General features: G+C 36.9%; 3 protein-coding genes across 6 annotated transcripts; 1 reads left to right on the forward strand and 2 right to left on the reverse strand.

Annotated features, from left to right (window-relative positions):
* Window positions 1–16,243: 16,243 nt before the first annotated feature.
* LOC139964225 (uncharacterized) lies at window positions 16,244–201,097 on the reverse strand. Of its 2 annotated transcripts, XM_071965668.1 has the most exons (63): window positions 200,528–201,097; window positions 157,475–157,651; window positions 156,726–156,930; window positions 143,817–143,988; window positions 139,572–139,679; window positions 136,704–136,850; window positions 127,700–127,750; window positions 126,356–126,394; window positions 121,026–121,088; window positions 120,298–120,372; window positions 111,452–111,550; window positions 110,986–111,042; window positions 110,066–110,173; window positions 106,559–106,612; window positions 105,996–106,049; window positions 99,687–99,740; window positions 97,245–97,343; window positions 93,834–93,932; window positions 91,609–91,707; window positions 90,818–90,862; window positions 90,172–90,270; window positions 89,922–89,975; window positions 89,462–89,515; window positions 88,844–88,897; window positions 86,317–86,370; window positions 85,877–85,930; window positions 80,485–80,628; window positions 79,958–80,011; window positions 78,120–78,173; window positions 76,656–76,709; window positions 76,010–76,117; window positions 75,517–75,606; window positions 73,940–73,993; window positions 72,958–73,011; window positions 72,513–72,566; window positions 72,150–72,203; window positions 69,984–70,091; window positions 64,892–64,945; window positions 64,411–64,464; window positions 63,337–63,390; window positions 62,803–62,856; window positions 61,890–61,943; window positions 61,029–61,082; window positions 60,357–60,410; window positions 57,964–58,071; window positions 53,180–53,233; window positions 49,260–49,313; window positions 47,079–47,132; window positions 44,987–45,094; window positions 41,884–41,937; window positions 41,431–41,484; window positions 36,931–36,984; window positions 35,127–35,234; window positions 33,554–33,607; window positions 30,018–30,089; window positions 26,703–26,720; window positions 24,439–24,459; window positions 23,518–23,926; window positions 22,772–22,884; window positions 20,482–20,502; window positions 18,677–18,745; window positions 18,101–18,319; window positions 16,244–17,615 (listed from the first exon to the last, which is right to left on the reverse strand). In XM_071965668.1, exons 1-63 carry the CDS (start codon window positions 200,646–200,648, stop codon window positions 17,472–17,474), a joined length of 5,289 nt encoding a protein of 1,762 aa, XP_071821769.1. In that variant the 5' UTR covers window positions 200,649–201,097; the 3' UTR covers window positions 16,244–17,471. The 2 variants fall into 2 exon arrangements, with proteins under 2 accessions (XP_071821769.1, XP_071821770.1); XM_071965669.1 differs by lacking the exon at window positions 20,482–20,502.
* LOC139964227 (uncharacterized) lies at window positions 150,023–172,304 on the forward strand. Of its 3 annotated transcripts, none has more exons than XM_071965672.1 (2): window positions 150,023–151,430; window positions 167,339–172,304. In XM_071965672.1, the coding sequence occupies exon 2, from the start codon at window positions 167,361–167,363 to the stop codon at window positions 168,024–168,026; it is 666 nt and encodes a 221-aa protein (XP_071821773.1). In that variant the 5' UTR covers window positions 150,023–151,430; window positions 167,339–167,360; the 3' UTR covers window positions 168,027–172,304. The 3 variants fall into 3 exon arrangements, with proteins under 3 accessions (XP_071821773.1, XP_071821772.1, XP_071821771.1); XM_071965671.1 differs by lacking the exon at window positions 150,023–151,430 and adding an exon at window positions 158,418–159,444 and having other exon boundaries at window positions 167,339–169,834; XM_071965670.1 differs by lacking the exon at window positions 150,023–151,430 and adding an exon at window positions 159,451–159,604.
* On the reverse strand, window positions 157,658–158,562 carry LOC139964228 (uncharacterized). The gene is made up of 2 exons (XM_071965673.1): window positions 158,465–158,562; window positions 157,658–158,392 (listed from the first exon to the last, which is right to left on the reverse strand). The coding sequence occupies exons 1-2, from the start codon at window positions 158,511–158,513 to the stop codon at window positions 157,800–157,802; spliced, it is 642 nt and encodes a 213-aa protein (XP_071821774.1). The 5' UTR covers window positions 158,514–158,562; the 3' UTR covers window positions 157,658–157,799.
* Window positions 201,098–210,373: the final 9,276 nt, after the last annotated feature.

Genomic DNA, 210,373 nt, shown 5'->3' on the forward strand with positions numbered 1-210,373 from the left:
AAGTCGGTAAAGGAATGACCCCAGGGCCTCAGATATAGGCCTATAGCAGGGGCGGGCAACCTTTTTGAATGAATGGGCCAGATTTTAGGAGTGAAAGATTGACAGGGCCGCACCTGACCAACGACCTGCTGTTGATATCAAACCGTTGCTTCCGAGGACGTTCAAGCAATAGGTGTGTGTACTTATCTGTATTCACACAAACATAATGTCAATATAGTCCAAATGATAATTAATGGTGATAATAGACCAACCTGACAGCATCATTAGTGCAGATAAATTCTAAGCAGCTAGTTCGTTTTTTGTGATGATGTAAAATAGATTGATTTTTTCTTTTTCTTGAGACATCTCACGGGCCACAAAAAATCACTCGCGGGCCGCATGTGGCCCGCGGGCCGTAGGTTGCCCACCCCTTCGCCTATATAGGAACGATGTCCCAAAATGTCCCCGGACATATAGGCGAAGGAAGCTATCAGCCGCGACTGTATGTGAGTTTCTCGACTTGCCGTCCTGGGAGTCATACCACAAAATTTTGCATTTCCTCATACGCCATTATTCATAATTTAAATAACTAACTAATTAGGCACAGCCCAGATCCGAGTTCGTATATTGAACTTAGCGCAAATTTGGCCAAAAGTCGTCATACGCCAGCATGTTAAACCACAAAGGACTTTTAATGCCGCCCGTGACGCACTTCCAATGGGACTGTGTCAGTTTAAATATTTTGCTAGGTCTACAAGAATACATTTCTATGAAACTTGAAACAAGACAAACCACTTTAAATATGTTTCAGGACCTCGCACATGCGCATGTATTGTCAGACTTAGAATAGGTCCCATGTGAGTGGTGGCTAAAGTGATGAAGGCATCAAAATAAATCAGTGGTTGTTCGTTGGAGTCCTCACGCAAGTTACCTCGGTTGCTAGGTGGATCTGTATCTGGTAATCGGGTGAATTCTGGTCGGAGCGTACTATGTAACCACCGTGTACCAAGGGACGTAGCTAAGGCCTGAAGATTGGGAGGGGGGGGGGGCGTGGTGTAGTGGCTGAAAATCCAACTAGATGGGTTTTGAAGCCAGAAAATTCCGAATACTGCTATGTTCCCCCAACCCCCCCCCCACACCCTCCCCACCCTCGCGCTACTCGTCAACGATACGGTCAGTGTCAGTCAGACACCCAATCTTTCGCGACTGCACTTTTGTTCTGAACTTTTTTTCGATACATTTGTACCTACTGGCACTCATTTCACAAACTTATTAGCCCCCCCCCCCCCCGAACCCAACCAAATATTTTTGTGAAAATTCGGGCTATATGCTGATAACTTTTCGGGCACCTACTGAAAGAAAGATTATTTGCAATGTGTTCTTCAGTGGTTAAACTTATATAAATATTACCATTAATATTGTAACGACTTCCCCAATAATTCTAACCAAATGGAAGGGTAGTAAGACGGAAACTTATTGTATGTTATTTGCATGCGATGTAAAAACCGATGCATGTCTATATAATATGCACATTGACATGTGGAACGTGCGCGTAGCGCGCGAAAAATTTGGGTTATATTTTTCGGGCAAGTCGTTACAACCCCCCCCCCCCCCCAAATCAAATTGGGATCCTACGCCTATGACGGTAGTTCTATTAGGCATTTTTTTTTGGAGTATTCAAAATCATACGAAGTTTTGTACGGTGGAGTATAAGAATCGCGAGATACAATTTCTCAAAGTGGCAAGGAAAACGTGGTAAATATGACAGATTAAAGGTCAATTTTGACCGAAATATAATTTTTAGGTCATGCACAATCACAGGAATAAATGAATAGGCCTAGATAAACTAGAGTGCGACAGTCGGAAATTCCGACTGTCGCACTCCAATTTTCCAACTATCGTCAGTTTTACCAAGTTTGGGGGTGAGACACCCCCACACCCCCTCTAGCGACTTCCCTGCGTGTACCCAGTGTTCTCACTGTGGAGCAGACTCCGGTATCACTCAAAAACAAGGTAAAATGGGATGCGCTGCCACGGAATATGCTCCCTATTTCATTTTCCCAATATTAGGGAACGGGCACCGTCTTTGAAACACCATCTACAACTAAACAACAACTATGTACAAGCTTTGGCTCTAGCCATGAAGTGCTATCTATTATGATATTGACGGAGCGCACTAGTTTTTTACTGGAATCGCCTGAAGATTCGGCGTCTATAATCCGAGGAACCAACGAACTTCTCTGCTAACTCCTCAGGCTTCAACTGGGCTAGACGTTCGCGGTGAATATGGCACACCATCACATGGTTCAGCCTCTGTTGAGTCATGGTGCTCCGTAGCCATGTCTTCAAACGCCTCAAAGCACTAAGAGATCTCTCGGCTTCCGTCAAACTGGCGGAGGAGACGAGGAGCAACCGCAAGAGAGCTTCGACTTCACCAAACATAGCCCGTACCGCTGGATTCATCGACTTGAATATTTCTCTATACCCTTCAACCGACGACGACTGGAACTGGCCTCGAAAGAAAGACAGACTAAGCTTAAGATTGTCGGAGAGCTCAGGGTACCAACTCACGAGATCTGGGTGGAATTCTCCATTCAGCAACATTGAGTGATATTCGATGATATGAATCCTGAGATGTGTAAGCCCTAACCAAATAGACACTACTCTTTTTCAAAATGTGTGGGGGACATTTGATATTGTATTCCCCCACCCATCGAAATGTGGGGGGACGTGTCCCCCCGTCCCCCCTGGATTGACGCCCATGGAGACAGGTGTTTCAGCTCTGTCGATCCCGAAGTCTGGAACAATTTGCCATCAAACATCCGTAGAACATCTGTTTTTGAACTGTCATTATACTTCTTAGCCTGCTTTATCTGTTCACTAATATATTTTATTGTACAGCGCTTCGAGATTTCTGGGAGGTGCTGTATAAGTATTACGTAATATTATTTTTATTATATTATGCGCTTCTAGCGCATGCAACTCAACATTCCATTTAACTGTGTTGTAATCACCATATCATAAAGAACGAGCACATTCGATTTGGTATTCTTAAATAATCTTACTTCGATTTGGTATTCTTAAATAATCTTACTTCGATTATGTAGGTATGAAGGGACGATGTTCATTATTTAAAACAGCCTTTAATCATGTAGCGTAAGAATCATTAGGTAATCCAGACGCTCAATGAGAGTAACGAATGTAAGTTGATATTTTACGCATGCAATTTATTCATTCAGTCGACATTCAGTTTCCACAATTGTTAAATAATAAATCATTATTGTATGAAGAGATTTCGTCTTACTATAGTAAGTATTCTACTATCAGTTATGTAAAGAGAACATGCAGCATTGAGGATTTCAAAAAACAACAGATAAACGTCGCTTTTCACCATGGAAAAGTATTGTCTCACTTAAACGGAGCATTACAGATATTCATGTTGTGCTAAGTGTACAAAAGACTATATTTCAAGGGATTTCGAAGATGAAGGTTCAAGCGACATTTTCTTATCTTATGCACGATGGCAAAACAAAGTTATTTCAATCTGAATACAAGGCCTCATTATATCAGACACTGATTTGTGCGGGTTATTAGTTACTGCATGACCGCAATATCAGCCTGATTATGCTGCAGAACAGTAGTTAAGCAGTAATTGAAGTAATGAAAACTGTGACATTAAAAGATGAGCACAGGTTCAATAAGTCATTACGATTCAAGAAAACATCTCCCATTAACCTACACCGTTCAGTATTAATAATAGCGCATAAGCCGAAGTGACGTCAACTATTCTGCAAACCATATTCCACATTCTTTAAGGGTTTTTCTTTTATTCTCCACACCGATACGCCAAGTGGCATGAACTATTACAGGTTTCGTTGGTCTTTCATACCACGGTGTGATCGACTTGAAATAGATCTCTCCACCGACGAACTCGTAAGCAGGTAATTTATTCACTTTCAAATTATTTGTAACTTTGATAGCCTCGTTGTACGTTTCCTGGTCCTGTAAATCTTCCCCTTCGTGCACGTGCTCTTTCCAATACGTCAGCATGCGAAGAGATGGAGCCGTCGCTCGTATGAAGAACATACCCGAACAGTAGGGAATATTTTCCTCCTGCTGCACGTATATGTCAAAACCGCCCGTTAGACGTGGGAAAGGATCTTGAAGCCAAACTGTATCGGCATCTAGATATAATGTATCGATTCCTGCTAGCGCGAGGTGATAAATATGCCAAATCCTCCTTTTAGCAAGATCTTTAAAGTTATCACATAACCATTCTTGTTCTTCGGTAATGTCCTTACCAAACTCTGTCAGTGCAACGGTCACTCCTGGACGCTTTTGAAAATACTTGTAGATGATTTCGTCTTCACACACGAGAACCACCGTCGGTTTCGTCCCTACTTGGTCGATGCTGTTCAAAAGGTTTTGAACTAGCTTGACGTAACCCATGTTCGCAGTCACCAAAACCACTGGTGACGTTAGATGTGGAATGATGTCGGAAAGAGAGTTCATAGTTTCTTCTGAATACACTGAACTGGAAAGAGGAAAGGGAATATGTTATAATACCTGATACCTGTCTCACTGTTTAAGAAACGTCCGACGTATCAGTTGGAATAGAAACTAACGTTCGACTACCAAACTCTCATGTAGGCAACAACAAAACAATACTATACCTAAATTGACGCAACATGACTAGTTCGTTAACTTTCATCCTAGTGAAATTCTCTGTTACCAAAAGCTTGTACAGCAACAATCTTGTGCAATCATAATTAATATATTGCTGTGTATCATTAATTAGAAGTTTAGAAGTAATAATTTCTTCACGATCGAAATGAGATACATTATCAATCCGGGCATTTGGAGTTCACGTGCTGAAGTTAAGTGCTTTAATTGTTTTATATTCTTGAATTTTTATTTATATATGTCTTTCTTTGATTCACCCTGATGATATACGAGGATGACTTCAGCCTTGTACAGGTTCCAGTTAATTCATCTTATTCATATCTTTAATGCTTTTGCCAGTAGTAATGGTAATGTAGATTTTGCTATACTACACAAATGTCAGGCCTTTACCAAAAAATTCTGATAAGGTTGTAAGTTTCATTAGTAATGTCAATATCAATTTTCTATTAGTATAATTACTGAAACATAAAAAAATATATATACTGCCCTATACAATATCGCAGAGCAAACGTTTGTGTGTAAAGTGTGATCAGATATATGTGGGAGGAGTATCTCTTTAGGTAAAGACTGGACCGGTATTTACTGTTATGAATAATTTATCAATTTCACATCACTTTCAATCATTACTTGTGCAAATCAATAGTGAAGGTCATAACAAACATTATAACTGGGAGTTATATACCGCACTCTAAGGGAAGACCGCACTCTAAGGGAAGACCGCACTCTAAGGGAAGACCGCACTCTAAGGGAAGACCGCACTCTAAGGGAAGACCGCACTCTAAGGGAAGACCGCACTCTAAGGGAAGACCGCACTCTAAGGGAAGATGTGGATGCATTTATTGATGATTTTTGTAAAATTTTTAATAAACTGAAATGTTGATCGCATTGTCAGTTTTTTATGGTGGAAATTTATTTTATGGACACAATAATGCGGACATATTCGAAGATACATGATCTGAATACTCATGTTATCACACAATTGATAAACCTACCAGAGTGACAGATCTATCTGCAACCCTTATCGATAAAATATTTACGAATATTAATCTTATAACTAAATCCACTATCATTTGAACTGATATATCTGGCCATTAACGTCATGCTTTTATGTGCCAATTAAACCATTCAGAAGAAATGTTAATAATGCTGATACATATAAGCGTAATACTAGTATATACAATAATATCAAATATTAAAATGGTTTCAAATTCCACTGACGGACATAATGGTTTGTGCGACAATAATGCGGAACTTGCTTTTAGTATATTTACTCATAAACTTTGTGATATTTTCCATAGACACTGGCCAAAGCGTCAAATTAAGTTTAAGAAAAAAATACAGAATCATCTTGAATTACCTCAGGTATATTAAAGTCGATTCGCAAGAAAAATGTATTGTATTGCGCGCATAAACGAAACCCCATATAATATACGTTACTGTATTATCGTAGTTTTAAGAACAGATTAACCACTGTAGTTCGAAATGCTAACACAAATGTTATTGAACCTTGATCCATGTTTCTCAATAATATGTGAGGTCAAATATCAAATACAGAATGATCAGTACAACTAATAAACCCATTAAAATAGCAATGGTTTGGGGTGTACAAAAAAACATTTTGGAATTCAATGAGTGATCACATCAAACTGATGTCATTGAATACAACAAGTATTCCAGGAAATCATGAAGCATATATATAGAAAACGAACGTAATTAAAAGATTAGCACTGTTAAAAAAGTGCGCACAATATGCACAACTTTGGTCACAATATCTGCAGCTACAATTATGGTATGCACAACGAAGTTGCGTTTCTTAAACGAGCTCGGCAAGGCGTAAAACAGTTGTAATGTACAGTTGTGCAAGTATGTGTAGATCATATCCTTATAACCATATCTAGCTGCAAAAGTGAACTCCAAGACTACTTTTTTTCGAAGATACACATTCTACATATTTACACAGTATGAGTTCAATAACAACTTCATAATCGTTAAGCAAATCAGGTATAATACGAAGTTGTTCCGCCACAATCCTGTACAATAAGTTTTCTTCGAATAGCCCACGTGTATCGTTTACAGCGTCACGGATGCCCTGTGTAAATGTAGTATTACGGATTTGTTGGGCACAACGGTTCACATGTGGTACGGAATGCCCAATGTATTAGATATAAAGGGAGATTAAGGGAGATTAGCAATACCAGTTACCAATACAGGGAGAAATGGTAACATTTTGACAGTGTACCTTTGACTCAATTCAGATGCACTGTCAAATAAAGCATATTAAACACAGTGCCAATTAGATGCTGTCATGGGAAGGTACAGGCGTTAAACTGGAACGTGTCAAGACCCGATAAGAAGCTATCAGTGTAGCTTACATACAATGTATTCCAATCTGCGTATCGGTGTATGTTGAACATAGTGCCAATTAGATGCTGTCATGGGAAACGTTGCGTGCAGGCGTTAAACTTGATCTTGTCAAGAACCGATAAGAAGCTATCAGTCAAGCTTACATACAATGTATTACAATCTGCGTATCGGTGTATGTTGAACACAGTGCCAATAAGATGCTGTCATGGGAACGTGGCGGGCGTTAAACTTGATCTTTTTAAGACCCGATGAGAAGCTAGCAGTGTAGCCTACATGCAATGATAGAGATACTCAACCATATTCATTTACGTAATTTACCATTTTTGTTTAAAGTTGGAAAAACATACATGGAGGAGTTTAAGAGTTAATAATATTACATTTTTGCAGATATACTGAAATGCATGGGACCAATTTAAAATGTGAGAGTATACTTTTTGTCTTCTTTGTAATAATTGTTTTAAATCCTGCAGATATTGTTGATCCTCTATTATGCAGTATCGTTCCATACCTCCTACATTCCTTTGGGTGTTTCAGTATATTTCAACTTAAGAAAAAGAGTTTAATTAAAAGATAATCGTAATTAAGGTAAAGTTTAATTTGAAGTTACACCAGTTTGTTTTTAAGGGGAACGCCGTTAATATAAGGGGCTTTGATTGTGTTAGACGGAGAATATATATTTAGTACTATATTCCTTTAATATCATTTGTTTCCATAGGAGTGAAATTAGAAGTAGACCCCGCGTTGCAGTACACATTAAAGGTTTCAGTCACTTTCATACACATGCTCGCGAGCAGAACATGGCTAATAGTAATCATTTCATACAAACTCTGTACAAGAATTGATTTCACTTTTCAATCTGTTGAATATATAGACGTACGTCAACTGCCCGCGAGAATCACGGAGAGATGACGCGGATAATATTTTGTGTACATGAACACATTTGTAGTGTAAAATGCATACAAGATATTCAATATTTAAACGATACAACTAATAGACATATGATTTCCAACAAGCAGAATACTACTTACAAGTAAGTATATGTATACTAGGCTATATAGCAGAATACAACGCAAACTGCTTTAGAGTATACAGTATATAATTCATGCTCACCTCGGTTATGTAAACGGTCTGGTTTCGAGAGCTTCTTGTAAGAGAGTGCTCTTCTGTATTCATCTGAGTAACATCTGACTATAACGCACCCAGCAAATTACCAGGGCGTTTTGCCGAAATTTAATATAAAATATTGTATAGGCTAATATAATATAATAGTGTACAATATTATACCAGTACATAGCGAGATACAGTAATACCTAGGTCTATATTTATAACTGACTGATTGGATGCCGCACCTCTTTTCATATGTATCATAAAATCATGCAGACTGAGAAAAATGAAAAACGAAAGAATCAACGAGCCGGTGAAAGTATAAATATAGCAATCACTGCAATGTCCAAACTAACCACTTCAGGCAGTTTCGATGGGTGACATATGACGTTTTTGAAGACAATTTATCAAAATATGACATCACCAGCTACTAGAATAACCATAAAATACTAGAATAAGCTACTAGAATAACTTTAAAATACTAGAATAAGCTACTAGAATAACTTCAAAATACTAGAATAAGCTACTAGAATAAGTTTAATACTAGAATAAGCTACTAAAATAAGTTTAATACTAGAATAAGCTACTAGAATAAGTTAAATACTAGAATAAGCTACTAGAATAAGTTTAATACTAGAATAAGCTACTAAAATAAGTTAAATACTAGAATAAGCTACTAGAATAAGTTTAATACTAGAATAAGCTACTAGAATAAGTTAAATACTAGAATAAGCTACTAGAATAAGTTTAATACCAGAACAAGCTACTAGAATAGATTTCAACGACGATGAAGTACATAATTTGCACTGAATAAGTCATTTATTCAATTACAATTAGAAGGCTTATGATGATGTATACTGGTTCTTCTCAAAGCAATATTCAACACACACACACACACAGTCCATATGATGGAATGAATAAAATGTACGTAAAACAAACTCTTGCAGTTTCATGCCCGCACTTTTCATGAACACCTTTTCCCCTCCCAGTCAACCAGTGTTTACATGGCATACATTACATTGATTGATGTACTTTCCATTTAAAGGAACACATTCGCGTATATATATATATATTCTTACCTTGCTACAAGTTTTCACATCTTAGTAGAAACCAATATATAAACCACCATAGAGAAATAAACCAGACAGCGAAACTGCAGTGTGGTTTCGATGATGCTACATGAATAATATTATATGAATGTGATACACTAGGCTGTTGGGTATAGCCAGCATGAACAACGTTACTTCAATCTAAGTAGTACAGCAAAGTGCTGGAGATATTACAAACAATATTCACATTGGCAGCTTACTGCCGAGATGGAGACTTTACTTGTATTCAGCATATACAAATTGATCTTTACCAAAGACACAAGCTTCTTCTACTCAATGTGGTACACCTACAAGCCGTACATTAACTGGTTGATAGTCATCTTGATCTTCCTGATATGTTGTTGTTGTATAAATATTGTAGGATATGAAAGTATCTTCAGCGTACTGTTGATAGTCATCTTGATCTTCCTGATATGTTGTTGTTTTAGAAATAAGGTAGGATATGACAGTATCTTCAGCGTAGTGTTGATAGTCATGTTGATCTTCCTGATATGTTCTTGTTGTCGAAATAATGTAGGATATGAAAGTATCTTCAGCGTAGTGTTGATAGTCATGTTGATCTTCCTGATATGTTGTTGTTGTCGAAATAAGGTAGGATATGACAGTATCTTCAGCGTAGTGTTGATAGTCATCTTGATCTTCCTGATATGTTGTTGTAGAAATAATGTAGGATATGACAGTATCTTCAGCGTACTGTTGATAGTCATCTTGATCTTCCTGATATGTTGTTGTTGTAGAAATAATGTAGGATATGAAAGTATCTTCAGCGTACTGTTGATAGTCACCTTGATCTTCCTGATATGTTGTTGTTGTACAAATAATGTAGGATATGAAAGTATCTTCAGCGTACTGTTGATAGTCATCTTGATCTTCCTGATATGTTGTTGTTGTAGAAATAATGTAGGATATGACAGTATCTTCAGCGTACTGTTGATAGTCATCTTGATCTTCCTGATATGTTGTTGTTGTATAAATATTGTAGGATACGGCACTATCTTCAGCGAACTGTTGATAGTCACCTTGATCTTCCTGATATGTTGTTGTTGTAGAAATATTGTAGGATATGACAGTATCTTCAGCGTACTGTTGATAGTCATCTTGATCTTCCTGATATGTTGTTGTTGTATAAATATTGTAGGATATGACAGTATCTTCAGCGTACTGTTGATAGTCACCTTGATCTTCCTGATATGTTGTTGTTGTAGAAATAATGTAGGATATGACAGTATCTTCAGCGTACTGTTGATAGTCACCTTGATCTTCCTGATATGTTGTTGTTGTAGAAATAATGTAGGATATGACAGTATCTTCAGCGTACTGTTGATAGTCATCTTGATCTTCCTGATATGTTGTTGTTGTATAAATATTGTAGGATACGGCACTATCTTCAGCGAACTGTTGATAGTCACCTTGATCTTCCTGATATGTTGTTGTTGTAGAAATAATGTAGGATATGACAGTATCTTCAGCGTACTGTTGATAGTCATCTTGATCTTCCTGATATGTTGTTGTTGTATAAATATTGTAGGATATGACAGTATCTTCAGCGTACTGTTGATAGTCATCTTGATCTTCCTGATATGTTGTTGTTGTACAAATAATGTAGGATATGACAGTATCTTCAGCGTACTGTTGATAGTCATCTTGATCTTCCTGATATGTTGTTGTTGTATAAATATTGTAGGATATGACAGTATCTTCAGCGTACTGTTGATAGTCACCTTGATCTTCCTGATATGTTGTTGTTGTATAAATAATGTAGGATATGACAGTATCTTCAGCGTACTGTTGATAGTCACCTTGATCTTCCTGATATGTTGTTGTTGTATAAATAATGTAGGATATGACAGTATCTTCAGCGTACTGTTGATAGTCATCTTGATCTTCCTGATATGTTGTTGTTGTATAAATATTGTAGGATACGGCACTATCTTCAGCGAACTGTTGATAGTCACCTTGATCTTCCTGATATGTTGTTGTTGTAGAAATAATGTAGGATATGACAGTATCTTCAGCGTACTGTTGATAGTCATCTTGATCTTCCTGATATGTTGTTGTTGTATAAATATTGTAGGATACGGCACTATCTTCAGCGAACTGTTGATAGTCATCTTGATCTTCCTGATATGTTGTTGTTGTTCAAATAATGTAGGATATGACAGTATCTTCAGCGAACTGTTGATAGTCATGTTGATCTTCCTGATATGTTGTTGTTGTATAAATATTGTAGGATAGGACCGTATCTTCAGCGTACTGTTGATAGTCATCTTGATCTTCCTGATATGTTGTTGTTTATAAATAATGTAGGATATGACAGTATCTTCAGCGTACTGTTGATAGTCATCTTGATCTTCCTGATATGTTGTTGTTGTAGAAATAATGTAGGATATGACAGTATCTTCAGCGTAGTGTTGATAGTCATCTTGATCTTCCTGATATGTTGTTGTTGTAGAAATAATGTAGGATATGACAGTATCTTCAGCGTACTGCTGATAGTCATCTTGATCTTCCTGATATGTTGTTGTTGTAGAAATAATGTAGGATATGACAGTATCTTCAGCGTACTGTTGATAGTCATCTTGATCTTCCTGATATGTTGTTGTTGTACAAATAATGTAGGATATGAAAGTATCTTCAGCGTACTGTTGATAGTCATCTTGATCTTCCTGATATGTTGTTGTTGTATAAATATTGTAGGATATGACAGTATCTTCAGCGTACTGTTGATAGTCACCTTGATCTTCCTGATATGTTGTTGTTGTAGAAATAATGTAGGATATGACAGTATCTTCAGCGTACTGTTGATAGTCACCTTGATCTTCCTGATATGTTGTTGTTGTAGAAATAATGTAGGATATGACAGTATCTTCAGCGTACTGTTGATAGTCATCTTGATCTTCCTGATATGTTGTTGTTGTATAAATATTGTAGGATACGGCACTATCTTCAGCGAACTGTTGATAGTCACCTTGATCTTCCTGATATGTTGTTGTTGTAGAAATAATGTAGGATATGACAGTATCTTCAGCGTACTGTTGATAGTCATCTTGATCTTCCTGATATGTTGTTGTTGTATAAATATTGTAGGATATGACAGTATCTTCAGCGTAGTGTTGATAGTCATCTTGATCTTCCTGATATGTTGTTGTTGTATAAATATTGTAGGATACGGCACTATCTTCAGCGAACTGTTGATAGTCACCTTGATCTTCCTGATATGTTGTTGTTGTTCAAATAATGTAGGATATGACAGTATCTTCAGCGAACTGTTGATAGTCATCTTGATCTTCCTGATATGTTGTTGTTGTATAAATATTGTAGGATATGACAGTATCTTCAGCGTAGTGTTGATAGTCATCTTGATCTTCCTGATATGTTGTTGGTGTAGAAATAATGTAGGATATGACAGTATCTTCAGCGTACTGTTGGTAGTCATCTTGATCTTCCTGATATGTTGTTGTTGTAGAAATAATGTAGGATATGACAGTATCTTCAGCGTACTGTTGATAGTCATCTTGATCTTCCTGATATGTTGTTGTTGTATAAATATTGTAGGATATGACAGTATCTTCAGCGAACTGTTGATAGTCATGTTGATCTTCCTGATATGTTGTTGTTGTAGAAATAATGTAGGATATGACAGTATCTTCAGCGTACTGTTGATAGTCATCTTGATCTTCCTGATATGTTGTTGTTGTAGAAATAATGTAGGATATGACAGTATCTTCAGCGTACTGTTGATAGTCATCTTGATCTTCCTGATATGTTGTTGTTGCACCCCTTCCTTCAAATATTTGAGATAATGCTATATGTCGTCCGTTCTATTTTAGATGCGGTGTGCTTAGTACCGGTAACTGTTTCCATACAAACATGTCATCTGTACAGACTGTAAATGATTCTTTACGGGTATTACTCCCAACGAGATTAAGGATTTTCTTATAAAACCTTGATGACAATCTAGGCATTCAAAACAACTGGAATAATAGATAAAAATATATGAATAAATTATACTTTTTGGTTAAGAAAGTTACCAAGCAAGTACCCAATGAACCCGTTCTATTCGAGATTTTAATCGCCCATGGTGAAAAATTTACAAGCTTACCTGGAAATATTATGGTTCCACCGGTAACAGGATCTAGTTTGTGAGTTACTAGTAATAGGCTATTTCATAAGGGTTTTTATATCCTCTAATCAGCAGTTGTGCATAGGCTCCCTCGCTTCTAGGTAGGCTTTAGTCCACCGCCCTGCATGCTAATTGTCAGATATGAATAAATAACTCGATCAGACGCTACCGGAAATCCCGTCAATTAACACTAATATAATTTATTTATTTATTAGTTAAATTACTATGGTTCAGTATTGAATTATTTATACCACTAGCCACTACCACTAGCCGTCAAATTTAGCAAATAGTAATTGAATGTTGCCTCCTTTAATATACTAGATGTTCTAACTAGAACATCAGTGGAAGAGTTAACTGGAATTATGAAAAGTATGCAAATCAAAACTTCACAACTTCACCCTCTTCCACGATCCCTTTTAGCAAGTTGTATCCCAGTTCTTCTGCCTTACTATGTCAAACTGTTCAATTTTGCTTTGGACAGTGTGTCTTTTCCTGATTGCTATAAAATGCCAATTGTTAAACCTTCATTAAAGAAATATGGTCTGAATTTAAATGTATTAAAAAAATATCGCCGCATTTCAAACCTTAGTTTTGACTCCAAGCTCTTTGAGAAAATTGTAGCTTATAGAATTCACGACCATCTAGTGTGTACTGATATTTACCCTTCAAACCAATCAGCCTATAGTAAATTCCATAGCGTTTAAACCGAGCTGCTATCAATTTCAGATAGTATACTCATGGCCCTCGATAAAGGCCAATCTGTTTTAATGCTGTCACTTGATTTAAGTGATGGGGCCTTTGATATATCATCATGGGGTTCTGGCGTCTACACTTCGCCGTTGCTTTGGCATCAGTGGTAGTGCCCAGAAGCTGATTCAATCTTTATTCAGAGACCGCAATTTCAAGGTTTGCATTGACTCGGATTTTTCAGTTGTTTATGATTTAAGATGTGGGGTTCCACAAGGCAGTGTTCTGGGCCCTCTACTATACTTTATACACAATTTTTGGTACATAGCCGTTTGGGCTCTTCGTAGCGTAAAACTAGTGTTATGCCCGTTAATAATTTTGTATTATTACACCGTCAATAGTTCAGTGTCCTTCCCCTCTTAGACTAAAAACAGGTCTGCGTATCGGGTCGCTCGTTCACTCTCAGTCCGGCCGCTGTGCGACATTTCTTTCATCCTGTACTTGTGAAAGGGTATCTAAGGTCAGATTCTGTATTTTTCTTCTATACTTTTTCAGCAGTTGTCTAAATAATAGCTTCAAGTTGCTTATACGTTTGTCGCAAGTTGTACACAGCTGAATCTAGTTTCTAAATCAAAATCAAAAATCTAGTTTCTGTATGACGACACTGAATTATACGCATTCGAGTATCTCTTTTTAGGCTACAGCTTTTTATCCTGGCTAATTAATATTTCTTTTACCTCACAAATACAAGTGAGGAATAAATGAAGAGAGGTTGCGTGTTTCGTTGTCTCACTTATGGTCAGCTGGTTGTCTATAGCGGCGCATATTCGACGCATATAGGGCAGCCCAGTAATAGGAATAAAGTCGATATGAAACATACAGCATGAGGACATGGTCAAACAGTCAACGGTAACAGTCCAAGTAAAAGCTAAAGCTGAGGCAGCTCGAGCCGAGTTATCTTTAGCACGCAGAGAAACCGATTTGATGAAGGGGGAAACTGCAGACTGAGAAAGCCGCCGCAGCAGCATCGGCAGAGGTCTACGTGGAATCGGAAGAAGCAGTTAACGGTATATTAGATGCTGACGTCACTCTAACAGAAAATAGTTCATTAGAAGGGCAGGTAATGAACGCACAGCTTCGACAGATCAGACCAGCTACCTGCTAAGAAACTGGTTTACTGAGGTTTGACGATAACCCAGAACGTTATAGAGCGTCGACTGGGATGCACCTCTTAGTATGTACGAAGGACAGTGGAAAGACTTGATGGAAGCCCTACAACAGTTAATTGTACCAACGTGCTACACCAGTTTCACTCTCATCGACCCCATGAAAGGAACTATATGTATCTTCTCAGATGCTTCAGAGAAGCTATTGGGGATATGGCTTACTTGAACGATATCGACAGCGAAGGCAGCTCACACATCGGTTTGGTAATCACAAATCCAAGCTAGCACCACGACCTGCCCACACTATTCCTCGACGTATAGAACTTTTTTGCGGCAGTTTTGGCCACATACATGTTCGAGCTCATTATCGAAGAAATCGGGGTGAAGTTTGATTCTGTGAAATTCTTCACCGACAGTAGGGTTGTACTTGGCTGTATCAACAATGATACTAGTATAGTTGATTTTTTTTGTGTATGTCGCTTGAACTAGTCTCCATTAAGATATCTGTTTTATATCCTGTGTTTACCACTTAAGTCGGCAAATACATGAAGAAAGCCGGTTATTTCCCTGAAGACTACCACTAGTCATATAACACACTATTGCCAGAAGACAATCGTCTTATAATAAATAAGACGTTTACGCATTTCTCGGAAGAATTATGCCTAATACTTCCACTTCCAGTCATTTTGCTTACATTGTCCCATCTTCTCATAAGAAGCATTGTCCATAATTCGTACGACACATTGTACGGTCTCATTTCGGAGCAATTCGATTAACCTGAAAAAGTCATTTCCATTGTTTGTTTGGCTTTCCACTCCATTAAAGAGGGCGCAGTGTTATGTTCTGTGTGTTGCACTATACAGATCTCATTTATCGGTTTTGAGTTGTTAATACAGAGGCACCGAACATAATATGTATGTGTTTATAGCTTCTTAATTCCATTCAGAACACCAAGTGGCTCTAATAAATCAATTCATAATATATATTACTTATAACACAAAATGATAAGAGAAAAGAAAAGAAAGACATTTTAGGGGGCAATCTGGGGCTGGCTTTATTTCGTCTCTCACATATATGTCAATGAGCCCTAGACAGTTAAATAATATAAACCATTTAAATCAATCATACATGATATGAATCCAAGCAGCATCTTTCAAATTTCAAAATGTGTGATGAAAGGGGGAAAAGTGATAACCGATGTACATAAACACATACTCTTCTTCACATTTCCTTCTTACAAAGTCTCAAGGATTCATCCTTTTTTTATGGTTAATATTTCAAACTTCCCTTTTGAGGAATTCATTTACTTTTTCTCTTCTTTTGTGAACAAAACATGTTACTGTCAATGAAGTATGTGTCTTAAAAACACTTTTTCTCATTTTCTTTGCTTGTAACTGATGCAGGTCTAACAATCTTAGTCCTGAAAATGATTGCTGGGAATTTTTCATCATTTCCAATTTTTTCTTTGTAAAATGAAAACAAAAAATACTTGAGCTACTACATATTTTGCAGAATGTGTATAAAAATAACTGTAATGATAATGTATTCTTTTGGAAGACTGTTTGCAGCATATGAAAGTGGAAAGAGTTATGGATTTCCAAACACTTAGTGACAATATTCAGAGGTATATAGAGCTATTACCTTTGCTAGTCTAGGCATGCATTTTCTACCAATATTGAATGTCTATTTAACAAAACAAATACAAAGATTTAAAGAGAAAAAAAATCGGCCCTACATATAAAGCATTAACAAAACTTTCTATGAAAAAGAGGAAAATTTAAAAGTAACCATTAAACTTTCAGAGTAAAAATGGATCAGTTTGCATCCCTGGGAATGATTAGTTCCAAAACATCTTGTTCTCTTTACAATAAGGCACACTGGAATATTAAAAAGCACACAGTAGGAAAAATTAAAAAACTAAGAAATATTAGGCAAGTTAATGTTGACATGTTTATTCACCTAATAGGAAGATGAAAACAAAAGTATGGCAATTTGTTTTAGAGGTTTTTACACACCAACAGTAAACAGTCCAAGTTTTAGTCAAATGAACACACACACAGAAAAAAAAACACAATAAAAAACAATAATAATAAGAATAAAAAAAAACAGAAACATTGAAAATACACCAGAAGAGTTATCTCTCATCTCCGAAATAGTTAAATACCAACTAATCAAGAATATTTATTTGTTTCCATTTACATTTTACATAAAATATGAGGAACAATACTACTTCACATTTTGCAATTAAGCCACAGACTACAAGAAGCAAACAGGGCCTGCTTGGAAACCAAACTTCTGTTTCTTTTCAACAAAGTCAAACGGAGCAAAATCTTTGATTGGCAGCTGGTTCCTCTTGCTGGTTTCAATTTCAAAGACTGTCTCACCCTCTGCTGGTCTTGACTGTTCATAGTGAAACGAAAACAAAAAGAAGAAAAATGAAGCAAAGACCATTGTGTGTGCATTATTTCTTAAAGAACGATTTTCTTGGTTCCTCTCCACAAAATTTGATACTTCTATTTCTATGGTATCAAGCCATTCACACCTGTCAGCCAATTCCCCATGCTATCATGTAATTAAGGGAAACACAAAGGGTTTTCCAAGAAGCAGGACAAAACAACAGTTGATTTTTAGCATCACTAAACATTAAACATGTTATATATGGAACACAGAAGAAATTACCAAACGGCAACATTTGCAAGGAGATTGTGTATGTTCATTGAGACTGCATGCACATTCCAATTGTGTATGTCCATTGCAATTGCATATGTATTGCGATTGTGAATGATAACTGATATACACACATAAACTTGAATAATGAACAAACATGTGTAAGCAGTTTGGTAATCTCTTTACAAATGGTGTTCCATAGTTTAATAACAACTTACCTGACACTCATCCTTGATAATTCTGGGTTCATAGTCAGTGCCATAAGCAAGTTCGTCACCATTGCTGCCTAAGAATATGATGGCATTGTCATAGTTGTCATTGTCTTCATCATACCATGCCACACCTTTCGAGCACATGTATGTAAAATTCTGGGTGGCCTGATCGCTCAACAAACGCAGGAATGACAGTTGAACGGGACCAATATCGTTGAAAGTAGTCTGCAGAGAGATGCAGAAGGGAACTCAAATCAGAAAAGCAACTGAACTGCACACTAATATTAGACTTTATAATAACTCTGTCTGAATCATGAATCATCTACTATCCACTATCCTGGTTGGTGTGTAAACTATATACAACTATAAATGTATTTCTTCTTGAATTTTTTACTAATTTACACCTTGTTTCATGTTGGGATTTTAAACACAGGATCAATCAAATCTACAGCCAATTGTATTATATCATAACTTAGTGAACCTATACACAATAGTGCTTTCACAATGGCAAATGTCAACATAGGACTATTGAGAGTGGAACATGGTGGGGATGAGGCAGAAAGGGAAGGGGGAATTGTTTACCTTTGAGCCTTTAGTGAAAGTGCTGTAGTATTCTCCTGGTGTCTCCTTCTTGTGTGCCTTTTGTTCAAACTGTAAAATAGAGTAAACAATTAACTATGCAAAAATGACAGTTTAAATAAATCTCATCAAGTATTTGAGTTAGTACTGAGGTACTAAAAGTATTTAATTTCTGTCCTTCTGTTTGCCAACATCAACCCTAATCTACCCACCCCACAACTCCATATTGGTATAAGCTAAACAGCTGTTTGAACAATAAGCCTTGAATACAGCTACCCTTAAATATTTCTGTTGCTTAAACGGTTCCTGCTAGCAGATGTGTTGTGCTCTTTCACTTCATTTATTAAATCTTTCTGAAGACAGTAAAACCAGAATACGGGCTATTAATTATATTGAGGCATTCCATTGATATTACTACTGGTACAAGCTATGTTTTTTTTTTTATATTCCTTCATCGTTAACCTTGATCAGTCAAGATGATATATGAAAGAATAGATGGAAAACGAATGGAAATACGAATGGTTAGAGTTTCATAGATGATTGGAGGGGTTAGAATTCAATGAGAGAGTGGTTGACAATGATTTCACAATGAAACATGTGCAACACTGGTATATCCCTGTGCTAAACCATGATTTTGAGAACTGCAAGAATAAACATAAAATGAACAAATATTATGAGGACTACTCAACTTTTAAGAATTAAACATTTCCGTACCATTGATGTTAAATCATTTGAAAATCACATTTGTAATATTTTTGACAATACAAACATTGATGATGAGTTTTAAAGCTAATACTAAGATTTGAAAATGAGATCATTAAATGGTGCAAGTGAGGAAGAGAAGAAAACACTAGAGGTTATGTAGAGTGGTATCTCTCAGCCTGATATCTGCAATGTACAATGTTGGGGGGGGGGGGCAAAAACACACTTTAGTGATGACATATTTGAAGGTCACCACTATTGTCCCCTCCACCCTCCACAAATATCCGAGAAAATCGAACAAAGGTCAGCAATGCTAAAGATTAATGTCACCAGATCATTTAACTCACTGAGATGTTTAATTGTTTAAACTGGATGGTGGGAATTCCAAGGAAAATAGGTCTACCAGATTAAGACATTTGAAGAAATGACCATTAAGACTTAGTTGTGATGCATATTGCCTGCGACACAACCTTAACTTCACATTTTATGCTAACTTCTGAGGGGAGGTATGGGGTGGGGGATGAGGAGAAAACTACTCAAACATTACACAAGATGGTCTTAAAAGCATCCTTAACGAGAATTAAAACAATTGATCAAAATGGAAATTGATTTTGCTTTTTATAATTTAAATTTTTCTTTCCTTATTTCTGCAGAATGAACTTGAAGGGCATCTTGCAAAGACTAACAGAATTTGGACAAAGAAATTTGCATTGACTATCAAGGCAAAATTTATATAATGCAAACATAACAAGTCGATTATTTGTATCACTTGCATACATTTCCAATATCATATGATATCAAACTTTCCTTGTCACATTTAAAGTAAAAGTTGTGGAAAGCATCATTGAACTCCAAGAATTCATTGACAGAGTTTTGCTAGACAAGTTGTTTAAGAACCTGCTCCTCTCCCTACATCTACTAACATGTGAACTTTTTAATATGCTCAGTATTTTATCACACAGCAAATAAGTAGGGCTACAAATTTAATGATACTATATAAATATGTAGATCCATGGCACCCAACTGAGAGACTCCACATAAAAGACTTAAATCATATGAAAAATGGGGTTAAGAAATAAGGAACAAACAAAAAGTTGTTTGTATACCAAATCATCGTCCAGTGGTAGCTATAAGTGGGAGAAACAAATGCACAGAAAGAAAAATGGAAGAATTCTGTATATGAAAATAGAAATTTATTCACTTCTGGTTCCAATAACAATTGGTTAATGGAATAAATACTGGTCAAGAAATAGTCAAGCGTCATTCAGTTCAAATGTAATGATAAGGAGTTCAAGACTCTACTCTTTGTAACCATGTCAAGTAACCATAATTATTGTACTAACCAAAGCAACCAGATTAAGTGGCATGTACTGTACATGTTAACATCATTCCTGTGTGTACTGATATGAGGTTCAAGAACCTTACCTGTGTAACCATGTCAAGTAACCATAATTATTGTACTAACCAAAGCAACCAGATTAAGTGGCATGTACTGTACATGTTAACATCATTCCTGTGTGTACTGATATGAGGTTCAAGAACCTTACCTGTGTAACCATGTCAAGTAACCATAATTATTGTACTAACCAAAGCAACCAGATTAAGTGGCATGTACTGTACATGTTAACATCATTCCTGTGTGTACTAATATGAAATTCAAGAACCTAACCTGTGTAACCATGTCAAGTAACCATAATTATTGTCCTTACCAAAGTAACCAGATTAAGTGGCATCATTCCTGTGTGTACTAATATGAAATTCAAGAACCTAACCTGTGTAACCATGTCAAGTAACCATAATTATTGTCCTTACCAAAGTAACCAGATTAAGTGGCATCATTCCTGTGTGTACTGATATGAAAATCAAGACCCTAACCTGTGTAACCATGTCAAGTAACCATAATTATTGTACTAACCAAAGTAACCAGATTAAGTGACATGTACTGTACATGTTAACATCATTCCTGTGTGTACTGATATGAAATTGAAGAACCTAACCTGTGTAACCATGTCAAGTAACCATAATTATTGTACTAACCAAAGCAACCAGATTAAGTGGCATGTACTGTACATGTTTACATCATTCCTGTGTGTACTGATATGAAATTGAAGAACCTAACCTGTGTAACCATGTCAAGTAACCATAATTATTGTACTAACCAAAGCAACCGGTTTAAGTGGCATGTACTGTACATGTTAACATCATTCCTGTGTGTACTGATATGAAATTCAAGAACCTTACCTGTGTAACAATGTCAAGTAGCCATAATTATTGTACTCACCAAAGCAACCAGATTAAGTGACATGTACTGTACATGTTAACATCATTCCTGTGTGTACTGATATAAAATTGAAGAACCTTACCTTCGAACCATGTCAAGTAACCATAATTATTGTACTAACCAAAGCAACCAGATTAAGTGGCATGTACTGTACATGTTAACATCATTCCTGTGTGTACTGATTTGAGGTTCAAGAACCTTACCTGTGTAGCCATGTCAAGTAACCATAATTACTTAATTTAGTGGGATGTACTCTAAACAATAATATCACTCATTAGTTTATACCTAGAAGTGACCCTTTTAGAGATGACCTTTTAAAACTAATTAGTAGACTTCTTAGGGAGCCTAAGTAGAAAGAAGGCCTAACTCTCAGCAAAACAACATAACTACCAAAAATGTAGTTTAAATGAATGCAGCCATAACCACATGGTTAATTTTAGTCCTTCATTCCAGAGAATAACCTGAAACAAATTTTGCATAGAGTTTGCTGAACAGGGCCCAGAATATTATGTTGGATCAAATATCTTCAACTACTTTAAGCTTACGGAAACTTCCTTATTGCTCAAATTTATAAGTCCATTTCCATAAAAATGCAGTTTACCAGCTTCTCAACTTCCTATTGAAAATGTGAAGTTCAAACATCATATAGATTAAAAACACTTTCTGATCTATTTTCTTACATGCAATATGAAGGTGAATTAACAACTTACCTGGGTGACAACATTTTCACCATCAAAGGTAACAATTAATTGTGATATTATTTTACATCCATCAAACCCATGGGAACATTCCAAGACTGTTTCTTAGTTCCATCAACTCCAATCTTACTTTGAGTGATACTAATATGAAGATAATTGCCATGTTTCATACTTGTTTAAATGTTTCCAAAGCAATACACAAAACACCATCCAGCCCTTGCTACGTTCTCAAGTTTGGAGGTAGATTAAGCACACAAAACCATAACCTTAACAAATGTTTTGGGCTGTATGAGAGGTCAGCTTTCTTACTGGACTTTACAACTGTATACTGGCAAAGACTGATTCAGTTCTTGCTTTGAAGTAGAACATTTCTTAACAAATGACACTATTAATTTGTTCTTGTTTAGTTTTATTTACCTCTGCAGTGCCTTCATCTGGATATATACAGGTCTGGCCACCAGCTGTAAAGTTACAGAATGCTCTGAAAGCATCAGCTGGGCAGCCTTCATTAGGATCAACCCAGTAGAAACCTTGAAAGAAACATAATAATCAGTATGTCTTCATGGTATAGCTAAAAGAAATGTTATTTTCTTAAAATGAAGATGAATTGGAAAGGGGATTTCTTGTATGTGTAAACCTTGCAACATGGAAAATTAAACCAGAAATCTAGCAATGATTCCTCGCCTCATTTTGAATGAGGACATTCACCAGTAACACTACAAACATGAATGTATGTGATTTCATGCAATCAACAAGGTTTTTGCACTACTGCGAACATTTACAGTCTAAGCTGAACTTATAGTTTTGAGATTTTGACCTCTACTGACCTTAAATGAGCAAATTGGTGGATCCACATGCAAACTGAAGTTCATTGAAGGTTCACATCTGGAATTATTGTACTTAAAAAGGTTTTCAGACTTTCCTCACATGACCTTTGAACTTCACAGAATAAGTTAGTCTTCTTGAACTTAAAAAGGTGAATACACATGCAAGATATTCTGATATTCCCTACAATGTTCACATGCAAATTCAGTTGCACATTATACTAGCAGTAGTAGTTTTCTTTGGAAATATTATGATGGGCAGAGGGAGAGGGGCAGAGAGAGAGGGGCAGTGGGAGAGGGGCAGGGGGAGAGGGGCAGAGGCTTGTACCATGGACATACCATCTGCAAGGTCTGGATGGCACATCTGGAGATCACGACATGTCCTGGCTGGATTCTCTGGATCTCCACCAAATGGTGTCTTAAATCTTTCAAAATCTACTTTAAGATCTTCCATTTGGCCAAAGAGCTCCTCCAGCATTTCGGTGTACTCATCTGGTACGGCATCCATGATGAATTCATCAGGGGTACCAAATGGAATCTCATTAGCAGCCTGCCTCCGCCTCCTACCACCATTGAATAAAGAGCTCTGACTTGACGATGAGCTGGATGAGCCGGATTCAACTACTGGGTCATCTGGGTTGTCAGTGTTGTCCCCGCGACTGCGTGAACCAGTCTCTGGTGCTGTGATATCGGGGAAGAGGTCAGGTCGGATCTGGATCACTCCACTACTGATCAAGGACTGCATTTGCTATTAAGTCAAGAAAAACATGAAACACTTTAGGCTCTTCAAATAGCTCCATCTGAATAAACAATGACAGCTTGTTACATAGGCTTTAAACTGATATATTGCTTACTTCATTCAGAAATATTCTACAGTACCTGTGGATTATTATTTAATTCAAATATATTTCTCACATGTACACAAACACACACACACCAATAAAAGTACTTGATTCAATGACATCTAGTGATCATAACCTTCCATCTCAAAAAGCTATCAATCAACTAAACCACAATGCAATTTGTCTTAGTGCTGGTACATTTCTAATTCACAACTGTTAAGTTTTTCTACTCAGCAAGGCTACCTGAGCACCTATGAGTCTTCCTTCCAACTGATGGTTATCAATTGGTATTTCATTCTATTGTGTCCATACTTCTAGAACCAGGCACATTAAACAACGTTTTTGACATCATTAACTTTTATTTCTTCAGATTTTGCAACTTTCAAACGAATTACTTAATTTAATCTGGAAGTCTTACCTCTACAGAAACTGGAGGGCCCTGTTTTATGGAGAAACAAAGAGGCAAAATAAAATTTAAAAAATTAAATTAAAATAGTAACTATAACCACTATAGTACTGTACGTCTGATAGTTCATCATTTCAATACCTCAATCACAGCAGAGGAGGAACAACAACAACAACTAAAAACACAATAATATTAAGAATTGATAAACTTAAATCATTCAAAGTAATAATTATAAATAACTAGACTAGTACATCAGCTATGACCATGTAGCTCAGTGGTCTCATGTGTCTTCTACCATCTACCATGATTTAAACACCATCCTTCACTGTGGTAAACTTTGTATTATATAATAATATGAAACATATTTGACTTTATTCTGTAGGCTATAATATATTAAGAATTGATAAACTTAAATCATTCAAAGTCATAATTATAAATAACTAGACTAGTACATCAGCTATGACCATGTAGCTCAGTGGTCTCATGTGTCTTCTACCATCTACCATGATTCAAACACCATCCTTCACTGTGGTAATTAACTTTGTATTACATAATAATATGAAACATATTTGACTTTATTCTGTAAGCTACTTAAAGTCCCATATAGCTACCATGGACATTTTCCCATATTTTAATGCTATACTTATTATCAGGCATACATAATTGGTAGCTTTATCCAACTATTCAGGGACATTAACCAATTCCTCTTCAACAAGATTTTGCAAGATCTCAGGTTTACTCCAAAACAATTTCCAAATTTATAACTAATGCATCTGGAGTCATGTCAAGTTTGCAAATTTATTGTGTTGAATTACTCAAGTTGTGTCTCATGGTATATAATAAAATATCAAAGTATTTTCAAATAGGTTTATTGTGCGTGAAGGATGCTGAAGTAAGTTCATGAATCTATATCTACAGTCACAATGTTCATAGCATAATAATTGTGCAATTTCAAGTATCAGGAAAGTTTTCATTGTGAGTGAAATTTCATGTGAAATTATTAAGTTGCTTGTACCTCAAAAATGAAAGCAGCTATTGACTTTTGCTGTTGTTACGGAAACCATTGCCCCCGATAAATACCTCAAGATATCAAACTTCATTGGCTTGATTTATGAGTAATGTACTCGTAAACACACATATGCCATTACACAATGTTTACATAGTTGTTTATAAAGTTCTTTTTTTTTCATTAACTGAAAGTGACGTGGCTCTACTTTTGACTTTCGAAGAATTCTTGGTAACTTGATGAGAATCTATTAAATTCGCATGTAAGTGCAATGCAAATTGTTGACACATGTACGAATTCAACGCTTTTTGTACAACTAGAAAGTTACTACGAAGTTCCTTGACCATACACCCATATTATTGGACGAAGATCTGGGTAGATGATGTACACTTGTAGCTTAAAGCATTAACCTACTGGTATATTAGGTATACCAAGAACTGAGGAAGTGCAACTTATCTGTGGATGTGTTTAGCACATACAATGGCAAATACTAACGGTAGAGCTTGCATGTGTGCATTTTTGCTTTTCAGCTATGTAAGACATTTCATTGGGTGTCGTAGGCCTACCAAGAAAGGCAACAGAAAAACAAATTTTTGGCTATGGTAGACTATACTTTCAACTTTGCACACAATAGAGGGTTCACTTAATTTATTCATTATTTTCTAAGACTATGTTTCCATTATAAACAATTATATTGGTATTGGTATTTGTGTATACAGTTAATGTGTACTAAGACACTCAAACTTTAGTAAGCTCTTGCATCTTGAATGGGGTCTGTTTGTACTTGCAGACAATGCACAGGTGCTAATAAGCAAGGCTTCCTGATAAACGTCTTGGAAGCTCTCGCGAATGTACAGTTCCTCTATTTTTACCACAAGATTCTAACATGGATTAATTTTGTTTGCAAGATCTATAAAATAAGTTTGCTATTGCCCCTAACTGATTCAGGATTAACTTAAGAAAAGTAGGAGAGAATAACCAGCAGAAAATCACTGGGATCTTAGACTCCTTTGTTTTGGAGTTATCACCAATCACTAAATTATAGGCTAAAAAAATAGTTTTTTTTAAATATTTTTTGCAAACCATCTCTTCACCACAGCTTATTGTACAATAATGGCGAAAAGAAACCCCAACAACTTTAAACAGTATCAACATGGCTGTGACATCAAATGTTCCTTTTTGTTCATATATCAAATGTAGTAATACAAAGAGACAGATGTACATATCAAAAATAGGCATGAAAGATAACAGGTGAGAAAAGTTTTCTTACCTGTGGACCTGGAGGTCCCTGTTAAGAAAAAAAGAAAAATTTAATATGCTTGATTGGAATAAGCTACCATTCAAAATACAGATAAACACAACATTGCCTTCTGTCAAACTGTGTATCTTTCAGTATCCTGACATGTAAATATATATATTTACATATATATGTATATAAATTCAAACCCGGGCTTCCCGCTTTATATGCCGACACCATAACCACTAGGCTATGGATGCTGATTGTACGTCCAGAGCTTCGAAACCGGTATGGAAGGTCGTAATTCCACTGTAGGTGTTTGTCACCTTTATCGAACAATACTAGTTCTGTTTTGGTGACATATTTTGCTCTAGAGATCAAACATGATGCTAACCAACTCAAAATCATTTGTAATATACATAGATATATATATATATTTACTAATAATATATATATATATATATATATATATATATATATATATATATATATATAAATATATATATAGGAATAACGGAAAAACTGTTAAACAACTATGCTGCATTTAGAGAAAGGCTGGATCTCGAGTGAGATACAATAATTAAATTAGGTAAATGTTTTTGTTTCTGCAGAGCTTTCGAGCAAAACTAGCTCTTCTCCAGTGCATGATCACCGCAAGTGACAAGGAGTAGCAGGAATTGAAACTATTTAATAGAGAAGATTATCGGCATGGTTGTAAAGTCAAAGCGACTTACTGATTTCTGCTGAATTGAGCAGAAGTTTTAGAAATTCTGATCATTTTAAGCCGCGTCGGATTATTTTAATCCGATTCCGTTGTAACTGCAAAGGAATTGTTTTGGTCTATCTGGGACGGCAAATTGTTTCTGATGTTTAAACCGAATGGTGCCGTGGTCTTTAGGTTTAGTTCCCAGAAATTTTCTTTTCCTTTCCTAGATTTATCTGTCCAAGAATCGTTCTGGTCAATGGCAATAACACGCAAATTCTCAATTGAATGATTTTGGAGATTGAAGTGATTTGCAACAGGTTGGTTGATCTTTTTTGTTTTGATCGCCGATCTATGTGGTGTCATTCTCATTCTAAGAGTGTTTTTTGACTCTCCAACATATTGTAAGTTACAAATATTGCAGTAGATGAGGTAAATGACATTTTTGGATAGGCAGTTAATTTTGTGCCGAATTTGGAACGTGCGTTTGGATTGGTTGCTCTGAAAGGCCCCAGTCGAATCGACAAGTAAGCATGTTTTGCAATTTTGTGTACAGGGCGATGATCCTGTAGTTTCTGTTTTGCTTTCCCCTAATGGGGTGTCATCCCGAAAGGATGCCCGAACTAAAATATCCCGTAGGTTGCTGGGTCTTTTAAATGCAATGACAGGTAGTTCTGAGAAAATTGATTTCAGGCGTTCGGTGCCTTGAAGTAGGTGAAAATTCTTCTGAATGATATTAGCCAGTGGTGGGAGACCAGGGTGGAATTCAGTAACCAATGGTACCCTTTTGGAACTGGTTTGACGAGTTTTGTACGTCAATGTTTCGGTACGGGGTTTGCATTTAGCCTTTTTGATGGCATTTCCAATAGTACCCCGAAAATACTGTCTGTTTAGGAGGTGTTGTGACAGTTCTTTAGTGCAGGAATCAAAATCGACTTCAGAGGAGCAAATGCGTCGAATGCTCAACGCTTGACTGTACGGAATATTTCTTGTACAGTGATGTGGATGGCAACTGCTTGGTAAGAGGTAGTTGTGCTTGTTCGTGGGTTTATTGAACAAGTCTGTTTTGAGTGAACCATTTTGTAGGGTCACAGTGGTGTCCAGGAAATGAACGCCATGTCCAGAAAAATCAGCAGTAAATTTGATAGTGTGATGAAACAAGTTTATGTCATCAATGAAGAGTTTTAGATTTGCTTCGCCATGGGTCCATATCATGAAGATATCGTCAATGAAACGTAACCACGTGTGTGGTTTCAATTTTTGTCGAGATAGGAATTATTTCTTGACGTTTCCCATAAAGATGTTGGCAAAAGACGGTGCCATTTTGGTACCCATTTCTGTGCCATGAATTGGAGGTAGTGTTTGTTGCCAAATACCAGATTATTGCTGGTCAAGATTAGTTTCATCAATTTGGCCAATTCTTTCTTCGTGGGGGTTTGCCACGTTTCGGTTTGAATGCTTTTGTGCAGGCCGAAATGCCCTCTTCGTTAGGGATATATAAATATATATATATATATATATATATATATATATATATATATATATATATATATATATATATATATATATATATATATATATATATATAAATATATATATATATATATATATATATATATATATATATATATATATAAATATATATATATATATATATATATATATATATATATATATTTATTTATATTTATATATATATATATATATATATATATATATATATATATATATATCTGTTGTCTGATGATCGCTCAACGCGTGAAACTCTAGTAGTTGTGGAACACTAGTAGTTGTAACTCAGAGTTTCACGCGTTGAGCGATCATCAGACAACAGATATATATATATATATATATATATATATATATATATATATATAAATATAAATATATATATATATATATATATATATATATATATATATATATATATATATATATATATATATATATATATATATATATATATATATAAATATATATATATATATATATATATATATATATATATATATATATATAAATATATATATATATATATATATATATATATATATATATATTTATTTATATTTATATATATATATATATATATATATATATATATATATATATATCTGTTGTCTGATGATCGCTCAACGCGTGAAACTCTGAGTTACAACTACTAGTGTTCCACTAGTCTCAACTAGTCTCAACATACATTTCGCTCTGTCCACCGGACATAGAGCACTCTGCGCTAAGATAGACGCCAATCAACCAACTTTATATATATATATATATATATATATATATATATATATATATATATATATATATATTTATTTATATTTATATATATATATATATGGGACTTAGAAACATTTGAAAAATACTTGTTGCTATGCATCCTATCCACTTGCTTCCACCTGCCCTTGCCCCTCCCCACATACACTCACAATAAAACACAGGTATACTATGTACTTCATCTACCTATAAGAAAACATAGTGACTGTTAAACTACCCAAAGACATTTGAGTCAATGGGCAGTCTTTCTAATGGTTATTGTTTGACTGACTCTAAAGTAATTCTAAACATCTGAAGCATCAGATAGGTGTGACTTGCTTTATGTGTGTAGAAACCACTTGACATGGGTAAAAGTTCAAACTTACCGTAGTACCTGGCTCCCCTGGAGGACCCTGATCTCCTTGGTCTCCCTTTGATCCGCGATATCCTTGCTCACCCTACAAAAGAAAATGTTGTTTTGTCTTTATAAACATGGATGATTGAGACAGTTCTTTAAAGGTTAAATTAACTGCCTCTGGGCCCATCTACTTTCCTCTCCCACGTATTAGGTTATGCGGGAGCATCCCAAAATAGAAAGTTGCTATGTCATGCCTGGAAGTGTTCACAGAGTCTCCTTAACCCTTGGATGCAATGAACATGTGGGCACTGGTCTCAGCTGCCAATTGGATCATCTAGCAATAGGCAAAGGTGAAGTACGCAGCTAAGGTAAGTTAATGTAACACAATGAGAGAGTTGAAATAAACACAAATCTGGGATACAGATTGCTGAAACTATCTGATTTCATTCCATAATTCTACTCCACTCATTTATACAAAAGTCATTTGAGACACAAGTGCAATGTTCTATCCACTCTACATAAAAATATCTCATACACTTTAAAAAAGCAATTAGCTTAAAACCTCAGCCCTACCACAGTGTATATATGCAAAGTGAGCAAGACTAGGAGTTTCTGCTACCAAGGTATGGGAAATCTGGAATAAGAGTAGGCCTACTGTACATGCTCGTTTTGAAACATGTATTAAGGCACTCATTCAAGATGTTAGACATCTGCTGTGATATGATTACAACAAGGTAACACAATGTCCTCTGGGCACATGGACAACAATACCAGCCAATAGGTGCTGAGGGCAAGCAGGTAATTGCCTTAAAAGAAACTAATGTGCTTTGTGCACATGGACAACAATACCGGCCAATAGGTGCTGAGGGCAAGCAGGTAATTGCCTTAAAGAAACTAATGTGCTCTGTGCACATGGACAACAATACCGGCCAATAGGTGCTGAGGGCAAGCAGGTAATTGCCTTAAAAGAAACTAATGTGCTTTGTGCACATGGACAACACTACGGGCCAATAGGTGCTGAGGGCAAGCAGGTAATTGCCTTAAAAGAAACTAATGTGCTCTGTGCACATGGACAACAATACCGGCCAATAGGTGCTGAGGGCAAGCAGGTAATTGCCTGAATAGAAACTAATGTGCTTTGTGCACATGGACAACACTACGGGCCAATAGGTGCTGAGGGCAAGCCGGTAATTGCCTTAAAAGAAACTAATGTGCTCTGTGCACATGGACAACAATACCCGCCAATAGGTGCTGAGGGCAAGCAGGTAATTGCCTGAATAGAAACTAATGTGCTTTGTGCACATGGACAACACTACGGGCCAATAGGTGCTGAGGGCAAGCAGGTAATTGCCTTAAAAGAAACTAATGTGCTCTGTGCACATGGACAACAATACCGGCCAATAGGTGCTGAGGGCAAGCAGGTAATTGCCTTAAAGAAACTAATGTGCTCTGTGCACATGGACAACACTACCGGCCAATAGGTGCTGAGGGCAAGCAGGTAATTGCCTGAATAGAAACTAATGTGCTCTGTGCACATGGACAACAATACCGGCCAATAGGTGCTGAGGGCAAGCAGGTAATTGCCTTAAAAGAAACTAATGTGCTCTGTGCACATGGACAACAATACCGGCCAATAGGTGCTGAGGGCAAGCAGGTAATTGCCTTAAAAGAAACTAATGTGCTCTGTGCACATGGACAACACTACCGGCCAATAGGTGCTGAGGGCAAGCAGGTAATTGCCTTAAAAGAAACTAATGTGCTTTGTGCACATGGACAACACTACCGGCCAATAGGTGCTGAGGGCAAGCAGGTAATTGCCTTAAAAGAAACTAATGTGCTCTGTGCACATGGACAACACTACCGGCCAATAGGTGCAGAGGGTAAGCAGGTAATTGCCTTAAAAGAAACTAATGTGCTTTGTGCACATGGACAACACTACCGGCCAATAGGTGCCGAGGGCAAGCAGGTAATTGCCTGAATAGAAACTAATGTGCTTTGTGCACATGGACAACACTACCGGCCAATAGGTGCCGAGGGCAAGCAGGTAATTGCCTGAATAGAAACTAATGTGCTTTGTGCACATGGACAACACTACGGGCCAATAGGTGCTGAGGGCAAGCAGGTAATTGCCTTAAAGAAACTAATGTGCTTTGTGCACATGGACAACACTACGGGCCAATAGGTGCTGAGGGCAAGCAGGTAATTGCCTTAAAGAAACTAATGTGCTTTGTGCACATGGACAACAATACCGGCCAATAGGTGCGGAGGGCAAGCAGGTAATTGCCTTAAAAGAAACTAATGTGCTTTGTGCACATGGACAACACTACCGGCCAATAGGTGCCGAGGGCAAGCAGGTAATTGCCTGAATAGAAACTAATGTGCTCTGTGCACATGGACAACACTACGGGCCAATAGGTGCTGAGGGCAAGCAGGTAATTGCCTTAAAGAAACTAATGTGCTTTGTGCACATGGACAACACTACGGGCCAATAGGTGCTGAGGGCAAGCAGGTAATTGCCTTAAAGAAACTAATGTGCTTTGTGCACATGGACAACAATACCGGCCAATAGGTGCTGAGGGCAAGCAGGTAATTACCTTAAAGAAACTAATGTGCTTTGTGCACATGGACAACACTACCGGCCAATAGGTGCTGAGGGCAAGCAGGTAATTGCCTGAATAGAAACTAATGTGCTTTGTGCACATGGACAACACTACCGGCCAATAGGTGCTGAGGGCAAGCAGATAATTGCCTGAATAGAAACTAATGTGCTTTGTGCACATGGACAACACTACCGGCCAAAAGGTGCTGAGGGCAAGCAGGTAATTGCCTTAAAAGAAACTAATGTGCTCTGTGCACATTGACAACAATACCGGCCAATAGGTGCTGAGGGCAAGCAGATAATTGCCTGAATAGAAACTAATGTGCTTTGTGCACATGGACAACACTACCGGCCAATAGGTGCTGAGGGCAAGCAGGTAATTGCCTTAAAAGAAACTAATGTGCTCTGTGCACATTGACAACAATACCGGCCAATAGGTGCTGAGGGCAAGCAGGTAATTGCCTTAAAGAAACTAATGTGCTCTGTGCACATGGACAACACTACCGGCCAATAGGTGCTGAGGGCAAGCAGGTAATTGCCTTAAAAGAAACTAATGTGCTTTGTGCACATGGACAACACTACGGGCCAATAGGTGCTGAGGGCAAGCAGGTAATTGCCTTAAAAGAAACTAATGTGCTCTGTGCACATTGACAACAATACCGACCAATAGGTGCTGAGGGCAAGCAGGTAATTGCCTTAAAGAAACTAATGTGCTCTGTGCACATGGACAACACTACCGGCCAATAGGTGCTGAGGGCAAGCAGGTAATTGCCTAAATAGAAACTAATGTGCTCTGTGCACATGGACAACACTACCGGCCAATAGGTGCTGAGGGCAAGCAGGTAATTGCCTTAAAAGAAACTAATGTGCTCTGTGCACATGGACAACACTATCGGGTAGTTGTTCTGGTAACATCTTCAAGAACATTTTAATTTTCATTACAAAGTAAACACAAATGTACTCACCTGGGGTCCAGATGGACCCTGTTGTCCTGCTGGGCCAGATGGACCATCAGATCCCTAGAAAGGCAAAGATGGCCTGATGTTAAGAAATGTCACAGTAGCAAAACCCCATCATAACTGATATCCCTGAATGAAAGGAATATCACTGTACCAACATCCCGCCATAACTGTTGTCCCTGAATGAAAGGAATATCACTGTACCAACACCCCATCTCAACTGATGTCCCTGAATGAAGGAATATCACTGTACCAACACCCCGCCATAACTGATGTCCCTGAATGAAAGGAATATCACTGTACCAACACCCCATCTCAACTGATGTCCCTGCATGAAAGGAATATCACTGTACCAACACCCCATCACAACTGATGTCCCTGAATGAAAGGAATATCACTGTACCAACACCCCGCCATAACTGATGTCCCTGAATGAAAGGAATATCACTGTACCAACACCCCATCTCAACTGATGTCCCTGAATGAAAGGAATATCACTGTACCAACACCCCATCATAACTGATGTCCCTGCATGAAAGGAATATCACTGTACCAACACCCCATCATAACTGATGTCCCTGAATGAAAGAAATATCACTGTACCAACACCCCATCATAACTGATATCCCTGAATGAAAGGAATATCACTGTACCAACACCCCATCATAACTGATGTCCCTGAATGAAAGGAATATCACTGTACCAACACCCCATCATAACTGATGTCCCTGAATGAAAGGAATATCACTGTACCAACACCCCATCATAACTGATGTCCCTGAATGAAAGGAATATCACTGTACCAACACCCCATCACAACTGATGTCCCTGAATGAAAGGAATATCACTGTACCAACACCGCATCATAACTGATGTCCCTGAATGAAAGGAATATCACTGTTCCAACACCCCATCATAACTGATGTCCCTGAATGAAAGGAATATCACTGTACCAACACCCCATCACAACTGATGTCCCTGAATGAAAGGAATATCACTGTACCAACACCCCATCATAACTGATGTCCCTGAATGAAAGGAATATCACTGTACCAACATCCCATCATAACTGATGTCCCTGAATGAAAGGAATATCACTGTACCAACACCCCATCATAACTGATGTCCCTGAATGAAAGGAATATCACTGTACCAACACCCCTTCACAACTGATGTCCCTGAATGAAAGGAATATCACTGTACCAACACCGCATCATAACTGATGTCCCTGAATGAAAGGAATATCACTGTTCCAACACCCCATCATAACTGATGTCCCTGAATGAAAGGAATATCACTGTACCAACACCCCATCACAACTGATGTCCCTGATTGAAAGGAATATCACTGTACCAACACCGCATCATAACTGATGTCCCTGAATGAAAGGAATATCACTGTTCCAACACCCCATCATAACTGATGTCCCTGAATGAAAGGAATATCACTGTACCCAGACCCCATCATAACTGATGTCCCTGCATGAAAGAAAATAGTATTATCAGAAGCATTGCACCCCTAAGACTTCACCCCATCCCCACAAGCCTTAAACTATTAAAGTACTTTTGGTCTTCTATACCTGATCTCCTTTAGGTCCTCTTGGGCCTGGTTCCCCTGGGTTACCTTTGTCTCCCTTCTCTCCAGGTAACCCACCATCACCAGTCAAACCGAGATGTCCAATATCACCCTAAATTAAATGAAAAAGAAAAAGAAATTACACAGACATCCAGGAAAAGAGTCGAATGTTAAGATATGGTTAAAACAATATTTTGTTTTTCCTAACAATTTCTCATCAGACTTTATTCAGACCCCATATCTTCAGTCCATGATGACAAAATGGTACAGAAGAATCAAACTGATTTTCTCATAGATATATCGAGTCAAGATGGCTATTCCATGGAAAGCTACTGAAATCTAGGAACATCTGGAGCAACTATTCCTCCCGAATCTTGAATGAAAGATCAGCAAATGAAATGAAATGAAAACCTGCAAACAATAAAATAGTAAGATAATATAGACTGATATCTGATAAAGTCTGATATCTGATGTAGTCTAATATAGTTTGATATCTGATATATTCTAATATAGTCTGATATAGTCTAATATAGTATGACATAGTCTATAGTCTAATATAGTCTGATATCTGATATAGTCCAATATAGTCTGATATCTGATATAGTCTGATACAGTCTGATATCTGATATAGTCTAATATAGTCTGATATCTGATATTCTAATATAGTCTGATATAGTCTAATATAGTCTGATATCTGATATAGACTAATATAGTCTGATATCTGATATAGACCAATATAGTCTGATATCTGATATATTCTAATATAGTCTGATATCTGATATAGCCTAATATAGTCTAATATAGTCTGATATCTGATATAGTCTAATATAGTCTGATATCTGCTATAGTCTGCTATAGTCTAATATAGTCTGATATAGTATGATATCTAATATAGTCTAAAATAGTCTAATATAGTCTGATATAGTCTAAAATAGTCTGATATAGTCTAATATATTCTAATATCTGATATAGCCTTATATAGTCTGATATCTGATATAGTCTAATATAGTCTGATAGTGTCTAATATAGTCTGATATAGTCTAATATAGTCTGATATCTGATATAGTCTAATATAGTCTGATATAGTCTGATATAGTCTAATATAGTCTGATATAGTCTAATATAGTCTGATATAGTCTTATATAGTCTAATATAATCTGATATAGTCTGATTTAGTCTAATATAGTCTGATATCTGATATAGTCTAATATAGTCTGATATAGTCTGATATAGTCTAATATAGTCTGATATAGTCTAATATAGTCTGATATAGTCTAATATAGTCTGATATAGTCTAATATAGTCTGATATAGTCTAATATAGTCTGATATAGTCTTATATAGTCTTATATAGTCTAATATAGTCTGATATAGTCTAATATAGTCTGATATAATCTAATATAGTCTGATATAATCTAATATAGTCTGATATAGTCTAATATAGTCTGATATAGTCTAATATAGTCTGATATAATCTAATATAGTCTGATATAATCTAATATAGTCTGATATAGTCTAATATAGTCTGATATAGTCTAATATAGTCTGATATAGTCTAATATAGTCTGATATCTGATATAGTCTGATATAGTCAAATATTGTCTGATATCTGATATAGTCTAATATAGTCTGATATAGTCTAATATAGTCTGATATCTGATTTAGTCTGATATAGTCTAATGTAGTCTGATATCTGATATAGTCTGATATAGTCTAATATTGTCTGATATCTGATATAGTCTAATATAGTCTGATATAGTCTGATATCTGATTTAGTCTGATATAGTCTAATATTGTCTGATATCATACCTTAATACCCTGTGGGCCGGGGTCTCCTTTGTTGCCAGTAATGCCAGGTTGTCCCTTTCAACAAAAACAAAATTAAGTTATTTTAAATGTACTGTAGTCTTTACAGATTTATAATCAACACAAATTTCATATTCAAAAACAGGAATGCAAAGTAATTACTGTGATTAACTGCAAATCTACCAACTATCAAATTTATTCATGTTTTACTGTAGGTGCTTACAAGGTTTTCGAACTATGACTAACCCAAACCTCACCTTACCAGTAATCCCCATTGATCAAGAAGTAACTACATACAAAGTATGAACTTCAACAAGGATTGCTATTTGTAGGGTGCGTCGGTTTAAGTAAAAACAGATACCGATATGCCCGCTGACGAATACCTGGTATAACCAGGTATACCAGAATTTTTTGCGGAACCGCGAAATCCAGCATGACTGTACTATCAAACACAAGCATGAACCGTATGGACACTGAGACAAGCCTACAAATATATGTGCAGTTTTATGACCACGACTTTCCCATCTATGTTTTTTCTTTTGCAGCAACTTACTTAAAGGTTTGATTAAAAAGAAAATAAAGAACGAAAAATCAGTGTTGTTTACGTGTCTTTCATTACAAAGCAAGCATACAGTTCAGTACACTTCACTGCCAGGCCCAGTTCAACCACAAACAGTACAGTAGCATATAATCCATATGGGAATTACCCGGTTAGTATTTGGATAGTAATGCAGAGAATCAGTTTAATATCAGGTATGAACATACGTAATGCACAGAATTGGTATAATACCAGGTATGAATATACGTAATGCACAGAATTGGTATAATAACAGGTATGAACATACGTAATGCGCAGAATTGGTTTAATAACAGGTATGAACATACGTAATGCGCAGAATTGGTTTAATAACAGGTATGAACATACGTAATGCACAGAATTGGTATAATACCAGGTATGTAATGCACAGAATTGGTATAATAACAGGTATGAATATACGTAATGCACAGAATTGGTATAATAACAGGTATGAACATACGTAATGCACAGAATTGGTATAATAACAGGTATGAACATACCTAATGCGCAGAATTGGTTTAATATCAGGTATGAACATACCTAATGCGCAGAATTGGTTTAATATCAGGTATGAACATACGTAATGCACAGAATTGGTATAATAACAGGTATGAACATACGTAATGCACAGAATTGGTATAATAACAGGTATGAACATACGTAATGCACAGAATTGGTATAATAACAGGTATGAACATACCTAATGCGCAGAATTGGTATAATACCAGGTATGAACATACGTAATGCGCAGAATTGGTATAATAACAGGTATGAACATACGTAATGCGCAGAATTGGTATAATAACAGGTATGAACATACGTAATGCACAGAATTGGTATAATAACAGGTATGAAGATACGTAATACGCAGAATCGGTAAAATGACAGGTATGAATATACAGGCGCGTATCCAGGGGGGGCATTGGGGGCGCGCCCCCCGGGTAAGAAAAAGAGGAGAGAAAAAAAAGAGAAGAGAAAAGGAAAAAAGAGGGGAAAAAAAGAGGAGGAGAGGAAAGAAGGGAAAAGAAAAAGAAGAAAGAGAGAAAAAGGAGAAAAGGAGGGAGTAAAAGAAAAACGCCAAGACACCGGGAAGAGAAAGAGGAACAGTGACATCATTACAGCGCTGATCCCTATTATATACACAGGGTAGCCAGTGACGGATCAAGGATTTCGGAAGGGGCGTGTGCCTCACCCTACCCCTTACACCGACAACTCCATTTTGACGTTTCCATTTTTTCCTCTCTCACTCATGATCTATATATATATACTATATATGGTCTACCATAACGCGTGTGTGTGTATATACGCCTTAAACAATTGTAGAATTGTGCTATGAAACCAACTGTGGCTGGTCCCGAACTCGACCGTGTCGTCCGGGAACATGACGCATTTCGGGAAGGGGGCGACAGCCCCCCCCCTTCAGCATATTTTTTTTTATGATATTGCTAGTGCTCAGATGTAACTTACAAGGCCTGGGAAGTGTCATTTCCAGCGATCTGGGAGGCATTTTCGGCCACAATTTGCTTGTACGCTTCGCACCAACAAATGGTCCTGGGTAGTGCCATTTCCAGCGATCTGGGAGGGATTTTCGGCCAAACTTTTCTTGTACGCTTCGCGCCAACTTATGGTGGCGCAACGCTTAGAAACTTTGCCTACAGGCATCGCCTCTCCCTTGGCAAATTCCTCGCTACGCGCCTGTTCGAATTTGTAAGGCAAACAGCAGATATCACATCATATCAGTGAGCATGAAAATGGCGTTCCAGGATGAACAGCCTCAAAACTGTCCGACTTGCCCGAAAAAATTAACCAAAAATTTTTCGCGCGCTCCGTGCGCGTTCAACATGTTAATGTCAATATCATATAAGCAAGCATCGGCTATTAGGCCTACATCGCATGCAATTGTATACTGTACGGTCCGTCAAAGTTGCGCAGTATACCGCGGGATGCTAATGTAAACAACCACATTCTAACACCCAAACCCGCTGACCCGCGCAAGCTTCCGAAAAACCCACATTGTAATTGACAAGTATACATAAAAAAAAATTGCATTAAATTTTGACTTAGCAACCATCATTTCTTTAGCATTTAGCATAATAGAGTATAAAACCTCCTTTACAGCATCATTTGAACCACAAATTAGCCTATATTTCTTTTCATTGGAGCGAGCAGCGAACATTTTCATGTCACGGGAAAGAATGAATTATCACCTACTATTCAATTTATTGATGTTACACACAAAAAAATGCATATTTCTCAGAAAATTTCGGGTGACAAAAGCCTTTCTAAGTGCCACCATTTTACATGTAGGCATCACCAGGATTCCAAAAAAAATCAAAATGGGAGGGCAACACCCCCTCCCCTTACACCCCTCCCCCAGGACGGCGATTCGTGGCATGAACCAGCATTTGCCTTCTCAGGAGTTGGGAGCTATGCAATTTTGACCGGTCTGCTAGGGGTTGATGGAGGTTTTTCTATATTGGTTGTCCATAGATGAAATTTTGTGCGACATTATGGGTATGTTTTGAAGTGAGTTTATTCACGAGAATGTGATTTTCAAATTCTGAACAAATAATGGGCTTAAAACCTTTAAAAGTGGGGCTGACGGATATTGTGGGCCGCGACGTAGAATCACCTACAAAAGCAATGATCCACAGGTCATGCGATGAGGTCGAACATGATTTGTGACTGGTGACAATCTTCAAAAAGGTTATGGATGAAAAAAAAAACTATTGGGAAATACTTGGTTCTCAGGCAAAAAGTGTACATCTGGTTGGTCATTTTCAAGGCCGAGAAGTACCATTTCCGGTGATCTGGGTGGTATCAAAACCAGAAATTTTCTTGTACGCTGCGCGTCAACCAATGGTGGCGCTCCGCTTAGATAGTAATTCGCGCCCCCCGGGTTAGAAAATCCTGGATACGCCCCTGATATATACATAATGAAGGAGTTTTTAGTTGTTATCTTTTCAGTTGATTTCTTTACATCAATCTAGTAACATTCTATAGTTATGATAAAGAAGTTACGATGCTGTTCAGTTTGATTGGCCTAAGCTTACACTTTCTAATTGAGCTGGAATGGAGTTAAATAGGTAACGAATAACGAATAAGGATGTTTAACTTCAAGTTTGTAACATTTCTATTTGTTCATAAACGGAATAGTACTGAAAATAAGTAAAAAATAATGTTGAAATGTAAGAAATATATGTAATTAAAATTTATACTTTGGTAAAGATTGAAGACGGATGGTTTGTCTGAGATACTTTTTGAGATGGATATTTTGAGTAACTACTCTTAGCCCATTTCAAGCCATTAACAGGTTACATACAGGTCGAGGTGGTTAGGCATTTTGCTTAGCACAGTGCTTACTTGGTAGGATGTCATATTTTCGTATTTTGGAAATTTGTAAAAACTCTATTTTTTCCTTTCTGCAAAACCCCAGAGGTGATTTGGTACATACAATATGATACATAAAATCCTTTTTTTACATTAAGTTCATTGAAAGAAAAAGAAGCAGATGAAAATTACAACAATATTTGTTTCTATCACATACTTAATTGCCGACTTGGTATAAACGGGATATTTTCTCTTTATCAAATAATCGGAATCGGCCCGATTATGAAAAAAATAATCGGTATTTTTCTGTTTTAGAATAATCAATTGTACACTACTAAGAAGCACACCAATATTAATTGTGCTGCTAAATAATTTTCATATACTTTCACTGCTGCAGCTACTAAAGTTACCATGTTTGATCCCTGGAGCTAACCTTCTGGGAGCATTATATTAGATGGAACAAGCAGCTGTTAAAAGTTTGGTTTTTATTTGGAGAGGTAAAAACAAAAAGTTGCATCTTAAATCAGCCATAGAAATATATCTATTCTAAACAAAGAAACTGAGAGGTCCAATAAAATCAAGGAGGTTATACTTACAGCAGCACCTGCCAGGCCAGGTTCACCAGGAGGACCTTGTTCCCCAGGTTCACCCTGTACAAAAGAGAAATTACCAAAGAAACAATATTCAAAATGAAAGAAACACATAAATGGACTTACTGGGATTAAATGTTATTTACATTTTCTACTGTATATATATACTGTATTCTACTGTGTGTGTATATATATATATATATATATATATATATATATATATATATATATATATATATATATATATATATATATATATATACGTATATTTATGGTGAAAATCTCTACTATGATCTTATAGGACATTTCGCTGAAAGAAGAAATCTTCTTTCAGTGATTTACTGTATCTTGTTTCTCTATTATATGCCTCAGGACAGCATTAAAACACCTACCAAAAGTCTTCACAACTGAATACAGAAAACAAAGCAAGTAATAATAACTCAATAAAATAAAACTAACCTCAATACCAGGAAGTCCTAAAGATCCCCTTGGTCCGTTTTGTCCAGGGGGGCCCTTAAACATAGGAAAAAATAAAGAAATATATAATAATAAACTAGAACAAATTCAAGAAAACTTCAAAATGATCCCTGATTCAAAAAGGTTATCAACATTTGCAAGAAATAACTCTTGTAACAAATTTAGCTTACAGAGTGAATTTCAGATAATAGGGAAGGGTCAAACTGGACACCTGATATAATTGTGGAGTGAAAACATCAGAGTAGTAAATATAGGAACAATATAACACATTAACTTAAAACAAAATTAGGCTAATATAAATATTATACATAACAGTTCGAAGACACTCCAAGTCTGTGTTTTTTTTTTTATTAAGAATGGAATTCATGTCACCATTATAGCTGAAGCTAATTAATTGAAAAGGGAACTTGATACTGTAAACAATCATTATTTGGTGTTTCACTGGACAAGTGGTGTTTACTTCTTCTTTCTATAACAAACTACAATGATTCTTCCTTACGTTCTTGAAGGTTAAACCCAGGTCCATGCTCTGAGGATTATATGAAAAACTGTACCATTCTAACCTGTGCTGATATCATTACAGTACATCTAGAACTTCATGTGTTTTAAAGGTATCCAATATTGCCTGTATATGTTGCCAGTTTGAGAATTCAGTAACTGTTTAATGAGACATTCTCCTGTATTTATAACCATTAGCTGCTCTCAATGTACATTAGAAAACAAGTTCAGGGTTGTACTTGTATTAAAGCACACTCCAACTGCATCATCAACTAATATCAGTGTTGATCACATTCTCCAACTTGGTAGAAATGTTTTGAAGGAAGTTTGTTGTAAGAAACAGAAAATGTCGGATTTATTTCGTCCAATATGTTGCTACTGATGCCATTTAGACTAATAGATAGACCTTTTCTGATGAAATCTTTCCGATATTGCAGGGAATATGGCGTAATTTGTGTTTAGATGGCAAGATAACCATTAATCAAAACATGTCATTATGGACTCTCTTTCCTAATACATAGTCATGTTCTACCGTGATTGACACTTTGTCTACGCAGAAGTTGTTCTGATAGAATTGAACAAAACAAACTCCCAATTGCAAATGCGAATATTGCAGTAGTACTCGTACTATCTGTACGCAATACCTCAAACGAACAGCTGATATCACAAGGGTATTAAACAAGAGAAACATAATTTCAGTCTCCAAAGGAAGTTTACACCCTAACATCAACCTTAAGTACTGATTATTGCAGCACTTTTTGTTGATCAAATCACAGCGCAAAGTTATGTGAACAAACTAGTAAACATAGGCCTGTTCTGTGTTTGGTAGTTAGGCCAGTTGTTGTAGTATCACTGGCACTGCAACTACTATTATTAGCCTATGGGCAATAAATAAGTCTACTATGATGACCATTACCAAACGTTATGGTCGTGAAATTAACATTCTTTCTTCCAATATTTCCAAAGGATAGTGATGTAGGTTACTTGAGATAGTCCACAGAATGGTAACTATGTTAATTGGTTCCTCGAGCAGTTTTCCTTGTTATCAGGGGTTACATCAATATGACAAAAGGTGTGACGAGTGTGTTGTAAAAGCATATCGCTAATATGGCCCTACTGTGCTAGATGTACGACGTATAATGTCATGGCCTACGTGTGCTGGTTGTAAACTGTAAGTAATGGACCATCGAACTCCATACATGCCACACTGAAGGAGCGTATCGCTATGACCCTATACTGTTCTAAGTATACGACGTATAATGTCATGGCCTATATGTGTTGGTTGTAAACTGTAAGTACTGGACCATGAAACCCCATACATGCCACACAGAAGGAGCGTATCGCTAATATGACCCTACTGTTCTAAAGGTATGACGTATAATGTCATGGCCTATATGTGTTGGTTGTAAACTGTAAGTACTGGACCATGAAACCCCATACATGCCACACCGAAGGAGCGTATCGCTAATATGACCCTACTGTTCTAAAGGTATGACGTATAATGTCATGGCCTATGTGTGCTGGTTGTAAACTGTAAGTACTGGACCATGGAACCCCGTACATGCCACACAGAAGGAGCGTATCGCTAATATGACCCTACTGTTCTAAAGGTATGACGTATAATGTCATGGCCTTTGTGTGCTGGTTGTAAACTGTAAGTACTGGACCATGGAACCCCGTACATGCCACACCGAAGGAGCGTATCGCTAATATGACCCTACTGTTCTAAAGGTATGACGTATAATGTCATGGCCTATGTGTGCTGGTTGTAAACTGTAAGTACTGGACCATGGAACCCCATACATGCCACACCGAAGGAGCGTATCTAAATACTAGATAGATACTACAATGAATACAACAGAACTAATTCAAATATAAACTGTTTTTTCCTGCAGATTTAAGAAACTTCTGGTGAACATTGCTTCTGCTGAGGCAGTTTTTAATTGGAAATATTTGCATGATACATTGTTATAGCTGATTTGGAGTGATAATATACAGAAAGTAAAGTAAAATGAATACCTCCACTACTTATCCTCCTTTAAAAAAGTATAATAGAATTAGGATTGGGGCTTGAGGTTAACAGTTATTTCTAAACAAGGCTGGTATGTAAATTGATTGTCACACCCGTTCCTGCTCCTAATATGTAAAAGTATATCTCAACATCTGACCTTCTTCTCAAGTACCAAGGGAAGTGATGGGACCCAGTCATCATGACTGCAGTGCAGCTGTGTTGAATCAAGTTGATTCCAATCAATTGAAAACAGAACCAAACCTGATTTCCCAATTCCATCATCATAGCAGTGGTGCCACAGCAAATGACTCATTTTAAAACCATTGAAAGAATAGAACCAAACTACAATTCCCAATTTGTAAACTAGATCAATGGAAGACTCTTCTCAACAACACTGTACAGCAGTAATTGTGAAATGGGTCAGAAAATCTGCTTGCTAATGTGGTGTTTGCACCGGGTACCCAGCCGGTGTTAAGCAGACTTTCTTAAAGCTACACCAAATATTCACCCTTAGGAGATGCAAAACAATATTTGCACCATGAACTGTCCATGAGCACTCAATGTCCTTTAACTTACTGGATCACCGGGGGCACCAGGATCACCACGTGGTCCAGTCTGGCCTGGGTCACCTGTGTCACCTTTGGGACCCTCTGGTCCTGGTGGGCCATCTCTTCCTGGTTGACCCTGACAAGAAACAATGAACATGAAAGGTAAAAGGTACCACGAATGCTTCAATGCAATAAGAAATGCATATTATTGAAACTAAGTGAGGGATATTACAATGCCCAGCAATGAGTCAGTAACTCCATTTATTTTGGCTATAAAGGTCATTTTGTTATAACAATTGATGAATCCATCCAGTGGAAGGTATGATAGTATAAAATGTTTCACCATATAAACCATGGGTAAATCCATCTAGTGGGAGGTGGTGGTATGCTTCACTATACTTAGCCATTAACAAATCCACCTAATGGGAGGTGGTGGTATGCTTAACCATACTTAACCAATAACAAACCCATCTAGTGGGAGGTGGTGGGTGGTATGTTTCACCATATTTAGCCGTTAACAAATCCACCTACTGGGGGTTGGGGGTATGCTTCACCATACTTAGACATTAACAAATCCATCTAGTAAGAGGTGGTGGTATGTTTCACCATACTTAGCCATTAAACATCCCACCTAGTGGGAGGTGGTGGTATGCTCCACCACACTTATCCATTAACAAATCCATCTAGTGGGAAGTGGTGGTATGCTTCACCAAACTTAGCCATTAACAAATCTATTTAGTGGGAGGTGGTGGTATGCTTAAACATACTTAGCCATTAACAAATCCATCTAGTGGGAGGTGGTGATATGTTTCACCAGTCTTAGCCATTAACAAATCCATCGAGTAAGAGGTGGTGGTATGCTTCACCAAACTTAGCCATTAACAAATCTTTCTAGTGGGAGTTCATCTAGTGGGAGATGGTGGTATTCTTCACCATACTTAGCTATTAACAAATACATCTAGTGGGAGGGTGTTGTATGCTTCACTATACTTAGCTATTAACAAATCCATCTAGTGGGAGGTGGTGGGTGGTATGCTTCACCATACTTAGCCATTAACAAATCCATCTAGTGGGAGGTGGTGGTATCCTTCACCATACTTAGCCATTAACAAATCCATCTAGTGGGAGGTGTTAGTATGCTTCACTATACTTAGCTATTAACAAATCCATCTAGTGGGAGGTGGTGGGTGGTATGCTTCACCATATTTAGCCATTAACAAATCCATCTAGTGGGAGGTGGTGGTATGCTTCACCATATTTAGCCATTAACAAATCCATCTAGTGGGAGGTGGTGGGTGGTATGCTTCACCATATTTAGCCATTAACAAATCCATCTAGTGGGAGGTGGTGGGTGGTATGCTTCACCATATTTAGCCATTAACAAATCCATCTAGTGGGAGGTGGTGGGTGGTATGCTTCACCATATTTAGCCATTAACAAATCCATCTAGTGGGAGGTGGTGGGTGGTATGCTTCACCATATTTAGCCATTAACAAATCCATCTAGTGGGAGGTGGTGGGTGGTATGCTTCACCATATTTAGCCATTAACAAATCCATCTAGTGGGAGGTGGTGGGTGGTATGCTTCACCATATTTAGCCATTAACAAATCCATCTAGTGGGAGGTGGTGGTATGCTTCACCATATTTAGCCATTAACAAATCCATCTAGTGGGAGGTGGTGGGTGGTATGCTTCACCATATTTAGCAATTAACAAATCCATCTAGTGGGAGGTGGTGGTATGCTTCACCATATTTAGCCATTAACAAATCCATCTAGTGGGAGGTGGTGGGTGGTATGCTTCACCATATTTAGCAATTAACAAATCCATCTAGTGGGAGGTGGTCGGTGGTATGCTTCACCATATTTAGCCATTAACAAATCCATCTAGTGGGAGGTGGTGGTATGCTTCACCATATTTAGCCATTAACAAATCCATCTAGTGGGAGGTGGTGGGTGGTATGCTTCACCATATTTAGCCATTAACAAATCCATCTAGTGGGAGGTGGTGGTATGCTTCACCATATTTAGCAATTAACAAATCCATCTAGTGGGAGGTGGTGGTATGCTTCACCATATTTAGCCATTAGGGTGAATGTTAATTTCTACTACTCCATTTACCGGTGATCCTCTAGAGCCCGGTCTGCCATTGTCTCCTGGGGGTCCTTGCATACCCTGATGAAAGATAATGTGGGGAAAAAAGGTAAAATATCATTAACACATTCATGTAAAAAGGATTAACAAATCTAGCAGACTATAATTTTGATACAGTGTTAATAAAAATTATTTCCAAGTCTAGTGGCTGTTTTGTAGGTCAATATTAAATGCCCCGTTTCCTGTATTGATAACTCTGCAATGTGTCCATTTAGCTTTCAATCAAGAAGAATTTGTTGCTTGTGACTGGGGCATCATAAATGTGTTTGGCCACACATGGCCATGGTCCCAGTGGGATAGCTCTTAATCTTTTTAAACCAAAAATTGGGTAAAACATTTTTCATTACAACTTGTCTGTAAACTTTGTTTTCCTTTCCAGTGGCCCACAAATTTCCTTATCTCCACTTCTATTGGGTAATGCTTTTATTTCTTTGCCTCCAAATGGCCAAAACTGTTTGTGTCCTCTACAAGTAACTACAGTTCCGCCCACATTAAATCGGCCGCCAGCATTAACAATATCAAACATAACAGATACATTCACGGTAATACCATGATGTCAACCTGAGTGCGCAAGATTCGTGACTCTTATTAGGCTCTGGTTTATTATTATTCGCGCTTTTTCGGTAGGTCGTAATAACAAAAATTCTTGTATCAGGGACTTCCTACTGTGCGAGAACATAATTTGTTTTCCTTGGGATAAGTTGTACCCGAAATAGACCCCAACAGTTGCTTGCCAAAAATCTTGTAGCAATGGCTTAAATTATCACGGATCCATACAAAAGGTTTCTAAGATCAGGGTTCGCATTAGCCACGGGATTGCGCGATTACCGCAATTTGATTTGTAAATTTGATATAAAAAGTTAACATGCTGTAAATTTTCTTGTCAGTCTTTAATACCTTCTACAAAAGAATTGTGAGAATTTGTTTCAATATTTATGCTTGAATCACGAACGTATACAGAAGCTACAGTATAATTATGAGAGCACAGCACATGCTATGCAGAGCTTGCAAAAGACACATGCACTTGACATACTATACTTACTTACTGCCCATTATGCCTCCTGGCACATAGGGCAGCAACAAAAGTCTTCGACATACTATGTTTGGCTAAAATCCCCACAAATCTTTGACTACATGGTAGCCTAACACCACAATAAGTCAACATGGAAATCTAGCCTAACCATCTGTTTATTCTTGGAAATTGTGTTGCAGTTAGCTTGCCCTAAAATAATCACCGAATTCATTCATTATTGCTGCTATATCTTCTAACATGGTAGCCTAACACCACACTAAGTCAACGGGAAAATCTAGCCTAACCTTATTCTCTGAAATTGTGTTACAGTTAGATGTCATTAAAATTGTTAACCGAATACTTTCGTCATTGCTGATACCTTCGACCTAACAACACACTAAGTCAATGGGGAAATCTTGCCTAACCATCGATTTGCAACAAAAAAATCACACTGCGTAGCCTTGTTTACAACTGTCAATTAGCTGGATATCGGCAGTTGTTTGGAAGGTATGTACTATGTCTAGAAGAGGGAATGTATTATTTTACGTACACAGTTGATGTGGCGATGGATTGAAGGTTTTAACTTCAATTACTTTTCACCATAATAGTATTTTCGTTTTCGGTGGTGAGGGACTTTAGACACACACGAAAATACATGACTAAACCTAAACCGTATACGAGGTTCCCTTTTATAAATTGATTACAAAATCTGAAACACCCTTAGCAAACAGTGACTGTTTCAAAGGATTCTAATGATGTCGGAGGGAGATGAAAGGTTAGGGTTACACAATTTACGAAGAGATATGTTTGGGTAACGTTAAAGTTTGTATTCAAGATTGCCATTTACTTAAGAAGCCTTAAAATCCCGATGAAAGGATGGATCATTTTGCGAATAGTGTGCCAGTGAAATGCTATGCTCACCATCATTATCTTACAAACACGTTGCGACGGCCGATATTACGTTAGGTATTTCAATAGGTGTAATGGAAATGATATTACGATGGAATCTTCATATTTTGTCATGATAGACTATGCGACCGCCAATTTAATATGGGCGGTACTGTATTAGTAATGTTGACATCAGAGAAATAAACGGAGTTAGCCATTATTTGAAATATTTTGTGACTATCTTTTACCTGTGGGCCTGGGTCTCCATCAGATCCATCAATACCTGGTTCACCAACTGGTCCCTAAAACAAGATAAAATATGTTCACTATCAAATTGCTACCACTTAAGCTGTGCGTCCGAATGGAGTCACCTTACAGCTGTGTGTAAGCACATATATTTACGCCATCACATTGGCAAATGTATTATAACATTTTATATCCTGTAAATGGGCACCAAGATCATTCAGTGCATACAATGGTTTTTTCCCTACAATTACTAAACCAACTCGTGTCACCAGTAACTCATCAACATTAATTGATAACAGTATTACAAATGATGATACTGTACTTACAACAGGTATACTTGTAACTGATATAACTCATCACTTTCCCATATTTCTTAAAGTAACGGGAACAACAAACAGATCAGACAACCCTATGTACAGTATATCCCTAATTATAGCAATAATAACATAAGAACTTATATTTCAGAGATTAAAGGTAAAACATGGGACCAGGTTTTGAATAAAACTGATGCTAATACTGCATATAATGCATTCTATGACTGTTTAATCTAACTTATAATAATTGTTTCCGATTCATTACATCAGTAAAATGAAAAGGCTTAAGAAGAGACATCTTTTTGATCACAAATGGTATCTTAACACCCATTACAAGAAAGGACCTCCTTTTTAAACGCTAGAAAACTACAAATAGTAACAATATATCGCAACAAACTAAATCAACTCATTAGATTATCTAAAAGGTTATATTTTAATTATGAATTCAATGAAAACAGAAACAATGTAAATAACACTTGGAAAACAATTAACAGTATTCTTCATAAAAACCGTAAGCAATCGTCATATCCTGCTACTTTTGAAGGAGATAATGTAGAGACTAGCAATGAGGATACAATTGCTAACAATTTGGATAATTACTTTGTAAATGCAGGTCCTACACTTGCCAGAAAATTGAAAAACAATTGCAAGGCAGAACAGTTTATTCACAGTAAAGATTCGAAAAGTCATTCTATATTTATTTATCCATTAACTGAAGAAGAAATTATAAAATAGTCAATTCAAGTCTAAAACCCAAAAAAGTAGCAGGTTATGATAACTTTAAACCTGATATTGTTAGGCAAGTTATGCCTTTTATTGTTGAACCTCTGACGTACATATGTCATATTTCATTCAATAGTGGCATATTTCCAGAAAATCTGAAGATTGCCCAAGTTATACCAATATTTAAGAAGGGAGACACTAGTGGCTATGATAATTACCGCCTTTTATCTTTACTATCATGTTTTTCTAAAATTATTGAACGCCTTATGTTTAATAGTAATTATAGCTTTCTTAGCAAATACGATATTTTGTGTAAAGAACAGTATGGTTTTATCCCTGACCATTCAACTGAACTTGCTTTGGCAAATTGACAAATTGTATACTGAAATTGACCATAATAAAACATGTATTGGCGTCTTCCTTGATCTTTCAAAAGCTTTTGACAATATCGACCACAACATTTTATTGAACAAATTGTCCTTCTATGGTAACTATGCTTAACTGGCTAGACAGCTATCTTTCTAATAGATATCAATATACCTCATATAAGAACTCAAAATATGAACTTGCTAAAATCACTTGTGGGGTACCACAAGTATCTATTTGGGCCCCTTAATATTCATTATATATATATATGTCAATGACATTTGCCAAGTCTCTAAAATCGCTAATATTACATTATTTGCTGACGATACTAATATATTCTTCCATTCTGATAATCTAGACACACTACAAAGTACTGTTTCTAATGAATTCAGTAAATTCTATGATTGGTTCACTGCTAATAAACTATCTATTAACTTTGAGAAAACTAATTATGTTGCTTTCAACACTGATAGAAAATTTCATTGGGACAAAGACATAATAATGAGCGGTAAAATCATTAATCATGTAACTACTACAAATTTTTTAGGTGTTGATATTGACTATACTTTATCATGGCGCAACCACATATCATTGATCTGTAACAAAGTTGCAAGAAATATTGGAATACTCTCGAAATTGAAGCATTTCTTACCACATAATATACTCAGAATGCTTTTATCAAACTCTGATCTTACCACACTTAACATAATGTACAATTATTTGGTCTGGGACTTACAATGTGAATCTTGATCACCTTAGCAGACTCCAAAATGGAGCTATTCGTCACATTACCCAGGAACACACTAGTCAGCTATTCAACAAACTAAACTAAACTCGATGATATCTTCAAAATGAAGCTTGCGGCTTTTGCTTACAAAATCATGGAATGGGTTACTGCAGGAAACTTTCCACAGTTTTATTAATAGTAACAAAACTTGTTATCACTATCAAACAAGACATACTTATAATGCACACCTTATTTTTTACTGTACCACTATAGGAAGCTATAGCTTTCGTAACCGTATAATTAAAACATGGAATTCCCTTTCAGATAATATTAAGACCAAAAAGTTAGTTGAGTTTATTTAAGAAGTATTTAAGAAAATACATCATCACAACATACTAATATGGTCTTTATGCTATATTTATATATATTAAGTAATTACATGTATAGCTAAATTCTATATGAACTAGGACAATGTTATCCTGTCTAGTTATTACTCCTTAAAGTATCTGAATAATTCTGCTCATTCAACTTGTATTATATTTTTCTTCTTTAAGGCCCTGTCACATCTTACCAGATTGCAATAACGGAGAGGGAACGAAGACAAAAAATGGCACTCCGTTGATGTACGTTAGTATCCGTTTAGTCTGCGGTTCTCCTCCGTCAGTCTACGTTACTAATCCGTTAAGCTTCCGTTTTATCAGTTTCTCAAGCGTTTTGTTTGTTCTGTATGCGTTTGGCATACTGTATTTCTCCGTTCGTCTCTGGTTATTGCTATTGCTCACCAGATCATTAACGGACAAAGAACGGATGAAACGTAGAAGTACAGTATATTCGTCGGACACTAACGTAGAAATAACGGAAGTGTAAAGGAATAGAACTGACAATGAACAGATAGGTAACGGACGTTACACGGGAGAAACGGAAGAACTCAGGCCAGAAAAAGTATAACAGACGGACATAGAACGGAGATGCAGCGTACTTCCACCTTGTCCACTCCAAGCCTCCTACGCCTCATTCTGCTCCTATAACCTCTACCGTCAACACCTACATCATGGATCCTTCAGAAAGATTCAAGCTTCAGACCACAGTGTCAGTTTTACAAGCACAGATGATTATCATTGAAGCCAGCATCAAGAACTATGAAAAAGTCAAGAAGAGAAGGAAGAGACGTGCTCGGCGTAAATGCTTGTCTAGGGCCTGGCTAGGTCCACAGAGAAGACGGCAGTTTAGTCTTTATGACCAACTAATGCAGGAGCTGTGCATGGAAGACCGAAAATCTTTCATCAACTTCATGAGGATGCCCCCTGATTTTGAGGCACTCTGGAGGCCCAGGTTTTAGACCGTTTCTTCTCCGTTGCTAGTCCGGTATGTCCGTTACTTTTCCGGTACTCCTACGTTGTTCTTTATCCGTTAATTGTCCGTTGTAATTTCGTTACTATTTGTTGGTGTTCATTAGTTTGTTCGTTGTTCTTCCGTTGTTCATCTGCTGTCCGTCCCTTGTACGTTTGTAATCCGTTTTCACCGTTGAACTTATGGTACGTTGCAACCCCCAGATGCATGCGCGACAACTTTTGCCAACGGAAATAACCGGATGACTGTTTTTCGCTTGTAATCTTGTCCGTTCGTGCAATCCAATGAGATGTGACAGGGCCTTTACAGGGAGTCCTCTACTCTGTTAAGCAAAATCAGGCTTTATAGAAGACTTTAAAGAAAAAAAAAAAATAAATAAACAAACAAACAAAGGTTACAGCATTTATACCCTGCATACTTTAATGAACATAAATATACTCACTGGTTGGCCCTGTGGTCCAGGGTTACCAGGATCTCCTGGGAAACCTGTGTTACCCTGGTTAGATAAAAAAAAAAGAGAAAAAGAAAGGCAGATATAAGGACAAATTCAGTAGAGATACTCAAGGGAGTGTAGGGATTGAATAAGACAGCATTGGTTATTCATTCTATGAGCAACGAAGTTTACTACTTGGGAATTAGAAACTAACAAATTCAGTAGAGATACTCAAGGGAGTGTAGGGATTGAATAAGACAGCATTGGTTATTCATTCTATGAGCAACGAAGTATACTACTTGGGAATAAGAAACTAACAAATTCAGTATAGATACACAAGGCAGTGTAGGGATTGAATAAGACAGCATTGGTTATTCATTCTATGAGCAACGAAGTATACTACTTGGGAATAAGAAACTAACAAATTCAGTATAGATACACAAGGCAGTGTAGGGATTGAATAAGACAGCATTGGTTATTCATTCTATGAGCAATGAAGTATAATACTTGGGAATAAGAAACTAACAAATTCAGCAGAGATACTCAAGGGAGTGTAGGGATTGAATAAGATAGCATCAGAGTTTTCAATGAGCAATATAATACTTGGGAATAGAACTAGGATTATAACAGGAAAAGAAACAGTGAAACCAGCATGAGGAAGGACAGAGAATTAAGGTTATCACCACTAAGTGGAACAGAGGAGATGTTGTTAATCATGGTGGACAATAAGAGTCTACCTGTGCAGCTCCAAGGAGCATTACATATCAGCAAACCAGATTCTTAACCTAGATCATATCAGCTTGTCTCTCAACAGTTTCCTGCTCAGATCCAAATATCAGACTGCCTTACCTTCATATAATGTAACATTTCATTTGCTCTTTCTACCATAAAACATTTGACCCTCAATCACTCAAACAAAAGATTTAATTTGACTTAAATTATGTGATGGAACAAAAAAAACCTCTGTGGATAGGCAAAAATATGCTTCTGAAGCATAGCAGAAGCAGAGGGTTAACTTCACCTTTATTATAACATAAAGTTGAGAGGCAATGTGAAGCAATTCCTAGCTCCCACAAATGTCTTTTGAACAGACTGTGGTTTTGCAACATACCTTGTACTGTTTTGCCAATCTTAGTATAAGTTGGTACACAGGTAAATATTTTATTGAATACTACCATCAATTGGTCAACTCCGTGATCAGACAACCTGTCCTTGCTTTTTTCAATGTGCAGCATTTGTACTACTGGGACTCATTCACACACAACAAGAAGTTGTTGGTATTTGCTGTTTACTTTTTTTTTTGCTAATCACAAGAATTGCTTTGAATCTACATTGCCTATATTTATACAACTACATAATAGGTAAGCTTCTAAGGGTAATTTGTGTCAGAAAGTCAATCAACCAGGGCACAATATAAGGTCTGCCATATGACTCAAAATTACATCAGGATATTTTTTAAACTTATTTTTGACTCATAATTAAGCTGTTGTTATACCCAAAACAAGCTCATAGAAACAATTGCACCACAGTGATTAATGATTGTTGATGTAAGGCTTCCCTAATGTCTTACTAAACTTGCAAGGTACTTAGAGGTCATAGCAACTCCTGGCTCTCACTATGTCTTACTATACTTACGAGGTACTTAGAGGACATAGCAACTCCTGGCTCTCACTATGTCTTACTATACTTACAAGGTACTAAGAGGACATAGCAACTCCTGGCTCTCACTATGTCTTACTATACTTACAAGGTACTTAGAGGACATAGCAACTCCTGGCTCTCACTATGTCTTACTATACTTACAAGGTACTTAGAGGAAGTTACAACTCCTGGCTCTCACTATATGTCTTACTATACTTACAAGGTACTTAGAGGAAGTTACAACTCCTGGCTCTCACTATGTCTTACTATACTTACAAGGTACTTAGAGGAAGTTACAACTCCTGGCTCTCACTATATGTCTTACTCTACTTACGAGGTACTTAGAGGACATAGCAAATCCTGGCTTTCACTATGTCTTACTATACTTACAAGGTACTTACAGGAATTAACAACTCCTGGCTCTAACTATATGTCTTACTATACTTACAAGGTACTTAGAGGACATAGCAACTCCTGGCTCTCACTATGTCTTACCATACTTGCAAGGTACTTACAGGAATTAACAACTCCTGGCTATCACTATGTCTTACTATGCTTGCAAGGTACTTAGAGGACATAGCAACTCCTGGCTCTCACTATGTCTAACTACAGTATGCTTGCAAGTTACTTAGAGGACATAGCAAATCCTGGCTCTCACTATGTCTTACTATACTTACAAGGTACTTAGAGGACCTAGCAACTGCTGGCTCTCACTATATGTCTTACTATACTTACAAGGTACTTATTGGACATAGCAACTCCTGGCTCTCACTATGTCTTACTATACTTACAAGGTACTTAGAGGACATAGCAACTCCTGGCTCTCACTATGTCTTAATATACTTACAAGGTACTTAGAGGAAGTTACAACTCCTGGCTCTCACTATGTCTTACTACACTTGCAAGGTACTTACAGGAATTAACAACTCCTGGCTCTCACTATGTCTAACTATGCTTGCAAGGTACTTAGAGGACATAGCAACTCCTGGCTCTCACTATGTCTTACTATACTTACAAGGTACTGAGAGGAAGTTACAACTCCTGGCTCTCACTATATGTCTTACTATACTTACAAGGTACTGAGAGGACATAGCAAATCCTGGCTCTCACTATGTCTTACTATACTTACAAGGTACTGAGAGGAAGTTACAACTCCTGGCTCTCACTTTGTCTCACTATACTTACAAGGTACTGAGAGGACATAGCAAGTCCTGGCTCTCACTATATGTCTTACTATACTTACAAGGTACTTAGAGGACATAGCAACTCCTGGCTCTCACTATGTCTTACTATACTTACAAGGTACTTAGAGGAAGTTACAACTCCTGGCTCTCACTATGTCTTACTATACTTACAAGGTACTTAGAGGACATAGCAACTCCTGGCTCTCACTATGTCTTACTATACTTGCAAGGTACTTACAGGAATTAACAACTCCTGGCTCTCACTATGTCTTACTATACTTACAAGGTACTGAGAGGAAGTTACAACTCCTGGCTCTCACTATGTCTAACTATGCTTGCAAGGTACTTAGAGGACATAGCAACTCCTGGCTCTCACTATGTCTTACTACACTTGCAAGGTACTTACAGGAATTAACAACTCCTGGCTCTCACTATGTCTTACTATGCTTGCAAGGTACTTAGAGGACATAGCAACTCCTGGCTCTCACTATGTCTAACTACAGTATGCTTGCAAGGTACTGAGAGAACATAGCAAATCCTGGCTTTCACTATGTCTTACTATACTTACAAGGTACTTAGAGGACATAGCAACTCCTGGCTCTCACTATATGTCTTACTATACTTACAAGGTACTTAGAGGACATAGCAACTCCTGGCTCTCACTATGTCTTACTATACGTACAAGGTACTTAGAGGAAGTTACAACTTCTGGCTCTCACTATGTCTTACTATACTTACAAGGTACTTACAGGAATTAACAACTCCTGGCTCTCAGTATGTCTTACTACACTTGCAAGGTACTTACAGGAATTAACAACACCTGGCTCTCACTATGTCTAACTATGCTTGCAAGGTACTTAGAGGACATAGCAACTCCTGGCTCTCACTACGTCTAACTACAGTATGCTTACAAGGTACTTCGAGGACATAGCAACTCCTGGCTTTCACTATGTCTTACTATACTTACAAGGTACTTAGAGGACATAGCAACTCCTAGCTCTCACTATATGTCTTACTATACTTACAAGGTACTTAGAGGACATAGCAACTCCTGGATCTCACTATGTCTTACTATACTTACAAGGTACTTAGAGGAAGTTACAACTCCTGGCTCTGACTATGTCTTACTATACTTACAAGGTAATTAGAGGACATAGCAACTCCTGGCTCTCACTATGTCTTACTATACTTACAAGGTACTTAGAGGAAGTTACAACTCCTGGCTCTCACTATGTCTTACTACACTTGCAAGGTACTTACAGGAATTAACAACTCCTGGCTCTCACTATGTCAAACTATGCTTGCAAGGTACTTCGAGGACATAGCAACTCCTGGCTCTCACTATATGTCTTACTATACTTACAAGGTACTGAGAGGAAGTTACAACTCTGGCTCTCACTATGTCTTACTATACTTACAGGTACTTACAGGAATTAACAACTCCTGGCTCTCACTATGTCTTACTATACTTACAAGGTACATAGAGGACATTGCAATTCCTGGCTCTCACTATGTCTTACTATACTTACAGGTACTTACAGGAATTAACAACTCCTGGCTCTCACTATGTCTTACTATACTTACAAGGTACTGAGAGGAAGTTACAACTCCTGGCACTTACTATGACTAATTACTACACTTACAAGGTACTTACAGGAATTAACAACTCCTGGCTCTCACTATGTCTTACTATACTTACAGGTACTTACAGGAATTAACAACTCCTGGCTCTCACTATGTCTTACTATACTTACAAGGTACTGAGAGGAAGTTACAACTCCTGGCACTTACTATGACTAATTACTACACTTACAAGGTACTTACAGGAATTAACAACTCCTGGCTCTCACTATGTCTTATTATGCTTGCATGTTCTGTTATTTCCAAATGTTTTTTCACTACAGCTCAAAATCATCAGATTAAGTGATACCTATCTACCATGCAAAGTAAGAACATAAAGTGGATTACCACTGGTCCTTTGGGTCCCTCGGGTCCTTCAATACCTCGTTCACCCTGTGGTCCTGGAAGTCCTGGGCTACCAGGCTCACCCTTGGACCCCTGGTTTCCTTGATCACCCTGAAATAAGCAAATAAAAAAAAATTCATAAGTATAAATACATTCAATTCAATGTGCACTTCAACGAAACATCACTTAATTGTTAAATGAGTTGGAAATTTGTAACGCATGAACAGTATTATTCTGAATGGAATGTATTACCAGGAAGCAAGCCAAAGGCTCAACTATAATTTGTTGCAATACTGTTTGTGAGCTGCACCTTGGCAGTAGTTGTGTTGACCTGTGTTGAACTCAAGTAACCATTGACCTTCCAGCAAATGCAATGAGTATATTGAACTTAATAAGGTGGAGCTACATTAAAGACGCGAAGTTCATGTAACACTTACATTTAGAGTAATTGTGTTTATAAGGCTTCAGACTTTGAAATCTGTTGATTTGAAATGACCTATGACCTACTTATGAAGCAAAAGTCTTCTTGTACCCATTAAGGGGATCTGCATACAGCATGGGATGATAATTCAATCTTCACTTTTGCAGTTATTGCATTTACAAAGTTTCATACTTGATTGCTTCTGACCTCCACAATGTGAACAAAGTTTCTTGTACAGTATGTATAAATATGGCTCTACTTACAAAGTAATAAGTTTATGCAGACATTGCTTTTGGAGAATTTGTGTTGGCAAGCTTTCCAGACTTTGACTGCTGTTGACCTTAAATGACCTTTGCCCTCCATAAAAAAACACAAGGATTCTTGTTCACTGTTGATGTTTCCTTTTTCCGTTTCCCTTGTATTTGTCTTTTGTTCCTAGGGGACCTAACATAAGCTAGTTATAGCTTCTTTGGATTCCCCTCAACCCTTTTCATTTACATTCATCATTTCTTTAGGTTTGAGCAGCTTAAAGGTACAATTTGTCTCACATTTTTTTATTACTATTCATACTTAGTATGTTAAGCGATGATGGTTGAAATAAAGCTTTTCAAACAAACAAACAAAATACTCACTTTGATGGATACCAAGCATGCAGCTTGAGTATTGGATTTATTGTGTTCACACCATTTTTACCAATTTTGACCGTTAATGACCTTAGATGACCTTTGACTTCTACATAACATGACAGATTGTGTTTACTCACTAAAGTGCATTCATTTAACTACATAGTATGAAGATCATTGTACCTGTAATTTTGGAATTATGTTTCAAAGTTTCCTACTTTGACCGATGTGGACCTCAAATTACCTTTTGACCTTCATAGAAAATAGTTATACTTTGACATCTGTTGAAATAAAATGACCTTTGATCTCCAAGAAAGCAATAGGGTACTTTTAATTACTAAGGTAGAGCTGGCATACCAAGTATGAAGTTCATCCAACTCAGCTATTGAAGTTAGCATGATTTTCATAGCCTCACTTAGGCTGACTATTTGACATCCACCAAGTTCAATGTGTTTCTTAATCTCATCAAGGGAGATCTAAATACCAAATATAATTTTCTACCATGCTGTTCTTTTTGAGTTATTGTGTTCACAATGTACTCAGACTTTGACTTCTTCTGACCTCAAATGACCTTCCATTCCCACCAAATTCTTTGCCGTTCTTGAAATCAAACAATTTGCATACATAACAAATATGAAGGTCAACCAAGATGTCGTACTTGAATGATGGTGTTATGATTCAACCCTTTCAATTCTGGAAGGTCCATTGTAAGGATCAGATGATCCTACCTTTCAAGTCAGAAATATTGATGATAAGGATGGGATGATCCCAACCTTTCAATTCAGGAAGATCCATGAAAAGGATTAGATGATCCCTACCTTTCATTCAAAGGTTGATTGTAGAGATCAAATGATCCTACCTTTCAATCAGAAGGTTCATTGTTAGGATTAGATAATCCCTACCTTTCATTCAAAGGTTGATTGTAACTATCAGATGATCCTACCTTTCAATCAGAAGGTTCATTGTTAGGATTAAATAATCTCTACCTTTCATTCAAAGGTTGATTGTAACTATCAGATGATCCAATCTTTCAATCAGACGGTTCATTGTCAGGATTGAATGATCCTTACCTTTCAATTCAGGAAGGTTCATTGTGAGGATTGAATGAATTCTATAGTATTTTATGAATGGAATTACTAAAATCACACTTAAATCACGAAAGCTAATGAGTACTGTACAAAGCAAGCATTTCAGTATTTTTCATTCAGGCTACCCTTAACATTGCCATCAATGTGTAACAGATAAAACTTGACACTTAAACTGTTACTGGCAGTGCTTACTTGGATCTTTCTCAAAATGAAAATTGTTTTTCAGTATGAAAGGTAAAACAAAAATTGGTGTCACCATCTTACCTGATCACCCTTTGGACCAATGCGGCCTGGGGTTCCCATGTCTCCACGTTCACCCTAAAATTGTATACAGATATAAAGATATACAAATTTAATAATTGTCAACTTTATTAGTATAATAATGGAAGTGATTGGAACTCCTTTCTGAGCTTGGATATCATATCTCAGAGCAGTTGAATTCCTCTCACTATTTGTAATTGCTATGCACATCAAACTAAAGAATTGAGTGACTTTAGCCTTGCTTTAGTAGTCTTCACTCAGTTTCAACGTATTCAAACAGTGTAGTACTTTGATTTCATCATATGTCCCCAAATATATGAAAGCTGACATCAGTTTTAATTGGTTTTGTTTAGAAATAGTCTCCCTATTTCCACAAACTCTTTATACTTTGTACAAATTTTGAGCATACACCATATGACAAGCACCTCCATGCACTTTCATAGTCTATGTTGCAAATCATTTTTAAAGCTATATATGCTACATCAGCTATGCTCCTTACATAAGTTTTCATGTTTCAAAAACTATATCCTAACATCTGAATATATGAAATATGACTCAACATTTGTTACATATATAGATGAATCAAGCTTACTTTAGATACAACTATCAGTTTCATGTCCAATGCTGCATGATGAATTGAAATAAGGTGCAAAAGCAAATGAATTTCATATATACCTTTTGTCCTAGAGGTCCAACATCACCACGGGCACCTGGTAGACCTTGTGGTCCCTACGATCAAATAAATATAGAAACTAGTACGGGCAACTACTCTCAAAACACACTCAGTAAAGGATAAAGTTCATATTTACTTGTCTAATTGTTGTAGAACTATTGTTATACAAGTTATAGAACTATTGTAATTCAATTTTAATTTAACATGTTTTTTCCCTATTTTGTGGGAGGGAGGTAAGGTGAAAGAGTTCTAGTTGGGAATTTATATGACCCAAAACTTTGTATTAAGTATGTAACTATATGCAATTTCAATTAGGTCTTAGATTGATTGTAAAGATTGCATGATCCCAACCTTGAGTTAATTAGTGTTAATTATAGGAAGCAATGATCCCAACCTAAAGATACAGGGTAGAAAGATGACAGAAAGGTTTGAAACCAAAATAAGGAAGGTAAACAACCTGCTAGGAAGAGCACTCAATTTGTTTTCAATTACGATGAATGTGTGTTATAAATAAACATACCAATAGAAATGTATTGCATAGTGAAGTCAACAAGACACAATTGTTAAGACTTGTAGGCTGCCAATCTGCATGCCAAAGATTACAAGAATCAGTTTTGAATTATATATATGTTTTGCAATGTTTAATCTCACTTCTATCATATAGCAATTGTAAGCCTTGTTAAATTGTTAAATACCTGCCATAAATGACTCTGTAAATTCCAAAAGAAGAAACTTTTGTACTGTTTTACAGGTTACAGAAGCTTTAAGAGCAATGTCCAATGAATGATGTTATAGTAACAACAGGAACTGAGTACAGGGAAAGATAGAAAATGTGAAATCTACAAAATTTTATGACAACATACCTCACTACCCTGAACACCTTGTTCACCTGGTCGTCCAACAGGTCCAGGGCTCCCCTACACATGGGAGCAAAATAATTAAATATGTTTTACCATAATTTCATTGATAATGTGTTTCCACAATAAGAACTTTGTTTGGAGATGAATTCCTATTAACGGAAACTTACTTAAAGAGAACAAAATCTGTCTTTCTGTAGTCAAAGGTTGCTACAAATATTTATAATCGTGTCATATTGGGAACTTTAATCCTGGACTATAAAAGAAACAAATATATACTGTAACTTAATAAACATGGAAGATAAAGACAATACTTTTCAGTGATGATCACAAAGCTGACAATTTCAAAGAAAGGAAGAATAATTCTGATTTGTTATATAAACTTCCAATAATTACTAGTTCTGATACCTCCGGTAATAATCAACTGCCAATTGTTATATAAACTTCCAATAATTACTAATTCTGATACCTCAGGTAATAATCAACTGCCAATTGTTATATAAACTTCCAATAATTACTAATTCTGATACCTCAGGTAATAATCAACTGCCAATTGTTATATAAACTTCCAATCATTACTAGTTCTGATACCTCCGGTAATAATCAACTGCCTTTCAAATGAACACAGTACAAGTTATGTACTCCCTCATCTAGTAACAACTTATGACAGTTTGTCAATTTCTAGCTATGAGAATTTCTTCAAGTGTAAGTTTATTTTGTCTTTCTTGTAACTGTCACCATGATATTCTTTTAAAAGTACTCAAAGAAAAAGTCTTATAAAACATATGTCAATATTACTGACTTATTATTCACATAACAGAAATTAAGATTTGCAAATAACTTTGCATGATCCAAATTTGCTAAGTTATGGTAGGTAACCAAAGGAGAGTATCCTAAAAGATAACTGAAGTTCACGTACCACTTGTCCTGGGTCTCCGGGTTCCCCAACTGAACCTGATGGTCCTGGAAGACCCTTTAGAAAAAAAATAATTACAAATAACTATGAGGTCACTTTGAACTGATTTCAAGTATTATATCTTTGATAACAAGCAAATATCAAAATTGAAACAAGCTAAATACATAAATATTGATATAACAACATATTTACTTGTCCCATGTAAACTCTTATCAGAGTAAAAGCCATAGAGCATTTTTCATGTCACAATTTTGGACCAGTCTCAAACTTTACTTTGTCATGCATTATCAAGGGAATTCAAAATATTAACTGATTCCACACAATCTAATGGTACCACAGCATTATTTGGATTTGTCTCATGTGATCATTTATAGGTATTAAGACCTCCCCCTGCATGTCCACCTTCCAAAGAATGATACACACAAGAAATATGAGACTTAAACAAAATAATTGGACACATTAAGTTGTGCTCTTCTATAATTCTGGTTCTGCTGAACCAGTCTTTATTGCTTCTTGTACATAAATGTATTGACTTGCCTGAATACCAGGAGCCCCTGCTGGTCCAGTCTGACCAATTGGTCCCTCATCTCCCTATATTGCAGGAAAATATTTTATCAAGAATTATATCAAAGATGGATGATAAAGATATGATATGTAAGCAACAAAAGGCATATAATGACTGAGAGCTTTTATATCACACATGAAGAATAAAGACAGTAATGGAAAATATTAATTCAAATGTTTCATATTATAATTGCTACCAAAACATCATTTGATAGAATGATAGAAAGGACAGTGGAGAATGAAAATGGGTTTCTTTTTTTCCCCCTAAAACATACTTAAGAAACAGAAATATTATATACACACTTAATACACATATATGCCGGACAACTCAAACTGAAAGCTTTTAACTTCACCATGTATTAAATATTCATTAGTCAATGCTGCATCTCATTAACAATATTTATCCACTTCTTTATGTTTATAGAAGCAGGTGAGCTTCATTTATGACATTTATGACATACCGATCCTACATAGATGATCAAACAATAAAAAGATTGAAAATATTATCAACAGAATTCTTATCTGGCAAATGCAAAGGATTTTAAATTACTAACCTTAGCACCTTCTGACTCCCAACAATGGAACTCACTAGGGACCACATCCCACCAGCATGTAACAAACTTTAACACTTCTTGGACCCTGGAAACTGGACCTCTCTAGGGATCACATGCAACCTGCCTGTAACTAACCTTAGCACCTCTGATACCCCAAAAATTGGACACAGTAATCTATAACTTACCTTAGCACCTCTTATACCCCAACAATGGACCCAACTAGGGACCACATGCATCCCCCTAAAACTAAGCTGTAACTAACCTTAGCACCTCTTATACCCCAACAATGGACCCAACTAGGGACCACATGCATCCCTCTAAAACTAAGCTGTAACTAACCTTAGCACCTCTTATACCCCAACAATGGACCCAACTAGGGACCACATGCAACCCCCTAAAACTAAGCTGTAACTAACCTTAGCACCTCTTATACCCCAACAATGGACCCAACTAGGGACCACATGCAACCCCCTAAAACTAAGCTGTAACTAACCTTAGCACCTCTTGGACCAGCTGCACCAGGCAAACCTGGATCACCATCCACACCCTGCACAATGAAAGGAAAAGTTGATATATTTCTTAACATAACAGATTAGTTGCTTCATTCCTAGACAAAATCAGCAAAATATTAACTGCAACAAAATGTGTTCTAGAAAGATAAATGAAAAAACAAAATTGTTAAAGATTTTGTTTACACCTGTCATAAACCTAAAGTCATCATTAAAATTAATCTCACATATGAATGTTGTACCTTTGACCATGACTAATTTTCTTCTGTTTTGTTAGGTTTGGTTGGAATTTTATCCAATTGAACTGCTGATGTAGTCTGATGTTTTTCAAAATTATGACCAGCTATCAAAAAATGATGAACTTTTCAGTGCATTTATAGTTCAGAAAAGAACTTAAGTCACACTTGTAAATTGATTTATTTTAACAAAGCAACTTTTGAGAAGATGAAAATTGTCTCAACTTACTGGAGGTCCAAGATCTCCAGTTGGGCCACGTTCACCATTTGGACCTTGTGGACCCTGAGAAGTAAAGCAACAACAAAAAATACAAATAATGCAAACGTTATAAAACATTCAACTATACTATTCTTTTTACTTTCCTTTGAGAATCCTGACAGATAATATTAGAAAACAAAAATCGTTAATGCCATTGACAAGAAAACTAAGTACATGAAAGCAACATATGAATGGGAATGAAACATTTTCAAGGAGTTGAGTTTTCTCTTTGAAATTCAAATCCAATAGCAATGTAATTTGTTTAACTTGACTAGTTACAGGTAAGTTCTTCAAAAAACAAAAGTAAAATGTGGAAATTCGCATGTAACTAATACTAAAGTGAAGAAAGTGTACAAATGTTGAGATCTATACAAATTATTTTAACTTCAGTTGATGCAAACAAATCTAGGTCATACTCTTAATATGATCAATGGTAGTTGTGTTTAGAGTATTTTTGTTTAATACTATATATTATAGTTATCTTTAGTTATATGTTGTACTACTATACAATAAAGCTCAGTTATCATCAGTAACATGTTGTACTACTATACAATAAAGCTCAGTTATCATCAGTAATATGTTGTATTACTATACAATAAAGCTCATTTATCATCATTAATAAGGTCAACTGCTATACAATAAAGCTCAGTTAAACTCAGTAACATGTTGTACTACTATACAATAAAGCTCAGTTATCATCAGTAATATGATGTACTACTATACAAGCTCAGTTATCATCAGTAACATGTTGTACTACTATACAAGCTCAGTTATCATCCGTAACATGTTGTACTACTATACAATAAAGCTCAGTTATCATCAGTAATATGTTGTACTACTATACAATAAAGCTCAGTTATCATCAGTAACATGTTGTACTACTATACAAGCTCAGTTATCATCAGTAATATGTTGTACTACTACACAATAAAGCTCAGTTATCATCAGTAATATGTTGTACTACTATACAAGCTCAGTTATCATCAGTAACATGTTGTACTACTATACAATAAAGCTCAGTTATCATCAGTAATATGTTGTACTATTATACAATAAAGCTCAGTTATCATCAGTAACATACAGTTGTACTACTATACAAGCTCAGTTATCATCCGTAACATGTTGTACTACTATACAATAAAGCTCAGTTATCATCAGTAATATGTTGTATTACTATACAATAAAGCTCAGTTATCATCAGTAACATGTTGTACTACTATACAAGCTCAGTTATCATCAGTAACATGTTGTACTACTATACAAGCTCAGTTATCATCAGTAATATGTTGTACTACTATACAATAAAGCTCAGTTATCATCAGTAACATGTTGTACTACTATACAAGCTCAGTTATCATCAGTAATATGTTGTATTACTATACAATAAAGCTCAGTTATCATCAGTAATATGTTGTACTACTATACAATAAAGCTCAGTTATCATCAGTAATACATTTTACTACTATACAATAAAACTCAGTTATAATCAGTAATATTTTGTATTACTATACAATAAAGCTCATTCATCATCAGTAATATGTTGTACTACTATACAATAAAGCTCAGTTATCATCAGTAATATGTTGTACTACTATACAATAAAGCTCAGTTATCATCAGTAATACATTTTACTACTATACAATATAGCTCAGTTATCATCAGTAATATTTTGTATTACTATACAATAAAGCTCAGTTATAATCAGTAATATTTTGTATTACTATACAACAAAGCTCATTCATCATCAGTAATATGTTGCAGCTGACTTTTGCAGATTACCACTGATCATGAGTCACTCACATTTGATGATTTGTCTGTGTACTAGATGTATGTGTGTATTAGATGTATGTGTGTACTAGATGTATGTGTTTACCAGAAGCATGTTTGTACCAGATGTATGTGCTTACCAGATGTATGTGTGTATTAGATGCATGTGTGTACTAGATGTATGTGTTTACCAGATGCATGTTTGTACCAGATGTATGTGCTTACCAGATGTATGTGTGTATTAGATGCATGTGTGTACTAGATGTATGTGTTTACCAGATGCATGTTTGTACCAGATGTATGTGCTTACCAGATGTATGTGTGTATTAGATGCATGTGTGTACTAGATGTATGTGTTTACCAGATGCATGTTTGTACCAGATGTATGTGCTTACCAGATGTATGTGTGTATTAGATGCATGTGTGTACTAGATGTATGTGTGTACTAGATGTATGTGTTACCACATGCATGTGTTTACTAGATGCATGTGTGTAATATATGTATGTGTATACTAGATGTATGTGTGTACTAAATGCATGTGTATACTAGATTTATGTGTATACTAGATGCATGTGTGTACTAAATGCATGTGTATACTAGATATATGTGTATACTAGATGCATGTGTGTACTAGATGCATGTGTGCACTAGATGCATGTGTGTACTAGATGCATGTGTGTACTAGATGTATGTGTGTATTAGATGCATGTTTGTACTAGATGTATATGTATACTAGATGTATGTGTGTACTAGATGTATGTGTGTACTAGATGCATGTGTGTACTAGATGTATGTGTGTACTAGATGCATGTGTGTACTTGATGTATATGTATACTAGATGTGTGTACTAGATGTATGTGTTTACCAGATGTATGTGTGTACATGATGCATGTGTGTACTAGATGCATGTGTGTACTCGATATATGTGTGTGTACTAGATGTATGTGTGTACTAGATGTATGTGTGTACTAGATGCATGTGTATACTAGATTTATGTGTGTATTAGATGCATGTGTGTACTAGATGTATATGTATACTAGATGTATGTGTGTACTAGATGTATGTGTGTACTAGATGCATGTGTGTACTAGATGTATGTGTGTACTAGATGCATGTGTGTACTTGATGTATATGTATACTAGATGTGTGTACTAGATGTATGTGTTTACCAGATGTATGTGTGTACATGATGCATGTGTGTACTAGATGCATGTGTGTACTAGATATATGTGTGTGTACTAGATGTATGTGTGTACTAGATGTATGTGTGTACTAGATGCATGTGTATACTAGATTTATGTGTATATTAGATTCATGTGTGTACTAAATGCATGTGTATACTAGATATATGTGTATACTACATGCATGTGTGTACCAGATGCATGTGTGGACTAGATGTATGTACTCTTTAGAGTTGTGCCGATATCGCAAATATCGGTTTGACCGACATCTGATATTCCAATACCAATATCAGCCCAATACGATACGGATACTGATATTTTTAATCAGCGAGAATGGAGGTCAAATCACACTTAAGTTAGGCAAAAAGTATCAAAATTACAATCGGCTATCGTAAGTTAATATTGTTTGCACTATTCACAAACAGTGACCACTTGTATAACTCAACAATCGCGAATCCTGTGAGCAAATTAGTAAAAAAAAAAAAAATGTGGGTATTCCATAACACTAACGTTAGTCATAACCTCTTTTTAGGAGAACGATCATATTTCCCACCAAGTTGATATGCATAAAACTATGTGCTAGCATGTTTTTCTTGTTGAAAAACACAAGCCTTTCCTTCCTGTTATTTGTGTTCAACACTTGTATTGGGCTGCAAGTCTTATTCAACTGTCATCAAATGGAGCCACAAACTTTTTAGCAAAAATGTTAAAGACGACAATTAAACTGATTTCATGTTGAAAAGACATAATTTTCTTCAAGTTATTAGTTTCTGTGAAAAATAAAATCCTACCATAAGCCTGCTGTACTAACAACTAAAGCCTAGCCAAAATTAGCAAGTGGTTCATTTCGTAAAGCAACCGGCCTCAAATTGTCATACCCAAACTTGATTCTCAACATACAATCTTTTCATCAGTCAAGGATGTTTAACAAACTTCATACATGATACTCTTTGCAGCTTATAAAAATGAAACACAATTTTTGGAATGATTCAGTAGGGGATTGCCATGTGTTATAACTTATTCTCAACAGATCCGCAGAAGCGCTGTGCAAGTTAGTGTGAAAGGCTACTACTGTAGTTATATACATAGTTTTATGAACTGTGCTTTAATTACTCTTACATTGTGTTTGACCGCAGTGCATTGTTGGTGCATTGTTGGTCTGAATATTGCCATGTTTACAAGTTTTGATTGTGCCAAAAGTTTCTTGGCTTCTTTCCGAGAATATTTGCAAGGGCAAACAGGTGTCAGCTTTAATTATGTTGTATTTATTTGTATCATACAGTGGCCAGGCACGTGAAATTTACTTTAATGTGTGACAAAGACTGTTATGTATGTAATGTTAAGTGCCCTGACTGGTGAGATCTTAATCGTTAATTTTCAAAACTTGCGTCTTGTTTCTTGGACCAGCTGATTGGCATATTGACCACTGGCTATTAATTGAAATTGAAACTGAGGCTACAGAAATGTTGTCTTAGAACAAATTACACCAATATTGAAATATCGGCCAATACTGATATTGCAAAACGATTATCGGCACAGCACTAGTCCGCTTGTCAGCAACTTCCATCCAATATCTTAAAAGGAGAACTAGTTCCAAAGATTTTTAGATTTTGCTCTGCTTTGACTAACTTGATGGTGTCATATTATACAAATGAGCTACCAGTATCCCATTTAGACATCCTTTAACACTTGATAGTAGAAAAGTATCTGAAGCCTATTCTACAGAAGACTTTCGGATACGTAATCTCCCTCCTAAATATATCTTTGACCTATCATTGACCAATGCTAGAAGAGATTGCAAACCTCTCTAATAACCTTACACTTCTTTGTGATGCATATAAACCAAGAAGGTGAAGATAATCAGGTTATTACCAAGGGAACAAACGGAAAGTCAGAGAGCCATTGCTACGGTACTTACTGCAGCTGACAAACAGAAAAAGTCCACGGTTGTTTAACATTTTACTTATTTGAAACAAACCTGGACCAGTAAAACTACATGTACAGTACTGGAAATAAACTTTGGTCTCGAGCAACATCAATAATTCTATAAAAACACTGCGTAATAGAACAGTTACAAAACATTATAGAATATGAAATTGTTCATGAATGTTACCTCAAGTCCTCGTTCACCCTTTGATCCCTTCAAGCCCATGGGGCCACGTTCACCCTTGTCACCATCGAGACCTGGATTACCAGATGCACCGCCAGGACCAGGTGGACCCTGAAATTTACAACAAGAACTTCTCAACTCACTGTCACAAACAGAGACTAATGCTTGAACAAAGAAACAGATTTAATGGACAATTAATATTTACTAGTTGCATAATATACAATACCTCCCTTTTAAAATTTGTTTTGCAGTTTTTTAGAATGAAATAAATGCATATTACTGTCAACATCTAAACAAATTCCATTATTAATCAACAACAATAGAAACAACTACATGCTTGACTCATGAAGGTAATTGTCAATTGAACTTTCTTAAACCAAAACTACTATAGCATACACACTATTTGCAAACTTCATATGATCAATTTACATCAAAATGTTTGATACTGGAACAAACATTTGATGTATTGATAGTGTTTGATGCCACTCAATCTGTCAAATAAGTTTGGTTGGTATTTCAAAATTTCAGAATACAATCAGTAAAATGTTCTTTTACAAGCACTACAGGTTTTCTGAATTGTTCTAAAATCAGACTGCTAAGTAGTAATATGAAACTGAAATCATTACTTAATATTTAATGTTAAGTGTTTTGTGTTGATATGAAAGTAGTCACCTCATGTAATAACAATCTTTTCAAATGTTGCCCTTAACATCCCATGCAAGGTTCATTAGAATATACTAGGAAATCAGTCAACTCTGCCTTCATAAGGCCATGGTCAATGTACATAATATTATTATGTATAAGCAACGGAATTGGGAACTCTGATAACAAAAGGTGATTGATGAAACATTGTTAGCTGAATTAAGAATATTTAGCAATGCTGAGATGTTAGAAAATTGAACTAAAAAGCTTCACACATTGTTTCTTTGCCACAATCAATAACTAAAGCTGGCCAACACCAATGTTCCAGTGACAGTATCTGAGGATACCAGTTTTCCAGTGACAATATCTGAGGATACCAGTTTTCCAGTGACAGTATCTGAGGATACCAGTTTTCCAGTGACAGTATCTGAAGATACCAGTTTTCCAGTGACAGTATCTGAGGATACCAGTTTTCCAGTGACAGTATCTGAGGATTCCAATGTTCCATTGACAGTACCTGAGGATACCAGTGTTCCAATGACAGTATCTGAGGATACCAGTTTTCCAATGACAGTATCTGAGGATACCAGTTTTCCAGCGACAGTATCTGAGGATACTAATGTTCCAGTGACAGTATCTGAAGATACCAATGTTCCAGTGACAGTATCTGAAGATACCTATGTTCCAATGACAGTATCTGAGGATACCAGTTTTCCAGTGACAGTATCTGAGGATACCAGTTTTCCAGTGACAGTATCTGAGGATACCAATGGTCCAGTGAAAGTATCTGAGGACACCAATGTTCCAATGACAGTATCTGAGGATACCAGTTTTCCAGTGACAGATCTGAGGATACCAGTTTTCCAGTGAAAGTATCTGAGGATACCAATGTTCCAGTGACAGTATCTGAGGATACCAGTTTTCCAGTGACAGTATCTGAAGATACCAGTTTTCCAGTGACAGTATCTGAGGATACCAGTTTTCCAGTGACAGTATCTGAGGATACCAGTTTTCCAGTGAAAGTATCTGACGACACCAATGTTCCAATGACAGTATCTGAAGATACCAGTCTTCCAGTGACAGTATCTGAAGATACCAATGTTCCAATAACAGTATCTGAGGATACCAGTTTTCCAGTGACAGTATCTGAGGATACCAATGTTCCAATCACACCAATTCCTGCTACCAATGTTCCATCTCTGCATTTGCTGTTATTATTATTCCAATCATAATACATGGCTCATGGATAATCCAATTTCTATAACGATAACATATTATCTTTGCCATTGAAGAAAGAAAGAGGATTAGGAATATTCCATTCAATTTGCCACTGAAAACAATTGTAAACAAATGCTAGTGGAGGTGATCATTTAGGTTTCTGTCAGTAGGTAAAACTGCTTTATGTTGATTTGATGACCACATATTCCTGTCAGACAACCTCAAAGGAAATACAAGGTCTAAGCTACCCTCAAGATCAGTCCAATCTTTAACAGTTTACCAATTACTAAGATAATTTTGCAAACTTACTCTGGGTCCATCACGACCTTCTGGCCCAGGTGGGCCAACTGGTCCTTCATCACCCTGTAAGAAAAGCAAAGTGAGAGTTGAGAAAATAATTGCTTGAAAAGGGTTACAATTGATATGTTATAGCACACAACTAGCATCCAAGCTAAAGATACTATTTACTTATGAAGCAAAGAAGTTTAAGCGTTTCAATGGGACAGTTCAATTCCAATAGAACTTCCCTTTACAGTATAAATGCACCACTAACATTACAAACATGTTACTTGTAGATACTTCAACACTGCCCCCCCCCCTTTCATTCGCCCTCTATAGGACAATAGTATACTATTATTTTAGGAAGATTACATAGACAACAGAGATACTTACCGGCAGACCCAAGTCTCCTTGTGGACCCTGTGGACCCTGCAAGCCTGGTGGACCCTAAAACAAAACAAAAACAAACTGTAAAAGATTGCAAAGCTTTTCTGTGATCTATCCTATCAAGAGCCAGTTTAAATTCTAGGAAAAATTAACTTTTTGGAGTTTACACTTCTCTAAAGGTATATCACAATAATGAAAATATATTATCTTATTTCCCAAACATTTACAGGTTTCCTAATGGCTCATGGTCCCAGGGCCATAAGCCCTTCTGAAATCATGATTTAAATCAATTGATAACTTTCAAATAATAAAGCCATGTTTAAAGTAAAGGACAGACAGCAACCAAAAAAAACTTTCTGAAAAGGTCATTTGCATTTGAAGGGGACATGTTTGTTTAACAATGACTTTTCTAGTCTAGTAAAAACAAGAAAAATTTACCAAATATACTTACGACTGCACCAGGACTGCCTGCTTCTCCAGCCAATCCTCTGGGACCTGGTGGACCCTAAAAGAGAATGAAATGGTTTAGTCACTGAGAAACTAGGGACATGGGACCATGTTAAAGATCATACTACCCTGGGAACTACATTATACAAAACGTTCCTCAGGACCATGTTTACAAATCATACCAACATATACACTGTATGATACAAAATATGCCTTTAATACATGAGACTATGTTAAAGATCATACCACCCTGGGGACTACATTATACAAAACATTCCATTGATACTCAGGACCATGTTTACAAACCATACCAACATACACTATGTCATACAAAATATGCCTCCAATACATGGGACCATGTTAAAGATCATACCACCCAAGGAACTACATTATACAAAACATTCCATTGATACTCAGGACCATGTTTACAAATCATACCAACATACACTATGTCATACAAAATATGCCTCCAATACATGGGACCATGTTAAAGATCATACCACCCTAGGGACTACATTATACAAAACATTCCATTGATACTCAGGACCATGTTTACAAATCATACCAACATAGACAATATGATACAAAATATGCCTTCAATACATGGGACCATGTTAAAGAAATTATATAGTTACTATATGGTATGAAAAATACCTTATACCATCAATTCTCCGGAAAGTGTTGAAAATATGTATTAACCTAGTTGAAAGAGTTGCAATTGTGACGAAGCGTTCCCTTTGGAAGTTGTGATTTGCAGTCCCAGCTTCTGATATGTTTTATCAGCTTTGATATAAAGCGGATGAAATGTAATCCAATAAGGCATTTCTTCTGTCAATCTTGTTGATCTGTCATTAGCTCTTCATCATTGAGACTCATGTTATTAATCTATCAACAATCACTGTTTAGTGACAGAAGGATAGGTATTAAACACAAGTGACTATTTCAAGACCATGAGTATTTAGTCAACCCAAAGGAAATTAACTTACAGATACACCTGTTTGTCCTTGTGGGCCATCCTCTCCCTTGTCACCATCATCACCCTGGAAACAAAAAAGAGAACATAACAATATCTGGTCCTTGTTTTCATTCACCACTGATGTTTTCTATTCAATTCATTCCTACAGAGCCGGATCATTTCAGCAAAGCAAAGCAAGTCATCTCAAATGGGCTTGCCTTTTCTGGGTTATTTTCAAAGGTAAGATGATAGCACTTAGTATTAATGATTTTCCCTGTCAAGGAATATCATCATGAAAAATATAATCATAATAAGAACATGTCACAAGTATTCACAAGAAAAGCTGGATAACAAATTATGACTAAACTAACATAACCAGGAATATCATCAGTCAACTATTTAATGACAAATAACTAGAGGGATGCAACCAAGACAGTCAATTAATGACAAATAACTAGAGGGATGCAACCAAGACAGTCAATTAATGACAAATAACTAGAGGGATGCAACCAAGACAGTCAATCAATGACAAATAACTAGAGGGATGCAACCATGACAGTCAATCAATGACAAATAACTAGAGGGATGCAACCATGACAGTGAATTAATGACAAATAACTAGAGGGATGCAACCATGACAGTGAATTAATGACAAATAACTAGAGGGATGCAACCATGACAGTGAATTAATGACAAATAACTAGAGGGATGCAACCAAGACAGTCAATTAATGACAAATAACTAGAGGGATGCAACCAAGACAGTCAATTAATGACAAATAACTAGAGGGATGCAACCAAGACAGTCAATTAATGACAAATAACTAGAGGGATGCAACCAAGACAGTCAATTAATGACAAATAACTAGAGGGATGCAACCATGACAGTCAATTAATGACAAATAACTAGAGGGATGCAACCATGACAGTCAATTAATGACAAATAACTAGAGGGATGCAACCAAGACAGTCAATTAATGACAAATAACTAGAGGGATGCAACCATGACAGTCAAGTAATGACAATACTTTACAGGGATGCAACCATGACAGTCTCAGATGGTTATCATATTTTCCTGTTACAACTTGTAATGACAAATGCAGCCATCTCCACCCAACTAGTTTCTTTGCTATTACTTGTGTTAAGAACTGTGTATATACATCACTGTTTCAGAATTTCTACTCTGTGGTTTCCATCACTTGCATGAATAACTGCAAGAGTGTTAGCTCAGTGGTAAACGCCGGTGCCTTTCATTCATAAGGTCCCGACTTCGAGTCACTCTAAGATTAATGTATGTCGTCCAGTTACAGAGTTGTTGACAATTGACAATTCATAATCATGGACGTTAAAATATGAATATAAGAGACTGACTTCGGACAGCTTCGGCTTTGATAAGCCATGATGGCTTCTTCGCGAGTTCCTGCTTGCAGGAGGATCTAAAATACATACATACATACACCCATACATACACGCAAACACACATACATACATAACTGCAAGCGCCACAACCTAGATCAATGCTCACTGCCTCTTTTAATCATGAAGGTGTAAAGCCAGCTTTAACACAAAGGTAACCTCTTTAATACCCAAGACATAAGTGATCACTTACCTGAGGTCCAGGTAATCCCCTTGTTCCCTGAAATCCACGAAGGCCTTCAGGACCAGGTGCACCAGGCATACCAGCAATACCTGGTGGTCCCTAAAAAGTAGAAGTCAAAATGTATGAAAAACTGCATACTTCAATCAATTAAACCTTCAAGTAAGATTATTAATTAACCATAACTTAATACAATACATTACTAAGTCTAATAACACAGATAATTGGTATCTGCTGCTTAAACATGGCTTGGGTACCACATCATTATTACAACTTGGCAAGGTGGTACATTTTCTTGAAGCTTTTTTTTTTATTTAGCACAAGTTACTTGTAATATCAAACTATGGCATGGAAGTCAGAAGTTTTCAGAAAATAGTGTCCATCTTAAACTTCAATCTATCTTAATTAGGTTAACATTAATATGATAAAGAATAAGATCATGTTACCATGTATTTATGTCAGCTTATCAAGCTGGCAAAATAGCTCAAACCAAGAGCGTACTCACTGTTGATCCCATTTCTCCATCACTACCTGGTGTTCCTGGGTTACCTTGTTGGCCAGGGGCACCTGGGAACCCTCTATCTCCTTGAGGTCCAACTTCACCACGAGAACCCTAAAAGTATCACAAAGACGGATGACATACAGAATGGAAGCAAAACAAAGCAAACCAGGAGAGAAAAGAGAAATCAGTATGCTAATTGCAAACACTTCAACATTGTCAGAAAACATTGTCCAAGTTACTTCTTTAGTAAATGAAACTTGTAAATATGCATAACACACAACCACTTGTTGGTCACATGGTTATTTTAGCCAATTACTAGCCAGACTTGCTGACCACCCCTTCAGGGAAGTGTTGATTCATCAAGTCATCTCCCAACACAACTAATAACTAAGTATGATCACATGTCAATCACATATCAATCTCAACTTATTCACATGGGACTCATATTTAATAAGTATTATGCAGGTTACTGTACAATAAATTTGTCATGTCAATCCTTAAAATTCAAACCAAAATTGAAACAAAAAAGAATTTCTTAAAATTTTACGGACTGATATTTTAAATTTGTCCAAAGCTAGACCAATCCACTAATAAAGAAGATATGTTCAAATTATAAGAAAATATAAATTTATTCATTGCATGATTTTACCGGTGGTCCGATAACGCCTGCAACACCTTGTGGGCCTGGAGATCCATCAGCACCCTGGAAGCAAGAAAAACTAATTTATTTTGTAGCCCTTAAAGGCAATCAGTCATGGCCTGCAGCCTGTGTCATACTTCATTTATCATTCTGGGATCCCTAACTTACACCTCATGGCATCATTTCAAGATCAGCACCTTTAGCAGAGTTCTGTAGACCACTACAACTTTTGAAAAGAACTATTCTGAAGATTAATTTTTGCATTTTGCTTGTGACAATTAAATCAAAAACTTCTGAGCATATCAAAACTTGACCAAAATTATACAAAACTGTGAATTGAATTATATATCGAGCTTTCCAATTATATTGAATGTTGCTAAAATAATGCTTTTAATATGTATGAGCAGAACTCTTTCCAGCTGATAATAAAGGGGCATTAAGAAAACAAAACACAAGCAACAAGAAGAGATACAGCTATCATATCATTGCAAAATTATCAGCTTAACATGATCTCCTCTTCTGCATTTAATAAAATTATCAGCTTAACATGAACTCCTCTTCTGCATTTAATAAAATTATCAGCTTAACATGAACTCCTCTTCTGCATTTAATAAAATTATCAGCTTAACATGAACTCCTCTTCTGCATTTAATAAAATTATCAGCTTAACATGAACTCCTCTTCTGCATTTAATAAAATTATCAGCTTAACATGAACTCCTCTTCTGCATTTTATAAAATTATCAGCTTAACATGAACTCCTCTTCTGCATTTAAATAAACCTTCTCATTTAATAGGATATTCCGGTGGCTGAAGTTGATTGCTTAGACAAATTGCTGAAAATTTTCAGAAGCTGTTAGTAAAACCACATCCTCATAGCATTTTGTAAAGTGAAGATATAATTTTTTTGTTTTTTTTTTGGTTATTGCAAAAGCACCTGTCAACAGAAGAATGAACGTCTTCAGGGCAATCAACTGAAAATGCCTTTCTTTTTCTTTATAATTTGTTAATCTTTTATCTACAGAGGAAAAGTATATTTCTACAAAAGGATACATTTTGAGGAAATTTCAAGAACATAGAAATTTGCTATCGACGCAAACATTCAAAATGTATCAGGGTTCAAAGATAAATCAACAATAAGATATTAATAGCCTTTTAGTATGCTATTGAAGAGCATTTGCCCAGATGTCATCACAGAACCCCTACTGTGAACCGATCGAGTTCCTGAAGTATTTGAAGTTTTGCCACAAGAGGTTGCATTCAATCAACCATACCTCAAGTTAGGGGTTATATTCAACTCTAGTGTGGAATATTTTCTCTTCAATATACATTTCACATTGTTTGCCACCAGAAAATTCTTTTAAATCATTTTTAAACAGCAAAGACTTGGCTATTTTATTATTGCCTTTCACAATAACTAAGTTTCTATCAGATCATATAAAACCGTTTGTAATGCTAAGAATGGTGTACTTACAGGTTCACCACGAGGTCCTGGGAAGCCTGGGAGTCCATCAGATCCTGGAATACCCTACAAACATATTCAGAGTTAGCAAGAAATTCTTCGAATTATCAACAAAATACAGAGCAACAAATACTATATATCCAATAGCTAGGAACAATTTAGTGGTCACATTTTTGTAGCATATTTTCAGTTTGTGACATCATGTTTTTCATAAAATATAATGGTTCATTGTATAAACACTGCTATACATTATCGCATTTGCTTTGCAATTTGCTTGCCTTTGAATAACAGGTAGCTGTGCAAATTTATCAATTGCAAAATTAGGAATCAAAAGTTAAGCAATGTTGAAAGGTAATAAGCAGCACACATTTATACAGGTAATATAAGTATCAAAGTCAATAAGGAAAGCCTCACATCAACACTTCTGACTTTTTCTATGCGATCATTGCTACCGTCTGTAATGTGTGTAGAACCAGCTGGATAATGAGCCACACTAGAGCACACACACATCTGAGTATCCTTGAGTCTCTACACAGATAAATTTAACACTTGAACTACTTAGCACTCATCCAATTATACCACAACTCAGAGCTTGCATAGTTCCATTTTTCACCATGCTATTGTACAATAATGCTGTGTTGAAAGCTACACAAACTGTATGTATTGCAAATGCAATCTGCAATCTGTGATGCTTCCGAGTTTTTTAACATAACTTGACCACAGTAGCCTCCAGATACCAGTTTTGCAAAATCCTAAATGTGTAATCAATCTTACTTTTATTAACTTCCCCTTCAGAACTAGCTTCCAACTATTTCCCTGTTACAAGCCATTAATAACATGCGGCAATATTAGTACACTTTAAATGGCCCCATACAGCTGTTCTTATTTTAGGTAACTATTGTCTTTTGTTATCTGGTCCAGATGTGTCTCCAATATATGTCTCTTTTTCATATATTAGAAACATAACTTACTGTGTTCGACAGATTTGGCAACAATATTTACTTGTTAATTAGCCACCTAGAATTTCATGTAACCATAGACCACCCTTGCAACAAACAAAATATTCCAGATTGAGCAAATATTATTTACAAGCATTTGCTTATGATGTTATGAGATTTTGGAACTCATATTGTTTTGTTTGTCAAACTTTTCTAAATTAGAAAAGTTTATGGTATCATGAAATACAAACAGAAGATAGAAAAAGGGTTACTTTGTGCAGAAAACGATGTGTTGACCTATTACAAGTGAAGTCGGGAATGTTTAGATGAATTGTTGGTCATGACATGGGCCCACAGATAGATCTTGAAGCAGGTTTTCTATTGGCAGTCAATGTACCTTCACACTTGCTTTCGTCACACTTAACCGCAACGCTCTGCTGGATCAATTGTTTCCAAACAATAACAACAAGTCCTTTCAGCTTTAGACTTGGCTAATTAACATTGGGACAGTTCTGGAGCATGTGATTCAAATCTGAAGCTTATGCATGATGCACACTGGCCACTTGTGTTAATCAGCCACGTGGAAATGAGTGAGAAGTGTTGATGTGAGACTTCACTTAGCCATGTACATGAGTAATGTGTGATATACACATATCTGCATGATTCATTCCCAGTGTCTTTGTAACAAACAGCATGGTCCCACAAATAAATATGATAAGGAAGATAAGGCTTAGGTGCTTTCACAGGCACTCTTGTATGTCTGTCTACAAACTGCACTCAAGAGCCTAACACCGGCAGCTTAGTCATAAAACATGTCTGTCTTATCTTTGACTCCTCTCAGATTTTGCCCCAAGCTGCTTGCTAAGCAACCTGCTTTATCAACCTTTATGCAAAATAGTTAAGTGTACTCACATTAGGTCCTTTAGCTCCAGGGTAACCACGTGGGCCTTGTGGGCCTTGAATACCCTAAAATTGAAACAGACCATATTAAGATGTCAAATCAGTGACAATTAATCTCAATTATGACTATAATTTCCTTGGTTAAAGCTAGTAACTGCAGATGTTGCAATCTGTTTTCTCATGAATTACTAATTCCAATATGCAAACCTTTAGCAATACCAATGATTGAGTATCTCTGCTAAAGTACAAATTGGTTAATGGGGGGGGGGGGGGTATTGTAAAGCAAATCACTGTACCATTTCAAAATGCTGTTCTTCTTATTATTTTTACATTTAATGTGCAGTTTCATGGTATTGTCATAACATATAAACAAAATGTTGTCTTCTCTCCATTATTAATATGAACTTTCATAGTACTCCAATTAAATGTAACCACAATGCTGTCTTCCCTTCATGCACTCTCAGTTATGAATACCCACAATTTTAAACATTAAAGGAGATTGTTGTAAACACAAAGGAAACAAGGTGTCAGACACATACGTTATCTCCTGGAGCTCCTGGGGTTCCTGCAACTCCTGCTTCACCAGGTAGGCCTGGTTGACCAGTTGGACCTGAAATACCACGTTCACCTGGCAAACCAATTGGCCCTGGTTCACCCATTGGACCAGAGTCCCCAATAATACCCTGGAGGGATGGAATAAAACTTAAGGTTAGCTTCAAGAGTATAATACTATGGAAGATTATGTACATTGCTGTTCATAAACCTTGACCAACTAACATTCCTTCCACTTGTCATCTGTCCATCAACATATTGACAGGCGGAGGAATGGGAAGGAGTCATGCAGTTTACTCAGAGTATTTAACACAGTTAATCTTCCAATGATGTTACGTAACCTTCAGATTTTCAGTCTATTTAAACTACATTAATTAAACATCAATAAAAGATGAATTATGCAAATATTTTACTACATTCTTAGGGTTGAGCATGGCAGTATATAGCTCATAGCTATAGGCATACTAGGCTGTAATATACCTACAGTAGATCCCTTGCTTACCATCCTTAAACTACATTCTATGGGAGGTGTATGACAGGATATGTATGTATGTATATGTGATCTTCCCGCAAGCAGGAACTCGCGAAAGAAGCCATGAAGGCTTATAGACTCGCAAGCTGACCGAAGCCAATCTCTCGGCACACATCCATTTAACGTCCATGTCGGGAAGTTGTTATTGAACAACACCCTTGCCAGACGACACACCTTGCTGTCGGCGGGGAATCGAACCGGGGATCTCATGACTGGGAGACGCCGGCGTTAACCACTAGGCTATACACTCCGCCTATGAATCATGAGGAAAGCATACTACTCTGTAATATACCTACAGTAGATTCCTTGCTTATCATCCTTTAACTACATTCTATGGGAGGTGTATGACAGGATATGAATCATGAGGAAAGCATACTACTCTGTAATATACCTACAGAAGATTCCTTGCTTACCATCCTTTAACTACATTCTATGGGAGGTGTATGACAGGATATGAATCATGAGGAAAGCATACTACTCTGTAATATACCTACAGTAGATCCCTTGCTTACCATCCTTTAACTACACTCTGAGGGAGGTGTAAGACAGGATATGAATCATGAGGAAAGCATACTACTCTGTAATATACCTACAGTAGATTCCTTGCTTACCATCCTTTAACTACATTCTATGGGAGGTGTATGACAGGATATGAATCATGAGGAAAGCATACTAATCTGTAATATACCTACAGAAGATTCCTTGCTTACCATCCTTTAACTACATTCTATGGGAGGTGTATGACAGGATATGAATCATGAGGAAAGCATACTACTCTGTAATATACCTACAGTAGATTCCTTGCTTACCATCCTTAAACTACATTCTATGGGAGGTGTAAGACAGGATATGAATCATGAGGAAAGCATACTACTCTGTAATATACCTACAGAAGATTCCTTGCATACCATCCTTAAACTACATTCTATGGGAGGTGTATGACAGGATATGAATCATGAGGAAAGCATACTAATCTGTAATATACCTACAGTAGATTCCTTGCTTACCATCCTTTAACTACATTCTATGGGACGTGTATGACAGGATATGAATCATGAGGAAAGCATACTAATCTGTAATATACCTACAGTAGATTCCTTGCTTACCATCCTTTAACTACATTCTATGGGAGGTGTAAGACAGGATATGAATCATGAGGAAAGCATACTACTCTGTAATATACCTACAGTAGATCCCTTGCATACCATCCTTAAACTACATTCTATGGGAGGTGTATGACAGGATATGAATCATGAGGAAAGCATACTACTCTGTAATATACCTACAGAAGATTCCTTGCTTACCATCCTTTAACTACATTCTATGGGATGTGTAAGACAGGATATGAATCATGAGGAAAGCATACTACTCTGTAATATACCTACAGAAGATTCCTTGCATACCATCTTTAAACTACATTCTATGGGAGGTGTATGACAGGATATGAATCATGAGGAAAGCATACTACTCTGTAATATACCTACAGAAGATTCCTTGCTTACCATCCTTAAGCTACATGCTATGGGAGGTGTAAAACAGGATATGAATCATGAGGGAGGCATACTACTCTGTAATATACCTACAGTAGATCCCTTGCATACCATCCTTAAGCTACACTCTGAGGGAGGTGTATGACAGGATATGAATCATGAGAAAAGCATACTACTCTGTAATATACCTACAGAAGATTCCTTGCTTACCATCCTTTAACTACATTCTATGGGAGGTGTATGACAGGATATGAATCATGAGGAAAGCATACTACTCTGTAATATACCTACAGTAGATCCCTTGCTTACCATCCTTTAACTACACTCTGAGGGAGGTGTAAGACAGGATATGAATCATGAGGAAAGCATACTACTCTGTAATATACCTACAGTAGATTCCTTGCTTACCATCCTTTAACTACATTCTATGGGAGGTGTATGACAGGATATGAATCATGAGGAAAGCATACTAATCTGTAATATACCTACAGAAGATTCCTTGCTTACCATCCTTTAACTACATTCTATGGGAGGTGTATGACAGGATATGAATCATGAGGAAAGCATACTACTCTGTAATATACCTACAGTAGATTCCTTGCTTACCATCCTTAAACTACATTCTATGGGAGGTGTAAGACAGGATATGAATCATGAGGAAAGCATACTACTCTGTAATATACCTACAGAAGATTCCTTGCATACCATCCTTAAACTACATTCTATGGGAGGTGTATGACAGGATATGAATCATGAGGAAAGCATACTAATCTGTAATATACCTACAGTAGATTCCTTGCTTACCATCCTTTAACTACATTCTATGGGACGTGTATGACAGGATATGAATCATGAGGAAAGCATACTAATCTGTAATATACCTACAGTAGATTCCTTGCTTACCATCCTTTAACTACATTCTATGGGAGGTGTAAGACAGGATATGAATCATGAGGAAAGCATACTACTCTGTAATATACCTACAGTAGATCCCTTGCATACCATCCTTAAACTACATTCTATGGGAGGTGTATGACAGGATATGAATCATGAGGAAAGCATACTACTCTGTAATATACCTACAGAAGATTCCTTGCTTACCATCCTTTAACTACATTCTATGGGATGTGTAAGACAGGATATGAATCATGAGGAAAGCATACTACTCTGTAATATACCTACAGAAGATTCCTTGCATACCATCTTTAAACTACATTCTATGGGAGGTGTATGACAGGATATGAATCATGAGGAAAGCATACTACTCTGTAATATACCTACAGAAGATTCCTTGCTTACCATCCTTAAGCTACATGCTATGGGAGGTGTAAAACAGGATATGAATCATGAGGGAGGCATACTACTCTGTAATATACCTACAGTAGATCCCTTGCATACCATCCTTAAGCTACACTCTGAGGGAGGTGTATGACAGGATATGAATCATGAGAAAAGCATACTAGGTTGTAACATACCTACAGTAGATCCCTTGCTTACCATCCTTTAACTACATTCTATGGGAGGTGTATGACAGGATATGATTCATGAGGAAAGCATACTACTCTGTAATATACCTACAGAAGATTCCTTGCTTACCATCCTTTAACTACATTCTATGGGAGGTGTATGACAGGACATGAATCATGAGGAAAGCATACTACTCTGTAATATACCTACAGTAGATTCCTTGCTTACCATCCTTTAACTACATTCTATGGGAGGTGTATGACAGGATATGATTCATGAGGAAAGCATACTACTCTGTAATATACCTACAGTACATCCCTTGCTTACCATCCTTTAACTACATTCTATGGGAGGTGTAAGACAGGATATGAATCATGAGGAAAGCATACTACTCTGTAATATACCTACAGTAGATCCCTTGCTTACCATCCTTTAACTACATTCTATGGGAGGTGTATGACAGGATATGAATCATGAGGAAAGCATACTACTCTGTAATATACCTACAGAAGATTCCTTGCTTACCATCCTTTAACTACATTCTATGGGAGGTGTATGACAGGATATGAATCATGAGGGAGGCATACTACTCTGTAATATACCTACAGTAGATTCCTTGCTTACCATCCTTAAACTACATTCTATGGGAGGTGTAAGACAGGATATGAATCATGAGGAAAGCATACTACTCTGTAATATACCTACAGAAGATTCCTTGCTTACCATCCTTTAACTACATTCTATGGGAGGTGTATGACAGGATATGAATCATGAGGGAGGCATACTACTCTGTAATATACCTACAGTAGATTCCTTGCTTACCATCCTTAAACTACATTCTATGGGAGGTGTAAGACAGGATATGAATCATGAGGAAAGCATACTACTCTGTAATATACCTACAGTAGATCCCTTGCTTACCATCCTTAAACTACATTCTATGGGAGGTGTATGACAGGATATGAATCATGAGGGAGGCATACTACTCTGTAATATACCTACAGTAGATCCCTTGCTTACCATCCTTAAACTACATTCTATGGGAGGTGTATGACAGGATATGAATCATGAGGGAGGCATACTACTCTGTAATATACCTACAGTAGATTCCTTGCTTACCATCCTTAAACTACATTCTATGGGAGGTGTATGACAGGATATGAATCATGAGGAAAGCATACTACTCTGTAATATACCTACAGAAGATTCCTTGCTTACCATCCTTAAACTACATTCTATGGGAGGTGTATGACAGGATATGAATCATGAGGAAAGCATACTACTCTGTAATATACCTACAGAAGATTCCTTGCTTACCATCCTTTAACTACATTCTATGGGAGGTGTATGACAGGATATGAATCATGAGGGAGGCATACTACTCTGTAATATACCTACAGAAGATTCCTTGCTTGCCATCCTTTAACTACATTCTATGGGAGGTGAATGACAGGATATGAATCATGAGGAACGCATACTACTCTGTAATATACCTACAGTAGATTCCTTGCTTACCATCCTTAAACTACATTCTATGGGAGGTGTATGACAGGATATGAATCATGAGGGAGGCATACTACTCTGTAATATACCTACAGTAGATTCCTTGCTTACCATCCTTTAACTACATTCTATGGGATGTGTAAGACAGGATATGAATCATGAGGGAGGCATACTAATCTGTAATATACCTACAGAAGATTCCTTGCTTACCATCTTTTAACTACATTCTATGGGAGGTGTATGACAGGATATGAATCATGAGGAAAGCATACTACTCTGTAATATACCTATAGAAGATTCCTTGCTTGCCATCCTTAAACTACACTCTGAGGGAGGTGTATGACAGGATAGGATGGGAATGCATATATGACTTCAAAATATACTCACTCGAGATCCCTTGCTTCCCATCCTTCCACGTCGCCCGATTCTACCAGTTTCTCCCTGGAAGTGGTTAAGAAATATTCTGTTAGTGTTCTGTGGTAACAATATTCTGAATGACGTAATATAAAAGTGTTTTCAAGAAGCTTGTATGTTGTTAGTATTGACAATCACTATGATTTGCTATAAAGCCATAGAAGTGTCTGGTTTAGAAACATATATGACCTCTTCACAACAAAATCTAAGAAGGGTATCTCAAAACAAGAATCAGCCATTTGTTTTTGTGGGGTATTCCAAACAATCAGAACAGGAGATGTTATACCTACATTAGTGACAATTTCATAAGGTCTATATGTCAATGATATTAGAAAACCGTTTCTCTTCATACTGAGATCAACACAGAAAATTTGTGAACTCAAAGACGAATGCAATTAAATTTTTCATCTAACCTTCTCACCGGAACGTCCAGGGTATCCAGGCAAACCAGTTGATCCCCGATGTCCCTGAATGAGAAATGAATAGTGTATTTTGGTATTATAATTCTTGGCATGGTTGTACATTCCTTAGCAAGGCACTTTTGCCCGATTATGCATGTAGAGTATTCGCTTTGCAATAAAATATATACGTGGTGACCGTTATTCAACATTGGTTCACAGATATCCATTACAAATTGATTGGTCACTCCAATATACCCACATTGAACAGTGCCAGCGTATACTGACCAATTATGTGCATAACCAGTTGCGGCATCTGCAAGTAACCACGCCTACATTCCCTATTCGTAGGGTTTTTGGGGGTTGTAGGTCATGAAGCCAATTCTTCCTTTGAAGGTGATAATAGACCCATGAACTGACAATTCCCTGCATGGATAAATACGAACTAGTGTATCTGCTAAAAACCAGAACATTTTATACCTGTTTGGTTCCTCAGCAGCAGGTGCATCTACACTATCAGCAAAATGCAAGAAATTGCAGAATGTTCCAAACTCTGTCTAAGTTTCATTTACCTTTCTGAATGTAACTAGTTAGTGGTCCAATATTGGCCATATTGACCTCTTTTAGTACGCCCGGCCATAGCCATCAGGAATGGTACGGTCAGTCCATATCCTAGCACCAGATGCCATGGCAATGCATCTATTCCAAATGATGTACTGTTTATAGTAGCGATTAGTTTCAAGTACAATGGTATCCAGTATAATATGTGTACCTGTCGCAACTTCTCTTGCCATATATTCCAACTCGCACACTTCGTTCGTCCAACAAACTGTACTTAACTGTTCCTAAACCATGCTTGAAGACCTATGGTTACAGAAGCTTCAAATACTCTGGCTCTTATCTCTGGAACAATTTACCAGATCACATTCGAACATGCTCTAAACTTTCTACATTCAAAAGTCTACTTAAGACCCATCTTTTCACTTGTTCTTTTGTAAATTAATCTGCTTTCTTTGTAAAGCGCCTTGAGCAGTGACTACTGATTTGGCGCTATATCAGTCTCATTTATTATTACTATTATTATAATATCAGTGTAGAATGATATGACAATATCATATGGTGAAAGTCAATGTTATGTTTGAGAGGACCTGTTACTGTATCTGTTTTAGCAACAGACTATCATACGCAGTATTTCTCCACTATTTTGGTCTCCACCACCCTAATCATGCCCTGCAAGCCCCATGTCAGCACTTAATTGTGCTAACAGTACATTATCATTGTGATCAATAAGTTGTTCAGGTTCGTTATCACTATCGTTATCTTTCAAGTCTGTATCACTAGAAAAATCACTCAATTCGTCCTGAAATTTTCAACTGCAAAATCTCCCAAATTTCCTGTGGAACTGTCGTCTTGGTCAGGATTGGCCATTTTCTACCACAGTCATCAAATTTCATTCCAAAATTATGCCGAAATTTCCAATATATACTCCTGATAACAATTGTGCTTTTTCAACAGATTAAAGTGTTGTGGTTATCATAAGGACCTGTTTCTCAGAGTTTCTGAGGTATATGTACACAGGCAAGCAATCCATCAGGCGAGTGGGGCTACAATTGTTGCCGCTCACGTGAACAGGTAAGTGCGTGGCTGGTGACATATGCCACCGATAGCATGATAAGGGTTAAACATCACAAAAGCAATTCAAATGAGAGATATATACTGCTATATGGTATCATCTGATCTTATCCATATAGGAGTAACAGCTAGGCATTAGAGTAGCTCAAAACTACACCAAATTTTCTCTCTTTGCCAGATTTTCTGATATCTCTCAGCATAGATATTCTGTAGATAGTTTACAGGTATACTATTCTGTAAGTAGTTTTTATGTATTCTGTAAATAGTCTACAGGTTTTATGCTATTTTGAAAGTAGTTAATATGTATTCTATATGTAGTCTACAGGTATAAACTATTCTGTAAGTAGTTTATATGTATTCTGTAGATAGTCTAAAGATATTCTGTAGAGAGTCTATATATTCTGTAGATATATAATATCTATAGACTATTATGAAGAGAGTCTATAAATATTCTGTAGATACAGACTAACTTTTTACTCTTCTGTAGATAGTCTAGAGATATATTGTTGATACAGAAGAGCATAAATTCTGTAGAAAGTCTATAGCTATTCTGTAGAGTCCATAGATATTCGGGGGACACAGAACATCTATATTCTATTCTCTAGATAGTCTATAGATATTCTGTAGAGTCCATAGATATTCGGTGGACACAGAACATCTATATTCTATTCTCTAGATAGTCTATAGATATTCTGTAGAGTCCATAGATATTCGGTGGACACAGAACATCTATATTCTATTCTCTAGATAGTCCATAGATATTCTGTAGATACATAATATCTATAGACTATTATGAAGAGAGTCTATAGATATTGTGTAAACACAGTTACATATACAATTTGTTTTAGGTTTATAAGGAGAAATGCTCAATGTTTATGAACACATTCAATGACATTTTGACAATTCTTACCTTTTCACCTGGTGGTCCCATGGATCCAGGGTCACCTACCATACCGATCTCACCCTAAACATAAGCACACAAAGGGTATTAAAACATTAGGGTAATGATTGTTCTTGAATCAATACATAAATAAATGAAAACAGTCTACTACTGATCCTGACAATAGATAGAATGACAAAAAAATGGCAACTTTGTTTGCAAATGCATTGATATCTACTTATACAACAGACATTCAAATTCAACAAACCTAAATCTGTATGACCAGCTTCTCAAGTTCTATTTCTGTAACCATTTCTTACTCAACAGTCTACAATCTACTTAACCATCCCCCCACCCAACCCCACCTCACCCACACTTCTCCCTAGAAAAGACATCAGTGACCATCTGCATAAACATGAACTCCTGGACATAATGTAATAAGTACTGCATAGAAAATATTGTCAATTTCCTGACCAAAATAAATACCTCTGGATCTAAATGATTAGTTAATCATTGATGAATATCAAGATAAAGAACTGTAAAGAGGAATTCCTCAAACACAATGAATCCAGTTCACTCATGCCAATCACTCATGCAATATTAATATGTGTCTTAAGAATCACACCATCTTGTGCATTAAATCTTTACCTTTGGTCCTTGAGAGCCTTCGTTGCCACGGGGACCAGGGGCACCAACTGCACCCTAACATGAACAAACAATACCATTGTGATTGGAGTATAATATTTTAAAATAATTATTAAAAATTGACTGAAACAAGATGAAAATGAATGAACCAATTAACAATGGAAGAATAAACACAGTTAATCAAGGGATTACAGATTTATAGCAGCAATGACACAAACAAGTTTGTCTCAGCTAACTAATAGCTCAAATCTTTTATGCAAGTTTGTTACTGCAATCACTGACAAGGATCATACAAAGTATATGCACATCATATGTGATATCTTTTCATCACCTGTCCATAAATAGACTGCTCCCATTGAGAAGATATGTTATAAATACCCCTTTAACTTGACATCTTCCCCACCACTACCACCACTACCACCACCTGATCCACACCCATCATTGTCACAGTTAAGATGATTACCTGAACACCTTTAGGTCCAATATCTCCTTTGAAGCCTGGAAGGCCATCAGCACCCTGAAGAAAAGTAATAAACAGCTGAATAAATCTTTGAAATAATTGTATCATATTTATCACAAGCAGGTAACAAATTAATGTTCTTGTGTACTGTATTCATATGATGTGCCTGAACATCATATTTCCCTCTATATATTCCTCTCTATTTTTGTCCCAAACCTTGCCTTCTCTGACAGACTACATAGAAAACACTCACAGCAGTTCCTTTGCTGCCAGTTGCTCCCATTGGTCCACGTGCACCTTTCACACCATTTGGTCCCTGGTAGCCCATGTTTCCTTGAGGTCCAATATCACCCTGGAAAATGATTGCATAAAATGTCAGATAGTTTAACATCCTCCAACTCTGTATTTTTCAAGGTTACAGATAGAAAATAAACACATAATTTTGTAACTTGAACAAATCTGAAGAGCTCCTTCCAAAAGAAGTTTTTCCTGGCTCCGAATCCAACTAAACATGTAAATTGATCATGCAATACTCTACAGTTCCAGTCTGGTTTTCAGGGAAAGAAATTACGTTTAGAAAGATTCTCTCCTTGCACAGCTTTAGAGATATCCGTGGACAATGTTTTCTTCTTTAAACAGTATTTGACATAGGAAACAAGCACCGGTGTGAGTTTGCATTCTATCTCTATTTGATTTGCATGATATGCATATTAAACAATAAAAACTAACTACAAACAATTAGCAGACTCAGACAAATACCTAAAACATGTAAAATTTAAATTAAAGATAAGCTACAGTAGATAAACAGAAATGAGTTTATAATAAGTTAATAATTTATCCAATACATTTATTAATGAATTCATTTGTTTAATAATGCAATGTTTCATCCTGTTCCTTACCTGTTCTCCTTTTGGTCCTGGTCCACCATCATTACCTGGGTGACCCTGTCAACAAATAATGTACAAAAGTTTGATAATGTGACTAAAAGCTAAGCAGACTGTTTTTGCTGTTTTGGGGTGAACTTTTCATACCAAATTCTGCAAACAATGCAGTTCCTTTGCTTACCTAACAGACATTTATATTTCATATTCAAGAAGATGTAAAAACTTTGAAAGCTACCACTTTGATTCTGGTAGGTGACGAAACTACTATGGAAAGTATCTGGGAATAAATGTTTTATTAGGAAAAAATCAGTAATTTTTCAATGCAGAATATTTTTTTTATTGAGGAATTCTATGAGGTATTTTTTATCAAGGTCAACTACCATCTGGTTTCGGTAGCATCATAGGTGTTACAAAACCTTGTGACCAAAAGAATAAAGAAACTTAAGGCTACTGGATTTTGTCTAAATTCACACTCATGTGACAGGTCAATAACTATCATATTCTATCTTCCCATATAGGCATTCAGGTTATTCCAAACCCAGTTGGGAACTCACAAGATTTAAAAAAAATTCTGTTCACACTCGTGATTCTATAGGGCATAACTGAATATAACTCTATCTGCCAATGCCCCACCCATTTCCCACCCCTACCAGTCTACCCAGCCTTGCTGGAAATGCACATGTAGTATAAGAACCCAACACATTCATTAAAACATTGAATCAACCTGTTCTCTATGTTATGTATTCCGTTGTCACAAACATAATAACAACTCTAAATTAGATATATGACATTAACATATTACTTACTGGAGGACCATCCAGACCAGCTGCACCTGTCAAACCCGGTTTACCTACTGGACCTTGTATACCTGGTGGACCCATAGCCCCCTGAGGACCAGATGAACCCTGAAAAATTTAAACGGAAAGATTCATTACAAAATGAGAAAAAAAATCAATTACATACCACAATTTTAAAATAAGTGATTGTATCCTTGATGATATTGAATGTAGTAATACTGCTGGGATTATATTGATTGTGAACGTGATCACATGCAAATGAAACTTTGAATGGATCTTTGTGAATATGGGCAATGCATGACATCAGATTCAACTCAGTGTTGAACACTCAATCCTCTTGAAAACCATATAATTGATACTTGTTATATGGTAAATACTGGCAGGCTGATTATCTGGATATCATTACACCATGGGGAAACCATGGATTACTGCTTTGTGGAAAGAAATCTTTGATGGTCTGATTAATGTGTGAAAAGCCAAACACTGGGCTTATAGCTGTTCAATGGGTGCAACTTCAGTTCAATGGATATGAGAACAGGTAATGGGTATGAGAAAAGGTAATGGGTATGAATAAAGGTAATGGGTATGAGTAAATGTAATGGGTAAGAGTAGAGGTAATGGGTATGAGTATAGGGAATGGGTATGAGTAATGGGTATGAGTAATGGGTATGAGTAAAGGTAATGGGTATGAGTAAAGGTAATGGGTATGAGTAAAGGTAATGAGTATGAGTAAAGGTAATGGGTATGAGTAAATGTAATGGGTATGAGTTAAGGTAATGGGTATGAGTAAAGATAATGGGTATGAGTAAAGGTAATGGATATGAGTAAAGGTAATGGGTATGGGTATATGTAATGGGTATGAGTAAATGTAATGGGTATGAGTAAAGGTAATGGGTATGAGTAAAGGTAATGGGTATGAGTAAATGTAATGGGTATGAGTATATGTAATGGGTATGAGTAAAGGTAATGGATATGAGTAAAGGTAATGGGTATGAGTATATGTAATGGGTATGAGTAAAGGTAATGGGTATGAGTAAAGGTAATGGGTATGAGTATATGTAATGGGTATGAGTAGAGGTAATGGGTATGAGTAAAGGTAATGAGTATGAGTTAAGGTAATGGGTATGAGTAAAGGTAATGAGTATGAGTAATGGTAATGAGTATGAGTAATGGTAATGGGTATGAGTAAAGGTAATGAGTATGAGTAAATGTAATGGGTATGAGTAATTGTAATGGGTATGAGTAAAGGTAATGGGTATGAGTAATTGTAATGGGTATGAGTAAAGGTAATGGGTATGAGTAATTGTAATGGGTATGAGTAAAGGTAATGGGTATGAGTAAAGGTAATGGGTATGAGTAAAGGTAATGGGTATGAGTAATGGTAATGAGTATGAGTAATGGTAATGAGTATGAGTTAAGGTAATGGGTATGAGTAATTGTAATGGGTATGAGTAAAGGTAATGGGTATGAGTAAAGGTAATGGGTATGAGTAAATGTAATGAGCATGAGTAAATGTAATGGGTATGAGTAATGGTAATGGGTATGAGTAAAGGTAATGGGTATGAGTAAAGGTAATGAGTATGAGAAATGGTAATGAGTATGAGTTAAGGTAATGGGTATGAGTAATTGTAATGGGTATGAGTAAAGGTAATGGGTATGAGTAATGGTAATGGGTATGAGTAAATGTAATGAGTATGAGTAAATGTAATGGTTATGAGTAATGGTAATGGGTATGAGTAATTGTAATGGGTATGAGTAAAGGTAATGGGTATGAGTAAAGGTAATGGGTATGAGTAATGGTAATGGGTATGAGTAAAGGTAATGGGTATGAGTAATGGTAATGGGTATGAGTATAGGAAATGGGTATGAGTAAAGGTAATGGGTATGAGTAGAGGTAATGGGTATGAGTAAAGGTATACTGCATATCAGTAAAGATAATTATGCAAGAATAAGAATATAGACTCACTAAAAGTCTGACAGTTAATAACAACACTTCAGCAAGTACTTTCAAACTAGGTAGGCTCAAAGAGATTCATATGTAAGTGTGGTAGATTTAGGTTGAGTGTCAATGCTTGTTTTGAACAGCAATAGCTTTTCTCCAGATTGAAACTCACAAAAGTAGTTCCTCTTTTGTTGTACCTGATGGAAAGATACAGTAAGCGAGAAATACAACAAACAGCTTTTGGGTATACCAGAAAATTAAAATTAGAACTAAAGTGGACAGGGAGGCTTACAGGAGGTCCAACTTTTCCAGCCTCTCCTTGAGGACCTGCAAGTCCGGGCATGCCCTGTGATCCCTTGGGTCCTGTCGGGCCAGAGTCCCCATCTGAGCCCTACGAAGGAAACAAATTGTAAGAAGGAATGTAATGTGCAAAACAATTACATTGAAGACTACATGATTTCATGAGATGAACATAAAACTAGTCTATATCAAGTGTCTGTATGTACATTTGTACTTGAAAATTGGTCACTGAATGAATATAAGCTGTTTCATGGATCTGTTAGGTATATGTCCAATTATCAAATTGTCACAGAATGAACTGAATGAACATAAGCTATTTCACATGTCTGTTTGGTACATGTGCACTTGTCTTTGACTGAACATAAGCTATTTCACATGTCTGTTCGGTACATGTGCACTTGTCTATGACTGAACATAAGCTATTACACATGTCTGTTCGGTACATGTGCACTTGTTTATGACTGAACATAAGCTATTTCACATGTCTGTTCGGTACATGTGAACTTGTCTATGACTGAACATAAGCTATTTCACATGTCTGTACGGTACATGTGAACTTGTCTATGACTGAACATAAGCTATTTCACATGTCTGTTCGGTACATGTGCACTTGTCTATGACTGAACATAAGCTATTTCACATGTCTGTTCGGTACATGTGCACTTGTCTATGACTGAACATAAGCTATTTCACATGTCTGTTCGGTACATGTGCACTTGTCTATGACTGAACATAAGCTATTTCACATGTCTGTTCGGTACATGTGCACTTGTTTATGACTGAACATAAGCTATTACACATGTCTGTTCGGTACATGTGCACTTGTCTTTGAATGAACATAAGCTATTTCACATGTCTGTTCGGTACATGTGCACTTGTTTATGACTGAACATAAGCTATTTCACATGTCTGTTTGGTACATGTGCACTTGTCTATGACTGAACATAAGCTATTTCACATGTCTGTTCGGTACATGTGCACTTGTCTATGACTGAACATAAGCTATTTCACATGTCTGTTTGGTACATGTGCACTTGTCTATGACTGAACATAAGCTATTTCACATGTCTGTTCGGTACATGTGCACTTGTTTATGACTGAACATAAGCTATTTCACATGTCTGTTCGGTACATGTGCACCTGTCACTGAATGAACATAAGCTATTTCACATGTCTGTTCGGTACATGTGAAGTTGTCACTGAATGAGAATAAAGCTATTTCACATGTCTTTTATGTACATGTGCACTTGACTATGAATGAGAATAAAGTTATTTCACATGTCTGTTCGGTACATGTGCACTTGTCTATGACTGAACATAAGCTATTTCACATGTCTGTTCGGTACATGTGCACTTGTCTATGACTGAACATAAGCTATTTCACATGTCTGTTCGGTACATGTGCACTTGTCTATGACTGAACATAAGCTATTTCACATGTCTGTTCGGTACATGTGCACTTGTTTATGACTGAACATAAGCTATTACACATGTCTGTTCGGTACATGTGCACTTGTCTTTGAATGAACATAAGCTATTTCACATGTCTGTTCGGTACATGTGCACTTGTTTATGACTGAACATAAGCTATTTCACATGTCTGTTTGGTACATGTGCACTTGTCTATGACTGAACATAAGCTATTTCACATGTCTGTTCGGTACATGTGCACTTGTCTATGACTGAACATAAGCTATTTCACATGTCTGTTTGGTACATGTGCACTTGTCTATGACTGAACATAAGCTATTTCACATGTCTGTTCGGTACATGTGCACTTGTTTATGACTGAACATAAGCTATTTCACATGTCTGTTCGGTACATGTGCACCTGTCACTGAATGAACATAAGCTATTTCACATGTCTGTTCGGTACATGTGAAGTTGTCACTGAATGAGAATAAAGCTATTTCACATGTCTTTTATGTACATGTGCACTTGACTATGAATGAGAATAAAGTTATTTCACATGTCTGTTCGGTACATGTGCACTTGTCTATGACTGAACATAAGCTATTTCACATGTCTGTTATGTACATGTGCACTTCTCAGCTAGTCTGTGAATGAGATCAAGCTATTTCACATGTCTGTTATGTACATTTGCACTTCTCAGCTAGTCTATGAATGAGATCAAGCTATTTCACATGTCTGTTATGTACATTTGCACTTCTCAGCTAGTCTGTGAATGAGATCAAGCTATTTCACATGTCTTTTATGAACATTTGCACTTCTCAGCTAGTCTGTGAATGAGATCAAGCTATTTCACATGTCTGTTATGTACATTTGCACTTCTCAGCTAGTCTGTGAATGAGATCAAGCTATTTCACATGTCTGTTATATACATTTGCACTTCTCAGCGAGTCTCTGAATGAGATCAAGCTATTTCACATGTCTGTTATGTACATTTGCACTTCTCAGCTAGTCTATGAATGAGATCAAGCTATTTCACATGTCTGTTATGTACATTTGCACTTCTCAGCTAGTCTGTGAATGAGATCAAGCTATTTCACATGTCTGTTATGTACATTTGCACTTCTCAGCTAGTCTGTGAAAGGGATCAAGCTATTTCACATGTCTGTTATGTACATTTGCACTTCTCAGCTAGTCTGTGAATGAGATCAAGCTATTTCACATGTCTGTTATGTACATTTGCACTTCTCAGCTAGTCTGTGAATGTGATCAAGCTATTTCACATGTCTGTTATATACATTTGCACTTCTCAGCCAGTCTGTGAATGAGATCAAGCTATTTCACATGTCTGTTATGTACATTTGCACTTCTCAGCTAGTCTGTGAATGAGATCAAGCTATTTCACATGTCTGTTATGTACATTTGCACTTCTCAGCTAGTCTGTGAATGAGATCAAGCTATTTCACATGTCTGTTATGTACATTTGCACTTCTCAGCCAGTCTGTGAATGAGATCAAGCTATTTCACATGTCTGTAATGTACATTTGCACTTCTCAGCCAGTCTTTGAATGAGATCAAGCTATTTCACATGTCTGTTATGTACATCTATGTCCACTTTCCATGTCGTCTGCTTTCATGTCTATCTGTACATGTGCACTTGAGAAGTTCAAATCAAGAATAAGATAAATATTTGAAACAAATGAAATCATGTAAAGTATTTATACAGAGGTTAAAACTTTTTGTGTTTGAAATCAGTATATATTCAGGTCCATCCGTTCTCTGAAGGTACTCATATTGTTATCATTAAAGAACCTGTTAAGGAATTCATTTCTTTTACTATTTCTCCCTTTTCATTTTTAAAATTTAAAAGATTAACTTTTCAACCAATGTATGGAAGAATATTAAAATCATCATACTTGTAGCAGGATCATGCAAATTTCATGGTCAAACAGGATATGACTGTACCACACCAGTAAATCTTCTTTTTACTTACAGGGGGTCCCATAAACCCTGGTCCACCACGAGGTCCAGAAGGGCCTCTAATACCCTGGGGTCCTGGCATTCCTGGATCTCCTTGCTCTCCTTCAACACCCTATCAAGAAAAATAAACGTAAAACGAAAGTCAAGGCAGACAGTCGGACAAAATTGTGACTTCATTACAATTCTGTTCCCATATTCCAACTTTATATTATATAAGTGTTCGTCTTGGTACTGTGGGTATTCAAAATGACCTTTAATAGCAGCAATCAATTATGTAAGATTGAGAATAAACATACTTAGCAAAACTAACATGTATGTTATGTAAGTGAATACTCCAAAAATGTCAAACTCAAATGTATGTTATGTAAGTGTTACAATACACCCACACAGCTTAAGTAACATGTATGATATGTAGGTGTTACAAGACACCCACAAGACACCCCTACAAGACACCCCATGTATGTTATATAACTGTTACAATACACCTATTGAGCTAAAGTGACATGTATGTTATGTAAGTGTTACAATACACCAATTAAGCTAAACTAACATGTATGTTATATAAGTGTTATAATACATCTACTATAAAAGGTAAACTCACATGTATGTCATGTAAGTGATACAATACACTCACAAAGTTAAAAACACACGTATGTGATGTAAATGTTACAATACACCCACAAAGCTAAACTAACATGTATGTTATGTAAGTTTTACAATACACCTATTAAGCTAAAGTGACATGTATGTTATGTAAGTGTTACAATTATGTAAGTGTTACAATACACCTTTTAAGCTAAACTAAAATGTATGTTATATAAGTGTTATAATACATCTATTATAAAAGGTAAACTAACATGTATGTCATGTAAGTGATACAATACACCCACAGAGTTAAACTCACATGTATGTCATGTAAGTGTTACAATATACCCCACAAGGCTAAACTAACATGTATGTTATGTAAGTGTTACAATACACCCACAAAGCTAAACTCACATGTACGTTATGTAGGTGTCACAATACACCTATTAAGATGAAGTGACAGGTATGTTATGTAAGTGTTACAAACACCCACAAAGCTAGAATCACAAGTATATTATGTAAGTGTTACAATACACCCACAAAGCTAAACTAACATGTATGTTATGTAAGTGTTACAATACACCTATTAAGCTAAACGAACATGTCTGTCATGTAAGTGTTACAATACACCACAAAGCTAAACTAACATGTATGATATGTAAGTGTTACAAGACACCCACAAAGCTAAACTAACATGTATGTTATGTAAGTGTTACAATACACCTATTAAGCTAAACTCACATGTATGTGATGAAAGTGATACAATACACCCACAAAGCTAAACTAACATGTATGTTATGTAAGTTTTACAGTACACCCACTTAGCTAAACTCACATGTGTGTTATGTAAATGTTACAATACACCCACAAAGCTAAACTCACATGTACGTTATGTAGGTGTCACAATACACCCACAAAGCCACACTAACATGTATGTCATGTAGGTGTTACAATACACATACAAAGGTAAATTCACATGTATGATATGTAAGTGTTACAATACACCCACAAAACTAAACTAACATGTATGTGATGTAAGTGTTACAATACACCCACAAAGCTAATCTCAAATGTATGTTTTGTAAGTGTAACAATATACCTAATAAGCTAAAGTGACATGTTTATTAGTGTTACAATACACCCACAAAGCTAAACTTTCATGTATGTTATGTAAGTGTTACAATATACTGTACCAAAGTGACATGTATATCATATAAGTGTAACAAAACACCCACAAAGCCAAACTCATATGTATGTTATGTAAGTGTTACAATACACCTATTAAGTTAAAGTGACAGGTATGTTATTTATTAAAATATTTACAACCAAATACAGTACAATCTGGATTATCCTGGGTTATCTGGATATGACTCCAATCATTCAAAATTGTATAATATTGCACATGTTTAATCACTACATGGGCTAGTACGTCAAACTACATTATCCTCATTGCAAACAGATATTTTGGACCCTTGGTACAGGTTTTCATTACCAGAGCTACTGTATTTCACTGTGCTTTCACTTTCTAGAGACAACACTTATAAATGCATACTTTCCAAAAGTACTTTTGATCTTTTCCCCCTCCCCCATCCACCCCACCCACCCTCAATCATCCCAAAACATTTAAGAATGTTAATTTAACAGCTGTGTCTCAGTATAGGCAAAACATTGAGAAACATTGGTCCATGAAAATTGAATTAAAAATCAGCTAAAGTTGCTGTTGATTCTGAAAATGATTGATAAATATATGTATCTATATATATATATATATATATATAACTATAAATCGTGATTGTTTTTCTATAGAGGAGGGGGGTTGTTGGCAGATAGGAGGGGCCAGAGATGTGAGTATGCATAACAGTAAACTTACCGCTCTACCTTTAGGTCCTTGGTCTCCTGTGGGTCCTGGTAAACCAGACTTGCCCTGCATTAACAAGGAGAAAAGTTTCATTGTCAGAAATTAGTTTATGTGTAAAAGTAAGTTGGCCTGACGTTTCGATCCTAGCAGGATCTTCTTCAGAGGCTAAATGACAAGTAACAGTAACAGAAGGTACAAAAACACGCACAGAATACAGACAGGTTAATGAGCATGGTGAACAAAAAGAGATAGATGTAAGGGGATTAGTAGACAAGGGATGGAGAGAAGAAAGAAAGAAACCATCAGGGGAAGACGAGAGGTAGGAGATAAACAGTGGAGGGACAAAGAGAGGATTAAGGGAAGGGGGTAGGGAATAAACTAGAGAAGGACAAAGAAAGAAAGATGTGTATAAGAAAGGGTGGTAGAGAGCTATCAGAAGAGGAGTTATAAGGGGGATCAAGGGGGTTGGAGGGGGGGACAAAAGAAAAGTTAGTCATGTCCTTCCTGAATGTTGAGCCCATGAGGTTGCATGGTGCAAAGGCGCTGCATCCACAGTCTCTCTCTGCTGATTCGTACTAGGTCAGGACGGCTACCTAAAGATTCAATCACCTGTAGGGACATGTCATTAATGGTATGATTGGAAAGGTTAAAGTGTTCTCCAACTGGGGTCTCAGTCTTTGTTGAGTGTGGATCTGTGACCATAGAATTGCTTCTTGAGGGTGGTTTTGGTTTCGCCAAGTTTAGTTAATTTCAGATCACGAAGAAAAGAATTGTAATATGCTGTTACTTCATAATAAGCACGCTGAAGCAAAAAACGAGAACCCACAGCCAATCACTACATTACTCACCCTGACAGACGTGAAAGGCACAAGAAGGGAGGTCAATGCTTAGATACCTGATGTTCATATCTGATCTGGAAAAATATGACCAATGTTTTTTATCCTCTTATACGTAACTAGATGCTGTACCCATTGTCATACTATTTAGGATATGTAACTAGATTCTGAACCAAATGCCATACTATTCAGGATATGTAACTAGATGCTGTACCCATTGCCACACTATTCAGGATATGTGACTAGATGCTGTACCCATTGCCATTCTAATCAGGATATGTAACTAGATACTGTACCCATTGCCACACTATTCAGGATATGTAACTAGATACTGTACCCATTGCCACACTATTCAGGATATGTAACTAGATGCTGTACCCATTGCCATATGCTTCATTTGTAACTAGATACTGTACCCATTGCCATACTATTCAGGATATGTAACTAGATACTGTACCCATTGCCACACTATTCAGGATATGTAACTAGATGCTGTACCCATTGCCATATGCTTCATTTGTAACTAGATACTGTACCCCTTGCCATACTATTCAAGATATGTAACTAGATACTGTACCCATTGCCACACTATTCAGGATATGTAACTAGATGCTGTACCCATTGTCATTCTATTCAGGATATGTAACTAGATACTGTACCCATTGCCACACTATTCAGGATATGTAACTAGATGCTGTACCCATTGCCACACTATTCAGGATATGTAACTAGATGCTGTACCCATTGCCACACTATTCAGGATATGTAACTAGATGCTGTACCCATTGCCATTCTAATCAGGATATGTAACTAGATACTGTACCCATTGCCACACTATTCAGGATATGTAACTAGATGCTGTACCCATTGCCATATGCTTCATTTGTAACTAGATACTGTACCCATTGCCATACTATTCAGGATATGTAACTAGATACTGTACCCATTGCCACACTATTCAGGATATGTAACTAGATGCTGTACCCATTGCCATATGCTTCATTTGTAACTAGATACTGTACCCCTTGCCATACTATTCAAGATATGTAACTAGATACTGTACCCATTGCCACACTATTCAGGATATGTAACTAGATGCTGTACCCATTGTCATTCTATTCAGGATATGTAACTAGATACTGTACCCATTGCCACACTATTCAGGATATGTAACTAGATGCTGTACCCATTGCCACACTATTCAGGATATGTAACTAGATACTGTACCCATTGCCATACTATTCAGGATATGTAACTAGATGCTGTACCCATTGTCATACTATTCAGGATATGTAACTAGATACTGTACCCATTGTCACACTATTCAGATTATGTAACTAGATGCTGTACCCATTGCCACACTATTCAGGATATGTAACTAGATGCTGTACCCATTGCCATACTATTCAGGATATGTAACTAGATACTGTACCCATTGTCACACTATTCAGATTATGTAACTAGATGCTGTACCCATTGCCACACTATTCAGGATATGTAACTAGATACTGTACCCATTGCCATACTATTCAGGATATGTAACTAGATGCTGTACCCATTGCCATACTATTCAGGATATGTAACTAGATGCTGTACCCATTGCCATACTATTCAGGATATGTAACTAGATACTGTACCCATTGTCACACTATTCAGATTATGTAACTAGATGCTGTACCCATTGCCACACTATTCAGGATATGTAACTAGATGCTGTACCCATTGCCATACTATTCAGGATATGTAACTAGATGCTGTACCCATTGCCATACTATTCAGGATATGTAACTAGATGCTGTACCCATTGCCATACTATTCAGGATATGTAACTACATGCTGTACCCATTGCCACACTATTCAGGATATGTAACTAGATGCTGTACCCATTGCCATACTATTCAGGATATGTAACTAGATGCTGTACCTATTGCCATACTATTCAGGATATGTAACTAGATACTGTACCCATTGTCATACTATTCAGGATATGTAACTAGATGCTGTACCCATTGCCACACTATTCAGGATATGTAACTAGATGCTGTACACATGGCCACATTATTCAGGATATGTAACTAGATGCTGTACCCATTGCCATACTATTCAGGATATGTAAGTAGATGCTGTACCCATTGCCATATGCTTCATTTCTAACTAGATACTGTACCCATTGCCATACTATTCAGGATATGTAACTAGATGCTGTACCCATTGCCACACTATTCAGGATATGTAACTAGATACTGTACCCATTGCCATATGCTTCATTTGTAACTAGATGCTGAACCCATTGCCACACTATTCAGGATATGTAACTAGATGCTGTACCCATTGACATACTATTCAGGATATGTAACTAGGTACTGTACCCATTGCCACACTATTCAGGATATGTAACTAGATACTGTACCCATTGCCATATGCTTCATTTGTAACTAGATACTGTACCCCTTGCCATACTATTCAAGATATGTAACTAGATACTGTACCCATTGCCACACTATTCAGGATATGTAACTAGATGCTGTACCCATTGCCATACTATTCAGGATATGTAACTAGATGCTGTACCCATTGACATACTATTCAGGATATGTAACTAGGTACTGTACCCATTGCCACACTATTCAGGATATGTAACTAGATACTGTACCCATTGCCATATGCTTCATTTGTAACTAGATGCTGAACCCATTGCCACACTATTCAGGATATGTAACTAGATGCTGTACCCATTGACATACTATTCAGGATATGTAACTAGGTACTGTACCCATTGCCACACTATTCAGGATATGTAACTAGATACTGTACCCATTGCCATATGCTTCATTTGTAACTAGATACTGTACCCATTGCCATATGCTTCATTTGTAACTAGATGCTGTACCCCTTGCCATACTATTCAAGATATGTAACTAGATACTGTACCCATTGCCACACTATTCAGGATATGTAACTAGATGCTGTACCCATTGTCATACTATTCAGGATATGTAACTAGATGCTGTACCCATTGCCATACTATTCAGGATATGTAACTAGATGCTGTACCCATTGCCATACTATTCAGGATATGTAACTAGATGCTGTACCTATTGCCATACTATTCAGGATATGTAACTAGATACTGTACCCATTGTCATACTATTCAGGATATGTAACTAGATGCTGTACCCATTGCCACACTATTCAGGATATGTAACTAGATGCTGTACACATGGCCACATTATTCAGGATATGTAACTAGATGCTGTACCCATTGCCATACTATTCAGGATATGTAACTAGATACTGTACCCATTGTCATACTATTCAGGATATGTAACTAGATGCTGTACCCATTGCCATACTATTCAGGATATGTAACTAGATACTGTACCCATTGCCACACTATTCAGGATATGTAACTAGATACTGTACCCATGGCCACATTATTCAGGATATGTAACTAGATGCTGTACCCATTGCCATACTATTCAGGATATGTAACTAGATGCTGTACCCATTGCCATACTATTCAGGATATGTAACTAGATGCTGTACCCATTGCCATACTATTCAGGATATGTAACTAGATGCTGTACCCATTGCCATACTATTCAGGATATGTAACTACATGCTGTACCCATTGCCACACTATTCAGGATATGTAACTAGATGCTGTACCCATTGCCATACTATTCAGGATATGTAACTAGATGCTGTACCTATTGCCATACTATTCAGGATATGTAACTAGATACTGTACCCATTGTCATACTATTCAGGATATGTAACTAGATGCTGTACCCATTGCCACACTATTCAGGATATGTAACTAGATGCTGTACACATGGCCACATTATTCAGGATATGTAACTAGATGCTGTACCCATTGCCATACTATTCAGGATATGTAAGTAGATGCTGTACCCATTGCCATACTATTCAGGATATGTAACTAGATGCTGTACCCATTGCCATATGCTTCATTTGTAACTAGATACTGTACCCATTGCCATACTATTCAGGATATGTAACTAGATGCTGTACCCATTGTCACACTATTCAGGATATGTAACTAGATACTGTACCCATTGCCATATGCTTCATTTGTAACTAGATGCTGAACCCATTGCCACACTATTCAGGATATGTAACTAGATGCTGTACCCATTGACATACTATTCAGGATATGTAACTAGGTACTGTACCCATTGCCACACTATTCAGGATATGTAACTAGATGCTGTACCCATTGCCACACTATTCAGGATATGTAACTAGATGCTGTACACCATTGCCATACTATTCAGGATATGTAAATAGATGCTGTACCCATTGCCATACTATTCAGGATATGTAACTAGATACTGTACCCATTGCCATACTATTCAGGATATGTAAATAGATGCTGTACCCATTGCCATACTATTCAGGATATGTAACTAGATACTGTACCCATTGCCATACTATTCAGGATATGTAACTAGATGCTGTACACATGGCCACATTATTCAGGATATGTAACTAGATGCTGTACCCATTGCCATACTATTCAGGATATGTAACTAGATGCTGAACCCATTGCCATACTATTCAGGATATGTAAAGTAGATTCTGTACTGATTGCTGTGGTTTAAGCCAGAAGAACAGGTAGGTTGGGACTGTCAATCCTTGCTGTCACATTGTATAATCTGTATTACAATGGTGTATTACAGCTATAGATTAGAAACAACTGCTTTGGCTCATTTGCTGGATTGTCTATTTCAAGAGCAGAAAGTAATGATAAATATGATTGTAAATAATAGAAATAAAATATGCAACTTAACTTTGGTTCAAAGGGACTCATTTTCATATTTTGGCAGTCAACAAAATATTTCATGCATGTCACTGTTAGAATATTGATAACATTTCCTTAAAATTGGGAGGGGCTGAAATGAAACTTGTAGTTAATGCAAGAAGATTGTCTAGATGATTACACCACTAGATACTCCCTTTTTAATGAAATATTTGATGCATAACCTCAATATTTACAACTTACAACTATTTGCTCCACAGAAATCTGTAGTTTGAGAAACACCATCATCACTGCAAAACAACACCTAACCTGAACTATTAGGCTACTGTATTTTAACATCCTTTCAAAGAGGAAAAGAAAACTGTTAACTTTGGGTTTGGTCAACGAGTTACTTACGTTTAAATAAAGTACTGCAAAATCAGAGAAATCCAGTGATGATTCAAGATACATTTACAAATTACTCAAGAACATCATTGATTTGCTTGCAGTTAGAATTCAAATCCTCATGTCAATGTGATACATTACATTGCAGTAAATTGTATTACACTTCAAATATAACACAAAGAAACAGTACTATGTTGAACTTACAACTCCATCAACTGATACAACATTAACTATCATTAACATTGAGCTCACAGCACCAATATCAAGTTTTGGTTTAGACCTACAACACTGTAAATTACTTTGAATTTATTTACTTACAAGACTGCCCTTGAGACCAGGAAAGCCAGGCAATCCATCAAAACCTCGGTGTCCCTGGAATATTGATAAGAAATGAGAAAGTAAATTAATACTCTCTCCTCTGGTGAAAGAATGGAATTCCTAAAGTTAAGTTGAGGCAGCTTTTCATAATGTCAACATCATTTGAAACATTAGAACATGACAAGTTTACTTACCAAATCACACTGTTTGGCAAAGAAAAACATATTAAGCACAACTAGAAATAATTGACACTTTCATAGTTCATAGGCATCATATAAACACACATGCACACACACATACATGCCATCCAATAAATTCCTTTGCTTTCAGCAAGGAATCATAAAGTATGAATAATTTTGCAGCCTTCAATTGACAATTTCCAGGTGTAAATGACACTTGTTTCTTTGCAATTACTACATTCTGTAATCTAGTTAAACACATCTATCTTCATGTTTCCATCAGCCTTACGACCTAAACCTATCAATTGGAAATCAATATTGTATACTTTTCTACACAAAATGTACTTTGAGGAATTCATGAAATATGCAGTATGATTCCCTTACCTTGAGGCCCATTGGTCCAGTGTGACCCCTTGGTCCATCCTTACCTGGGCGTCCCTGAGAAGAAAATTAGCAGTAAAATAAAGGCAGCAATGCCAAAAATACCTTTTCCCTTGCAAAAAAAAAACATAAATTCCCCTTTCCCTAAAATGTTGAAAACTTTGATCTGATGTGAAACACAACGTATCAAATTTAAACAAGATACAGGATTTATGACAACAAAAGCTTGCCAAATGAGTTCAAATTAAGAAGAATATATAATAGAGAAAAACTTCAATTGAGGAACAGACAATTGAGGGTATCACCAAGAAATTTAGGAAACAACAATCGTTTTCTTTGATATTTGCCTCACTTGACAAAACGACAATCAAAGAAGGGCTAACAACAAAGGAATAAACAAACAATATAGATAATACAGGCTGCACTATCCATTAACCTTCCTTATACTATATTAAACAAAGGAATAAACAAACAATATAGATAATACAGGCTGCACTATCCATTAACCTTCCTTATACTATATTAAACAAAGGAATAAACAAACAATATAGATAATACAAGCTGCACTATCCATTAACCTTCCTTATACTATATTAAACAAAGGAATAAACAAACAATATAGATAATACAAGCTGCACTATCCATTAACCTTCCTTATACTATATTAAACAAAGGAATAAACAAACAATATAGATAATACAGGCTGCACTATCCATTAACCTTCCTTATACTATAGTAAACAAAGGAATAAACAAACAATATAGATAATACAGGCTGCACTATCCATTAACCTTCCTTATACTATATTAAACAAAGGAATAAACAAACAATATAGATAATACAAGCTGCACTATCCATTAACCTTCCTTATACTATATTAAACAAAGGAATAAACAAACAATATAGATAATACAGGCTGCACTATCCATTAACCTTCCTTATACTATATTAAACAAAGGAATAAACAAACAATATAGATAATACAAGCTGCACTATCCATTAACCTTCCTTATACTATATTAAACAAAGGAATAAACAAACAATATAGATAATACAAGCTGCACTATCCATTAACCTTCCTTATACTATATTAAACAAAGGAATAAACAAACAATATAGATAATACAAGCTGCACTATCCATTAACCTTCCTTATACTATAGTAAACAAAGGAATAAACAAACAATATAGATAATACAGGCTGCACTATCCATTAACCTTCCTTATACTATATTAAACAAAGGAATAAACAAACAATATAGATAATACAGGCTGCACTATCCATTAACCTTCCTTATACTATATTAAACAAAGGAATAAACAAACAATATAGATAATACAAGCTGCACTATCCATTAACCGTCCTTATACTATATTAAACAAAGGAATAAACAAACAATATAGATAATACAAGCTGCACTATCCATTAACCTTCCTTATACTATAGTAAACAAAGGAATAAACAAACAATATAGATAATACAGGCTGCACTATCCATTAACCTTCCTTATACTATATTAAACAAAGGAATAAACAAACAATATAGATAATACAGGCTGCACTATCCATTAACCTTCCTTATACTATATTAAACAAAGGAATAAACAAACAATATAGATAATACAGGCTGCACTATCAATTAACCTTCCTTATACTATATTAAACAAAGGAATAAACAAACAATATAGATAATACAAGCTGCACTATCCATTAACCTTCCTTATACTATATTAAACAAAGGAATAAACAAACAATATAGATAATACAAGCTGCACTATCCATTAACCTTCCTTATACTATATTAAACAAAGGAATAAACAAACAATATAGATAATACAAGCTGCACTATCCATTAACCTTCCTTATACTATATTAAACAAAGGAATAAACAAACAATATAGATAATACAGGCTGCACTATCAATTAACCTTCCTTATACTATATTAAACAAAGGAATAAACAAACAATATAGATAATACAAGCTGCACTATCCATTAACCTTCCTTATACTATATTTGTTAACAGTGATGGTTTCCTGTTTGCTTTAAGCAGTGAAATTATTTACAACCAAAAGGTTCCATGAGTATGTGACTAAAGTGAGCAATGCTACAAAAGTATCTGTTCGACTATTTCATTTTGAACCCAGGTAAGATGGTTACAAACCTGGCACTGTAATATATAGCAAAAGACTATATTAGTAGTGAGTGAGCACAGTAATCATGTGACATTTAGAGAAGTATTGTGGCCAATGAAAGCTGAGATCTTAATTCTGTCTGTTTTAATTTACCTGACTGCAAATGACTAGGTATGTTTACTAAATATTTATAAAACATTTTTTTGTCTGCCTTTTCTTTTCTTTTCTTTTTTGCCCAAAGATGTAGAACTTTATTTTACACCTGGCTTCCCTTTTTATGGGCGCTCATCAATACTAGTTTCTCCCTTTTCTGTTAAACCATTCATGGGATGTTAATACAACACATGGAAAAGGAAGAAAAGAACTTGGTTCAATTTTGATATAAACGAAAGCTGTGAAAATGGTGAATATTTTAGCCAATGTTTTCTATGCAAGGAAATTAGAATTTTTAAGAAACCATCAGTCACCCATGACATCAGTTCAACAATCCTGCTAAGAGTCAAAACAACATTGATTGTAATGAATGAGAATACATCATATTTCCAACAACAAATCTTTACAAAATGAGGCTTCATAACATTTTACTATATTCTTAACAGGTGACTTAGACAGAATTGATATGTCATAGTCCAGGAAAAAGAAAAATGAGTGCCATTAATCTTTGCAGATTTTTTGGTTTTCAAGAAGTTTTCACCTTTAAAATTCTCTGGACTGCTCCTTATATTGATATTTATATTGATAAAGAGATGTTAAGGTTAATGCATTGTTTTATCAATTTTAATAGCTCAACAAAAGCATGTTCTTTTAACTCCACATCCATAACAGAGAACTCTTAGATGACAACAAACACCATTGTCCTTGACAAATTTGTTGTCATTTGAGGCTACAAAAGTCTTATGTTTTACCCCATTGAATTTTGTATTACTTCTTAGGAGCTGATATAATGGTCTATGTATTAAAATAAATAGTCCAGTCACTTTTAACTGATGAACCTCAGATATTTAAAAGGTCATTTCCCAAATTAATATTCATATAGAAATATAACCAAAACTGATAGTAGTGTGTTTTAACATATCAATATGAATCATGTACCTCCTTAATCCTTCATTTCTATGGCTGACAATACTGAAAGATTGAGCTGGTTCCTCCATTTTTTTATAAAGAAGACAAACAAGTGGTTCTAATTTGTTTACTACACAGCACTTACAAAAACTAACTACAATGAAGAAAACTAACATAATCTTTTGTATTTAAAACAAACTTGGAATGCTGCAGTTAACTGATATTTTCTCCTGCTTTGAAAAGAAAATTGTGCCTCAACATGAAGAAACGACTCCTGGGTTAATCACCACAAACATGGAAATGACTCCAACTCACTCTGTTTCCGCTCCTTCCATGTGAACCTGGTGCTCCTGGCATACCTCTGGGTCCAAAGTCTCCACTGGTTCCAAAATCTCCCTTTGATCCTTGTGGTCCTGGTGGGCCCTACAGGATCATCAAAAGGAACTTGTGAGGTGAATTCCAAGAAAAACTGATAAACCTAAAAAAAAACTTGAACATTTTACTTGGTCACAACCATATTCCTCAAAGATTAAATCCAGACGATGTCCAAGGAACTGACATGGACTGCTTTCATATCAGAAGGATTTATGTTAAGAAATTTGAGACACTAAGGGACGATTTTAAATGTGGTAATCATACAACTAATAATAACAGTAAGTACACAACATTGAATTAAACCACAACAAAATTGTGTGTGCAACTTTGACACATGAAAATGTCCTTTTTAAATATTGTTGGAAATTAGGGATGTTGACTTCTTGCAGATATATTTATTTATATATTTATTTTACAACAAAAGTGCATTCTAGTTATATTGGTTTGCAGTCCTGATTTGAGCAATAGTTTTTTCAAAGAAAGAAATTCCACAAAAGCATAAAATGACTGTTTTGCTTGATTCAATTATAGAAGAGAGTACTAGTACAAGTCAGCTGAAGTGATATATTTAGTATACTCAATGACATACCATTAACCCTAACCCTAACCCTAACCCTTAGTAAATATAGAATATAACTATAACTAAATATATCTAAATATAAAGTCAGCTGAAGTGATATATTTAGTATACTCAATGACATACCATTAACCCTAACCCTAACCCTTAGTAAATATAGAATATAACTATAACTATATATATCTGAATTTAACACTTAGTAAATATAGAATATAACTATAACTAAATATATCTGAATATGAAGTCAGCTGAAGTGATATATTTAGTATACTCAATGACTTACCATTGGACCAGGTCTACCGGTGAGGCCCAATGGACCCCGCTCTCCTCGCATGGCAATCTGATATTCAGAAAAATAAAATAATCTATAAGCAAACTATTATTATTATTAATATTTGACACCATTCTAATGCTGCTATCTTGTGAACTTGAAATATGTTACTTCTGAGCTTGTGTTAAAATATTCTTGCAGTGTAACAGTTAGAAGATATCAAGAGATTTGAATGCAATGATATTACTTTAAAGTAGTAACCTATGAAGTACAAAGAAATCAGCAACTACAGAACATGAAAATGCATCATCTTTGTCAAGTCTGCCCTTCCCTTTAATTTTATTTCTTTTGTGACACCAGATAAACTGTTTGTAATTGTTTCTGTTTTCTTAGTCTCCTATATTTAGTGCAGATTTTGAAGTGAAGAATCAATAGTAATCCCAAAATAATAATCGCTTTAAGTTCAATGAAATATTACCCGCTGTTCTTGGAGAACTTGTGTAATTGCTTGGAGATTGGCCGCGGAGGCTGGACCTTTATCTCCGGCAGTACTCGCAATCATCTGGACGATTTGTTGCTGTTTAAAAATAATAAAAGAAAACTCATATAAAATGCATGTTATAATGCTCAACAACACTTTCAAATAGGTTGGCAGAGGGCCAATAGAGCAAAATAACTGAAAAGAATTCAGAACAATCAGAAAGTAGCCTATTTTCCAGGTGATTTTTATGTATATATATTTTTTTTTTCATCAAACTGCTCCTGCACTAAATTTGATGGACAGATTACACAAGAATAAATGATCATCTGTTAGGTAAAAACTTATACTATTGGAGAGAAACATCACATGTACCATGACAACAGCAACAATACTTTGTATGCTTTCAGAAGTTGTTTTAAGTCAAACCTAATAATTCATCCTATGTCACTTTAGACTGACTTATTGACTTTCCATGTAGTGCAGAACACACTCTCTCCTTCTATCTCTCTTACTTCTAGGTTCAGAAACCACTTGAAAGGATTTGACATTGGTCACCATATGCTTTTACTATTGAAGTGATTAAACCCACCAGATACTTAATTGAAAGAGGCAAGTTCAATTCTGGAAAGCTTTACTATCATTTCTTCATCTGACCTGTCTCCAGGTCCATTCCTATTTTTCTATAACATCATAGTGGCCACCCACTCATAACAAAACCACACCCTAATATGCACCTAGTGGAACTGGAATCTTACAGCAATCAATTCCTTCATCCCATGGATTCATCTTTTTGTACAGTACAATGGAGTGATAATTGCTACAAAATATTGTACATCAAAATTGATTCATGTTTGCCTCAGGCTTAGCTGGTCTAGATCTTTCAGAAATGTTTTAAACTAACGAATAAGAAAACTTTTCTTTTTTTACTGGCAGTTAAATTTAGTGTTTTACTCCCTTGATGGAAGGGCATATATCCCACTGAGATAAGAATTTAAAGATGTAATTTAATAAAACTTTGACCTTCTTGCAGTGAGGATCAATATGCCAGTTGCTGTGCCATGTACATTATATTATCCCTATATGGTTGTTTTGTGCATCATTTCGCACAAGATATGCATGCACCTTTCAATATCACAATAATTCCCACAACATATATGATTTAGACTCTTACTGTCACCACATACAGCAGAGATTTAAACTCCACTGTCACCACATACAGTACAGATATAGACTACTGTCACCACATAAAGTACAGATATAGACTACTGTCACCACACAAAGTACAGATTTAGACTCTACTGTCACCACATATAGTACAGATACGACTACTGTCACCACATAAAGTACAGATTTATACTCTAATGTCACCACATACAGTACAGATATAGACTACTGTCACCACATAAAGTACAGATTTATACTCTACTGTCACCATATAAAGTACAGATTTATACTCTACTGTCACCATATAAAGTACAGATATAGACTACTGTCACCATTAAAGTACAGATATAGACTACTGTCACCACATAAAGTACAGATATAGACTACTGTCACCACACAAAGTACAGATTTATACTCTACTGTCACCATATAAAGTACAGATTTATACTCTATTGTCACCACATATAGTACAGATACGACTACTGTCACCACATACAGTACAGATATAGACTACTGTCACCACATAAAGTACAGATTTATACTCTACTGTCACCATATAAAGTACAGATTTATACTCTACTGTCACCATATAAAGTACAGATATAGACTACTGTCACCATTAAAGTACAGATATAGACTACTGTCACCACATAAAGTACAGATATAGACTACTGTCACCACACAAAGTACAGATTTATACTCTACTGTCACCATATAAAGTACAGATTTATACTCTATTGTCACCACATATAGTACAGATACGACTACTGTCACCACATATAGTATAGATACGACTACTGTCACCACATAAAGTACAGATTTATACTCTACTGTCACCATATAAAGTACAGATATAGACTACTGTCACCACATAAAGTACAGATATAGACTACTGTCACCACATAAAGTACAGATTTATACTCTACTGTCACCATATAAAGTACAGATATAGACTACTGTCACCACATAAAGTACAGATATAGACTACTGTCACCACATAAAGTACAGATATAGACTACTGTCACCATATAAAGTACAGATTTATACTCTATTGTCACCATATAAAGTACAGATTTATACTCTATTGTCACCACATATAGTACAGATATAGACTACTGTCACCACATAAAGTACAGATATAGACTACTGTCTCCACATAAAGTACAGATTTTTACTCTACTGTCACCACATAAACTACAGATTTATACTCTATTGTCACCACATAAAGTACAGATATAGACTACTGTCACAACATAAAAAACAGATATAGACTACTGTTACCACATAAAGTACAGATATAGACTACTGTCTCCACACAAAGTACAGATTTATACTCTACTGTCACCACATAAAGTACAGATTTATACTCTACTGTCACCACATAAAGTACAGATTTATACTCTACTGTCACCACATATAGTACAGATATAGACTACTGTCACAACATAAAAAAACAGATATAGACTACTGTCACCACAAAAAGTACAGATATAGACTACTGTCACCACATAAAGTACAGAATTATACTCTACTGTCACCACATAAAGTACAGATTTATACTCTATTGTCACCACATAAAGTACAGATTTATACTCTACTGTCACCACATATAGTACAGATATAGACTACTGTCACCACATAAAGTACAGATATAGACTACTGTCACCACAAAAAGTACATATATAGACTACTGTCACCACACAAAGTACAGATATAGACTACTGTCACCACATAAAGTACAGACTTATACTCTACTGTCACCACATATAGTACAGATATAGACTACTGTCACCACATAAAGTACAGATATAGACTACTGTCACCAAATAAAGTACAGATTTATACCCTATTGTCACCATATAAAGTACAGATTTATACTCTATTGTCACCACATATTGTACAGATATAGACTACTGTCACCACATAAAGTACAGATATAGACTACTGTCACCACATAAAGTACAGATTTATACTCTACTGTCACCACATAAACTACAGATTTATACTCTATTGTCACCACATAAAGTACAGATATAGACTACTGTCACAACATAAAAAACAGATATAGACTACTGTTACCACATAAAGTACAGATATAGACTACTGTCTCCACACAAAGTACAGATTTATACTCTACTGTCACCACATAAAGTACAGACTTATACTCTACTGTCACCACATATAGTACAGATATAGACTACTGTCACCACATAAAGTACAGATATAGACTACTGTCACCACAAAAAGTACATATATAGACTACTGTCACCACACAAAGTACAGATATAGACTTTTGTCACCACATAAAGTACAGACTTATACTCTACTGTCACCACATATAGTATAGATATAGACTACTGTCACCACATAAAGTACAGATATAGACTACTGTCACCACATAAAGTACAGATTTATACTCTACTGTCACCACATAAAGTACAGATTTATAATACTCTACTGTCACCATATAAAGTACACATATAGACTCTATTGTCACCATATAAAGTATAGATTTATACTCTATTGTCACCACATATAGTACAGATATAGACTACTGTTACCACATACAGTACAGATATAGACTACTGTCACCACATAAAGTACAGATTTATACTCTATTGTCACCATATAAAGTACAGATTTATACTCTATTGTCACCAAATACAGCACAGATTTATACTCTACTGTCACCACATAAAGTACAGATATAGACTACTGTCACCACATAAAGTACAGATGTAGACTCTATTGTCACCACAAAAAGTACAGATATAGACTACTGTCACCACATAAAGTACAGATATAGACTACTGTCACCACATAAAGTACAGATGTAGACTCTATTGTCACCACAAAAAGTACAGATATAGACTACTGTCACCACATAAAGTACAGATATAGACTACTGTCACCACATATAGTACAGATATAGACTACTGTCACCACAAAAAGTACAGATATAGACTACTGTCACCACATAAAGTACAGATTTATACTCTATTGTCACCAAATACAGCACAGATTTATACTCTACTGTCACCACATAAAGTACAGATATAGACTACTGTCACCACATACAGTACAGATATAGACTCTATTGTCACCACATACAGCACAGCTAAATTATAAAAACAAATGTATTGTTTCTAATCAGAACCTTTAACAACCAAATGTTGTGTTTCCAAACAATATATTCCAAGATTAATTAGAAATTCCCCAAATCAAATTAACTTTCCACGCTTGTTTCCTTTGCTAGGCTTGGTGAATTGATAACGTAACACACATGCTAATGTTCCAGACTAATAACATTGAAAGGTGAAAGAGTGGGTAGTGGTGAACAATGAACGGCAGTGCGGATCTTCAAATGTAGGCCAAATAACAAAATGATATTGATATCTCTAACTTGGATATGGTGCTGTAACGTTTAGAAGATAATTTGAGATGATTGTGAAAACTGATGTGTTAGTTTCAGATGAAGTTTTGCATTGCAAATCATTGTCATCCCACGATCTACTGGGACAGAATAGCGAACAATTGATTCACTTGAGCTGACTACAGGGAGACACATCTGAACCCCCAATTGAGGCAAATAACAATTGTAAATAACACCTAAAATTGCAATGGGAGATAGTAGGGGAGGAATGTAAGCTAACAAAAATGTCTAACAATACAAGAAGAGTAACCTTATCATTGTGCTTTGTCTGTAGGCTAAATGCATGCGGTTTACATGAGTACTAACAAATTGTATGCAAATCTTACAGTTCTCTGTTCTGCAACCCTTATGTGGTGTTTTTGTTTTTCTTATGTGGTGTTTTTGTTCCTTATGTGTGTGTTTCTTTCTTATCATATTCTGTCTCTGTTCTATAGCCTTTTTGCATTTTTCCTACTCCACAATACCACAAGAATCTGTTTCTTTAAAAGTAGGGTCAAATCATGTCATCACATCATGTTATATTAACCTTTTGTTGGTCATACATAAGGAATGGCTCATACATGTATAAAATGATTCATATAGAATGTCTCATACATACAGAATGTCTCATACATACAGAATGTCTCATACATGTATAGAATGATTCATATAGAATGTCTCATACATACAGAATGCCTCATACATAGAATGTCTCATACATGTATACAGAATGGTCCAATGTCTCCTACATATAGAATGGCTCATACATGTATAGAATGATTCATATAGAATGTCTCATACATACAGAATGCCTCATACATAGAATGTCTCATACATGTATACATACATACATGTATACTTTTTATACAGAATGGTCCAATGTCTCCTACATATAGAATGGCTAATCTATATAGAGTGGCTCATACATATTAAATATCGATCAATGTCTTACACAGATAGAATGTCTAATTGTTAGAATGACTGCTACATATAGAGTGTCTCATACAAAGAGTGACTCATACACTATGTCTCTACCACATGGTTCAATGGCTCACACATTCATATATCTAGAATGTCTCTGCCGCACACAGTTTGGAGATTATAAAGGCATGATACAATCCTATACGATATTAAATACCTTCAAATCCTACAAAAGTGTCTATGATACCAGCAGGTGTTACATTTGAAATGAGAAGTCAATAATCGGGTGATGCTTTACTACTGTGCACCCTGTGAGTTACTCATTTTATATAGAGGTTACCTTAGACCACCCATTGTATAATATTACATATGTCATTTCATCCAATCAACTCAATCTAACTGGGTTTTTTTTTTCTTTTTGTCCGGATGTACTAACAGCAAACACATTGACTCTGTAATTATGTCCAGGTGTTCTGTAGCACATGGAACAAACCATTGAGTGAATGTTAAGAGAGAGTACCTACGTGAATATTCAATATACAGTGTAGTTCACCTGTACAAAAAGACAGACTCCTAGTGTGACATACCAACTACAGCTACACGTCCTTGAGAAATATATTATTGGCTTTGGCAAAGAAACATTTACACCTATGCTGAGAAATGTTTGGACCTTGGCACTAGAGCTAATGTGTTGATGTGTCAGATATGCACTTGCAAAATTGACAAAACCCGAGAAATATCTGATATTTGAATTAAGTTAGAAGTGTCTAGTTGTTTATTTAAGGAGCCAGGATTATAAACCTGGCTGCTATCCCACACACACTACCAATAGTGGTATTGTTGACTCAAGTCAGGACTTGGACTTGACTTACACTCAAGTCACATTTTCTAAACCCCCTTGACTTGGTGATATAAATGCCATGTTACTTGACAATATATTAATGGTAATTTGGCTTGACGATATCCAATCATTTCTGACTGGAATTTAATTTATTTGACTTCTTGGCATTAAAGTAGATGCTACAAGTTTGATGCAACAAATTGGATAGAAATACTATGTGTGATATTGAAACAAATACTCACTTTTCTTTCTTCAGATAATAACATTCCACTTGCAAAGGAAGACCTGTGTTCTTTATTGCACAACTGGTTCAAAGTTAAGCATTTCACAGTACTTTTTTTAGCATATTCTAGCTTATTTTTATTTTATGTTAGCACATTCATAAAGTGTGTCATTGACACCAGCATATCATCTGGGAACCCTTAATTGCACCAACTGATGGATGACAAAACAAACATTTGCAAGTGACGATATTGAATCATTAATATTTTAAGTTTTTCTCTGGTGGTACACTAGCTGAATAAAGTTACTAGTCACCCTGAGTATTCAAAATATTGTATGGTTCATGACTTAACTGTTTGTCATAGCTTAAAGCAGCATTTTGCGTTTGGTTGCCGTTTTCCACTTTTTTGACAAGTGCATCAAGTTTTTTACATATATCACAAAACAGCAAGCAAAGATATTAGCCAAGTTTTTTCCCTGCCAAAAGCGTTAATTGGCGAGTAATTAAGGACATTTGCAGATAATGAGAAAAGTGTCCTCCGACAAATTACACATTTAATATTAATCACATACAGTTCCCCCAACCCACTAGTTTGAATTCAACCAATCAGACATGCAGGTTTAGTTATGAGCCGTTGCTATATATAGATTCAAAATGTCGGGTCGGTAACTTGGTACAACCAGCAAGCTGGTACTCTAACAGCTTCCAGCTGGTACAACTGCCATAGACAATCTACACAAATCAAGCATGGTGTTGTATTATGTTATTGGTCAATGACGTTCGTACCTTTTGAATATTATGGGCGAGGTTTATTTGGAACCCAACAGAAAATATCTTTGAGAAAACAACGTTCAAAGTTGTAAATTTTTTCGACTTTTATGCCACCATTTGAAGTAAGATTTGAATAGATAAGCTAGTTATGTATGTCGTTATGGCATCGTGGAATCAGTGAGGTTTAGAAAAACCATATAAGTTGAGACAGTGAGTGAGAAGTGGCTGTTTTTCCAACAAAGTTCAGTTGCTGTCCACAAAATTCTTATTGTTGTTACACTAAGTTACTTCATAGCAGTGCAACTGGAATTCACTGATGTATTACTGTTGTTACACTAACTTAGTTCATAGCAGTGCACCTGGAATTCACTGATGTATTACTGTTGTTACACTAAGTTACTTCATAGCAGTGCACCTGGAATTCACTGATGTATTACTGTTGTTACACTAAGTTACTTCATAGCAGTGCAACTGGAATTCACTGATGTATTACTGTTGTTACACTAAGTTACTTCATAGCAGTGCACCTGGAATTCACTGATGTATTACTGTTGTTACACTAAGTTACTTCAAAGCAGTGCAACTGGAATTCACTGATGTATTACTGTTGTTACACTAAGTTACTTCATAGCAGTGCAACTGGAATTCACTGATGTATTACTGTTGTTACACTAACTTACTTCAAAGCAGTGCAACTGGAATTCACTGATGTATTACTGTTGTTACACTAACTTAGTTCATAGCAGTGCAACTGGAATTCACTGATGTATTACTGTTGTTACACTAACTTAGTTCATAGCAGTGCAACTGGAATTCACTGATGTATTATTGTTGTTACACTAAGTTACTTCATAGCAGTGCAACTGGAATTCACTTGTATTACTGTTGTTACACTAAGTTACTTCATAGCAGTGCAACTGGAATTCACTGATGTATTACTGTTGTTACACTAAGTTACTTCATAGCAGTGCAACTGGAATTCACTGATGTATTACTGTTGTTACACTAAGTTACTTCATAGCAGTGCAACTGGAATTCACTGATGTATTACTGTTGTTACACTAAGTTACTTCATAGCAGTGCAACTGGAATTCACTTGTATTACTGTTGTTACACTAAGTTACTTCATAGCAGTGCAACTGGAATTCACTGATGTATTACTGTTGTTACACTAAGTTACTTCATAGCAGTGCAACTGGAATTCACTTGTATTACTGTTGTTACACTAAGTTACTTCATAGCAGTGCAACTGGAATTCACTGATGTATTACTGTTGTTACACTAAGTTACTTCATAGCAGTGCAACTGGAATTCACTTGTATTCACAGCCGCGGTCAAGCTTTTACTAAGCCGATATGAACACATTAGCGAGTAAAAGAAAAGGGCACTCCTAATGAGTCAAAAGGTATCCAAACATTCTGCATGCCTGGAAATTATTTCAAATGGGAGCAATTATTTACATCACAGAAGGAAAATGACAGGAAAAATGTATCTGAGATCAATGTACTTACTGGCATGACACTGCTTACACCAGGTGGACCTCTGACCCCAGGTGCACCATCTAAGCCATCACGACCAGGACGACCCTGTAATATCAAACAGAACAAAAATTCTTCAGCATACTTTGTATCTTATCATACGATATCTTTTATATAATATCAAACAGAACAGAAGATCAGTCAGCACACCAAGTTATGTCATCAAACAATATTTATGTCATCAAACAATATAATATTTAACAGAACAAAATAATCCTTCAGAATACTTTGTATCTAATCATTCAGCATATTCTATATCATATCAAACAGAACAGAAGATCAGTCAGCACACCAAGTAATGTCATCAAACAATATAATATTTAACAGAACAAAATAATCCTTCAGAATACTTCGTATCTAATCATTCAGCATATTCTGTATTTTCAGAATATTCAGTATATTCTATCCAGTGGGCAGTAACATTTACAGAAATTTGACTTGTCTAAACAACTACTATATGGACTATTGGCTTAAATAGCTTATACATCTTTACACATCACACAGTATTCCATTGAACAATATTCCCTTAATATGCAAGGTTTGTTTCACAATATGAAAAGTTATTAAAGTGCAGTACATGTGGATTGCTCCTGGATGAAAATACCACCTTTCTTTGTTCAACCCCTTGAAGCCACAACTTCTGAGATTTGAAGGTTCCTTTGACTTTGTATGGAACTTTACAATCAGAAATGAAAACTTACAGATTCACCCTTAGGTCCTGGTCCTCCACGAGGTCCGCTTGGCCCTGGTGGCCCAGGGAAGCCCTAGAGAGATGAGAAAGAGCAAAATACTCAATGATTATTAACAATGGAGAGTAAATATTTGTAGTCTATGCATCTACCTTGCAATTGTAGTTCTAGAATATGAATAAATTAATTTTAATACATTAACAAAACATTAAATGAACTGTTACAAATTAACGAGAAGAAGGAAATGCTAAGTGGTTCCAATACCTTAACACATTCATAGTGTGGTAAGCCATACATGTTAATATTGATGAACTTGTGCACAACAAAATGAAGAGGGATTATGTATTGACTAAAGCAGCAACATATAAAGGAAGGTACCAGCAATAAGTTATCATGTTGACAAGTCTATTCTGTGACAGAATATAACCAGAATGCAAAAATGCATTGTGGTACTTCTACACACTAAATATGAAATTGGTTTGACCTTCCCTTCTTGAGATATCGTGCTTACAAGCTGGGCATCACAAACGCACTCACACACACACCCACACTCGCCATCATGGATGCATAGGTTTCGATTATCATTGAAACCAAAAACAGATACACGCATGAATATTCATGAAGTGAAATTTTACTAATAATTACATTACATCAATTACTGACAATGTATTATGTAAGAACATGTATCAAGCTAATAAGATATACTATTTCAGAGAAATCTAAAAAATTTATGTTCACTGATCAATATTCATGAGAAGCACACACAAAACAACATGGTTGATTGTATGAATGTAGGGTGACAAACTTAATATGCCAAGGATGAAAACCATGGGAACATTTGGTTATTTTCTTGTGTTTTAAAGCCATTTCTTGGAATTTGATGAACATTAATGACATAAACTTGGAGACATCATGAAAATTTGCTTATTATGTACCAACATCACCATACCAGTATCAACCAAATTTTTTCATTAATATTCATGAGATGAGAATGAAGAACAATTACATTGATTCAATTTGTTGTTGAGATATCTGGTTAACAAGGTATTTTTGACAATTTCCCATTGAACCCCACCATCCATAACTATTGATGAGGTAAATTGTTGTTACAAAGAACATGTACATACTATGTAGTTAAATCACCATACGATGTATCATCTGAATCAGACATACGGTTGAAGAGATATTGACATTTTAAGAATTTTCTGATAAGCCTTGCCCACTCATTTATATTCATGAGATGGAAACCAAAAACAATTGGGCACATCTACACATCATGGGGCATCTATCTACACATCATGGGGCATCTATCTACACATCATGGGGCATCTATCTACACATCATGGGGCATCTATCTACCAAGTATGACATTGATTCAAAATGTGTTTATTGAGATATCGTGTTTACAAACGTTTTCCACGATATCCCATTAAGCCCCACCCACTCATGACTATTAATGATGTAACTGTTGTTGTTGCAAGAATTCGTACTTACTATGTAGTTTCATCACTATACCAAGTATGAACTACATTGGACATACAGTTGAAGAGATATTGCCATTTTAAGATATTTATATTAAGGTCCACCCACTCATTAATATTTATGAGATGGGCACCAAAGACAATTGGGCGCATGAACACATCATGGGACTTCAACCTACCAAGCATGAGATTGACTCAACTTGTGGTTGTTGAGATATCGTGTTTACAAGCTAGCCGTCACATCCACAAACACACACCCAGCTGTGTTTTACATTGAGACCAAGAACCCCATTGTCTATTCCATTGTTTAAAACCATGTACCCTTACCTTAATAATACCCCTTAACAATATAATTCTTGCGAGGACATGGTGATTCTTTAGAAAATCACATCAGAGGACCTGCAATTCTTTTGTTCAAGTCCTCAAACACATACAAAAAAACACACACGCCAGCACGATCGCAAAGGAACTGAACCAAAAAGTCATCCCTCTGAATAGGATTTGTCTTTGCTAAGGCATTTTGACAGAAATCTGAAGTGTTTAGTAAAGAAAACTTTTTCCAGTAATCTTCCTTGCCCAAAACACTCTTTGCTAGGTGCAACTGTATATTGTTACAAGAGTGCAGACATTTTAAGATACTGTAGGTAATGATTCCAATGAGAAACATTACATGACAACAGTTGTTGGCGAGGCGGGGGAACAAAGTGAGTTGGAATGCTGCACAGGTAAAGGTATGACATTGTAAGACTCTACTTTCGAAATGCATCTACTGCTTGGTCAATGTTTTGAGGAGTCCATGTTCATTACAGAACACACTAAACAGCTTCATTAATTAAAACTGCACATCACATCATTGAATGTATTTGTTTTTGAAGATGCATTTATTATAATTATAAAACTGTGCTTCTGACATGGGGGTTGCCACATGGAAGCCAGTTGAGCGAGGTGGGAGCTTTTCTACTGATGTTGTTGATGTCTGCAAAGTTCACACATTGCTTTACTCATAAAGATATTTGCCTTAACTAGGTCATTCATTACACTTCCTCTCTAGAAATAGATTCTGGTTTTAAGGAGACAGTTGTGGATAATTTCCTTTTGATGGTTACCATACTTGGTGATTCATGGTACAATAAATATTAACCAAACTGGTAGTTTTCAGGACAGACACTTTTTATTTCTTGGCAAATAAATGATAGGTAAACCCTGTGGGATATGACCTAAGCTCTCTGATGGAAACCACAGAACAGCTTGACAGGAACAAATCCTGATAGAGAGAACCACATCACTTCCAAAAGTGACCATTTGTCATTTTCATTTCTCAAATTTTCTTTCATAAATAAGAACATTTCTCAAATTTCTTGCACTTTTGCCTTTTAAAATTAATTTTGATTGTACCTAGGGGTCAGGTTCCTTTATACTATTTTCAAATATGACAAGGCATTTTTCATACTTTTGTGACAGTACTTTAAAATAAATTTTGTAGATTAATTAAATGAGAAAGCACATAATTCCTTTAAAATAAATTTACCCTTCATGGTCTTTATTGTATCATTCCACAATGATACATACCGTACTACCATGTGAAAGCCTTGAGCTACTAGTATGTGTACAATTCATGATATTTAACATTTCATTCAACAATGATATACCGTACTACCATACACTGCACATGATGATCTATTCTAACTAGAAGTTAAAAAGCATCGCTGGAGGCAAAAAACAAAATCTTTTTTAATTTGCTCATAAATGCTAAAGTATTTTAGAACACAAACAATATTGTGGTTCCTGTTAAGTCGTAAGACACAGTAAATTAGAGAAATTTGATCTCAAAGTTAGCAGATTCTCACTGACCAGAAACGTGTTGCGTGAAAGCTCATGAACATACAGGTCACCGTGTGACATCAATCTGCAGAGTGTACTGTGAACGCGAAACAATAACAATGGACTTTCCACGAACTTCTCATAAGAAAGTGAACAATAACAATGGACTTTCCACAAACTTAAGAAAGTGAATCATTTATTAACTTCACTCTTCCAATAAATATGCAGCTACAAGAGAAAGAATTGGTTGTATAGATTTGTTCACACATTTGTTAACTAAGTTTGGGTAGCAATCTTCAATTAAAAGTAAATATTGGTTCAAAAACTGCCCAAACATCTGGTGATATTTCGCAAGATTCGCTGCTATTATAGGCCAGTATACATACTGTGCCGTAGGATATTGCGGTCTTGTCGCAATTGAAATGCCTACATTGTGAAATATGTCGACATCTCTTCATTTGTTGTTGTAATTAATCGTGTTTGCAGCTAGTTTCTAGTCAGTGGATGCAATATTAATTGAATCCACGAAATAAATAGCTTTGGGTATGTCTCAGTCTTGCTGCCATAATGTAAGGCTTTCAGAAAGTCACAACTTCACAAAAGCGCTACACAAGCGAAGGGAACACCACCGTAAAAAAAAATAGCGCCTGATAGATTCCATATTCCATATGAGTTTGAAAAGTTAAAAAATTTGAAAACTTTTACTGTCTCAGTACAATATCTACATGAGTACAATGCATATCGTCCGTACGTGTTAGTGTGCAACACTAAGTGGGTAGTGTCATTGGTTGTGCTTAAGAGAACGACGTTGCACATTATAATAATGGGGAAATTGTGGCTAATGAGTTTAGGCATCAAAATCAGGGAGACTTTACCTTTAGAGGGCCACTGCGTAGACAATAATGTCTATAATACGTGTTTGTGTCAAAGTGCGCTGAACATATATTCGCCTGCAGACAGTGGGAAACCCTGGGAGTGAGAAAGTCTTTGCGTGTGCTACTTACAAAATTAATCCAAAGCCAGCGATGTTTATCGTCGGTTTGATGACTAGAAAACGAACAGAAACTAAAATTTCGGTTTTCAGAAGTGTTTTGCAACCTCCTACTACACAACTCGTTAGCATTTTGATCTTTACAGTATGACAGAGTGTCGTATTGGCGTAGTGTTAGTGCTGAAGTGAATAGCTCGATCGAAATTATTCCTTAACCGACCCGCCGCACTTGTACGTCACAGGGTGACCTGCAGTCACGTGAGCGCTTAGGAACAAGTTTTACCGAGTCCCAAAAGAAAATAATACAAAGTGTCATACATTAATGGAGAGGTACAAGTGTAAATATTCAATGGAACATGAAATTGAACGGATTAGATGATGTCAAAAAACCACCAGCTATGCCTTTTCAAGAAAAATTAAGGGTTTGACCCTTTAATTTTTAGTCACATGACAAACCCAATTAATGGTTTGGGTATTTCCAAATCATTCTATATATACCCACTCTGATCTACCAAACCTAAAACTGTTTAAACTATACCAGTTTGTAGATTGCGTATATATAGGAAACATGTAAGGGAGCACAGCACTAAATCGTACTGCATTATAATATCATTTGATCATATCATCTTTGTGTGTTTTCTTTAATTTAATCTCCATGCTATTCTGTTATCCAAGAAGTCTTTCTGTGAGAAAAACTACATCCAAAAACTAACATGAGAAACATTGTTGTCCCAACTGAATTGTTCTTAATTTTGAACTTGCTGTACAAATATTTGTCACTGAAATTGAGAAAATGTTACTGTTTGTTGTAAATCTCTGTGTCCTAAATGTGATTTAGTCAAAGCCTGATTCCTGTTACAACATGATTATGATAACCATTCTAGCTATCTAGAATATCTATACAGACTTAGCCTGTTTGCTCTGCCCACTGTTAGGCAAACGAGTCAGTCTTCCTTTTTGCAGTATTCTTTCGGTATTGGTATGGAGGGGACAGTTGTTTCATGGATTTCAAAATTATTTCAGTTTTCTGGTCCACAGCTTCCACTTACCTTTGGTCCTGGTGGACCCACTGGCCCTGGTGAATATTCCTGTTAGAGAAAACAGACAAGATTTTTTTTTAAATTATAAATGCATCCTGTGTAAACATGAAAAGTGGAAAATATGATAAAATATATTTCTAAAAAATGGAAACATATTAAAGAATTAATTTTTTGGACACTTTTGAAATGTTGTTTCACAATATGCAAATGATATCATAGTGACACAAACTGAGCAGAACAGCCTCCCATCAAGTTTCTGCAAGTATTTACTAAGTACTGTTATTATAAACCAGCAAGATACTTGCACTCATATGGACCTACATATCAAGTAAGAAATTAATCTTAGTTGTAGTTTTTCATGTATTTGCATTTATAAGGTTTTCATATGTTGCTTACTGCTGACACCTCAGGTAACTGTTAACCTCAATATAAATTAACAAAATTTAAAAATTGGTCCTTCTGTTCACTGAGGGTGAACTTGCATATGGAGTATACAGTCCATTTCAACTTTTTTCTGGAATTGTCATGTTACAAGGTTTTCAGACTGTGAACAAGATTTACCTCAAATGACCTTTGACATCCATACAAAACATTAGGGTGGTTTTACTCACTAAGAGGAGTGCTGCACACAAGTCTGAAAATCATCAAAGCATGGCTTTCTGAGATTTTTCTAGAATTTCACCTAAGTTGATCCCACATGACCTTTAAACTTTAATAAATTTCTAAAGGTTTTTGTACTCTTCAAGTGGTATCTATTTACCAAATATGAACTTTAAACAAGGTCTATTTTTTTAGTTATTCTGCCTTTTAACACATAGGTTCCTTTTGCCATTGACAAGGAATTGAAAATGCATTTTGATCCCCAAAATGTTGATGTCAAGACATAAAGTCTATTGAAACAAAGATTGAGATATTTTTCTTGTGTTGGAATGCATAATTTAAATAACGTTGCACTATCACATGTTTAGGTGTATGATGCTGGTGTGAATAAGACTTATGAACTGGAACTTACATTGAAGGGAAATTTGGCCGATTCCTATACGGATCCTTCATATTAATATTACCAATATGGAAGATATTGACTACAAAATATAAAGAAAAGCTGAGACAGTGTGAATTTTCAATAGTTATATATCAAACAGATGGCGTCTCTAGCTGCAAGTCTATTATGGTTCACAATGTTTCTGGTTACTTTTGTCAATTTAAAGTTTAAAGACCTCCAGAGTACATCACGTCAGCAGATAATACATTCCAGTCAATCATTTTTGATGATGGTATGTCACACTGAATGTTTGTTAAGTTTAACCCATATGTATTGTTCCAAAAGGAATAAAGTCAGCAAGTCAAACTTACCACACGGAAGTTTCCAGCTTCACCTTTCTGGCCCTTTTGTCCTGATGGTCCCTATAAATAAAGATGAAAAAAGAAAAAGACAAAATTAATATCATTGCTACAGTAGGTTTCAGTTTTATAGCAAAGTACTTTTGTTGAATTAATTAAAAATCATCCTACTTTTACTGTAATCATCCAAATTTTAGACTTGTTATATCTTTACATCTAATTTCTCATATAATCTTATACATAAGATTTTCTGTTATAAAGCAGTACATTTCATCAGCTGAATTCTAGTAAATTTAGTACAAAACTGATAATTCTTATCATTCCTTACAGTTGGCAGGCAGGGTTGTCAAACTGATGAATTTTCTGACAATATTGATAGTTATGGTCAATGTCTATTTATAACACACCATTTCTCTGTATTGGTGGTCTGCAGTACTGTAAGTTATTTGTTTTCAGATTTTTTTGGTCAATATTCCGGTACTATAACTAAAATATTTTCTTCATAGTTTATATTCTTTATTATTGCATATCACCACATGGCAACAATATGTTGGGTTAACTCCTTTGTGTACTAACAAAGTATGCAAATATGTGACTATAACCCTTAACATTTTCATGGACTAGTAATAAAAATCAAAGCTCTCTTAGACTCAAGATATGTTTACATCTATGAAATGTTCTAAAGTAGGTCGGTTGGAAGTCATTTCTATTTATACAATAATGACTGAATAATAGCCCTGGGTATTCAATAGTCAACAAGTAAATTTTTAATATCGTTGGATTTTGTGGTTCTAAAAAAAGTCTTCAAAGCCACTCGTCAACTTGAATTTCTAGGTTAGATCAAAATAATCCGTAAACCCCCACCTAACCCTAACCTTAATCCCAAAGGTGGTCTGCAAAATTGACAAAATTTATGAAATTTATGTCATGAACACTGAGTGTGTTAACTGAAATCAATTAGACTACCTTGGATCCAATTCACTAATTAAAGCAGTTGGTGACACTAATTCACTGTAAATGTGTGCAATCGCATTTTATCTAATTCCCACCAGATTCAATGAAGTAATAACAAGCGCACCTCTGAATGAACCAAACAACTATCGTATAAGATCTAAAAGGGTAAAGCTAGTAATATCAGTAACAGTACATAACACAGTCAAGTTCTGCCAAACATAAAAATAAGGCTAGGTCTAGATTACAGTAGCTTGAGCACTGATATGAATATTAACAGGCATTTGCCAGCTATGAAACAACACATCACAACACTAATGCAACCATTACATTAACAGAACTTTTTATGCACATGTACATATGATTTGCTTGACATACTTCTGTTGCAGAACTCAATATTATTATCTGCATTTACTTCTTAGTTTGTTCAGAACCATGAAAATCTGATTAGGTTACTTTAAGATGCTAGAAGGTGAACACAACAAGAGGAAGGTGCAAAGAGATTTACTTGGTTGCTTGATTGAAAAAGGATTAAGCTTGCCAGCAGGAAGGAAAGAGTCACTGATAAAACATTACTGGTACAGCATCCTGTTCTACCATCTACTTAATGATATGGAGCCAAGCCTAGAGGAGCAAATAGGTTCCATAGGAAATATTTCAAACAAGTGTTACACTCAAGCCATCAATTTGAATTCATTTTCCCCTCTCTCTTTTGACTTGATTCTCAAACTTTCTTCCATCATACCATGATTTTGACTCTTTGTCTACAATTTTCTCTCCTTCATATCTATCTAAATTAATGCCACTATTACTTACTAGTTGCCTTTTTTGCTCTTTTTTTTTACTTTAATCATATTGATTGTACATTTTAATTAAAAGTTTGCCTTCAAAGTATTCATATCTTTATTTTACATATTTTCATATGGAACTTGTTCCATAAATTTTATATATCTATATCAAAATATTGACTTTTCTCACTACAATTTCACTAGTTTTGTCTCAAAATATCAACTTTCTCAAAGTTTAGAGATGTTTCGATTTTTACCTTAAAATAAAAAAAGAGAATTTCTTAAATATACACTGTAATTGATACCTAAAGATCTGCTGTTGAAATTTCACTTATTGTCTTAATTGTGATTATTGTGTCAACATTTTAGAGTTTAGATTGAAATTTTGAGAATAATTCAACAGATTATGAGGCAACTTTATAATTTGACTGCCTGGCAAACATATAAATTTCTTACTTAAAGGACCTAGTTAAATGATCTAGCACAGCTGTGAAGTAAAAATGTGTAGTTGAAAAAGTGAGGGAGAAGAAATACTCTCCCCTCCTTCCTACTTGTCAAATTGGGGGGAGTTGCTCCTCTGACCAGCCCCCCCCCCGCCCCCTGTGTTCGCATACAGTACATACCCTGTGCTCAACTTGCAAGAAGCTATATTCTATTGGACAGCATCTCTACAGGATAAACCATTTGTTAACCTTCTTTGATACATTTGGTTCCTTCGCAATTCAATTCAATACATTGAGTCCACCAACAATAAACAACAAGGTCTACCTGTTGTGCATCTACAACATGTTATGTACAACAAGATTATAAAATTCTTGTGACTTTATTACCCTTGATGTTTTATTATTCCATAGTTGCTATCCCTTTATAACTTGCATTCCTGGTTAAATATAATGCCTGTGACAAGCAGCATGTGTCTCAGATGAGATGGGGTTATAATCCTTGGGTCAAGCATTTCAAGGTCTCTTTACTACATTATAGTTTAATTCCCAGGCAACAGGCATTTACTGGTTGTCACTCAACCTTACCTCAGGTGATTTCTTAGCTAGGTTTAGGCATTTAAACTTGCTGTTATATGTTATAACAACTGCAGGAGTTCTATGGTGATAATGGACTTGTATACAGACATTATTCATGAAAATATAGGAATGTGGTTTGGCTTTCTGCATGTTACAACAAATAAGTTATAATTTTAGAGCCTTGTCTTTGCTCTTGCAGTTGTGCTTGAACAAACAGGCCTACATATTACATAGTTTGCTTATTTATTGTACCCTAGAGAGTATCCCTGTTCTTTATTCGATACAATTTCCTACAAGCTGACTTAGACTAACATTTCACTCTTTATGCTGTGTGAAGTAGTTGAACAATAGACTTGTACATTTTGGATAATTAAGGAAATGGTAAGGATTTTTTAATTTAGATATGAAAAAAATGAAAATGGCTCACAAGGCATTCACCATCAGACCCAAACGAAAGTAAAATATTCTCTTAAAGATTTAGAAATAACATAGTACTGCACACTGTATCTAAGCACCTGTCAAGTGTCCCTTATTAACTTCTCTGAACTTCTCACATTCCAAGGTAACAATTCATACTATCTTGTGAATTAACATCCCACAGAGAATCACCACTTATTATTGAAGGAAAGGTTTGTCAATATTATTGACATCTAAAATACAACTCTCTGTAATATAAGGCACTTTCCCCCAAAAGAATTTCAACCAGTTAGGATTCTCTCACATCAGCAGGTGAAGGAGGAAAGAGCACACAAACAAAATTAATAAGCAGGCCAAGTTTCGACAAGCTTTTTTTGATAATATACGCAACTGCAGGGAATACTTTCACACATGTAGCAGTTTGAGGGTTTTGAATTTTGCGGCTTACAATATAATAAGAACCATGTGAACAAAACCTGCCTTTTACATGTTTGTATTTGAACAGTATAACAACTTGCCCATTTTGCATAGTGTTCTACTGCGCAAGTTACATGCACACGGGTGTACTGTATGTCTTAAAACTAACTTACCTGGCCCACCTAATTTCTCCTGATAATTAGCAGCTGTTGGTTCTTGTATTTGACTACAAACATGATTAGGTTTATTTTTAAGCATCAACAGTACATAGTCTGCCCAGGATCTTGGTAACCATGCAAATCCCTTTTTGCAACAGTTTATCTGAGTAACAGTTACATCTACAAACCAGAAAGCCAATTGGCTTTGTAATTCCGTGCCATATAATTTGCTAAATATTACACATAACTATCTGAATAATGTAGAGCATGTGAGTTAAATTTGTCCAAGAATTAACTGAGAACCAAAAATATCAGAGATTTCCAGCTCTTTATTTGTAAAACTCACTTGTTGGGCATCAAAACAATTTATCAGTGACCGCAAAGACTTTACAGTACATAATTTTTATACATCTAGTAAAATGTTTTCAAAACTTACTGCCAAAGCCAAAGTCATCGAGTTTAACTCCAATTAGAATAAGGCCAATTTTCAGACCATTTGAGATAACCTGTTGGACCCCTTGAGCCACATTTGAGACCATTTGATAAATCCTGATGACCACTATGTGAAATTGACAAAACTATATTCACCAAAAGAAAATTGTGTGATCGGAGAACTCACAGACGAACTGTAGCTTTAATTTTGGAGCTATGATGTTTACAAGGATTACAGACTTTGACCTCATGTAACCTTTGACATCCTCCAATTTCAATAGGGTTCTTGCACTCACCAAGCTGGATCTACATACTATAAAGTTCCACAAATATGTACTTTTTGTGTTATCATGTTTACATGGGTTTCAGACTCTGACATATGTTGACTGCAAATGACCTTTGACCTCCACCAATTTCAATAGAGTTCTTACACCCACCAAGCTGGATCTAAACACCAAGTATTGAGTTAAAAAAAATATGTAGTTGTTTAGTTATCATGTTTACAATTTTTAAACTTGGAGCTCAAAATGCTCACCATTATGATGGATGTAATAGGCTTTATACAATGCCTTAACTTAACCTTGTCCTAATGTCAAAATGCTCACCATTATGATGGATGTAATAGGTTTTATACAATGCCTTAACTTAACCTTGTCCTAATGTCAAAATGCTCACCATTATGATAGGATGTAAATAGGCTTTATACAATGCCTTAACTTAACCTTGTCCTAATGTCAAAATGCTCACCATTATGATAGGATGTAAATAGGTTTTATACAATGCCTTAACTTAACCTTGTCCTAATGTCAAAATGCTCACCATTATGATGGATGTAATAGGCTTTATACAATGCCTTAACTTAACCTTGTCCTAATGTCAAAATGCTCACCATTATGATGGATGTAATAGGTTTTATACAATGCCTTAACTTAACCTTGTCCTAATGTCAAAATGCTCACCATTATGATAGGATGTAAATAGGCTTTATACAATGCCTTAACTTAACCTTGTCCTAATGTCAAAATGCTCACCATTATGATGGATGTAATAGGTTTTATACAATGCCTTAACTTAACCTTGTCCTAATGTCAAAATGCTCACCATTATGACAGGATGTAAATAGGCTTTATACAATGCCTTAACTTAACCTTGTCCTAATGTCAAAATGCTCACCATTATGATAGGATGTAAATAGGCTTTATACAATGCCTTAACTTAACCTTGTCCTAATGTCAAAATGCTCACCATTATGATGGATGTAATAGGTTTTATACAATGCCTTAACTTAACCTTGTCCTAATGTCAAAATGCTCTTCATTATGATAGGATGTAAATAGGTTTTATACAATGCCTTAACTTAACCTTGTCCTAATGTCAAAATGCTCACCATCATGATACGATGTAAATAGGTTTGATAAAATGCCTTAAATTTATAGACCTTGTACTAATGTTGAAGTCACAAAACAGAAGACCTTGATGAGAACTGTGAGAACTCTGATTTGATGGGTCATGAAATGTGGAAATTGTAAGATCAGGCATAGAATTTCACAGTTTCAATCCCTGCTTAAACAAGAGCCCAAGGGCACTGCGGTTCCTTGCGTAGGGGTATATGTCAATACACATAATATTATCAAGCAAGATTGGACTCAAATAGTCCAAGTAATTGTGGTCCTACATGTACCCATAAAGTAACCAACACTATAGCCAACACTTTTGTGATCACAAATTGTGATCGGATTTTTTATCAAGAGGCACTTTTGAGATCTAAATATGGCGTCAAAAATGTAAGAAATATAAGGTGACCTACAAGCGGGTCAACAGATATGATAACATTGGTGACCTCAGATGACATGACCTTTAAAGTTTGAAAAGGTTCCACCACCCCATTCACAACTTGTCCCAAAATATCAACCATGTCACACCTTGGCATTGGGATTTAATTGCATTAAATGTCTAAAAATTAACTTTGAACTTGTATACATAACCTCACACACAAAGGTCACCCGGAGGTCAACCAATTGACATTTTTGATCGGTGAAACGTGAATATAGCATTTAACGATGAAAAATTCAAACATTTTGTCTTTGCCCATTTTCTCCCCCAAAATACTAGTTTTTTAACATTAGCTGACCTTTGGTGACCTTGGATCACATGACCGTTAAGTTTCAAAATATTCCCCTATACCATTTTCAACTTGTCCAAAAATATCAACCGTGTCACACCTTGGCACTGGGAGTTATTGCATTAAATGTCTGAAAATTAACTTTGACCTCGTATAACTTCGCACACAAAGGTCACACGGGGGTCAACCCATTGACATTTATGATCAGAAGGTACCTTTAACATCTAAAAATAGCATCGAAACTGTAAAAATCCCCAAAACACGAAAAGGTCACCAGAGGTCAAATTGAGGTCAAGGGTCACCCAGATGCGGGTCGACAATTGGATTACATTGAAGCAACTCCCAACCCTAACTGACAATTCGTTCTCAAGTTATCGCAAAAATACTAGTTTTTTATCACTAATTGACCTTTGGTGACCTTCGATCACATGACTGTTAAGTATGAAAATATTCCCCTATACCATTTGCAACTTGTCCAAAAATATCAACCGTGTCTTACCTTGGCACTGGGAGTTATTGCATTAAATGTCTGAAAATTAACTTTGACCTCGTATAACTTCGCACACAGAGGTCACACGGGGGTCAACCCATTGACATTTATGATCAGAAGGTACCTTTAACATCTGAAAATAGCATCGAAACTGTAAAAATCCCCAAAACACGAAAAGGTCACCAGAGGTCAAATTGAGGTCAAGGGTCACCCAGATGCGGGTCGACAATTGGATTACATTGAAGCAACTCCCAACCCTAACGGACAATTTGTTCTCAAGTTATTGCAAAAATACTAGTTTTTTATCATTTATTGACCTTAGGTGACCTCGGATCACATGACTGTTAAGTTTGAAAATATTCCCCTATACCATTTGCAACTTGTCCCAAAATATCAACCGTGTAACACCTTGGCACTGGGAGTTATTACACTAAATGTCTGAAGATTAACTTTGACCTCATATAACTTAACACTCAAAGGTCACCTTGGGTCAACTTATTGACATTTTTGATCGGTGAAACGTGAATATAGCATTTAACTATGAAAATTCAAACATTTTTGTCTTTGCCCATTTTCTCCCCACAAAATACTAGTTTTTTAACATTAATTGACCTTTGGTGACCTCGGATCACATGACCATTAAGTTGGGAAATATTCCCCTATACCATTTGCAACTTGTCCAAAAATATCAACCGTGTCACACCTTGGAACTGAAAGTAATTGCATTAAATGTCTGAAAATTAACTTTGACCTCATATAACTTCGCACATGAAGGTCACACGGGTGTCAACCCATTGACATTTTTGATCGGAAGGTACCTTTGATATCCAAATCTAGCATCAAAACCAAACATTTTCTTTTTTGCTCGTTTCCTCCCAAAATAAGCGAATTTTTTCTAATGTGACCTTTGACCTTTTGACCTTGGTTTCAGATGTAGTTTAATCTCCTGATTCCAAAAAACTAAACGACAAGTCTGTACAGCCATTCTAACTCCGACCGAAAAACTTTGACCCCATATAACTTTGCACAAAAAGGTCACACGGGGTCAACCTATTGACATTTGTGATCAAAAGGTACCTTTGACATCTGAAAATAGCATCAAAACTGTAAAAATCCCCAAAAACACGTAAAGGTCACCATAGGTCAAATTGAGGTCAAGGGTCACCCAGATGCGGGTCGACAATTGGATTACATTGAAGCAACTCCCATCCCTAACGGACATTTCGTTCTCAAGTTATCGCAAAAATACTAGTTTTTTATCATTAATTGACCTTTGTTGACCTTCGATCACATGACCGTTAAGTTTGAAAATGTTCCCCTAACCAGTTCACAACTTGTCCCAAAATATCAACCTTGTCACACATTGGCACTGGGAGTTATTGCAGTTTTAATATTTTCGGTTTTTGGACCATAACTGACCTTTGGTGACCTTTGTGGGCACCAAAAACAATAGGGCACACCTTCTCCATATGGGGGATCTATAGTCCAAGTTTGGCCTCAATCCAACATTCCCTTATTGAGATAGAGCGTACCCAATCAAGTGTCACAGACGCACACACACACACACATACACACACACATACACACACACGCCAACCTGACTGCATAGGTTCCTTTTGCTAAAGCAAGGAACCAAAAATGCCAGTGCTTAAAAAATCTACTGGCTCAAATCAGGAAAAGTGGTTATGTACAAAGAAATAAGTCATTAAAAGAGTGAGGATACAGTGAGAGTTCTTAATGTTTCAATGATAGTATGGAGACCTCTGCAGCTGTTTCTATCATTTAACATCATAAAGATAAAAAATTATTCATGTTATAAATGTGGAATGATCTATCAAAAAAGTTGAAGTCTATACCTTCAAAACCCACATTCACCAGACATTTGAAAAAGGAGTTTATTAACTCGTACTAGTATTACATAATCTATCCACGTATCCATCTCAGCATCATTAGGTTATTATTACTGTATATTTAATCTTTATATGTATATACTGTATTATTTATATTTGTACATTTTTTTTTCTTTTCTTCCAGGGAGTCTCCAACTTTGTTAAAGTCTTTTTAAGACTTAACAAAGTAGGAGACTTCCTTTCACATTGTACACAATTGGTGATACAACAAATAAATGAATTAATAAATTATGACATTTCTTTGGGTCTTTTCAAAATGCTATCTTGACCCTTCCTGATCAGACTGAAGGAGGAAAGAAAAGGTATGTTTACCTCTATTTCAGGTCGGTTCGGATCTGGGCGCTCAGGTGGAGCTACACTTTCCTCTGGTTGGAAGTAGTCTGAGAATTCATAGGATGATAACCCTGATCCTTCATGGACACCCCCTCTTTCAAAATCGCCAAATGGATCCTGTTCATCCTGTTAACATAGAGAGAAACAAAGCAAAACCAAAAACATGAATACCAGAATGCACACAGTACAGAGACAGTTCCAATGCCAGATTTTTGGGGAAGCTCTACATTACAAATGTATTAGAACTGAAAATTATTTTGAAAACATTTTCAGATAAAAAAAAAGTCAAATCTGCTCATAAACAACCTCTTTAAAATTATCAATGTTAGAAATTTTCAAAAATTGTTCTGATCTGTGTTCCTAATTACAAAACTCTATATCACAAGACTTTTAAGTTCTATATCCAGTTCTATATCCATTTACTTTAAATGCACTACTGGCTGCTATGACAATAATTAAACAGCTTGAATGATGACACTTACCTTGGTTTCTCATAAAAATAAAAAAAAGGAAAAGCTGTTTCATTTAGTAAATAGTTGGTAGCAAATCTCAACTGACACACAGCTGAAAAATCAACACATTACCATGTTTACAAGCTACATTTAGCAAAATCAACTCAGGCCCTGCCCCCTAATAAATGTGCATAATATCACATTGAACATACATTATCATGTACCCACTATCTACCAACACCTTAACACAACACATTATCATGTACCCACTATCTACCAACACCTTAACACCTTAACACAAATTCAATTCTGAAAATGTTTACATTTGAACCTGTGACCTCATTATTCATGAGATGAGCACCAAAATCAATAGGGTTCATCTACCCTCTATGGCGCATGTATGTACTAAGTATGACTTCAATCCAACTTGTCGTTGTTCAGTTACCGTGTTTACAAGCACACAACTTAAGCCCCTAATAATATGTAAAATATCAACGTGCCTAGCCTACGTATGTATTTGCCATTTTAATATGACTTTCCCATCTTTGTTTTTTCTTTTTCAGCAACTTATTTAAAGATTTGATGAAGAGAATATAAAGTACAAAATATCAGTGCTGTTTACATGTCTTTCATTTCAACACAAAAGTACAGTACACTACACTAACCCCAAGGGGCCCAGTTCAACCACAAACGGTACAGTATCCAGGGAATTACCAGGTAACTGAGTATTTGCTTCTCGGACTTTTGGTTAAGATCATTTCTAGTATCTGTTCCCTTCAAGGGGAATCGTGATACACACCTGACGATGATCACACCGTTTCGATGCAAGGGGACTGGGATTGGGAGCGGATCAGTCATCGGTTGTTGGTTTTTCGAGCCCAGGTTCTTTCCTGGGTGACTTTTCTTAAAAAGTATTAAGTATTTGGATAGTAATGCGTAGAATCGGTATCAGAACAGGTATAAATGTACGTATTGCCCTGAATCGTTTTCTTCCCAAAATACCTTGTTAGAGCATCTGACAAAAAAACCTGCGTGAAATGGAACTCGTGAGAACCATTTGGCAGGAAACTACTTGCGAGTACGGTAGAACTATGCTGAAATTTAGGGCAATTAGCTGTAGCAAAGTGTGGGTATTATTATCCAACGTGACTGTGGGAATGACTTTAAATTGTCAAGTAGCGGTCTGTAAAAAAGATCTTTGGGGAGATTCCTTTCTTTGAAATGGTAGTGAGATAGACACCAGATTGTCCCATCAACTATGATTCTATACAATGTGGTACCACACAGAATGGTACCACACAGTAGGTACCACACAGAGTGGTCCACACAGAATGGTACCAAACAGAGTGGCACTATACAGAGTGGTACCATACAGTGTGCATGCAGACACAGTGGCACCATACAGAGTGGTACCCATACAAAGTGGTACCAAACAGAGTAGTACGACGCAGTGTGCAGACAGAGGGGCACCAAACAGTGTGGTACCATACAGAGTGGTCCACACAGAATGGTACCACACAGAGTGGCACCATACAGAGTGGTACCATACAGTGTGCAGACACAGTGGCACCATACAGAGTGGTACCAATACAAAGTGGTACCAAACAGAGTAGTACGACACAGTGTGCAGACAGAGGGGTACCAAACAGTGTGGTACCATACAGAGTGGTACACACAGAATGGTACAACACAGAGTGGTACCACACAGTGTGCAGGCACAGTGCTACCACACACAGTGGTACCACACTGAGTGCTACCACACAGAATGGTACCACACAGAGTGGTCCACACAGAATGGTACAACACGGAGTGGTACCACACAGTGCAGACACACTGCTACCACAAACAGTTGTACCACACTGAGTGCTACCTGACAGAGTGGTAAAACACACAGTGGTAACACACTGAGTCTTCCACACAGAATGGTACCACACAGAGTGGTCCACACAGAATGGTACCACACAGGGTGGTACCACACAGTGTGCAGACACAGTGCTACCACACACAGTGCTATCACACAGAGTGCTACCAAACAGAGTGAAAACAAACAGAGTGGGTAACACAGAGTGACTGCAAGATTCAGGGATTTGATTTCAATTTCCAATGATGGCATTTATAATTAGCATCTACAGTAATTCAAATATCAACTTTGATCGTTCTGATGTTACTTCAGAGGTGCTTTGTTGTGGGAAATAAACCTATGTGAATCTTTCTTTGGTGGTGTAGCAAACTTTAACAACATTGTACTAAGATTAGAATACAGAACATATTCATCTTTGATAATGTCACTGTCATATACTTCGAAGCATGCCCCTTTAAATCATGTCAAACCTGCCTGCTCAGAATATATTTCAAGATAAGATTATACACAAATATTTTCTGAAAAAGTTCTTACCTCACTGACAATCTCTCGCATCGGGGTTTCACAGTCTGGTGTATATAACTCACACTGGCTAAAAGCTGCTCCTGGGTCTGGGATTATAAGCATTTGTTGAACAGCACCCTTTTGATAAAAACAGTGAAAAAGGGCATTATGAATAACATGAGATTAAATGCAAACTTTTCTTAAGATAACCAGTTTACCTTCATAAATAATTATGGCCAGTGAAACCCCTTGACTCTGCAACTACTGTGTCAAGTGGAGGAAGTTTTTATGACCCTTATTCTTGGAATGACATTGCTTTGTCCTTCATGTGTACCAATAAGAGTAAACCAATACTAATATCTAACCCATAAGCCAACAGATTCAAAATCGAAGCTTTCCCATGAAATGGAGTTCTCTGCAAACAGGTAACCCATGTCCACCTCTTTGTGTATGAGCTCATTCTCTGGGACTAATTACTAAGTTGTTTACACCTGGTGTCTTAGTAGTTGTTGAGTGTTGTTGGTGTTTCTCAATGAGTAAGACGATCAGCTGGTTATTTATCTCCCTATTTGGCTAGACTGGAAGTTGTATTATCTGTGGTGTCTTAATCAAATCATGTTAAAACATCTACCAAACAAAGCCTGTGAACAACTTTCAATCTACAACGTTTCATAAAATCCTTCATAGTAAATCGTAAACATTTGAATGAATCTACGAGGCTACTACAACTACTAGCGCTAATAAAGCAAACGTGCAAACAATGAATAGATGTAAAACCTTGTAGCTGTGTGATGATTATTATGCAAGAGTATTCTGTAGATCTAGGACGTTCAACGTTCTAGGCTAGGCTCTAGCCTAGCGTGATAGCAGGCACATATTTGGCACATTGAAATTAAATCACATCGCAATCGACACACTCAATCAGACATCCTATAAATGTGAACCAGGCCAGTAATGAAGAAATTATAAACATATGTTTGAAGAAATGAAATATACTTTTAAAATCGTCAAAGATTAATAACTTTCAAATTTGGGATTATGCGCAATAATCAAACATTGCTGGACTGAATACTGCTCTGCAAAACAAGAGCATGAATTTAAGCGGAGCAGACTTGTGCTTTTTTTCTAACACAGCTACAGTGCTTGTGTATAGCATTGTGCCTTTGTGAGAACCTGCACATTTGCGATATTTGCTGACAAACTGTTTTAGTGTTGTTTTGATAGGTTCGGCTATTTTTCAAAAGCAGATTATGTGTAGTGCTAGCTTGTAGTTGAGTAATCGCAACTTAGGTTTTGATCACGATTAATCTAACTTCAAAAGTGTAATCGCGACTACTGGGGATTAATCGATTACGACTATCAGCACTACTAAAGACCATGGTGGCCATGACCATGCATGCTGGCTTTCAACCTCATGGCCGCACACACATGACACATATGACAAGCTACCTGCAGTACAACGTGTATACAGTACTATACTGTGCATGTGCGCATATGGCATGCTAGTGTATGTTGCTGCAATGTCCTGGCACTGTATACCCAGGGCTTGCCCTCTGTCTCTTGAAATGATCAGAAACAATCACAGATATCATTTTTCACTACCAGTGAATTCCGCAACCCAACATCATTAATCATGAACAGTGTCCTACACCACATAAAATGTCTATAACTTTACACAATAAAGTTCTGTCCAAGATTTTCACAAAGTTGATCTCCGTAGGACTAGTCACTAGTAGTAAGACTTAAATGCCTCAGACCGATAGACTAGGCCTGCATAGCTTAACGTTATGGTACTCACCTACAAGACTAAATCGATACATTGTGCGTATACGGCTCTCGCGCAACGCGTTAGGAAATCGTTAGGAAATCGCAGGACGAATCATAACTAAAAAAGTAATCCCTGGGCATATATTTGAAACGTCAGTGTACACGATGTCAGGCAACTCCAGTAATGTAACTTGGGGAATACTTTTATAACCACACTGTCCCAGATTTTGTTGTCTTAGAATGTGGTGACACCTCAGTTCTGTCTAAGAGCCAGCAGGCCCAGCGTATAAGAAGACCTAACCAGTCTCCATATGGAACAAGAGAAGAGCATGATAGGGCTCCTTTAAACAGACATAATAAGGCCAAAATCATTATACCAACTGAATACCAAACTTGATTTCAGTGAATTAATAAATGAAACATTTTCAAATCAACCTTTTACACTGTTTGTTAATTTTTGGTGCTCTCATTTGGACAACCAAAAAATCATTCGGACAACCAAATATGAAGGCAAGGTTGTCCGAAAGGCTTAAAAATGAGCCCTGTATAGCCAATGTTGTTTATTGGATTGTGTAAATTATTTCTGTAATGGGTACTCTGAAGGTTACACTAAGCCTATATATGTCACCTGTATATATATTAGGATTTATCTTTTGTGGAATCCATTAGCTAGTTCATAGCTAATGTATGTTCTTTCCAATTGTGACAGTTCCCGTCAGGAGTTGACCCTAAATATAGTTTATCTAATGGTCTGTCTATGCTATTTATATGAAAGATTCTTTTTATCTTAGGTATGTATGGTTTTACATTATTTTTGTATTTATGCATGTATTTGTCTATTAGGAATATGCTAGTAACTGGGTTTAGGGCAATTAGCACCTATCTGAGACTTACTGCATGGTGTCCATAATTGACTGCCACAATGGCTAGATGCAAGCTTTATAACTTATGCTATTGCCTGGGACCATATTTCATTCATATATAGCCTTAACAATTAGCATGAGCTTATTGTAGATTGTCTCATAATGCAGTTGGTATTAAGCCCCATTCCTATTGATTAAATAATCTCATATATATATGAGATTATTTATCCAAATCATATTTGGCGGTGGCTAAAACTTCATCCAACACATGCTGCATGAAGTAAATGACTCTCCGTGGTCGTTTCTGTGACCTGTGACCGTATAGCATGTTGTCACTCATGATTATGATCATGATGTCTGTACATCTCGTGTGTATGAGTGTAAGTACGTACAATCATATATATGATCCACATCGATATGGGTTCACTGGGTTTCCATTTGGCATGTTTCCTACAAGATTTCTAACCGCAGGCGCGTAGCCAAGAGGGGGGGGGGGGCGAAAGGTGGAGACCGCCCCTTCCCCCTCGAGCACATTTTTTTGGTATTTGTTTATGATTTCGAAGTTTTATAGTAGCCGTTATAAGAGGTTTTAATATTTGTACACCAATAAATTAACTGTGTCTGAATTTTCGGAAATTCCTTGACCAACATTCTTCATCATACTTCCCTCTACGCGTGCAATTTTGACCGGTCTGTTACGGGTTGAAGGGTTTTTTTCTATATTGGTTGTCCATAAATGAAATTTTGTGCAACATTATGGGTATGTTTTGAAGTGAATTATTATTCAAATTCTGAACAAATAATGGGCTTAAAACCTTGAAAAGTGGGGCTGACGGGTATTGTGGGGCGTTACATAGAAATACCTACAAAAGTAATGATCCACAGGAGATGCGATGAGGTCGAACATGATATGTGACTGGTGACAATCTTGAAAAAGGTTATGAATGAAAATAAACTATTGGGAAAAACTTGGTTCTCAGGCAAAATTGTACATATGGTTGGTCATTTTCAAGCCGGAAAGTGCCATTTCCGGTGATCTGGGGGGCTATCAAAACCAGAAATTTTCTTGTACGCTGCGCGCCAACTAATGGTGGCGCTCCGCTTGGATAGTAATTCGCCTGCATCCGAGCAAATGTCCCCCCCCCCCCCAATATTTGAAACAAATCGCCGCCCCTGGATGGGACTCATTCATGTGTTATTGATAGTTAAATGTTCTTATCATGAATACGCAAAGATGTTCATATCTATCTTGTCATTGCTTCTTTAAATTGTAAACACATAATGTGCTTAACGTTTTAAGCTTTGTATGTTCAATTCTAATTTTGTGTTTGTGTTGTTTTCCTAGATGAGTTAGTAGTTTTTATATGTCATGAGGTGCATGGGGAATATGTGCCTAACATCCAGGTATCTCTGTGCAGGTAGGAGACCTTAGAATAGCTAAAAGAAACAAAACCTGCTCCCCTTAATTCATACAAATGTCCCCTGGGTGGGAGCATTGAACCTGGGGTTATAAATACATCAGCTGTATGATGTTTATTATATACACACTTGTCCCTTATATATGAACAATAAAATAAGTTGTATGACAGTGTTTGACGGTCCCATCTACAGTAAGTAGCTAAAGCTGTGTGTCTGTTCAACTCACCTCGAATGATCTGTCGGTGAATAACTGCATTCCAAATACAATTGTTCCAGCTTCCGTTCTAAAATTGGCTGGGACAGATCTTCTTAAATTTTTTGTAATATTAAGACGGGGATCACAATCAAGAATACCTGTAACTACACGACCTCTTACACTGAAAGCAAGTCTATGCCATCTGCAAAACAAACAAAAAAACACACACAATAAGTTAGTTTTAAATCACAAATTAACAACTATAGAGCTCTCTCGGAAATAACTCTAACACTGAAAACAAGTCTGTACCATCTGCAAAACAAAAAAACACACACAATAAGTTAGTTTTAAATGACAATTTAACAACCTAACTCTCGGAAATAACTCTTACACTGAAAGCAAGTCTGTACCATCTGCAAAACAAAAAAAACACACACAATAAGTTAGTTTTAAATAAGGGGTTAATCAACGGTCTAGCGTGCGTTACTCACAGGATTAATGCACGATCGGGGGATAATGCAAGCGATGCACGAGGGCGGAGCCCGAGTGCATCCAGCGATAGCATTAACACCCGGAGTGCATTAATCATGTGAGTAACGCACGCTAGACCGTTGATTAACCCCGTTCATTCATACACTACCATTTGTGTGGGGGAAAATCATAAAACAAAACATTTTTGGTTACATATAACCAAAGATTTATTAAAGTGATGCCCCGTAATTTTACCGTGCGTTACTCACAGGATTAACCACGGTCAGCTCACCTGAATGGACCAATAGGATTTAGGAATCTTTACTAATTATGAATGAATCACAATTTAACAACCTAGAGCTCGGAAATAACTCTTACACTGAAAGCAAGTCTATACCATCTGCAAAACAAAAGAATCGTACACAACCTATATCTGTAGCTCTCGGAAGTAGTCCATGCACACTTGAAACAAGTCAATAACAAACAGACCTTTGCATTTCGAATGTTTTTGCATTTTTGCACATGTATGCATGATTTAACATCAAACAAAATAATGCAAACACCTGCAGTAAAATTATGTTAGACTAAAATATATCTTATTTTTGCAATAAAGATTTAGTCATTTACACCAACAAGACCAGAGTGAAGGCCCTCCCAGTGGTTATACTTGCCTTAATAGTATATGCAGAACAAGCATTCAAACAGTTGACATATTCTGGTATATTCTATAGGAATATGTCTTGCAGAATTTTATATCAGGGCATTGAAGAATGTTTTATCAGGGAACTGCTACTTGGGAACTAACTCATCAAAAATTCTTTTAAATCATCTTTAGGTGAAGGATTGTAAACACAACACTGTCAACAAGATCATTATCAGTGACCCAATTGCTCTAAATGAACCAGCTTATACTCCCTAGAGATTGTAGCAGTTTTGGCAAATTTGTTAGAATTGGCTAACACATTAAGTCTACCAAAAGAATGGACGTCCCATTTTTACCTGTGACAATTTGTGATTATTTCTGTCACTACATCTATAGATGATCAGATCAATGGTTGACCTATTGTTAAGGTCAAGTGGTGAAAACTGATAAACTGACTTTAGCTAGCTCAATGCCTGTATTTAATGATCAGAAGGAATGTGCCATTTAACGGTTCTTTGCAGATAATCTTTGACCTCTTAAGTAGCTGAAATTAACAATGACATTTTACAGCAGCTGTTATGTAGAGTGATATGGTATGGTGAGAGGGAAATACTGTGAAAGTGTGGTTTAAATATTTGGAACTACAATTAAGAGTATACAATTCATACGCATGTTATTTACTATACGCTGTGTCCTTTCACATACTGGAGTGCTGAAACCAAGACTGATCATTATCTTACATGAGGATGTCCCTAAGTTAGAAGAAAGCTTTATTAATTGTTAGGAAAATTTGAAGTACCCCGCAGTTTGCATTTTTTCCTCCCATTACCGGTTGGGTGATAAAAGCTAGCCATCACTGATCAACATTAGTGCAGCTCACGTCTACCCAAACTTATGCAGTATGTATACCTAGGGCATATAATCTTGCAATACACCAAAGCAACTACGCTATGCATAATGTACATGGAGAGTAAACTTCTAATAAAGAGTGCTGCTATAGAAGAAACTGCCACAAAGCCTATGGTAACAAAGTTCAAGTCAAGGCAAAGCAAAACTTCACTGAAATACAGAGAATGCCAAAAATCTCTTTGAACAATCGAATAAAAAGGACACAACGCAGCTTCAAGTTTGTCCACTTTGCAGCTGGACGTGTCATCCACTTAACAATGCCTAAATCGATCAATCAACATGAACCACTGGGTTTGCCTGCTGCCAAATATCTAGCCTACTGGCAAGTTAACTTTGTAAATGTGCTTTAGTCTAATGTACTGTTATTCCCATGACTGGTATGCTATATTTTCTGGTCTGGGAGCAAGGTTATTACGATATCTATATTATAAACACTTCGAGTTTTAGTGCGTAAAACAAGATATAAGCCCAAACTATGCACAATTGCAGGAAGCAGCATATCACTACCACAAAGAACGGTTAGGCCTACAGTAGGTGTAAACGTCTTCATATTATATGTTACTGGAGATCCAACGTTAGGCCCTTATCTTAATTTGAAGGGTATTCACATATGCCACACAACAGACATACATAAGAATAGGTTACTTTGTCGGTCAGACACATCTAGCTGTTTGACTTTCTGAATTCGACTGTATCCATCCATACTAGGATCCAGGATACTAGAATCCAGGATACTAGGATCCAGGATACTAGGATCCAGGATACTAGGATCCAGGATACTAGGATCCAGGATACTAGGATCCAGGATACTAGGATCCAGGATACTAGGATCCAGGATACTAGGATCCAGGATACTAGGATCCAGGATACTAGGATCCAGGATACTAGGATCCAGGATACTAGGATCCAGGATACTAGGATCCAGGATACTAGGATCCAGGATACTAGGATCCAGGAAACTAGGATCCAGGATACTAGGATCCAGGATACTAGGATCCAGGATACTAGGATCCAGGATACTAGGATCCAGGATACTAGGATCCAGGATACTAGGATCCAGGATACTAGAATCCAGGATACTAGGATCCAGGATACTAGGATCCAGGCTGCTAGGATCCAGGATGCTAGGATCCAGGATACTAGGATCCAGGCTGCCATGATTCGCCTTCAATTCCCGATGGAACAGTAAAAATAAATGCTTATAAGCAATCATTTCGTTTCGTATACTTGAAATTTTATTTTCACTTGTTATAAATACCGCATATAAACTTTACCTTATAAACGTTAAATTCACACTTTATAATCATCACGTCCACACTTAATAAACGTTAAATTCACTACACAAACTTTAAATTCACAATTTATAAACTTTACATTCACACTTGGGATGGAAACATTTTAACAGTCATAATTTTGCAAACAGCGGTCATTTTCAGATACGTATTTTCAAGTAAAACAGTTATTATTATTATTATTATTACACGAGATTTATATAGCGCCTTATTCAATTAAAAAATTGCTCTAAAGCGCTTTACAGCAAAAGATAAAAAATTTGTTAAAAGTAAAAAAAAAAAAAAAAAAAAAAGGTAAATAAAGTTAAAAAGGATATAAAAGTTAAGATTGTATAGAAACATAGAAATGTTAAAACATAAATAGAAAAATAAATAGAAAAATTATGACTAAAATACAATAATAACACCTAAAATAAGTATGTACAGCAAGTAAAAATTAAGTACATTAATCTGTGTTGGCAGCTCTGAAAAACAATGTTTTAAGTAATTTCTTGAATTGCGTTAAGTCTATATTAATATTGCATATGTCCTGGGGTAAGTTATGTTATGTCCTGGGGTAAGTTAAAAAAAATAAAATAAAAAAATAAAATAAAAAGTTCAAAGTTTGAATTAATATATTGCAGTTTTGATACCAATTGAAATTGGACTGACACAAAACCTTGAAATTGCGGTATTATGTCATAATTTCGAAAAAATAGTAGAAATAAGAAGAATAAAAAGTCGGAATCACGAAACCGAAATATCGCACAACATATAAAAAACAAATCAAACGAGAAGAATTTTGGGTAAACAGTTGAAATTGCGATGAAACAAGTCGCTTTTCCGAACCAGAATGAAAACATTTCATGGTTCCTTGCTGCTGTTCATTAGTTCCATTCATAGGGAAATTTCTAACAAAGCCCTAATACAACAACAGTAATTTATGCTCACAAACTTTTGTTGCCAAAGTAATGCTAAGCCCTGATATCAATTGCAACACACCTCAGTGTGTGAAGACTATCTACCATTATCATCATACCAAGTTTGACGAAATTCCGACTAGTAATAGTAGCCAAGTAATTGCAATTTGGAGTATTTCACATTTGACCCCATGACCTCATTAATATTCATGAAATGAGCACCAACATCAACAGGGTTAATCTACTTACTATGGGCCACCCACTCACCAAGTATGGTAATGATTGGTCATTCCCTTGTTGAGTTATTGTGCATACAAACTTTTCATAACGAAATAATGCTAGCCCCCCCCCCCCCTTATAAACATGCATGATATCAATTGCAACACACATCATTGTGTGGAGACTATCTACCAATATCATCATACCAAGTTTGACGAAATTCCAATAAATAGTAGCCAAGTTATTGCAACTTGGGAGTTTTTCACGTTTGACCCGTGACCTCATTAATATTTTTTAACTTTGACCTCGTATAACTTCGCACACGAAGGTCACATTGGGGTCAACCTATTGTCATTTATGATCAGAAGGCACCTTTGACATCTGAAAATAGCATCGAAACTGTAAAAATCCCCAAAACACGAAAAGGTCACCAGAGGTCAAATTGAGGTCAAGGGTCACCCAGATGCGGGTCGACAACTGGATTACATTGAAGCAACTCCCAACCTTAACGGACAGTTCGTTCTCAAGTTATCACAAAAATACTAGTTTTTTATCATTAAATGACCTTTGGTGACCTCGGATCACATGACCGTTAAGTTTCAAAATATTCCCCTATACCATTTGCAACTTGTCCCAAAATATCAACCGTGTCACACCTTGGAACTGAGAGTTATTGCATTAAATGTCTTAAAATTAACTTTGACCTCGTATAACTCCGCACACAAAGGTCACACGGGGGTCAACCCATTGACATTTATGATCAGAAGGTACCTTTGACATCTGAAAATAGCATCGAAACTGTAAAAATCCCCAAAACATGAAAAGGTCACCAGAGGTCAAATTGAGGTCAAGGGTCACCCAGATGTGGGTCGACAATTGGATTAAATTGAAGCAACTCCCAACCCTAACGGACAATTCGTTCTCAAGTTATCGCAAAAATACTAGTTTTTTATCTTTAATTGACCTTTGGTGACCTCGGATCACATGACCGTTAAGTTTCAAAATATTCCCCTATACCATTTGCAACTTGTCCCAAAATATCAACCGTGTCACATCTTGGACCTGGGAATTATTGCATTAAATGTCTGAAAATTTACTTTGACCTCATAAAACTTCACACACAAAGGTCACCTGGGGTAAACCTATTGACATTTTTGATTGGTGAGACGTGAATATAGCATCAAAACTGTAAAAATTCAAACATTTTTTTCTTTGCCCATTTTCTCACCGAAAATACTAGTTTTTTAACATTAATTGACCTTTGATGACCTCGGATCACATTACCGTTAAGTTTAAAAATATTCCTCTATACCATTTGCAACTTGTCCCAAAATATCAACCTTGTTACACCTTGGCCCTGGGAGTTATTGCATTAAATGTCTGAAAATTAACTTTGACCTTGTATAACTTTACACACAAAGGTCACCCGGGTGTCAACCCATTGACATTTTTGATCGGAAGGTACCTTTGATATCCAAATCTAGCATCAAAACCAAACATTTTCTTTTTCGCCCGTTTTCTCCCAAACTAAGCACATTTTTTCTAATGTGACCTTTGACCTTTTGACCTTGGTTTCAAATGTAGTTTGATCTGCTGATTCCAAAAATCAACACGACAAGTCTGTACAGCCATCCTAACTCCGACCGAAAACTTTGACCCCATATAAGTTCGCACACAAAGGTCACACGGGGGTCAACCTATCGATATTTATGATCGGAAGGTACCTTTGACATCTGAAAATAGCATCGAAACTGTAAAAATCCCCAAAACATGAAAAGGTCACCAGAGGTCAAATCAGGGTCACCCAGATGTGGGTCGACAATTGGATTACACTGAAGCAACTCCCAACCCTAACGGACAATTCGTTCTCAAGTTATCGCAAAAATACTAGTTTTTTAACATTAATTGACCTTTGGTGACCTCAGATCACATGACCGTTATGTTTCAAAATATTGCCCTAACCAGTTCACAACTTGTCCCAAAATATCAACCTTGTCGCACATTGGCACTGGGAGTTATTGCAGTTTTAGTATTTTGGGATTTTGGACCATAACTGACCTTTGGTGACCTTTGTGGGCACCAAAAACAATAGGGTTCATCTACTCACTATGGGCCACCCACCCACCAAGTTTGATCATGATCAGTCAATCCCTTGTTGAGTTATCGTGCATACAAGCTTAAGCGTCACACACACACACACACACATACACATACACACACACACACACGCCAACCTGAATACATAGGTTCCTTTGCTTTCAGCAAGGAACCAAAAAGTAGACGATAGACGATATTGTGAGATAACTTGAGTTGAACGGAATATTTGGGGAATACCCCACATTTCCATTGGCTTTCTGCCCCTCACGTTATGATAGCTTTTACGCCCATGTTTATACCCCAGTGGATGAACAGAGTGAAGGTAGGCTTCTACCAGTGATTTCAAAGCAGTCCTAATAAAACGAACTTTTCAAAAATTCTCTTCCAAATAAAATAGGTAGGTTTGGGAAAGTTCATTCTTCTTATTAAATATAAAAATTCTTGCAATACAACAATCTCTAAAGTGACTATAAACTTCGGTTAAATGTGCAGATTTTGTTGATATTTATTATATCCTAGAGAGTAACTTGGCAAAAACCCAATTATGCGGCTCTATTGTGGTATCAATGGATAGAGAATTTGGTAGCAATTAATATGACGATCTGTATATATAGGAGGTGAAGGTCGACGATTTCCAGATTTTCCACTAACATAGCCAAAGATTTGATAAAAATATGAGGGGAAAATATGATAATTTGACCTAGTTTTATCAGAATTATTCATCTTTGTAAAAAAATTCTTTTATTTAACTGGTGGACCAGACTGAGTGGCACAAAATGTTCCATTGAGTGGAAGCCTACACATGGGCTGCATGGAAGGCTCCCCCATTTAGTGTGTTAATAAGGCCACAGGCAACGGGGCATCAACTTAAAATGTACATGTAGGCCTATAGTGCAATGGTTACAAACAGTCGATGAAAGAGGCACTTGGTAACTAACAAAAGCATGCGTTGGTTTCCGGGAATTCAACACTGTTCCTTTAAACTGAATATCATTCATCTTCGTGAAAGAATTCACTACTACCGTGGTTTCATTGTCGTATCACGTGACGCAGACAAGGATTTTGCTGACGGAGTAAAAACACTGATATAATTCGTGACCTCTCCAAAACTGTGGTAAGACTTCCTTCACTATGCGGCCTTTACATTTTATGAACGTTTGGAGCATGAACGCACATGTTCATTCAAATTGCTTATTTGTCTATAGGATCGTGAAGGTAGGCCTTGCCTACACATCATCCGATGATCGAGTAAATCTGCAAACTTAGAGGCTGAGCCCTTGCAGTAACTCACACGTTAGCCTGCTATGTCTCCGACAATCATTAGCCCACACGTCCTTTCGTAAGTCAGTGCTCATACGATATACAGCATGAAGTACTGTCCATTTAACTACATTAGCATGTTTCATCAAAGACGTCATTCATACATACATAGTGAGGTGATTGCCAAATATGATTTTAAACCACAATAGAGTATATTTTACTGCTAACTTCAAAGGCTTTTGTCCACGTGGTATTTTGGAACACTTCTTCGATTATGTATGCACGGAATACGTTGGAGGTTCAGAGCAATTTATAAAAGCATATTAGGCCTAACTTATATAAGCATTTAGTAGTTTTCGATTAATAATTACTTAACAAATTCCTTGGAAAACGACCGACCAATCTCTTGGGAAGAGAAACTGTCATAAAGTTTCTGAATGACCGTTAGCGTTATGGTAATTTTTACGTAAAGTTAGGGTATAGGCCAGTACTGGGGAGTAAGATAAATCCATAACAGATCAAAGTGTGGATTTTTAACGGAGATGATAACACCCAACATCTTGAGATGTAGGCTATCGTTCGGCATATTTCACCATTATGCGACATTGGACTGTACGTGTAGGCCTACTTACGCCGGTTAGTGTACAAATAATGAATGGTTATGAGTGCAATAGTGCAAATATTTCATGAGTTGAAAGATCGAATGTTCCATTCAACGAGGCGCAGCCGAGTTGAATGGAACATTCCATCTTTCAACTCATGAAATATTTGCACTATTGGACGAATGGAAACCATTCATTATTTGTTTTATACAACATATTATATTAAGATGGGTAAAATGCATTCATGCAACAGATTGTTTTGAACAGACAGGTTTCTCTGCTCTCCTACCATTGAAAAAGTGCTACCAAAAAAGTATAACCAATGGTTCTATTTCATAGAGTGGAATAGAGCGGATTTGGCAATCAACGAGCAATTGGCCAATCAAATGACCAGAATACAATTAGGTGTTGTATAACAATGGAAAATGCAATTATTCACCATATGTAGGCCTACATTGTTAAATTCTAACCAGCACTGTAGGCCTATTACTCTGAGTAATACTTTAATTTTGAAATTTTTCACCGGCTACATTTTCAAAGCACTGATTATATGCTCACATGCAGAGGCCAACATGAGAGCTATGAATTGTTAAAGGCCTAACGGCTTGTGATGCTTCCTTTTCACGTTTTACATGTTTATACATTTTAGACTTTAAAAGAATAGTCCAGGTCAAAACTTTTTCGTACCAAAGTGAACTATTAGCAAACGGGTGTGACGTCGTTGTTGTACAATGATAAATAATGTTTCGTAATTCTTTAAAATTTACGTCTTATTTTATACTCCAAAAATGGATGCATCCATAATGAGAATGTACCATAGGCATTGGTATGTTATAATATCCACATCCCCCTTTAGACACACTATAGTAACTATCTAATCCAAGGTCAAATAAATTGACTGGAAAATAAAGAAAGAAAAAACATTATTTTTTCAGTGTGCAACTATGACATCACACCTGTTTGCTTTAAAGCAGCATTTTGCGTCCTTTTCTATGATTTTTCTCAACCTCACTGACTCCACTATGCTATGCCATAACGACATACATAACTAGCTTATCTATTTAAATCTTTTTTCAAATGGTGGCAGAAAAGTCGAAAAATTTACAACTTTCAACTTTGTATTTCCCGAAGATATTTTCCGTTGGGATGCCAATAAACCTCGCCAATAATATGAATATTTAACACTACCAACGTCATTGACCAATACGTAATACAACACAGGTCACAGACAGCAGCCAGAAAGGGCCCGTAGCCCACACATGATTTAATCATGTGAAAAGAGAGCAGGATGATGTTTTTTATTGGCGCTGGACCCTATGGTTATCTGGTATTAAAAAAAGAAAAACCTATGACTACAAATTTATCCTCTACCATGGCCCAGACAACCTCAAGGGCCCATGGCCCACACGTGATTTAATCATGTGCAAAGACACAAGGATAATTCCTGTAGTTGCATTGGACCATTTATACATTGGAGAAACCAAAAAATACCATCTACGACTTTTATCTGTACCGGTCCCCATGCAACAGCCATAAAGGGCCCATGGCCCACACATGATTTGATTATGTTAACAAAAAGCAGGATTATTCTTTTAGAGGTGTTGGCCCTATTGGACATTGTGGTATCCAAAAATACCAACGACTTCATTTTTTAACTGTAACGGGGCCCATGCAGCAACCTCAAAGGCCCAATTGCCCACACAGGAATTAATCATGTGAAAATAGACAAAGGGCCCAAAAATTGCACTAATGCATCAACGTGATCCCTGTGGCTTGAATATTTTATTTCCTTCTCTCAACATGCTGGCACAAGTTTTGGACATTCTCATATAAATCTCGACATATATATACAGTTTTGGGCATTACTGAAACGATGGCGCGCGCCGATGTGCCAAAATTATAGCATGACGTTAATATTGTATAGCAAGCAATGTTGACATGACCAATGTAGTAGTGGCATGCTGTTACAAGTTTTCGACATGCTGATGTTGAATTTGACATGTTGATAGACGTAATGACATATTGGTATTTTGTTTCGACATGTTCATATGGAATTGTAACATGTTGATATCGAATTGGACATATATATATTAACTTGGACACTTCACTCTTTTTTTCGACATTTATGGAACGTTTGGCTCTCCGTAAATTTGGTTGGTTTGATACGATCGCCAGATATTGACAACTAAACAACTTAACTGCCATAACTGTGAGACCAGTGGCAGCATTTTCTTTTCTTGAGATGTTCTGCTTATGAAAGATTTGTTTATTGGCATCCACTAACATTATAACTCCAAAAACTTTGCATAATGTAGGCATTCCCTCATGGCCTAAACATACAAACGACCTTCGACCTCCAAAACAGCATGGTTCTGTAGGTCATGAAAGGCATGCCACATGTAGATTTTTTCATATCATGACGAAACCTACAGCCACAGATAAAATGTTACTTCGTCACTTATACGATATTAGTTAATATTGGCTATTTTGACCACTTACGATATCTCAATGTTTTTAGTATACAAGCTCGTGTTACACAATCACATATACCAACACATGAATAGATTTCTGTATGCGGTGCTACGGCATTGGTTTTAATACGTGCAAACGAAGGTACTATATTGTGTGATTGCGGTCAAATACTGAAGGATGGAATTTATTTAACAGCAGTGTATCTATAGGGAGGAACAAAGTAATCATGTGTTTGCTTTAAGGTTGCGTTTTGAGTAGAGCTAATTTTCACTGATAACTCGCTTCTATTTTTAGTACTGTTATTGTTGTAGCACCGACGATATGCAATTTAATGGATTTCATTGTACCCTATAGTTACGTTAAACGGAAATAGTGGTATTATGACTGATTTCCGGCAAGAAAGCTAATATTGCTGTCAATTCCAGAATGGCGAAAGTGACAATGACACCGTAATTACAACAACAGAAGACGGCAATGACCCGCCTGATTCTCAGGGGAAATGCATCCACCTTTCTTGGCAACTTAAGGCCGATTCATTGACGTAGCCATCCGTTTAGTGGGTGTGTAATAAGAATCGGGTAACAGTACAATTTAGCCATATATTGTGCAATTGCGCAACGTCCTACTGCCAAAAGCAGCGAAAGGTGTGTGAAATATAAAGCCGCGGGCCACTAGACTAGTATATTATTAATTAACAATGAGCGACAAGATCAACCCTGACTAGGAATCTACCATTTCATGATGACTAAATTACATGCACAGCCACTCGACTATACTGGTATGTTATTAACAACGAGCGACAAGATCAACCCTGACTAGGAATCTACCATTTCATGATGACTAAATTACATGCACAGCCACTCGACTATACTGTTATGTTATTAACCACGAGCGACAAGATCAACCCTGACTAGGAATCTACCATTTCATGATGTATGAATTACACAGCCACTCAACTATACTGGTATGTTATTAACAACGAGCGACAAGATCAACCCTGACTAGGAAATCTACCATTTCATGATGACTAAATTACATGCACAGCCACTCGACTATACTGTTATGTTATTAACCACGAGCGACAAGATCAACCCTGACTAGGAATCTATCTTTTCATGATGACTAAACTACACAGCCACTCAACTATACTGGTATGTTATTAACCACGAGCGACAAGATCAAGCCTTACTATGGATCTATCTTTTCATGATGTATGAATTACACAGCCACTGAACTATACTGGTATGTTATTAACCACGAGCGACAAGATCAAGCCTTACTATGGATCTATCTTTTCATGATGTATGAATTACACAGCCACTCAAGTAGGATGTCATTCAGACGGATGTCGATAGTACCTCCGCCATAAAACCAATCAAGAATGTGTTTCACATGGTATACCACCTGCAATCTTATTGAGATGGACTTCGGGCAGGTTGCAGTTGATGCTCAGGTCAGCATCGAGTTTGTGTTACGTATACGGAGATTATCATTAATGCATAAAGATGATCAGCTGTTCGGGACTTTATTAACCATGGTGGATGTATGGCAAATAGGTGTCGGAAACATGCTGAAAATAATCCTAGACAGAGGAAGAGGACTAGGCATAAACATTGATGAGTATGCTCATCATCTAGAGACTTTAGAAAGGGTTGAATACTCCACAATATAGATTAAGTACGTGCCTACTTGTTTCGTATTGCCTGTATATAAGCAAACCAGAAGATCTCACGTGTACTTTGACGATATTGTGTCTGTACAATGTTGGAACTTGAAAAATGCTACCCGCTGCGAATACAATGAATAGATTAAGGCCGGATGACCAAAACATCAGACCATCCTTGCCAGCTTAGCTGACACGAAATGTGTGGGTTAAGTTAAGTATTTCTACAGGGATATAAGAGACCACATTGTCTCTGTCTCTTTCGGTCTCTTTCCTTCCATTTCAATGAAACTTAAATAAGGACTGATAACTTACAAGAAAAACTATTTATAATTAATTAATTAATTGAGTCAGTATTTAATTCATCCATTCATTTATTCATTCATTTATTATCCAAATTCCAAGTACTTACTTGTTATCGTTAAGATTAAATTCTGAAAATTTAGGACTTCCATCTGCACCGGGCTTGCCTAAATTATCAGTATATTGCAAGGTGGTTTTCTTGCCAACATGTACTGTGAGTTGTGCAGAGCCTTCACCATGAAGGGTAAATAGCGTAGCCTTTCTTGATGTTGATTTAAGTGTTAAAATGATGGAAAAATCCTCTGGAAGAGTACCTGTAAAATTAAAAGACATGTATATAAACACAATTTAGAATGGAATTCAAAATGTGTTTCATTGGATCAAGTTTTGCACAAAGTAGGCCTATATGCGAAAAGTCTATATTCGAAATATTTCACAATCAGTCAATTATTCCAATCAAGTTCGTATGATTTTGCATCCATTCAGGGTTATAGACACCAGTATCTGCTCGCAGCTGTACACACTTCCAATTGAACGAACTGTTCACAGTATGTGCCACCACTGTACTCCAATCCTCTAAAGTAACTGGGTCAAAACTTGCCACCAAACTGACTTCTAATATAATTTACCAATCTTCTGCTGAAAACGACCGAGCCACGATTGTACATAGTTTGCTTAAACGTAATCCTGGTTAAATATTTTAAGGTGTCCAGACTAAGACAACGCTACCCTCCTATGTTTTTTAATCGCTCAAGCAAAACGGAATCCAAAACACTGTACCCGTAGAATAAAGCATTAAGTAAAACAATGCAAGAAGTTCTTTCAAAACCGGATGAGATATTTAGTAAAAAACTTTACCCGAGAAAAGATCTGCAGTTTCTCTGCTAAGTTGTTGAGAGGATGTAATTTGATAAGCTGTGTCCACCATTCTGGTCACTTGCCCCAGGTTCCTGCTTGGGACCCTGTTATCACAAATACCAACCGTTCGTTCAGATAGACGTGGTATGTCCAACTTCTGTATCAGATCAACCGAGCCTGTGAGAAGAAAGGCACACTCAAAGTGTTCAAAACATCTAACGAAGTCAAAAATTAACTTGAAGAATACAAAACTGAAAACCTACAGTTATCTAATCAACGTAATGTCGATCACGACCCCATATAGCCTACTAAGACCCGTCCACACCTAGAGTATAAGTTTAAAATATTTTGTCCAAGTCCGATTTATTTCTAATGTTACCACCACCTTCACCATAATTGCCACCATTACCGTTACCATCACATTTACCACTGCCACCATTACACCACCGTCATTATAACTGCCACCATCACCGTCTTCAACATAACTGCCACCATCACCGTTATCATCATCTTCACCATAACTGCCACCATCACCGTTATCATCATCTTCACCATAACTGCCACCATCACTGTTATCACCATCTTCACCATAACTGCCACCATCACCGTTATCACCACTGCCACCAAAACATTTATCACCACCTACACCATAACTGCCACCATCACCGTTATCACCATCTTCACCATAACTGCCCCCATTACCGTTATCACCATCTTCACCATAACTGCCCCCATTACTGTTATCACCATCTTCACCATAACTGCCACCATCACCGTTATCACCACTGCCACCATAACATTTATCACCACCTACACCATAACTGCCACCATCACCGTTATCACCATCTTCACCATAACTGCCCCCATTACCGTTATCACCATCTTCACCATAACTGCCCCCATTACCGTTATCACCATCTTCACCATAACTGCCACCATCACCGTTATCACCACTGCCACCATAACTGCCCCCATTACCGTTATCACCACGCACATTATCATCATTAAAAGCTGTCATTGTCATCATTCTCACCACCATCACCGTTTTTCTCCACAACGTTGACGGTCCTTCTCTATATCACTTACAAGTACTTTACTACAGTTTACTACACATGAATTTAAATAGTTTTCCTTCACGGTGAGATTTCAATCAGTTAGTTCCTGTACACCAGTGCACCACATCAAACAGATGAATTATTTATATGCGGGCCGGGTTAACGGTTTTCTTCTACAACCAATGGGTGGGCGTCTTTTCCTGCCATTGTTTTCTATATGTCATCAATTTTGTTCACTCAACTGTCATGACTTCACCGTATTTAAAGGAAATAGTAAAAACATACAAAAAAATTCAAATTGTGAAATGGTTTAAAGGAAATATATACGTGATTTGGGACTGTTTATATTGTCAACTAAAAGCTACCTCATTTTATAGTTGATTTGATCTTAAAATTTGCAACATATGAGGAGAGAAGACAATGGATATTCTAAGAGACCATCTTGCTGTAGTAGGTGCAAAGAGTATGAACTGTATGAGGATGCAGTGGTGGTATAGTATAAGATACAAATATAGAGGATTATGTTGCTTATTTTACACCACATAGTTTCACGACAAAGCCAAAACTGTTGTGAAATATTTAACATGTCACCCGAAAGAGCCGATAGAATGGGAGCAAATCTATTTCTAAACCATAATGTAAGCTGATCAATTTCCGGGTTAATATCATCTCTGTCTGCGTCGCCTCAGGGAAACCCGATCGTGGAAATTTGTGTGATATATGTTCTACATTCCCAAAGATGCCAACCGACAGGACCCCTTGATCTTTTCTGCTCCAGACGATAATGGATCACTGAGGAAATGATTGAAACTAGACGGAAGAATGTTACCGTCATTCTCACAGGGCATACCGGGATAATTGCAGTACAAAAGGTTAACTTCTGAACTTCACAGACACCCGGCACATTAGTTTGATGTGAGTATAAGAAGGTTTAACTTTATATAATATAAAACTTTCATAATCTGTTCTATACAACGGTATCTTGTGATTACTAAGACGCTATCGCTAAGCAACGATGTACTGTCAAGTCTGATTTTTCGTGCATTCCAGAAGGTGTCAGCGATACAATACAGCGGTCAGTAATAAGGATTGTGTTCTTTGTCATTTGCTTGTGATTGACTAGTAGGCCTAATGAACAGACATATTCGAAGAAGGATGGCTTATGCTCAACATTAACTTATTATATTTTATAGACAGTAAAACAAGGCTATCAGTCCGAGTTGTACTTATATAACAGCTTGATGTTTTCAGAAATGAACGTTTAAAGGTAACAATCTAAGTAACTGGACTAGTATTAAGTCTACCAGAGGGACCATAAGTCAGTATTAATTTACGAAATGACCCGTTAAGCACCCGAGGCTCATCGATTAAAGTGGCTCCACTACTTGGTACCGATACTAACAGTGCATTAGTGTCTATAATGTACAAAACAGAGCGTAGTAGAAGCAGTGAGTTGTTCCATATATAACAACTCCCTGATAGAAGTACCTGTAAGACTATTATAGCCTCAAATGCTACTAAAAAGGACAAATGGTGCCGAATGTCATCCAAATGTGCTCTGTTGTTGTGAAGTTGAAAAGCATTTTTTTGATTAATTACTACTGATCCAAACGTCTGCAGACGTTTGGATCAGTAGTAATTAATCAAAAATGGACTCACATTAGTACTTAGCCCTGCACTGAGGAGTCGACGTCATATTCAATTGCGTCTTAAGAAGAGTGCTAAATTTAGCATATTTTGGAACTGATTAATCTTAACAAAGGGTAGATTACCAGCACTCAAACTCTTCTTTTTCTGGGACCATGGCATATCATGAGTAAAATTCTGTATAGATCACCCTATAATGGGCAGCATTAGAAAAAACACAATTTTAAGGGCAGTGAAGAACATATAAGATTGGTTTGTCTTTCCATTCGTTAAATAAATGCGCCTTTCAAATTGAAAGGTTTCACGTGAAGAGAAAGTCTAGGCAGCCTGCCATTCGTACGTACGATACAATTATAGAACTACTGTAGACTGATAGTGACACAGGTGGAATATTTATCGACACCCCCCCCCCTCCCCTCCCCTCACCAAGGAATTAAAGATGAACGATAGTGATTTTTCAGCATCGACGAAAAAATACGATTTTATTCAAGAGTATTCTAGTTGGTTTCCATATTACACATGTGAAAATTCAAGTCAATCCGATGTTGGGAAAGGCTCAAAAAAATTCCTAAACTCGTTGATTTTTTAAACAAAACTTGGGCTTTTCGCGAACAGCGATATGATGATCACGTGATCTACAGTGACATGTGACGTCATTATGATGATAACAAAGTGAGCTCGGAGTAGTGTACTTCAGCAGTGTGCACTTAGTGTGTAAGTTTAGTTGCAACCTACTCTATATTGGACTCGAAAAACAACCTAAACCAGAGAGGAGATTTGATACTCTGCGTGAGACATTTAACGGTCTAATTTTAATAAGGTGTTATTGTTCCTGCTTTTTCTTGTCGTTTTAGTGAAGCCGACTGCCCCAATGTAAATTACGGAATAATCGGTCATAGAGCCATCTTGGGCCCAATTGAAATTTGCGTGTGGCAAGGTCACTAAAGTAAAAAAAGTGTGAAAGATTGATGCTTTTATGCCGTATTATTTATATATATCCCGATAAATGCAACAGAAAATGTTGGAACTGGAAGACATGTCAGACGTGAACAACCTAACTAGTGACTATGTGAGGAGAGAATCCACGTGCAAATTTCAATTGGGGCATGGACGTCGCTTAGGCAGAGTTTTTTGGGGCGGAGATGTGTTCATACCCTCCAAACCACTTTAAATGTAATACGAATAGGAAATGTGTGTATGCTCGAGCGAAACAAAACATCGTGTAAGTATTACTTACGGTAGCGCACACTGTCACTTATGTTTGCACAGTGTGAAAGTACCGTTGCGGACCTACGTGAAGTTGGGCTAGAATACGATTCCTCCTGAAGCCCAAACCACGAGGCATGCATGTGAATAAACGCAATAGGCATTGCATGTACTGAGAAAATTGTTAGAGCTAGACTAACTACTCGATTGAGTTCAAATGCGGTTGTATTTCAAGCTCAATGAAACCTTTCTGTTGGATTTAATGACGCACGGAACAAGGAACGTTTATGTCTTACAGTAGGCCTAGTGCATACAAGCGAATCTACTTTGTTTAGAACTTTGGATTTTCTTTCGGATGTTATACTAAACTACGTTTGAGACTATCATCACTATTGTTATTGTGCCAGTTGACTGGTAAGTGAGCACATTCATACATCACTCTGTATAAAACCCGCCAAAAACGTGATCTTGAGATTTACGTTACTTTGGACCAGTTTGCGAGTTACCTCTTCAGATATTGGGAAATCGTTGCGAAATCGCCGCAAAATTCGTAAAAAAAAACTTGTTAACACGTGGTGAAGAAATCAAGAAACACCATGATATTCATTATCTATTTATGTCTTGAACATTACGCCGGAAAATAACAGTTATGCTGACACGAAATGCACGCACAGCTCCGTACTGAACAGTTCACAACAGAAAAGATCATCACAGTGACGTCTTTCACTGACCTGAGGGCTGTTCAAGGTCGTTGCAGTGTTTGCAAATTCCTAAATTACGGAGACGAAAAAACGATGTTTTAATTCCCTTTTTTATAACTTTCCGTTGAGCTATTTGGAAAATTAACAAAATATGTTGCTTGGTAACATATAAACTACATTATATATGAAAATGAGAGATTTTTTTTCTGTCACTATCGTTCCACTTTAAAACAAACATCAGCATTAATTGGTTACATGCATCTGTTATGAAATTAAAGGACAACTGGCTGCTATATATGCCATTTGATACATGGCATTAATAGCACATTATCCCAATATTATTTGACTGTAGCTGGAACATTTGAGACTTGACAGTGATATTTATCAGTACATCATCATCTGCTTAGTATTGAGCAACAACTGACGAACTTCGTGGGCGTTCAACTGTGATTTCAATGACAATATTGATTTCAAGTTTAACGCTTAAAGGGAACGTGTATAGATAGGTGAAGTTTAGTACTCGTAGCCTAGTGTCTACCAAAAGAACTTGCAATTCAAATCCAAACGTTTACTGGGTCAACCTTGAGTAGTAATTCGAGAGGATCGGCTAACATAGCCTATTCTAAACTTACGACACAAATAAACGTGGAAGCGAACTGAACATTTACAGTTACTCAAAGTAGTTAATTATATAATTATGATTCTTTAATGATATCGCTCAATCTACCGTCTATTAATTTGGATAGTTATTTATGCCCTCCAAGGTTGTTTTGTTAACAGAAACGAAATAAAACGTAGAAAACTAGGGGTCCGTATGGTAATGGCGTATAGTAAGTAGTTACTCAAGAAGTGACGAAGCGAAATGGTTTTTTCTTCCGTGGAATGTGGAAAAGTTAGGAATTAATTCTGTGCAGGCGTTCTTTCATCCGTAACGAATCAGCAGTTAATGCGCATTAAGGTATATGAAATACACTTTCAACGATTCAAATAAACTTTGAAATTGAGCCTAAGAAAACTCACAAAACTACGCTGGTTCTGAAGTGACAGGCGAGTTGTAGGCGTAGCGTGATAGTATGACAAGACGACATCTTGAATGTTTTGTTCGACTTAGCGAGTTACGCTTACGTTACACATTGCCGGAAATGATACAGTGATGCAGTTGCTTGTCGCACGTAACTTAGCGAGACGCCCCCCCCCCCCCCAAATATAAAACAGAAAGCCAGTCAGCTTAGTGATTCCTTGCCTTATAAGAGTATCGCCTATACTAAATCAAATGATTGATAGAGCAGCTGCATGGGGAAACTGTGTCCTAAAATAAAGTAAAGGAACATCAGAAAAGAATACCAGATAACTTGACCATTGTAAAAGGTACTATCTGAAAGTTATATCTCGGCCACAAGAGCAAAGGTCAAATCATGTATCAGTTATAGTGACATAGAAAAGTCATTAATCAACGAAATGGGCTACAAGTTAAAGCATGATGTGATGGTCATATTGAAGGAAGATGTTAGAAGTTAGATCTGTCGCATTTTTCCTCCTAATTTTTGCATTTTGGTACTAAAGACCTAATGTTGCCTGTGCCAGTCTTTCAACTACGTGAGTCAGAACGTTTTTTTTTTTTAAATATAGAACTATGACTAACAGTAGTTTCAGAAATGGTGACAATTTGGCAAAATGTTTAAATAGCCCAATTGTGTACTGTATCAGCTCCAGCCGATGTAAAACATGAAGCTGCAGAATAATGCCGCACTACCAAACACTTCTCAACACAGGTTGACAGGAAAACTATTGTGACCTGTGCACCTTTGTGGAGGACAGTATTAAAAAAATATATATTTACCTAAATGTAGGTAGTACTCATTATGGGGCAACAATCACCCATCTACAATGTAACTTTTTTGACCAATGACCACCGAAATGAACTTCGACCTCAGCAGAAACAAAATATTTCTTATACTCAATAAGTTGGATCACGTAAATTAGAGCTTTTTATTTTGAGTATGTGAGCTTAAAAAGTGATGAGACTTTGACCTCTGTTGACCTCCAATGACCTTCGACCTCCATAGAAAAAAGTTTCTTCTTAATATGGTGCATCCACATATTACATATGAAGTTCATCCACCTTATAGTTTTTTCGTTATCGTGTTTACAATGTTTTCAGACTTTGACCTCAAATGACCTGTGACTTCGACAGAAACCATTAAGGCAATTCTACTCAATAAGGTGCTTTCATGTACTACATATGGAGTTCATCCAACATGAACATATGGAGTTCTTGGATTACACATACCTAATATGAAGATCACCACCAATATAGTTTTTTATAATTATCGTATTTACAGGCCAAGCCGTCGCACACACACACGCCGTCACCATCGCATATATTCATTATATATTCCAGCACCCTTTTGGACGTGGCACACTATTGTGCCACAGAAGCGACTGATTTAGTTATGAATATTTAGGCAGTGTGTGTGTGACAAGTTACTACCGATTCCAGTGAAGGGATTCACTGTTATTAAGTCGTGTGATAAGGCCTTGTTCTTGATACAATTCTGTTACCGTTTCTTGGTTTATCTGAACGAATGGTGACCTCCGATGGAGAGAATCAAGTCCCATACGGAGGTATTTATTTGGTATTCACAAAAACCACTTTATTTGCGTTTGGTCTCAGAGTTTTTAGCCCTTGAATTATTCTTTCACATTCGAAAATGTTCAAACCAGAAAATGTGTGTATAAATATATCTTCGAGATTTCAACCGACATTTCTAGAGTTGATTTGCCAGCCGGTGTTCTCATTGCTATAATAACTACACCGCTACAGTAGATACTATTTTGTAAGTAAACATCTTTGCCACACTGGACTAGCGAAAACATTCGTAAACTTCCCCCCTCCCCTTCCCCGATTTCTACCTCATTAAATAACATCGTAATTTGGACAAGAAACGATACATGTGAACATGGCAGAACAGCCAGCACTAGTGTTTCACTATGTCGGGATGATGACGGAATGACCTTTAAAAGTTAGAGTTGACACCTCAGGTCATGACATTCTTGTGTTATACCGATATTTGTAGAGTTTCTCCAATCAACGCGATGGTCTGTCTGGGTTATGCCTAAAGTTTTTCGCTTACTCAAAACGTCAAACCCCAATGGGCCTTATGTCACAGAATGTCAAACAACAAAAAATCTGAAGAAGAAAAGGCACTCCTACAAACTGAGGTCCTTATAGTGATGTCGCCTGTAATCTCCACAGCAACGTAAGCAATGGGCGATCATTATGTTACGTTGTTGATGTTTTCACATGTTACGAAGATCATAAACGGCAGATTTTCGTATGCTAGTTTTTTTTAATTGTTTTTTACAGTAATTGTAAAGTATTTGTAGGTAAAATGCCTATCCTTAATTTACACATCATAATTAAACATTAAACCGCACACAGGCTGAGACACCCCCCCCCCTCACCATCCTGCTCCTCGTGCGGATTACTGCCCCCCCCCCACCCAAATTCGTGTCAGTACCGAATGTACAAAAACTTCAAAAGTTACAGGACATAAATCTTGTGCTCCCACGTGGTCGTTGATTTTATATACGTTTCTTTCTACCGTATGGACAAGTTTATCATGTTACATCTACATCCATCCTACCGCCATGGACGTCTGCTCAATGAGTTAAGCCGGATATATATTTTAACTCACTCTAACTATGGAACGCCAAAGGGAAATAATTAATATCATACGACATAAACGATTTATCAATTACTTCTTTTTAGCGTTTTTCTAATGTTACTTTAGATGGTTTTGATTTTATAGCAGCAGTTAGAGAATTCCATGGCCTTATAGCACGATTCTTTAAACTTAACGTACCAAATGTTGTATTACATAAGTTGTGGTGTGCTTGACCGGCACTTCTAGTGCGGTGACTATGTGTGGCGCTGCTTATAGTGAAGAAGTCATGAAAGGCTGCAGGATGTAAGCCATTCCAAGCATTGTAAGGGAATGTGGCTACATTCAGCCTAATAATATCGCTAAATTTGAATAAGTTGAGCAATTTGAAAAGTGAGCTGGTGTGTTCACAATATTCAGAATGAGTTATATGACGAATGAGGCTTTCTCTTGTAGGATTTCAAGAGGGTGAAGATAAACATTATAGGTGCCAGACCAGATATTACAGCAATATGAAAAATGGGGGAAAACTAATGTTTGGTAAAGCATTCTAAGAAAATTCTGAGGAAAGTAGTGTTTCAACTTAGAAATGATACCAACAATTTTTCGCCACAGTGTTTGCAATATTTGATATATGTTCACACCAAGTAAGTTAACAATCAATATAAACTCCGAGAAACTTAATACTATGCAGATGCTTGATTGGCTAACCATCCATTAAAATATCTTTTTTTCCAAGAAAAAGATTTACTTTTATTGAAATCGTAAACGACAATACGTAAATACGAAAATATCTTAAGCACTTTTCGAGAAGAGCAGCACCATATTTGCTTTACTGACGAAGGCATCTGGAGGAGAAACAACAAAGAAAGCTCCTGTCAAGGTAAAGAGGAGAGACACACAGAAACACAAACAAACAAACAAGAGGAGAGACACACAGAAACACAAACAAACAAGAGGAGAGACACACAGAAACACAAACAAACAAACAAACAAGAGGAGAGACACACAGAAACACAAACAAACAAACAAGAGGAGAGACACACAGAAACACAAACAAACAAACACACAAGAGGAGAGACACACAGAAACACAAACAAACAAACAAGAGGAGAGACACACAGAAACACAAACAAACAAACAAACAAGAGGAGAGACACACAGAAATACAAACAAACAAGAGGAGAGACACACAGAAACACAAACAAACAAGAGGAGAGACACACAGAAATACAAACAAACAAACAAGAGGAGAGACACACAGAAATACAAACAAACAAACAAGAGGAGAGACACACAGAAACACAAACAAACAAGAGGAGAGACACACAGAAACACAAACAAACAAACAAGAGGAGAGACACACAGAAATACAAACAAACAAACAAGAGGAGAGACACACAGAAATACAAACAAACAAACAAACAAGAGGAGAGACACACAGAAACACAAAACTAAAATGAAAGGGAATCATGTACCGTCAACCGAAAAATCAAAATGGAGTCAGCACTTGAATGCCGTCATCCATGCATACAATTGTTGTAAACATGACTCAACTGGTTATTCTCCGTTTCAACTTCTTTTCGGCAGACCACCTCAATTACCTATTGACATGGTTTTCAGACAACACGAAACTCAACCGCCTGATAACCCTGGCTACCCCAAGTACGTGGCCGACTGGAAAGCTCGGATGGAAGAGGCCTATACAAAAGTGAGACTAAACAGTCAAAAAGCAGCTCAGAGGAACAAGAAAAAGTTGGATAGAGCAATCAGGAATGCAGCTTCACAAAGTTTGAATCCAGGTGATCGTGTCTTGATAAAGAATACCGCACCACATCTTGGACCTGGAAAGCTGAGATCACATTATGAGGACAAGATCCATACCGTAGTATCACGACAGGGAGATGACATGCCAGTGTACAAGCTACAACCAGAAGATGGAGTGGGCAGAAATAGAATTCTACATCGCAATCTTCTTATGCCATGTAACTACCTGTGCCATGAGAATGAGGACCCACACCACCCTACTCCTCTCCAGCAACAACAGAACAAAGGAAAGCAGCAAGGAATGAAGCAACAAGAGACATCATTGCAAAATGATCCTCCTCAGGGTGATCTTAGTCCCGGAGAGGATGATCTCAGTTCCGGAGAGGACGATGACTATCTCGAGCAATACATGCGGATTGTAGCCAACCAACCTCCCCAGCCCGACACCACAGAGTTAATTCACCAATCCAGTGAGGGAGATCCTGACTTAAAGCAAAATCCCACACAATAAGAAATAGTTCCTCGCCAGGTAATGCCCGAAGAAGTTGACAGCTTGGAGCAGGAGGGTTCACCACCACCAGAGACTATGTATCAACATATGCACGATCAACCACAACCAATAGAAGTGCCTAACACTACCAATGACTGTACTGCAACACCAGATTTAGACGAGCAGCAGGACTTTCAAAGGCCGGTGAGAGACAGGCGTCCCCCATTGCCTTTCCAATATTCTACCATGAGCACACCTGATCCCTTTTGTATGTCAGTGGCAGGACAGACCCAACACAGAGGAGAGAATTATGCACCATCCCCACTACCAGGTCTACAATGTATGTCTCCCTACCAACCCTTCCACCAGCAGCACATGGGACACCAGATGCCACCTGTAAGATAGATGTCTCCCTGGCAATTCTACCAGCCATTCCTCTATCCACTGAACGGACAGTATCCTCCACACCACCAGAACGTGCCATTTCAACCAGAGACAGACCATCCACCACAGAGACCAAGCCCAATAGTTACATGTACATAGCATAGGATATTTACTTAACTCATGTTTCACAGACTTTATTACTGAAGTTAACAGTTAACATGTCAGGTAATGAGATAAGGTTAATAAGGTCAATGCTGCAGCATGTAAAGAATGTTTACGAAATAAGGTTAAGTACATCAGTTACACACCAAGTAGTGATTTTGATACGTCACTGGTAGTTACACTGTATGTAAAGTGTATTTTAGCGTAACTTATTCACCTAGGAAAGAAGTTCTTCAGACATGTTTAGTTTTGTTCCTCTATGAATTTATTTGATTAAGTAGGAACTCCATTGTTTATAAAGTGATTTTCAGAAGTCACCAGGACGAGTTCTCTGGAGCGGTTGCCAACGTTTCAGAGTATGGATCTGAATTTTCAGAGCCGAAGTCCTCATTTTTGGATGCTTAGATATATCTTGTTCTTCAAGTATTTGTATTGTGAATGTAGCACCTAATACTGACTGTAGGTAATACATGTCGAGGTCGACACCATTTTATGTGGGGGAGAGTGTGGAGCTTGGGAAAGCTGCCCCCCCCCCTAATTAATATTTGTTATGTTATTTTGTTTACCTATCCGAAATGGAAGAACCCAAGTAGCCCTGTGCAGGAAGGAGGCCAACACTAATTGTGACTTGCTAAAACACATGTTGGACTCATTTGTTAATCAAGGATTCTTTCTTCCTCTTTTACTTTATAGCTAATGACAGCAAAAGAGGGTTACAGAAGTATTTTATTTTCTTCTATGAAAAGACAAACATCACATTAAACAAATGAAATATGTTTGCAATTGCAAGCAAATTTCACCAAGATGCGTAGCTTATTATAAACAGCAATACATAAACGAGATGTGCCCTCTAATCAAATTTGCCGATGATACAACCACGCCAGGTCTTAGCTATGGAAATGATGACCGGGCATACCTCCGACAGCTGCAGTCATTCGAAGAACTAAATATTTCTAAAATAAAAGAAAGTATTGCTTTTAGACAAAAGGGTACTCCAGCACCACCTGTTATTATTAAGGGAAATGCTGTAGAACGTGTATCTACACACTTATCTATTGGAGTTGTATTGAATGATAATACAGAGAGCAAAGGTTCCATAAATGTCGAAAGTGAAGTGTCAAAAAGTTAAAATATATGTGCCAAATTTTATATTAACATGTTACAACTCCATGTGAACATGTCATGCTTATGTTGAATTTGATATGTTGATGGACGTAATGATATATTGTATTTTCTTTCGACATATTAATATGGAATTGTAACATGTTGACATCAAATTGGATATATATATATATATATATATATATATATATATATATATATATATGTATATGTATATATATATATATATATATATATATATATATATATATATATATATATATATATATATATATATATATATACTTTGGACACCATTAATTTATACCACGTGCATGACGTCAGACAATAACAAACCACCTGTTTCGCTCATTTTATACGAACATTGATGTATTAGTCAACTTTACGCGTAACGATAACTGCAAATGAAAACCTCCAAAAAGGAGAAAAATAAACCCTTCATAGATGTGTTCTCTCTTCATACGCAGTGTTAGCTCAGTGGCTAACGCTGGTGCCTTTCAATTATAAGGTCCCGAGTTCGAGTCCCTCCAAGATAAATGTATGTCGTCCAGTTACAGAGTTGTTGACAATTGACAATTCAAAATCATGGACGTTAAATTATGAGTCTAAGAGACTGACTTCGGTCAGCTTGCGGCTTTGATAAGCCAATGATGGCTTCTTCGCGAGTTCATACATACATACATACAATCAGGGGCGGCGATTTGTTTCAAATATTTGGGGGACATTTGCTTGGGTGCAGGCATGGGCGCAGATCAGTCTGGAATAATGGTGGGGACGCGTGTCTGTTCTCTGATTCTAAGCGGAGCGCGACCATGGGTTCGCGCGCAGCGTACAAGAATTTTTTGGGCAAATATACCTCCCAGATCGCCGGAAATAACACTTCCCAGGCCCAGTGATGCTCCCAAACCTCCTTAACTTTAAGATCTCATGGCTTAGAAATTTAGTTTGGGGAAATACATGGGCGTCTGCAGAAAAAAAATTAGGGCACAAATAATGCAAGTAGACTTTTGTATACGATGTCGCCTCCCAGAAAACAATTATAGACTGCCGCAAATGCGATTTCTGTCCTATATTTAACAACTGCGGATAAATATAATAAAATGAGAACTGCTGCATGTCATTTGCACAATGCTGGATCAAACTGTGCCAAAATTCAATACATGGGAATTTGAAATGCAGCGTTTGGTCAAGACAAATTGTTGGGAACACGGTCTATCATGTCCCCACCACTGAAAAAGTTGGTGGGGACGTGTCCCGCTGTGATGATATTATGTAACAATTTATGACACGGTTAGACGGGCGCGTAGCAAGGAATTTGCGAAGGGAGGGGCTAAGCTTGTAGGCAAACTATCTAAGCGTAGCGCCACATTGTGTCGCAAGGCGCGAAGCGTTAAAGAAATTTTGGCCGAAAATTCCTCCCAGATCGCTGGAAGTGGCACTTCCCAGGTCTTGTAGGTTGCATCTTAGCATTTTCTATTTTGAAAATTACTAGCGATATCATAAAAAAATACAAAACGTATGCTCAAGGGGGGGGGGTGGTCGCCCTCTCCCCCCCCCCCGCCCTTGGCTACGCGCCTGCGGTTAGAAATCTGCAGTAGGAAACAACAGGCAAAATGGAAACCCAGTGAACCCATATCGATGTGGGTCATACATATGTTTGTACGTACTTACACTCATACACATGTGTACAGACATTAACAGACATTATGATAATCATCATGAGTGACAACTTGCTATACGGTCACAGGTCACAGAAACGACCACGAAGTGTCATTTACCTCATGCAGCATGTGTTGGATGAAGTTTTAGCCACCGCCAAGTATGATGGATAAATAATCTCATGCATTACTTTCTATTTATAGCCACAAAATAAAACTATGCCATCAAATATTTGGGGGGATATTAGATACTATATCCCCCACCTAAAATATTGGGGGGCACATGTCCCCTCGTCCCCCCATGATCGCCGCGCATGCATACAATGATACAAACATACACACATAAATGTACAAAAATATTCATTACGCTTTTTTATTAGCTTTCGTAAAAACGGACGAGCTAGATAGGCAAACACCTGCAAATCATAGGTACATTATTGCAGCCTGTACATACCATTAGTGTGATACTAACGATAAACGTTAGTTTGTGTATTAGACGTTCGTGAAACGAATCAATCATGGCAAACGCAAAGCGTGTAAATACAATAGACCGGACGAACGCTATAGTCCTAAGGCATACGGCCTTCGATATAATCCACGGTATGGTTCCGTAAATTTCACCAACTGTTCTCAAAATGTCAATTTAAAGTGGCCATGACACGAAAATGTTAACGTCCTGTCTTTTGGGGATAAATCTAAGCATGCTCTCTAGAACATATATCAACCATTCCGCCAGTTAAAAATTTGATTTTTCCCTTCGAAAATTGAGATTTAATTTACCCTCTTCGGGCTTGAAAGTTCGTTCGGCTGAAAATTTTGCTAATCTCATGACGTCATGTGACGTCATGTTATGAACACGACTTTGCTCTCGCTGATTCCTCCGAACACACATCATACTTACAGTACGACAAGTGTACATAAATACAAGGGCGGAGGAACCGGGGGGCTGGGGGGCGCCAGCCCCCCCCCAGTGAAAAATATTGAGGGGCGGAAGTATCCCCCCCCCGCTTCGTACCCCCCCCCCCCGCTTCGCAAGTCAGAAAACCCCTTTTTCATTTCCAAATGAGAAAAAAATCTCATTTGGAGCACCAAATTGCATCTAAGGCCAGGTGAAAATGCAAAATTATATACAAAATGGAGTAGGTGGGTTGAAGTGTGCTGTATTGCACCACATTACGTCTGAGGCCACCTGGAAATGCAAAAAAAGTTCAAAGGGGAGGGGACACCCCCTCCCCTTAGACCCCTCCCCCAGGCCGGCCATCAGTCTTCAGCCCCCCCCCCACACTCAAAAGTACCTTCCTACGCCACTGCATAAATACACAAAACAATCGATAACAAGTCGGCGCGAAGTCAGATCGAAATTTCCCGTGGAATGTCAGATTTATAACCAAATGCGGCAACCGAACTTCAAAGTGGTAGTGGTTCTTCACCAGGCAGTGAAATTGGGCTATAATTAGTGCGCCCTTTCTCATATTCGAAGCAGAGAGTGAAGGCGATGACCATGCCAATATTGGACCGAACGTTGAGGGTGGACCTGAGGTGTTAGAACCGTATCAGTCCTTCAGCCATGGATGAAGGCTAATTGCATGGGTTATGACATTTGTGCAGCCCCCAACAACACAACGGATCGGCATTTCTCTCGGATATTTTACAACATGTTGTAAAACAAACTTGAAATTTCTAGCGATATAGCGTAATACAGTGGTTGTTCTCTCAGTGTAAATGTGCGTGTATGTGTGACGGTATGATTGTCGCGCATCCAGTACGTGCCTGGGCTTGGCACTTGTGTTCCTAACATGACGTCATCATTGTCTTGTTTTAAAATCGCATTTTCAGATATCTATTTTCGGATGCGAATATTAAAACGTTAATTTCTAATTAGTCCTTGAGGTTTTCAAGGTGATGAGGATAGTTTTGAACATAGATTTTCTCCTAGATTCAGAGGAAGTTACTCTTAATTAGTTGGATTTTTCGTGTCATGGCCTCGTGTTGTTCAAATTGACCAATCAGTGTCCAGGTGAGTTATTACTGTCACATCCGATTCGTGATTGACAACACGTTAAAGCACTGTCAGTCACTGACGACAATGAGCTTGGATTTTACGTAAACTTGTTATGGTTTTATCCATGATATCTTGTTTATATTGTCAATTTTGTACAGTTAAGTTCACCTTTTTAAGGGGTTTACTTTCTAATTTGAAAGCCGGGAAGTGTTTCTAAATAACAAAAAATCGCACACCGGTACAGTATATGGGACGGTCAGTAATCCTTGGACACGTATTGCGCATTACTGTGGCAACCCAGCGTGACCTTTATACATGAAATGCATACGGTACATCATAATGAAACCGTTTATATGCGTGGCTTATCGTTGGAAAATTAGCTATTTTGCTGACGATAATGACCATTCTTTTTGCAAAATTTTGGTAGATTCGAGACGTTTTTCGCACAAACTATGATTGGAATAGAGTAAGAATCACAATTAATGGTATGTAGGCGTCACTTTGGGGTTTCACTTACACTTGAAACCTACAGTAATGCCTACGTTTGAGCATCACCCGCTACAGATTTGGATAGCCTGCCAGACTTGATGTGACATAGCTAATGACTTGGTTAGGATACCAAACATTGACGAAGAAACGCAAGTGACATGGTGTTTAACACACTTAAGAGAGCTTATTGGAAAGTGTTATCTGTGTATCGTACAAAATGAACAACATATTTTGCTTAAATTTGTATCCCCGAGTGTTTGTATCGCATGACGAAACATGAGGAATTAAAGCACTTTAAATGGATATTTGTCAGTGTGTTCTACTAACTACGGACTTACCGAGGAAGGGGAAGGGAAAATGACCGTATCTTTAGAGTGGATTATAAGTAGATGAAATCGCAACGTGTAAGCCCCCGCTAATACAATAACAGCAACAAAACCATCAGCATCTGAATTGACGTATCGCGTTGCGTGAACTTATTTAAAAAGGTATAACACTTAAAGTACATAATTCGTTTTGGCTGGAGGAGACAATGAAATACAAACAAGGTGTTATCACCATTGTGTGATTAATGTCAGACACTTTAGTGGAAATCAAATGTCCAAAACTGTATGTGCAAATCTACCATTCATTGAGCTAGGACAGAAACAGACCAACTAGTCTACGGTATACATACAGTCCTGGCCAGCAGGACATTGTTGCAAACAGAATCTTTCCTTTAAAGAGAGAGCAAGCCTATAGGCTGTAACGACACATAAGAATGCTATACGTTTAACATTTTTATGAAGTCATAACTAACGATACCCGTTTCGGTATTTATGAAAATGTCACGTTCCCTTGATTGGTGCCGAGGAGTTTTGCAATATTTATGTAAGAAACGTTCCACTTACTTGAATAAAGTGACCCTGTCTGCCTGGGCCGAAACAACGTGATATTTTATTGTTTTGTTTTCACTTTTAAGACCTATTAAGAAATGCCGTATTTTATTTCTGTTTCAAATCATATATCCGTTTGATATTTCCTGTGGAAATGTCAGAATAAGAAAATGTGAATTTGGGGTGACAGGAAACGATTAACCTATGGAAATGTACATTTCTACATCTTCAACGTATGTGATAATAATGATATAGTCCAAGCTGGTTTCTTGCAAATATCAACTAAAAACGTTAGGCATACAGCGAAGGGTAGGGAGTTACTGAGGCCGATGTTGTAACATGGGATAGGCCTAGGTTATCTTCTTTGGGCCCGGGGCAGTACCATGAGAAAGTATTGTGGGATTATAAGGATTATAAGTCTGTTACTAATATTAGCACAGGCCAATGCCTATATGCCTCAGCTTTCAAAGTTACCATCCTTATGGGCGATTGAAATTAATACACGTATTATTAAGTGGATCATTATCGTCACCTTCGTTGAAGGTACTGTCAGTGGATTTCTCAAGACTAAGAAATTGATTCTTATCTATCGTGTTATTGTTCTATTAAATGAATTAAAAATAACAAGTTTTCGAGCGATGTAGAAATAAAAGTTGTGTTTTCTTTCTTTTAGTGAATATCTTGATATGGTTGCGTTGTAGGTAACTGTTGGAAAGTACTTTAATAATTCCAACCTGGTAGTTCGAACAGAATATTAAGTCGGTTGTCCCCACATGTCTTTACTTGTCCCCACATGTCTTTACTTGTCCCTCATCTAGAGCCACTTTATGTCCTTTATCGTTACTGTGACGGTTCCTTGTTCATCATATCGGTAATGTGATTTAAAGTAGAAATATCAGACGACGAACTCTCACCCAAACTTTGTGTTTGAATAGTGTTTCACGCTATGGTATTTATAGGCGTGGTGATACCTTAAATTGTGTTATATAATTAAACAACGGACACCTAGCCAATTAGCCTCATATTCACTACATGTGTTGTGTGTGACAATCTCATTCAAAATCAATTGAAATTTTTCGAAAAGCTCTTTTCGTTCCAATTAAGATATACATATTTGAAGTTTTGATAAATCTGGGAAACTCATTAAATATGTGCAACTTATGACGTGGAGTGTTGCGCTCATCGAAATTTCTTATTTTAGGCCAGTAGTTTGTATCATACATGTATGAAACCACATGTTATTGTACAATGTGATATCCAATAAATAAGGATACAATGTTATCAAAGAAAACAAGGCATCAAGATGTCTTGCACTTTATTATGTATTTATCGTACATTGCTTTATCCCGTAAATGTAATCAACATCATAATGTATGCATTCATGTTACTCAAAGATGTCATCTAGTAAGGATTTACATGTAATATGAGTCCACTGTAACTTCCTTGCGGGCACTTGCGGCAATAATTTAAAGGAAAAACAACACGTACTATAGGCATATATCCAATTATTTCGAGTCATGTTTTATATTTTATCACATATTTATAGGAACAAGAAAACTTATTCCTGTATACATATTTGTATGCTCTGGTTCGCCATGAAACCAGCTGCCGTCAGGCATTTGCCATAATTTCACGGTTGCAAACAACGAACAAATGCGAGCTTGGTGAAGATTTTATACGTTTGGTTGATACAACAATATAGATGAAACAGTTTGAGTAAAACCAACGGAAAATTAAGATTGAACCTTTATTTCTAGAAAGCATTATGTTTTTACATGGCCTATACTTGTTCTAGAAACTGCTTACCGGTTCGTTTTCGTGTCGAATTCCACGAGCATCTGTTTTCGATCAGCCTTTGACATTGCGTGGTTAAGTATGGTAGCGTGATCAGTGCTTTTAACTGTTTCAAATAGTTAACCGCATATTACCGCAATTGGTACTTCGATGATTCTTTCTGTATAATTGCACGTTTCACGTACCACCCACAGGTGAGACAACTCATGCACTAGGTTGCTATAATAAATGTATTCAATTGTTATCCTGTCGGGGCAAGCGACTGTAGCGTTTAAACATGGTAAAGTTGGTGAGATGCTACTCTCGGAAATTTATCCAGGTCACTGAATTGTTAAATACCAGATTTTACACCACTTTTCTCTCTCCATTTTTTAAACAATTCTACTTCCAGTTAAGTATTGTGCATTATCTTAATGGCAGAATAAGTTTTACATAGACTCCCGGCTTTAACCCTGTTTTAAGCCACTGTCAAACATATTCCTTTCAAGGTGTCATACAACAGCTTGAGTAAAGTGCATCCGCTCATACTGAAAGACCGCTCTACTCACGTTGCATCATTCTTCAATGTTTGCAAATGTCATCATTGATATCTAAGTTTAGAATTTAAAGAGAGAGAAATTAACTACTGCATTTCAGAATCTCAGCACTCAAAGATAATACGTCGAAAAAAAACCTATGGCTTGAAACAGGTATTCTCAACAATACCTTTACTTCTAGCTCAAAATGTAGATGGTAAAGCCATGTAAATTTACAAGTCAACTATCAGGATAACCCTAACGATCAGCTATCATATGGTGGGTATATACCACAGAGATTCAACATATAGAAGCTACTCCGGTTTATGGCTTTGAAGACCAACAGCTCACCCAAAAGCCTCAACCTACAATGCTATTTTATGTAGAGGCTCGATGTTATGCAATAAAGTGCCCAATTAATTTTACAGATTGTAAGAAACTCTGAAAAATTAAAAATTAAATAAATACACAGAAATATGCCACTTCTATAAGGGAATGTGTACACGGAATGGAAAACGAAAAGGATTATTGAACACATTTTTAAAGGGGGAAAAATGGTTCCACGAAACAGGTTGTCGCTGCTCGATATGTACTGCTGGGGCGTAGTAACATCTTCGGTAGTGCCTATCTTCGGAAGCATATTACAGACTTAACGACGACATCGTTCCAAGAAATTGAAATGCGGCATTTAACTGCACAAATACAAAACTCGTGTGATGTAACCGAAGTATTCATCGATCAGTATTATAGGAACCACTTGACGCGTCTGTCATTAGGATTTAGCATTTGACTGGTATCAGTTTAGAGCTTGCAGCGTTATAACTTAGTATTAACGACTCAGTGGTCACTAGGCCTAGGCTATTTCCAATGGCTAGAATAAGAAGGAAGGATTAACCTCAAGTAAGGGTGATAGCTAACAATGAGAATTCAAGGTGATGATAGTCTATTCTTCCTCTATGTCTAGAAGGTCTATCCTTTATCCCTAACTGAATTGACAGTGCTAATAAAACAAAGTCTTAAGATGTAACGCGGCGGGCCCTTTTGTACCTTCCAAGCAAATGACGTATGCATCTTTTAGAGGTTATGAAGTGATAAATTGTATTTCATGACAATTTAAAGTATGTACATAGCATTGAATCAGCATGCATCACTGAAGATATTATACAAATTCCATGGAGATTAATTTACACAGTGAAAGTATTACAATATATATGAGAAGAAAGAGACTTGTAAGAAGACATGAAAGTACAATGGCAGACCGCTACAAATGCTGCAATAAACCTGAATCTATTGATGATGGCCTGTCCCATCCTAACTTTAACATTCTTCAATAAAGGAGAGCACCTTATAAAAAACATTAGAAACAGCATGTTATTCATTGTTTTGGGACACTTTTAATATGAGGTAGGGAAAGGAAGAGTTGGATTCTTTTAGAAAGGTTTGCCATGTTTGTACTTTTATTTACGAGAATGTATATACCTGCTTCAACGCAGAAAATCTGATATGTTCATTGAAAGAAGTTAGATAGTTACAGAGGCAAATTTATTTTGGGAAATTCTATCCAAAATGGTTTTGCAGATATGGAACAAGAGTGGGTTTAAACTTTTTTTCAAGCACCTGTATCATCAATTAATACACAGCACTAAATTAATCCTGTTGTTACATTGCTGTAAACTGCAGCAAGTGTTTAAAGTTCTTTCACTTAGCTTCAGCATTTGTACACTTTAAAAGATAATGTTTGAACTCAACATGACTTTGCAGTGTATATAACAGTCTTTATCAATCGCTGAGCATTTGTCTAAGGTGGCTATATGACTCCATTTAAATGGTAATCCCTTTCCAGCAGTCCCGTGGCCATGGGGCCAGTGGCATCCCCTCTCCCTTCCGGGTTAGTTTTCTCCCACCCAAGCCCTCAGATCTGTTCAACTAACCTAACACGTTATAACTAACAGGACATGAATATCGCGCCCCTCCTTCAAACTCCTCCACACACTACTCAGTATACCTTGTTCAATGCCTGCCTGCTCGCTGGGGTCCAAATATTTCTGTAAAGCCGTCTCCGTCTACATTTAAGTCTAATAAAAATTAGCATAGTGAACAATATACAATATAGACGGCTAGGAGTTGTGCATTATGTATTATTTAAAGGCATAACATAGGGTTGTACAACATTTGGGAATATGCTAGGAATTGTTTCTTCTTCAAAAAGTTAGGACAACTACGGTGGCTTAATAGGGAAGAAAGAAGTGTCCCAAAATCATAAAATTTTGACTTTATATCTCAAAATTTTGACTTTTTATCTCAATATTTTTTTCCTTTCCTATGTCCCTTAAGCCACCGTAGACAACTGTGTAAGCCACGGCTAAATAGCCGTGAGTTGTAATTCATTTCAACTAGTATATTTTCCTACAAAATTAAAGTTAGTCTGGTGCTTCAGGTGTTTGTATATGTGAGAACTAATGATATTTCAAGATAAGCTCATGATTTCGTCGAAACCTCGTTTCTATAACATCGGCACCTTTTGCGCGAGTCATTGTTTTGTTTTCAATTTTCAAATCGCTGGAAAGCGAAGTAGGTTCTTTGTGTGAGATTCCATAACAACTCCCTGGTGAGATATACCAGTTGAACATACATGGTCTGGCGACCGCGGAAAGTTGCACAATTAAAGTGTAAGTCGAATAGTCGATGAAGCTATTAATTAAGGTACGAACCTTCTGTTTTATTTTGTTTATCCTCGAGATATACAGACCACGCGCTAATAGGGCAGCCACCAGTGGGTAGGAGCCGGGGGAGGCACTGGGAGCACGTGCCCCCACTTTTTCCAAAATAGCAAATGTGCCCTACTGGCAAATAAAATGTGCCCCTTTGATGAAGAACTGTCTTTTAGATATCTTCAGCCATTGTTAATTTTAATATTTTAGTTTAATTATTTATTTTTAGTCTGTACATGCTATTTTTCAAATGGCATCCCATATCTTTTTGTTGCACGGTTACATGATAATAAACAATCTCAATAAATAGTATTGATAGCATACTAACACATAATATAAATTTAAGTGATATGGCCGTTGTGTATCGGTTTATAGAATGATGAGTGGTGATTGTGGAATGAGAAAGTGCCCCTCTAATGTTGTTCCCCCCCCCCCACTTTTTGAAAGCTTCCTAGTCCCTGCCAGCCACGCAGATTACAGTTGAAGCGGATATTGTGGTACATTTCTTCTTGTTTTATTTTTGGGGGTGGGGGGGGGTCGGGTTCATTCATATCCTGACTAGGTACTTCTCGTGGTTGCCTTGCAAGGAGCTTCTTCTGTTGCTAACGATACTACAGTAACAGATTCAATATTTTAAAACCCTTTTTATCCTGTGTTTTATTTTGACACAATGGGGAAATCGTCATAATCTGTAGCAAAGACATCATTTATGTGCTTAAAATGAATTACCCTTTCAATTTACGCTTGCTTATGTCAAGACCTGTAAAAAATTGTTCGTCTTCAGATTGAGATATCACTAATGTATCGTTTCAAAACTTGGGCCGTTTCTACCGTTAACACCCCCCCCTCCCCCTTCCTCGCATGAGACAGATATCATGCAATTCTGTTCCGTATCCGGACCGTCACTATATGAAATATATCTACACATGTTCTGACGTATATCTTAGTCTAGTTGCATTGGTCAGAAATGGAACGGTGCTGCATGAACCTAACACGTTGCATTGGTTTTAAGTGATATGTTTGCGAAGCCTATATACACACTTTACCATAGGCAATAGGTCATTTTTGGTTTCGATGATAATCATAACCTATGCATTCATGCAGGCGGAGAGTGTGTGCGTGTGTGTGACGCCTCGCTTGTAAACACAATATCTCAAGAAGGAAAGCTTGGACCAATCTAATATTTGGTGTATATGAGTACCACATTCAGTAGAAGAACCTTATTGTTTCATGGGGAGGTCAAAGGTCATTTGGAGTCACCAGGGGCAGTGAAAACCTTGTAAACACGATAACTCAAGAAGGAAAGGTTGGACGAATCTCATATTTAGCTACCGTATCTCCCACCGACCAGCCTATAAGATAACATGTGCATTATGCGTCATACAAATAGGAGGCTATTGGCAAATTGGAAATGAGCTTATGGGCATCCGTAGAATCTAAAACTCTGAACTGCAAACTCGAACTTATTTGTATTGGCTTCAACGTGCCGCTCGGAAGCCTTACTTTACGTGCCAAAGAAAGTGCACTCTATACAGTACAGCGGTTCTTTTGGACGTTTTCCGTCGTATTTATTTCAGGTTGGATGTTTCGTTGTGACCAGGCAGCGTTTATGAAACTTAACAGTTCGTCTAGTTAGATTTTTTACTTTGACCAAACCAAATGCGAACTAATTGTGTAAAACGGCCTTAGTTTGGCAGTGAGTTTACGAGCTTTTGTCTGGATCGGCTGTTGATCTCAATTTGTGCAGTCTCTTCCACCAGTTTCAGCATAGCTAGGCCTTAATTTAAGTAACGTTCGACTTTCGTCACGTTCATGATTATGGGACAACTTGAACAAACCTGGCTAGGCCTGTGAGCAATTATATGTTGTCTAGGCCAGCAACGGTTGGCTAGAATAGGGTTCGTTAACACAACAACGTGAAGAATACCAGTTAAAATACCAATACACTTAAGATGGCAAAACATCTCCTTAATTATTTCTTTAGGCAATTTTCCTACTGGCTATCAGTCATAATTCGCAAAGTATAGAACAATTTAAGAAGTTTTGAGACAAGTTTGCTGGTGTTGCTGCTAGAATTTTTGGAAGATAGATGCTCTTACAACCTCAGATTATCATTGCGTAAATGATCGCTTCGGTTTAGGCAGTGTATTGGAGTAATTGCGATACTTTTTCGAGCATCAATCTGCAGCTATAAAAGACAAGATAAATAATTGGGAAAATGTACGAAGTCGCTCTAATTGAGCAGCGGTGCAGAGTAGCAGTGAGGTACTGCATAGGCTTAGGACTCCCGCACATCTACTTACTGTATCTTATACTGTACGGTATGCCTAGTAGAATAGAGGAGCAGTAATGTAACAGAAGCCAAGCTATCTTCGTAGGTATTTTTACAGATGTTGTATTTTTAATTGTTTGAGACTCTACAGTAGGCCTAGCTGCTTATTTATGATTCTGTGTCATGTTTTACTTTGTTCATTACTTACTTTTGATGGAAAAAGATTAAATTTCATACTGCACAGAAACATTATTTTCCAATGTGAAATTACGTAGCACCATGCATCTGCCTAAGTGCCTAATCTTTTTGCACAGAAAGTATTGATATTGTAGATCTGTACTATGGACACTTGAACAGCAATCATAGGCCTAGTGGCAAGTGAAATTTGGCGAGTAGCTTTTTGGTCACGGTCGCCAAACTTCTAAAAATAATTTTCGAGGCCTGAAAACCTTGAAAATATGATTTCTCATGGTAGAACTCATTGCTACTTTTCATACATGGTATATAAATTTGCCATATTGAGTACAAGAATCCTGTTGCTTGTGAGGTCAAATCTCCTTTGAGGTCAAACTCTAAAAAACCTTTTACATGTTATCTAACGATGGAAATCGTGGATACCTCTAATACTTGGTGTGTGGATTCATAACATTGAGTACAAGAACCCTAGTGGTTTTGGTGTATAGCACGTAGAGTAGACTGACCTGTGTTTATCATGCCATAGTGTTACTGTATCAAAATGGTGGTTTTTGAGCATTGGTTCAAACCATCGCGTAAAGAAAGGACATTTTGCTTTAGGCCATAACAAAAATATTTCACCAGTCAGCAAATATCTGTGCATGTCTTCCAAATTGTCAAATATAAATTTCAAATTTTAAGCAATATGGTCAGAAAATTTATACCGGTATTCAAAATTGCAAAGTCAAACATTACAAAAGAGAAATCCAATATTTTGGATGGCGGTGATAACGTCTCTGTCAACAGTAGTGGAATTCCCCGCTGTTTCTCACGAGTGTACTTGACCAGGAACAAGGCAAATCGAGCGTATCGTCCATTCACGATATACGTCTGTACCTTAAACAAGAACATATTTTTATAACTTGCTCCAGCTGGTTTGCAATCCAAAGAAAGTTCAGATGTAGTGAATTCACCACACGATTGGAAAAGGGGGACAAGGAAGTCCCACCGGGTGGCCAACAGCGCCAATAAATGGATTCAAGTTGTGTTCATTAACTCGCTAAGAGGGTATCTGTTGCGCTATATGGACTGACCCTGTGTTTCCATGGTGATAATTATCGACGCGTCTGGTAGTCAACTTGGAGATTAGATTACCCATATGCATCTTCAAAATAGAAAAACACATCTCATGTCTTACAAACATAAGTGTATACCATATACATAGCAATTGCAACTAAGCAACACTTTAAAACAAATAGTATATGTACGCGTAGAAAGCAGGTTCAAGTATGGTACCGTCGCTAGGCGAGACCACATCGTCATGTTCACTTAAAGATATAGACAGAACATGTTAAGGATGTTTTATCAAGTTCTTAACAAGAAGACAAACTTCTTATATGATTAGATGCTTGGATATCGCTTGATTTGGCCACACAGTCATACAACATCTGCCGTTCACGTTTCCCCTGCACCTCAACTCCCAACCGAGCCCCAACACTCAAGCAGTCACACATCTCGGGTTCTAGACATTAAACACTAAGTTTATTAACCACTGAAAACCTGTACTGAGGCTGATAAGTATGTACTCAGCAAGTTACACGTTAAGAAACAAAGCTCTGTCAAATATTTCTATCCCAATAATCAGACCTGAAATGGTTCAGTCGTTACATCAGCAAATACTGCAGTCGGAGAAGGCAATAAGATTTAATTCAGCTACTTATGGTTTAAGGGTTTTCAGTTGTAATGGTCTTTACACAAAATTACACATCGCCAAACTGTCCCTTGGTGAATATGCCGTAAACACAATCAAAATGGACTATATGCACCGCCCAACTGTCACTTGGTCTATACATACACACACATTCCTGATCGACTTTGTACACTATGGGCGGCCATTTGAGCAAAAAATACAACGATGAAACAAGAAAAAAGATGAAGGAACACTCATAGGAATGTAGTACATTACAGATTGACTGAAAGGATAAAGATTAATCATTCTAAACACGAAAAGAAGGGAAGGATTGCCTTAATCCTCTCTGTGTCCCTCCACTGTTTATCTCCTACCTCTCCTATTCTCCTCTTGGTTTCTTTCTTTCTTCTCTCCATCCCTTATCTACTAATCCCCTTACATCTATCTTTTTGTGTTCACCATGCTCATTAACCTGTCTGTATTCTGTGCGTGTTTTTGTCCCAACTGTTACTTGTCATTTAGCCTCTGAAGAAGATCCTGCTAGGATCGACACGTCAGTCCAACTTACTTTTACACAAAAGGAAACTGATCAAACAACCATATTAAACTGCTCCAAGCCATCGATTAACGACATGACTGCGCCAACTAAATGAAAGATCGCCCCCACAATTGAAAGTTTTCCCCATAAATGAAAACGAACGTTGGGACAGAATCAAAATGAGCATTGATTGGGACAGAATCAAAACGAACAGCGGGCAAAAACGAACAGCCGGCAAAATCAATACAAACAGAGGGCGATTTTCCAAGCACGCCTCTTAGATAATTTTAGGAATTCCTTCAGCACACGTCAACGGCGCAACTCAAACCGCATCTTGCTGCATAGAAATGTTGTGTCTTAGCGTCATATCATCCGGCCCATATGTACTTGGTCACGGTGACCAGGCCTGTCTATGAAAATCAGTATGGCAGTGCCCACCGTCTGCCACTCGCCCGGTTAAAAACTGCCCTGTGGGCACTGATCGACGTCGGGCCCCTTGGCCTATTAGAAGCGCTGGCTCGGTCAACATGCCCAGTGCCAGTGGTACTTGCGTTGGTAAAAGCACTTGAAGAGATTGTACTTGTAAAAGACATGTTACTGTTAGTAGTAGTATTACTTGTAACGTGGGGCCTTCTGAGAGTATCACCTTCAACTGACTGCCATAGGGTGGTTAATGCAGTACTGAATAAAGCTGATGCCTGGCGTAGCTGTTCAAAAGCAGCGGTTAGATCGTGATTTTCCACACTGCTTGAAGACTATGTGACACTAGTTTGCTACTCGTCCGGTTAAAAACTCCCATGTGGGTACAATGACAACACGACGATTGGCCCACACAGTTCACTGACCTTGTGAAGCACGATGCAGCGTGGTTGGACAGAAGTGTCGTGCATACAAGATGACGTGTAACGTATGGCCTACCATAGACGTAACTATATTTCATAATATAACACGGTCGAGGAAAACCAAAACAGCGGCATCTGTTCGTTTAGTTCATAAGCGCTCGTTCGTTTCGCGTGAACGTTCATTTTGATTACGTGCGAACGTCCTTTTGCTTACGTTAAAGCTTCGTTTGTATGGTGGCGCTTTGTTCTGACAAGTGGATCAAATTTGACTTCCCGTTGCTCCTTTGGTTGAATGTGTTTGATATGTTTCGCTACATGATTGTCTTTTTTATCAGTTCTACGTTACCAATGTTTTGCAACTGACCGTAACGTAGCATATGGCTGTTTTCCTTGTGATTCCTTGGTGTACGTATACACTGTTACGTTTTCAGATTCCTTCTATTCAATTTGTTGCAATTAATTCCCTTCATTGTTCCTATTTCTCTTTTTTAGTGTGCCTTTCACAATGTTTACATTGGTATTACATATATTTGTTATATATAAATGTTCTCGGACTTTTTTACTTCTGTTGACCTCAAATGACCTTTGACCAGCTCCACCAATTTTCATAGGATTTTTGTACGCACCATAGGGAAAATACACCAAGTATGAAGCTGAACCAAGTTTTTTTTTTTAATTTATCGAAATTTCAAGGTTTCCAGACTTTCAGATTTGTCGACCTCAAATGACCTCCAACAGTTTTAAAGGGTACTTCTACTAACCATATGGGATCTACATACTATGTAAATTTCAAGCAAGATGTACCTTTCGAATTATCGTGTTTACATGGTTTCAGACGTTGACCTCTAAAGATCAAAGTTTCAAACCAGATTTCACAGAGACATACGTGATCTGACGTTGTAAACGCTGTTAGAAAATACTGCTTCCAATATTTTTACCGTCTATAAATCGTCAGAAAGTTTTCTTTCTTTCCTTACTTTATTTTACTTTTCACAGAAAAGTTACCCAAGACAGAGCCTCGGGAACAAAATGCCAAACATTTCGTCCACTCTACAGTCTCAACTCCAATACCCACATCGAATCTGTAACTGTGTGACCACGACAGTGCTACTTCAAGTCAAGTATCACTAGTCCCTTTGAAAGCAAAAATATACTTCAGATTGCTGAGAAGTTTTAAAAAGTTCATTATTCCTGGAAGTCTCTTTACATGCGTTTATTACACTAACGATTATCTTTTTTAATCTCTACATTTGCCTGTTGAGGATATGGAGTTATAAATGGATGCTACATATAGAATTTGACTTTTTGCACTGTACTCAATCACGCGAAAGCCTACCGACGTCAGCAAGTATTTTCCCTTTGAAACAATTCAAATGTGTAACTCCTACAGAATTCCCGCCAATCACAGTCATTGGTTGCTTACATTACAGTCTATATATCATACATTTTTGAAATAATTCGTAGCTGATGAATATGCTCTTTCCTTTTACACATCCTCCTACATATTTCCCACCAATCACAGTCATTGGCTGAGCAAAACTAAAAAAGCTGCCTTAGACGATTCCACTACTTCTGCAAGTTAGGTTCTAACGTTTAAGCTTAATTACGACTAGCTACAGTAGGCCCAGGCCCCTGCACTACATTACAAACTTCTGGCTTCATGCCTTCCTATCATACTCACGTCCGTGTTCGTCAAGATGCCTTGGGACCCTCGACCTGGGCTCAAACAAGATACGTAAAGTAATTAGATTTATATCTCTGCCAAAATTGGTAAATCAGTCATGTCAGGGTACGGGTTACAGCTAAATGCTTGACTTGTATCGACAATACGTCGTGAATGACATATGATTTCTACATATATATCTTTAAACTGGGTGATTTCAGTCTATATATCATACATTATGGAAATAATTCGTAGCTGATGACGATTCACTTTCTGTCTACACATCCTCCAAGGTTTGTGTAACTGAAGAATTCTAACCAGACGGATCATAAAATCAAGCAATATACATTTTATGCGGTTGATTTTGCGGTAAACGCATTTAGTGGCGTTATCTCTGAATGGGGGGAAAGTCACGTTCAAATCTATAGATAGAAAATTAGTTGTTAATAGATCACACGTTCACGGTACAGTTCGTTCTGCATAACCATGCAACAATGATCAGATTACAAATTATATATTTATTTGTTATAGAGTTATTTCATTGCCTTAGTGCTTACCCTATATAATTATAAATTACTTATGAATATTTATGGAGAAATCTACATTTATTCAGAACATGGGTGTACCGAGCTAATTAGTGTTCGTTAAGTTTAGTTTAAAACTTTACACTAAAGGAGGATTAACATAAAGCTATATGCATGAATTTAATCCGCTTAGCCTATAGGGAGCAATACGACCAAATTCGAACAGAAAATTGTCACATCATTTCAAAATATTCTGCCACCCACTTCAGACACGTGCTAACGACACATGAGAGTATGCAAACCATTATTAAAAAAAGTTACTTTTAAGTAAATTCTAGGTCACAGTTTATCACATAAATATAAATACAAATGTAAGAGGATGGATACCCAATCACGTATTACCGAGACAGGAAGTAACCTGGTCGATGTTTTCTTTTCCATTATCCTTGAAGCAATCTACTTGATAACTTATGGATAACCAGAAAACGAAACGTTTAGTGGTTCCGATGCCCAAACATATCCATGTGGTAAGCCATACATTTGAATATTCATGAACTTGCGCAAACCGAAATGAAGAGGGGTTAACTAATGCGGCAACATATAAAGGAAGGTACCAGGAATCAGTTATCATGTTGACAAAGTCTATGTAGTAACTTAGTATAAAAAACAGATACATGCATGAATATTAATCAGGTCAAAGTTTATGATATCATAAGCATGTACTGTATCTATATACTGTACTTACATTGTATTATGCAAGTACATATGCATAGAGCTAATTAGATATACTATTTTAGAAATATCAGATTAAGAATTTTATGTTCACTGATGAATATTCCTGATATGCACACAAACCATAACACGGTTGATTATATGAATGTAGTGTGACAAAACCTTATATGTCAAGGTTGAAAATCATGGAACATTTGGTTCTTGTCTGTGTTTAAAAGCCACTGATTGCAATTTGATGAATATTAATGACATAAAGATGTAAATGTCATGAAATGTGCGTAGTTTGTACAAGATCACCATATCAGCATGATCCACATTTTACGTTAAGCCCTGCCCATTAATTGATATTCATGTTAGAAAACAAAAACAATCTACTCATCACTTTTTCCCATAAAGCCTCACCTATCATGAATTGTAATGATGTAAAATTGTTTTTGCAAAGAACATGTATATGTCGTTACATCACCATACCGAGTACAAACTAAATCGGACATATAGTTGCAGAGGTATTGACATTTTAAGAATTGTATGGTAGCCTCTGACCACTCATTAATTATTCATGGATCGGAACCAAAACAATAGGGCACATCTACTCATCGTAGTTCATCTACCTACAAAGTATGACATTGATTCAACTAGTGTTTGCACGGGTTATCCGGGTACCCGGGTACCCGCCCGACGTAATACTACCCGGTTTCTAATTTATTACCCGAGTCCTACGCAAAGAATGATTTAAAAAAAAAAATGCAAATCTACGGTTAGGCAGATTTCCCATTGACTTAGTGTGGTGTTAGGCTACCATGTGGTTGAAGATAACAGCAATAACGAAGTATTCCATGGATATCTTATAACTGCGTCACAATTTCAGCTAATAAACAAATGGCTATGCTAGATTACCCCATTGACTTAGTGTGGTGTTATGCAGCCATGTAGTCGAACGTAACAGCAATAATGAATGTGTTCCATGGATATCTTATAACTGCGTCACAATTTCAACGAATAAACAGATGGTTAGGCTTAGCTAGATTTCTCATGCATTGACTTAGTGTGGTGTTAGGCTACCATTTGGAAGAAATTATTATTCATTCATTCGTTTATTTCATAGAAGGAAAGGCTGACAAGGAATTTTAGGACATGTTTATGGATTGTAGACGGGATAACTAAAATATAATAATCGCAAATGGCTTTTTACTAATCGTGTATTCCAAATGCGATCAAATTGCGCGAATCGCGTAATCTCGCGGCTAATGCGAACCCTTGGCCTGCATAATAGATAGTAGTAGTAACAACTGAGCTAAAGCCTAAAGGGATATTTTATGGTCTGATCCAATAGACGTGGAGAGCAAGCATAAGCAGCGGCGGCAGTGCCATTTTAACAACATTACTACTAATTATATTAAGTAATTAACAAGTTTATGACAGAAAAAAAAGCAAATAGAAATTATTGAGGAAGGTTTTATACCTTACCTTAAACATACGTTTATGAACATCAAAACATTGTCAGTAGAGAATATAATTCATTTATTATAGCATTTAATATGTAATTTCTTGAAAATCGTGATACACGAGAGTAAACAAGTTTTTTTCCCGGGTACCCGGATACCCGACGGGTAACGGCTCTCGGGTACCCGGTTCCCAATTTTTGGACCCGTGTAAACACTAGATTCAACCAAGGGTTAGGGTTTACCGGTTTACAAGCTGTTTTTGACAATTTCCCCTTAAGCCCCATCCACTCATGAATATCAATGAAGTAAACTTGTTGTTGCAAAGAATATGTAGTTACAACACCATACCCAGTATCAACTAAATGGGACATACTGTACAGTTCAAACAGATACTGACATTTTCAGAATTTTGCGTTAAGCCCACCATCAACCATAGGGATCATCTACTGACCATGACCAACATACATATCAAGTATGATATTGTCTCGTTCACGGACAATACGATGCTAGGAGAAAATAAAGGAGATTATCGAGCGTATAGAAGATGTACTTTATACTGCTACTAATCGAACAACAATACAATGGAGTATTGTAATGTAGCTAACCGGTCGAGGCGATTTTACTACACAAGGTTACACCACAATATTCTGAGCTCAGGAAGAGACACTCTTCAAGTATGAACGAGAACCTCTCTCCAAAATATAATCTTCACATTACTAGTCTTGTCGACGTCTACTGTAGTTGACACAAAATGTGAAAACAACACATTACATAAGCATGCATGATGGGATATTTGTACATGCATTAAATCCAAAATAAGATAATATTATTCATGTAAGCATAGATTGCGACGTTTGTGGTGTTGCTGTATGGTTTGGCGTGTTTGAATATTTTCCATTTATATAAAAGTTGATTTTTCTGTCCTTGAGTGACCAGATATGTTTACTAAGTTCAGGGTGGTTTCTTTTGTGTTGGTTGTTGTACCGTGTCTTAAATTAAGCTGCACAAAGTCCAACGTACATTTGTGTATGGAACTGTTCTAGTGTGAACTAGTTCCGTAGTGTTGGATGAGTCTGAACTAAGGGTGATATGCTCTAGTTCCATAGTGTTGGATGAGTCTGAACTAAGGGTGATATGCTCTAGTTCCATATTGTTGGATGAGCCTGAACTAAGGGTGATATGCTCTAGTTCCATAGTGTTGGATTAGTCTGAACTAAGGGTGATATGCTCTAGTTCCATATTGTTGGATGAGCCTGAACTAAGGGTGATATGCTCTAGTTCCGTAGTGTTGGATGAGCCTGAACTAAGGGTGATATGCTCTAGTTCCATAGAGTTGGATGAATCTGAACTAAGGGTGATATGCTCTAGTTCCATAGTGTTGGATGAGTCTGAACTAAGGGTGATATGCTCTAGTTCCATAGTGTTGGATGAGTCTGAACTAAGGGTGATATGCTCTAGTTCCATAGTGTTGGATGAGTCTGAACTAAGGGTGATATGCTCTAGTTCCACAGTGTTGGATGATGAGTCTGAACTAAGGGTGATATGCTCTAGTTCCATAGTGTTGGATGATGAGTCTGAACTAAGGGTGATATGCTCTAGTTCCACAGTGTTGGATGAGCCTGAACTAAGGGTGATATGCTCTAGTTCCATAGTGTTGGATGAGTCTGAACTAAGGGCGATATGCTCTAGTTCCATAGTGTTGGATGAGTCTGAACTAAGGGTGATATGCTCTAGTTCCATAGTGTTGGATGAGCCTGAACTAAGGGTGATATGCTCTAGTTCCATAGTGTTGGATGAGTCTGAACTAAGGGTGATATGCTCTAGTTCCATAGTGTTGGATGAGTCTGAACTAAGGGTGATATGCTCTAGTTCCATAGTGTTGGATTAGTCTGAACTAAGGGTGATATGCTCTAGTTCCATAGTGTTGTATGAGTCTGAACCAAGGGTGATATGCTCTAGTTCCATAGTGTTGGATGAGTCTGAACTAAGGGTGATATGCTCTAGTTCCATAGTGTTGTATGAGTCTGAACTAAGGGTGATATGCTCTAGTTCCATAGTGTTGGATGAGTCTGAACTAAGGGTGATATGCTCTAGTTCCATAGTGTTGGATGAGTCTGAACTAAGGGTGATATGCTCTAGTTCCATAGTGTTGTATGAGTCTGAACCAAGGGTGATATGATCTAGTTCCATAGTGTTGGATGAGTCTGAACTAAGGGTGATATGCTCTAGTTCCATAGTGTTGTATGAGTCTGAACTAAGGGTGATATGCTCTAGTTCCATAGTGTTGGATGAGTCTGAACTAAGGGTGATATGCTCTAGTTCCATAGTGTTGTATGAGTCTGAACTAAGGGTGATATGCTCTAGTTCCATAGTGTTGTATGAGTCTGAACTAAGGGTGATATGCTCTAGTTCCATAGTGTTGGATTAGTCTGAACTAAGGGTGATATGCTCTAGTTCCATAGTGTTGTATGAGTCTGAACTAAGGGTGATATGCTCTAGTTCCATAGTGTTGGATTAGTCTGAACTAAGGGTGATATGCTCTAGTTCCATAGTGTTGGATGAGTCTGAACTAAGGGTGATATGCTCTAGTTCCACAGTGTTGGATGAGCCTGAACTAAGGGTGATATGATCTACTTTCATAGTGTTGGATGATGAGCCTGAACTAAGGGTGATATGCTCCAGTTCGATAGTTATGAAGAGCCTGAGCTAAGGGTGATATGCACTAGGTCCATAGTGTTCTAGGTGCCTTGGAAATTGCTCCATCGCACATTGACCGATATACCGAAGTGAGGATGGTGACGGCCGGTGTGCCAACGTGTCCTCCAGCAACAGACACGAATACCGTCTGTATTACTCTCATCGGAATTTATGAGGTGAAGCGACCCGACTCCCTAGTGTCTGAAATTCTTGGCATTTTTTGTCTCGACAACTGACAGACTTCATTTAAGTTATCGTTAGAAGACAATAATAAACGTATCGCCTCCGCTTTGGTTTTACAAAGCCTAGTCAGTTTTTAATCTGATATTCGATATACTGAAGAATAGAGTCCATGAAACAGCACTTACACTCAGCGAAAGACACTGTAGGTAACACTATTGTACGGTGAAAATGTTACTATATTTAAAGGACTATTACAGCCTTTCAGACCATTACATACGTCATAGATATGGTATCGTCTAGATTATTGTATTGCGTCACTTCGTTTTGTACGTGTGAGGTATGAATTATCACAATAATCTAAAAGAGTATATTTTCTGTTAATAACAAGTTACATCGCTAAATTAATCATTATAAAGACATCCTGATACCTTATAGTGAGAGTGCACCTCGAAAGACATGTCTAAGTTTCGAAACTGTTTTTGTTCGTGTCTCTACTCTCTAGCCTAATGAGGGGAATTGGAATATATAACAGGGTTCTGCCGCTGCCGGTCGGCGCCGGTCGGGCCCGACCAGCACGCTGAATTACCGACCGCCACAATCTGCCTGAGTGACTTTTCCGACCGGCACTTATTTTCGTTAGGAACTCAAAAAAACAGCTCCATAGACGGAGGGTCGAACGTACAGTAACACTGCAGTAATAAACGCTGTTCAAAGGTTCACTGCATGATATCGCGCAGTTGATCGGAGTTATTCACTAGTTTACTGTTTATTTGTACATGAAATTACACTCAGATTTTGTATTCACTACTCGATACATGAGAAGCAGCGTTAGTCGCTCAGTGTGTATATCATAACTGTCGTAAGTAACTGTCCCATCTAAAATTATCATCTCAGCCTGAATAATTTATTTAATAGGCACCACCGGCTGGTCTGTACTCTGGTGCTCCAGATATTTGTCCTAACTTTGTTCATTAATTATGAAAAATTCCAGACATACGATCTCATTTCAAAGCTGTCTACATGTGGCTCAGAATACTCGGGAAGGGCCGTTTCCGGCTATCTGGGGGGTTTCCAAAACCCACAATTTTCTTGTACGCTCCGCGCCAACCGATGGTGGCGCTCCGCTTAGATAGTCCTGCCGGCACTCAATCCACCCTGGGCAGAACCCTGTATATATATATATATATATATATATATATATATATATATATATATATATGTTGATACTAGTTAAGACTAGTGGAACACTAGTAGTTGTAACTCGGAGTTTCACGCATTTTAGCGATCATCAGACAACTCATATATATATATATATTTATATATATATATATATATATATATATATATATATATTTATATATATATATATATATATATATATATATATATATATATATATATATATATATTTATATATATATATATATATATATATATATATATATATATATATATATATATATATATATATATTTATATATATAGCCTAGTGGTTAGGGTGTCCGCGTACAGAGCGGAAGGCCCGTGGTTCGAATCCCGGTGGAGGCTGAAAGTTTTTTCACTGTTCTTGATTTTCCAACTCATTACGATTTTCATTTATATATATATATATATATATATATATATATATATATATATATATATATATATATATATATATATATCATATTTATCTGAGGGGTGTTGCCCCTTTTTAAGAAAGCATTGAAGGGAAGATAGAATAACCCGCTAGAAATAAGAGGTCATGATATTCATCTAAGAGAGGTTATGAGAGGTCATGATATTCATCTAAGAGAGGTCATGAGAGGTCATGATATTCATCTAAGAGAGGTCATGAGAGGTCATGATATTCATCTAAGGGAGGTCATGGGAGGTCATGATATTCATCTAAGAGAGGTCATGAGAGGTCATGATATTCATCCAAGAGAGGTCATGAGAGGTCATGATATTCATCTAATAGAGGTCATGGGAGGTCATAATATTCATCTAAGAGAGGTAATGAGAGGTTATGATATTCATCTAAGAAAAGTCATCGAAGAGAGTGCTGGTGCACCAACTATAGAAACGTCACTACACCGAGCTAATAAAATCTCAGCTCCAATCCCTCTCAAATACGATTTTTCACCTTATTTAGTTTTGTTCAGTTTTTGCATATCGAAAAGAGAGAAGGAGCTTTCGCTTTCATGAGTTGCGTGCAGGACTGTTGTGTATTCTTATTCTTATTATTTTAATTTATCGGTTTGTTCGCAATGAAGAGGTGGGTCCATTTTATAATAATGGTACTACAGTTACTTCTCAAATCTTACTTTTACATTCATCACAGCGAGACGCATGCGGTGCTAAAAATTGAACTGTGAGACTGTTCTTTCAATAATATACAACGGAACCACTGAAGGTCTTACACGCTTTCACACTACATCCCCTGTATTGTAATAGACTATTCTCTTACGCCTCACTTTCAACCAATAAAACTGCGCGTTAATTTACGTGCATGTTGAATATTAATAAGATGCCTTTTCGTATACTGTGTTTTATCGTTAACTTACCAATAACGAGCCTTTTATTATCATAACATGGGTGATCAAGTATTTCTTGGGAAGTTGTATTTTCTTTCTGGATCAATTTCGTGTAATCAAAATAAATCGCTAAATAAAACAATTTGAAATATTTCCAATGGTTAACAACCTTATTTCAACCGAATACATCTAAGCTCTGTTACCGTACGTCGCTCCTGAACCTGTACTGCTACAGTGTTATCGTAAACAGTGTCAATATGTCCGGTAGGGTTGACCCCATGCACTAAGAGGAGCCCAGATACTGACAATTTGTCGCTCTCGTCCCCGCATCGTTGATTTATACAGGCTACTACTACCATCCTATAAGCCTTTATATAAACACAGAAGGAAGTTGTAGGGCAGGTCTAGCCACTTTATTTTGCAGAGATAGCACTTTTTGCGCGGCTGAGACAAGCTAATAGCAGGTGAGTTTTCGTGTTCGAGGTTCGTTTGAAAACTAGGTGATTTGGACGGGAGTGCTGTAGCTATTTGTATGTATGTATATTAACACTGGCAACAAGATGAAGAAACAAATTGCAGTCTTCATGTCAAATGTATCGTCATAAAATAACTGTAATGGGTTTTCAGTTTTTAATTGCATTTTACCGTCCTCTTCCGTCGTTTTGAAACATGCGTGCAAAAACCGCATTCTCCGCTTGGCTCTGTATAGTTTTCAGAAACGAAGTTATGAATATTGGTAAATATTGGTATTTAATGGGCTAGAGTATATACATTTCCATTCTCGTATAGATATCACTCACAGAGTGATTTTATTTTGAAACATTAATCTCATTTAACATCGGCAAAATCTTGGAATGATGTTAGAGTTCAATTTTATGCGTTACTGATTTAACAGAGCCTGCATTGATTGATGTAAACTGTAAGTTACCTGACTGCGTTGACGTTCATCCATGTTATAGGGAATCACTGTATTTCGCCTACTTTCCTGTCATTTCAACGGCAAAGGTACGTAATTATTTGTAGGCGTGAATGGCTCAAACAACCACTGAGTGAAAAGGAAGTTTCTTTTCTTGTTAACATATTCGTATATTTAGTACCTTCATACAACATAATCCCAGTGTACAATTTCTTCAGTGTAGAGGCGATATTTCCAAATTTTCACAGCGACACATTTCATCACCCATGCAGGTTAAAAATCTTGCCACCCGCCGTTTTCGAGTTGTGACCGTCTACCCGAAGGCCAAACAAGGCTAATCATTTAACCGCGAGTTTCATACTACATGCGGAGTTTATGGGTCTGTTTTGACGTCGTCAGTATCAAAATGGCGGATACTCTAACTTGAATCAGAGGAGAAAGAAGTTATCTGGCTTGTAAAACGTGCTTGTTGTTTCTATATCATTAACTGCGTGTGCTATATCACCTGCGTTTTTAGACACGTAGCTCGTATTCATAAGATTCATATAAACCGAAAAGCCCTTTGGTAGAGTCAGACCTCAAATATTGGAGCAGAATATTTGGTTGTTACGTGGAAGTTAGATGACAGTTGAGTATCTCTGCGGTATGCAACTTTGTAAACTCATATCTTTTAATCTAAGAAGAAAATTTAAAAACATAATTTACGTTTATTCTGCAAAAATATCTTCCTTTCTTTCTTCCTCTTTGCTTCTCTTTGTAGATTATAGTTTGGGAACAGTCAACTTTTCTTCAATATGTTTCAACCCTTATCTTCAATTGTCACTATCTGGTTTTTCACTATATATTGTTGTTTAAAATAAATATCACACAAATTGTACCAGATTACGGGGGCATTCTTGTTTGTGACTTAAAATCATTGTAAGAGTACAACAGTTATGTTTGAAACTTGCAACCAATGTAGAGTACAACAATTATGTTTGTACCTTGAAATAATTGTAGAGTACAACAGTTATGTTTGTAACTTGATATCGATGTAGAGTACAGGAATTATGTTTTTACCTTGAAATAATTGTAAGAGCAAAACAATTATGTATGTAACTTGATATCGATGTAGAGTACAACAATTATGTTTTTACCTTGAAATAATTGTAGAGTACAACAGTTATGTTTGTAACTTGATATCGATGTAGAGTACAGGAATTATGTTTTTACCTTGAAATAATTGTAAGAGCAAAACAATTATGTATGTAACTTGAAACCAATGTAGAGTACAACAATTATATTTGTAACTTGAGATAATTGTAAGGGTACACCAGTTATGTTTGTAACTTGAAACCAATGTAGAGTACAACAATTATGTTTGTTAATTGAAATCATTGTAATAGTAGGCTACAGCAATTTTGTTTGTTACTTGAAAAACATGTAGTATACAACAACTGCGTTTGTAACTTGAAATCAATGTAGAGTACATCAATTATGTTTGTAGCCTGATATCAATGTAGAGAAGAACAATTATGTTTGTAGCTTGATATCAATGTAGAGAAAACAATTATGTTTGTAACTTGAAATCCATGTAGAGTAGAACAATTATTTTGTAACTTGATATCAATGTAGAGAAGAACAATTATGTTTGTAGCTTGATATCAATGTAGAGGAGAACAATTATTTTGTAACTTGATACCATTGTAGAGAAGAATAATTATGCTGTAACTTGAAGTCAATGTAGAGTACAGCAATTATATTTGTAACTTGAGATAATTGTAAGAGTACAACAATTATGTTTGTAACTTGATATCAGTGAAAAGTGCAACTATTATGTTTATAACTTGATATCATTGTAAGAGTACAACAGTTATGTTTGTAACTTGATACCAATGTAGAGTGCAATAATTATGTTTGTAAATTGAAATCATTGTAATACTAGAACAATTAGTTTGTTACCTGATATCAATATAGAGAAGAACAGTTATGCTTTAATTTGAAGTCAATGTAGAGTACAGCAATTATGTTTGTAACTTGAGAACATTGTAAGAGTACAACAATTATGTTTGTAACTTGATATCAATGTATAGTATAACTAGTATGTTTGTAACTTGATATCATTGTAAGAATACAACAGTTATGGTTGTAACTTGATACCAATGTATAGTACAACAATTATGTTTGTAAATTGAAATCATTGTATTACTAGAACAATTATGTTTGTAACTTTATATCAATTTAGAGAAGAACATTTATGCTGTAACTTGAAGTCAATGTGGAGTACAACAATTATGTTTGTAACTTGATATCAATGTAGAGTACAACTATTATGTTTATAACTTGATATCATTGTAAGAGTACAACAGTTATGTTTGTAACTTGACATCGATGTAAAGTACAGCTATTTTGTTTATAACTTGATATCATTGTAAGAGTACAACAGTTATGTTTGTAACTTGATATCATTGTAGAGTACAACAATTATGTTTGTAAATTGAAATCGTTGTTATACTAGAACAATTATGTTTGAAACTTGATATCATTGTAGAGAAGAACAATTATGCTGTAACTTGATACCAATGTAGAGTGCAACAATTATATTTGTAAATTGAAAGCAATGTAGAAGTACAAAATTTATGTTTGTAACTTTAAACCAATATAGATTTTTAATTAGTTTCATATCACGATATTTTAATGTTAACAAAACACACACAAATGTGTACCTGATTTCGGGGGACCCTTCTTAGTAACTTGAAATCATTTTAAGAGTGCAACAATTAAGTTTGTAGTTTGATATTAGTTTAGTCTTAGATAAGCAATGCTATCACTTGTGCGCGGAGTCCAGAAAGAGATGTGAAAGTCAAGTAAAGCTCAGTTTTAGTGAAAACAAAATACAAAATCTACATGAATGAAAAAACATATCGTAGCTGTCTAGATTGATCTTGTACTCGTAAATGATTCCCAATGCACAATCTCATAGTATGCTAACACAGTGATTAATACATTGAAAGATTCACCAAGCGGTATAGCTGACCATAATGTTATTGTGGCACCTTCAGTATTGACCCAATAGCATCTAGCTTCAAATCGAAACTAACTTATCTTTTTGAATGGTGAAGTCAGCTAACATCCAACCGGTATACAATTCAAACTTATTTCATTGGGTAATCCGCCCCATTTGACAGGTCTGCGGTATGGCAACCTGCTATATTAAACACAAATGTAAAAGGCGCGGCTCAGTCAACGCCGGTACCACTTACTGCCATCAGCCCTTTAATAGCAGGAAGTATGTCCATAAAACTAGCGTGAACAGTGCCCACGTGACCTTTAAATGCAACGTTAACATAAATTTGGCTACCTTCAGCAGTACTCACCATACAATTGCAGCCTGTGGTCACTGCATGAAAGCAGCTCGTGTCAACATAAGCTTATAACACCACGTTAAACAGTTTATCCTACACTGAACGGCCACAGCGAGACGCACAAATACACATCTAACACACACAACTACATGCACACCTATACCACAACTTGAAAGTGACGTCTTCTTGTAATGATGTAAGAATACTAACTTTAACAAAATAGTAAAAGTAATACTGACATACCGTTACAAAAGTTATGTTAAGATGAACGTAGTGTTATGACAGGTAACACTCATATTAATCCGACATTACTTGTTCAGACTAAAAAGGGCCTTCATGGGAATCCCCAATAGCCCGACGCCCTATCGTTACTTTCAAGCAACTTTCAAGTACAGCTCTGACAGCACCGAAGATTTAATAACGAGACGGGCATACTGTATAATATGAATAACTGTCTAGTACTTATCGTCCTCATGACCTTATTCATTCCAGGCAATTCACATGCCACTATACAATGCGTCTGTGCTGTAATATTAATAAAATTAACAATATAATTGTTATCATAATATACCATTGCAACATGTAATACTATATGCAACAATATTATTGTGGATGCTTTATTGATATTATGATACAATATTATTGTATGATACTATGTGAATCGGGTGTTCAGTCTTATTAACTTTCCAAGGAATGAAACGTCTTGGTCCAGGACAGACTTAACGTACGACATTGCTTGTGATACCATTTCACCTATGCGTTCTCTTACCTATGCATTCGCTTAACTATGCGTTCTCTTACCTGTGCGTTACAGCAGCGTATCCTTAGTATCTTTGTCTCATATTAGTCATTCTCTAGTAAATACTCTAAGTCTCATATTAGTCATTCTCTAGTAAATACTCTAAGTCTCATATTAGTCATTCTCTAGTAAATACTCTAAGTCTCATCTTAGTCATTCTCTAGTAAATACTCTAAGTCTCATATTAGTCATTCTCTAGTAAATACTCTAAGTCTCATCTTAGTCATTCTCTAGTAAATACTCTAAGTCTCATATTAGTCATTCTCTAGTAAATACTCTAAGTCTCATCTTAGTCATTCTCTAGTAAATACTCTAAGTCTCATATTAGTCATTCTCTAGTAAATACTCTAAGTCTCATATTAGTCATTCTCTAGTAAATACTCTAAGTCTCATATTAGACATTCTCAAAATAGATTCTGTTCTCTATATAGTTTGAACCTATTAAGCTACAAGAAGAAAATGAGGTGAAACTCACCAGTTGGAAGTACTAGTTTCTTTGCAGCGCTTAGAGCGCATGAAAAAGATACGAAAACGAGAAAAACTGCGATGAGGGATGTGCAGCGTGCCATGATGATGCCTAAACTTGTCCGTTGCATTTTCAACTGGAAATCTTTAATGTGCCTGCAATGTGGCTTTCATGCAAATTTATCCAATGCTTGTTACCACATGAAGAAATATTTCCGTTAAAAAGACACAACAAGAACCAGTATCTCCAAAAAGCAGTACAGAAAAGAATTCCGTAATTTCTTCCTTGCTTTCGTTCCTGTTTGGAATAGCACTTTCTTCTTCCCTCGGCTGGTATAAGGAAGGCCTCAATCCACGGTGCAGTGCACTCGCTGACGCGCTGCAACTACCAATCCACCACACACCAATTCTTTTACCCCTTCCAGCAGTCACTTGCCGACCACGAACACTGACTACTGCAAGTGGCAATTCCAAACTGAAGCGCCTATTGCCGGTTGATGGGAAGGCCGATGGGATAACTCGTTTTGCGGTGTAGCGACGGCAATGCCGGGGGCCAGACGTATAAATATTTAAAGTACCACCACACTCCTGTACCACGATAGGCTTGATTATCCTCATGCTAACTCGCAGGAGACAGCTCAGCAATAATACGCGACGTTGCGGGATGTAACTAATGGATTTTACCATATTTACCCGAGGGGAGTTAAAACAAATTTGTCCAATCGTTCTCAAAAGTGTTGAAGAGATTTAACTAGAGTCCTACCTAGGGGAAAAAGTCTATTCACTTACTCACATGGGCGAATGAGAGGTGAAGATGCTGATGATATGTGTCTTTTCATGTCACTCACATGGATTCATAATTATTTAGAAATAGTTATCATTTGAATATAACCGAAATGTGAGTGAGTTTGAAGTACTTGTATCATGTGGTCTTCACGCCCCAGTGCTAGATCTATAGTGAAAGTCTTCTTGCATGGTTTACCATCTTACATCATGGTGGAAACATTGAAAAAAGGTCATCAGCATTATCTCCAAAATGCTAGAAAGAATCAAATAAAAACTTGTCTCTGATTTTCAAACTTGAATAGGTCCCTAACCGAGGTCCCACACCGAGACATTGCTTGATTTACTACTCCAGAATGCCGGGAAATAATCAGAATGATGAGAAGGACAAGGCAAGTATTATAAACATCCTAACATTTTACGGAATAAAACTCATAAGCTGTATATTTCAATACAGAATCTAGCATCGTTTAACATCTAGTTATGGGCAACGAGTTTCTGAACAAATCGACAGCAATTTGAATCCCTATGTTTTGACGATGAGACAGAAGTATCTATAGGCTTACTATACATGTACGTCTATCAGTACATAAAGGTTTCAACTGTGTATATATATCAACAACCCTACAACTAAAATGGAATGATCCGTCTACTCGTTGGTCTTGCTTCGTTAGATTATTGAGGCAGAAGTTTTCTGCTTCCGCCATCACTTCCTATATTGGTCTATGGATGACAACGAAGTGATAAACTGTGTTTTCCGCAGGAGAGTGAACATGCTATCGTTTGGTATTAGCTATTCCAGGTCTATAATCGGTATAAGGTGTTCGTAGTCAATGACCTACAGTGAAAGACCACATCCTCTTTGAAAGGTTCTAATCAAATCCTCATGCTCTTAATACTGCATCTTATCACTGAGGACTTTTAAGCAGGCCACATCCTTGTTACTTGCATAAGTAGGTTAAATGAGTCAAGCAGTGCTATAACCTGTCTTTTTGTTTCGATGTAGACGTTATTTTCTTTCTGTTTTTCATTTTTCTGTCTATTACGTTTCTTTCTTGATTAATTGAATTAAGTTAATTTATCATTTTGCTATATCATGTTGCATTTATAAGGCGAAACCGTATTTCCATAATTGGAATATATCAATCTTTATTTTGGCACAATTCTGTAGAACACAGGGAGAGACAGCATGTGTCGAGGGCGCCAGTCAACATCTAAAGGATTGGTACCAATCTTCCGTACTGTTTGAAGGAAGAACACATCATGACAAACAGATACGGTAAACAGTATACAATGCAGAGAAGAAGAAGGAAACATTATGTGTATAGAAATATAATATGTTACTTCAATCAACGACACCACCGTGAGTGTCGAATGAAATATAACTTAATTACATTAATTGTTGGAATTTAAACCGCAAGCATCAACCATCATCTTTTGCTTACATGACAGAGATCCGTATGTTGAACAGCTCCCACAAATACAAGGGCGGCGGAAGCACTTTTAATCTGGGGGGGGGGGGGCAAAGACGTCGAAGGGCACTTTGCAGAAATTCGATTGGACTGATGCAGCCTCATAGTTAGTACCCTTTATAACTCTTATTGTATTATCTTATATGCGTATACACATCACTCCATCAACGCCCCCCCCCCCTCAGTGGCGGAGCTAGGGGTAATCGTCAGGGGGATAGACTGGTCTGTAGGCCGGGGGCACTTTCGACACTATCTAAGCGGAGCGCCACCACAGGTTGGCGCGGAGCGTACAGAAATTTTTTGAGTAAAGATACTCCCTAGATCGCCGGAAACGACCCTTTCCGGGCCTTGCTAATTTGCAGATAAACGAAGAATAAATAGATGTCATCGCCATTTTGTCAGAAAATTACACCAACAAAATGTGACAAATGTCAATGGGTATTTGAGAGCGCAATAAAATAGTCAATAATCGCGAATAAGTAAAAAGTGGTCAAAAGCTGAAAATGGCGCCAGCAGTCATTTTGAGTCCGTCAGGGGGGGGGGATCCGCCCCCTCTGACTGTATGAACGCTCCGCCACTGCCCCCCCCCCCCAAGGAAAAAATGCATACTAGCACTGCAATATCCAATGTGCAAATTGGAAACAAGGAACAAGTTTTCTTTCGAGACAAAATGAGGTGAAATCATTATAAAGTCCAAGTCCATACACACGCGATCGATACATGCATGAAAGCAAATGAAATATGTCAAAATACGAAAGGATGGGGTAGGTTATGGGATATTAAAACTAAACTCATTATTCATAGTAGGCTATAAATGGTTTCTGCTTATTACAAAGTCACAATGTAATATAGCAATGTATTTTTGGAAATGTATTAGGATTTTTTTGACAAATTGAATATGCATAATGGCACTCACCAGAATGTTAGAAGCCTTGTGGTAGTAAACATTTGAGTTTGACCCACAGAAATTCATTAATACTTCTAAATTAGGATTAGATCTCTTACTGAAATATCGCTGACCTAATAAGGTGATCAAGAGTACAATTTTTTATGTAGAAAAAGGGCACATTTTTATCCTGAGGAAAAGTGGGGGGCACGTGCCCCCTGTGCCCCCCCCCCCCGGTTCCGCCGCCCTTGCACAAATATCTTGTTTCGTTGGAAAATATTCAAGTTTTAAGAGTCATGTCTGAGAGCTGTTATTTTGTTTAATCGGTAATGACATAGTGTTACTATCATATGAAACATCGTACTGTGTCCTTGTTATCTTCTCAAAATGATATGTAGAATGTTACCAGTGTTGATGCTGAAAGCTATCCTTGGGTTGTGTAAAGAAATTCACTATTTTAGCTTCATATGAGCATTACTCATCTCCATAACAGAAATAAACATTGTAAATAAATCAACTTGAAGAAAAGTATACAAAATGTCCAAAAACGTTCAAGTGGCTCGATGATGTAACAGTTAGACTTGATCAAGTCTCCAGCCAACATTAAATCTGTAATATCTCCCAACCGGGGACCTTATGATTGGAAGGCACCGGCGTTAACCACTGAGCTAACACTCCACGATCTGTAATATCTCCCAAAGGGAATAAGCTTTTTCTTACGTGTTTGTGGTTCATTAGCAGATATCTCTATCACATAGATTAATAATGTTGGTTTGGTCTCTGTCTCCTTAACGAACCGAGCCACAATTAAGAACACTCGATCATTCATTCTTTCCTATTATTTTGTATCAGTCTACAGTAAGTATTGTTCAGTTTTATATTATCTTATATGGTTAAGGCAGTGGACTTGTGATCTAAGGATTACAGGTTCGAGCCCTGGCCAGATCATTGCGTTGTGTCCTTGGGCAAGGCACTTTATCTCCATTGCCTCTCTTCACCCAGGTGTATAAATGGGGACTTGCGAGGTGACTTGTAAATATAGTTGCGTGCGCCGGTTTGTGGCTGCACCCTATGGGAAGTCCCCCAGGGTACACGTGGCTGTGGTGCACTGTTGTGCCCCAGGAGAGGTTGTTTGAATTGTGCACACTTTGGTGTGTAGGTGTGACAAGTTACCAATGACCAGGGTTAATTGTAAAGCGCATAGAACTTGTGGATTATGCGCTATATAAATAACGGCGTAATAATAATAATAATGTAATTAAATTGATTTTATTTATTGATACAGCCTTTGATAGTAAATCATTAAATGTTATAGACAAGATTATAAATGTTGTTTTACGAGGCTTTACATGAGTGTTTAATGTGAGGTAAGCTCAAGCACCGTACTCTCATATGATATGATCATGCGGTTACTATCCTGTTGTTAGAATTCACACTGGTGCTGAGAATGCAGAGGGTCACATTGGTATAAATATCACCTCCCACTCCCCAAAGATTAAAGAAAAGACATGATAATGGGAAACAAAATAACATAACAGATTTTATTGATAACTTATTCCGAATCGTATCCCGTGAAAATTGTCAATTATGAGCCTAGCTAACGTTGTGTATGCTAATGCATAATGTTACTTGCCACACATACACAATCCTTAGAAGTAACATACTCATTTGTCCTTGACGTCCGTGAGGCAGATACTACACGCATGGCTGCTTCTTGATCATGCAGACGGAAGATAAGCTAAAAGAGGAAGTTGTTTCCACTAATACATTAAAAAGTAGGTAAACAACCGCACTTACCCCTCGTCTAGGTACAGAAAGTAGCAAGAAAGTGTATACCAATGATGTCGATCGGGCTTACACTTTATGATTAGTTCCCAACAGACTTTATCGCACAAATGTGGCCAAGTTTGACTTACATTGACCAGACGTGACCTTGACTGTGACAGTTTAATTAATGAGATATATTCATTGAAAGTGTTACTTTGTAGATATGAGCGTGTCGGTCATTTCTCATGTTGGCATGCTTATAATGACCAAATTTGTGTTTAGTTTCATAACCTTTGACCTCCGACATAAGCAACGAAGGCACTAAATCCATGTACACACCAGTTGTATATATCGTGCCACTTCACCCCCCCCCCCCCCCTACCTCTGGAGTCCAAACGGGGCAAACTCGGGGAGTCATTTCCGGGAGCCCCCATTTTTTCGGGAGCCCCCGTTTTTCGGGGGGTCTTTTCGGGAGCCCCCGTTTTTTTTTTTATTCTTATCATTATTTTTTTAAATTATTATTTTTTTTTAACGCGGGGCACCCTCCGATGCGGTGGATGCGATGAGCACAAAATGAGTGCCTCGGAGATCAAAAGAGCCCACCCTGAGCAAACTGACTCAAGGAGGAGTGGACAAGGAGGGGTAGACAATTTGGGTAGACAAGGATGGGTTGATAAGGAGGGGTGTACAAGAAGGGTGGAAAATGAGGGTGCATAAGAATGGATGGACAAGGAGGGTGTACACAGAACGGTGGGCAAAGAGGGTTGGACAAGATGGGGTGGACAATGTGCAAGGAGCAGTGAACAAGGAGGTGTGGACAAGAAGGGTGGACAATGTAGGAGGATAAGGAGGGGTGGACAAGGAGAGGTAGACAAGGAAGGGTGTAAAAGGAGGGTGAAAAGGGAGGGTGAAAAGGGAGGGTGGACAAGTAGGGGTGTACAAGGAACGGTGGGCAAAGAAGGTTGGACAAGATGGGTGGACAATGGGGTCTGCAAGGAGAATGGACAACGAGGGTGGACAAGAATGGATGGACAAGGAGGGGTGTACAAGGAACGTTGGGCATGGAAGGTTGGACAAGATGGGTGGGTGTGCAAGGAGCGGTGGACAAGGAGGGGTAGACTTGGAGGGATGGACAATGTGGGAGGATAAGTAGGGGTGGACAAGGAGAGGTAGACAAGGAAGGGTGTAGCATAAGGGTTGACAAGGAGTGTGGACAAGGATGAATGGACAAGGAGGGGTGGACAAGGAGAGTGGACAGGGTGGGGTGGACAATGTGGGAGGATTATTAGGGTCGGCAAGGAGGGGTGGACAAGGAGGGTGGACAAGGAGGGGTGGACAATGTGGGAGGATATGGAGGGTGGACAAGGATAGTTGGACAAGGACGGATGTACAAGAAGGGGTGGACAAGGAGGGGTGGACAAGGAGGGTGGACAAGGAGGATGGACAAGACGCGGTGGACTAGTAGGAGTGGACAAGGTGGCAAGGAATATGAGAGTTTGATACATCACATAAGAGTGTGTGGCCTAGGAAGGTAGTGGTGTGTCATAGATGGATAATCGTCCGGTCATTCCTATGTGAAAATTGAACAGGTTCTTCCGATTCTTGAAACCCCACTTAGTTAAACCAAGAGAAGGCATGTTCATTAGGAAAACATACCTTACCACAAGATTTAGAATCATTAGAAAATGATTCGAGATTAATGACTTTTAAAGTTTCTAAGCTTCGCGTATTGATTTAATTTCTCCGTGCATGTTTCTCTCAGAGAGCTTTAAACCATTTGACACTTGTTTCCGTTACTTGGCAGCTGGGAGGCGAATGCATGCGATTGCTTTATCCACAACATCGTATCAAACAGAACTGTTTTTCTTTTCCGATTCCCGGATTCTCAAATGTGATCAAAAGCACGCAACATCGATCAAACTTACGAAGCTAATATTAGCTAGCGCACTTTTGCACTTTTGCAGATTTCCCCAAGGTTTTCTAAACATATTCACAACCAGCCAACGAAGTGGAAGGCGTGTTTATGCATTAAAGTATCAATTAGTATGAACTTGTCTAATAGCACATAGGTTTTACGGTGGAATTATGCATTGGTTATAGTTCTGAAGCTTTTCAATGCAACAAGATCTTGTGATATTCAAAGAGAATTGAAAACGAACAAAGCTGATGACTCTTTTGAAGAATTTAACTGCATTCTTATCAAGGCTTATCAAGGAGTGTTTTCGCATGTTTCAGTAACTTTAGCTCTAAAACTACAAGTATATTAATATTCTATGAATGCTGAATTATATGATTTCTCCCAAATAAAGAATCGCATTAACAATTTATATAGTTGAGGACAGTAAATAGAACCCCATATATAGTGCCCATAAGAATGCTTGAAAGTAACATTATGGTCACCCAACAAGTAGTATCGGGGCCTCGAAGAGCTCACGATTTGTTAAATAATTGGGTTCATTCTCCTTCTCCTTCATTGCAGCGAATGGCCAAGGTGTATTTGATCCCGTTATAGGTGTAGCTTTTACCCTTAGTGAAGACTTCTGCAAGGCTCTACAGAAACCACATTTGTATTTAGTGACCAAGTTAATGATGAGATTTTATATTGTGTGCTAGATATAGTACTTTAAGGGAACTGCTTACAGTGATCTAGCTTAGTAAGTAAAAGGTATGCGTTCTTTTATTTACTTGCGTAGGCTTACACACCCTAGTCTTCGGTCAAGACTGAAAACAACGAAGGAATATGTCTGGTAAAATAGAACAAATTCCCAACAGTTTCACATAAGCCATCAGAACGGAAACATTTACAATCATTTCTCTTCCGGTATGACTTAGCATGCGCTCTAGTATAACCCGATTTACGGTTGTATGAAAATGTCATGTTTTCTATAGCGTATTACCGAACCTACTCTAAAAATAATGTATTTTTAATTGATTTATTTCATTGATTGAGTTGGTAAAAAGCTGACAGAATGTTTTTGTTAATATGCTAATGTATCATATATACGAGTTGATAAGATACGAATTTACATTGTATATGGTATCTCAAACCTGCGGTAGTGCTAAATATTGGGTGCACCATACCATGAAAGGGATTATGCAGTTACCTATGATCTTATTTAAATCAAAGAACAAGCAGTGAAGTTTTGCATAAACTTCGAAAGTTTGCAAAATAAGGATTGAAGAAGTTCTTTGTATTACAAAATGTTGTTTGTATTATACTGCAACAGTATATAATGCACTATTCATGCAAATGGTAGTTATCACATATAAATATCGCTGAGCTAGGTTGAGGGTATAAAATTACCAAATATAAATATATCTTAGCTAGATTGAGGGTTACCCAATTATCAAACATAGATCCTTTAGCTAGACCGAGGGTATCCAATTACCACACATAGATCTCTTAGCCAGATTGAGGGGTATCCAATTACCACACATAGATCTCTTAGCCAGATTGAGGGGTATCCAATTACCAAACATAGATCTCCTAGCTACATTGAGGGGTATCCGATTACCACACATAGATCTCCTAGCTAGATTGAGGGGTATCCAATTACCAAACATAGATCTCTTAGCCAGATTGAGGGGTATCCAATTACCACACATAGATCTCTTAGCTAGATTGAGGGGTATCCAATTACCACACATAGATCTCCTAGCGAGATTAAGGGGTATCTAATTACCAAACATAGATCTCTTAGCTACATTGAGGGGTATCCGATTACCACACATCGATCTCCTAGCCAGATTGAGGGGTATCCAATTACCACACATAGATCTCTTAGCTAGATTGAGGGGTATCTAATTACCAAACATAGATCTCTTAGCTACATTGAGGGGTATCCGATTACCACACATCGATCTCCTAGCTAGATTGAGGGGTATCCAATTACCACACATAGATCTCTTAGCTAGATTGAGGGGTATCCAATTACCAAACATAGATCTCCTAGCTAGATTGAGGGGTATCCGATTACCACACATAGATCTCTTAGCCAGATTGAGGGGTATCCGATTACCACACATCGATCTCCTAGCCAGATTGAGGGGTATCCAATTACCACACATAGATCTCTTAGCTAGATTGAGGGGTATCTAATTACCAAACATAGATCTCTCAGCTACATTGAGGGGTATCCGATTACCACACATAGATCTCTTAGCCAGATTGAGGGGTATCCAATTACCACACATAGATCTCTTAGCCAGATTGAGGGGTATCCAATTACCACACATAGATCTCTTAGCTAGATTGAGGGGTATCTAATTACCAAACATAGATCTCTTAGCTAGATTGAGGGGTATCCAATTACCACACATAGATCTCTTAGCCAGATTGAGGGGTATCCAATTACCAAACATAGATCTCTTAGCCAGATTGAGGGGTATCCAATTACCACACATAGATCTCTTAGCTAGATTGAGGGGTATCCAATTACCACACATAGATCTCTTAGCCAGATTGAGGGGTATCCAATTACCACACATAGATCTCTTAGCCAGATTGAGGGGTATCCGATTACCACACATAGATCTCTTAGCTAGATTGAGGGGTATCTAATTACCAAACATAGATCTCTTAGCTATATTGAGGGGTATCCAATTACCACACATAGATCTCTTAGCTAGATTGAAGGGTATCTAATTACCAAACATAGATCTCTTAGCTAGATTGAGGGGTATCCAATTACCACACATAGATCTCTTAGCTAGATTGAGGGGTATCCAATTACCAAACATAGATCTCTTAGCCAGATTGAGGGGTATCCAATTACCACACATAGATCTCTTAGCCAGATTGAGGGGTATCCAATTACCACACATAGATCTCTTAGCCAGATTGAGGGGTATCCGATTACCACACATCGATCTCTTAGCTAGATTGAGGGGTATCCAATTACCACACATAGATCTCCTAGCCAGATTGAGGGGTATCAAATTACCACAT

The sequence above is a fragment of the Apostichopus japonicus genome, chromosome 22 (assembly GCF_037975245.1).
Source record: "Apostichopus japonicus isolate 1M-3 chromosome 22, ASM3797524v1, whole genome shotgun sequence".
Lineage (NCBI taxonomy): Eukaryota > Metazoa > Echinodermata > Holothuroidea > Aspidochirotida > Stichopodidae > Apostichopus > Apostichopus japonicus.

What these genes read in the sequence shown, in the direction of transcription:
- LOC139964228 (XM_071965673.1), bottom strand. Translation starts at nt 158,513, where the DNA reads ATGGTGGTGAGAATGATGACAATGACAGCTTTTAATGATGATAATGTG. An exon ending in TTTTAATGATGATAATGTGC is followed by an intron (nt 158,393 to 158,464) that starts GTGGTGATAACG and finishes GTTATGGTGAAG; the next exon opens with ATGGTGATAACGGTAATGGG.
- LOC139964227 (XM_071965672.1), top strand. Translation starts at nt 167,361, where the DNA reads ATGGTTTTCAGACAACACGAAACTCAACCGCCTGATAACCCTGGCTAC.
- LOC139964225 (XM_071965668.1), bottom strand. Translation starts at nt 200,648, where the DNA reads ATGCAACGGACAAGTTTAGGCATCATCATGGCACGCTGCACATCCCTC. An exon ending in TTGGACCTAAAGGTGTTCAG is followed by an intron (nt 89,516 to 89,921) that starts GTAATCATCTTA and finishes TGTTCATGTTAG; the next exon opens with GGTGCAGTTGGTGCCCCTGG. An exon ending in TTGGTCCAAAGGGTGATCAG is followed by an intron (nt 58,072 to 60,356) that starts GTAAGATGGTGA and finishes TGCTTATTTCAG; the next exon opens with GGTGATCAAGGAAACCAGGG.